At 40.6% G+C, this 270208-nt stretch overlaps 10 protein-coding genes across 25 annotated transcripts in view; 2 read left to right on the top strand and 8 right to left on the bottom strand.

Moving 5' to 3' along the window:
• The window catches only part of iffo1a (intermediate filament family orphan 1a), a 17115-nt gene extending 6067 nt beyond the window's left edge, over positions 1 to 11048 (bottom strand). For 2 of the 3 annotated variants that reach the window (XM_031729064.2, XM_031729071.2), the window contains exons 1-3: positions 10907 to 11048; positions 9494 to 10587; positions 370 to 430 (exon numbers count right to left, since the gene is read on the bottom strand). In XM_031729064.2, the coding sequence (XP_031584924.2) occupies positions 370 to 430; positions 9494 to 10455 (1023 nt within the window). In that variant the 5' untranslated portion in view covers positions 10456 to 10587; positions 10907 to 11048. The remainder of the gene's footprint in view (positions 1 to 369; positions 431 to 9493; positions 10588 to 10906) is intronic. The other variant, XM_039605097.1, reaches the window with a different exon arrangement.
• A 952-nt stretch (positions 11049 to 12000) lies between these two features.
• On the bottom strand, positions 12001 to 18692 carry LOC116312055 (glyceraldehyde-3-phosphate dehydrogenase-like). Of its 2 annotated transcripts, XM_031729398.2 has the most exons (12): positions 18554 to 18692; positions 18257 to 18304; positions 14981 to 15080; positions 14643 to 14752; positions 14475 to 14565; positions 14114 to 14229; positions 13877 to 13958; positions 13262 to 13413; positions 13075 to 13153; positions 12898 to 12981; positions 12617 to 12714; positions 12001 to 12286 (listed from the first exon to the last, which is right to left on the bottom strand). In XM_031729398.2, exons 2-12 carry the CDS (start codon positions 18277 to 18279, stop codon positions 12217 to 12219), a joined length of 1005 nt encoding a protein of 334 aa, XP_031585258.1. In that variant the 5' UTR covers positions 18280 to 18304; positions 18554 to 18692; the 3' UTR covers positions 12001 to 12216. The 2 variants fall into 2 exon arrangements, with proteins under 2 accessions (XP_031585258.1, XP_039462126.1); XM_039606192.1 differs by lacking the exon at positions 18554 to 18692 and having other exon boundaries at positions 18257 to 18321.
• Positions 18693 to 40521: 21829 nt separating this feature from the next.
• On the top strand, positions 40522 to 119457 carry fam131ba (family with sequence similarity 131 member Ba). 7 transcript variants are annotated; one of them, XM_031729366.2, is made up of 11 exons: positions 40524 to 41014; positions 78183 to 78220; positions 99754 to 99789; positions 104821 to 104917; positions 109399 to 109617; positions 111200 to 111340; positions 113868 to 114023; positions 114112 to 114287; positions 116073 to 116207; positions 117027 to 117164; positions 117643 to 119457. In XM_031729366.2, the coding sequence occupies exons 1-11, from the start codon at positions 40987 to 40989 to the stop codon at positions 117871 to 117873; spliced, it is 1395 nt and encodes a 464-aa protein (XP_031585226.1). In that variant the 5' UTR covers positions 40524 to 40986; the 3' UTR covers positions 117874 to 119457. The 7 variants fall into 7 exon arrangements, with proteins under 7 accessions (XP_039462076.1, XP_031585226.1, XP_031585218.1 ...); XM_031729358.2 differs by having other exon boundaries at positions 104821 to 104926; XM_039606142.1 differs by lacking the exon at positions 116073 to 116207 and having other exon boundaries at positions 40522 to 41014; positions 104821 to 104926.
• Positions 119458 to 123419: 3962 nt separating this feature from the next.
• Positions 123420 to 181826, bottom strand: LOC116312243 (chloride channel protein 1-like). Its single transcript, XM_039605974.1, has 23 exons — positions 181746 to 181826; positions 173395 to 173698; positions 173179 to 173310; positions 171737 to 171870; positions 171543 to 171620; positions 171364 to 171442; positions 170955 to 171080; positions 170454 to 170538; positions 167996 to 168097; positions 167751 to 167835; positions 163029 to 163184; positions 155875 to 155944; positions 155592 to 155702; positions 154469 to 154682; positions 153970 to 154103; positions 152196 to 152287; positions 147191 to 147298; positions 146441 to 146528; positions 143149 to 143231; positions 137809 to 137853; positions 134961 to 135065; positions 130340 to 130426; positions 123420 to 127896 (listed from the first exon to the last, which is right to left on the bottom strand). Exons 1-23 carry the CDS (start codon positions 181794 to 181796, stop codon positions 127384 to 127386), a joined length of 2982 nt encoding a protein of 993 aa, XP_039461908.1. The 5' UTR covers positions 181797 to 181826; the 3' UTR covers positions 123420 to 127383.
• Positions 181827 to 186872: 5046 nt separating this feature from the next.
• On the top strand, positions 186873 to 197253 carry styk1a (serine/threonine/tyrosine kinase 1a). 2 transcript variants are annotated; one of them, XM_039605972.1, is made up of 10 exons: positions 186873 to 187107; positions 189552 to 189607; positions 192930 to 193190; positions 193298 to 193534; positions 193754 to 193935; positions 194651 to 194731; positions 195338 to 195546; positions 195679 to 195719; positions 196208 to 196304; positions 196805 to 197253. In XM_039605972.1, the coding sequence occupies exons 2-10, from the start codon at positions 189553 to 189555 to the stop codon at positions 196998 to 197000; spliced, it is 1359 nt and encodes a 452-aa protein (XP_039461906.1). In that variant the 5' UTR covers positions 186873 to 187107; position 189552; the 3' UTR covers positions 197001 to 197253. The 2 variants fall into 2 exon arrangements, with proteins under 2 accessions (XP_039461906.1, XP_039461907.1); XM_039605973.1 differs by lacking the exon at positions 186873 to 187107 and adding an exon at positions 187605 to 187761.
• A 1407-nt stretch (positions 197254 to 198660) lies between these two features.
• LOC116312018 (polyhomeotic-like protein 1) lies at positions 198661 to 213472 on the bottom strand. 5 transcript variants are annotated; one of them, XM_031729289.2, is made up of 15 exons: positions 213159 to 213472; positions 211221 to 211348; positions 209861 to 209980; positions 209346 to 209417; positions 209101 to 209229; positions 208857 to 209021; positions 208658 to 208739; positions 206808 to 207784; positions 206461 to 206596; positions 206181 to 206371; positions 206001 to 206091; positions 205080 to 205167; positions 203270 to 203495; positions 201493 to 201703; positions 198661 to 200841 (listed from the first exon to the last, which is right to left on the bottom strand). In XM_031729289.2, exons 1-15 carry the CDS (start codon positions 213355 to 213357, stop codon positions 200690 to 200692), a joined length of 2967 nt encoding a protein of 988 aa, XP_031585149.1. In that variant the 5' UTR covers positions 213358 to 213472; the 3' UTR covers positions 198661 to 200689. The 5 variants fall into 5 exon arrangements, with proteins under 5 accessions (XP_031585149.1, XP_031585175.1, XP_031585157.1 ...); XM_031729315.2 differs by having other exon boundaries at positions 203270 to 203477; XM_031729297.2 differs by having other exon boundaries at positions 209867 to 209980.
• Positions 213473 to 214769: 1297 nt separating this feature from the next.
• Positions 214770 to 233984, bottom strand: slc2a3a (solute carrier family 2 member 3a). The gene is made up of 11 exons (XM_039605786.1): positions 233479 to 233984; positions 233035 to 233175; positions 226336 to 226437; positions 225402 to 225562; positions 224339 to 224579; positions 223249 to 223411; positions 221687 to 221874; positions 220749 to 220853; positions 220561 to 220659; positions 219898 to 220101; positions 214770 to 219768 (listed from the first exon to the last, which is right to left on the bottom strand). The coding sequence occupies exons 2-11, from the start codon at positions 233044 to 233046 to the stop codon at positions 219445 to 219447; spliced, it is 1599 nt and encodes a 532-aa protein (XP_039461720.1). The 5' UTR covers positions 233047 to 233175; positions 233479 to 233984; the 3' UTR covers positions 214770 to 219444.
• A 1510-nt stretch (positions 233985 to 235494) lies between these two features.
• Positions 235495 to 240687, bottom strand: LOC116312009 (cytochrome c oxidase subunit 6B1-like). Its single transcript, XM_031729276.2, has 4 exons — positions 240556 to 240687; positions 239833 to 239956; positions 235905 to 236005; positions 235495 to 235651 (listed from the first exon to the last, which is right to left on the bottom strand). Exons 2-4 carry the CDS (start codon positions 239936 to 239938, stop codon positions 235598 to 235600), a joined length of 261 nt encoding a protein of 86 aa, XP_031585136.1. The 5' UTR covers positions 239939 to 239956; positions 240556 to 240687; the 3' UTR covers positions 235495 to 235597.
• A 970-nt stretch (positions 240688 to 241657) lies between these two features.
• LOC116311997 (C-type lectin domain family 6 member A-like) lies at positions 241658 to 247656 on the bottom strand. 2 transcript variants are annotated; one of them, XM_031729256.2, is made up of 6 exons: positions 247462 to 247656; positions 246632 to 246721; positions 245002 to 245166; positions 243755 to 243906; positions 243153 to 243277; positions 241658 to 241859 (listed from the first exon to the last, which is right to left on the bottom strand). In XM_031729256.2, exons 1-6 carry the CDS (start codon positions 247526 to 247528, stop codon positions 241703 to 241705), a joined length of 756 nt encoding a protein of 251 aa, XP_031585116.1. In that variant the 5' UTR covers positions 247529 to 247656; the 3' UTR covers positions 241658 to 241702. The 2 variants fall into 2 exon arrangements, with proteins under 2 accessions (XP_031585116.1, XP_031585125.1); XM_031729265.2 differs by lacking the exon at positions 246632 to 246721.
• Positions 247657 to 250936: 3280 nt separating this feature from the next.
• Positions 250937 to 254589, bottom strand: LOC116312223 (neuronal pentraxin-1-like). The gene is made up of 3 exons (XM_031729594.1): positions 254308 to 254589; positions 252518 to 252697; positions 250937 to 251146 (listed from the first exon to the last, which is right to left on the bottom strand). Exons 1-3 carry the CDS (start codon positions 254587 to 254589, stop codon positions 250937 to 250939), a joined length of 672 nt encoding a protein of 223 aa, XP_031585454.1.
• Positions 254590 to 270208: the final 15619 nt, after the last annotated feature.

The following is a 270208-nucleotide window of genomic DNA, read 5'->3' as shown; positions in this document are numbered from 1 at the left end:
GGTCCAGCTTGATGCTGTATTTCCAATTCACACAGCCCTGGCCCCGCTCTCGAGCTGCTCACTAATATTAGGTCTGCTCCAGGTAAACTGAACTATCCCCAACTGAGAGAAAAATATTACCCAGGGTCACACGTCTTATTTTAAGGATCAGAAAGAAGTATGTAGAAACTGTTTTACCAAGCTTCATGAAAATGACATGAGCTAAATTTGCACTGATGTGCTGATGCTTCAGCTTGAAGCCGAAAAGCTTAAAATCATCAGACTTGAATTTATGATGAGAAGCGGGCTGTGTCTCTAAAACCAAACAACACTTTTAAAATGAGTAACATTTAATCTGAACACAAGCTAATATTTTTATGTCAATTTTACCTCCTCGAGTTCAGCCACCTTCTCCTGCAGGTCCATTCTGGCTGTGTACTCTTCCTCCCATCTACAAACACAATCAGAGCAGACGTCTCACACAGAGTGAAGCACAGAAACTCTTTGAAGCAGACAAACGGGTTTAAAAAAGGTGAGTGCATTCATACTCCACAAACCATCAGCTGTTTAGTTCAAGCCACACTTCCTCCAGACTGATGTTGAGGTTTTAACTCCATCTACTGTCCTTCAGTCAGAAGACTGATCCACCTTAGCTGATGATGAGCAGCTCTACTCGAGCTCCTCGCCTGATCTCTAACACTGAACTCAGACACCCTTTGGAGAAAACTCATTTCCACTAAACGTCTTCATGATCTTCATGAGTAGTGCTGAGCACTCAGTCGACAGCTCACTCTTACACTGGGCTCCTTGGTGGCGTTCGCCTGCCCCTGATCGCAGTCGCTCACCTCCTGACTCAACTTACTCCATCTCCACCACCTTCAACTGCAGCTGATGATTTCTTTGGGAAATACAGTTTGATTTAGAGGTTTAAAATGGAAACCCACTCTTTGAGCCGTATTCGTCTGTCTGTGATTAACATTATCTGATAATATTCAGAGTTTTTAATCACACATCACTGAAAACGATGATACACTTGTGCGTGTGTGTGCGTGTGTGTGTTTGTTAGCTGACACAATAATTAGTCTGTCGTCAGGTTACCGTGGAGATTTTTTCAGGTGGAATGAAACAGGCGATGGTGAGTTTTGGCTTCTTTATCTTCGTGTCTGCAGCTTTAAGGCAAAAACCTCCATGATCACCTGACACAGACCCACACTGTGCAGCATCATGGCCCCTCCCAGCTCCACCACTGTCATTACTCAGCATGTGTTACATAAGGAGAAACCAAGAAGTGTGCATTTGGAGCATGAAGGCATGAAGAGCACGCTGCAGTCACTACAAACAGAGAGCAGGACAACCGGCTCATATCTGGTTCCTGTGTTGTGGTGCGATGCCTCCTCTGCCTGATGCAAATACAACCTCAGGATGATGTTAAAAGAAAAGTGGTTTGTTTTACTCTCATTAGCACCACCATGTAATGAAGTCAGAATCCCATTATATTCAATAATATTCAGCCCTCTGATGAGCCATCTCTCCTGATACGACACTAAAGCTTCATGTAAAGTATTGATCAGATGTCTTTGCACTCATTCCCCACATATGTAAAGTAACATGAGAGCAGAGGAAGCTTGTGGCTCGATGTCATGGCTGGTTAAAAGCAAAAAGACCCCAAACTAACTGTGACTTGAAACCGTTCTGGATGTGGACTGATCAGTGGATTAGATATAACTGATATATGATAGCAGGACATATGGTCCATTCTGGTTTAGCTCATGAAAGTTTAAACTGGGGTAAAATCTCTGCAGTCACATGTTCACATGCATGTGAATCACAGGACTTCCTGAACAGTTAATCAAGAGATTAATCAGTAACTTTTTGAATTCAGGAAAAAAAAGTAAAACTGCAATAAACTACTAGTAAACACTAAATGTGCTGCTTAAAGAAGTAGGGGGAAGACACCATCAGTGCAACACACTGTCAGTTATTATTCTGTACTGTTAGGAAGCTTAAACCATTGATCTGCTTTGGTGCAAATGACAATGACAACAGGTGCACTGGAGAGGTAAGAACAAGCCCCGGCCTGAATTTTAACTATGAAGCAGCTGGTGTGTTTCAACAGCAACGACACGAGTCAGTGTGACAGAGATGCTCAGATATGAGATCCAGAGAGAGCGAGCTGCTGTCCTCGCAGCTCTCGTCTGTTTGCCAGTCTTAACACGTGGCTCTGCAGTGAGGCTGCTGGTGGTCGCTGTGCTTGACTGATTAATGACACAGCAGCTGGTTTACCTGTGGTGACGTCCGAACTGCTGGATGATGCAGAAGCTTCGCGAACCGTTCACTGCGTGTTGAGCTTTTTAAGAATGAGCCCAGGCCGCTGCGCTGCACTCATGAGACGTGACGTCAAAGAATTTGAAAAGCCCTCTGCAGTAACGACGCAGCGCCGCTCGTTTGATCAAACCACCTTAAACCGCCTTGTTCTCAGAGCGAGCCAATATCCACTGAAAGGCTCAGAACCATTTAAGACCGATTTCCTTTAAGTGAGACTGTGATCTTTATCTCCAAAGAGGTTTTAGCTGCCGGCCTTCATCAGAGCTGGGCAATACTGTGAATGTGAATTTCACCATCCTCACACTGACGTTACATCTGCAGAGGTTGTTGTCCTTAGAGGGAGCATCGGTGACACACGGGCAGAAAACACCTCAGTAAACAGCAAACTGCAGCTCTGTTTGTCGTTTATTTATACATGCAGCAGCCAAAAAGTAAAATCACCATGCCTGCAGCATCACACAGCTCTAATCACAAAGCAAAGCTGCTAAATATTAAGCAAGGTGAACAGCAGCTTGAGCAGAATCAAGCTCGCCAAACAACATGATTTTAAAACTTTTCTAAATTCAAAGAGACAAAGAGAAAAATGAGAAGTTACACAAAACTTGTGACAAAAAATTCACAAAAACATCATTGTCAGAAGTGACAAACATTGGATTTATTCTGACCACTTTAAACATGCCGACATCTAAAAACGATGCTAAACTGACCTACAGCCCGTGGAAAAGCAAACTGCTCGACCTACAATCTCCTGACCTCTTTTTACCATCTCATCATCACACAGTGGATCTCCTTATAAAGTGTGACAACACCTACAACAGGTCCACAAAACCTAAAAAGCCACCTACTACACATTTAAATGAGCAACTTTTCCTTAAAAAAAAAAAAAGAAAAAAAAAAAGGGATGTTTGCACCTCCCATACAGTTATAAACTCACCAGCACCCTCTTTATTTCAGCTCTAATCAGCCAATGCATTTGGGCATGCAGACATTATCAAGACAACCCACTGAAGTTCAAAGCAAAAAGCAGAATAAGGAAGAAAGGTGATTTAAGTGACTTGGAACGTGGCATCGCTGTCGGTGCCAGTTGGTCTGAGTATTATAGAAACTGCTGACCCACTGGGACTTTCCCACTATGGTTTATAAACCTTTGAGGAATATTTCAAGCACCTTGTTGAATCTATGCCATGAAAACGAAGGCAAAACGGGGTCCAACCCTATACTAGGAAAGGTATACCTAATAAAGTGACCAGTGAGTGCAACTTATAACAGTTAAAGAATTATAAACAGTGACACACGCTCTTCCTTAAATCTTTCCCCCATAAAGATGCATGTGATGACCTTCCTCTACCTTTAATGATGAGTTCTGACACATCAACAAAGACGTGATTTGACCTCCATGAGAACAGTATCTGCACAATGATGGCTGCACAGGCAGAGATCACTCTGAAAAGGTTTGAATGCACATCCAGTCATTTTGTTCTATAAGCAGGCTGAAATATGACAAACTGCTCAGGCCAGAAAACTGCTTTAAGTGTTAACACTAACAGGCTTTCAAGGAGTAAAGAGTGAAGACATGTCGCTCCACTATCAGGAAACCTGCGTCTGTATACAAGGTGATGCTATCTCACTCTCCTCCAACACACAAAAAAGTATGAGTCACTGAAAGGATGAGAGCACTGACATTTGCTGCTCTCTGTTACAAACAGAGTGAGCGATTAATGCCAGAGGAGATAACAACAGTGTCAGTGTGTATTTATGTGTAATATGTGGCTGAAATTCTGCAGATGTTTGATCTGGGCTAACCAGTGAAAGCACATCAGCTCACATAATCTCAGTAATGCTGTTTGGGAGAAAAACCTCCCAGCCCGGTGTCAAAAAAACTGCCCGCATATGCAGCCTCTATAATGTCACCAGTGCTTCTGGATCGCACGTTTTAAAGACTCAAGACTGCCATTTCGGTTGCCACCATGTTGGATTTCTTTTGTTGGAGCCAGAGATTGGGACACAATGGTGGAGTGCTAAAGCATGATTAGCCAGCTCCATTCATAAACTGCACAGCTGCATTCATAGACTTCCTGTTTGAACTTCACGCTTGCAGTCAGCCTCAAGTGGACAGTAGAGGAAGTGCAGTTATTGGCACTTGCACACAGTCAGCTTTATTGTTTCAAGCCTTAGAGTTTACTCAACATCTGATTGGATAACTTCCCAGATACGGGGAGTAGAAATAATGCTGTTTCTTAAATGGCACACTCAGCCATCCATATGTGTCTACATACTTTTAACTTCTATCAATCATTATTAATGTCTGTAAAAAGCAGAACGTCGGAGAAAGAAACCCGAGCGTTTTGCAGCTCTGTAGTTTGGAGACGAGCTAATGATGACGACGAAGACGTTAATGTCAGCGCCTCTCTGACGCTGCAGAAGCTCGCCTAGGACACACTGGGTGGGGAGGTGGGGAGTGCAGAGAGGGATGAGGAGTCAGCGAGGACAGAGAGACTCAGAGAGGAAGACCGGGCAGAGTGAGAGCATTTAGAAATGGAGAAATGTAATAAGATGCCAGATGCTGAGAGGGAAGCAGGGGGTAAAAAGATAAAATGGAGAGAAGGCAGAGAGGGAGGTGTCAGATGGGGTGACATCACTGCTGGCGGTCACAGGCTGGTGCTGCTGCATTGCAGGTAGCAAAACAAGACCCGGGAGGAGGAGGAGGAGGAGGAGGAGGAGGAGGAGGAGGAGGGGGATTAAAAAAAAAAGAAAAAAGGATCAAACGGGAGGAAAGAAAGAACGGAGGGGATGACTCATGAGAGAGAAAAACAACAGCTCATGTTTAACTTGTCCCCAGACAGCGTGTCCCTGCAGACACACATGAAGCTGAACGTGTCACATGAAAGGAAAACTGAAGACCTTTATCCTCACTGGAAAGAAAATCAGTCGGCTCAGGAACAATATTGTTATCCATTTGTAATTTTGCAGCCTGCTTTGAGTGAATTTTAGTGTTTCTATGCTCAGCCCATGTAACTGTGACACAGTTTTGCTAGCAAGGAAATAAATAAATGAAAGACTTTAGTGTTTGTCCATCAGAGCTGTATTCATTCAGGCTGTATTGATTCAGAGCTCTCCATGCTCCACAATTTCAAAACCCCTCGTTAGCTCCCTGCACACAAATAAAAGTCCTGATTTGAAGAACTACAAAGTCCTGGTTAGGAGGATGGAAGGGTTTGGGATTTTGTTTCGCTTTATTTACTTTTGCTTTTTCCGAGTTGGCTAGGCTCAAGTACCAAAAACTACTCCGTAAGATTTAAGCACTAGAACTACTTGATTAAGTCAGTTAGGCTTGGGCACCAAAACCTACCAGGTTAGGTTATGTCTTTGAAAATGACTTTTTTAGCTCTGAACACCAAAATCTACTCGCTAAATGTAAACACCTAACCGTGGTTTGGGTTAAATTATTCCCCTTTGCAACGTTAACTCTGCACACTGAAAAATGTCGCTTACCCACTGCACTAAAATGTCTTTGGAAGCATCTCAGGAGTAGCAGTCCCACATTAATACTACTCAAACCAAGCACGTCGTGTTTAATATGTCTATAAACCATTAATGTCAGATTGTTGTTGATGAACCAGCTGCTTTCTAACACGTCATGTTAGTTTTTAAAAAAAAATTATTGACAAGTCAACTGAGTTTCACATTCATTTACTTCATTAAACGTTTGAGCTCTGACCTAACCTTTTCCTTTTTTGCACAGAGTAGCGAATGCTTAAGGAAACTGCAGTAATCATCTATCCTGTCATGACAGAATGACAGAAAACATGTTAAAATGTCCTAAAATGTTTAAATCATTTCTATCTGCACGTCACTCTCAAAGGTCTTAAAAAGACAAGAATTTAATGTAATTTAGTGCAGCACTAAAACTGAAAAGCTCAGCAGTATCTGAACATCACAGGTCAGGGAGTAAGTCACTGCTGTTCCTGAAATCGATGTGACTGAAGGTCTGTCATGCCGAGGCCTCCTGCCTCAGCAGGCTGATGCACAAAGCAGTGAGGTCAGTGCTTTTTCAGCATAAAGCAGCGGTGCAAAATGGTGTTTCAATGCCTTTAAGAGGGGAACAGGTCAGCAGTGAAACAGGTTTTTTCTGCGAGCTGTACAACAAATCTACTGCCTAAAAGAAACCGTAACTGCAGAAGATGAGTAAAAACCCGGGTAGGATTGTGTAATTATGTGAAGCACCCTGCTCTGCACCAACTACATATTTCCCCAGGCTAATGAAAAATAAGATGTCATAAAATTACATGTAAATTGTGATAAAGCTCAAAAAAGTCCTAGTAGTCATGCATATATTCCTCAAAATACAGCAGTGACTGACGGCCAGAGTTTAACTGATTAATCCAGAGAAATAAACAGCTGACAAATGAAGGCAAATCACTTTCAGATTATATGACTCAAACAGTGTTTCTGCTGAGTTTTACAGCACTTTTAAAAAGTGACCGACCAAAAACATCGTGTAAAGCAGTCCTGCTCACTGATCAGCAGCATCGCCCTCGCTGACCCCGTACGGCAGCGCCCATCCTCGCAGGGTGACTTATGACTGCACTTAAATGTAATAACTATCAGGTTTCATGTTTTTCTGAACAATCAATCACTAAAACCTTCAGTGCTGATATACAGAGAGGAACAGGAGCCAGCTTGGTGATGGGGTCAATCTTCTTACTCAGCTGTGCACTTTCACTATCCTGTAAGATATCAGTGGTGCTTTTATCTGTATTTGGAAACCAATATTTAGCTTTGGTTTAGTAGTAGAAATGTAATCAGTTTACATCGATGATAAGTTTCTTTTCCTCCTAACAAAAGACCGGAATGATGTATTATTTACTTTGAATTAAAGATGAGCAGCACTGGTGTTTTCTTGGTATCAGAGGGCAGGTGCTGCTGCTGCGGCCTGTCATCAATATTTTGTGGTTTCAGGTCGATATGATTCTGAGAAAAGGAGTCAGATGGCCCTGAAACATTCAGAGTGATGCTTTCATCTTTTACTACAGCCTTCTCTCCTGTTTTTACCATCAGCTAAACAGACAAAAACTATCAGGAATTTCTCATCTTTCAATAAACCGTATGTTATCTTATACTTTGTTGTGTCTCTGTTTTAATATGGAAATCTCACATCAAGTGACATATAGACTTGAATATCTCATCATCTACAGTAGACCATATCAGCAAAAGAATTTGGAAATCTCTGTGCACAATGGGCAAGGCTAAAAATGTGGACTGGACGCTGGATCTTTGGGTCATTGAGTGGCACTGCATTAAAAGCAGACATTAATTCTGTGATGGAAATCACAGCATAGGCTCAGGTACACTCCCAGAAATCATTACCTGTGAGCACAGTTCACTGTGTCATCCACAAATCCAGGTTAAATCTCTGTCATGTAAAGAGGAAGACAAATCCAGAAACACTGCTGCCTTCTTTGGGTCAAAGCTCATTTAAGAAGGACTGAGGTAAAGTGGAAAAATCCAAATGTGGAATTCTATTTGAAAAGCATGGATGCTGTGTCTGCAAACTAAAGAGGAGAGGGACCATCCAGCTTGTTATCAGCACTCAGAAAGTCTGCATCTCTGATGGTATGGGGGTGCATTAGTGCCGATAAGGCACTGGCAGCTTGCCCCTTTGGAAAGGCACCATCGATGCTGAAAGGTATATACAGGTTTTAGAGCAACATGTACTCCTATTCAGACAATGTTTTTTTGTTTCCCAGGGAAGGTCTTGCATATTTCAGGAAGACAATACTAAATCTGCATCGAATACAACAGCATGGCTCTGCAGTAAAAGAGTCCAAGGCTGAACGACCTTCACCAATGAAAACATTTGGAGCATCATAAAATGGAAAATAGGATAAAGACGACCCAGGACTGTTGAGCAGCTAGAATCCTGTGACAAGAACCGCACAACATTCCTCTCCAACCCGTCCAGCAGCTGTTTACAGACAGCAGAGGGGCAAACACAACCCTCTATACGTTTTTGAGACATTGTGCTGACATCAAATTCAAAATTATCTAATATTTTTCTTAATATGCTAAATTTTCTCAGTTTAAACCTTTGATATTTTTCTCCAATCATGTGTGTTTTTGACATCTGCAAATCACTGTTTTTATTTACATTTTACACGGTGTCACTTTTTAGGAACTGTGGTTGTAAAAACTGAGTTACCTTTTACTGATTGCTGGATATCAGTGAGTGCATCTGTCAGTGAAGAAAGACACATATGAACCACAGCAACATGAAAAAGAAAGAAGTTGATTTAAATCACATCTGAAAACATACTTTTATAAACTAGTTCTTCATTCATATTGTGTCTTCTGGGCTTTTTGTTGTTTTATTAAATGTCTGATGTTATTGCAATGTTTGATGTTTTTTATTTGTTAAGGAAAAATGTGTATTTTGGATTTTTCATTCATATTTTCTTGTTATTTTAACTTTGTCTCAGCTTCACTGTAGCTCTCGAGTGCAGATCTGCTGAAACCGAAACTTACACCACAACACTGACATGGAGCCAAAGGTTTGAGGTTTTGAAACAAACTGCAACTTCCATTATTACACTGCTATTTCTGGGAATATCACTTTTGATGGTTTGACAAAGTACTTTGTAAACTCAGCTTTAAAGGTGCTGCATAAATGACTTCTATTACCTTAATCATTGCTTCTTTTGTGTGACCAAATTGTGTTATTATTTTAGATAAATCTGTGACTGCAATTGGAAATTTAAAGCAAATCTTTATTTTTCTTTAATTTTATTAAGATTAAAAAAATACATTTAAAAAACGAGCTATTGTTTTATAACACACAACACTTTTACTTTTTATTATTATGTGAATTGTAGCTACTATTTCAACAGAACCACCACGGCCCAGGTCTATTAGACAAGTTTAATGGAGGAGTTGATTGGTAGATGCTGGCCCAACTGGACTGTTTGGAGCCTGAAAATATGCTCAGTGACGCAGAAGAAAGCTCTGAATGCCTAAGCAGCCGAATCCTCTCTCCAAGACAAAAATCAGACCCATGATGTCATAAACCACCTGTAATCAGCCACCTGTGCACCACACACACACACACACACACACACACACCCACACACACACACACACCATGGTGAAAACTCCACATCACAGGTAAAGCATCTTATCACCCAGCGCCCCTTACCTCCTCTTATATTCATCCCTTTCTCTCTTCACTTTGGCCAGCACGTTGTACAGAGCCCTGATCTCCGGCGTGATGGTGTCGATCTGGACTCCAACACCGTCCGGGTGCGTCCAGGAGACCCCGGGCCCCGTGACGCACGACTCCCTCCCGGTGCCAAAGCGGCGGGTGTGGTTGAAAGACCAGATCGTCCCGGGGAGGAAGCGAGGTGGCGGAGGAGGGGGAGGTGGGGGAGCGTTGGTGTTTGTCCCGGTGTGAGCGGAGTACTTCTCGTTGATATTGGTGATGGTTTTGGTTGGGTCCATGGGACTCAGAGCCGGGCTGATGGAGAAGCCGGAGGTGGTGAGGTTGGAGTTGGAATCCGTGCTCAGGTATTTGTTGTCAAACAGAGGAGGGGGGTTCAAAGTGGGGGAGAGGAGGCCTCCGGGCAGGTATGCAGAATTGTTGGCGTTGAGGAGCGGGATGAAACCCGGCCTTGCAGGGATAGGCCCGATGAATCCGGTCTGGACTCCCATGTCTTTAGTGAGGGGCTTCTGGTGTCCATCGCCCCCGCTGTTGCCCTCCAAAGCCTGCTGCAGCTGCTTCTCCAGCACCTTGTTCCTGCGCTCCAGCTCGTGCACTTTGGCCAGAAAGCAGCGGAAGCGCAGGTTCAGGGTCTTCAGCACGCTGATGTTGGAGCCCAGGTCGTTGCGCAGAGCCGTGGCCGCCGGGGGGACGCGGTGCAAGGGGCTGCTCAGGTGCAGGTAGGCGAGGCCCGACGGTGGCAAAGCGCCCAGGTCCAGCCCGGACAGCCCATCAAGCCCGAACCTGCCGTGGTCCCCCAGGAAGTAGCCCGGGTCTGGGATGGCGTAATCGGTTTGGCTCGGCATTTGGGGATGTTGTTGCTGCGGGGCCAGGAAACCGCTCTCCTCCAGGACCGGATTCATACTAGAGTAGGAAAATCTGAAGTGCTCAAAATCCGGCATGAACCCAGACTTTTATAGATTCACACGGAGAGGTAATTTAATATAAATATTTATGATCCCAAAGTGGAACTTGGCCCAGCAGCCTCTTCTCGATTACACCCGATGATCCTCTGTATGCGGAGGAGCTGTGCGCTGAAAGTCAGAGCATGCGTTTTAAAATGATGCTTTAAGGGCCCAAAATGGCAGCAAAATAATCAAATCCAAAACGAGCACTGCAGTAAAGCTGTGCGCGCACACTGGAGCATAAAATACAGATACACCACTGCACCCTGCAGCAGAATTACAGTAAACTTTTAGGCAGGACTGATTTCTAAAGCGAGATCAGAGCCGCGATGCGCACTAGCAAAAACATGTTTTTTTTCCCTCTTTAATTCAAACATTGGAGGAAAAAAAATCCCCCATCACACTAAATAAATATTACTTTGCCTTTATGAACATTTATGCAACGTACCTACAGTCCGAGGTGTAAACGCCGACTCTGGCTCCAGGTAATCAGGTGAAGTCAGTGAATCAGCGGTGCGACACAGACCAGGAATAAACAAGCGAATGACTGCGGCTGCAGATTACCGTACTCATTCTGAAAGCAGGGCACCAAGACGTTTCAACTACAGTAATAACCGGACTAAAGGAGCATATTCTTGAAAAGGTGAAATGGAAGCATAAATGCCAACAACCGAAGTTTAGAACTCAATTAGCCAAATCCCTTAAAATCGTTTAACAAGCACAAATCTCCCGAGAACGAGCTAGCGCCAATCTGTGCACTTGTTTACAGAGATGACACTTATGGAAACTAGACAGTTCCTAAGACTCCAGATGCATTAAAGACCTTTCAGCGGTCAAAACCCCACACCACCATTGTATTTTAACAGCTATGTAGCATGGTCTTTAGATTTAATAAAAAAAAAAAAAAGTCACATTAGAGCCAACCCACTTGGTTTCAGTTGTCTTTGGCTGCAACTTGACTCACTACACATTTAATGTCAGGCGTTTCATAGTCACAAGAGCGAATTTTACAGACTAGATGTCATTTGTATGACAAGGCCAATCAGGTGTAGCATTAGACCTGTCCATTCTAAATTGTATATCAGAACATGCAGCTTTAACCTGCTAGGACCTGGCGTCCACATGTGGACATCACATTTCGGGTTGTCTAGACCAAAATACTAAATTTTGTTCTACAAGGGCCTGATATCCACTTACGAGGACATACTGCCACTGTTCTATTGAAATTTAAAGTGAATATCCTCGTATGGGGGAAATCTCATTTCTCAGGAAAAAACAAAACAAAAACACCAAAACCAAACAACTTTGTGTTTACATTCATGAGGTCCCAAATAGCAAAGAGAAATTAAAAGTGCATGCCATGAAAGAGTTTGGGTCTTAAAAGGTTAAATGACTTATCGTACCAGGATTAATGCTGAAAGCTCTTACACTAAATGTAAACATGATCTGAAATGAGGCTACAGATACGTACGATGTTCAAGTTTGCATGAGCAGCAAAGTTTCTCCCAGCTTTGTTTTTTCCTTTCGGAAGGAAACGACACATTTGTCATAAAGTCTGTATTTTATTTTCAAATGCAAAGGAGCCACAAGATTAGTAACAATACTGCAATGAATCTGTACAAACGTCACTTCTGACAGAACAGGGGACAAGCCCATTTTAAGCAGGACAATACATTCTCTCCCCATTGATCAGGTAATTCAGTTTGTCCTTTCTGCAGATGCTGTGACATCCAGGTGAAGGAATGATGAATCAGGATTTCACTCCTTAGAGAACATGTGCACGAGCAGGTCACACACACGGTTGCTGTAGCCAAACTCATTATCATACCTGCAGGTACAAAATGAGAGCAGAAGGTTCAACAGTGGAAATGTGAATGAGGATGGGAATGCTGCAGGCTTTAGTGCATAATAGCTAAACTGTTTAAATCAGTGAAGTTCGTCGTCTTGGGGCACTAGGTGTGAACTCAATGACCAGGAATACCAGTCTTTACTCATTTTATACTACATGAAATTAAACAGATTTCCATCTGCATTACCTGAAGAGCATGAATAAGAGTTTGTTGAGAGCACCAATTCATTTAAGTGCAGCAAACAAGCTTTGGTCAACTGAGTCTAATAAATGCAGTTTCATACTAGAGACAAGTTCAATGAGTCATACCATGAAACCAGCTTGACAAAGTTGTCGTTGAGTGCAATGCCAGCTCCAGCGTCAAAGATGGATGAGTGAGGGTCACTGTTGAAGTCTGTGGACACAACCTGAAGAGAGAGTGCAAGTGTAGCTGTTCTGTTAGTGTGCTAGAGAACTGGCACATCTGTAGAGCTAGTTAGAGAAATGCTGCCACCTAGTGACTCCTGTGTGGCCACACAAGTGAAACCGTCTCATTCCTCCCTTTTAAGAGTATAATGTAGCCTGGTGTTTCAAATGTGGGCGTTTTGTACCTGGTCCTCTGTGTATCCCAGAATTCCCTTCATGGGTCCTTCAGCAGCAGCTTTGATAGTTTTCTTTATGTCTTCATACTTTGCCTGAGATGAGAAATTATAATCCTCAGATTAGACAAATGTAAAGTCTAGATAGGGGAACATTAATCAGCTTTATGTCAATTATGAGATGCTTACAGGCTTCTCCAGTCGGACAGTGAGGTCAACGACGGACACGTTGGGGGTGGGCACACGGAAAGCCATGCCTGTCAGTTTACTGTAACAAACATTCAGAGCTCAGGGCATTTTGCTGATTATTTTAGTCATTACACCGTCCTGATCTTTCTCCTGAAGACACATGTGCCATTTTAAAATGGAAAATTACCCGTTCAGCTCAGGGATGACCTTGCTGACAGCCTTGGCGGCTCCAGTGGAGGCAGGGATGATGTTCTGGGAGGCACCGCGGCCATCTCTCCACATTTTACCAGAGGGCCCGTCAACCGTCTTCTGTGTGGCAGTGACAGCGTGGACTGTGCTCTGAAAGAGCAGGTAAAGGTTCAGAGGCAGAGTCAGATTGTCCCAACAATGTGAGCTAGTCTGAGCTGCTGTCGCACAAGTAAAACAAAGACAATTTCTTAAGAGGCAAGTAGCTTTGTTAATGTTGTAAAGGGACCGCATTTACTTGATGCAACAAACGCTTTGTGACAAGAGAACTACTGAAAGCAGGACCCTGATAGAACCACCCAGTATCCAAGCTTACTGATCATGTGATGTTTGTGAAGGTCAGGTCCATCAGTCTCCAGCATCAGTGACTAAAATTTGGTGAGTCTGCCACAAAGAATGACCCTCTGCAGATGGTCAAACTGAGTACTAGCAACATGCAACTAAATGAAGTTGTTGCTGAATGCATGGTACAGTTTGTTGGTTGACTGCTCTTAAAGTTCCTAAAATCTTTTTGTTATAAGAGATTCACTCAAAAGAAGCAGTATCAGTTCTTTACCATGAGACCTTCCACGATGCCAAAGTTGTCGTTTATAACCTTGGCGAGGGGAGCCAGGCAGTTGGTGGTGCAGGAAGCATTGCTATGGAGAAAGCACATGTCAACTTAATGTATGAGAGCTTAAGTGCAGAGATGCTACACCAATATCAAAACAAAATTTAAAGAGCCATCTAGACATCTGCATCCAGCTGTTATAGACAAATTGTATCTGCAGGTATTATCAGTACCAACACTCACCTGACAACCGTCAATGACTTGTCGTACTTTTCGTGGTTGACACCCATGACAAACATGGGTGCATCAGCACTGGGAGCTGAGATCACCACCCTCTTAGCTCCACCCTTCAGATGAGCCTAACCAATCAAAATAGATATTAAAACTCTACAATCATTGATGCTTCAGGAAGTTCTAAGATTACGCAGACCAGATTCCAAAAAGATCACATCAATTTAGAGATACAGGTCAGAATGATTAAATCCAACTGTTCCTTCAACCAAGTTCGTCACTATTGTGACTTTAACATGTGAAACAATTCAGTCATCTTCAGGGTGAAACTGCACTCTAGTCAGGCGAGAAAGCACAACAGCAGCCAACTTACAGAAGCCTTCTCAATGGTGGTAAAGACACCAGTGGACTCTACAACATAGTCCACACCAGCGTCGCCCCACTTGATGTTGGCGGGGTCCCTCCTGTGCAGTTCAGAGAAGTTAGTTATTCAATCTGAGGCAAACTTGCTGGATAAAGTGCACGTGTGCCAGTTACGTACTCTTGGAAGACCATGATGTGCATGTTACCGATGACCAGCTTGCCACCCTCAGACTTCACCTCTCCGTGCTTCCAAGTGCCGTGAGTGGAGTCGTACTTGAACATGTAGGCCTGCATTAAGAGGTGACCGAGTTGGTGGTTTAAAAATGCAACAAAACCTGCCGTTTCTTAAGAGAAGTCAACATGAGGTTTCTAAAACTTCCTCGTGTCCTTGACAACGACAGTCTTTGCTTACGAAATGTTTCATTTAAGGACTTTGCTTTTCCTACATTACTAAATAGAATTAAACAGGCTTGTTAAGGACCATTGATTTATAGAGCAGAAGAAACCCGTCCTCACCATGTATTCCAGGTCAATGAAGGGATCATTGATGGCTACAACCTCAACCTTGCCACCTGCAACAGCAGCACGGGTCACCAAACGGCCAATGCGTCCAAATCTGAAATGCAGGTCAGACTAGAGAATCAGTACAGATAGGAAAGTGAGCAAGAATTACTAGGTTGTTGTGAGACAGTAAAAAAGGATGAAATATTTGGTTGAATTCAAACTGAAGACCCTTGTAAAGTCTACATAGTAGAATTAAAATCTCAGGTTCCAGGCCCTTCATTTGAGCTTAAGTTTTTAAGTTGCAACTCGGTCCACTTTATACATTTACTGTCTGACCAGAAAGTTGAATTAGAGTCACACGGCCTGGCTATGCAAGGCCTGCCAACCTTGACTGAAGATAACAATGGCTGGCACCAGCAGCTGATAGCCTGTTTAGGCCTAATATGGCCACCGTCAGTGAGGCAGATTGAAGCGTGAGGAACTAAGCATGGAGGGTAGAAAGTTCAGAGCAAGTTGTAATAACAGAAGTAAAGAGGGCCATCAAGTAAAGTAAGAGTTTCCTAGACAAATCAAGATATGCTATACAGAACACATGCGCAAACCCAGAAAGACAGCTGTAGAACTTCTGTTGGGCCAAAGTAAAACTAAAGTTTTTAAATGACCTAAATGTGTTGGTCTCTAAAACTTTCACATTTTGTGACAAATTAAGTTGAGTTAGTGCTTCAGAATTCTCAGTGTCTGGAGGTGTTTGAGTACAACAGTTGCTTTTGGGCTACCTAAACAGATTAGTCCATTCTTGTGAATTGCTGCCGCCAAGTAGATTTGGATACAGAAAAATCTTAATGCTGTTTAAGATGGCGAAAGGCACAACTTCCCTCCTAACCATATCAAGTTTCTCAGTTCCGAATATAAGCTTAACTTAAATGAGATTTCATATGTGGATGAGCCAAAAGCTGACTTTGCCTTGTGACTGTAAGATCGAACCAGTGTTTAGTTTACAGCTAAGGTACAGTTGCCACATAGTTTGAAATTTGTTTGCAATCATGGCCTTTCAATAGAACTGCATTTAGGCTTCATTGTATTTCAGCTTTTATCAAAGCAAACAAGGCTGCTCAAGTCAAGATTTCTAAAGATGTAGTGAAATAGGTTTCTTCATCATGTAAACTGATCTGGAAGCAACATGCAACTCTCCTGAAGAAGTTGCTAAGAGGCTGCAGAAGTGATAAGTTTCCATTATGGACCAGCGTACCAACTACTGAGTCAAAGGAAAGCCGACAGTAAATTCAGGGTTGGGACAACCACTAGCTTTGGCTTAAGATCAAGCTGAAGACCGTGAGTTGTGGCATGCAGTATTGAGCACCAGAGTTTTGTTATGCAACACTGCATGCCTTCAGTTCACACGAGTCACATTACATAGTTTGTACAATGTTTGCAACTGTATCCTGTGACAAATATACAGCCTGCACACAAAAGGGACTCTGCTTTGATACATCAGGAAGCAGAGATGTCTTTGAAACTGCCAGAGACAACTTTAATGGAGTAAAAGGAAATCTGGACAATAGCAAAACAGGAAGGCAAGTTGTAAGGGGAGCAATTTGAAAATTCATATCTGTAGGAACCTGCTCATATCAGACAAAGTCCATGTTCATCATCTGGTGACCTCTTAAAGCCAATCACCTCATGAAATTTAGAGTTCTGAATATAAAGTTTACTTTTGCCAAAAATAAACCAATCACAAGTAACAGTTTGACATTTAACTGATATTAGAAGTCACTAACATTTTACTGTTCTTTGTGCCAATAGGTTTAACTTCAGGTGGGACGACAGCGTGCTGCCATGGAGGTTGCTTGCACAGTCTAGTTTGTGGCAAAGTCAGTAGTGTACATATCCTTAAAGTTATTAAGGGGTCAAGAACAAACACTACCATAAATGAGACTGAAATGGGTGCCTAGTATGGTTTGATGTACCATTGGGGGGACACTTATGACAATTTGGCAATTTCAGCAGCTTTAAACACAAGAGCAGCTTCACTACTGTCTCATTAGTAACTCATTTTAATTGTCAGGTGCAGAAACCCTCAAGTTATCCTCTCAAACTTGTTGTCAGGCGCTGCCAGTATTGACAAAGTTTTGACAGGAGGGGAAGAGCCGCAGGCATGCAGATTCCATTGGTTTTGGAAAGCTGCTGAGCAGCCAGAAGGCCAAAATGGACTGGAGCCCATCTTCTGTTTCTGAGCATCATTGTTTGTGAGGTATGTGTCCAAAATTCAGGGAGCCAAATCTCCCTGCGGCTCTGCAGCAGCTGCTTCACAAGAGGAAGAGAAAATGTTTCAGCTGTGATCTCTGAGTCTGAGCAGTGTCCACACAGAGTCGGCGATCTCTGATCTCCAGTGGAAAGGTTAAGGAGTTAAAATTAGATGAGGGGAGAATGAAGAGGAATGCGACAGCTGAAGAGAGCAGCGATACTGACAGAAGGGTGTTGTTGAAGAGCGGACGCCAACTGTGACACCACCAGACTATAAATAACCAGAGAATAGACAGGTCCAGACCGCAGTCCTGTCCTGCTTTTAGAGTTCAGACGATGCTCAGGCAGCACTCCAGTTGTCCTCTGAGAGGCAGCTAAATATTTAGACACCTTTAAGTGGCTGGCATTTCTAGATTTCAAGCCTTGTTTAATTTATGTTCATTTACCAAGTTGCCCTTTTACCATCTTGACAAGAAACTGCCATTTCAGCTTTCAAACACTGGCAGTCAACTTGTATTTTGGCCTCCATAAGGCATTTGTTTAGCACATTTCCAACAAGGTGTTTCAAAGTTTAAACTGCTTTTGCCACTTGATTAAATCTTTACTCCATGAGCCAATAAGTAAAACCACAAGAGGACAATATGTCACTATAGGAAAACCAATTCAAAGACCCTACAATTCAATTAAAGTCCATTGATCTAAATTTTAGAAACGTACTTTCAACCTTGGACAAACACTTACGTCAATACAGCATTCAGACAACAGGAGATGAAGTTATAATACCTGGATACAATCAAGCATCCAAAGAAAGTCAGGAATCTTATCTGGGTTATACTGAAATGCCTGCTTAAGTATCTGAGCTTTATTAAAAGATACAAATAAAATGCATGACTTAGTTGCACCTATCCAAGTTTTACTAGCATCAAAACAAACACCTCTTTGCAACACATGGGGTACTGATTACTGTTAATTAAGGCATGTGTTCTCCAATGAGTGGGAAACCTCTGCCAGGACAACTGCACAATGACAGGTGTAGAAACTTACCCATTGATTCCAATCTTCACCATTGTGCCTGATGTGGTCTACACCTCACTGACAGGGAGGAAACAGTTTAGCCTTTAATTCACTTATACAAGAAGAAAAGAAAGCAGATGCACATACAAGGATTAAAAGATTAACGTTTCAAAAAACCTCAACTTTACAGGAAGCAGAAACCAAGTAATAAAAACGCTACTTTCTGTGTTTCTTTCACCTGTTACTCTGAGCAGCAGGTAAAACTGTCAAAGCTCAACCACTAAACAAAGGCAACAAATGCAAACATGTGGAAAGCCAAACCTTTACCTGAGACAACACTGTGATACAGTTCTCCTCCGGAGAAGAAGCGAGAGCGGGAAAGAAGTTACGATTCGATGCCATTTATATGCGCTGTCCTCCCGGGCCACGCCCCCTTCCTCAGCGGCCCAACTTTAAAGGTCACGTGAAGCTGCGAACGAGTTTAATTAGAGCATCGTTTTTTGTGCGGTCTTTAATCAGTCTGAGAGACAAAACAAAAGACTCACCTGACGTTCAGTAATATCGCTTTGAGTGTCTCATTCCGCTTAACTTGACAGAATTGAATTCACGAACAACTGTTTTCTTTAAAATACACAAATAAATGAGTCTTCCGCCCAGGGAAATAGATCCCGAGCACGAGGAAAACAGTGAGGTTGCTATGCAACAGAACCACAGTGCAAATGTGTAATTTGTAATGGCATAATTAGAATTAAACGCCACTCTTCAGAATAGTTCCTGGAAGGGGCTCCACAGGAACACTTTGGAAAACACAATAGCAAAACCATGTTGACGGCAACTGGGAATTTTAGGAAGGAAATACCCCCCCACTGCCGGCCAGTCCAGGCTCTGATTCTGCTGCTCATGTGATGTTCTGGTTTCCACCACTACGTGAAGCATATCACACACAGGAGGACAACTTTCATAGTCAGTCTAGTACTAATCCCGCTGAAGCTTAGTTTTATGTGTTCAAATGAAGAAATATTACAGGCTGCAGATAAATGAAACTTACAGGGAAATAATCACAATTATTTTTTGAATTCCCACAACAAATCTCAGAATACAGGCTTGTGTGTTCGTAGCAAAAACTACAGGGGTGGCAGAGCCTCTGAACTCTGGCACAGTCGTGTTAAATCTCTACCCCAGGAGTTTCAAACTAATTTTAGTTCATGGACCACCTACAGTTCAACTTGATCTCAAGGGGGGAGAACCAGAAAAAACAGTCCAACCTATAAAAAATATATAGAAATTGATATATATTTTCTTTTAAGTGTAGAAATGTGCATGTACTCTCTGAAAACATTCATATGTAATGTACCATAAAACAGATGATTAGCAGCCTGAGATTAGGAAAACTGAGTATAGTCTCAACAGTATCAGTTTTCTTCTTTCTGTCAGTCTACTATCATTAGAAAAATGCTGCAGAACTGCATCGGTGTCGTCTCGCTCAGATTTTTGTAAAAAATAAGAGACAAAAACTCCAAAAATGATGCCAATGCTGGCTTAGATTTTAATGTTTTACAAACCCGTCCACTGGGCCAGATCTGATCCTTTTGTAGGTCTATTCTGGCCCTTGGGCCGTATGTTTGACACATCTGGTCCTAAACGTTCCACTTCAACCATAAAATCTAAACGGTTACATGAAATGAAAACATATTACAAATGAAGTTCCCCTTGTAAAAATAGAATAATAACAAGTAATAACCAGGCTGAGTAATCTGATACGGCTTATCACTGTAAGTTCCATCTAATGTTAATCAAACAAGGGGACACGGTATGTTTGGAATCCACATATGGTAGTCCTGTGAGTATTTTCAGCAGCACGATGGAGTAATGAAGGAATTTCGCCCAGTGTGGCTCACCGAAGTTTTAAATAGATTTTGGTAACCAACAGAAACCCGCAGGTATAAGACCTTTGAGGCTATGAATGCTCACACAATACTGTTGTATTTTACAAATGCATAGACTGTATATAAAAGATGAACGTAGCTGTCGTGAGGTTGCATTTTGATTTTCAAGCTCTTCTTTTGAAGCCTCAGCTTGCACATTTTGACCCTGAGATTTTGGTGTTTTGAAACTTGACATGATGTGTGGAGAGTGAAAGGCAGACACATCATAAAGAATTGCCCGGTTTATCATCTGTTTTCCTCTCAAAGGGTCCATAATTTATAAAGTCAAAATCATGTTGTAATATTTAAGACTTAACACTTTCAGTCTAAACCACAAACATTACCAGATTACCAAATACATGCATCCAAACCTGTGTGTAGCATGACCACATCTTAAAGAAAAAAGAACACATTTTAAAACCAATAATAAATGAAAGGTATATAATTATCCAGATACCGTATCCCTACACAGACTGCATGGGTGTATTTTAGTTCTCACAAAGCTACAGAACAATCTAGCCCTGCGGCTCAAAGAACATACAGCTCTACAGGTCAGTCAGTGGAGGGTAACATATAAAGGTCAGCCTATAAATATGGCATCCTCTGAACTCTCTTCATATAGACTCAATATGTTAAAGAGTGTGACATTTAGGTGAGCTGGGCACCTCTGTTCGGGGTCAGACAGACCAGAGGGTTAGCAAGAACGTCTCTGAAACAAAAAGGGACTGAAGGTTGGTTTGTATGCTTGAATGAAGCCCAGACAGCTCACGAAAGCAGAGCCCAGGTGAGATAAATGTGTGTCCTTTGTGTGCGTGATGGTGTAACGGTGCACATATCTGCACTGTATGTAATGCAGAGCCTGATAAATGCTTTGTCTTTGGTTAGGGGTGCATTCCAGCTGCTCAGATAATCCCCATGATCCAACACAGCCATGCCTTATCTAGGAAAAAAGAAAGGAAACCTGGTTGCTATGACAACCCCAGTGGTTAGACAGCTGGTTAATAATTCAAGTCTCGCTTGCTCCTGTCTGATATTTGTCTTTCTGCAGCTCAGACTGTATAAACATTGTCTAAAATTCACAGACTATGTCACTGCATTTCCAGAAGAAGTCAAAGCTCCTGAAATGAGCTGCTCTTCCTCTCGATCTTCTCACTGCCCCGTTCTCTGGCTTCATTTCCATCGGAGCTGAGATTAAAACCTTCTACCCAAACACATTCAGAAAAGTCTTCTGCTATACCGTGCATCAGTATTTGAATTTGCTATGACAGAAACTTAAATAAAGAAAATGACAGTCAACAAAAGGCAGAAGGAATGCAGAACATCAGGAGGAGAACACATTAAAAATAATACATGAAGAAAGTTTGAAATCATCTTAATGACCTTCTGCTGTTTCTTCATCCTTTCCCACCGAGCAGCTGACTCTAAGTAGCAGGAGGCTCAAAGTGTTTGTATGAGTGACCTTTAATGATTTCATTTTAAGCTGATGACATTTATAACATTCCCTCTTTTTTTTATTAAAGAATGGATGTGTCTGTGGGTGTAGAAGGAAGGAGAAAGAGGCAGTGCAAAGGTCAAGAAGCAGATTTAAACCACAGAACGAGAGTGGGCGATTAAACCCGCTGAGCCTCCAGAACAACAAACACACAGCCTGCTCTTTCATTCAGGCATACTGAGTGAAGCGGCATGTTGGAGGCTTTACTCTTAAAGCTTTATAACACATGCATTTAAGTGATAATGTCTACAAAAATGCTTGAAACAGAGATTTTAGCTTAAAACTGTGACTTGTTTCTCCTGAAACATGATCTCTGGTATCCAGTTTAAAGTGACAGGTCATATTGTTTCATTTAGCCTGTAGTTGTTTTCATCCTTAAAGATACTTTGTTATAAGTTGCCCAGTTTTGGAATAATTGGCTGTAAAGATATATTTCTCTGTTTCCTTTAATAAAATTACATTTTGTCTCAAAGCACCAACAATATGTTTAAAGAATGAGCAGTTTCCAGAAATCTTTACCTTGTTGTGAGCAGTTTCATGTGTAGAAAGAAGAGTTTGAGAAGCTGTCCCCCAGAGCCAACCTGGGAGCGCCATTTTACTTCCTGATGTACCCATGATTCAGAAATTGGCTGCGATTTATCCAACAGCACTCCACTCGCATTCTGGTATTCAAAGTGCCTAAAATATACATGACAGATCTCTTTACTGAAGTAATGAACAGGATACTTTACCAACCTTCCTGTGGGCAGTTTAATGTAGGTACTAATCTCTTTGGCACAAACAGCACATGTCAGCTGTATCACTCTGCAGAAGGAAACACGGATCTACTGATGACAGGAGGTAAACAATAATCCTAAGAGCTTCTAATATAATCAACAGCTCCCACTATTTAGACTTCCTGTTTAATAGGAGAGCTTATGAGATGAATGAATGAGGAAAAATGTTTTCTTCTATTCTTCAGTTGTTTAGTAATACAGACTGAGATAATAGTTATAATACTGGTTTGCACTACAGCCAGATGATTTTCTCTGACCAGGAGGGAAAGGAATAAAACCTGGTTTGGAGACAAAGTAAGGAAGACAAAGCTGTGTGAGGAGAAGAGATAGGACAATGGACAAATAATGCTGAATATGGAGCTGCCAGGCAGGAGGAAAAAAGGAAGACCTCAGAGGAGATTCATGGTGTAGTGAAGGAGGACATGCAGAGGGTGGATACGTGAGATAGAGGCAGATGTTGTGACCTCTAAAGGGAGCAGAAGAAGAAGAAGAAGACATACTTTTACTTACGTTCATCAAGCGAGTGTGGGCTGTCATGAATCCTGAAAGTGCCACTCAGAAGTAATTTATGAACAAATTCAGCTTCTCTGTAAGAAAAAAAAAGGACCATAAATGTAATTTTATTTCAGTTTGGGGGTATTATCAATACTGCGAAAAGTATTTTTTTGTGTGTTTAGAAAAAGATATAAATTATTTCCTAGCTAATTTTTCCTTCAAGATTTCCTGTAGTTTCTTATTTATGAAGCGTGTACTTCTTCAAAGCGAGGGAAGTCAGGCAAGTTGAGTTTAGAGTTTTCTGCTTCACAAAGGTGTCTCTCCTTTTTAACCTGATTAGTTCACCATGGAAACTAAATACTGAAAGTATTACCTGGTCATGTTCAGAGCACTGATTTAAAATCAGTTGGAAGTGCCACGTTTCCACTAATGCTTTTATTTACAATGAAATCTGAGTGTGGTGTAGATTCTCTGCTGAAGGAATATGTTTGATATATGCTGCTTGTTCAGCTGCACCTTACTAACACCACATGGAGAAGACATGAAGTAAGTATGCATTGCATAATCGCAGGAATTTACATTTATTTAGTTTTTATGCTTGATCCTAAATGGGTCATTAATTAGTTTTCTGTAACATGCTGGAATTACAGCTGTGAGAAAACTGATCTGTCTTTGTGTTGGTTATTTGTCACCAAAAATATTGAGTGATTAAAATGAATTTTACTTTGATTTGGCAGCAAACTAAACCGATTTCCTTATTTCCTTGAACTGGGAAAGTGTCAGAAATTAATGGACTAAGTACCTTTAATATGTAAATGTATCCGTCTTAAACTTTCAGAGCTGTAATGAAGAGCTGTCATGTTACAAATACTTGTTAACAACAACTTAATGGTGTTAATTAACATTTTTTCTGAGTCTTTTGATTCTTTAATGTTTATATTGTGAGAAGGGAGAGGGGATGTTTTCCCTGCACCTCACTGAAATCTACACCTCTGGCTTAAAAGGACTTGCAGATCACTGAATAGTGTTTCTGCTTTTTGGGAACTGGCTTGTAAATTAAAATCGATTCAGATTCTTATCTGATGGCCTTAAAACACATGAAGTGTCACCTATTTATTAAGACTGCAGGCTCCTCCCTCACTGTTACCAGGACAGAGAGCCACGTTTGAGGCTCTGCAGGTAGAAACAACAGCGTTTGAATTTTAAATGACTCTTGACTCTTCAGTGCATGGTAACATTTCCAGGGCCAGCAGCTCCACTCCAGTACTCCTGTAAGACGTGTCAGACATTATCAAGCTCCTTCTCTAACAGCAGCAGACGTCTGTCAGGACGAGGCACTGCTGATCTTTGTTGCTCTGCAATTGCATCATCTTCATACGTACATGATAAAATCCTCTGGGGGAAAAACTGGAGCAGCTGGTGTCCAGTGAAAATAATAAAGGGGACAGAAAAGCTCCTCGTAAGAACAAGTGCAGGTGTGTGATGGGAAGACCAGAAAAGCCACAGAGAAAACCATCATGAGAATATGCACAGCAAAGCACACTGTGATGTTTTTAACTGACCAGACGGACACGATTTGTATGACAGGCGGGTTACATCAAATAGATCAATTTTTAAAATGATAAATAAATGATCTATTAGTTCAAGAAAAAAAAAAGGATTTGGCCTGTAGAGGTTTTTTAAAAATCCCAATCAAGACAAATTGAAACCTGTGAATAAAATGAGATGATCTAATTTCACAAACTAGAGAGCAGAGACAAAAAAGAGAGATGAGGAGGTTTATGAACAGATGTGAGCCAGCGAGGAGACAATGATCAAGCACAGAACGCTGATGAGAAAGCCAGAAAAAAGATAGAGAAGGAATCAAGGAAGGAAGTCTTTCCTTTTATAGACTCTAGAATTGAAACTTTAGTGGACGAGCTAGGAGAAAAAAACATTTCCACTCTCACATAAATCAACAAGCCTCCCTTTCACTGCTGTTTGGCGCCCTCTAGTGAGACCATTTACAACCTGCTGAGGCAGCTCAAGTCAAACCTTCCTGATAAAAATGTATTTGTTATTTATTTATACTACTTTTATCTTTTATCATAGGCTTTACTGTCTGGTCACATGACCAAAGTGTGTGAAACCAAATGTTTGAAATGTTAAAAAGCTAAAACAAATGGGTTCATTAGTTCAACAAAATGATGAAGAATCAAAATGTTTCAATTAACTTAAATTCAAAGTTACTTCTTTACCGGTAAAAAGGTCGGCTCAAGCCAACAGGACGTCTGAGTAAACCTCACCGCACAGACAGATCCTGAGATGTGGTTAAAAGCACAAAACTTTAAGAGCTCTGCTGGAAACATCTGTTTTTGACTGGCAAGGTTTTAAATATTGTTTTCTTTTAAATTTAAAGCAAACAAACTGAGTAGACTGCACAAGTACACCAACATCAGCTGACGGTTGTGGCATGAGTAACTAAATAAATGTAACACAGCTTATAGCAGTTTTTTATATTCTGAGCTTTAGAACTGCTACAAGCTTATAAAGGCTTCTTATAAAGTACTTTACACTACTTTTTTTTGTTTGCTTTCTAACTATCACACACACACACACACACACACACACACACACACACACACACACACACACACACACACACACACACACACACACACACACACACACACACACACACACACACACACACACACACACACACACACACACACGTATAATCTGATGGACCATTGGGGACAATTTGGGACTCATTATTTTGCCAAAAAAGCTTCAACATGCAGACTGGAGAAGCCATCCAGCCCTAATTATAAATGGAAGACATGATGAAGCATCCACTGTAGAAAAATATGGACAATATGACAGCTCCTAAGAAAGAAAACCAGCATCTTGCAGAAATATGATTTTACTTTGGATTTAGCATTTGCAGTCAGAGTGGCAGACAGCTTAGATACGTCCTACTGTAGCACAGCCAAACATGGTAAAAGTAGTTCAGGGTAATTAAAAGAAACAACTTCCAACCTGTTGTTGGGAGCTGTTATTCTCTGATGCTTATACTCACCAGTCACTTTGTTAGGTACATCTGTTCAACTGCTCATTAACATAAATATCTAACTGGGGAAAAAAGGTAACTTGTGTGACTCTGAATGTTGCAGCAACCATGAAACATTCAGAGTTGACTGGCTGTTGTGAGCATTTCACAAACTGCTGATCTACACAGATTTTCCCTCACAACCATCTTTTTATGGAGAATTGTCAGAAAAAGAGAAAATATCCAGTGAGCGTTTGGGTGAAAATGTTTTCACACAGGTTCACCTGAACAATAACTGAAAACTGAACAAGAGAAAATTGGAAAATCGGTGCCTGGTCTGATGAGCATGAAAGCTAAAACATTTCAGGCACGTGATGGTGGGGGCGATGTTTTCATGGCACACTTTCGATCCCTTAGTACCAGCTCAGCATTGCTTAAACACCAGAGACTACCAGAGTATTGTTTTCTGTATGTGTCCATCCTTTATGGCCACAGTGTGCGTGTCTTCTGATGGCTGCTTCCAGCAGCACGCCATTTCTTTGCAAAGCAGCATGTAAAAAAAGGCCAGCACCTGCTACTTTGATTACTGCCAGATTAGCTGATTTTTGTGTAATAGTTTGAGTTTGTTAACCTTGCATTAAGTGAAACTGTAGATTTTATCTTGACTTTTATGACATTTAACCATAATTCTCTTGTCTTTGGTTTTCACAGGCAATTAATCCTACAAAAAACAAGATCAAATCACCTTTTAATAACAACTTTTATACATGATTTCAGTCAACTTTTGTTTTTTACTTGCATTTGTTTCACAAACACTCGGTTATTTACACACTCATCAGTCACAGAGCAGCGTGATCACTCATTTAGAGTCACTTTTGTGTTCAGCCGATGTGATGTCATCCAGTCACATAATGCCATTTATGCTACTTGAGGAATGTGGGATGAATATAAAAGATTGTCTTTCTTTTAACTCTACTTTTCTTCACCAATTCCTGAAGGAAATATCCAGCCCTGCAGCTTCTAAATATTCCACCAGGTTTACCAGATATAATCTCTAAATTTGCCTGTCAGTTATTTTGTCCTTAGCAGGTCATGCTTGCAGGGTTTTCTGTACCCGTTTCCACAGAACAGGGCTATGAGAATCTGTAAGCAGAAAAAGAAAAAAACTGTTAAGAGAAAAACACCATAAATCACTGTGAACCTGCACAGAACTGCAGGACCGGCTCATCAATAACAGTTTCACATGTCCTGTGATTCACAGTTTATATAAAAATATTGATCAATATTGAAAAAATGAGACTTTTACAGCAATCTTTTAAGTTTCTGGAGCAAATCTAAATAATTTTTCATGCCTAATAATCAGCAGAGCTTTTTGCTTAGAAGAAAGGAAACATTATTTTTTAGGTGTCAGCTGAGGACTCTACAGGAGAAACAAACATGCACACACAAAGAGAAATAAAGTGAAATAACAGCTGACTTGCAGATCATAAGCACAAGCTTGGAGCAGTGTGTGATTAGCTCATTAAGCGTGTGACAGACAGTTTTGCAAACCACCACTTTAACCCACCTTTTCTCCGCACGATGGATTAGACCATCCATCTTCATCGAGCTGCAGCCTCTGCCTCGGCCAGACCGGCTAAAATCTAAGAGCTCTGCTGGCAGACGATGAGCGCGTCGTCCTTGTGTTGTCCTCTTTTACAGGAAGGGGCCTCTAATCAGCTCTGCAGAGAGGATGCTTGGATAACTGGCAGGAAACCAGGTGAGAGGAGAGGTAAATGAGATGGGATGGATGCTGCTGGCAAAGGCTGGTGTGGGCCGTGTGGGATTTTTCATTCATAATTCATTCGCCCAGTTTATTAGCTTACACTCCAAAAACTAAATTTGAAGCAGTGAGACAACAAATGTGCCTTTGTTTTGGAATGCTGACAAAAAAGAGACAAAGTGTAGGTTAAAACAATACTGGCTTGTGACTGGTACAGCAGATAATTGGTGCTTGTTTTAAATTGTTATAAAACCTAAAATGATCTAAAGAGACAATCTCTGTGACTTTCTATTCCCCCCAAAATCTATTAGTGTAATGCCACTTTGCACTACAAGAAGGTGGAGAAGGTAAAACCTTTGATTAAACAGGTAAGTCATTAGGAAAAATGATGACCTTGTTTGTGGGACAATCTTCCAATATCTACATCAATATAGATATTTCAGTTTCTTTCAGTGGGGAGTCCTTCCTCTTCCTCATCATCGCTAAGCACTTGCTCATGGGGCATATTCAGATCACTGGGATGTCTCTCTGTTATTACCCAAGTAGCAATCTTTGGGGCTGAAAAATACATGAAGCCAGTTTGAAAGTTTAATAACGAGGGACGATTTGGAAGAATTGAACTAGATTTATTGAGACAGAGAAATTGATTTAACTCAGATGATCCACTATGACAGAAAGGAATCCCAGCACTGATAGGACTGAGGACAGGACCCCCAGAGACTGGAGACTGGTGATGAAGATGAAGACTGAGGTTTGGATGGAGCTCTAAGTGACTTGGGTGAGGTGGACATGGCGGAGAGCACAGATTTTAACCATGCAGGGCGGAGGCTGATTGGCCCAAAGACAAGAAGTCAAGAAGATGATTGGACTAGATGTCAGGACTGAGACAGTGTAGGAAAGTGTTGTGAAAAAACAGCAATTACAGATCATTCTTATTGAACTAATGCCCACATAGCAAAATTGGTATGGCTCAGATCTGGCCCACACAATGTGCTTAAACATGGCCCACATACCATACAAGGCCATTTGCAGACACACTGGTGGTCCTGTGCTGGCCCATGTGTGGATTACCTCTGGCAAACCTGATCTGGGCCACCAAAGGGCCGTCATTCTTTACGGTATGTGGGCCATGTGTAAGTTGTGTGCAGCCACGGGCCAGTTGCAGACACACTGCTGGTCCTGTGCTGGCCCAGAACAGTTTCAGCTCTGGCCCCAGATGTCAGCCTAATGTGTACCTTAATCAAGCTGTGTAATAACAACATGTGCCAGAACATAATAGTACAAAAGTAACATGACGAAACTCTGTTCAGACAGTGAACGGACTGATTCATATATAGCGCTTTTCTACTCTCCCAGATTACTCATAGTGCTCTATACAACATGCCACATTCACCCAATCACACACACACACTTTCTCTAAACTGAGTGCTTCCTAACTACATTCACACACATTGACACTCCTGACATGCAGCCTGGAGAAGCCAGGGATCGAACCACTAACCTTCTGATCCGTAAGTGGCCTGCTCTGCCTCCTAAGCTACAGCAACCCGGTGGTAAACATAAATAAACCCTCACTAGGTTTTGGATAAAGTGTGCACTCACAAAACTGTCAAACCTGCATTTGAAACGTTGGCTATCATAGCAGTATAGTATTGCAACATGGCATTTGGGTCTATCTATTATTGTGCGATCTACTGTACAATATAAAGCGCCTTGAGGCGACTTTTGTTGTGATTTGGTGCTATATAAATAAAACTGAATTGAATTGAATTCTAACTGAAATAGGAAAATAGGAAAATAAATAGCACCATCATTGCCAGACCTGGCCCACATCTGGTTGGCATACAGCCTGCCAAGACACCAGTCAGTCAGAAGTGCCAGCTTGATGCCAGATCTGGGCCAGACCTGTTTTCTATGAGCCTGGGCCACATAAACCAAACCACAATCAGGTCAGATGTGGCATGCCATCGCATAAACAGTGCCATCTATGCCCGGCCCATATCTGGATGACATACCACTTACCATGCCAGAAGTCAGCCAGCGGTGCCGGCTTAACACCAGATCCGGGCCTGACCTGTCTGCTATGTGCTTCATTAACAGAAGTTCCTCAGTTGGCCACTAGAGGCTCTGTCCAAAAGGGAGTCAAGCCCCACACTCTCATTTTAAAATGACCAACTTTCCAGCAGAAATAAACATCTTAGCAGCCTGCTACAAGAAACAGTACTGGTGTCTGTGGACAGCTTCGCCCTTCATAACAACTTTATGGGGTTATTTATATTTTTTTCACACTCATCCACCTTGATACTGGAGTCAGGGGCGGAGACGCATTAGCTGAAAAGTGTGCCAGCACAGGCAGTTGTGGCTGAAGGCTGTGTGCTATCGGCCTCACCCCTCCTAACAGGAGGCACTAACCTGGACTTGGCCACATTTTGTTGTTTATCAGGCACATATTATGGCTTTCTGTGTGCTGCAAATGGGAGAAAGAAAGCTAATTTATTTAGCCAGATGGTGAACAACATGTGTTTCGAGCAGATAGTTAAATTTTCTGAGCCGTTTTCTGCCACTGACGCCTGAGTGTTGAGCAAAGTGAGGAGTAGAGCTGATAATTTAATATCTGCAGCTTTTATTTCAGAGTCACAGTGTCAGTCAGATGAGAAAACAGCAGGGGAGCGCTGCTCTCTGAGCTTTGCGCCACTCAGCTGCTAACAGTGTTGCAGCTACTAACAGTGATTTAGCTAAACCCAAAGAAAGAGGACAGAATCTGAGGTATTAGAGATACTGTATATACCCAGATTTCTTGCTGTGCCAGAAGTACAATGACTTTGACTACGAAAAAACACATCCTGGAGTTACTTCTTCCCTACATTTGCCTAAAACTTGTCTTTTCTAGACAGTGGTAACTATAGGAGAACTGTAAGATACAAGATACAAGAAAGGAAATGTCATGAAATAAGCATCAAAAGCCTGAAACCTTCCTAGCCATGCTTGCACCTTCAAAATTCTCATTAAATACAAAATATCACTTAAAATATCTTAAATGTAATTCAGAGTATGGCACATAAAGACATGAAAAAGAATAGCTTACATAGTGAAGGCTTCAGGTGTGCTTGACTAATGGGACCTTATCCAGATGAAACCCTTGACAGACATGGAAACAGCCGGGAATGGAGGATTTCACTTTTTTCTCCTCAGCTGGATGCTTTCACACTTTCTTTTACATCACTTTGGTTCCCCGCTCAGCACAGTGCCGGTGAACTCGACCCTCGGGAGCCGTTTTGTTTTGGTTTCAGAAGCCTGACGAGCAGCCCAAACGCTGCTTCGGAGGCCTTTTGGCGGCAGCGGGGAGCCGAGCAGCGGGGACGACACTGTGAGCTGAAAACAAAGAGTATCGATTCTGCCGGACTCAAGTGTGGGATCAATCGTTGTGGCATTTACTGTGAGCTCTGTGAAGCCTATAACCTGCTGCTGGGCCTTGTGTGTGTGCGTGTGTGTGTTAGTATGTCACTGTGTAATCGTCATTCGTATCACAGAGAATGGTGCTGAGGTGTCAAGGTTGAATTAAAACAGCAACCTTTATGGTAACTTTATAGGATTTGCAAATGCTAAAGCTATTACAGAGGCTATAATTATTTTTGTTATGAAAGGAAAAACAATAAACGGCACTGGAAATGAGCTGAAGCACCATGCTAATGTTTAAAGACTAGATCATAAATCCTGCAGCATTTAGCAGCTGGAGATCCAGAAACGGTCCTCAGGACTCAAATTGGAGCTAAAGTAGAGTGAATGCTGATCATATTACCAGGACAGGTGAAAATAAAATTACTTGATAACTTAGAAACTGAGATTCTGGGTTCATCCAATTCTCCAGGACGGTGCCAGCAGGGAGAATTTGATGGTAAACATGAAATGTTTGGATTTTACTTGAACATCCTGCATTTGTGTCCCCGTCTTTGAGTTGTTACTCTTTCATGATTGTTTACTTGACTGTTTTAGGTGATAAGTGTAAAAATAAATGAACAGAGCAAACTCATTTTGCTCTTATGAAGGGTGTGCTCTATATTTACTGCACTGCAACAGGTTTGTAAAGCCACATGTTCAGCTGATGAGCCCCTCCCGCCCCGCAGAGGAAACCCCGTGTGTTGAAGCTCTTTAAGCAGTCAGGGTGAGTATTTAAGGAGTAAGTCCTCCTCTCCAGCTGCCAAGGACAGGATTACCCAGCAGACAGCCACGCTGCTGCCTTCATCTAAACACATCTTCTGAAGACGAGCCGCTCCGACCTTTCCCTCGAAAACCTCTAACCTGAAGCTAATTCCAAAGCTAACCTTAGCGACTCCAAAAACCAGCCAGAGGCGACTGCATGAATTCTGATGATAGTAAGGCAGACTGATGTTCTGCAAAAAAACATTATCAACAAAAGGAAGGAAAAAAACCAACAGACAGAAATCTGGTTGGAGCTGAGCTACTTTTAGATAGAAATAATTACTTTTGTTACTTATATCTATTCTTTTCTTTATTTCTTCTTCCATCCAAAAGAAGTGGCTGTATTTTTATTATTATTATTTTTTGTTTAGTTTTAGGTAAAAGGGAAAAAGTGCATCAACCTAATCTGAATATGTATTCATTTGTATTCATTTATTTACTCGTCTTGATTTGAATTGGTTCTGAGACTTTCATGAAGTGGGAACAAATCAAATCACATTTTTGATCAGACCTTGACCTCTTGCATATGTATATATTTGTGGTGTTTGATTAATTAATCTGATTTTGTCATTTGATTTTTAAAGATCTTCATAGGATGCCGTGGAGCTGGTAGCCAGAAATAGACAGTTTGGTCTATTTCGGGTGAGACTCATGGAGACTCTCACCCGTGTACACGTTAAACCTGTCTGAGCGTTTTTATTCTGACCTGAGTGGCAATACAGGAAATCTCCTGACAGGTCTTTTGATGAAATTTCCTAAAATAGATATTTTCTCTCAGTTCTCAGTCATCCAGGTAATTTTGGTGGTTGAGTTAAAGCCAGCTGGACTTTTTCCCCCTCACTTCACATCTTTGCTCATATGATCCCAAAGACTCACATGATGACGGGGTGGGCCATTGACCATCTCCACGTTGACCACCTTTAAGGTGTCATGCTGCGCTCCAGGCACCTTAAAAGTTAGAATTTGCATAGTAAAGTAAGAAACACAAGGAAAAAACTGTTTTGCTTCTTAACAAGGTAGAGCAATTATCACATCACTAGCAATACAGCAAAATAGTTTTTTGTGCTTAAAAAACACTGTTGCAGTACATTCATGGATATACCTGATCAGGTAAAAGGGAGTTTTTCCTTCGCACTGTCGCCAAATGCTTTCTCGTAGGGGGGTCATCTGATTGTTAGGGTTTTCCTATTTTAGGCTAAAGGCAGGGTGGCTGTATAAGCTCTGAGGCTCAGTTTGATTTGGATGTTGTTTTGTACTCTTGGCACTCTCTAGTGTCACATAGACAGGATATCCATATATACAGTTATTTGAGCCACGCAGCACTGGCTGTGGCCACTGAAGCTCCGCCCACCTCCATTTGTTCATGCAAGGCAGCCAATCAGAAGAAGGCTGGCTTAAAGGGGGTGGAGCTCAAACAACTCGTTTCAGACAGAGGATGAACTGAAGGGCTTCACCACAACTGAATATGAGATAAAAATTTGGCCCAAATTTTATGACAACCAAGGGCAACAAAAGACAGAGAGTAAGAGTATTAGGTAACATGTATAATGTCCCTGGATTAAAGAGCACAGAGTAGGAGGAGCTGGTTTTAGCTCCAAATGATCATTTTTTTCTACTCCTGGCACTGTGTGATGTCACAGAGAAAAGACATTCCTAATAAGGTCATCAGATTCTCTGTTTGTGAGGGGCAGCCAATCAGAATAAAGCTGACTTAAAAGGCAAGGAGTCAGTAACGGTTTGTTTCAGACATAAGACAAACTGAGCAACAGCATAAGATGAGGACTATTTGAAAGTGCTGGAAATGAGCAGGACATTTTTATTGCTGTGAGGACATCTGGCCTGCAGGACTGGAAAAAACAGCGAAAACAAAAAACAAAAGAGCGAAAAAACAACCGGACATCGCTTCAACACATTTCAGTCATGTGGTTTTCTCCCATTTGTTTTGGTGCTAAAAAGCAATTTAACAACTATTGTCCTCTGAAAAGCCTTTCATCACTTTCTTTTGTGCTCATACGTCCCTCACTCTCCCTCTCTCACACGCACGGACACACACACACACACACACACACACACACACACACACACACACACACACACACACACACACACACACACACACACACACACACACACACACACACACACACACACAACCAGCTGTACAATTAAGCATCATGCAGACTCGGTAACACACTCCCAGCTATAAATAGTTAGCACTGTTTGTCTTTATGTAGACACATAACATTTCTCCTTCTTGTCAGTTCCCATTAATTTTCTGCTCCTTTTGCACCGTCACCTCACCCGTCTCTCATTTTTCCTCTTCTACCTCCTTCTTGTCTTCCCTTCTCCTCTCTCAGCCAGAATACTAATAACCCTTTTTCCTCCGTCTCTTACTCTTTTTACCCATCTCAAGTTTTTTTTCTATTCCTACAGAAGCTCATATTCCCCATAAATTTTCTCTGCTTGAATTCTTTCTCCTCATCTCTCAGCATGACTCAGACTTCGCCCTCCTCCTCTCTTTCATCCCTCCATCACTTCACTCTCTCAGGCGAGTTTTTATTTGGAAAGCATCCATGGTTGCTTGGGTTTCACCTCCCTTTTTTGCTCTTTCTATGTTGCTTCCCTTCCATCTAATTCCCATTCATCTCTTCATTTCTACCCATGACTGTTAATAATTCTTAACAGAAAACCTCCCATATGCTCTGCATCTCTCCCCCAAAGACAACTTTCAATTTGCTGATATGAGTCAACATTTCTCCTCTGATCAGAGTAAACGGCAGCATTTGCAAATATCATCAGACCATGAGTCTCCTCACCACAGTACGTGCAGCACCCAGCTGCCCGAAACCATGTTTTTACATGCAGTGCTGAACTTTGGACTTGATATTTTTATTCTTTTTAATTTCAGGGCACATCTGGCAAAGCTCAGGGCACAGACGTCACTTCCCACCAGTGTCCCATTCATTTTATTTTCAGCTATGAAAACTGAAGGTAAAAGCAGAATGACTCATTCTGTGTTCGACAGTTTCAGAGTATTGTTTGACTCTGACTAGCTCCCTGTGAGTATGAGTGCTTTCTGGGCCTTATACAGTACTGTGAAAAAGTCTTGAGCCACCCCTAGTTTGTTTATATTTTACTATGAAAAATGTGAAACAAGTGCAGGAATTTGTTGAAATGTGAAACATACCAGAAAACTACAGTATATAAGGTACGAACAGAGTTCTGTACAATTCTAACAAGTTTTAAAGTCCATATTTAGTATGAGCACCTTTAATCTTCAACACAGCCTCAACTATCTGAGACAGGCTTTCTTTAAGTAGTGTTCTGGAATAGTTCTCCAGCTTTTTTAAAGGAAATTCAAAGCTTTTCTTTGGATTCTCACTGGTATTTTTTCCTGTTCTATGTTCAGATGATCCCACACTGCTTCAGTAATGTTGAGTTTTGGGGAGGCTGATCCATGACTGATCGCCAGTCTCCAATTAACCTAACCCCACTAACTGCATGTCTGAGGGAGGAAGAGAACCCACATCAACACAGGGAGAAGATGCAAACTCCTCCTGGACAGATGGTGGGAATCAAACTCAGGACCTTTTTGCTATGAGGCAACAGTGCTAATCACTGCGCCAACATGCTGCCACATTGTATCACATGGTGGATCAAAATCCGACTGTATTTTTGTACTTGTCTAGTTTCCTCATGTTTTCAGAGACACTCTGGACACCATGCTAAGATATCCAATGTTTGGTGTCTGGGAATCACTGCTGGGTCAAAAGGTTTTTGCCTGTCAAAGTGTGTTATTGTTGGCATTTTTCACAAACTCAACTAAAGAAATGGGAACAAATTATGCATATTTTTAAGATGGGCCATTAATAAAAAAAAATGCCTAAAGATACAATTTAAAATTGGTTCTTTGTCCATTCTGTGAACACTGGTTCATCCCTTGAGCAAGGGCCCTTTTTATGCTTGAGTTATTTATTGGCCACGGACTTTAGCGCTGGGTCTAAAACACATTCCTCTGAAAATGAACAAGTACAAGAACTGACATGGCATTAAAATAGGTCCAAAAGCAGCCGATGTCCAAAGAAGAACTTTGACAAATCTTCAGAAAAACCTTGAGAACTGTTTCTGAAGACCACTTTAAAGATTTTTAAAGAATGTTTAGATCCTTGGAAGCAAAATACAAAGAAATGATGTGCAGTACTGAATATCAGCTTTTATATTTCTATATCATGTTTTTGTTCAAAAGAGGATCCATCTGCAGAGAAACTAAATGAAGAAATGAAGTCAATCTTTACTCTGGCAAAGGTGATCTGTTTATAGAAGTGGTAGAAAAAACAAAAATCAAGCCTAACACAAACCAGGATCTGACAAACAGTCAGAGAGATAGACGATATACAAAATGAGCTGAATGGGATACAGACATAGGTGGAAAGAATTAGGGAATTAAAGAAGACAAGAGACAGAAGACAGAGACAGGAAGTAGAGCTACTTAAGATGCAGAAAATTAAAACAGGAAGTGACTGTAAGTGAGACAGAAGAAGACATAAGGGAACGATAGAAACAACGATAAGAAACATGAGGAACTAAAGTAGATAAATACACAGGAACCAAAACTCAAACACATCAACATGAGATTTTAAGGCCTGTCACTAATCACGATAACTTCACCTGTCGTTTCTCCAGGTGGTTTTAATGCTTTCATCCAGTTACATCAAGCAAAAAGACACAGGACTGATCAAAGAACAGGTCCACCCAACACAGAGGTGAAAGGCTACGATGGCACATGCTACGAAACAAAACTGCAAAGCTGCAATAAAGATAAATGATCCTATAAAGCTTAAATATTTTCTTCTGATGTCTCATGATATGCATCAGTCTTAAGAGAAATGACAGAAATGCTTGCTCAGTAGCTTCAAAATGCTTTTTCCTGCATAAAATGTGAGTTTATTGTCACAGTGTAACATATTTTGAACTCTATTTTTCCAATCCTCCAGCTCGGTCAGATATCTATTGAGCGTCGAGTTCAGAGAGTCGAGTTCTGTTATCCGTCTGAAATGGAGATCTGAGTTAATAGAGTCTAGAGCGCCCCGTCCTTCCTCGCCTGCTGCACTGCTTAGCTGAATCACCGCGTGTTTTCATATTCATATTGTGTGAGAGGCAGCAAGGGAGGCAGGGCAGGGATGTTTGGAGGAGGGGAACAGCTGTAGTGCATTGTTAGAGAGAGACAGATGAGGGAGTGAGAGGAAAGCCCAGCCGCAGACCGAAACAGGCTGCAGCGTTACATGCATGAGATGCCGCTCGTATCAACACTTGTTCACCTTTAGCCAAGTGGAATGAAAACTTCCAGACCTACCAGCAACGATGATGATGAATATTAAAGAAATGTGCATCAGATGGTTCATGGGCGGGCGTCTGGGTGCAAACGATGAGTAAGGATGTCGCTGTCAGAGCTGAGCTGACAGGTTTAATATGAGTGGATTAGTAGCTGAAGGGTGCAGATGAAGCCATGAAAAGACGTACAGCTCATGGGCTGTGAGTGCAGCAAAATATGAACAGTTTTGGTCTCAGGTTCTCAAAGTTAAACACAGAGTTTTGCATTTAACTGATCAACTCATGGAAAAAAGAAGAAAAATAAGTCATGTAGTGTGCAACAGATGTGTTCAGTGGCAACAGGGAAAGATTCAAACATTGCTCTGGTCAATGGAACCATAGTTTTGTGGAGCCTGAAATGACAACATTTGGATGAGAAAGTTAAATGCTTGGTTATCGAGCTGCATCCATAACCTGTACAGGTGCAATGCACACACACACACACATAGGTGATAATTAGTGGTTAGAAGCAAATTAATATTCAAGTTTCACTCAACAGGACTGACCACAAACTTATTGGATGTCTGTACCACACAGCGAGATGTAATATCAGGTGGATAATTCCATTAAAAAAGCTTCACGGGCACTAACAGCAAAAACACAGACGAGAGGTCCAATTCAGTGGTTCCATTTGGAAAAGGTAAGTAAGTAAAATGTATTTATAAAGCACTTCTTAAGACAGGAATCTATTGCATTGTGCTTTACAGGGAATATAAAAACATATGAACCAAAACAACATATTACACAAGAACATTACCCAAATGCCTGTCTAAATAGATGTGTTTACTGTTTTTTAAAAGAAGCCACAGAGTCCAGGGTTTGGAAAGCACAATCCACCTTTGTTTTCAAACGGGTCCGTGGAATAGTCAGAAGATCGCTATCAGTGGGTCGAAGGATCCGATTTGGAGGGTTAGGGTGAAGAAGCTCGATGATATAAAGACATAAAAGTAAGAATGAGGATTTTAAACTGATATCTGTATCCCATTAAAACAGGAAGTGACTGGTGAAGCCCAGCATGCTGACAGTGATCAGTCAAAGTGGTCACCCCATAACTTAAGGCTCTGGAAAATAAATGAGCTATAAAAATTTCACCCACCATACAGTTGTTAAGAAGAGGGAATGTTTTAGCAGCGATCAAATGTGTGTTTCAGTGCTATAAACATGTTTACTTCAACAAGGCAGTTTATCGAGATCGACTAACGTTTGAAGCCAGACTCAAGTGGCCGTTACAGTTTTTGAGCTCCGGACTGCCACAGAGGTTGATGTCAGTTTTAGTGGAATATGTTTATTTTTAATTACAGTAGAAAAACCTATCTGTGCTTTGTTGCAGGTAGCAGAGACATTTCCCAGCTCACACCAACCTAGAGGGTTAAGATCTAGTTTGTCATGTCATCAACATAAACAGGAACTAAGACTGCCTGCTGCTGTAATCAGAAATAACACCAACTATTCACTAAAACTGCTGATTATGGAGTTGAAGACATGTGAGGATATTGCAGTACCACCCCAGGTTTATATATCAAGTTAACTGGTCAGGTCACGTTAAAACTCTTAGGTGAATATATTTAAACATCTTTTATTTGTCATCTTTTTCAGATAAAGACAAACTGCTTTTTTACACCAATGGAGAAGCTCTGACAGCTAACTGAGAACTCATAGAGATTCTTAGTTTACCCGACTCCCCTAAATGTAAAACACTCATCTTTAATGTCATTAATTACTTTATGGCATTTTTTCCTTGACATTTAAAATGTTTGCTGTGAAGAAATGTCAAAATTATTGGAGTCACAGCTTATTTACTCATCATTTTTATTTATGGATCATGTCATTTTATAGACAATGGCTTAATGACTTCACTGATAAACATTACAATATAATTATGTTTTTGAAAAATATACTTCAAAGCAGCAAATGATTCTCACACTGAAAGGTTGTGTGGACAAAGTGAAACAGTAAAGTTTGCCAAACTTAGCACCGCAGCGGCCGACAGCAAAGACTCTCGAGCCTATTCTGGGATACTTTCATTATGCAAATGTTGTTTTGGTCAGATTTGGTTCTAATGTTATGACACACTGGACATCTGGCCCTACTAAGTTGTTTCTGTAGCTCGACTGTGTCAACACTGTTGTGAAGACAAACTGCAGATGTGGAAATCATTTGAGGTAAATATTCATTTCTGTCTGGTGGATGGCTTTTAGATTTAAAGAAGCATATTTGCCAAAGAGCGCAGCTATCGTTCTGCTGCTGTATCAGTGCAATAAATGAAGTAACATGTTTTTTGTGCAAGGTGACAGTAGAGAGGCTATTGTTAAAGCTCTCTGTCAAAATGACGACATTTAGACTTGTTTTTCTATTTTATGTTGAAGACTCAGGAAACCAAATCCAGTGAGCTGGGCAGGTTATACAGGAAACCTGTGTTGTGGCAAACAAAGTCCACAATGGCACATTTACATTTGCAGTTTGGCTGTATTTGGACTTGCAAATAGGGAACTTGTCAAAATGGAAACTGCTAAAGGTCGGGTCAGTTTTAAAAGAGAAGCTGATGTTTGCTCTCTGTACAAATTTAGTGGGCTATAGTTGAAATCACAAGTACTCATGGTCATAATAGGCTTTCATGGAGAGATCTAAAAATAGCAGACACACTGAAAGCAGTCTGGAGATGCAACAGGAAATGGTCTTGAAGGGGAAATCTGTCAAATTTTAATCAGGTCTGACTTCTTTGATTTGAGTAATGACTAGATTTTTTTTTATTTCACCCTTTCTTTTGTTCCTCAGTCTGCCATTCAAAATTGGCCATAAATGTTTGTTTTTTTCAGGACATAAAAAAACCAGACAAACAGACAAAACACTGGGCATGGCTTCATTTGATCCTGTTAGGCATTTGTGGGAGATTTTGTCATAATTTTGTCATAATTCTTGAGTTATGGCCAAAAACATATACTGACCTTGACCTTTACATTTGACCCCCCAAACCTTTACACACTGAAGCAAAAGTGAAAATTTTGGCCAAATTAAAGAAATAAAGAAAACCAATAAACACATTGCAGAGATATTGTGTTGATAAAAATCACTGAAGTAGAAGGTGGAGTTCTTTGGTTGAGTTTGGGTCTCAACATATCCAAAATATCCCGATCAGATCAGATCTGCGTCCTACTTTTAAGCTATGAGGGTGTCCCTCATGAGTCATGCTCTGGGGTCTTTCCCGGAATGGGAGTGTTGCATTGAATTGGTAGTGGCGACTAAATATGTAAAATCTGGATGAAAGTTCTTGTAACCTTTACGGAAATAAGAGCACCGAAGAAACTCCCGCTGCCCGTCCTTTACGCGTGTGCACATCCATGTTTCTGCATGACTGTGTTTGTCTTTCCATGTAAGACAATGTGTTCGCGTCCGCGTTAGTGTGTGCGTGCCAGCGACAAAGCGAGGGAGAGCGATAGAGCAACATCAGCAGTGGCTGGGGGAAACCGGAGTGTGTGACGACGGTACGGCGGAGAGAGAGAGAGAGAGAGAGAGGGAGAGGAGAGAGTCGGATGACACGCACATACACACCCTCTCTGCTTCTCACATACGGAGGAGAGGAGGACAGCGAAGAGACAGAGAGGAGAACGGAGGAGAGGGGGAACGCGCAGAGAAAGAGACCCGGGGAGAAATGCCTGCTGGACGGATGGATTTTATTTTCCCCGAGCTGAACGAGCCTCTGTAAGACAACATGGGCTGCATAGGATCCCGGACAATCAGTAAGGGCACGCTTCTTTATATCCCGCCATGTGGAGGGATGGATGGATGCATGCATGTGGAGAATTTAAAAGAAGAGAAATGAGATGAAACCGACACACGTGTGATTTTCCAGGTTTACTTATCGCTAATTATCCCGCAGGAAGTTGCAGCGCTTCGGTGGTCTTCTGCTCTTTTCGTGCCCATAAAGGTGTCTGTTTTCAGGGTGTAGTGTCTGCACAGTTTACTGTAGGGATTACTATCGCATCTCAGTGTGTGTGTGTGTGTGTGTGTGTGTGTGTGTGTGTGTGTGTGTGTTCGTGTGTGTGAGGGGAGAGGCAGGACAGACAGGCAGCAGAGATGTGAGCGGAATAAGATGCGCTTTGACGTTTTTCGTCTCCACATGGATGACACCGGGCATGCAGACAGTGCGTGTGTGTGTGTGTGTGTGTGTGTGTGTGTGTGTGTGTGTGTGTGTGTGTGTGAGAGAGAGAGAGAGAGAGAGACCTCCGCCTTGACACAAGACTAAGGTCATTGCATGCTGGGTGTCTGACAAAATCCCCATCTCCTCCCTCCTCCCTTCTTCCACTTTCCCCTCTTACTCACCCCTTCTTTCCTTCCTTCCTTTCTTCCATCCATCCCTCCGTCCCTCCCTCCATCCATTCTCTCCTCTTGACTCTCCCTCTTCTGTGCGTCATGCTGCGACGTAATAAATTGAAGACGCAGGCAGTGGATACCGGGTTTCTCTCTCTCTTTCTCTCTCTCGCACACACACACACACACACACACACACACACACACACACACGGCGAGAGTTATGAACAGGAAGCTCTGAGATTGACTCTTGCAGGATGAGTCAGAACCGGGCTCGGCGCACTCAGGTGTGCGCCTGAACACTCAACTCATGTAGGTCAATTCTGTGAAGTCAACGCTACACACACGCGCACACACACCATTGTGAGGACCCCTGTTGGCCTTATGCATTGATCTTTCCCTTCCAAGGTTTAGGTCCTAACAACCTAGATTCACCTTTTTACATTTCTGTCCAGAAATCACAGGGGAAACAAAGGAAAACCATTTCCTTGCTTAGAGCGCCCCCTGCACTAGTCACCAGAGTGCGCTACTTTTCCTTCTTGTTACTGCTAATTTTCTTGATCCAGTTTCCGACTTTTTGGACTCGTTTGTATCATTGCATCAAAATCATTTGGAATATTATCTCAGTTTCACAGTGTTGGTATCTGGTGCTGTTAGCCAGGAATTGTTGCCTTGTTGTAAATGAGCGATTTTCCAGTGTTCTTGAAATTAAAACAGCACAAGAGAATAACTTATCCACTTCCTTAATGACGCAACTGTTCTTTGAGTTCAGTGGTACTTGAACCCCATAGCTGGTTATGGCCATGCAGTTAGCTACCTAGAACTTACAGCTATGCCAATGACATAACCTCCTTCTACTGGCTGAAAATGTTTTGGTGGTTTGTCTTTTTCTGCTATGCAGCCAGTGCGACAATCTGGGTGAATTTTGGCTAAACCTTCAATAATCAAATTTTAAGTTCAGTGTTTAAAACGTTAAAAGAAAACGCTCTTTCTCCTAAGGTCTGAAACTGGTCTACAAAGAGACAAGAGTAGATACAAGACTTTCAGCATGGCATAGACACGCAGCAGTAAATCATGAAATAGTATGTTTTAGTCTGGTCATTTTTAGTTGTGAAAATTCCCACATGCCAGTGCCACTAAAGTCTCTCTCCACTACAAATACTACAACCCAAGATATCCCAAACTGCTGATAAAGAAAAGTATGGTCACCTGTCTGCATGTGTATTGTCATTTCCCATTATGTGCAGCATCCAGCTGTTGTGTCCTGCCTTCACATGCTCATATGTGATGACACACACATCGTACCAGAGCCATGATCCCCTCCCTCTGTCTACACTATCACAGCCTCATCCTTTTCCTTTATGGAAACAAATGGAGGGTGCTGGAGGACTTAAATAAGGGAAAATTTGACCTTTGGTTGTCATTGAGCGGAGCCGGTGACAGGATGGCGAGGGACTGGGGCAGGGATTGTAGTGGGTGAGGAATGATAAGGAAGAAGAGCAGAAGCTTGTGGTGTGAAGATCCAAAATAATATCCTGGAGTGTTTTTTTTGGTCTCATAAGTGGGTGTGTTCCCCTTTGTGGTTAGGTCTTTTTTTCTTATCTCCTCTGGCTGAGTCTCTCTCCCTCCCTTCCTCTTCTTCTGTCTCTATTATTTGCTGTGTCAGAAGTAGATCAAAGCACATTATGCTAGCTATGTGCCGGCCACGTTATCTAACTCCAGTTGATATTTTCATTTTTGGAAATGTGTGCTCCAGACGCTGTGAGGAGTGAGCTGAGAGTGAGGTCTGGAGCTGACTGTCTGCACGCAGGGGAGACAAAGCAATAAAAAGTGGAACTGTTAGCAGAGGATAAAGGAGAACAAAAATATCTTAGTAAAGTATCAGAGCTAAACTTACACTGACAATAACAGAGTTTTTAGAATTCTTTGCTTCCACAGTATCTCCACTTTAATGGGATTTAATTTTGTTTCTAATTTGAAGTTTAACTCTGCAGATATTAGTTGTTCTGTCTCTGAACAGGAACTAGGTTTGTGAAGTTAGCCTAAAACAAAAAGTTAAACTAGGAAAACTACAATGAGACGGACATAAAACAACTTCTGTGGATGAATATTGTGTGACCTTGATCAGGGACACAGTGGCGGCATTGTTGGGACCAGCGCGCTGAAGAACTGAAGGAAAAGGTGGAGGCTCACAGCTGCTGAGTACATCAAAAAGAGAAAGAAAAGCTGCTTTTTTGCAGAATAAAAAACACTGTTATTGTTATTGCACTTCAGTGTCCTTGTCATTGTTTACCAGTGCAGAACAAGAAATAGCTCAGACTTTGACATTTTAATTTCTGCTGCTTCTTAGGTTTGGTCTTACCACCACAGTGCCCATGCACATATTGCTAGATGTAAAGTTCTACTGGGGCACAATTGGCCATGACTCAGAATGCACAGTTTGCTGCACAGTTACATAGATATTCAATTCAATTATTTTTGCCAAATCACAACAAGCGTTACCTCAAGGTGCTTTTTACTGTAAGATAAAGATCCTTCAACATAAAGAAAACCCCAACAATCAACAACCCTTTACAAGTAAGCACTTGGTGACAGTAGGAAGGAAAAAAACCCTTTTAACAGGAAGAAACCAGGGAGCCAACGAAGAGAAGCTAATAAAGGAGAAATATGATTCCTGTCAGTATTTTTGTTGCATCATTGCCTGATAATAATGAATTACAGTAGTCCAGCCTAGAAATAATAAAGGCATTAACTAATTTTTTAAGCATTACTCTAAGAGGGGATGCGTTGAAGAATATATCCTGGTCAAAATCGTCTACAAGATTCCTCGCAGTGTTACTGAAGACCAGGGTAGAGATCTGGTTAGATACTTGCGTCTGATTTTTTTTAAGGCTGAGCACAACAACCCCAGTTTTATTTGAATTTAGAAGCAGGGAATTAGAAGTCATTCAGGCCTTTATGTCTTTGAGACATTCCAACAATTTAACTAACCAGTGTGTGACATCTGGCTTCCTACATACATAAAGCTGGATATCATCTGCACACTCCCCGAGAAAAGCATGTATACTGTAAACAGAACTGGTCCCAGCACAGAACCCTGTGGAACTCCATAATTAACCTTAGTGTGTGAAGAGCACTCCCTAAATGGAGTCTTTTAGATAACTATGATTCAAAACACTGCAGAACAGAACCTTTAATAACTATGGGATGTGCTAATCTCTCTAATAAGATATTGTGGTCAACACTATCGAATGCTGCACTGCGGTCTAGCAGAACATGCACAGAAATGAGTCCACTGTCAGAAGCCATAAAAAATTGTGATATACAATGAACTCCCCTTCCTTTGCTCACTGTTACTATTCCATTCCATTTATATTCTGATATCTACATACAGTACTTTTGAATTAATTATTCAGTTGTACTTTGTCACTCAGTCAGAGTAGGGTACAGTTTTTCCCCACTCAGACAGGTGCCTGAAAAATGTTACACAGGCACCAGTTCATCATCAAACTAGTCATTTTTCTAAGCGCATCACATAATTCAATAGCTTGCACAATTACTTATAGCAGTAATGGCTTGAAGCGATTGTTTCTGTTTGACTTTCAGTCTCTTAGAACGTAGTCCACTCTTCTTTACAGCGGTGCTTCGGTTCATTGAGGTGTGTGGACATTCGTTTATGACCTCTTAAGGTCGTGCTACAGCATTTCAATGAGGTTGCAGTCTGGACTTTGACTGGGTCAGCACAACAACTTGATTCTTTACTTTTTCAGCCATTCTGTTGCATATTTTCTGCTTTGCTTGGGATCATTGTGCTGTTGTATGATTTAGTTTCAGACAAGTTTTAGTCATCAGACAGACGGCCTCACTAGAATACTGTGGTACACACAGCGGTTAATGGTTGACTCAATCATTAACCAGGTCCTGTGGCTGCAAAATAAGCACAACTGCTGACAACCTGACATCAGGTGTTTGTGCTGAATTGTGTGTTTTGTTTTTCTCCAGTTGTGGTGCTTTACATTATGACTAAACATCAGCACTTTGGTTCAGTCTCCGTCTGTCCAAAGAGCTTTGTCCCAGAAATCTTGTGCTCTGCTCGGTTGTAACTTTGCAATCCTTAATTGAGTAGCATTGTTGTTTTTAGAGATAAGAGGCTTTCCCCTGACAGCCCTTTGAAACAAGCCACATTTTTTCAGTCTTTTTCCAATTGTATGGTCATGAATTTAACTAACTTTAGCCTGTGGAGTGTGAAATGTAGTTCTTGGGTTTTCTGCAGTTTCTCTGAGCATTGCATGGTCTGACCTTGGATTGAATTTGCTGGGACTTTCACGTCTGAGAAGATTGTGGCATTGTGTTATCACACACCTAAATACTGCAGATGAACACGCTGCCAAAACGTCTGCTTTTATAGAGGTGGTCACACTCACTGCTGATCAGTTAATTTAGTGCATTTAATTAGCAACACAAGGCTTCTACCTACCCTCTTCTTTCCTTTGGAGGCAGTAAGGGTGGACTTAGCTTTCACAGAACTGCACAGAACTCCATGAAAACTTTATTTCTCTGACTGTAAATGTAAACTTTTGCTTATTTTTGATCATTCAAATGTGCTCTAATGAGTTACTTTCTGAGTAGTTAATGCTATAATGTAGCTGATTAGTTTTAATAGAAGGAATCTTGCAATGCAACAAGTTAACTTTAAAAAATAAGGTTGCCTAATGATGCTTACCGTCTAATATGTATTACAGTGTATAATTATAGTAATAATAATGATGCAGCCCACAGAGGACAGCAAAAAAACAACAACAAAAAAACAAACGATGCATCAAAGCAGGCAAAACAGTCTTCTAAGAGCCCCATTATGAACACCATCAAGCAGTTTTACTGTCGTATCACATTATTTATTTTCTTTAAAGGATCAGAATGCTTCTAAAAATCAGACCGGAGGGTTGAATGAAAAGTGATGGGACCTAGAAGAGACACGCTGCATGACAGAGCTTGTTAAATCGGTCAGGGTGATTGGACAGCCCTCCCCTCCCTCCAAATTATTGCCTGCAGAATATTTCCTGCTGCGTTACTTGTGAGGAACATCTATTCTTATATTAGGCCTGAGTGAGAGCGGCGGCTGCTAAAAATAGATCCGGGGTAAAAGAGGGAGGTCAATCAGAGACGGAGGGAGGGAGAGGAGGGAAAATGTTACAGTAAATATGGGTCAACAGCTTGCTCTCTGTGTTTCTTTGTGTCACATTCACTTTTCACCCTTGACTCTGAGCTTCTGTCAGGTGATCTGCAGAAAAGAAAATAAGACATGAGGCCGCAGTATCATCGTGCTTAAGCCTTTCATCACTCAGCTGTGTATTTCCTGCAGAGTGCCATTTAACCAAAGCATCACCGCCTGTCATTACACTCAATTATCCTCCAGCAACACTAGAGCTGATGTTTAACAGTCATCACTCAGACAGCAGGACAGTCACACAGAAAGGCTCTCAGGCATACAGCAGGATCTCTATAGCCACAATTTCCAATCAGGCCCAGAAAGACGTTCTGCAGAAACTCACACTAATAAAATCGATCTCAGATCAGAGGATCAAGGCGTCGTCTGGCTGATGCGCTTCACATCCATAAATTGTCACCACAGTAGATTTAAGACCACTTTACATGGAAAAGTAAATCAAAAGCAGCAAACTGGGTTAGTAGTGTAAGGCTAAATGCACTGGTTTAAGGAAATGTTTTACCAAATTCTTTAATTTAAGCCTTGAAGAGAGACTTTCAAACCAAGCTTTTGCATGGCAGAGACTCTCACAGATGCTGGTGAAGGTGAATCAAGGCTCTTTAAAAGGAATAAAAATCACTTTTGTGCCGAGCCGTTATTTTCAGGGATTTTTCAAATGACAAACAAAGTTAGCTAAAAATCTCAATCAACCTCTTTAAGCATTAGACTTTAGACCCTAAAATAGTAGTTTGGGGAAAAACAGGAACAATTTTAACACGATGCCTCTCCGTCTTAGATGGAAGAAAACCAATGTAAAGGAAATACGATGTTATCCTTTGTTGGGGCTCCAAAATGCTGAGCCTACTTCACATCACTGGTGCCCGCAATAAAAAAATCCACTATATGCAGAGAAGGCTGCTATGAAACACAATCCAAAAGAGAAATTCAAATTAATTAGTAGTTCTAACATGTTGCAGTACATTAATGCCACTAAAATCTAGAAAAATGGCCTCAGCATCAATATCATGACGTCATATTTTCTACATCCACTCTAGGTTAGGTGCATCTAACAACTGTTCAGCTATTTGTTAATGCAAAGTTAATCACATGACTGAGTGCATTTAGACACATATACATGGTCAAAATGACCTCCAGGAGTTTAAATTTAGCATCAGGATGGAGAAGAAAGGTGATTTCATGTGTGACATGATTGTTGTTGTCAGGTGGGCAGATCTGAGTTTTTCAGAAACTACTGATGTACTGGAATTTTCCCACACAGCCATCTAGGTTTACAGAGACTAATCTGAAAAAGAGAAATTCAGAGGTCAGAGGAAAATGGCCAGACTGCTGATAGGAAGTTGAAGCGGTTGCTATAGCAGCAGAAGAGCATATCAGATGCCTCTCCTGTTAGCTAAGAACAGGAAACAGAGACGAGAGTTTATAGAAGATTTGAAAAATGTTGCCTGATCTGATTAATCTCAATTTCTGCTGTGATGTTTGAACTTGGCAAGAAAAATGAGGCCATTCTGTCTTATATCAGCGGTGCAGTCTGGTGGTGGTGGTGGTGTAATGGTTTAGAAATACTCTTATAATAGGTAATAATGGAAGGATTAAAATGTGGTTTCCTTGAAGAGGAGGTGCTTTAAGGTGTCTTTTAAAGTGCAGTTAAAAGACTTTGTCAATCAGGACATTTGTTCGAGGTAAGAGTTTGATAAACCACTTTCATCACCGCAGCATAACACTGAATAAATGTTTACTCACACGTCTGATTTCCAGCTACAAAGAGCAGCAATTGAGTCGTGGACCCATTTTGGACGGCAAATGCAAGTTTTTGAAGTTGTAAATGGGACTGAGTGTTGGCTGATGCTCTGACTTGTGGTTTTTGATGCATTTTAGCAGCAAATGTGTGGATGACGTGAAAGAGAGTTGCCTCTGAGCAGCGTCAAATTACTGATAAATTACTGATGCCTCGAAATTCAAAGGCAAAAGCAGACATGTTACATTCACCTTCTACCTTCCAGAAGAGATCAAACATGTTGGTTATTTTTCGCCTTTCATTTCGTCCACCATCTGCCATCATGAGAAATTCAGAAGGCCTGAGCCTTTTTGATGGGAGGAACAGCTCAGAGCAGCTTCTTTGTTGATCCAGCAGATCTCCACCCAAATCCAGACCAGAGGCTGACAAAAGGCAGAGCAGAACAGAGACTGTTTAAGGCTGGATGCATTTCACTGTTACTGCTTTCTTGTTTACAATAATTGCACTGACAGTGAAGTGCACTTGGAGCTGGATGCAGGAAACTGAATATCACAGGTGCTGGTCGCCATCACATCGAGGCAGATCGGGCATCTTTTGGCACTTGTTGTTTTGAGCATTGCAAAAATTTCTGATTTTATATTGGTGCTTTTCTGTCTCAGTCTGTATTTACAGATAAACACATTGATGTGGGGTGTCAAAGTATCATGTCTAAAAACTCTTTAACTTTTAAAGCCGTTCTTCTTTTCACCCGTCCTGCTTTTATCTCGCTGCAGTAATTTTTGCTCTTACAAGCAAAAGATGGAAGCATCTGTTTTCTGCTGGAAGCTTTCCTAAACCTACTGAACAATACCTGCACAGACAAAGCAACACTAATTTAGCATTACATTAGTCCCACTGAAAACGCTACGTCCAGATGAACAGAATCAACTTTTGGAGATTTACTTACCTGGATGATTGAGAATGCAACAAGACATCACCTGTTTTACTTTGTAGCAAATAATCAAACCACAGCTATTTTTTTGTTTAATAGCTCAACATTCTGGCCTCAGGAAACATCCAAAAAATGCAATTATATCAAGCAGAGAGACATATACTGAATCACCTTGTAATATGCAAACAAGTACCAGGACAAAGCTAAATATCCAAAAAGGTCTGCAGATAAAAGAAAGTGTTTGCAGGCCTCAGTGAGTGGTTGCACCTGGCTGATTGAAGGAAGCATGGCCCCAACAAGAGGGCGGCCAGCTGAAACAATTGAAAGGATTATACAAATCTTTCAAGAAGGAAATCCGAGAAAAGATTTTAGTTGTTTCTCGTAAGCTTTGTCTAAAATTTTCACCGCATGAAAACAAAGTGAGAAGGTTATAAAAGCAAAACACATGGGCAAAGAGTCTGGACATAAAACCTGAATAAATATGACCTGAAAATAGAAAATACACAGCAAAAGAAAAGGGCAGAAACAGGAATCAGAGTTTGTGACAGAACTGTAACAAACTGGCTGAAATTCAGATTCACATTCAGAAAAGCCAAATTAAAACCAGCACTAATAGTTAAACAAAAGAAAACAAGGTTACGACGAGCTAAAGAGAAGCAAGACAAGCTTGTGTACTGTGTTTGGATGAAAGTGATATTTAATGATGAATCACAAATTAACAAAGGGAGATGGAAATAGGAAAAAAATCAATTAATTAAACAGAATTCAGTTTGTTTGATGTTTATGAAGCCAGGATAACTATTAAAGAAAAAAATAGCTGTTTTTTTATACAAAGAAAACAGAAGTGATGTGATTCCACAATTTTGTGAAGGTTTTCAGCATAAGAGGCAATCACCTGGGGCATGAAAAATAACAACACTAAATTTGACGTAAATTTTGCACTAATCCCTTCAAGGTTTTCCCCTTGAGAAGCTCCAGACCACTCCCAGTGCTCCTGACATTTTTAGATCTGCTAATTTGATTCATGCTGGATCTCCTCCTCTGTCACAACAGTGGCCCTTAAACTTGAACTTAATGGTAGGGAGGAGGACAAAGTTTCACTTACCACTGTCTCTTTGGGTCAAATGTCCCCTCCTCAGGTCTCAGAACAGTTTGGAAATACTCTGAACTTTTCAAACACATCTCGTGAGTTCGAGGAGATTGTTAAAAACTAGCCAAACACAGCGTGAAACCTGTGTAAACTAAAGAGAGAGAGAGAGACAGCCTTAGAAAGTTTTAGGTTTGCATGTTTTGATGTAGCAGGATTTAAAAAAAACATGTTAATGGGCAGAACTGGAAATATGTGAAAGGTGTCCTCTGTGAGTGCTGAAATGAAGTGCAGATGCATGGCAGATGATGCACTTCGAGGAGATCTATATAATCCATGGATCTGTGGTTTTCCATTATGGAGTGGCTTTGCAGTTCCCTCATACTTACTGTGAGTGTGAGCTGGTGCATGAAAGTGCCAGAGTTGGCAGCCGTAGTTTGAGGCTGAGACTGAGCTGAGACTCCACACACGGCAGCACTCTTCCTATCAGCATGCAGTGCCAGCTGGCTTACAGCTCGTGTGTGTGCAGTTAGTACATTTACTGTTTGTACTTCTGTTACTTGGAAGTTAAAAAAAGGGGGAAAATGATCATAGTCCAATATTTAAAACCCCGCTCAAGTGCAATATCTCATTTCTTTTGTTGATGTTTTTGAGCTGCATTGCTGTGAAACTGCTTTACCTGCTTTGGTCATTCAGTCAGACTTAACAAAGGGAACAAGATCCCGAATCAGTTATATTAGGTTCGATTTGGGAACCCATTAACTGCTCCACTGTCTGGAGCCAATAGCCTCCATCCGGGCCAAGATTTCTTTATCACTGTCATTGTTTCCAAAAGTGGATCGTTTTTAAAATGCTAAGCTAAAAGCTATAAAAGCTAAACTGTAGCTAAAGGTTATCAGATGTTTTTTCTTTGTTGGCACCTTGTTTTTACATTATGAGGCTAATAAAAAAAAGAGACTCATGTTAGTGGCCCGTAAAACAGTAGGAAGAAGACTTGTTGTGCAGGGCTGGACAGTACAGGATTTCATTCACGTTTATGACTAAAAGCAGATGCTTGCACACTATAAAATGTGGAGGTGGTACCATGACTGCGAACACAGTTAAAGAAGATGTTTTTAAGAGTCAGCAACAGAAGCGCAAGTTGAAAGCTTTGTGAGTAAAAAGCCAATAAGAGTCCTTTATGACACAACCACATCAGCAAGCACAAAGGTAAAGAAGAGTCTTCTTATCTGCTGCTGTGCACTGCTGGTTTGCTCAGATTAAAGCGTGTTTTTAATGTGTCACTATCTTTAAGTTTCATAGATTTCTTGTAGACTTTGATGCACCCGTCCTCTCTCTCTTTTTCTCTCTAGCAGTGATACCTGCAGCATGCAGGGCTGAGCCCAAAGGAGGGCACAAGGTGGCTGCACCACATTTATTTCAAAGCTTTAGTTGGTTTTTAATTTGCATATTTAGATTATTGGTATAAAATGTAAATCTAATTATATTAATTATAATTATATTTTATAATTGTAATTATATTTTATAATTATAAACCAGGCCTGCAGTGGTTTTTCAAATTCTTCATTCCACAAAATTCCATAGCAATGTTTTTTTTAAGTCCGTTAAGTTGGCAACGTACGCTGAACGTGAAATAAACACAAAAGTTGCATTCAGAGGAGGATGACACATACCAAAATCAAAAGAACTGGGAACTTTATAATAAATGTTTTAAAAAAAACATATAGCTGCTAATAATTGGTGCATGTGTAACGATGTGTGTGCAAAGTTTAGTTCAGCTTGAGGAGAGACAGGTTACAAACATTCTCTCATTGTAGAAAGATGAAGCCACCAATCAGTGGATACGTTAATTAAAACTAGTTTTTATAAGGCCAAACTTGGACTCTCTCTCTCTTTTTCTTTACACATGGACTTTTACCTGCATGCTACCAAAGTCTGTCAAACGTGATTGGTCAACAGAACTCAGGAGTAGATAACAAAGGGTACGCTGGCTTTCATATTCATATCCAGAATTGGTTCACAGAGATCAGCATTATTAGTAAAGAGTTCAATTCATTTGAAAGACTCCACTTTGCACACTTTTAATGAGCAGAGCTGTGGAAACAAAATGTGGAGATTTCAGAGACCGAGTCACCTCTGAGTGAGCATCATGAATATTTTGCTCACGTTTCCACTGTGAAGCCCTTAATTAACAGATTTTACTGCTTCAGCATGGTCACGATGGAGCATTGGTCGGCTCAGTGAGCAGTAACATTGCAGTGTTACTGAGGTTTGCTGCGGAATTAGAAACATTTAATGGCATGTGGGTCTGGAAATTTGATAACTACCGTGGCAATCAGGGACCGCACCTCTCTGTAAAGGCCGCTGTCTTATTTTGCAGTTGTAAAGAAAGGATCCTTCGACTCTGAAGTTCAAAGGGTTCTTCTGTTGTCTGTGGACCTCTTCTTCACAATGTTTAATGAAGTGTAGCTTGATGATTTGTGTGCAATGGTCATATAACAGATTTACCATCACAGTTCCATTGTGTATATCAATATTACGGGGATATTAATCCTGGAATCTATACATTTGCAGTCTGTTTGTCCACGCTGCTGCAACCTGAGATGTTATGTGATCTGTTACTCTGCTTTCGTTTCTTTGTTTCATCTGGCAGCAAACAACGACAGAGCGAGACGCTCTGACCGAGAGCAGAGAGCAGACTCAGTGTTTGGCAGACAGCGGCTCGATTTCCACATAAATACACCCAGGTTGGATAATGCAAGTGGCATCTGATGTGACACTTGGCCTGTGCGGTCATCTGTGAATGCAGTGGGATCACAGTGGAGTCCTGCTGGTTTTATTTTTAGCCAGATCGATTCAGGCCACTAATGGAAAACGAAGGTGACGCCTCCTTCGGGCTCGTCTTTTTCTGACTCGCCCGTTTCTCAGTTTTCTCAACTAAATCTGCATCACAGTGGCTACATTCCTGCTCCAGGTCCTCAACACGGAAGCCCGAAGCTGCCATGCCAGATGAATTTTAGATGTGACAAACAGCTTGGAAAGGAACTAAAAGCAGCACTGGGCGATTTCACAACTTATAAATGGCATCCAGAGACAACAGCTTGAATTTCAATGCCTAAAAAGGTGACGTCAGTAAACTGTGCACCACTCACGTTCACCGTCCCCCTTGTTGCTGCAGTTTTATGCACATTAAAGCAGTCAGTTTGACCTGCATTGAGAAAATATTGAATTTTGCAGTAGAAACATGTGATTAAAGCTCAAATGATGTAATTTAAACATCATTTATACATATCACAGAAATCCCAGCACGCATGTAAACGAGAGATCAGATTTAGCTCTGTTGCAGACTTCAGCAGCCAAAAGCATCCTCAGACATTTCTTAATTAATTGTATCAACCCACTTACCCCTCTCCAAGGTCACAGGTTTAGGCTGGAGTCTGTCCCAGCACACATTGTCCTTTTATGCAAAAAACACCATCAAGACAAACACTAAAGCTTATCTGTTGGCTCTCCACATACTTTGATAGCACGGAGTGTCTCCCTTGGTCATATTGTCTGGCCTGTTTATCACTTAGTACCTCTGACAGGGAGGTTCAGAAGGTTTTTGTCAGCTGTGTGTTGTTAGCAGGTATCAGCCATAGACTGTATATAAATGAGGGATGTCATTCATTAGTTTGGAGCTTAAATGCTATTTAATGAAATTATCTGACAAATGGTATGGCTTGCTGTGTGGTACAGACAATCCAAAGATGTTTGTGCACTGATAAAGTAATCAGTCAAGTATTAGTGTATTCTTATGTAGATCTTGCTCTTTCTCTCTCTCTCTCTCTCTCTCTATATATATATATATACTTTTTGCAAGTCAACTTATTTTAACACTACTCTCATCTTTTTTTTGGCATTTTTAGAGTTTCTTGACTTTTTATATTCCATTATTTCCTCTAAGCTACCTGTTCAGTTGTTGGCTGAAGAAGTGAAGCCGCTGTAGATTTCCTTTGTTTTTCATCACTGTGGCCCCTCATCAAGAAAATCTGTAGTTTTTACCATAGTTGGCTGACTAATGTCTTAAAACTCCAAACTTATATACAGTAGTTCACTTTAGGACATTATGACAGAAAACTAGCAATATTTAGAGGAACTACAAACTATTATAAGGTTTCTGTAGGTCTGTCATGTCTGCTGTGTGTGGCTGGTAGAAAGGACCCCAAACGCAGACTCGCAGAGGCAAAGATGAACTTAAAAAAACTCAGCTTTACTGCTGGTAGTTAGGAATACAAAATAAACTGGAAATATACACTAAACTAAACAGGTGGACAAGCAGGCAAAACACACAGTGAGGGATGAGGGAGAACGCGACGACGAGCAGAGGAACACGTGGACACTAAATACAAGAAGGTAATGATAATAATTACACAGACGAGACACGGGAGAGCAAAGCAGATGCACTGACAGGAGACTATCAAAGTAAAACAGGAAGTACACAGAGACATGACTAGGGAAACAGACAGATGCACATGAAGACAAGACTGATCTAACAGGGGAGGAACCACAGAGCCAAGAACAAGACTAGAAATACAGAATAATTTCCAGACTGACATAATCATACGGGACTAAGAAATACAAAGTACACTGAGAACCTAGCAAATAAACAAGACTTAAAGAACCAGAAGACAATAACACTGGGTCAACGACCCAGGTACCCTAACAAGGTCTGCTAATTGTATTGGCTGCCCTGTTTCCAGATCGTCAAATGACCCTCATTCCTCTCTTTGGTGTGATCAAATCATGTTTTCTGTCTGCCTCAGCTCTTCTGTGTTACACTGCAACTTCCATAATCACCTGTTTTTATTTTTTTCTTTGAATTATACTCAAAGTTCAATGACGTCCCCTAAAAAAGGATATTTTTAAGTTCTGTAAATATGTGACGCTTGTTGAGTTGGTGAGTAAATGTCTTTAATTAGTCAGACTCAAGTATTAATCAAAATAAACCCAGATCTGTGTGGAAAATGTAATGCTGAAATTAAGTAATCAGATATTGTTCAAACTTTAAGAATGATTGGAAACCAAGAAACAAGAACATGGACATGTGTTTTGCGCTACACAATAGCACAATAGTGCATCTTTGTTAACTTTGTGTCATGGTACGGATGTGAACACTAGTGACGTGGGAAGTAATTGCGTTTCACTGCATGAAAGCATGTTGCATTGTGTAACGGTGACTTCAGATTCTGGCTCAAACGTGAATGGTTGACCTCTGGGATTTGTTGGCAGCTAACCCGTCACAGCAGAGTGGGCTTTTTTGGAAGTGGGGCGCTAAAGTGACAAGGGGTGAAGAGAGGTGATGCGCAAAGGCGAACGTGATGTGTTTTGTGGACATTAAACCTTCCATTGGACCCTGAAAATAAAATTATGAACCTGTGAATGAACACAAAGAGGTCTTTAAACTGTTAAACACTCCCTTGTGTTTGTTCTTCTGTCAGGTGTGTTTGAGGTATCACCTTACACAGGAAAGCCCTCATCCCTCCCCTACACTAAAATATTGACTTTTTGATACCTCTGTTGACAGACCGACTGACGAATGCTCTGTGCACTAAGCGGTGTGTGTGTGTGTGTGTGTGTGTGTGTGTGTGTGTGTGTGTGTGTGTGTGTGTGTGTGTGTGTGTGTGTGTGCATAGAAAAACACAAATGCACACATTTGATGGATTGTGTGATCTTGCTGCAGAGTCAAAGGGTGACAGATACATGGAATGAGGTGACCAGTCAATAATGTGATTGACGGATTTCCCAGGAGCGTCTGAGCTGTAAGGCAGAGAGAGAAAGAGAAATAAATCCTGAAATTCGGACAACTTTTAGATCACATTATCTAGAAGTGATCTAAGTTATAGTGTGAATAGATCTGCTGGTATAACCGTTTCAGCCTTCCTAATGAGGTAATTTCTCAGGAAAAGAGAAAAAAATTAAAGTTTTCCAATAAAAGACAAGCAAAGAACAAATTTCAACACTCATTCAACACTCCCAGTAGGCACAGATGCTTAGATTGCAAGCAGGGCCTATTAACAGTGAGGTAGGTGATCAGACACAGGTGTAGCACAAAAACAGTGGGTTTCAGGGTGAACATTATGCTACTTATTGTAGGGTGATAGCCCCACATTTTAAGTTTCAGCTCATCCAAGCCGTTTGGACAGTTGGAGAGCGTGTCAGTTCAGTTTTTAAGGTGGGGAAGCCATTTCTTTACAAACCTGGCTTTGCAGACACAGAAGTTGAAATAGGAAAGAACTTTCCAGGGTTTTTTCTTCACAGAGAAATTTCATGGAGAGTCAGGGTGAAATGTCCATATATTTTGAAGTAACAACCACATCTCCAGTTCAGGTCTGCAGGAGGGTGTTGAATCTACTCCAACTGACATCGGGTGAGAGGGGGTGTACATCACAGGGCCAAACATTCACATCTACGACCAAGGAGTACTCTGGGTGAACCCACACAGGCACAGGAAGAACAGCTATGTTCATACAGGTTTTTAATTATGGGGATATTATTTGCATGCATGCTGCCTCTTCCACACTTTGTTGTCTAGACTCTGTCTGCTGCAGCTCTTTACATCACTGTGTACCTTGCAGTCTGGTTTCTTGACCTTCATTAAGTCTAAGGAGACACCAGGACGGATATATTTTAATGCACAAAGTCATACTGAGCAAGCTCCCTACATCTCTGTTAACACTTATAGACAACTGGCATGATTTGCAGTCTTCTTGATGATTCTGTTTTTGGGTATGGAGGATTTTTTCTGAACTTTGTAGAACAGAATTCTCATGAAATAACATTCAGAGCAGAGCACATGAGACGCTCATGTGTAATCGGTGCATTGTAATGCAAACTGTCCACGGATGAGTCGGCACATTCACAAAAAACTAGCAGGCATGCAGAAATCTGCACGGATCCTCGGGCTCACTGTCTGATGACAACATTTTTGTCACTCTGATCTGAGTGTACCCTGGTGGCCTATTGTGTTACGTACGGTTAAATAAAGGTTAAATAAAATAAAACCTTCTTGCTGAGAGCCACCACAGCACAAACCCTCGCTGTGAATTAGTTTAGTCAGACACTGTTCGTTAGATGGTGAGTATGAAGTTACTCTTATCATCTTGCTGATGTGTGTAGCCATCTGCCAAAAAGAAATTCCCAATTTAGGAAAAAAAAATCCTGCTTTCCTTGAAATGGCACCATTAAATCTGGGAACAACAACAGCCAACACAACTAAAATAAGTTCCCTGAGTTCTCTTCGTTACAGTTAACACCAGAAAGCACGTCTTTGTTTCATAAAACCTCCCAAACTGCTCAGCCACCAGCCTGGACCTTGAGTTGCCTTAAACTGCTTTCTCTGACAAATTTGAGATGCTAGTTTTAAGAGTTTAAGAAAAAAAAATCAGTTTGCCTCGAGGAACAGCACGCTCAACTTATGAAGACAAATTTACTCTAAGTTCATTTTCTCTCGTGTGTGAAATTGTCTTTAGTGGCTAAGAAGATTGTAAAAGATAAAATCGGATTGCGCTCTTGTAACTGGACGCACACTAGTGTGTTACTCACTGTGACTACATCACTGAGGATCTCACACAGAATAATTTAAAAGCTCCAAGAGGACAGAGACCTACAATGACCTGAAATTATCACACAAGCCTTTAAAATGAGTCTCTGGCTGTAAAAACAAGGCTGCTGTCAAACACAATAACTGAACAGCTGCAGATTTATGCAGTCTACATTTCAAGCGAGCACTGCTTACAGCAGCTGGGACACTGTTGAAATCTCATGAGGATAAAGCAATCAAAATCAAGCAAAAACATCTCAGAAGTAATAAAAGAAGAAATAAATATTTTACAAACATGAATGAAAGTCTACAAGTGCAGAATCCACGACCCTTAAAAGACACTGGAGAGCTCTGTGTAAAGCATACTCCTCACACCAAGGTGTGTACAGTACAGGTGATGCACAGGTGGCTGTGCAGGTTCTCAGTCATCGAGGTCATGGTAGTCTTAAGAACTTGAAATGGAGGCACATAAACCGAGGTGTGAATTAAGTCATGGATCATTTCTGTCACAGGTGGCGGCCTACAACACTATCTGTCATCTATGGTCTTCCCAGGTGATTCATAATCTGCGTTTTCTCTAATGACCAGCAGGGGCTGACTCCGCTGGAGTCAGTGTCCAGAGGGATTATAAACCTGGCTATGCTTTACCTTGACTGACATGTTGGTAGCCTATGAACATGCAATGTCTCTCAGTTTCTTTCTGTTGTTGTAGGCCCAAGACACTCTCTTCTTAATCTCAATAGTTTTGCACTCTGGAAGAAAATGAACAAGAAAAAAAAAACTAACCAAATCTTTAGATTTTTAGGAATCATATTGGCAACATAGATACAGTAGCACCGTTACTAATGTGGTTTATTGTCTGTTCATGCAGTAAAAACGATGGACGTAGTTTCCAGGTCAGAAAAGGAAGCCAATGTGGAAATACCTTAAACCTAAATTCTTTTAAAGCCCAGCAGGGGGCGACTCCTGTGACCGCCACTTCCACTCCTGTAGAAGTCTACAGGGAAAACATAGACTTTCCTGATGAGCGCACTTATTTAGGCTGATAGTGAATAACATTAGGTACATTTTGTAGATTTTATTTATCCATGATACACTCTCAGCTAAGAACATGTGATTGGAACGTTGTTAATAAGCATGTATCCCACGTGTTACTCGTCACATCTAGTTTAAGAAAAAGAGAAGGTAATGGTGAGAATTATCAAGGCTTCATAACCTCACTAACCAAGGGGTGACATCACAGAGTCCGTCTTGTGTACCATCTGTGAATAACACACCTGCATCTGTCACCTGTACGACCTTGTATCATGGATGACCTTCTAGGTTATTATCTTTTATCAGCAGCTTTAAATAGAGATGTTTATGTATTTGTTCCAAAAACTTGCACGGAGGAAATGTAAACAGAAAAAAAGAACACAAAAAATATTTATGTCAAATGTTTAAATCAGATATAGACGAAACAATTTTAGTACTAAATGAAATGGAATGATTGTTTGTCAGTCATAAATACATGACACAAGTACAACTAATGTGTTTTAAATGCACAGAAAATAACCACTCCGGCTGTTTTTAACACACTATGTTATATTTACTACATGTAAGGTGAGGTTTGTGAGGTTTGTCCTTATGAGAGGCATCACGTACCAAATGGAAACCTCCAGGTCCTCTGGGGAATTTGGGGTGGCCCAGACGTCTAATAAAATACTAAACACGCACACGCACACTCACGCAGTCAGACAGAGGAATGAACGGATGGATGGATGAAGGTATTACCCCGACCGACGAGCTGTAGTGAGCAGGACTCCCTCAGTGTTTGGTGTCGGCTCAGAGCGTCCGCCACTGAAGCGGAGGTGAGTCAGACTCCAGACTTCACTTTGGATCATTGTCACAGTCCGTGTGTCACCTCACACACACACACACACACACACACACACACACACACACACACACACACACACACACACACACACACACCCAATACCCAGAGCGATAGCAGGAGACAGGCGATGGTCTGCCAGAGAGAGCTGTCAGGACCTATTGTTGCCCAGTCTCACAATACCTACCTTCCTTAGACAGATTTTGTGTGTGTGTGTGTGTGCTAGAGTGTGTGTGTATTTGTGTTCAAGTGTAGCGTCCTCTTTTCTGCCCGGTTGGTCACCTTCACATTACTTTTACCTTTTTGTTCCCTTTCTGCCTTCTTTCCCACCCCTGACTTCCTGGTGACACTTACGCCTGACCTTCCCTTGTTCTTCCTCCTTTTCTTTCTATTTTCCATAAATTACAGCGATTCCTTCTCTTTACTCTCTCTCATTCCACTTTAGGGATATTAGACCGATAGCTTCTGTGATTACATCAAGATTCAATGTTGCCTTTATTGTTTCAAGAGCACTTTTCAGATTTCACACGAGCCAAGCCTTGCGTCCCTCCTTTCTTGCTTTCTAAACTTAGATATGTAAAAACTCAATTCTATATTGGCTATTTGGGTACTTACTAGCACCATGGGCTAGCTCTCATGTCAAGCGGTATGCTGTCACAGTGATTTTAATCGTCTTGTGCTTGTTTGTTTTCAGTGGGCCTGAAGCACTGCTGCTGTACAGATTGAGAAGAATGCTGAACTGCTTTTAGTCGTAAAAGTCAGTATGTTGGCATTCCTACAGTCAATGTTAACCTAAGATGACATTAGATACAAGACCATATATTGTTCCCATCTCCCATGGGTATCAGTCAGAGTGGAGGCAATGTCAGACTGAGGAAAGAAACTCTGTGTATGAGTTGACAATTTTGCCTAATATCAGGCTCAAGGGGCATCCTCAGGAGGAGACTAACAGACTAGAGAACGTCAATGCAGGCTAAAAACATCATGAAGTGAATGGATACCAAATTAAATTCATCTGAACTTTGTGACAAGTTATTAGAGAGACGGCTAGTGGGCATGAAGAAAATCCTTGACATAACAGAGAGATAAATACATTAGAGAGTTCATCCAAACCAAATGTCCTCTAATGGCCGGTTGGAAGCTACAAGGTTAAACCTGTTAAGAGAACTGTTTTATGTGTGGGTGATGCCGTGTGTGCCTCCATGTTCAAAACATTTCTACGAGCAGGTTAGGAACACACACAGTCCTTGATGTAAAACCCTGTGCATAGTAAAGCTGCTGTGCTTTCATCATTACAGCACCTGTGAAGTGACAAGCTTGTGTAAGCTGAGGCGATAGGCTTATAAAATGCACCCTCCTTGGTTTGTTGGTCTAATTAAAGAGTCATTTATATCATAAACGTTTGCAAAGTGTTGGCCTTTTAGAGACTATTGAGAAAATCCTCCATTAAGTGATCTTTGTGTTTATTGTAACGTCTCCGGGGCTGTGCCGGTGAAGTCCTACAGCAGCCCTCCCTGCTCCCACACTTTCCTCTCCCACCTGTGTCCCTGTGGTGCAATTTAGCTTCATTAGTCCTCATGGAGCAGTTAAACCACTTTGTAGCATAAATCCACCCCTTCACTCTCTTCATCCCCTCCTCCCTTGGTGGTTTTTCACCATCTCATTTTTTTTCTTCTTTTAAATGGTGACGTTAAAGCTGCACTCATTGATTTTATACACAAAGACAACCCTAAAGGACAGCAAGAACAGTATACAGTGTTTTTTCTCTAACTGATACTGGAAAAACAGAAAACAATGCTGAGTTTAGTTTAGCTGCATATCTCTGCTTTTAGGGGCTTTTTATAGCAAAAACTGGGCAACAGAATATGTTATTTTAGATCTGATGAAGAACATTTCCTTAATTGTAATAATAAGGAAATAAACTACATCACATTTAACATTTCAGTGAGGTGTGTCAGAAGTGGGGGCTCATTTGGGATTTGAACCGAGGACCTCTCACACCCTATATGAGAAGTACTTCTACACCAACAGGCCCATGTGCCCACAGCGTTGCTTGGTGTCTGTTCACGCGGTTATGTTCTATGAAGTTGCTGTTTGAGCACCATGATGCTTCCAGAGTAGCGAAACAGTTAATGGAAAACTGTCAGTCTAAGAGTCTGTGTTGTTTCCAGCCTTGAGACTAAGTAACTTTGTGCTACCAAAAGAAAACTGAGTGATATTGAATGACTCTGTCATTTGTACTCTAGACAGGAAACATAAGTCTCAGCGTCTGCATATTAAACTACTGAGGTTGTAAGTTGTCACGTACAGTAAAGAGGTGGAACAGGTTGTGTTGCTTTAGTTTCGGTTGTCTACTCTTGTTGGTTATGTGTTGATCAATAACAATGGACATATTCTGGTTCACTGCTGAGCAGAAAACACACTGACACTCAAAAATGTGCCATCAGTGTTCAAATGTGCCAACACACACAACTGTATTAGGACATGACATTGATGTATGTCGCAATCTAGCAGCATACTGTTTGAATGCTACTGAAGGTGCTTTGGAGCAGAAAGAGATTGAGTGCTCAAATCATCCATAGCACAAAGTCTTCAAACTCCCCCTTTCTGATGTAACACAGTTTTTGTTCTGACAGTAAGGTTAATAAACCTGATTTCTTTCTCTGTTCTTGTGTTCAGGATTGCATTGAGGGGGGATTCAGCAGCCTATGTGCTAAAGCTAGATTACTGGTGCCTTTCACACAGAGAGATCGAACATCTCTTTATTTGGTTCTCCGCTCTTTGTTTACACTGACCATAATCCTTTCGTTTTTCACCGTTGCACATAACAGAAATCAGAGGTTAATGTGCAGGGCTAACATTATCCACAACTCGCACATCCATCATCACAAAAAGGTCAGAGAAACCTTGTGCCAACTAGCTGTAACACCAACTAGGAATCTTTGTTCCTCGATCTATTGTTGAGCTATGTTTACAGTGAGGCAGGACTCATTATCGTGCAGAAAGAGGGCACTGGCATCATATTATTGGAGTGAAAAGGTCTATGTGGGCTGCACCAATGTTTAGATAGCTGGCAGATGTCAGAGAAAGCTTGGACCCAGTGTTTTCCAGCAGACCATTACCTGTAGCGATGCTTTTCCTGGCTTGGTTTCTCTTCCAAAGGCAACTGATGCACACTCACATGACCTTCCATGTGATATAAAAAAACCCTGATGGTCACGTGTTCACTGCAGATGCTTGTTGGCCATGCATCGGGGGTTAATTAGCGTGTTCACTCCCCTTTCACATAAGTGAGCCTTGAGTGGCCATGACCGTATCAACACTTTCATTTTTGCGGCTTAGTTAGTCTTGTTTTAGTGAGAAATAACCAATTCATAGTATAAATGCACTTGCTTAGTTTTCTAGTCCAAAGCCAGTTACCTGCTTCCAATGATTCAACTTCAAGGACTTCCTGTTTACTTGCTACCTAATATACAATATCCTGCTTTAGACATTTAGCAGGCGTCTTTGCAATGAATCACCTGCAAGTGGTTTCATTGGCACGTGTAGTTATTTGTTGGCATGTTCTTGGCATAATAGTCTCACATGGAGATATGTTTAGTCTTAGTTCTTATAGTTTGTTTCCTGCAGAGAAATTAAAGACAATTTGAATGTTTGCATTTAAGTCCCAGTTTTCTTTGAGTTGTACCTGCAGCGAGCGGCGCCGGGGTTTCCCGCTCAGCTGTCTCTCCTCTTCAGTTATTTACTGTTGATTTTTTGGGTATATTTCTGGATAAAAATCTGTTCTGCTGCAGCTTTGAAGACTAATTAAATAAAGTGGCCTAAATATCTCTCTGCCTCCCTCTTTCACAGAGAAATATGAGCATATTCCATTAGTTTAAAAGTAAAAAAAAGAACAGAAATGTGCTGCCAAGACTGTAGCAGATTGACTGAAGTAAAAACTGTTCTTGGCTAAATGAAGCGTGCAGCTGCAGTAGAGCTTTTGGCAGACGGCACTTCTCTGTCATCCACTGACGTCTCCGATTCATTTCCTTGAGACCTGCTTTGTTGCCAAACAGATTAGGCACAGCAGCATCAACATCTACACCGATGCCTTTGTAATCTTCAGACTACAGGAGAATAGCCTGAGGAACATGCAGCAGGAGCTTTGTAAGGACATCAAGATTCAGTATAAACAAACAAACAACAAACAAAAAGAGCTGCTTTGCAGGGCAGGGAATATAAGCTGTAAATGAATTGTTTTTATTCATCTGTGAATAGTTTGTTTAAAAATAACAATCTTTTAAAAGTTCAGTTTAATTGTTTTCTTCTCATCTACACGCTTATTTATTCCCCTTCTATTTGTGTGACTTGTAACAAATGCAAACGAATGAATTATATTGTTTTCCAATCCTAATTATCCACTGCTGATTATTTCCTAATTAAAACAAAACTGATTATCACCGTTAACAAAAACATGGCCTTTTCTAGATAAGAAGAACAGCAGCTATGGGGGTTCATCACTGGTGGTAGCTGCTGTAACACAAATCTATGAACGACACCGAAGGTCGTAGAGAAGAAGGCGGCTCGTTTTGTATCTGATGGTCATTTGCTTTTGCTCGACTCCGCTGCAGAGTTTGGGTACGTGCACAAACAGAAACAACCTTTTCCTCAAAGGTCAGTAGCCTCACACATACTGTACCAAACCTCAGAGGCGCCGGGCTGCATGTTTCACAGGCTAACAAGCAAACATCACGCTGCAGCTCCACACAACGCTGTGTAATTCATAATCAGACTCGGAGTCAGGTTAATTACCAAGTACAATGCTCGGGAAACATTTAGCATCCTTCGCCTCGCTGTTTTAGCAAAACCAGTTACATAATTACACAAATGGATTCAACGCCTGTTTGTTGGGTGGATCTACACCAGCACAGCGGTTAAGATTTCGAGTTTGAGCAGAATAAATTAGAATTTGGGAGCCTGATTATACGTCAGAGAGTCAGCAGAAAATGAATCTGCAGTTTGATCATTCTGATGACCGGTAACAGTTTTGTAAACGCTGCTTAAATTCATCATTTTAACTCTGTGTTGCGTTTGTAAACTGAAAGTTCAGTGGGCATGCTTCAGTTGTGTCTGACATTTTAATAGATCAGCTGAGTAATAGAGAAAATAAACAGCAGATTAACCAACAGCAGAAATAATCATTAGCCGCGTCCCAATAAGTTTTACATAAATGATGCCAATGGGCACATGTACCAACAGTGCTGTTTGTTGGTGACCAGCTTACAAACATTTTTAAAATCCATGACATCAGGAAGTGTCAGTGAGAACAATCTAATATACAGAAGAAACCTGGTAGCAGCTATCTATAAATACTAAAAAAATGCAACAAATACAGTTTAACATGCAGAATATACAGCATGACATATGAATACCAGCTTTTCAGTAAAAATAACATGCCGACTTCATCATTTTCTTTCAGTCGATACAAGCGTGCTGAAGTCTGGATCGTTCTGCAGAGTATTCCATGTCTAAGCCGCGTAGCTGGTAATTCTGTAGCTTAGACACAGAAGGGTTTATAGATTCAAATATGCCAGCGCTTTTTCTCGCAAGTGATGGCAAACCCACCAAATCCTTTGTAATGACATGTGGAGATGCTTCAACTGAATGTTACAGCTTTATACTGTTGTTATGGTGAAGAAAACAGGGTCCAAAGATAAATGACTCTTTAATTTGCCTCTTAGTCACCAAGTAGATGATGGAAATGGGCAGCAGCAGGAAAACAATGAGCTAAAGTGGCTTTTTGTTGTCTGAGTTTCATCCAGAGTTAATATCAGTCTGCTCTCATTCAAATGTTGTGCGTTCTTGGTGGGATTTCACATCAGCACCTGCATTTATACAAGTGGTCATCTTTAGAGTTGGTTAAAGTCACCTTTGATGGAGAGAGACTGGATAGCGAAGGCAAAGTCATTTCTTTTGCTTTAGTTATCCTATAGATTCAAATACATGAGGTTCAGGCAGAAAGGAGAACCAGTGTTTGTAATGATGATACTTCACTTGACAGTTTGTTTGCGATCTAAACAAAACGGCTACCGCAGCTCCAACTCATACTTTCTCTGATTTGCCGCACTGCCTTGTTCTCTCTGTTTGATTAGAAATCGATTTCTCAGTGCCCGCTAACGTCAGACCCAGAATAGCTGAGCGAGTGAGCAGCGCTGCATGCTGCTGAAAGTTTTCTCCCCTTTAATTCACCATTTACTCTTCTAACAGTAATTTCACCACCACCATGGTTCACCGGCTAGACGCTGAATGAAGTGCACTAGCTCTGTTAACATATTAGAATTATTTGCTGCTGATTAATCATTTTCAAGAGAAGATAGAACACCTGCTCTGTGCTATCGTCAGTCTGAAATATTTTTCTCAGTTTCTGGAGCCAGAAGTGACCACATTTGACTGGACAAACGGAGAGCATAAGTAACTTATCAATCACAAGGTAGCCACTGCTGGTTGTGCCCTGCTTTTTCATTTATTTTTCTCTGAATGGGTCCACAATTTATTAAAGAAACATCATGTTGTAATATATCTGACTTGAAATCAGTGACTGGGACCACAAACATGAGACAAACGTTTGCTGACAGAATAAATCAAGTGAAAACAGGCTGTTTCCCCCCCATAGACTTCTGTACAATGTGTCTTCTTTTTAGAGTCACAGGTGTTGCCCCCTGCTGGCCATTAAAAGAACCTGCAGGTTTAAGCCACTTTCACTTTCCAGACTAAGAGGCTATGTTCACTCTTTTAAAGCAGCACGTGCTTGTAGGGACACAGACTTGTTTCTTAAAAATGATTCAGCAATACAGATGCTAAAAAAGAAGTTGAAGTGTTAATGGTCATTAAGTCGTCTGACACTGACTGACACTAATGACTGCGATGTACCCCGCAGTCCCTCCTGGTATTGCCGGGAACTCTGGGTAAATGTCCATCAAATGGCACCAGAGTGATCACTGATACCGCCAGCTGTTCCGACTTACACATATTAGTCCAAGCAGCTGTGATTATTTCACAGTATGCCAGTGTGGGCCTTGCATTATAGTGACGGCTTTGATTTATTCCACAGATTATCTCACAGTCTCACTTTTGTGAGTGCAGTTTTCTTTCTCATTGAAAATATAAACGTGTGCATTATTTAAATGATTGTATGTTACAGGGGATCTTTAATTTTGGCTATTCGGTATTAGACAGATAAATATTTAGGATGAAAACTGCAGGTTCTCAGGTTTGTAAAGGTGTGACCACAATACTAAATTTTGCTCTTTCAAATGAGCCTTATTGTTCAAAGGGGCACAATTGTTGTTTCTCATTTTGTTTTTGTACTCAGGAAAAATGCTGCTGTGTTCCGACACCAAATAAAGAGTTTTGCACATCATTACTCAATTGTGACTTTAAAGTGTTCTATAAAGCCCAAAAAGCAAAGAGAAATTAAAAATGCATGCCATGAAAGAGTTAGGAGGTTAAATAACAGAGATTCTTTGTGTTTTGCCTCACAACAGCCACCAGCTGACATGAAGTTTTTCCTGCTCTTCTTTCTTCCTTTCATTCCCATATTTTCCTCTGGCTCTTCTTCTGTTTATCTTTTGTCCGTCTTCCCAGCAGCCCTGCTGCTGTCTCCCTGCAGCCAAGTGGTAAAACATAAAATGGTTACAACAATCTAGTAGTTTATGTCCTTGGACACAACTTTGCACTTTTTTTTCCACACAACACACACTGCCTGAACCAAACTAACTATTTTGAATGATAATGAATAATCAGATGTATTTATAGTGTAAATAGTCTGTCCCCTCAGGGACTGAGGTCTCTGAATGAGTGGACTGATTAATGTCACAGCCTCCAACTGTTTACTGTGGATTTTATTCTGGCCTTAAAGAGAAAACTGTACTTTGTAACCACAGACACGACCAATAACTAAGTATGAGACTGGACTATTTAAAATTTATGTCCAGAAACACAACTTAATAGATTAAATGTCATGAATATTTTAAGATCCGCCATGAGTCTGTATTATTACCCGACATACCTAAATACCTAATCCCCTGATGTCCTGAGCTTCAAGCTTCAATCTCTCAACGTTTCCTCCTGTCAGACTTTCTGAGTCTTCAGCTTCCCTTTGTGCCTTTCTCCTCACCCTCTCCTTCCTCCATCATTTCTCCAACAGGGAGCTCCATCAGCTCCTGAGGTCTCTGCTGTGTGTGTGTGAATTTGTATGTGCTTGTGTGTGTGTGTGGTTGTGTTGTGTGGAGTAAATGGCCTCCAGGATCCCCTGGGCTGCATCTCAAATGTACTCACAGAGAAGCAGAGTCATGACTAAGACTGCATGCCTTTCATTAACAGAGAGAGAGAGCGAGCGAACGTGTCTAACAAAGTTGAAAAAGTCAACTTATTCCTCTGGTGGAAATGTGTCTACGACTAAGAAATGTTTTTAAGGAACAAGTTTGCATTGTGTGGGTCAGAGTACATGCGTGGGTGTGGGTCAACTCGCTGTAAAGTCAGCGTTATTTTGTTTACATAAGAAAGACGTTTTAATAAAATCTGATCACATTAATTCTGTGAACAACACAGGACTTGGTGAACTGATGTTTGATCACCTACATTACAATGTGTTGTACCTACAAAGTATTTAGATAACTTACATTTTTTACAATATTGAATTTTCATCCTCTTCCAAGTTGAAACTGTGTGTGGAGCCCGTTTCTCTGTCTGCTCCATACTGTCTGATTTCCCGCTAGTCTTGAGAGGTGATTATCTGGAATCCTACAGAGAATGAATGTGCGCACCCCATTTAGCTCTGTTTACTGGTTTAGTGGATGTGCACCACATTTCAGTGAGCTTCGATGTTTACACAACCACAGAGAATAAAACACAGTGTGTGAAGGCCTGCTGCATTAACAGCTTGATGTGTTTAAATCAGTGGTTCTAAACTCGGGGTTGGGCATCAGCAGTTGTGCATGGAGCCACTGCAGGTGAGGTGAAGTAATACTGAATCAACATGACTTTTCTTTGTTTAAGGAAAAGTGAGAAACAGACTGATGATGCTATTGCACAAACCTAATCTTCATCTTGTTTTATTAGTAATAATTAATATCATGATCACATTTTTTGAGTAATCAGTAATCTTTATTAAAGGGACATTTCTAAACAAATATATAAACTTTTAAAATGAAGCCACATGTGTTGAACTACTGACAGGATTTAAAAACTAATGTCCCTCAAGACAGCTGTGCCTGATGGTGAAGATCTCTTTTCTCAGCATTACCACATAACCTGAGTTCAATTCCACCATCAGGCCGGGGTCTTTCTGTGTGGAGTTTGCATGTTCTCCCCGTGTTTGCGTGGGTTCTCTCCGGGTACTCCGGCTTCCCCCCACAGTCTAAAGACATGCAGTTAGTGGGGTTAGGTTAATTGGAAACTCTCAGTTGCCTGCGGGTGTTAAAGTGAGTGTGCATGGTTGTCTGTGTCTACGTGTTAACCCTGTCCAGGGTGTACCCTGTCTCTTGACAATAAATGACATGTGTTAAACCATATTTTGCTTTGACATCCTTCTGGGACTGATGGGGACCACAATTCACAAAATAAACATCATGTTTGATTCAGTAAGACATGAAACTAGAAACTGAGATCATAAAGTCATCAGGAAAGTGTTTGCTAAGGTCTTAGAGCAACAGAAACAGCGATCATTTTCCTATGGATGTCTGTGCAACTGGAAATCTTTTTGTAACCACGGGAGTCGCCCCCTGCTGTCCAGGACAATTAATGCAGTTTTAAGGCGCATCTGCACTTCATGTAACGTCTGTGTTTTGGAATAAAAATAATTAAAAACACGTTTTTTCCTTGAAGTGGAGCTTGGTGAGCACTAGGGTCTTTTGTAACTGAATCAATTGCTTTTAGCACCTTGTTGTCCCTTGACATAAAGTGTAACATCTGTATTGTCCACCCCTGAGCAAGAGCAAAAAGCTACACCCTCCCTACACCTTTGGCCTTTGTTGGTACTCCTTGGAGAAACAACTTAGGTCTCCACTGAAGTTATGAAGGCTGAGGTATTATTAGATACTGTCGTGCTTGGGACCAGCGAGGCGGGACCAGGGAGAGTTTAAAATCGATGCAGACAGCATCACTGTGCATGTTGGGCCATATGTTCAGAATGCGATACATAAGAAATGTCGGCTCTTTGAGCAGCGCAGCCTGATAAGTGAGTCCAATCTGCCTTATTGATTACAGCTGTTAAATCCACTTCAACCAGCCTTTCGCAAGGAGACGAGAGAGGCGATGCGCTAAAGGAGGATTTTGAAGGTTTAGGCAATGAACTGTTCTAATGATGAGTGTACAACACCCAGGATTACTCCTCAGATTGATATTCAACAACTTAGGCAATTTTCTTCATAAGCACTCTCATCCTGTCTTCTGCTAGCTGAAGTTGGACTAATTTCATAGCACTTGACTTGAAGTATTTTAGTCCTCCTGCAGCCCTTTGGATCAAACAGGAGTGATTTTATCTCACTTCTTTCTACCAAAAGATATTACAGATGTAGGTTATAATCTGTGTTAACAAGGGGGAGGCCCCTCCTTTCAGTGCCACTTAATTCTAATATCCTTCAATATCCCAGGCATCACTGACTCATACAGGTCACGCCCTCCTGTGCCAAGGCACGGCGTGGATAATTAATCTAATTTTAGCGCTGGCACTCAGTGATACACTGGACAGAGATTTGCTTCTCAATCATCTTAATGCTGCAATAAAAGATGTTGCTTCCAGAAGGAAGAAAAGAAGACTTTTCCATGCACTTCAGTTCCCTGCTTATGACTCATATCCTGTTTTTGTTTATATATTTAGGATGTGATGCTTGCTACGTGAAGCATACTGCGACAAACTGACTCAGCGACTACCACAGTGTTCACACAAGAAATAAGACCAAGGTCATTTATTAAGGTTTAGCATAGCGCATGTATGCACATCCCTTTCACAAAATATATGATTATTTTATATAAAACAATGTCGGACTCTGTAGTTTTCTCTGGTCCCCTCCCCAATCAGACCAGGAGTGACATGTTTAGCCGCATGTTCTCCTTAAATTGCTGTCTGTCTGAGTGGTGTCCCAGAAACGATGTGGGCTTCATAGATAATTGGCAAACCTTCTGGAGGAAACCTGGTCTTGTTAGGAGAGACGGCATCCATCCCACTTTGGATGGAGCAGCTCTCATTTCTAGAAATATGGACAAATTCATTAAACCCCCAAAATATGACTATCCAGAGTTGGGACCAGGAAGCAGAGTTGCAGTCTTACACGCCTCTCTGCAGCTTCTCTCCTCCTGCTACCCCCAAAAACCCATCTCCATTGAGACTGTGTCAGCTCCCAAAAGACAAAAACAAACTAAAAACCAGCAATAAACAACTTGAACATAAAAATCACAAAGAAAGAACAATACAGTATCCACATCTGAACCAAAGAGTAAAACAGTGAAATGTGGATTATTAAATATTAGGTCTCTCTCCTCCAAGTCTCTGTTAGTACATGACTTAATAATTGATCAACAAATCGATTTACTCTGCCTTACAGAAACCTGGTTGCAGCAGGATGAGTATGTTAGTTTAAATGAATCAACACCCCGAGTCATTCTAACTACCAGAAACCTCGAAGCACAGGCCGAGGGGCGGTGTGGCAGCAATTTTTCACACCAGCCTATTAATTAATGAAAGACCAAGACAGACTTTTAATTCATTTGAAAGCCTGATGCTTAGCCTCGTCCACCGCAGCTGTAAAACTCAGAAACCAGTCTTACTTGTTATCATCTATCGTCCACCTGGGCCTTACACAGAGTTTCTCTCTGATTTCTCAGACTTTTTATCTGATTTAGTGCTCAGCTCAGATAAAATAATTATTGTGGGTGATTTTAACATCCATGTAGATGCTAAAAATGACAGCCTCAACATCGCATTTAATCTGTTATTAGACTCAATTGGCTTCTCTCAAAATGTAAAAGAACCCACCCACCACTTTAATCACACTCTAGATCTTGTTTTAACATATGGCATAGAAACTGAATATTTAACAGTGTTTCCTGAAAACCCTCTGCTGTCTGATCATTTCCTGATAACATTTACATTTACAATAATTGATTACACAGCAGTGGAGAGTAGACTTTATCAAAGTAGATGTCTTTCTGAAAGTGCTGTAACTAAGTTTAAGAATATAATCCACCCACTGTTATCATCTTCAATGCCCTGTACCAACATAGAGCAGAGCAGCTATCTGAACGCTACTCCAACAGAGGTTGATTATCTTGTTAATGATTTTACCTCCTCACTACGTACGACTCTGGATACTGTAGCTCCTGTGAAAACTAAAGCCTCAAATCCGAAGTACCTGACTCCGTGGTATAATTCTCAAACACGTAGCCTAAAGCAGATAACTCGTGTAAGCTGGAGAGGAAATGGCGTGTCACAAATTTAGAGGATCATCATTTAGCCTGGAGAAATAGTTTGCTGCTTTATAAGAAAGCCCTCCGCAAAGCCAGAACATCTTACTATTAGTCACTGATTGAAGAAAATAAGAACAACCCCAGGTTTCTCTTCAGCACTGTAGCCAGGCTGACAAAAGTCAGAGCTCTACTGAGCCAACCATCCCTTTAACGTTAACTAGTAATGACTTCATGAACTTCTTCACAAATAAAATTTTTATCATTAGAGAAAAATTACCAATAATCATCCCACAGATGTAATATTATCTACAGCTACTCTTAGTACCATCAATGTTAAGTTAGACTCTTTTTCTCCAATTGATCTTTCTGAGTTAACTTCAGTAATTACTTCCTCCAAACCATCAACGTGTCTTTTAGACCCCATTCCTACAAAACTGCTCAAAGAAGTCCTGCCATTAATTAATTCTTCGATCTTAAATATGATCAACCTATCTCTAATAATCGGCTATGTACCACAGGCCTTCAAGCTGGCTGTAGTTAAACCTTTACTTAAAAAGCCATCTCTAGACCCAGCTGTCTTAGCTAATTATAGGCCAATCTCCAACCTTCCTTTCATATCAAACATCCTTGAAAGAGTAGTTGTCAAACAGCTAACAGATCATCTGCAGAGGAATGGCTTATTTGAAGCGTTTCAGTCAGGTTTCAGAGCTCATCACAGCACAGAAACAGCTTTAGTGAAGGTTACAAATGATCTTCTTATGGCCTCTGACAGTGGACTCATCTCTGTGCTTGTCCTGCTAGACCTCAGTGCAGCGTTCGATACTGTTGACCATAATATCCTATTAGAGCGATTAGAACATGCTGTAGGTATTACAGATACTGCACTGCAGTGGTTTGTATCATATCTATCTAATAGACTCCAGTTTGTACATGTAAATGGAGAGTCCTCTTCACACACTAAGGTCAATTATGGTGTTCCACAGGGTTCAGTGCTAGGACCAATTCTATTTACATTATACATGCTTCCCTAGGCAGCATCATTAGAAGACATAGCATAAATTTTCACTGCTATGCAGATGACACGCAGCTCTATCTATCCATGAAGCCAGGTAACACACACCAATTAGTTAAACTGCAGGAATGTCTTAAAGACATAAAGACCTGGATGGCCGCTAACTTTTCTGCTTCTTAATTCAGATAAAACTGAGGTTATTGTACTCGGCCCTGAAAATCTTAGAAATATGGTATCTAAGCAGATTCTTACTCTGGATGGCATTACCTTGGCCTCCAGTAACGCTGTGAGGAACCTTGAGTCATTTTTGACCAGGACATGTCCTTCAATGCACATATTAAACAAATATGTAAGACTGCTTTCTTCCATTTGCGCAATATCTCTAAAATTAGAAATATCCTGTCTCAGAGTGATGCTGAAAAACTAGTTCATGCATTTATTACTTCCAGGCTGGACTACTGTAATTCACTATTATCAGGAAGTCCTAAAACTCGCTGAGAAGCCTTCAGCTAATCCAAAATGCTGCAGCAAGAGTACTGACAGGGACTAGAAAGAGAGCATATTTCTCCTGTTTTGGCTTCCTTCATTGGCTTCCTGTTAAATCCAGAATTGATTTCAAAATCCTGCTCCTCACATACAAGGTCTTAAATAATCAGGCCCCATCTTATCTTAATGACCTTGTAGTACCATATCACCCTATTAGAGCACTTCGCTCTTGCACTGCAGGCCTACTTGTTGTTCCTAGAGTATTTAAAAGTAGAATGGGAGGCAGAGCCTTCAGTTTTCAGGCCCCTCTTCTGTGGAACCAGCTTCCAGTTTGGATTCGGGAGACAGACACTATCTCTACTTTCAAGATTAGGCTTAAAACTTTCCTTTTGCTAAAGCATATAGTTAGGGCTGGACCAGGTGACCCTGAATCCTCCCTTAGTTATGCTGCAATAGACGTAGGCTGCTGGGGATTCCCATGATGCATTGAGTTTTTCCTTCCAGTCACCTTTCTCACTCACTATGTGCTAATAGACCTCTCTGCATTGAATCATATCTGTTATTAATCTCTGTCTCTCTTCCACAGCATGTCTTTCATCCTGTTTTCCTTCTTTCACCCCAACCGGTCGCAGCAGATGGCCGCCCCTCCTGAGCCTGGTTCTGCCGGAGGTTCCTTCCTGTTAAAGGGAGTTTTTCCTTCCCACTGTCGCCAAAGTGCTTGCTCATAGGGGTCATATGATTGTTGGGTTTTCTCTGTATTTATTATTGTGCTATCTACTGTACAATATAAAGCGCCTTGAGGCGACTTTTGTTGTGATTTGGCGCTATATTAATAAAATTGAATTGAATTGAATTGAATTGAATTGAATTATTTTAATAGCATTTTGGTTGCTTATTATGTAATTAAATGTATGCACTTTTGTGCTTAAATATAAAATAAATAAATAAATGAGCTAAAAGCTTGATGCCAGCTGGTGCTGAGACAGAGAATGAGCTTAGAGACAAGCTTTTACGGTCTTCAGGGCACAGGATGACCAGGTGAACCACATTAGCTGACAGCCCTCCCAAGGCTCCTGAATCATAACAGGAGCATCAAGGACAGCTTACTGGAAAGAGCTATTCATAATCCTGTTAACATGATTTAGAGCTCAAGAAGTCTCTGATCAGTCCTCTGTCTCTGTAGCCTGGTTTTTACCGTCTCATATCTGTATCACTCCTTTTTGTATCAATACCATCTGCTGAGAATGATTTGGTTTATTGTATTGAACTGACACACTGAACAGCTTTGTGCTGTATTCTGGATCTAACTATTTAATTTTATTATGCAGTAAACAAGCAGTTTGCTCCTGGGATTCTTTCACCTGCACCTGGAACAAATTTTACTGACTCCAAATCTGAAAACCATTTTCATCTACAACATCCTGTTTTTTTATTCATGAAGTATTGGACAGCTATTATAGCCTGACAGAAATTTGATGTGCTTCAGCGTTTAAAAAATACATTTAATTAAGCAAAAATTAAGGAAGGTGTCTTTGTTGGTCCTGAAATCTATGACCTGATTCTTGACGATGAACTCAAAAGGAAACTGAAGCCTACTGAAGCAGCAGCTTGGGAAGCATTCGTGCAGGTTGTCCATAATGTCCTTGGCAATTATAGAGCAGAGAACTGCGCCGTGTTTGTGGATAACATGCTGAGAGTATATCAGCTAATGAGGACCAGAATGCCACCAAAGATGCACTTTTTCCATTCTCATCTCGACTTTTTCCATCAAAATTTGGGCGATGTCAGCAATGCGAAAAGATTTCATCAACATATAAAGGTGATGGAAAACCGATATCAGGGAAAATGTAATCAAGCACGATGGTTGATGAGATGGATGAGCAGTACAAGCGCAACAGGAAGTGCCTCATTTTTTACCTGGTTTTCAGTAACATGCTTTAACATTTCTCTGGTATCATCAATATACAGTGCAAACATTAATAAACATATTGAGAAATTTGGTGGGAAAGGTCTAATTCAAGAACCAAATGTGAATAAAGTCATGCAGTTTAATGTAGTAAAGACTCCTCAACTTACAGAAAAATAATTCATTACTGCAGAATGTTGACACTTGGTATAAATCTGCCATTGGGTGCAAATAACTGTGGCATTTTCTGCTGCCTGCTTACTGTAATCACTGAGCTGGCACACTACATGTACAACTTCAGGCACCTGCAGTATTGTGCAGAAGTCTTGAGCCACCCCTCCTTTCTTCATATTTTGCTGCCAGTTAGTCTTTGAAGCCTCAGTTCAGTCCTCGGACGTGACCATTTTCAGAGAAATGCTTTCGTTGTTTGTTAGGCCACTTGACACTGACCCATGAGTCATATAAGCACAGAAAAAGGAATCTAACTCAAGGCGTAAACCAATGTTATGTCTGTACATAACAGACGTCTTAGCAAAGAAGCAATTTAAAGTTTTAGCTTTTGGCATTTTGTTATGGCAGCCTGTTAAAACAACACAATTTGTTCCCATTTCTTTAGTTAAATATATAAAAAAATGCCAACAATAATACAGTTTGACAAGCCTAAAATAGAACGTTTGCACCAACAAGTTCATTCTCAGACAGCTGAAAACTTGGCATATCCTGGCATGGTGTGCAGTGTGTCCTTAAACTATGTGGGTAAACTGGACAACTGGAGGAAGAAGTGGCAGGTCTAAAAGAAACAACTATCCATAGCAGGTGAAAGGTATCTGAAAGTCATGTCCTTCAAAAAAAAGGAGAAAAATCTGAAAGATGCACCTGGCTCTTCAGTTAATCTACTGTTCACAGAAGCATGATCAGAAATGGTCTCGGTGGAAAGGTTACTGTCAAGAAATCATTCTTGAGGCTGGAGACCAGAGAGAAAAGGCCGAGGAACCACACAAGAACTGGGCGGAAAATCAGTGGCAGCAGGTTTTATAGAGTGATTGATCCAAATGTAAAAATTCTAAATCAATTTATTGTCATTGTGAATGACAAAAAGTACTATCAGATTTTTTTCCCTCAGATTTCTACCATGCATTACAATCTGGAAAGCATCTGATTGGCAATAGCTTTATTTTTCAGCATGACAATGATCCCAAACACGCTGCCAGTGCATTAAAAAGCAGCCAACATCCAAAACAGAGCTTTGGATGCCCTTCAAGAAGCTTGTAAAATGATTCCTCAAATTACAAGAAATCATATCTAAAAGATCTCGTCTTGATGCATGCTCAATCATCCAGGTAAGGAAATCCCAGAAAGTCCATTCTGTTCATCTGGACGTGACGTTTTCAGGAGAAGAAAACATCACGTCCAGATGAAAAGAGTTCAGACTATTAACTTTCAAGCTCATACATACTGTGCTTTTGCCTTATGCACTGGATTCCCGTGTATGTTTGCACCTATTTCCCATTTTTACAACAAAATATAAAGAAACAAGGGGTGGCTCGAGACTTTTGCACAGTACTCTGGGGTATTAATGCTGCTCTGCTGCACAGGACATCCAGTAATGTAGCAAAATAATGCAGGACAGCCTGTTTGTGTCTCATCATTGTTTCGTTTGTTGCTAGCTTTCACACAGAGTGCTAGCATGAGCTGCTACACTGATAGCTTCATTGGATAACTTAATTTAGCGCTAAGGTCACGTTCAAGGTCATCAAGGAAAGCAAGAGGAGTGGTGAGTCAGCTATCATCACAGTCTCTCTACTCTGCTCCACCAGAGAACAGTGGTCCCTGTTTTCTATTTTATTTGCACTAAATTATTAACTTTACTGGCAATAATAAGTAGGAGAATGGCTTCCACTGTTATCACCCTCAGATATTTCAGAGTCATCTCTGGCCTCCATGACTCACACTGGTTGTGCCCTCTGCGTGCCAAAGCTTGGCGTGGATAATTAATCTAATTTTAGCTCGGTGTGTTTGTGCTCGAGTGTGTGTGAGAGAGAAATACTGGACGGCGTTGTCATTCCTCCACAGTGAGCAGGCCGAAGGCGGCTTCAGTGTGACATACTGTTATCTGCTTCTCCCTCTTGCTGTCAGTGTTTCTCCCTCACTGTATCTTCCTGTCTCACATTGCTCACCTTCTCCTATCACAGACAGCTTAAACCGATTTCTGTTTTCTGCATGTGGCATCATACCTGTAACTACTGAAGCACCTGATAATGAAATCTTAAATTCATCTCATTCTCTCTCTTTCTCTTTGGCTCTACAGCAGCGGATGCCGTGCCGGTACGGAAAGATGGGGATCAGGTAAAGTGCTATTATCTCTTAAAAAAAAAAAAAAAAATAATGCCTGCACCATTTTCTGCACACCTCAATCTATTTTTCCATTTTGCTGAAAGCCTCTGTGACAGAATGTAAAAGACACTCTGGTGCTGGCGTCCTCAGCTCCCCTGTTACATCTGAGCGCTCTCCAGAGTGAGAGTGGTAGCATGAGTGTTGATTTTTGTCCCCTCAAATATTATAGAGGTGAGAAAGAAGCGCTGTTACTCAACCAGAACTGCCTCCTGTTGTTACACATTGTAGCCTCAGCCCTGAAAAAGGTTAAAGACCCGCCCCCAAAGATACCGGGTGCTGCGAACAAATGTATGCCCTCTTCCTGATTTCTTCATTTGTGGTGAGTCACACTTAAATGTTTCAGATCAAACAACTTCTGATATTAGACAACAATAACCTGGATAAATGTAAATTGCAGTTTTGCAAAGTTATCCAAACTTACCCCCGAAACCTAAAAACTGGTTGTGCCAACCTTGGCAGTAAGAACTGCAGTGCAGTAACTGACAGTGAGTCTTTCCCATCACTCAGGATGAATTCTGACACACAGTTCTTTGTAGAATTGTTTTAATTCAGCCAGATTGTAGAGTTTTTAAGCCTGTTTAAGGTCACGCCAAATCAGATTCAAGACCAGTCTTTGTCTAGACCCCTTGCTGGTGTGTTTTGCATCACTGTCCTGCTGTATAACACGAGTGCCGTTGAGCTTCAGGGCACAAACTCATGGCTGGACATTCTCCTTCTGATATTTCTGTTAAAGAGCAAAATTAATGGTTCCATAAATTCATCCAGGTCCTGAAAGCAGCAATGCAGCCCCAGACCATCACATTACTGCCTCCATGTTGTTATGATGTTCTTTTTATGAAATGTGTTAGTCCTACACCAGATGTACTGGGACTCAAACCTTCATCAGTCCACGGAAAAGTTAACAGAACTCTTCATGTTTTCTGTGGTTTTCTCCTCTGAACTCTCCCATGGACACTATTCATGCTCAGTCTGTTTGTTACGATTGAATCATGAACTCTGACCTTAAATGAGTGACATGTGCAGTTGTTTAAATTTTGTTCTGGGTTCTTTTGTGACCTTCTTGGAGTAAATCTGCTTGGGCAGCCCCTCCCGGAAAGGTTCACTGCTGTTCCAAGTTTTCTCCATTTGTGGGTAATGGTTCTTACTGTGGTTTGCTGGAGTGCTAAAGCATTAAAAATGGCCTTGTAACCCATTCGAGGATGATAGATCAGCTACTCAGTTTCATGGCTTCTTGTTTCTTTCGTGGATGTAACATGATTTGCTGCTTTTTGGAATATTTAATGTTGGGATCATATTTTCTGAGTCTTCTAGGGTCTGCTTGGTGTGGTGTAAATGTCATTAGAGAGTCAGCACAAGGGCCCTCATGGATGTCTGTGTGCCTGCCTGTTTTTTGTGATGATGTGAGCTCTTGCACAGAGAATTTACATTATGATGTCTCAACTATGCCTGCAGACATCAAATAAGTCAGGAATGGCTACTCGGCCTTTGGCCATGTCCAGCTGTTTGCGTCCCCTGCAGAGTGTAATCTTTAGCCTACTTCACTTTGTGAGACAGGTTCTATTTAAGTGATTTATTGATTCAACTGGCAGTAATCAGGCCGGGGTGCACCAGGTGAAATTTAAGTCTTCTTTCCGAAAAATGTGGTTAATTGCAGTTAATTCAAGATTTAACAACAGGAGGCAATTACTTTCTCACATAGGACCTGGTAGATTTGGGTAGCTTTTGCTCTAATAAATGAAATCATCATTTAAAAACTGCATTGTTTTTACTCTGGTTATCATAAATGTGTTTGATGATCTGAAACATTTAAGCCTGAAAAATATGCAAACAGGTAAGAAATTCAGAACGGGGCAAATACTTTCTCACAGCACTGTATTTGTGTGTGTGTGTGTGTGTGTGTGTTCGCAGTGTCTCTAGTTTACGGCCATAAAGTGTTAAGACAGTCTGTTTCAGTTCATGGGAATTTACATGAGTTAAAGGGAAAGTACTCCTCTTTTGGGGCATCCTCCTCCCCGGGTGTTCAGAAGTATTATCGAAAGTGAGAAAAGAGTTTGGTGGCACCACAGGGAGCTCTGTGAAGCCTGAAAGATATCCTCAAATGTACTGAGTTGGTGCTGAAATGTGAAAATGAATCTGTAAGAAGTGAACCGACCCCAACTCTGAAGCCTTCATCGCAGCCTGAGCCCAGAGGCTCAAAGCTTGTTAGGTGATAATAATCGACCCTGTTTCCAGTCTTCTAGTTTGGATGAGACTCATCATCTTTACCTTCTACAGTGATTTCTTTTTCTTTTTTTAACACAAGCACTCCAAAAACTATTCAGGTGTCGTTATGGCCTCTCCAGCTTTTTATCGACACTATTCATGTGTTGCTCATCCTTAAGCTAAGTTTTTAAAAACTCACAGTGGAACACAACAAGCATTTGGACCTAAAAACGATGGCAGACTCAGTAAGCAGATTAGGAAATCCTAGGATAAAACACCCAAATCTGTGACTCCCAGTATATACCACAAGACAAAGTCAGAGCACTAAAGAAAGCTGAATAAAGCACAATAACTCTTATCTGTGTGATCTTGTTTTGTGGATCGTTGTAATTATAAGTGAATAAACATTTTATTTAAGAGCACAAGCTTTTAATATACGTCGTCCTCCAGTTTCAGGTCAGTGCATCAGGACATGAATCTTTCTAACAAACATGCAAGCCTGCCAAGGATTTCTTTCATGTCCAGACAGTGGGATGGTCTCATCTGGCTGAGTCAGTAATCTGCCCTCAGTTCAACTGATTATTAATTTTACTGCTAAAAAACAGAGTCAAGGCAAAAACGCATCAGCAGTGTGTCTGCTGTGTTGCTTTGGCACCATCACTGTGAGTCACAGACTTCAGACAGTCACTGAAACATTAAAAAAAGTGGAGTGCACAAGTGACCGAGTGGCTGAGGCACACGTAATGAATCGAACTTGTCATTTAAATTTCATAGTTCTGGTAATTCATCTCAGTATTTTATTATTAATTGATTAGCTTTGCTGACCTATGAACAAATGGTTGTGGGTCTGAAACCTCCAGACAGCCGAGGCTTTTCTGGGTTTCAGTTTCACCCCAACTCTGCTGGTGCTCCACCCTCCTGCCTCAGACTGTAGTTCAGATTAATTAGTGCCTCTAAATTGGCAGAGGTGTGAATAGTTGTCTGTCTCCATATGTCACTTGTGTGATGGCCTGGCAGCTTGTCCTGGATGTGCCCCATCTCTCACTCGGTGGTAGATGGGAAAGGCTCCGGCCACGTCGGATGATAAGCAGGCGGAGATGGTGAGTGATGGATGGATGTCTGCTTAAGTTTGGCTTAAGGGAGCTAAGGGCCATGAACAAAATCTCACCAGAAGATGAAGCTGAATGTCTCCACCTTATTCTTACACCTGTTCTACAGCAAACAAGACACATATAAACACCTTTTTCACTTTTGTGAATGAAAACACACCGTAATCATTGCCTACAGTGTACTGCCAAACAGCCACAGGTGTGACCAAAACTAATGGGCTTCATCACAGTGTAGTTATCAAATGCTTCACATTTCTTAGAACCAAACGAGCCATCTGAACCCGAACCAACAACGTGCCACACTGCATATAGTTTTAGCCTTCCTGTATTGTTTTATTGTTCCAGTATGTTTGCTGAAGTGCAGTATCGTTAGTGAAAACTGAATTTTAGTCACGTGACTAAAATCGCTGCTAATCTCATTAATGCCAAAAAGCTCAGAATTACTATTCATTACCATTTTTACAGGATCTATTGAGTGCAAATAGCTCAATTTAAGCAAAATCGAGCCAAATTTAAAATTTTATGTTGAGTAAATTAATTTAGAGAAATATCTTGACGCACGCTCGATAATCCAGGTGAGGAAATCCCAGTAAAGTGATTCTGCTCGTTTGACTGCTGTGTTTGGATGAACTGAATCAACCTGTTTGACGAAATGTTAGTTTTAAGTTTTTTTCCTCGCTGCATTGATGTGTCATGCATGGTTAGTTCAAGGAATATGTTGTAAAAGCTGCTGTTTAAAAGCTTGTGCCGATTATATTTTTTAAAATGAAAGCACGCCTTTCAGTTGTGTGGGCAAGTTCAAAGTATTACCTGACTAACTGTGTCTTTTGTAAATGAATATTTCAGTATTACTGTATTACAATGGTATAAATTAGAGTAGCACCCACGGAGTCAGCCAGTTATTCATGTGGCTGTAAGGCAACGTCAGACTTTATATAAAAATTTTGGAACTTTAGAAAATAAAATGTAAAATAAACTTATCCAAGAATATAAAATTACTATTAATTTAATGCCTTTATGATGTAACAGTTAACACTTTATTGCAAAGTTGTCTTATTTACTGTCACATCAGTTCCTCCTTTCCCTCCTCTCAGTGTGAGCTCTTCATACACACTGTGTTGAGCGGAGCACACAACACACAGGTGGTGTGAAATACTGATAATCGATAAGAAAACAATGTGTTGTGTTACTGTAAGTGCAGTAAAAGCTCCCTAACAAGTGTCATAATATAGTGAGAGCCAGCGGGTGACAGAAAGTGGCTAAAAAGCATTGTTGTCATGTCAAGACATCTGAACACAGAATTAATGGGAAGAAATCTGTTTGTTGTCACTGACACCTGATCTGGTTTTTGACTGAGGATGTCCACTAGTCATTTAAAGACTGCAGCCTTTGCTGGTCGGTGCCAGCGATAGTACTCGGTTAAATGTATTACTCATATTTTATTAATGTAAAATTGCAGGGTTTGGGTGGCCGCTGACCACCACCTGAGTCTGCATCCCTGACAGATGGCTCTGCCCCGGGTAGTGCTACTCACGGTCTCCATTAATGAAAGTCGTAAATGAGCAGAGGTGGGGAAAAAAACACAGAAAAACATGTCTGTATGTCAAATATAACCGAAGCTACATGTAACCAGGTTAGTTTTTTCTGCACCAGGATGTATGATATGGAGCAAACTGCTAAACTCTAGAAACGAATCTGACTCTCGGTGCATTGGTGACACTAAAAGCTGCACATTTCAGCGATATTCGAAGCACGATTTGGTTGACGGAGAATGTGATTAACAGTTTCGTATAGCCCCTAAAATACACAAAATATTTGTTTGGACACTTTTTTTTAACTTCATCGATTTCACATTTTTAAATGTCTTCTGAGGGTTTTCTGTCTTTTAGACAAGTTGAGGAGTCTGTTTTCTGTTCCTTGTCTAAATTACAGGCCAGTCAAACACAAGGAACACCCCGACATGTTGAGTCATCCCTAGTGTAGTCTTGAGGACTTAAAAAAGAGTAATGGGATTGCTTATGTTTTAGAAGATGTATTCTCTCATCGTAGAGGCTTCTTCAGTTCTAAAAACAAATAGTGGAGAGTCCTAGGTATTTTATTCCAAGTCGGGGTTGTCTTTGTTTAAGGTGATCCTTAATGTCAATGACCCACTATTGATTCTGAGACTCAACACATGAGCTGAGGTGTGAAAAAAGGTGTAGGTTTATATCGTCTCCAGGGGTTAAGGGTGATGTCCACACCATCGTGTGATGTGTTGAGGTCACCTGGGCAAAGTGTAAGTGAGGACTTAAACACCTTGGAAGGGATTTCAAGACTGCATTGTCAGTGGCTTATAACAGATGTCATAAGTCACTGCCTCTGTTCAATGTTGCTCATTCACAGTGGACATAGATGACCTCCTTTACTCCTCTTTCACACCACCTGTCTTCTCCGTCCAAATTGTGAACACTGACATCCTCAAAAGACTGTCCTTTGTCCTGTAAATGCAAGTGTTCTCCTTTTTAAGCTCTCAGGACTGACCTGGATGACTGAGAAGCTACACAGGCATACATCCCCAGTCTAAATGCTGTTTCAGAGACTTTGGAAGGTAGACAAAAGGAATATTAATTTCAACTCCTGCACGTGTCACAACATCATGAAAAAGGAAAAGGGATGCTCTGTTGGGAGAAAATGGTGGTGTCACAGCCTGCAGGAGCTCATATTAGTCAAACCTGTGTGTACTCCTGTGTGTACGCCGGCACTCTCGTGACTGTCTGTGTGTGACCGGGTGTGAAGGTGTGCCAGTGTTGATAGTCTCTTACCAAGGCCACAGAGCTGCTGTCCCCTGGGTTCAGGCTATTACTGAGCCATGTATCACTTCTCAGCTGTGGACCCTGGAGAGAGGGAGAGGAGCAGAAAGAGTAAGAAAGGGAGACAAAAATGGAGACGTCCGTCCTTTTTGTTGTTCCATCAGTGATTGATGCTTTATGTGTGTGCTGCTGTCACTTTCTCTTTTATGTAAGTGCTGTTATAGTGGTAGTTAGTCCAGGTAACTTAACCCTTAAAGCCTGTTCCCTGATGTACACTCACAGAAGCTTTTGGAGCTTTTACAACAAAACATCCCAACAATTTCAAACTTATATAACTGAACAGTCATGGATACTATCAGCATTCTGGTATGAAACTGTCATAGGACAGTGTAGCAGGCAGGAAGTGGACCCAAATGCAAGACTCTGCAGACAAACGTGAACTCAAAACACAGCTGGCTGGGAAATGGCAGATTTATGTAACTAGAGCATGAGACGGACATGAGACCAGGACTACAGATGTATTAACTAGACAAGACGGGAAATGCAGACGGTCACGGAGACAGAACACAGAGAGACCAGACAGACACGGGGGCATGACTGTGGAGACTGGAGGTAAACAAACACGGAGACGAGACGGGGACGGACTGGACAGGAAAGAGGAGCTAAAATAAAACAAGAAATCAGAAGCTATATATAAAACAAACTCAGAGCCACTAGAACGTAACATATTCAGGAACAAGAACATTCATTTTCATATAATTTTATATGATAAATCCGTTAAATAGATGACATACTCAATTTTTTTCAAATTTCTTTTCTTTTTTTTTATCCTGACATGTCAGTGAAATTCATTAAAAAAGATTAATCTTTTTGTCTTCGTCTAATCTTTGTGAGAATTAAAGAGCAGTTTACATGGCAGGAGAAGGTTAAATCTCCACAAAGGTTGCAGAAGTCTGTGTCCGTATTCATCACATTATTGCTTAAGTAGCCACTGGTATTAAAGGAAATTTAAATAAAGCAGGCTACATTAACCTGCTTCCTTTTTCACCACTGGTCACCACAGCGTGTAGCTATTTTAGCTACATGCTGAAAACCTCCCGAAATGACTTGTGTCGCCTTCTTGGATTGAACCCAGAGATCTTTTACTTACAAGGTAAATATGTAAACCATAAACTACTGAGCCACTATTAAAGGAAACTTACATAATGGACATTTACATAACAATTCAAAGTAGTTGCCCAAATTGCTTAAAATAAGTTTGCTTGTTGTTTTAAAATCAAAATCAACAGAACATCGAGAAGGAGCACAAAACCACAGTTTTTATGCAGGAATAGGTCAGACCACCCAACAACATGGCTGTGATAGAAATGCATCCTGCAAGCCTGTTGCATCAGCATGTATAAATGCAGTGGCGGTCCTAGCCTGTTTGGCGCCCTGGGCGAACACTCCCTCTGGCGCCCCCCCCCACACACACACACAAACACACACACACAAAACATGTTAAGGATTGTACATTAACATAAAACTGTTGTCCACACACACATATGAAGAGAGAGAGAGAGTATGCATAGTATGCAAACGGCTACCAAACAGCCATCATAATTCGTCATACAATGAGAACAGGACAAATCAACAATTGACAATGACTTATTAATATTAAAATCTGTAACATAATGTATTGTTTGGAGTTTAGTCTGTTACTGTTACTATTTTTACCATTTCTTCTTGGGGCAACTGTAACCCACATTATTTCCTTAGGGATTAATAAAGTATTCTGATTCTGATTGTTTCAGGATGACCTGCCATTATCCAATGACACATCTGTTTACCTGTATCATTTGTTTGTTTCTTCTCTTCTTCTTTTCTCTTTTTTCTAAACTGAGCACCTGATGGCTTTGAACTTTTCTTGTCCATCTTCCATTGGTTTTAATTTTGCACTCCAGTATGAACACCCATCCCTCAACCAGAGGATCACCACAACATAACCTAATAGACCTACACCTTAGTTCACAGATTAACTTTGTCTAGGGTGTATTTCTGGGATTTCACACAACCCAGGATTCAAATCATGAATACATAATGGGCTTGGATTTACAACATTATGAATGAAATGTGCTCTCTTTGGAAGCAGCAGGTCTCCTCCCTTTCGACGGGTTATGTGTGAGACTTTAAATCATCAAACTGTAAATTATAAATTTTAAATTGTTATTGATCCCTTTACCCCGAGTCCTAAAGTGTATATTTATTTTCTTACTCTACTATATTTATTGTTCATTTATTTGCACTGCTGTAACTGGAGCCTCGTCGTTTCGTCTCTATATACTGGACTGTATGTAGCGGAGATGACAATAAAGTTTACTTTGACTTCAGCAGCGCGCAGGCGCACCGAGGGCTCTCGCGCTCAGTTTTCGTGTATAAATTTCGAAAAACATCGGTGCAAATTATAAGTCTGTATCATAATGTCTGGTGTTTTCGTGTTTGTTGTTTTGTTTTTATTTTGTTTTATTTTGCGAGTTGGTTATTAGATGCTGCTCCAGCCAGCCAGAGAATCCCCCGCCGCCCCGCCCTCTCCTCCCTGTGCCGCAAGCAGCAGGCGCACCTCGCAAACGGAGGGCGCCCTTACTCCCAGCAAATGGGCGATAGAAAACCGATCGGTGCCTATGACATTCCCAATATGCGCTGGCTGCCGTCGGGGCAGCATGAGTACGAGCATTTTTTTTTTTTTTTTTGATGCCCGTGATGCCGCCCCCCATCACGATGCCGCCCCCCATCACGATGCCGCCCCGGGCAACCGCCCGTGTCGCCCGTATCTAAAACCGCTACTGTATAAATGCATGGTTTGCACCCTCCTGCCACTGTGAGAAGCACCTGGAACATTGGCATTGCGAGGCATAGTTGTTATTCAGCGGTCACAGCATCAGAAACAGAATTCAGTTTTGATCAAGTGCTGTTTGCATTGAGCTCTGATCCCGCAGCAGCCTTGGAGTTGTTTATCTCTATAAACACGACTCCTCTGTGTAATTTATTGGCCTGCAGAGAGAGAGGCCAGCAGGTGGAGAGATGAGGAGCTCGGAGAGATGATTCAGACTCAGAAACAGGGAGCTCTTGACCAAGTGCGACAAACAAAACGCTACAGACTGACAGACAGAATAAATCCTATTCAACTAGATTCAAATGCAAGTAAAATAAAATAAAAAACCAAAGAATTCAGGCCGCGAAGATCGAAAGATCGACAATGATCTCATGGCTCAATCTAAATAGAAATTTGGAAGTTAACAGAACGTTCTCATTGCTTTATTTTCTGCCTCCTAGTCTCCTCTGTCCTCCTCCCTTCCTCTTCTGATCAAAAGTAATCTCAGTACATCTTGAACACATCTACATGTTGAAGGATGTCTCAATTCCTAAAATGCATCTGGAGGACAGAGGATTGAAGTGTATCCTTTGCAGATGTATTACCTGTAAAAGACACATGCAAAATCTTTGGATTATCCAAACAGTGGCACGCGGAGCGATCTACGAACAATTAGTCCTTCGTATTGATAAGACCTTTCAGTTATTTAAGGTGATCACATGCATGAGGAAACCTTCTGCTCTTGAACGTTTGTGTGATTAAAAATTCTTTTCAGATGGCGCTGTAAATTTAATTAAACGCAGCAACAAATATAAAAGCTGTCATGAACACTGTTACGCTCGTATGACATCAGACATCATTAAATACAGAGTAGGCCGTAACAAAGCAGAGCAGATAATGCAGCTGTGCTAAATGTCATAATTTATTGACATGGCAATAAAATGAGCTCCAAAGCAAGTCTGTCTCATAGTTAAAAGCCTGTCTCCTCGGCTCCTTTCTCCTTGTAACTCCTCCCTGTCTCCTTTGCCCTGCTCTGGTTGAAAGGAGAGACGGGGAGGATGTACAAAGGGAAAAATGAGAAAAGGAACAGGCCTGCAGCAAAGCTAATGCAGAAATGTCTTCAACTTGAATTCCTTCTAGCGGTTTGCAGGGGGAGACTGCCTCTGGTTGCAATTGTATGGAAAAATGAGCCTACATCTGGACGGGCTTGCTCGGAATAACACCTCTGAGCGCAAATTGGATCACATCTTGGAGAAGCTCACTGCGGTCGTGAGTTCTCAGAATCTGCTCTTTGAGCACAAGGATGACAACATCACGGAGCGTAAGTTTGATAACATCATGGAGAAGCTCGCTCCTCTCCAACGGGAGATTGAGTGACCAGTGTTGGACTGTTAGAACAGCTTTGAAATTCATATGAGTTGTTCGCAGTAAAGTTAAAACCACCATCACTTCATTCGGATACCCCTTCGGCGCCAGCTGCGGTCTCAAGGCTGGAGCTGAACAACAACACCCTGATAACGACTGTGTTGAGACTGTTCTTCCCTTTCTATGCAAGGCCACCTGGGTTGGCTGGAAGACTGTTTACTTAGCCTGGCAGGGCGAAGGACACTGTCTCAGCTGAACTCTGGACACACACACACACACACACACATACATATATACACATGCAGATGTACACTCATCCCCCCTCCCCCCTCCAAACGCCTTCGATGCTTATTCCCCTCCGATGCTGACGGTGGATCATGGAGACCAGCGCTTATGCTGCAGGCCCGGATGTACTGTCTACATTGGCTGTCTCTCACCCTTAAACCATCCCTGTTGCTTGTCATGTGTTCTTTGGTGTATTAAGAGTTTTTTCATGTGCTATGTGCAGAGGTGTTTTTTTCTGTTCTCAAACTGATCTCCCTGTTGGAGCTCAGTCTGGGGGGAGTTATTTTTTTCTCCTCATCATTCCTCATGTGGTGCTTTTCCATGTTATACCCCTCTGACCTGTCTTCCCCATGTGATGTTTGTGTAATGTATGTATGGTGGGAAGGGTAAGACGGCGCTGGCACGGCTGGCAGCCTTAACCCAATTTCCCTCGGGATGAATAAAGTATGATCAATCAATCAATCAATCAATCAATCAATCAATCAATCAATCAATCAATCAATCAATCAATCAATCAATCAATCAATCAATCAATCTCACTTTACCTCACTAAACACTTCTCAGATTAATTTATGGTCTTAAACACTTTCAATTTAAAAACAAATACTTGCTACCATTTACTGTAAAACAGATGATAAAACTCAGTGCCAGTTAGAGCGTGGTGATCGACAACTTATTACTATCGTACCATCCTGTGATAAACCAATGTGCCGATGGCCAAAATGTTTAGTGCTTCCAAACAGTAGCCCAGAGGAGGTTTTCTGTCCATCACGTACTCTACTATGCTGCTCTTTAATTAGTGGCACCTGAGGTAGCTGTCACTCAGGATGCTGCAGTCAGAAAAGCATTTAAAGTCCTATTTTACAAAAGGTGCCAACTGAACTCATAATTCTTACCCTATTAGATGAGCCAGTGGCACTGCTGATCTGATCTACTCTGTTCTTAATTATCCATCCATCATCTGCTGCTTATCTGGGTCAGGTGGCAGGGGCAGCAGAGGTGCCCACACCTCCTTCTCACCAGACCCCTCCTCCAGCTCGTCTGGGGGGATAAAGGGGTGTTTCCAAGCCAGACATTAGTGCTCACACTAAGCACTGTTTCACTGTATACTGTGCTCAAACACAGTTGCCCCTCCTCTCCATTTCCCTGTACTCACACTGCTCTAACTGATCTGTCTCAGCATCTCAAGCTCTCTCTCTCACACTCCCTCTCTTACTTTCAGAAGCTCTTTTGAGATGTGCTCTTGCACAGTTCTCTTTACAGTTGTATGCATTTTGTGACTTAATTGGGGAAGCAGTGACACACTGCCCTGTGTCATATTTGTAAATCAGTTAAAGTGATTTTCATGAAGGCAGCTTTCATTGAGGGAGCATTGGGGATCCATGCGAGGACAGTAATTATGATAATAATAATAGATTTTATCTATAGGCGCCTTTAAGACCCTCAAGGTCACCTTACAATAACACAAGAACAATAGCAGCAATAAAATCTAATAAACATGGCAAAAAATAATTTAGACATAAGGTAAAACAAAACACAACACGAGCATAAAAGTATAAAAGCTGAGCAAGGTACAAATGGACTAAGACAGATCAGGTGTATGCAATTCTGAATAGATGGGTTTTGAGACGTGATTTAAAAGTGGTGAGAGAGTTTGTGGTCCGGAGATCTGGTGGAAGTGCATCCAAAGTCTCGGGGCAGAACAACTAAAGGCTCTGAGTCCAACGGTAGTCATGCGAACAGGTGGAACAGACAGAAGGGAAGCTGAAGAAGAGCGGGGTGTACGAAGGGGTGAGTATGTATGGAGAAGATTGGATAAATATGGAGGAGCGAGATTATGAAGCGGTTTGAAAGTGAGAAGCAGGATCTTGAAATTGACACGGAGGTGAACTGGAAGCCAATGGAGCTGTTTAAGAACAGGTGTTATATGTTCAGCGGATCTAGTTCTGGAAATAATACGAGCAGCTGTATTTTGAACTAACTGCAATTTATGGAGGGATGTATGAGGTAGACCACAGAGAAGAGAGTTACAGTAATCCAGACGAGATGTGACAAGAGCATTGACAAGTATGGCGGTACTGTGTGGAGTGAGTGAGGGACGAAGGCGGTTAATATTACGGAGATGAAAATAGGAAGACCGAGTGATATTATTTATATGTGCTGTGAAGGAAAGAGTGCTATTGAGGATGACACCAAGACTAATCACACTGTGTGATGTACCTGAGTCCAGCTGAGGTCCAGATTTTCAAGCAGACCAGGGCCTGATTTTTTAAATCTACCCAGGCATGGGATCTGATCACTGCAGCCAAACAAGCTGGATTTTTGGGTTCAAACATGCACAGGCAGGGAAAGCTTCACGTGAGCACGACTATTATCTAGTCAGCTTTTCCTGGTGTCTCCTCCCAGTTGGACATGACTGAAATGGTAAATGGACTGGTTCTTATATAGCACATTTCTAGTCTATCTTAGCACTCAAGGCTTTACACAACTTGCCTCATTCATCCATTTGCACAAGCACTTTTTTCCCCTGTAAATGCTTTCTATCTACAAAAATTCATACTCAAATGGATGAATCGGAGAGCAACTCAGGTTTAGTATCTTGCCCAAAGATATTTGGCATGCAGACTGGAGCAGACGGGACCAAACCACCAACCTTCCAATTAGTAGGTGACCTGCTGTACCACCTGAGCTACAGCTACCTTAAACACCTCACTTAGGAGGCATCCAGGCAGCATCTTAGTTAGATACTCAAACCACACTGAATTGTTATTTGTTTGCTGTATAACTCCTCTTTGACCCCAGGAGGAGGTTTAATGAGAATGAAATAAATCTAAAATAAAATAAATCTAAATAAAGCTCTACTCTGAGCTTCTCACCCCATCTCTGAGTGAAAGCTCAGACACCCACGCATTTCCAGTGCATGTATCAGTGAAACCCACAGCTTGTGGCTATAGGTGAGTTTAGGATCATAGATAAACTAAAACTTTACAGCACAAACCAGTGAACATGAAAATCAAAGGAATGAGCTCATCATGCTGGACTCACATTGCACATTAAACACAAAATTGCAGAAAACATCCCTGCAGCATCAGGCTCAGTGAAAGGCGCATTAGTTGAAACATCAGCCTGTCTGATCAATACCGAGCGCTCCGACCAGATCTCCTCCGAGGATATAAGCCTTCCAGAATCTGAGTCAGAGGATGGAAAACACAAACAGATCAGACGGAGTTTCAGCTGCAGGACCTATTTTATCTCCATTAGTTTGTGATTTAAAACAAATTTCTTGAAAACTGCTGGAAGATTTGGAAAATGAGTACCGACTGTAATGTTTCCCTTTGGAATTTAAAACAGAAAAAAAGCTTCTGAAACTGCATTTTCACATCATTTGAAACCAGAATTAAAGAAGATTAGCCCCTCTTTTAGAAAGATGATCCCACAGCTCTAATTTTGAAATGACACGTAGTACGAGCCCGATCTCCGGATTTAATTATGCACCATTAGGTTCTGTTTGTGACTCACTGTTTTGCACCCACTGAGCTGCTTTAACCCCTTTAACCCAAATGCCATCCAAAGTTTTAATTACATCCTCAACTGCATTATTTAAAATGTTTTTTTCTGTCCCTCCCAAGTAAATGCATCATAGTGAGTCATGGATCAAGTTAAATAACAAAAGGCAAATCGTTAATAGCTGAGAAGTCCAGAGGGCAGTAAAAAAGAAAGAAATAAAGACTCCAAAAAGGAGTGTGAGGAACAATAGCAGGAAAGCCAACACTGCTTCAACAGAGCTGAAGGGGAAAGGAAGTAGCAGTATACCAATGCTTTCACTTTGTCACTGAATTTTCATATATATGTACTATATTACTGAGTAATTATTCTTCTGACAACTGTTTTTTTAACTTGTACTCCCCACATTTGATCACAAATATCTAAATATTTCTACTTTCTCTTCAAAACAGGCTCATTACTTTAGGTTTAACACATCTGAGGGGAGTTGTTAATCATGTCAAACCAGTTGGAAAGAACAATATTATACTCCATTATCAATGCTACTGATGTCAAATGAAAAAGGCCACAAACATATCATTTATGCATCATTTATTGCACTATACTCAGGCCACTATACGCAGGCCAAGGTGTAGATGTCAATCAGTTTTGGTCGCGGTGCTTCGGCAAGTGTAAATGGAGTAACATTTTCTAAGTGGCAGGTAATTTAAAAGGCAACTTTTCAGCAAATATCAGCAAACACACAAACTGTTTCTGTGCAGTTTCTGTATTTCCCAGGGAGACAAATGAAAGGTCAGTGTGTGATAGGTTCGCTCTCAGAGATGGAGAACGATGTATTATTATATTTAGACAACATGAGGTTCAGTTTGCCTCGCACACAAATAGCTGGTAGAAGTGACCTCCAAAGAACTGCCTTTTACTTTTGTACTTTGAGTACTTTTTCACTTTAATGTGAGTCAATACTTTAGCTTTTACCAGAGTATTTTCTAACACATGTATCTGTACTTCTACTTAATTGATGGATGTGTGCACTTTAGCCACCTCTGATTATATTTCAAGAAAGAAGAAAATAACCCCAATTTTCAAGTAGCCATATCTTTGTCTCGTGTCAGGATAGACTTGGACTAACTGTGACCCTGGAGGACGAATAGATGTAGAAAATTGACAGCTGGATAGAAGGTAGTTATTATTGAATAAACTGTGTCCTTCAGGGGAAAAGCCATGAAGCAGGACTGCAGCATAAAGCGCTGATTTACTCAACAGTTGGATGATGAGCTGAGAATGTCAGTTTATTGAGAGACGTTCAAAGTTATCGTGTTTGAAGGGATTTTGGTTTCGGCTCACACATTGCTCCAGTGTCTCGCTCCCATTCAGGGAAATGCGCTACTGAACTAGAGCTCAACAGAGATACACTTAACAGAGTCTATTTGAATACAAAATAAACACACACACACACACAGATGTGTGATTAGACCTGATTTTTTTGCCTTTGGTTGAACCCCCACCTTCACACACTGAGGCGTTCTTTATGACTCTGAACTCTGAAATGTCCAATAACAGAGAGATTTTGACTATTATAAATTATAGTTCAAACTTATACTCACAGTTTTTAATTAGGTTTTGTGACCTTGAACCTTGAATAATTCAGATGCTAATACTGAGAGCGCTGCTTCAAGATTTCAAGGCTCCTGCTTTCTTCTGTTACATGTGAGACATTCAGAATGAAAGTGGACCAGCTGTTGCATAGATTGGGTCATCAGTCGTACTCAAGTTTGTCTTGAACTACTCGATAGATTGCTATAAATATAGTTAAATGCTCTCCTCAGGATGAAAACTCATCTAGCACCATCAAACATTGTGTTTAGTGTTAATTAGCAAATGCCAGCACGTCATCACACTAAATGCAGATGGTCATGTTGTGAAAATTGCAACTATGCCAAGTCAGCATGTAAGTTAACACTGACATTAGCAGTCAGTGCACAGCACTGCTCTGCCTACAAGTACAGCATGCCTTTAGATCAGAAAACTACATCCTTAACACCACCTGACTAAGATTGTACAGGTGGGGCTGTGGCCTCCAGGACTGTTCTGTGCTTTCTGATATCGTGACACCAGAATTAGATCGAGGGGATCCTCCTGTTTTGGGAATGTACGGAGAAGAGGCCTTACATGCCTGAAGTAAGAAGTCAACGAAGTCCAAAATGTTCAGTCAAAATGACAAGGCAAAAAGGGTCAGCCAATTGGGAACATGGAAATCGTGAGGTTAAAAAAGAAAAACAGGTTTATAAGTAATTAAAGGTTCACTGCTGGGAAACACACGATGCAGCAGAGAACAAAGGGAAGTTGGGGAGAATATAGGCCGAGGTGCAGATAAGAAACTGGCTGATAAAGAAAAACTCTGAAAGAACACGAGTACAAGATAAAGAATTTACAAACAAGGTTCCCAAATCCCTAACCGTGATAAGGTCATGTTCTCTGAGCCATTTCTGAGCTGTTTTTCCTGCTTTGGCAAATGGCTGGAATTGGAGACTGTTGAAGGAGAAGACTGGACTGTCAAAGTAACCTACACAGTATTTCCAGGACCTAAATTTGCAGGCAGAATACAGCTTTATAACAAGATAAAGAGTGTGGTCACATCACCATTCAGTACTTTGTTGGTGTTGCTCATTGGTGTAGATGCCTAGAATTGTTTGACAAATACTGAAGACTCCTGATTTCTAACTAATGACCTTATTATGAAAGCAGTAACATAGTCAAAGGCCCAGAATTTGAGAATAAGACTTGTTGTATTTCTTTCTGTCCTTTCTGACCTCTTGAAAAGAGCTTCATTTATTTTTTATTAACACGCTACACTGCAGATCTGATGGGTAGCTTTGGGTTTCTCACTGTTTAAAAAGCCATATCTGCCTTATCCGCGAGTAAGGCTACACCCCAAACCAATAAAAGATGAGCATAAACATTTTCTTAGCAGATATTTGTCAGCTGGTCCTACGGTCAGTAGGTCTCACTGAGTGTAAAAAACCAGTTATACCTCATATGTGTGCGTACTGATGTCGAGGTTTCGTCTGCGTGGTGACAACCAGTATTCAGTTCGATACTCGAGTGCGTACTCGTGCCCTCACAGCTGGTATAAACGGTACAGAGCTGTTTGCACTGGGTATAATTGTCCCATAAGAACCCAGATGTAGTCTACAGGAAGCAGAAGCAGGATGAAGAGGGAAATAATAATTTTACAAATGAACTGTGATTCAGGAAGAATAACTAAGTCTGTTTAGCGCTGGGGGAGGCAGATTTGGGCAGGATGCTGAAAGATTAACCAGCAGTTTAGGCTCAAGATAAGCCTGGCTCTCATTTTTAGGAGTTATGAGTACTCAGCAAATTCCATATTAAAGGATAAAGAAAGTTATAAAAATCTAAATCCTGAAAGCATCTATGAATCGTTCATTGACTATAAGCTTAGAGGATAGATAATGGTGAACTATTAACATGGGTGCAAAATCTTAAATATATTTGAGTTTGTTGTTGTACCAATGTGGGCATGTGCTTCAGTTATAGAGGAGATGGCTTTTTTCACAGTTGCATGATTTCCTGCAGGACACAAACCGAAGCTGACAGAGGTCATAAATGACTCAATGGGCCTTTAACACTGAATACATTAGCCACTAACAAAACATTTCCTAAAACAGAAGTGGTTCATGCTGCTGTTGAACGTATTCTCTCATGAGTGTTAGTCATATATTTATTAAGATTACAATTAGACGATACCTTCTTCATTGCCTTGAATTTGTAAGCTTCTTGTTGCTGAGTGTGTTTATTACTGAGATTAAATAAAGTCTTATTCATTATGTCCACTAACATTATTTTGGGGGCTAAACTGGTCAGCCAGTCACTAGTACTGTTTGTGTCGAGATATGGTTAAAAAGTGAAAGATCAAAAAAGACTAAAAATGATACTTATACTCAAAAATGATCATTTAGTTGGAATCTATGTAAAACTACACAAGGGTAAAATACCAGATGATGGGTTGTTTTATTTATTTCTATTTAGTGTATGACATTTAATTGAGTTGTGACTCCATCAGGTGTTTAGACCTGCTGTCTTTGACTGTAAACTGATTATGAGGCCCATCTATTCACTTCACTTCCTGCTACATTTTATTTTACAAGGTTATGAAATAATAATAAGATTTTCAGTCTCAGAGAGAGAAATGAAAGTGGTGTCAGATTAGTATTCAACATGGAGAGGTAGAGTATGCTGGTCTGGAACCAGTTGGATCAGCGCATCCCAACACTGAATCAACTATTAACTCAATATTTCCTAAACAGAAACCACAGATATTTTGCTGTTTTCGTGTATATTCTCATCTGGCTCATACTCTAATACACTAACACAGTGATTACAGCGATATGATAGCGTCTTTGTTGCCTTGGCTCTGTGAGCGACTCACTGCCAAGCGCGTTCATTAGCATTTGAGATTAAACGAAGCATTATTCAATTAGGTCTGTGTAATCTGTCAGCTGTGTTGGTTTTACGCAAAGTTTTAGTGATTAACACGCCAAACTAACATGTTTGTCCAGGAAAATGAGTTTCTAATCAGCAGGAAGGTTAACAAATGTAACTTATTAGCATATTTATTGCTCAGATCTAACACTGAACAAGGTGTGCTTGCATCTGAATGAATCACCCACTAACACGACCGTCTTTGTTAAATCCCTCTGCCGTCTCAGAAGCCGCTTTGTTAGAAATGGATTATTCTTATTCCTCATTCTCCTGTCATGAAAATAAACATCTGATGTGAATATAGATCTGCCGAGGAAGTGAAAGGAGCCGGTAGTAAGACAGAGTTAATTCTGTTTCTGCTCGCCCGTGGTTTCAATTTGCTAACCGTCGTCCGTATTTGACACCAGATGAAAAATGTTAATCAGAGCAGTAAGGGCTTAAAACCAAGTGAGACCCACATTCACGCTCATTCATGGAGATGTAGAGCTAAAGAGTTTCTGTGCGCAGCAGCTGCTGATTAAAGCATGAATAAAGTAGAGGCCGGGCGCTTTAATATTTTATTACCGCTGGTGCACTGCTTTCCATTTTTATTCCTTTTTATTGCCATCTTCAAATATGAGTGTCCACCAGCCATATTACTGACACTGGCAGGATGGCGGGTATCGTTTTCACCTTGTGAGTCTGTCTGTGTCTCGCTGTGGCAGAATACAATCCTGTTGACAACTACTGCAGCGACAACTACCGCAGATGGTGTCTATGTTAATTTCTGTTGACAGATATTGTCAAGACAACAACATCATAACTATCAAAGATACAGTCAGGAAGCTTAACAGGTGTGTAGTTAACCTCTTAACATTCATCAGGTCATTAGTGACTTATCCAGGGTTAAGGGTCATGTTCATGACCATCCTCTTTATTGTCATTGATGACTTGGTAGAGTTTAAGATGTTAAGTTCAATGATGAGCGTAGTCTATCCTTGAATTGGTATGGAGCACAAATCCCACTGAAATTACAGGAGAGGCAGCACAATTTATTCATGGACAGGATTCAAGAAGACGTAGTAAGATGGTCTTTAATATGACTTTCAAATGATGCAAAGTATCCTAAAAAAAACATTATTACACGAGTACTGAGCAATCAAATGTATTCATGAGTGAAAATATGTTTTATGGTATTCTTCCTTAAGAATAAAATAACAACAATAATAATAATAATAATATCTAAATTTAAAAACTCTGTGAAAATCTGCGTGTATATTTTCTGTGCGGTGTGAAAATAATACAAGCATCAGTGTGCAGCATACCCAGCTACTCTTTACATGGATCATATAAATTCCAATTTATTTTTAATGTAAATATTAACGAAACTGTCCGATGTGTTGATGCAGCGGCGGCTGCAGTGTGAGGAGCAGAAGATAAAGTTTGGCATTTACTTTGACATAAAGTTTAGGGCATTTTCCGTTTCATGCGGTCTGATATGTGGCTTTGAACGGTACAACTACGATAACAAGCTCGGAGTGCCAGTGGAGAAACTCTTCAGGGCACCGTGACAAAGAGTCTGACGTAAAAAGAAAAAAAGAAAAAGAAAAAAAACCTTTTGACAGCTGTCGACTTGAATCCTCCGGAGCAACCACAGTTTCAACGTGTTCCTCTTTCACTCTTTGTGTCTGCTGTACAGTGTGATGAATGTGCATGATTGCATCCGTGTGTGTGCATATGAGGACATGGCACTTTGGTCTGGCCACCCATCAGATTTGCTGTTGCCCCCAGCAACAGTGTCACTCCTCGGTGGGTTCCATTGGTTACCTAAACATTCGATGCAGCGTGTATAAGCGGAGAGTGCGAGTGCAGCTGATCGCATTCACAGCGCCACACTCACACACGATTGCAGTTTCTCCTCCCGCTCGTCTACTTTTTCCTCTCTGAAGTCTGACTCAGCTGATTAAAATAAAGCCTTTTAAGTCTTGTGAGATCAGACTGTTGTAGTAATGTTCACAGATACACTGTAACGCTCACATAAAGAGCCACATAGTTCAGTTTGTTGGTTCAAGCGTATGTCTCACAAACACAGTCCAGACCGAGCAGACTGGTTTAAGGAAAATACTCATCTGCAACAGTTAGTCGTGGATTTGAGGTTAACATGAATCTGATATTTGAAGCAAATTCAGATATTAAAGTTAAACTTTCTCAACATCTATTCTATCTAATAAGATACAGTTATCTCACTTCAGTTATTTATTTATCTTTTTGCTGCAAAATGAGATTGTCGAGCAACACTATCACTAAAACCCGATACAAATGTTCCCCTGAGATGAAGATGAAGATCAGTCAGCATTTTAATAGGGTCAAGTTGGCAATTACATCCAATCTGTTTGTGGTAAGACAGCAATAAACTGCGATAACTAATAGAAAATCATCAAATGTGATACTATGTTGACAAAAATTCACATTTAACACAAATTCATATTTAAAAATTACATTTGCACTCAGCAACCTTCCAGTTCTCTAGAAATATACCCAGAGTCCAACTATATATGGTCCTGACATCCAGAAAATAAAAAAAGTAAAATAACCTTTTTCATTACACAACATGACTCAAGCTTTAGTAAGCTTTAGTCTTTTCTGACCTTCAAAATAAATGTCAATATTCATTTTACAAGAGCAACGAATATATATAATTTGGTGCATTTAGGAAACCGCTGACAGCCTCATATCCAAAATGTAAATGTTCAAATTCAGAATTAACAGCAGTTTTTTATATCTGACATCCTCCTCTTTTAATCTGCCTTTTTCTCTTCCCTCCTTTGCTACACCTTCTTGTACTTTTCTCCCCCCTCTGTCCTCCGTCTTTCCTCCGCCCTTCTCTCCCTCCTTCCCCAGCATGGCCGTGCCGAGTTTTCCTGGGAAGGAATCAATGTAAGTCTCCTTGTTTAAATCTCCTCTTCTCTCCTCAAATCTCCTCTACCTGTCATTTCCCTTTCCATCACTTGACCGACTACCTGAGCTTTGACTTGGAGTACATAAGTTGACATCCCACTCGTTTATCCTTCCACCTTTTCCTGAGACTCTTTCTTACTTTCTTATCTCTCACTCCCACTGCCTCTCTCTTATCCCCCAGTTTTTATTTCCCTCCCAGTAAGCTCCCCCATCCGTCTCCACTCTTAGCTCTCTGCTAATCTACTGTACTGTAAGCTTCATATACTGTATATCTATATACAGAGTCACAGATAACAGGCTGTAATAAGCTTATCTTATGCACAGCTGAAGTCATTCTTTCTCTTTTAACTGAAAGCAACGGATGATGAAGTGGATCAACTGTTTATGTACCTTCAGCAGAATTTGTTTGCACCATGTGCATTTGTTCAGCTCAGAGCTGACTGGAGGAAAATAATCTCGCGTAGACATATTTCGGGTTTTATGCAACAATGATCCAGAGACATTTCTGATGTCTAAAGTAAGCACCGACTGATTTTAAGATGGAAAATCAGTCGGTGCATTCATCCTGGATGGAATCGGCAACACAGCCGACAAAGGAGGTCTTTGTTTACTGTTATTTAAAGCGATAAATTGGTGTGGTACTTTAGTATAGTGATGTAGGGAATAATAAAAGCAGCTTTTTGCAACAGCAGCAGTTATTTGAAAGTTGAAAGTTTGGAGTCACTAAGAAATGCTTGTGTTTTTTTTTTTTTTAAATTTCCTCCATGTAACAGTTAATTGATCTTAAATGTTGCAAATGTTTATAGCAGTCATTTAGACTTTTTCATATATGTAGATGTTTAATAGCCTACATCCATAAATCAACATTGGCTAATGAAATTTCATCGCTGTCCTCACTGCAAAATCTATGGCTGTTTCAGACGGATAAAAAACTGAAGGCTGCGTACAAATCCGTATACTACTCCCTCTGTGGAACAGGGAATTGGCTCTAAGTGGAAAGAGTAGTGGGAGTCCCTGCTGCAGGAGATGAGTACAAGCAATGATTAATGGGATCATTAATTAGGAATCACTTATGATTTTGCAAGTAATTTATATGTAGGCATACATATTTTCAGTACCCAACATCCTGTATCCCAATGGCACATTGTGTTACTTCACTTGAGTTTGATGGGAAAATGCATACTGATCAGACAACTGTGCAGAGTGACAAGAAATTAATCAGTTTAGCTGAGAAAAAGGAGCTTTATACTGAAACTCACCCAACTATATTTCTTTTAAGAACTGGGTGTACTGGAGTGTACTACTCCCTTTAAAGAAGAACACAAACTGAATACAGTGGGAAAACCCCAGTGCCAAACTGATGAAGAGGAAAAATGCATCATAATCTCAGGTCTAAGGAGCACATCCCTCACACATTCTCATCTGTCAGCTTCACCAATAAGGACGAAGGGAGTAATACACACCACTGCATGAAAGCTTCAATGTTCAGCTATTTCCAGCAGCTGAACTGGAAACTGGGAATCATTTTTCAGCTACTTTAGAGTACATTTTGTTTTAAGTACATTTTAAAACTCCCCAAAAGACTAAATTTGTGTTTATTCTGCTATTCTTGTAACACAGTGTCCAATAACAACTCTGTTCTGGTTTATGGCATATTAATAGGAAACCACATTCTGAATGTTAGTGTAAAAGGCGTATTAAGAGCTCATGAAACAGGCTAATGATGCTCAGGTCTTTTGCATATTAGAAAGTTGTTTCTGCTGTCAGCAAAGAACGTCAGTTTATACATCTTAAAGTTCGGGATCCTTTAAGCTCCTATCCTGGCTCCATACACTCTTCAATATTCCATCAGCTCCCATCTGTTGTTTGGCAGTACAGAGTGGAGTGATTGCAGTGGTTTAATCAAAGCAGTAGAGAGCAGCTGAGGTTGCCTGCTGTGAGCCTGAACAATGCAGTGAATGAAAAACTATAAGCGAAAGGAGGCGGCAAAGTTATGTAGCATATGAATATGAATATGTGACCCTTTTAACCTTACATATAAAACCAAATGCTGATTAATGCGCATTTAAACATTTCTCTGCCGTATTGGTTTAGCAATGGCTGTGCTTTGTTGGAAGGACTGGAGGAGGATTTTAAATGGAGAACAATGGTTTTAGTTGCAAAATAGGCGTCCACCTGTGGTTTATTATATTTGAGGAGAAACAGAGTCGAGCAGATACACGACTAATGGAAGAAGATTGCTGTAATAGTTTCATCTGTATGCCTGTTGACTCTCTGGCTGCCCACCAACAACACCATATAATGTTACTGGTGCATGCAGGCAGTTTAAAGTAGGTTGGAGAGCGTGTGGATGATGCTCCACTTGCACACCACAGAGGGACCAGATAATATCAGTTTGCCTTTTTATTGTGAGTCATGCACCTTGACTCAAAATATTACATCATATCTCTCACAAAATCCTCCCGTGTAACAGAGTCCATGTGCTTCCCTGTTATTTCTTACTGTAATTAGGTGCTGGGAGGGCCTCATTAAGAGCCGGGCTCTGTCTCTGAGTTCATTAATTTTTGTCTTTGTTTGCCAGGAGCATTGCTGCCGGGAAGTAAGACAAGTTTACTGTACACATGAGTGTTTTTGTGGCATAACTATACACTAGAATACTTGTTATAGCTTTGAAAACTGTTCAACATTCAGCTATTTAAGTTTACAGGAGAGGAACAGCATCTAGGTTCTCATTATTAGTATGTTGTTGTAGACTTATGTTTGAAATTTCACTTTAAATTATTCTCCTTTGGGGTCCTTCTGGTTGATTCATAAAAGATAAAAACATCTCACTTTAATGGACAGTTTTCTCTGAAAACCAAATATGCATAATTTGTTAGTTCTGGTCTTAGTACATGTAATTTAGCAATCCACCCTTGGCTAAGCTGTAATCTGAGTTGTCTGCACGTCTTTTGTTTGGCAGTTCAGCAGAAAGTCTCTATAACTTTGTGGTGGTAACAAGGTTTGGGGATGTTTTTCAAGTAAGTTTTTGATGCACGATTATATTCAAGAAAAGGAAGAAAGCAGGATTATGCACACCGTCTTAGATATGTAAACAATACTACAGTTGATTCAGTGTACAATTTACTTTTGCATTAGAAAATGGTTTACAGCAAGGGATTCATTTCAATACTCTGAAGTTTGGATGTTCTCCTCCATTCTTGTGTGGATTTTCTCAAGGAGCTCTGATTCTTCCAAAATCAAAAAATAAGCCTGTTTAACTCGGCCTCTTATATAAGAACACAAAGATACGTGAGGGTGAGTCAAGAACACAAACAGATGAAAGGTTACTGCAGGGCCTCAGATGGAGTCTGCTCTTTCCTGTTCGCTCTCTCTTTGCTTCTTTGCTCTACTCTCCTCTCAATAAATGACAAAAGAACCACTGAACGGTCATAGCTTGGAATCAACATATAATTATTTCTACACATTATTTGATGAACTAAATACTGGAGAAATCTGAAGATGTGGCTTGTAAGTGTGAATGTGGGCTATACGGCACAAAGGAGGAAAAACCAATCCTGTCCTGTGGGGCAGAATTATGATCTGAATGAACTGTTGTGTCAAAGATCAGCTCTATAAATTCTCTGTAGGCTTCTCTTGTTCGGGGTTTATCTGTTTATTTCATCATTTCTATCTGTGTTATTTCTATTATATTTACATTTTATTTGGTATACAGTATGACGATGTTTAAGGGAGGACAGGCTAGAGAAAAAATGTGTGTGTGTGTGTGTGAGAGGGAGAAAGAGAGAGAGTGTGTGTCTTTGTCATGAAATGCACTTGAAAATGAGGGTGGAAAGTCGTGGCCCCTAGGAGCCAGAGGCAGACAGAGATGGATCTGGGAGAACCGGGCCATCGGCAGCCACCTAGAATACTGAAGACCTAAGGCCACACATCCCGGTGAAATCTGCACGCCCATCCCAGCAGAAGAAGGAGTGAGGCCTTGAGTGGGGCGCCCACGGCCAAGGTGTGGGACTCCCAAAGGACCAGAGGCAATAGGCAGTCGATGCCGCGAGAGGCCGGTGCGAGCAGAGATCAGGGTCCCAGGGCTCCAGGCCCCCAAGAAGCACCCAGTACCTGGCTGACTCTTACCACACCTTTAACCAACCATTGTAGCAGCTGAGCTAAACGCCATCTTTCACATGTAGTCTTTGCTGTTGTGGGTGACTTGCCTTAAAAAAAATACAAAAAACCCCCCACTGTTGCAGCTTGAGAAAACCAAAGATTTATTATGGTTCAGCTCTGGTTGCACCTGGAAAGCGAAGATAAAGTGCAAAATGCAAAGCTCCCAAAAATCACACACCACCATTCCTTGTCTTACAAAACGTGCAACTCACTCACGATACGACATATAGACATCCGACACAGCGGTGTTGTTTGACCTGATTTTGTAAATTGAGGACTGGTTGTTGGTGTCAGTCTCACGACTTCAAAATGCAGAAACAGCCGAGCATATTTGGGTTGGTAACATAGATGAGACAGTCAGTAATATCCAACAATGGAGTCAAAGCAAAATGCGCCACAGGTAATCTTTGTAATGAGACAACACTGCCATCAATATCTGTTCAATATTACATTTCTCAGGATGATTTTATGTCAAATAATAGCTGCTGAGCTCACAAAAGACTGCTACCCTTTTAATTTGGTTTTAAATCAACACTTTATCATTAATATTTCCTTTGAGGCACAGAATATCAATAATTCTCTTCTCTTCAACGATCCCTGTAAGCCATTTACAAAGTGCTCAAATAATTAACCCTTCTATCTTATCTCCTCTGCTGCAACCTCTCTTCTCTTTCTCCCTCGGTCAGACTGTTTTGTATCGTCTGCCCTCTTCACCTCAATTTCTTTTATTCCATTTTTTCTTTCTTGCATTTATCTCTCTCATCTGTTCTGGTTCTATTATCTCTCCTCCTCCTTCTATCCACCCCCTGTGCTGCGCCAATACCCCATTTACCTCTCCTCTCTCTTTAGTTGTCCATGGAGGACACTACTTCCATTCTGCCTCGTCTCAAGAGGAAGTCCACCAACACCTATGGGATCGGTGCCCTGGCTAAGTCCTCTCTGTCAGGTGTGTCAGGTGTGTGTCTGTGCTGCTAGATGGTAAAACAGCCCCCATGTTGCCTCCACATGCTCCACGGTGGATCAAGAGTGAAGTTGTTGTTGAGCTCTGGCAGGGTCTGCATCTCCTTTCCCTGCTGTGTAAAAGATCATTTTTGGTTTCTTCTTGCGTGTTATTCAGATGATTGGTTGGTGGCATTAGTGCAGCAGCCAAATGATCAGTGTGTGGTTTGGTTTAATGGGAATCACCAGTATAAATTAGGCTAAATGGACTGTGTAATCTCTTGTCATTTTTCTCTTCTAATTGGTAATTACTTTGACTTAACTTTAAATCTTTGTGATGCAATTTATTTAAGGCAACCAAACCATTCATTCCTCTTTGCAGAGTGGGGCGTTTTTCCCTTCTGCAAACTTTTCTCAGAGGGTGATAAAGCGGTGCCAGTCACACTGGTTTAGACAGAAGGAATAACCCTAACCCTAATCCTAACCCAGAAGGAATAAATAATTTCTAATGTCCTAATACAGTGTAGACAACCCCTCCTAAACCATCAGTGGTAGGTAGCACATCAGCCTGTGATTATTAAAGCTTTTTCTTTCTTTTTTTTTAAATCAACACCAACACCAAAGAAGAACAGTTAGCTTACTATTGAATAACTATAATAAAAATCCAAATAACTGTACTATAATATTTGAGCTGATTTAAATTTGGTCAGTCTTCCCTTTAAGGACGTCTCCCTGTGAACAGCACAGCTACTAATTTTGGGATTGCTCGATGGAAGTCACGTTCTGACCGTCTGCCTGTGTGCATCTACAGTTTAACCATAGACCTCAAACACACAGACCAAGCATCAACCTGACTTCCATGTTGAGGATAATCACCAGCTATGTCTGAGAGACCAAACGTCAAATATCAGCAGATGAGCTCATTGCGTCCAAGCTCCCCAAAAATCATCCATCAAGTTAGAAAAAACAGAAGCTTGCTCATCGACTGGGATCAGAGTTATCCTGAAAAGTTTTAAGACGATTAGCATCAAACAACCAAAAGTGTGGTACATCCCATTTTCTGCCCATTCACTGTTCAGAAAGGAGTTTTTTCATTACACTGATGTGTTCTCCCCTCACCACCTGCCCCACTTGCCTGATTTGGTTCCATCTCAACCAAAATTCAGTTAAATTTACTTTCAGTTTTTTAGATATAGCACAATAGTCATATAAAGTGCTTTATGTTGTAAGATAAATATCCTCCGACGTCATACAAAGAACCCCAAGTGTAGAAGCACTTGTGAGGGTGGTCAGAGCAAGACTTTCAAGGAGAGATCTAAAAATTATTAGCAGTGCTGGCAGCAGTCCATAGATGCACCCGGAGAAGACCTTGAAAGGGATATGGGCCAAATTGAAATCAGGTAGTTTTTAGCCTTTAATGGGAAGAGGGAACATTTCTCACGGCACCTCGATAGCGTGTGAACAAAGGCATTTAGGAGGACTTGAGGGTTAAGAAGTTGCACTTGCATCAGACTGAATACGAAAAACAGAAGAGCCTCACAAACTGAAACCACAGAACTTACAGTTACGCATCTTACATGTCAAATGCTCTTTGTTAAGTTGAACCTTGGTTTAACATAACAAATGGACACATTTTTACGTCCAGAGCAGCCTCTGAGATCTGTTTGCCTGATAAAATCTCCACTCTGCTTCCTCCATCACTTGGTTTCTGCACTGCTTGCAGGCCAAAGAATCATCTGACACCCTCGAAGAGAACATGTTTAATTATCTTTTCAAATTGCCATAAACGGCAATGGATTTTGTAAATGAAACTCTGACTTAACAAATAACTTCACTCTAGAGCAGGCGAAGGAGGAGGAGCTTGGAACCAACATGGCCGCCCCTGTGGGTGCCCCTTCCTATATCACTCCCTACTTTCCTCTCTCTTCCACTGATATCAACAGCAGACGTCAATGACGGGACACATTTCAGAGTCATTGATGGAAATTCAATCAGATCTTTGATTTCAAAGAAACTAAAGTAAGTAAGAATACTTACTTACTTTAATTACTTACTGAAGCATCTCCACAGGTGTGTTGGGAAATGTAGTGTATTTGTACCGTGGCAGTGCTGCTGCTGGTGGTGGTGTGGCCCGATATTTGTGACTCTTTTGTGCAGTGTCGTGACTACAAGTGGCCGGTGCCTCTTTCGTGCTCTCTCGTGTTCTGTGCTTCAAACTGTAGTGCTCTTTGTTGTCTGAGTGCAGCACCTCAGAGTGTTTATGTAAAAAATGTATTTTCTGTTGTGTCTGGTGCACTTTAAATACATCTGCAGCTAACTTTTAACAGTGTATAGTGTTATATTTTTGAGCCTTTGAATAGCCAAGACCCCAACACCCTCCCTCATCCTTCATCCCCATTCTTTCCACTCCTATTTCCATCCCCAATTAGGCTCTGCAGGGACTGTTTGATTTTCAAATGAGATTGGCTCTCTTTGTCTAAGGGGAAAAGTGTTTCTATTTTTAGCCCTGCCTGTAACTTGCCCCATGGACCGGGGAAACAATTTCCAAAGCTCGGTCTTTGTTTATCCATGCCTGCTTGATTTTAATTTAATTTTTTAATCGATCAGTGTCTCCGTACCCATTTGAGTCAGTGAATATATCCCCAGTTTGGATCCTATATTTGCATCTTAATTGGACAGAGATTTGCCGGTGGACACTTCTCCCTGCTCTGTTTACACCGAGGGACTATTTCTTCTGCCTCTCTTTGGCTCCGTAACACATTTTTAATCACGTAAAGTCTAATGAACCTCATTTATTCTGTTTACAAGGAGATGAGCAATTCCCGTAATTATTAATGTGGGTTTGTCAGCATTTCACTCGACATCCTTTGTTTTTCTTAAAATCAGCAAACTTTAACAAGCACATGGGCAACCATGATGACCTCTGACCTCATCGTTCCTGCCAATCACCTGACCAAAGATTAAGCATGGTTTGCTGTGGTGTGCAGGCTGCATATAAAAGAAGATTCAACAGTGAATAAAGATGATAGAGAATTATATGATACAAAAATGTATATTTGTATTTATTCTAGGGTGCCAATAAACCATCTTACAATTATTAATTTTAAAATATTTTCAATTTGTGTCACATTGATATGCTGGCTTCTCCCATATTATCAGTCAATTTACAACGTATATGTGGAGTTATCGCTGTTGAGAGCCATGTTTCAGTTTTACAAAAAATAAATAAAATAAAATGGAAAAAAATATATTAGTCACCTATTTTAAAAAATAAAATAATTTTGGTAAAGTGTTTGAATGTAAATAAAAGACACGAATAATGACAATGAATAACATATCATAAGTTCAGCATCAGAAATGGCCCTTACTGACTCGTTCAGCTTTTATGAAATGTGCCAGCTTGTTTGGAGGACTCAAAACACCTCATGAAGTGGACGGTGAAAACCTTTAACTATTAAATGATCTTTCTAGGATCTGTGAGGTCAACTAGCTCTGGTTCAAATCTTCTGCTTAGATCCTGGTTACACTGACCTGTAGACTGGTCACCATGACAACCACAGGTTGAAAAATGTGTATAACCTGAACGGTTGGTGAGTGGTTGCTAGAAGTTTCTCTACCACACCGAGTGTCCACACTCAACTTTTTGACCAGTATGAGTACACATCTGGGTCTCCGTGGGGAGTACTCACATGCCAAACAAAGAAAGTCTCATACTGAATCAAACATCTTGTACCATCGCAGCCCTTATCAATATTATCTTAAACAATTTGTCTCACGGTAGAAGCCGAGGAGTGACTGTCACGCTCGTTGTGCTGATTAGTACTGGGGTAATAACCGAGGTGACACATTTAAGCTGATATCCTCAGGTCCACACACAGAAAATCAAAGGCAGCAGTGGTTTAAAGGTCAGAGTTTAATGTGGTCCGCAGAGAGATAAATATTAGCATGTTCCTCTTGAGGAAGGCTTATTATAATAACCAAAAGACCCGTGCAGACTAAATGCTTCTGATGCTTCTGAAACATGGCCGGTGTGACTAGAAGCTGTCCAAAGGACTGAATATTACTGCAGTCAGCAGAGCTTCTTTGGAAATAATGAGACACCAGTTCACCCACAAATACATCCATGCTCATTCTGATGATCCTAGCATACTAGTCAATGCGTTTTTATAGATTAAATTAAAAAGGTGCCATGTTGTTGTCATAAAATCACATTCAATCACAAAACAACCTGAATTCATCCATACCAGTACGTTTATTACTGAGCTAAAATTTCCTATCATCATCTCAGGTATTAAACAGACTCCTCACACTTCTCATTATCATTCTACTCCCACCCCCACCCCCACCCCCACATGAGCCTCAGATGGAGGTGTAGTCAACTGCAGGGGCCAGAAGTAGTCTTGACAGAGTTTTTGTGTGTGTGTGTGGTGTGTGTTGTACGTGTGTGTTGCTGGTCTGCCCCTCCTGCCGCCCTCATACCTCCTGTAGGTGTGACTCGTTCCATGAAGGACAAGGTGACCAAGCCCACCGCCATGGCCCAGGGTCGAGTGGCCCACATGATAGAGTGGCAGAGCTGGGGCAAACCATCTGCGGGGCCGCTAGGGGGAGCGGGCCATACCAACCTTCAGAGGGAAAAGGAGAGGAGGATGGAGAACGACGCTTACAGTGACCTTAGCGATGGCGAGAAGGAGGCTCGCTTTGCTGCAGGTGAGGACACACCTGAGTGCTGAATTTGCAAATACGCTACAGTAATGCTTCAGTCGCACTGAGGAAACTGTGTGCAATGATTTTGCAATCTTGTCGCCTTTGAAATGGTTGATTGACAGACAGACAGCAGGTCTGTGATTACTCACAATCAGTATGTTATCAGTTTGTGATTAAATGGAGTCAAGCTCCCAATCTATTTATGATAATATTGAAAATGATTAATTAGTCCATCCATCCATTCTCTTCCACTTGTCCTGTTCAGGGTCGTGGGGGGCTGGAGCGTATCCCAGGTGACTTAGGGCGAGAGGCAGGATACACCCTGGACTGGTTGCCAGGCTGTCGCAGGACTAACACATAGAGATAGACAACCATTCGCACTCACATTCACACCTGTGAACATGCAAACTCCACACAGAAAAACCCCAGCCTGATGGTGGAAATGAACGCAGGACCTTCTCGCTGTGAGGCAAGGAGGAGCTTAGAAATCTTGCTTTTATATAGAAATATACCCAGAATACAACCACAAAGACAACCAGCTGAGTTGAGTCCTATATTGCAAAATATAGGAGCTGCATCAGCTGCATCGTAGATGAGTTTTGCTCAGCGCAGACTGAGTTGTTGAAATGTCTGCATTTGCAAATCATCACTAATCTTTCTGAAAGAAAATGCAGTGAGTCCAAGTCGGACCACCCTTGTCTGGAGACAGGTTGCCTCCCGCCATGCAACCTCTGCAATTACCTTGCACTTGTGACGCGCAACCAGAGGTTGAAAGTGTTGCACATGACAACTGGATGACTTATTGGTTGTCTGTTGCATGAGCAGGTTGTTATTATGGATATAATTTTATATATATATTTAAAGGTAGACTTTTTAGTAAACATAAATAATAAATTGCAAATTATTTTTAAAAAGTCAGTAAACAGGATATGAAGAGTCTGGAAAGTGAAGCCAACTTGCATCCTTTCTAATTTTTCCTAATTCTTTCAGAGACCATAAGTGTGCATCCATATTTTATTCACAATCAATCTATCCTACAAATTTGTTCATCTCATGCTGATTAATGGCTAGAATTACATGAATACAAAAGATTTATTAAACTTATAACAAATACTTGGCAGTCGCTCTCAGAACATTGCAGCTATTTATTAAAACAAAATGAAGTCTCAAATGTTATTAGACGACCTTGTGTTGTTTCAGAAAATGAAACATTGATCAGATTTTTAGGTAATATTTAGCTGAGCTGTCGCTGGTAATTGATGACTGCAGCACTTTCAGAGAAAAACCAGGGTGATGCACTTTCTTTAAAAATTAGTCTAATAACTTTGGTGTTGTTTACAAACATTTGTTTGTCTACAACACTTTTCCCACTTCAAATAAACCCTCAGTATTCTCCTCCAATCCAACACAAACCTGCTGTTTATCCATATTAATGACTATTGTTACCGCATTTGTTTGTATCATTAATTAACATGTGTATGTGGTACCAGAGCAGGGACTGGGATTTGCTTCACGTTCATGATGTTTTAGCGAGTCGGGGGATCTTTTCATTCGTGCTACATGCATTGTTTTTCTCCATCTTCAGGCATCATGCAACAGTTTGCAATTTCTGAGGCGACTCTGTTTGGTTGGAACTCGATGGACGGGGAGAGCATGGGAGCCGGCTCCAACCAGGGCAGTGTCGCCCACCTGAGTGAGGTCAACCAGGAGAGCATCACCAGCAGAGGTCAGTGGATCACCAGCCGGCCAATTTGGTGACTCGGTTTAGTTTTTATTTTGTACCACTGTTCGGTCGCTGCGAGCCACAGCAGAGTGACCAGACTGACCAGTTGCTGCTGCATCTTTCCAGAGATGATCGTATTCTGCTATTGGACAGACTTATAGTTAAGTCTTAGATTTCAAGCCCGGTCCTTGTAAATTCCACCCCTGCCACAATTAGAATGTAAATCTGTCATAAACACTGGAGGTATAACAACCTTCAACCTTTAAGACTTGTGTTAGGTGCTATGGTGCTACATTTGGTGCCATCAACACAATAGAGATTAATTATGTTGATGACACAATATGTGGAACCACTGAGAGGATCTAAGAGTTAAATGTGAGACAGAAGTGTAGGAATTTGTGATAATTTAACTCACTGTGTCTAAAACCTGAACGCCGTTAAAGTAAAACACAGACTCACTTTGTGCAAGAGATTCAAACAGGTCTCACATCTTTGGACCACACAGTGAACTCCGGGTTTTACTCGAATGTGAGTCCTAAAAAATAAAAAAAAAGAGTCCTGTCAGTTTGTCTCCAAAGCAGTGGTAAAGGACTTTTGGAGGGCAGGCTCACAGCTGCACATGTCTGCCTTTCACTCCGACCGGGCACTTACTCAATAACTTCCAAATGACAAATTCAGATGACAGCCTGCCAGTTCTGAAATACCAGAGCACATTCTGATAGGGCTTCATGTCTGTAGCCCAAAAGTGCTGCGTGCATCAAAGACGGACACAGACTGGATGAAACTTGAGAGGATTTAAATTTTGCATGAGGTTTTATTAAAGAAAAAATGGTGGCAAACTCATATCCTGATTTGAGCCTCAGGTGATAAGATATTTGTTTCAAACACATTCTGGCCTCACAGGAATGACCGTGTATCCTCATAAAAATCAAAGCAAAACAAGAAATACTCTGGCTATTTTCCCATATTTTTCTTCCCATTCTAAGATAAAGTAAAACTAATTTGTATGCTTTAACATTTACCTGCACACAGAGTAACACTGTAAACTCTCTGTGCAGGTAAATGTTTGTTCTCGCTGGTGTTTAGTAAAGCAGAGCACTGTCCAAGCCCTGAGGGAGCCTGTAGGTTAGCACAAGGACTTAGCCCCGCTCTCATTAACACCACCATATGGGCTCTACTCAGTGCTTCATCTAGCATGCAACATCAACATACACACACGTGCAAGGGATACACACACAACAACGGTTACACAGCTACTTCATATCCACATTAGGACTGAGGGGATGTTTCTCCTCCACAGCTCTGCGTCCCTCCATGGCTCTGCTCTGTAGATAAGCTAATCATACTGCTATTAAAGTTGTTATCATATGTTTCTTTTGGCTGAGGGCAGGTTTAACCCTGTTTTATATCAGCCTAGATAAACACTAATGGCTGAGGTGTAATGTTAGATTGCTGCACATTTCTTCTGATTGGTAGATTTAGTTCATTAGAAAGGAAACAGTTCCCACATGAGATACAACAAGGTTTGCAATCAGTTAAAGCAGCGTGGTTTTGATTTTGCTCCAGAGTTAGCAAAAGTATTTTTTGGTGTGAAGAGAAACAGACGTCTGTTGATTTCCATTATATGTTTAAGAAGAACATTTCATTGTTTACCTTTACAGTACAGTTTGGGTGAATTTTGACCTTGGCCAAATGTATCTGCAACAAATTCTGAACTACAGATCTTTTTATCCAGTCTGACTTTAATAAATGGATGATTAATCATTAATAAATGTTTCAGAGTGCAGGGAAAGTAATTATTAGGTTTTAAAATAATACCACGCCCAGTATATCTAAGACATGAAAACACAACAGCCAAAATTATAATATGATTAATAATTATAATGATTATATTTTATTGAAAGTGAAAGTAGCAAGAACATTCTGGAACTGTTAGGATTTATTATATAACCACGTATAACCGTTACAGCTTTTAAATACATCGACACAAAAAAAAATCCTCATAACTACCCTTTGTAATCATGGATAATTATTAAGCAGTAATTAGCACTCAGAGCACGCAGCTTGCTTATTGCAACTTTCTCTGTGCATTCAAAGCTATGGTAGAAATGTCAGCTCGGGTGCTTTAATCTCAGTTAGTTTAATGTCAGTTAGCTCAGAAAAAAGACAGTTTGTTTTGTTTGTTTTTTCTAAATTTCATTCTAAAATAATGCAATTTAGGGTATTTTTCATTTTTGTGGCTTTCAAATCTCAGAATAGGTAACATTTTATCCAAAAAGTATGTGAGAGTTAATAGTTTGGTAAAACCTCTGAATCTAAACTGATTGAAGTTTCCATATTAATCCAACTGCTAAACTTTTGCAAACCAAAAAGACAAATTACAGAACGTTCCCGCTCCGCTCCTCCAGCTACGTCTTGATTTTTCTTTGCCCATGACTTGATTTACCCCTGCCTCTCCACCCTAGCAGCGTCTTCTCTGTCTGTGTTTTCCTCTCCAACGCCTACCATCTGTCTGTGCTTCCCTGTACAGACCAGGTGCTCCATCACTCCTCTGCGGATGTCTGGCCTCACACCTACGTCTCGCAGGGCCTGTACTGCCTGTCGTCTTCTGACGCCTGGGACCCAATCACCAGCCAGCCCTCGGGCGTGGCCTCGCCTGCTGCAGGCTCCTACATCATGGCTGCCGGTGATGATTTATCATCCTCTCTTACGGGCTTTAAGCACCAGACTGTGTCACTGAGCACTGCACACTGAGTGTCTTGTGGTTGTTGCAGGTGGCAGCAATGGAGCAGGAGGCACACCTGGTGAGGGGTACGAGGGGACAGTAGGAAGTTACATCCAGCAGCACCAGGTTCACCTCGCCCTGCAGCAGCAGAGTCAACTCCAACAGCTCCAACAGCTTCATCACTACCAGCAGCAACAGTTCCTGCAGTACCAACAACAGCAGCAGGTATGTGAAAGTGATTTCTTTAAAGCATTGCACTGTTTTTCATGTAAACACAGCAGCAGATGCATCAGAGATGTCGACACCAGGGAAAAAACTTCCATTAAAAAATGGATGTATCCACTGTTTATTCACCAACTGGTTTCTGCAGTCCTGATTGAAGCCTGAAGCTTAGTGTTATAATCATCACCAGCTTGGGTTTCCAAGAATAGATTTAACAAACAAGGTGTGGGACGGACAAAAACAACAAACAGAGGATGTTTCATGCTCATACGGTAATAACTGGTAAATCACAAGTTAGCCACGTCTTTGCTTATACCCTAGTTTATAACATAACAAGTAATAACTAATTTTAAATAAGATTTAAAATTAGTAATTCATAATATAAACCCATCCGAAAAGCATCTACTGAGGTCATAAATAAAGCGAGAAGTATAGTCATTTTCCCAAAGACTTCTTTACAGACAGACTTAGTTTTGCATCCAGAGAGGTCGCCCCCTGGTGGCCATTAGAAAGAATGTAGGTTCTAATTACTTTTCAGTCCTGGAGGCTGCATTATAATTTACCTTTTCCTATGTTTGGTGTAGTAGAAAAGGCCATGGGGGAAGTCTTTATCAGAAGGTGAAGCTGTAAAACCAAGACAAATACAGTTAAAAGCTTAAAATCTGTGCCCTCCTTCACATTTTCCAAAGATGTCCAGTGGGCTGGATTTAAGTCTGATTCTGGTCCCCAGGCCTTATGTTGGACACCTCTGCTTTAGGGGAAAAAGTCCATGGTGGCTGAACTTTAACTTTTCCAACATGAAGGAGAGATTTCCATCATGTTTGGTGGGATTTTACAGTGTTGATGGCAGCAGCTCCTTAAAATGGAAAACACAAATACCACTCAGCAGATTCAAAGCACCTTCACAGATAGCTGTTACACTAACACAATCCAGTATAAATCATGCATGCACACAGCCTTAGGTCTGCTGTCCTATTAAATCTACACACCACATGTTTCTGCTCCCACAACATGTGCGCTTGCTGACCTTGTTTAACTTTCTTATGCGTTCATTTTGTGCAGACAGTTTGAATGTTGTTGAAATCAGCTGCTGACTTTCAGCTCTCAGTCTGCTGGAAGGTTTTCTGCAAACGAAGTGAGTCACGGTGAACTGTGACACCCCGAGACTTTGTTGGCTGCTCTTGCATTGGTGCATTCTCAGAGCTCATTAAATAACTGTGAGTTATGAAATACATACTTGAAAAGGTCAGGGACTGTGTCTTAGAAAAGGTGTACTGATCCGAGACCACAATGGAAATGAGCTTGTTAGCTTTACCGTGTGTATTATATGCCTTCCCCGGAGAAGGAGACTATTGAACGTGTTACATTTAGAATAAAATCTTCCAGTCAAGACATTTCCACACCGTTCCCTGCAGCAACCTCCCCGACTCATAATTTAGAGAGATTTTAAAAGTAGAAGCCAAACTAGAAGAGAGTGGAAAAAATACTGGAATATGCGTCCTCCACCTCCTGCAAAAGCCCTTGGGATAAATGTTGGAAGAAAAAAGCGGCCTTGTCTTTTGTTTGGCGATATGCGCCCGTTACAGCACTACGTCGTCCATTATTCAAATGTCAGGAGCAGTTGGTTGTGGGTGTTTTTAGATTCCTAGTGGGAGGCAATTTTATTGTTCCAGAGAAAAACAAAAGTTTAAAAAATAAGCGGCCACAAGCTGAGAGATTGTTGATCGGGGTTACATATTAACAGCCAAATCCTGAATATTCTATTTTTATTCTTGCTTCCCTTTACAGTCTATGGAGCACAGGCTACACAGTGCCTCCCATTCACTCCAAGCCACGCCCAATAGCACCATCCACAGCCTCGGTCCACCCACTCACCCTCGGCTAGCTGACCTGTGGGGAGCAGCGCAGGTTGAGGCACATCAGGTAGGCGCTTGCCTGCTGAGTCCAAATGCTTGGATTACAGAGCTTGCGGACTCGATGGTGCTTTAATATGTTCTGACAGAGCGGCTATGACAGTTTGCAAGGACACAAGGGTGCGTGACTATATATGCAGTCACAAGGATAGGACTCTGTCTCCTGTCACTATTACAGAGTGACTGAGACAATGCAGTCATCATAGCCGTGACAGCATGTCTAGTTTCTGCTGGAAGCTAAGGTTTATGATGTTTGGTCTCTTTTAAAGATAAAGGTTGAATGCTGATATATTTTTGTGTTTTCTCTGCTAATTCTTTGTCTTATAAATCTGGCTTTGTTTATATCAGCAGGCCTATTTAGCACACATCTGTAGAGCAGTGAAAGATGAACTGCCAGGAAAGTCTGCAAGGTAGGAGACAGGCTGGAGGTCTGCATGGAGCACTCAGCATGACTGCCTGAAGTGGATTTGATGAGTTTTGAAAGCAGAGATCTGTAAATCAGCCTGGTCGTCAGAGTGGCATGCCACAAGGTCCGCGAGTTTTGGCTTTTGGAATCAGCATCTGTATCTGTTGCACCCAGCTAAAGTGTATGTTCTTTCGCTTTGACGCCCTGCAGAGGAAAACCATGCTGGGTCGGGTCATCTTCTGTTCTTCTTCTGTTTTATTTGTCTTTTTATTTTACCTGTTATCAGGGACTTCTGGAGCCCAAGCGAAGGACGGATGTCAGTCCATCTTTAAATTACGTGTGAAAATGCCACTAACCTGTTGAATCCCTGTCCAGTTTAAATTCTGTTCAACAAGCGCTTCAGTCAAATTTAACTGGTTGCAGGTGGAGATCGTTGGACACCTGAATGCACAGATGGCTGACATGGTCGGAGGCGTGGTGGAGACGGTCGGAGAAGAGCCAGAGCCCGAGTCCGAAGACTTCCCTGAACAGCATGAAGAGGAAGAGGAGGAGCTAACAAAGGTGAGTTAGAAACAATACACTGTTCCAAAAATGCTGAAGAATCAGGACAACTTTATTATTAAAAATGGCCACTTGAAGTTGAGTCTAAAAGTAAGTCAATCCCAACAGAATCCCATTTTAAAAACCATAAAATTGTACATAAAAGAGCAGCCCATTGCTTTTTTAAATATTTGTGGTCATGGTGGAGTACTAGGTTATCAATTAGTTAACAAGCTGCAGTCTTAAACTGTGCGTTGCATCACACAGACAGACCTACCAGCTGCCACCATGTAGCCTCTTAAACGGGCAATCTCTATTAGTTCTACTGCCCAAAATCAGACACATGACTAAGATTTTAGAGAGAATAATTATTTAGAAAATTGGCTCTTATCTGTATGAACAACATGTACTTTTGTTATTAAAGAAGAAATAACAGAGCTTCACTCACCTGCGATACAGAACAAATGGTCGTTAAAATCTCTACTTCCTGCCTTCACAGGTAGAAGAGGTAACATTAACTTTGGAGCCAGAGCCGTGCTCTTTGACACCCTCCCCGCTGAGGGAGGACGCCCCTTCCACCAGAGGTTCAAGCCCAGGACTACCAGCACAGACCACCGAACCCGTCGCAGAGAGGATACCCTTTGACGTCACACCCTGCGTCGTCCAGTCATTGGAAGAGAAAGATGAAGAGGCGGACGAGGGCTCCATTGTTGTTGTTGCAACCAACTGAGTCATTTGGACACAAAACACTGTCAAAAACTGGAAATTAATACTTCAATAATCAGTCAAGCTATTATCCCAACCCCTCCCTCTCCCAAATATTTACCTACTTTGAGGCCGAGGAAATGCGACTTTTTTTTTTTTAGATGGGAATGTGGGATGTAATGTACACTATGGCCAAGGAGACACCCCCACCACCAGTCTAGTATGGGAAATCTGGAATATCACATATATGAGACTAATTAAATCTAATTTAAGGCAGAAGAGAGACTTGAATTCAGTGACTACTGAAACGAGCTGTTTGAGAATAAAGATGGATTCAATAAAAAGTTTGGACTGACTGGACCAAAGAACCAGGACTGAAAGCCAAACTGGCAACACAGGGATGGGGTGAAAGTAAAAAGAAGGTAGGATGAGAAGAAGAAAAGTTAAGGGCCTATTTATAAATTCAGCGCAATACAACAAACATGGGCACAATCAGGGTTTGCAAATAATTCAGAGTGGTTGTTTCAAGATGCTTTCAGCATCACAAGTAGGCTTTTGTTTGCAAAAATAAAACCCCCTTCAAGGCCAGAAATACCTGATCAGAGAGCAGTTTGATTGGCTAATTAATGTGTTTAGGTTTGACTGACGGCTTGCCTGACACGGAGCTGAGATGTGTTGATGAGGTAAAGACGGCGTAATCTGGAACGCATGGCAACCTGAGACATGCACTTGGAGTTATTTGCAAACACTTGCTCTGGACACAACCAAAAGAAAGTGCATGCTTTTTAACAGTGAACTAGCCCTAACAGTATAACACAGTATACAAAGTAATAATATATCAAATTGCTTTTTATAATAAAAGGGAAAAAAATCAAATAAACCGATATGTATTTGTATGAATGTAACACTGTATGTATGTTTGTATGAATGTAGCTTTGTTTGTGTGTAAAATATATATTCTGGGAAACAAATTCCTCTCTGTGCTGTTCTGTGCCAAAAAAGTCATTTTTTCTCCTGTGATGCCTTCATTAAGATAATGTGTTACCTCTTTGCCTTAATGAGCAACTTTCTAAACAGGGGAGAGCTGTCAAAGTTTATGCAGGACACGAAGGCAGACATGAAGCAAACGTGAGCCATTTATCAGCTGCTGACCCAACGCATGAAAGACAACTAACCTTCAAGGTAAAAAAAACAAAAAGGAATAAACAGGAGAACTAATACAAAACAAAATGAGACACAAGGAGGATCAGACATGAGAACACCGAGGGAACCAAACACATAAACGTCCAACTCAAACTAGGAGCTGACGCTTAACACAGATGAAGAATTCAAAACTAACGCTAGAGCAGCAACCATCTAATCAGGAATCCAAAACCATAGCCATAAAAACAGAACTCAATTTTTAAAAAAAAGGTAAAAATAAAGCTCAGCTGGAGTAACAATGAAAGCACAAACCCAAACTAGAACAGAAAATTACTAGAAAACCCTGAAGTAAAAACAGACTCCAGAATATCACAAGGAATCAAACTCACTGTCAAATAAATAATACAAATTCTCAGAATCTCCTTTGAGAGTCTGTAGTTTGACAGTGGGCGCTCCACTCTAGAGCTAAAACCCCCCAAACATTGTTGAAACATTTTAATTATGTCTTCGTTTTTATTTTGTTTCATTTTTATGGCTTTTTATTGGAGTAAAACACCTTTCTATAACTGTTCCTTTAACTGCCAATTAATTGTATCCACCACTAATGCAGTTACATTTGATTACCACAACCACAGTTACACTTGTAAAGTTATCATGTGGAAAGTGTTGCCATCAAAAACACAGTTTACTGATTCAATAAGGACTCCTTTATTTTTTCCATGTGCAGGTCCCGACCCTCACCTATGGCCACGAGCTGTGGGTAGTGACCGAAAGAACGAGATCGCGGGTACAAGCGGCAGAAATGAGCTTCCTCCGAAGGGTGGCTGGCCTCTCCCTTAGAGATAGGGTGAGAAGTTCGGCCATCCGGGAGGGGCTCAGAGTAGAGCCGCTGCTCCTCCACATCGAAAGGAGCCAGTTGAGGTGGTTCGGGCATCTGACAAGGATGCCCCTGGGCGCCTCCTGGGTGAGGTGTTCCGGCATGTCCCACCGGGAGGAGGCCCAGGGCAGACCCAGGACGCGCTGGAGAGATTATATCTCGGCTGGCCTGGGAACGCCTTGGTGTTCCCCGGATGAGCTGGAGGAGGTGGCTGGGGAGAGGGAGGTCTGGGCTTCTCTGCTTAGGCTGCTGCCCCCGCGACCCGACTTCGGATAAAGCGGATGAGGATGGATGGATGGAGGAATTTATATTTGGTGAGAGTTACTAAGCGGGACAAATAAAGGTGATGTCTCAGTGATCATAAGGGATGTTTGCATTTGATCCATTAGGAAGTGATAGAGAACAAACACAAGCTTTACGCATGTGTTTCTGTCCAGAAGCAGCAAATGAAGTAATGTGGGAGCAGGAGGGGAAGGTGAATTGATATGTTCTAGTATAAGGGCTGTTGTTGGACTGTGTATAAATCTGTGTATAACAGCCAGGCTATAGGATGTGTAGAGGAATAACACAATGCAGAAATTACCCCAAGATCCCGCCTAATCCAGGAATTAATAAATTACTCCTTTTGTTCCATGTGCATTAAATACAGACATCTTTTTCCCTGCATGCTGTGTGATGTTGCAGTTATTCAAAGTCAGAGGAAAGAATCTGACTCAGCTACCTGAGGGCAATAAACAAACCTCTTTTCACAAAATCCTCATTAAATTCAGTGATGGCTTCACAACATATGCCAAGACTCAACTCAACAATTCAACTCTGAGTCACATTATTAGCCGTATTTTGCCAGACTTCTCCATAAGTTATGTAATAGATCTAATACTAGAGAGGCATACAGAGCAAAATGCATAAATGTGATTTGTGCTGAATACAGATGCACAAAAGCTTTTGTGCTTTCTGCGGTTTTCTTTATTTGCAGTTCACAAAACACTAAATCCTGAAACACTGGAAACTGCTTTGCTCATTTTAAAATTTAACTCGTCTACAGCCCCGTGCATTAGCCCAAAAAACACGTTTCCAACATCTGCCACTATCAACTGAACTCTTAGCAGCACCTATCACAGCCACGTCTGGCACAAAATAAGAAAATAAGTGCCTTTTTGCCATTAAATAACAGTCCAAAAATCAAATGTATCTAACTTCATTGAATTCTCACCTCTGAAAATGTTGTGCTCTTACATACATTTTAAATACATATGCAATAAGGTCAGCTGCAAAAATCTGTGTCTATGCCTTTAACTTGGCACTGCATCCTCTTTATACCTGTAACAAACATGTAATTACAGGTGTTTAACAGCAGCTCTTAAAGAGGATTTTACATTGATGCAAAGCATTTGTTTATTTGGCCCTACTGGGGAGATATAGCAGCAAGATTGCCAGTACAAAACAGAACAGGCATCAGGTTGGGTTAGGAATGTGGTACAAAGTAAGGTAGTTTAAATAGGCTGTCGTATATGAGCTTTTATATGAGCCCATTATATATTAAACAAGTCAAAGAAAGCAAAGGCCTGGATACTTGAATATCTTTCTGTGTTTCAAGCTGCAGTGTGAGGTTTCTTCACTGACCTGTGGCAGCGTTCTTGTAGCCAGCAGTTCCATAAAAACACTTCAGCTGCTATGATCACAATCAACAGCCTCCTTCATGTGAGGACTCCATTATTGTTGGGAGGTAGAAGAGTGTCCTTGTGTGTTCAAGTTCTTTCATCATTTCAAGCTTTTTGGAAGGCGTTCTGAGGGTTTAATTTCACAACAGATGAATCATCAGCTCATGATACATCTTAAATGTTACTTGAGAAACCTAGCAAACTGAAAGAACAATGGACTGTGAGGTCAGTTGACCTGACCTCACAGCCCATTGTTCATTCAGTGGGCTGGTTTCAGTCAATGTGCAAATGTACTGTTTATAAGGTTTGGGGAAACCTGCAGTCAGCTGAGACTGAAGAAGTCACTTGGATGAGTGACGAAACGTTTCTCCCACTGAAAACGCTACGTCCAGATGAACAGAATCAACTTTTGGAGATTTACTTACCTGGATGATTGAGCATGCATCAAGACGTTACCTGAGAAACACTGGTCAGTACAGTGGTCAGCACAGTTGCCTCACAGCATGAAGGTCCAAAGTTTGACTCCGCCATGGCCGGGGTGTGTGGGGTTTGCATGTTCCCTCTGGCTTCCTCCCGCAGTCTAATGGCATTTAGTTAGTGGGGATTAGGTTAGATTATTAATTTAAATTGCTTATAGGTGTGAATGTGAGTGCGAATGGTTGTCTGTCTTTTTGTGTTAGCCCTGTGTTGCTGTTTGGGGGGGGTCAGCATAAAAGTTAAAAAAAAAAAATCAGTCAGAGTCAAAATGTATTTTATAAATGATGCTGAGATTTGGGAAGGATTTATTTCAGTCCTTTCCCCCTCTTACATTGACCTCATCTTTATTTCAAAAAAGCCAGAAGAGGAATAACCTCCTCTGCCTCCATGGACCAGCTGCCACTGATAAAATCAATGCAAATCAATGTAATTATGCATTATTTTTTCACATCGTCTCTTCGAAGACGGAGCTACTGAGAACGATTCAGTCTTACCCTCCTGTGATTAAGACCCTGACGCCCCAAATTCCTCTGATAATCATCTGTCCTCTGTTTGTTCTCTTTGAGATCTCATCCTGTAAATCGTTCTAGCGCCCAAAATGCCCAAACGATTGCACGCTTGAAAGGGTGTCACCTGACTGACAAAGAAATGAGGGACACAAGGTTATTAAAGCTATGAAACCTAATATAGAGTTTTTGTCAGATTTAACTGCACGAGGTGTCCGTCGTGCTGAATAATTACTCGGTCTTTCAAAATAATTTCTGCAGAGTCCACGCCACCCAGACGAGGTTTCTTCTAAAATGAGTTAGGCATCTTCCAAAGAAGACTAATTGAAAGAAATTTTAGGCTTTCAAAGTTACATATCAAAATGACACCTACTCTTTGCAAATAACATGAGATAAAAAGCAATTAAAGTAGGAAAAATAAAATCCTGTCATCTTGTCAGAATAAAGTAAAGTTTAATAATTTAGCTGCAAGCAGTGATGGCGCCGGGCAGAGGTCGCATTCGACTTTCTCGTCTGTCATGGTGACAGACAAGGTCGTAAAAATCCTGTCGTAGTGTAATTTTACCTGTCATTTTAACTTTTTAATGATAATAAGACACTTAAAAAGAACTCGGTCACAAAAAGTAATTCACAGAAAGGATTTCATCTTATGCAGACGTGGAAATAAAACAATGATGAAACAGACTGTGGTCACTGCACTGGATCCTGTAATTACTAGCACCATAGCCTGTCAGTCAATCTATGCTTCAGATAAGCTACAACTGTTAGCTGGCCACTTTATTAAGTACACCTTGCTAGTACCAAGGTGGCCCCACTTTTGCCTTCAGACCTTTCTTAGCAACATGTCGGGTTTGTTGCCTTTACAACAAGCCTGACCTGGATAAATAAACCAAATTCAAACACAGTAAAGCATTCAAATAAAACTTTATTTAGCTAAGTTGTTCACAGTTTATAAAGTTGAAGATAGTGACTAAAACAGAAATAAATAAATACTACATTAACCACAACCACAAATAAACACTGAGACCTGCACCGATGTCCCTCCACACCCACCAAGAAACAGACATAAAGAAACGTTTTGTCAAATCTGAAGGTTTAAAGACTTTTAAGGCAACACCTGAGAAACCGACACCAGGAGTTAATAAGAAGACAGTGTAAGAGAGATGACGGAGAAATGGAGAAACAGTGCATGGATGCAATGGCTGAGGTTCCCACCCTTCATTCATGATGGGGAGAAAATGTGGTCATTTAGAGAACATTTATTTTACATGTCTGGTTGTTACGTTCCATTATGTGATGTGTTTGACATTATCAAATAATCTCAACAAACAGATAAACATCTCTGCAGATGAATCTGTAGGTAACAGATGCATGTAGTCGAGTGCTTCTGAACAATCACGTTCAAGTTAGATTTGGGTTTTTTTTTAGCTTTTTAGTCATTTGTTTAAAAATATATTATACTAAAGTAATGTATTCATAAAATGTTAGCTTGGATATCCCCTGCTATATACCTGAGGGTCCAAAAAACGTTTCCACTTAGGCTTAGTCAACAGACAATAGTGCTGTCAAAAAATAACCAAAGATCATGTTCAAAACCTCCACACAAAGCCAAACCATTTCACTATCACGTCACACCTCTTACTTATCAAACATCCCCACCCTCTCTTGACCTGAAGCATCGAGATGTTTTACCAACTGTAAAAATAAAACAGATATAACCACCAGACGAGTGTTGTGATCTAACTCTTTTCCTCTTCACTCCAAGTCATTCACTTTTCTTCTTGCAGCAGCAGCAGAGTGTCTGCAGTCTGAGTGTGTGAGAGGGGAACATGACTGTGACACAGTATGTGGTACCAGCAGACCTGGTGGAAGCCCAGCGTTACATACTGCCTGATTCTTCTTTATTTTTAAATACACTGATGCTGACAGACCTAACAGGCCAGACCATGGACACTGAGATTGTGATTTTCACCTAACTCCAAACTTCTACACAGCTCAAAGCCTCTTTTTGCAAAGCTTTTGGTTTTTGTTCCTGCTATTGTGTTCCTTATTGATTTCATTTACTGATGTTTTTTTAAACAGGAAGAAAACCACAAAACAGTTGAAGAATCGCATTTCTGACGTGGAGGTACCAGATGCTGTTTGTATTAAGCAACCCTGAAGGTTAACCTGAGGAACAATTCTGAGAAATAGTAAAAAGGAGGAAGCCAGGCCTGTTTTCAGTTGTATGTGATTAACTGAAGCTTATATATGATTATGATAAAAGACACCTGAACCACCTACAGAGGCAGCTGCCTAGAAGGCAAAAGCTCAGGAAGACATCAAGGTTAAATAGTCATTAAATTTCTTGACTTTTATTCTTTGAAATTGTTACATGAGCAGCTTTGCTTCTTATAATAACCATCACAACAGTTCTGTTTTAACAGCTTTAAAAAAGATGCTATTTTTAGCATCTTTAACAGCATTAACTGGGAAACGTTTCTCTGGCAACACATCTGTTTATGTCATCTCTCCTTCACTGTCAGAAAACCTTGGCTATCATCACCAATGTTAGAATGAAAAGCTTCTGTAGATTTTTCTGATAATCCCATTTAGACTTATTAAAGTGATTAGGGTTAAATCTGCGAGGCTTCCTTTTTGTGGAAAAAAGGAGAAAACGAATATTGAGGATCTGCACGGCGAGGTTTTGCTGTCGTCAGCCGCCTCGAGCCGCACCATCTATCAACTTAACCGTGATGAGATGAGCTCCGAGGCTGCATCCACAAGGTCGCCGCACAATTTGGAGGTCGTTGTGGGGTTTTGGCCAATCTTCCACAGTGGACTGAGCAGCTCCATTAGTTTTCTGCTACCCACACGGTTCGTTGCCAGTTAAAATAAATCAATACCCTCTGCTCTCATCTGATAAAATCCTCCCTTTTTTTTAAGACTTAAGCGATCGGGTAACACAGGACAACTGTGCAGCAGTTCACCAGGTTCACCTCTTGATTGGGAAGCAAAGCTTTTGATTGATTATTCTGATTCAGCTGAGCAGAGAGCGTTACAGTAAAAAAAACCCACAGAACATACAGTAAAGTGTGTGGTGTTGGAAACGGCTGTGACAGAGGCACAGTTAATCAATTGCAGTCTGAATTCAGACAGTACAAATGGTAGCAGTGTTTTATCAATCTACTCCTCAGTAATGTCCATCCATCCATTTTATTAACCGCTTCTCCTGTTTAGGTTAGTGGAAGGGCTGGAGCCTATGGACAGTTACCAGTTCATCACAGGGCCATTCAATATGTCTAGCAGCTGAACAGGTGGGTTATTTGACCTTAACCAGTGATATTACTGGATCTCAGAAATAAGCTTAAGAGTGCTAAAACCATCATTATCAAATATTCAAAAAGAGCATATCACAGTTAGATACCTGACTTTGTGGATTTGGCAGCATCTACTATTTAACACATGAAAATCAAAGTGTGAAACAACAAGAGAAGGAAAATGAGCAGAAAGTAAAACAGAACAAGCAAACATTACAAACATACAGAGCTTCAGAGCTTATGTGTGGCAGAGCGCTCGACGAATCCGCCCAAAAGAAAACATACGCGACTTTAGTTTGGTTGATTTCAGCTTCAATGTCGTCTCACTTTATGTCTCTGGACACACATCCACTGTTTGCTTGTTTAGGTCGCCATGTGGAGCTCCTGTTTTATTAAAGCAAAACTTAGAATCACGGTCATTTTGGTCAATGTTATATTCTCGATTATTAGCCACAGTTATTCTTTAAAATAAAAACATCTCACATTTATTTAACTTTTTTCACTTGGATTTTGAAAATAATTTAACAGAGGTCTGTGTATGCGCATGTGTGTGAGTGAGCGTGTGTTCATCTCTTTGTGGGGACCAATAATTGGAAGTTTACTGTACCTGGGGGACAAACAGCCTTTATGGGGACCAGAGTCCCTGACCCCACAAGTTTGAAGGCATTTTTGAGACTCAAAATATGGTTTTAGTGTCAGGGTTACAATTAGGTTAGGTTTAGGGTTAGGCATTCATTTTTGATGGTTAGGGTTAGGGTAAGGGGCCAGGGAAAGCATTATGTCAACTTGATGTCCCCACAAAATATGAATACCTGACAGTGTGTGTGTGTGTGAGCGTGTATTCATATCTTTGTGGGGACCAAAAATTGGATGTTTACTCTACTTGTAGGGACCAAAATCCAGGTCCCCACAAGAATAACTATGGGGTGTTTGTGACCATAAAGCTCATCTCACAAGGGAAGCAAACTATCCCACAGGCCTGCTTTAACTGGATGTTACTGCAGGATGCTGGTGCAGACTGGGACAAAGAGAAGCCTCAGCCATGCTTTACTGGTAAAGGGAGCGTTTGATTTAAACTGAAGAAAAAATAGCCCTCTGTATAAAAAATGAACTGGTTATTATCACCAGTGATGATCCTTATATTAAAGTCGGGTCATTGTGACAGAGAAGTGGATGAGCGCTGTATGTGCAATTAGTTGTACCATAGCTTCCAGGGGGCTTTCCAGACAGAGCACAGGCACAGCAGAGGGTCAGAAGTGCACAGCGACCTGACCTTGAAGGAGAGATCAGCCATATTTAAGTCAGTGTTTTTCTTTTTCTTTTGTGGGCACAGACCATGAACTTTCTAATCGCACCTGATACAAAGAAACTAGATGAATATTGCAGTTTAAGGTGTTTTTTGCACCAAACAGGTGATGGTCTGTGAAACGAGTGTGTGGAAGCTGTACCAGTAACATAAAAAGAGGTAAATGGAAGTACAAAGACCGGAGAAATGTATTAAGAACAGAAGAAAAAAACTCAAACTATTATAAAAGTTTTCCATTATAAAAAAAAGCATCACTCTTGTGTAAGCTAAACCATAGGCTCATCATCGCTGTCTTCCTCTTCCTCAAAGAGTCTCTGTAGGGTGGAGAGGCGGATGGAGGAGAGAGGAGGAGAGGGAGGAGGAGTGGAGGAAGAAGGGACTGGGGGAGGAGTAGAAGAAGGAGGGAGGGTGAGGTTGCTGTTGCAGCTGCAGCTCCTGCTGGTCGAGCTGCAAGCCACCGTGCTGCTGACGCTCCCCGAAGCGCTACTGGTGCTCTCCTCCACCTCCCTCGGCACACCCTCGATCAACACCTCTGTTTCATTCTCATGGCTGTGATGGTGATGGTGGTGTATTTGAGAAGGGGAGGGGGGAGAGGGGGGAGGAGCCTGAGCAACAATTTCAGGTGAGGGAGGAGAGGAGGAGGGCGGAGAGGAAGGGGCGTTGGGAGATGAAGGTGGAGGTTTAGAGACCGAGTTGTGGTTGCTGATATCACGAAAACTGGCCAGAGGAGGGCGGAGCCGGACACCAGAGCGTGTGGAGCCCTCGATGGCCTTTTGGAGCTGGAGGAGGAAGAGGAAGAAGAAGAAGAAGAGGAAGAAGAGGAAGAGAAAGAAGAAGAAGAGGGAGAGAAAGAAGAAGAAGGGGAAGAGAAAGAAGAAGGAGAGGCAGGGTTTGAAGAGTGAGGGGAAGAATTAAAAACAAGAACAAATGAGCAGAATTTATACATGAATGGTGAAAATGTAAAGAGGAAATGAAGGAAAGCAAGCAGGGATTAGACAGAGTCAGTGGTGAGCAATTACACAGATGGAGGAAAGAAAAGTTAAAGAAAATGAGGCAACACAGGAGCATGAGTCACAGACCGTTATGGATAAAGACAGAAGCCCAAAACTTACAGAGAGCTTATTGATTATGCTCACAAAGTACTCATACATAATTCAAAAAGCTTTATGAGACTCCAAGGAAATTAGGAGCAAAAACAAATTGGATTTTTTCCTCCAAATTAAAGACAAACAAGAGAAGACTTCCAAAAGTTGAGTGTATTAAAAAAGGAGCTTTTTTGGACTTGGATCAGGGAAGTTAATTTCATTTAATGCTTAGGTTTCAGTTCTGGGAGACCTTCAGACAGTTTCAGAGTTTTTCCATTAGCCGGTCGTGGTCTGGCTGCTTTGGCCATGCTGTGGCGTGATGACGTGTTTCCACTAAACACTCACAGCAGGGAAACACTGTGGCGAGCTGTGCTGCTGAGATCCAGACCAGCAGTGCCCAACCTTTTACATTTGCCTTCAGCAACGCCTCATACATGTACAAATGTATCATTTTAAAGGGAATACCATTTAATCCCTGATTATATAAAAGGAGATGTTAATTTTAATCCAGTTCAACGCTTACTCTTTTTCACGTTTGGTCTGAGCTATTTATTCATTAGATGAAGCTCTATCTCACGCGTCTTTAATAAACAATAAACCAACCTTTCTAGCATTTAATAAAAGGCACAATTAAGTTAATTTTTAAAGGTCTCTATTGCTACTTAACGTGACTCCAACAGAGCGTGCTCTACTTCTGCGCACAAACACTCTTACTCTGTGATTAACTACAACACTTACTGCTCATAGGGTGACCAGATGTTCCTTCTTATCTGGGACTGCACAGCATATTTACCTCACGTCCCACATGATGATGTCCCACATTTTAAATTGGCTCTGTAGGATGCAGACCTTTTCTAAAGTCTGGCTTTTAGCCAGTGCATTTGAAGAAAGAAAGAAAGGCTTTTACGTTTTTGTAGCTTCATTATCGTCGAGAGCAGGTTAACCTGTCTTTTACTCCCAATGCAATAGTCAGCAGAGAGCTACCACAACCAAAATGAAGCAACATAAAAGGAAAAGATGTGCTTTAGTTATTATGCTAAAAATTCTCAGGTATGGATCAAAAGAGGTGTGCCCATTGATGGCTGATTACTTGTAGCTTTTACATGAACGTCTGCAGTTTACAGTTTAGCTTCCTGTGTTCATGTATTGCTATTAAAATGATTGATTATTGGTTGCTCTTATAGGAGCTTTAGTTGCCGTGTCTAGTTTGGGCCAAGCTTTAGCTGTTGGGCAGCTGGCGTTATATCTGACTCTGGATTACTTTAGTGTACAGATGAGTTCATGGTCGACTCAGTGACTGCAGTGCCCTGTGTCCTGGGTTCTGTGGCTGCAAAACAAGCCCGAATCATCACTCCTGCACCGCAGCGCTACAGCCTGATCTGAGTCATTTATCATGAAGTTTCGCTCTCTGCAAACACGACTCTGTGCATTATGGCCAAACGTCTCCACTTTGGTTTTGTCTGTCCAAAGGACATTATTCCAGAAGTCATTGTTCAAATGCAACTTTGAAACCTAAGCTGTGCTGCCACGTTCTTTTTTCTGGAAACTCTTTGTTGTGCTGTCGTGAACTTCAACATTTAACATGCTAACAGAGGCCTGTAGTGTTTCAGATGTAGCTCTTGGGGTTTTTTGCAATTTCTCTGAGTATTGCCATTAATAAAGAGCATTTGATCAGCAGCACCTGACTGCTACTTACACTCTGAAATCCTATGAAAGCAGTAAGGTGTGCTTAGTATTTTACAGAGTCCTTGTGAAGGCCTTTTTTTCTTCAGAATGAAAAAGACAGATTCTCAGTCTCTTTCTCAAAGAAGAATATTACTTTTAAAAAAAAAAAATATTGGATCAGTACCTAGTTTCTTCAAATATACAAAGACAAATGGAAAAAAAAGTTATCCGTGCATCCTTACATTAATGTAGGGACTTTAAAACGGGGTAATATGCTCTCGCCTTCTTTTCCTAGCAAGCAGTCTGGCTGCTGGTTTATATAAAGCAAGCTTGATATAAAAAGTGCATTAGTTTCTCTGTCTGTTAGACAAATAACCTAAAAATACTGCTGTTCACAGCACACACAAGAATGTAAATGTCCATTTCTGGAAGAAAAACAAAATGCAGGCCGAAATAAAATAACGTTTCTTACCTCTTTCAGTGCCACCACCCCCACCAGTTTGCCAGTACTGGTCACATAAGCATGACTTAAGCCAAGCAGTGAGAATAAGGTGTGGGTCTGTGGAGACAGGGGGAAAAGGTCACTTGTGAAATTACACAAACTTTTTGCTTTCCGCTCCAAACACAAAGTCACGCAGACAGAATGTCTCGAGGCTCCAGGTGAACCACAGGAAGAGAAAGTCCTTGAGCGTGTTTGTAAGCACAAACTATTGTGTTCACGATCCAGCCAAGGTCACACTTTGGGATGAGCTCTTTGTATGCATCGGCACACCTCGATCACAAGGCCCCCTTTTGCACATGAATAAGCAGAATATTACAAATATTACCATGACAATGAAACCAACGGGAATGGTACAAGTGTTTACACGCTTCAGTATGCTGCAAACATCTGAAAATCATAATAAGGACGTGAGCAGGTCACAGAGATTGTACAAGGCAGGAAATGATTAGAAATACATAGATTTACAAGAGATTTTATGTAAATCCCCGACTCGGGCAGCTCGGACACGCTCGGGCTGCATTCATACTGCACGGGGACATTTTAACTGCAACAAGACAAATGAAAACGTCACTGTTCAAAACAAAAATACAGCAAAAGCTGCAGGAAATTACTGAATGAAAAGCCATCAAAGCAAATAAGATAAACGGGAATATCCAGAGTTCATATTAAACTTGTGCATATTGATTGGGCAGTGTAAGAGCTTTTAGAGCTGTGCTTTCAGGGTTGGCTGGCTGATATCTTCTCATTTGACTAAATTCTTGCCAAACCTAAAACAGACTGGCAATTTCCAGATTGGCACAGCGACAAAATTAAAACTGACTGATTTAATAGCATTACACAGCATGTTTACAGCTTGGTACACAACAGGCTTTTGGTGTCTATGAATAGATTTCTCCCTCTGCGACAGCTCCATGGTGGATCGCTTTATTTTTTAAAAATCATTTTCACTTCCCTGCCTGGAGCTTCCTAAACAACAGGTATCAAAACTTCGCTTCACAGACTCACAGTTATAATGGGAATAGAAGAAGTCAGAATGGGAGACAAAGCAAAGTCACACTTGCTGTGTCTGCTGTATGCAAAGATGATAATACTGAGCATAAACTAACAGTGCTGTGTAAAAAGTCCCGAGACAGCCCTCATTTTCTCTCGAATCATTCAAGCAAAAACAAAAAAAAGACTTACAACTCAAGGCATGAAGCAGTGTTGTGACCACACATAATAGGCAACTTAGATCTTTAATATAAAACATTATTTGTTCTCATTTCTTTAGTTGAATCTATGAAAAAACTATCCGCAGCACATAATCAGTACGTTTGAGTCATGTCCTTATGAAAGAGGGGAAAAAATCCAACAAAGACCTGATGCAGGGTCGGAGGGATGGATCTGGCTGCTCAGTTGATCCTGTTCAGTGAAGGCACATCAGAGAAAGGTTACTGTCAAGATCCCATTCTTAAGGAAGTGAAACAGGGAGGAACGGCTGAGGTTTGCCAAATGACACAAGAACTGCACTGAAAATCACTGGAAACACGTCTTCCTCATATTCTGTAGTTACATTTATGTGTGCATGTTTCACTAAATGTTGTATTTTCTTGGCAAAAAAAATTAGGAATGGCTCAAGACTTTTGCACACTACCTCACTGACTCCATCCATCTTCTTCCGCTTATCGCGGTCGCGGGGGCAGCAGCCCAAGCACAGAAGCCCAGACCTCCCTCTCCCCAGCCACCTCCTCCAGCTTGTCCGGGGGAGGTGGCTGGTGTCTCCAACACCAAGGCGTTCCCAGGCCAGCCGAGAGATATAATCTCTCCACCGTGTCCTGGGTCTGCCCCGGGGCCTCCTCCCGGTGGGACATGCCTGGAACACCTCACCCGGAAGGCGCCCAGGAGGCATCCTTGTCAGATGCCCGAACCACCTCAACTGGCTCCTTTCGATGTGGAGGAGCAGCAGCTCTACTCTGAGCCCCTCCCGGATGGCTGAACTCCTCACCCTATCTCTAAGGGAGAGGCCAGCCACCCTTCGGAGGAAGCTCATTTCTGCCGCTCTTATCCGCAATCTCACTCTTTCGGTCACTACCCACAGCTCGTGACCATAGGTGAGGGTAGGGACGTGGATCGACCGGGACCTTACTAACTCAGTATAATATAAATAAGAATTCATTTAAACATATTAATAATACCAAGATCCTGCCAACGATTGGCTGCCACCAACAAACAGAAGGTTCGAATAGCAGGTGGGCGGGGCTTTTATGGCCGAGATGACCACATTAGGGATACCCCCTCACTGTGACATTAGACAAGAAACAAGAGTAGAAAAAACAAACTTATTTAGAGCAGTCTGACAAGATGAGCTTTCAGCTCACATGAGTTACTCATAGATGCACTGACCTCATTATTTCAAAGTTTTTATATGACAAAAAATAAGAAAAGACAGAATAGGTGAACTTTAAACTCCTTATCAAGAAGTACTGCTGATTATTCTTCTGTTTCCAAGATGTTTTTATGAGGATTTGTTTTTAAATCAGTAAAAGAAACCCAAAACAATAGAAAATGGACCATCATGACACAATAAGCTTGGCTGAAAACATGACCTAGCTCGAACAATCTCCCCTCCCAACTCCCGCCTATCACCGAGTTGTCCTTCAACGAGGCACGTGTCAGTGTTTGCACCAATCTACAGGAACCACACTTTCTAGCTCCCACATATAAATGTTGGGTTTATGTAACAACACCTCAGGAAACAAGATTCTGTTCTCGGTCAAAAATGAAAAACTGTCGTGTCCATCTCTATTTAGTCAGACGACATTGTGTGAATAAAAACCAGTCCTCACTAAGTGTTTTTCATGTGCCATTACCCCCCTGTCAAGGTTATCCACATCTTCAGCTGAATGAGATGTAACAGAAGTAAACAACTTAGGAGCTGAGAGTGGGAACACCAACAAAAGACTGCGACTGCCCGTGGGGCTGAATTACATTTATATGGTTATTTGCTTGCATAATACATGTGATAAAATACATAAACTCTTCTTCAAGGCAACTGTACATTTTGGAATAAACTCAATTTCCATCAGACTGTGTGACAATGAGTAATAAAATGAAAATAAAGCAACTTTGTCTCTGTTTCTAAGAAAAAATGGACTTTTCTTGTTAGTTTTCTGTAATTTCTACAGTTAAATGCAACAAACCCCCAGTAAACCAACAATAAATCAGCGACTGTATGACTGTAGATTATATTTACTGTTAACAGGTTACAGTTAGTACTGCAGTAATTTGCCATCTGATGTCTAACAGAAAAGATTTCTGGAGGACCCTGACATACTGGGTAACAGCTTTTCCCAGTATTTCAATGAAATGGTTGTTTTAGGAAACAAGCTTTGGAGACAGTACCTCCTATAAAGAAAAATGTGCATTCATTGACCCCATTTGAGACAAAAATGCAGTAAATGGTGTATGAAATTATGTTTCTGAATGTGTAAGAATGATCTCAGTGTTTTATAGAGGTGCCATACAACTGGAAAACAGATGAGGTTGATAACATGGTCATTTGAGTTCCTATTTCTTATAATACTGGGAACACCAAAGACACTGAAAAGGAAAACTGCTGCTGAAAGTGCAGCAGACGAGTCCTTGATAATAGAAAAAAATCATAATCACTATTATGTTGGTCAATGTTGTTATTTTAATTTAATTTTAATTTAATAAAGAGATGTCAGTGTGTATGGGAAGTATATGGAAGTCGATATTACAGTGAAGTGTTTTTAAAACCACCTTGAAGCAAAAAAGGGTTTTATTGAATTAATTCCTGTTTTGATACCATGTGTTGCTTCAGCATCGCTTTCATGTGGTCATTCTTTGGTGTTTATGACCACTGATAGTGACTTCAAGCAATGTTTTTAAAAACAAGGCTTTTGCTGTTGCATTCAATGACTCTGTTCATTTTGTTGAACACCCCTTCAAACTCCTTTCCTTATTCATCTCTGAGGTACTTCAAACTTTTCTTTTAGAGAGCACACATCAACCGATGGGTCAAAAATCATCAATCAATCACCGCTGGCCATGAGAGCTCTGTCTCTGGCTACAAAGACTTTTGTGTCCAAGCACAGAGTTTGTCAATCAAGTCAGTAACACAGTTGTTGTTTTGAAATGTCATGGGTTGTGCACGATGACGTAAATGTCCAGGTGAGAACAAAAAGTGCAAACTGCCTGAACTATTACCCACTGAGCGTTCACTCACGGTGCAATGAAAAGGGAATCTACTGAGTCTTTGCTCATATTTGGCTCCTGCTACTTTGTTCTCTTCCTTAAAGTGAAATTCCACGATGGATCGCAGACGCACAATGAGGTAGGAAAAGATTTATACTGAACAATCACAGAATACAGGAGCACTAGAAGTGATGCTCAGGTAGACATAGAGATGACTTAAACAGTAGGTTGATTTGAATACACCAAAAGTGTACTTTTTAGCAGTTTTGTAAAACACGTCTTTCGCAAACATTAATAACATTTTTAATGTACAACATCCACCACCTTGTCGAAAACAAGGTGGTCTCGAAAAGACTATCAAACTGCGATTTACACAGACATGTTGTCCACCAACCTTGTGTAACGATGTTCTCTCCACCAGCTGAAAAGGGGAAGGGTCCACTCGTATCTCATCGATTTCCATCGGCTTGTCCATCTCTTCCTCTTCCCACGCTTTAATCTGCAGCCGCAAATAAAACCAAGGTCACGGAGGTGAATCTGCTGTGGTTAGTTCACATTCCCTCTGCTGACGGGAAAAAAACACCTATTCAAAGAGTTCAACTAGAGGGGAAACAGTCGGATTTGTTTTCGCCATGAGTCATGCACATGTGTTTAAATATATCTGGCAACAATAAGAACTGTTACATAAATCATGAGCTGAATCTCTGGGTAAAACTCTAGGTGTGTGTTTGCACAGCCTGTGTGTGGCTGCAGGATGGAGCGAGTAATTAGCCACCACCGAGGAGACGTTTGAGCAGTAAAAAACCTTGAAAGTCTGCGTTGCGTCCTTGCATGTCACCAGTAACCCCTCTGAGATTTAGGATGTCTGACACCTTTTAGCTTCTCTATGGATTTTACCTACGAGCCTCAGCCTGCCGTGACAGCAGCAGCAGTCTTGTAGAATATACAGGCCAGTGTTATGGGGCAGTTTGGGAAAGTGCCAGGAAGAGTAAAAGCAGAGCGGCAGACAGAACAGGACTGGAGGGCACAATGCTGTTTTGATGTCTCATTTAAAATTCAGCCTGTGCTCACACTACAGTTTAAAAGTGCCCCAGTTCAGTGTCTTCCCCTCAAACGTGACACAGATCTGTAACACCGCTGACCTACATTTGAGATGGATTCGAAAGCTAATAGAGATTTTCCTGCATCAGTCATATAGTAATAAGTCTAAAGCAACTTGATATATGCTGGCAGAGACACAGTAAGTCAGGACTAATGAACTCAGAACCACGTTTTACATTTTAATCTCATGTCAGTTCACGTCAAAGTGAGGCTCTTAATTTTTGAATTTCTCTTCTCTCCTTGCACATTTTCAACCAGTTTTTCTTGCTCTTTGGTGACATTTCCACACATGAAGGTACATGCAGTTTTTCACTTCCACTGAATTTTGACTGTGGGAAGTTTCTGCACAGTGTTTTTAATACATGAATGAATGAAATATGAGACAAAACAATTCAAAATCATATATTAGTTTTGTGCTTTCACGAACAAGCAATAACTACATGTTCAGCATACAACATTTGAAAAGTTCAGCTATCCCTTCAAAAGGTTATTTGATGCTTTTCTTGGACACACATGGTTGTAAAATGAGTATCTCCGGATTTTAAACTGCTGGTCAGGTAAAATAAGTCATTTGCTCTATAGTTCTTATTTATGTAGAGCTTCTGCCAGCGTATTACCGTCTTGGAGACCAATGGAGCTAAAATGACCCTCAGCAACCGGGAATTGGTATTTTTAAGATTTAGACATAAGCTGCAGTCTTAGCTAATGTTCCTCATAGATTGATTTATGAAGCTTAATATTTTTATGGCTACTTGTTCTTTTATGTTTAGTCGCACTGCTGTTATTTGGCATTTGGATGAGGTCTACTGGGGCTTATAAAGATTGATTTTATTTACTTCTGGGAGACCACTGGGGTCTGTTGTTAAAAATATGTAATGATCCCTGTGATCCAATTACAGCTGCATGATCCATGTAGCTGTCCTGTATGAAATGACCCCACAGGGGTGTGATTTAAAGATGTAAAACAGTATAATCTATACAAAATAGGATGGATTCCCACATCACCGTCATCAATAAAGCAAAATGGTGAAATAATCAGACTGTGGAGCCTCCTGTTTAATTTAAATGGACTTTTCTTTGGAGGAAAAGTCTCCAGTGGGGTATAGAGCTCTGTGTTGTTTTACTGGCAGACAAACTGCAGCTAATTATCATTTATCACAAAAAATAAACATCATCAGATTCCTATTGGCTGTCAGATTTGAAGAAAAATGCTCCGTTATAGCTCAAATTACAAAGACATATATAATTAAATAAAACAAAACTACATGAAAATATAAAAAGGAATCAAACATGTTTGGTTGCACTCTTTGTTCTCTATTATTCCCGTTATTCGAATGAGTTTAAAATATGCTTATATATACTTTATGTTTAATGAATTCAGAAATGTTTTATTGCACAGACAGAAAGAAAGGCTGTTTTATCATCTTTATGCTGCTTTTGGACAGGTTGGATTCTTTATTTATGCTACTATCTGGCTCTGTTTTGCTGTTACTGGAGTCTTGTAAGCCTACTGGGCTTTATAAAATCAAATCAATGTGCAAAACATAATATACTTGTTTGTCCCTGCAGGCTCCCTGCCAGCAAACACTGAAGCTTAATGAGCATTTAAGGTGCTCGAGTGGCAGGAGGAGGAAAGTGGAGCAGTTTGTGTGTGTTTTGGACTTCCTGAGACTTTTTTGTGGACCTGAATGCTATGGAGAGACAACAATCACAATTTTTCTTCTGAAATAGTTTTGTGTTTTACATTTTTTTATATCAAAAAGTGTTAGACCCCATTGTGTTAATCTGTACCAAAGACAGATACACAGATAAAGTAACAGTAAAACAACAACAACCTAAAAACCCTGATTTTAAGATTAATCTTATTGGCCAATTGCTACTGTACTGTGATGTAGTTTGGAAGGAAATAAGACTTTTTAAAAACTTTTTAATATTTGAGCTTTTAATGACCCCCAGGAAGCCTGTGTGGTTCTTGCATCACTTGAAAATACAAAAACCTGCTGTCAAAGATTATTGCTCCCACTTTGTGGGATAATGTCTTGTGACTCAGCCCTTGCTCTATGAGTAAGCATTCAAATAGCATGCTTAAAATTATTCAGCAGACTATTCTGTAAAATTATGCAAATCCTTCATTACTGTACCTCTTCTGGTGTCATGGTGTCTGACAGCGGAGGAGGACAAGGCTCCTGGAGACGAAAAAACAGGGAAAAGGAGAGAAATGATTTGGAGTGATTTTATGAAAACACCCCGTCCTCTGAAACAGGTCGTGGTGATACTTCTAACTCTAGAAGCTCTCATCTGAATCTTACATTAGGGGAGGAAACTACCAGCAACTCAAAGAAAACCTGTTTCATAGCATGAATATCAGGCAAACACACATTTCAAACTACTGATGACTCTTAAAATGAATGTATTGAACTCTATACAATCCCACATTAGATTTCTGTCTGTCTCTTTGTACTCAGGCTTCTGTCATCCAGTTTTCTGTGTTAGTGTTTCACTCCCACAGCACATCAGCAGCTTTGTGAGTTAAATGAATGCAGCAGGTGAAATTCAGGCCAACACCTGCTGCGACCTGTTTTGTGAAACTGAATTTATTACCAGCTGCGATCGCAGAGCTAATATTGCTTTCACCTTGTGGAAACAATATGATTCTGTGGGTGTGTTATTGTGGCAAAATGTGATCCTGGAGACACCTCCTGCAACAGGAACTATCAAAACAACCAGTTTTGGGTACTTCAACGTGCGTTTCCATGTCTGTGGATGGATTTTGTACTGAAGGAGGACTCTAATCGCGCTCAGTTGCCTTGTGTGATTTCAGAAGGAGCAGAAAGGTACTGGCAGGACAAGTGGAGAGCAGCTCTGGCAGTGGCTGACACAATACCTTGGATGTGGTAACAGTGTGGTGAAACCATGGAAAAAAAATTTCTGGTTAGCCTCAAAGCTATTCTATCCTATCACTGGGGACGGGGTCACCGAGGCAGTTAAACAACTCCTTGGTTGCAGGGCCCCTAGATAAGAGTTTCTCTGCGTTCCTGAAGGCTTTGGATGTTGTAGGGCTATCTTGGGTGACACGCCTACGAAACATTGCATGGAGGTCACCCTGGAGTGGTTTGCAGCTAAGTGTGAAGCGATGGGAAAGACAAATCTGAAGCCATGGTCCTTAGAGGGTGGAGTGCCCACTCCAGGTCAGGAACGAGTTACTACTTCGGGGTCTTGTTCACGAGTGAGGGGAGAGTGGAGCGTGAGATTGACTTGAGTTTAAAAGTGGAGCTCTCGATTTAGAATTTATCTACCTTCCTGCCCTCACCATAGTCACGAGCTCTGGTCATTTGGTGTCTGTTTTTAATTCTCACTTAACTACAACTGTATGGTAGATGAATTTTGTTTAAAGTCACTGACTTATTAGCAGCAGGACTGCTGGAGCTGCATCAGCTGCTGGGTTTGACCTGCACTAAACAACAACTCCTCACCTTGTTTGTGGAGTTGGTGCTTTATCATTGCCGTCATCTGACAAATAATAAAACCTGCTTTTAATACTCTTAACAGTCTACACCAATTTTGAAGACAAGTTTTTTAACCCTAACAGCCAGAACAAAAAGATGGACTTCATAGTAAGTTGAACTTGTGAAGTCCTATGATTTTGCCCACTTTTCTCTAAGCTAACTCCATATTTTGTCTGTCTATATAAAAGCAAAGTTGCACCAAAAACCTCCCGCTGTGGCTTGTCAGCGATATCAGGAGAATCACAGCTTTGGTTGTCTTATGGTGCATAGACACAAAACATCAAGTGATGTTTTTGTGCTATGTAATTAAATACAGTGGCTTGCAAAAGTATTCGCCCCCTTGAACTTTCCCACATTTTGTCACATTACAGCCACAAACATGAATCAATTTTATTGGAGAAGTTCAAGGGGGCCGAATACTTTTGCAAGCCACTGTATAAAATCTACACAATTCTTTGCATTACAGTAAATAAGCATGTCTCCCAATCAGAAATGGGAGGCCTGCTCACTAGGGCTGCCACAAACGATTATTTTGATAGTCGACTAGTCACTGATTATTTTTGCAATTAGTCGACTAATCAGATCATGCATCCATTGGACGTAAAAGGTACAGCTTATTTCACCAGCATGCGTCTGCTCTTATATAACTATCATTAGCTTACAGCTTTAAGTGTTTAAGGTATGTGCTAACTAAAAATAAAGACAAGATGATATTTTATTAAATTTTAATGAAATTAGCAGATTGTTTCGGTGGAGTTTAATAAACTTGGCCATCTGCTCCTTGCTATCTAAAAATATAACAGGACACCGGAGTATATTCTCGAGCATCTCACACTTCTGATAATCAGTCGTCTGCTTGACGTTTATTCAGCTGTGTAAAAACTAACTTTAATCTCAGCCAAACAGATTTACCCAGGAACAAATAAAATACTGAAAAAAGCCAAACAATAACATTTTTAAGTTATCTAAGTGACTTGTACATCATGTTTAGCCTGAGTAGCGAAAGACGGCGGTAGGTTTGAAAACTATTTGCCGGGAGTCCGGTGTTCTCACCGGCTCTAGTGAGCCTTAAACCCCGGCTAGCTATCGAGCTGGTGGGTAACAGACATCTACAAAAACATCAGTTCTTTTGAATATATGTGGTGTTCTGATAAACTGAGCAGATATTTGAAGTTTACACAGCTACGTAATCTTCTGTTTCAGTCCGTTATTACACTCTTAAATCCTACTACTTATTCCTGCGTCTTTTGGGATCTTACAAAGCTTCAAACGACGCGTCGACTATTAAATTAGTCGTTGACGATTTTGATAGTCGACGTAATCGTGACTAGTCGACTAATCGTGGCAGCCCTACTGCTCACTGATACAAATTCAGGGCGGCAAGAGCTAAACTTCTCTTCTACATAAAGGAGACAGGATGGAGAAAAGTGAGGAAAATCTTACAAAAGTCCCTTCCGAGCTTAATGGTGTTCACTGGTTACCTAGCAACCCTTTCCAACCATGAAACAAAGATGGCAAGAGTCCTGAAGCTAAAGCTGAGGCTTCAGAATGCTAATCACCGCACCAGTGTATGCCGTCACTGTGGCTACATCCATCTTTTAGATACAGTCTATAGTTTATCACTGAAACTATAACTATTGTTCTTATTCAAGGATTAGCAGCATGCTAATATTATTACACCTGTCAGATGTTATCCTAAAGGTCATTGTTTGGTTACCTGCACTCAGCAGTTGGTAAAATAAACAATACCTGGGTCACAGAGAGAATCTAGCCTCAGCTTGGCTTGATTGCTGGTAGCAACATCCCACTGTGTGCCTATTTGATATTCATGGTTGTAGAACTGTGGCTGATGTAAAAACAATCCCCACCGAGGAACAGGATTGAATCCAAAAACATAATAGAGAATCAGACTGGCAATTCACCAGCCACAGCAGTGGGCACAACACAAATCAAATTCTAATCTTGCCAGTTCACAAGCATATGCTTATTTCCAGTGTGGTTTTCATTCTTGCATGTACTGCCTTCCTTGCGAGCCAAGATCACCACCAAGCTGAATATAATGACTCTGCCACCAGCATCTGTATTTCCATGAGAGCGAGCGAGAGAAGGTGGAGAGAAAGATGCTCGACTTCAGTGAGTTTTCCTGTGGATGAGACGTGAATTCATGTGCTTCTGTCAATCAGATAGGCATGCCTGAATAGAAAGCAGACTTTCGCCTGGAAGATGTGGTTTCAGGAATATTTTCTTTAGAGAATGGATGAATATGCATTTTAATGGTTCACGACACATGGGAAAATTACACTCCTGACACAGCTTAATAATTAGCTGGCTGGAGGAAAGAGCGCAGAGGCTTACAAAGGCATTAAATACACAGACATGTAGAAACATACAAAGATGCTGGGATTCAATTCATTTTAGCTTTATTTATGTGACAATCAGGCAAAACCCTACATCAGGTAAAAAAGAAGTAGAAGTCTGTAAAAGACCTCTGGCAGAACCAGGCTCAGGGATGGGACGCCATCTAATACAAGAGATTTCAGGGTTAGGGGAAAGAGCAGAGAAAGGAGATTCTCCCCTCACGTCTACATATACAGTTCAGTGAAAAATAAAGGACACCCTAACTGCTTCCACAGGAATTAAGAGGGTAAGTAACAGTGAAGTGCTGCTAATCTAATGAACTAGATTTAGTGAACATCAGCACTGTTGGGTGTAATGTGCTCAAAAGTAACATGTTACTGTGCATGTTTGTACAGTAGAATCACTGCAGCGGTCGCTTTAAGTCTCTTTGGATGGTTTTCAACTTTGCAATTGAAAAAGCTATTTTAAAAAAGGGGTTTTTGACAGTGTGTGTAGCCTCAGGTTTACATCGTTAACTGGTAACTTTGTGAAAATGCGATTCATGTCATGTTACGGAATGTAATGGGTCACTTTTTCCAGTGTGTAATTAAGTAACGTACTGGAGTACTTAAAAAAATTAATGAGTAATATATAATATATTACTTTTGTTGAGTTGTGAATCCAACACAAATCATCATCTAATGTAAACAACTCTAGAAGTTTTGACTGTCTTCACGTCTAGGAGCATTCAGGTGTGCTTTAACACAAAGCCACAATCCTCCCAGGAGCCGACATCTGAGCAAACACCCCAGACTCTACAGGCCTCAGTTAGCATGTTAAATGTTACAGTGCATGACAGCACAAAAGCCTGAACAAGCATGGCCTGTTTGGAAAGGTTGCCAGGAAATTGGGTCATGCAACAGGACAATGAGCCGACACTGATCGGCAACTCTACAATGGAAAGACTACAAAAAAGGAAAGAATTGAGGTGCTGCAACAGCCCAGTCAAAGTCCAGACCACAACCCAACTAACATGCAGTGGAGAGACCTTAAGTGAGCTGTTCATGGCCTCATTGAACTGGCACCATGTTTTAAAGAACAATGGGCAAAAACTCCTCTACAACAATGTGAGAGGCTGATAAAGTCATGCAGAAAAAGTTATTTCTGGTAAAGCTGGTTTTACAAACTGCTGAACTGTGCAATAAGAAGTGCAGACACACCCGACCCGGTCTGCCTGCTCTCACAGGTTCACATGACTGTTCTTGCCTTTGCTGTAAAAAGAAAAATAGCCACTCACATTTCTCTTAAGTTGTTTCCATGTGACAACAGAGATGATACTGCATTGAATTAAGGTGTCATGCCCTGTCTAATGGCTCTGCGTGAAAGAGGGGTTTAATTACTGCATATTTAAACAGAATTTAATCTTTTCTCCTTTGTTTGATTGCATCTATCATGTCTTTTAAGCAGAAAGGACCAAACATGAGACCGAGAGCATTGCACGAATTGATTATTGTAAAAAAAAAAAAAAATCCCGCCCTACAAAGACGTGACATACAGAGTGGAGATGTGAAGCATATTTAATGCACCTGATGCATGAGAACACACGCACTAGACATGCAATGAGACGTGCAGACACACCTGAGACTGGCCCTCTGTCTGCCTGCTCTTAGAGGTGAAGATATTCCTGAGTGTTTTCCTCACAGACTGCAGAGAACCTTTTTCTGAGGGAGGAGTGAAGAAGGAGACTCGGTGGGTAAAAGGTCAATAAATTATACAAATGCAGCTTTGGAGAAAATAACTCAAGAGTAAATGGAGACTTTTACAGACTGCAGGAAAAAAAACCCTCGTTGTTGCCTGGAAACCATTTCACTGGGACATTGTCTGTCTCTTGTTATGTTTGATGGGCTACTGAGCAGTTTGCTGTGCCACAATAGACACAGACACCATCTGGATACTTGGAGTGAACAAGCTGCCAAACCTTCGCTCACTGCTGTTAGGGTTGCAGAGTTATTAATTCCAAACATTTGACATCTGTTGAGGGCAACAATGAACATGTTGAAGTCAATTTGGTAACCTAACAAAAAGAGTAGACAGGTTTAACTTTAACCTTTAAAAAGCTAGAAGACCATCTTTATTGCTGCAGGGTATGATTGACTTTAGTGGGGAGTCTTCTGGTTTATCACCATCGGGAGTCTCACCAACATGTGATGGAGAAAATAAATAGGTTACAGGTAAAGCTAGGCTGGCCTTGAGTTAATGATCAAACACAGATATCTTTCTGTAAACAAGCCTTTCTTGTGAACTTAACAAATGTGCATTCAGAGTTTTGTCAGCTGCAAAAAATATATTTAACATATTTTTAAGTTGCATTTCAATGCATAAAGTATATTTTTATGTATCAAATTAATAATGCACAGACCTCTGCTCACTAAGCAAACACAGACTCTTTGCAAGAATTATACTGTTGTGCTGAAGTGCAGTCACCTCCTAAAGGACTACTCTGAGCCTGTGCATTTCTTCTCACGTGAGTCATCTGCAAAATGGGTTAGAATATATATGCATTGCATTTTGCTTATCTTGAATTCATCTTCTTTACCGCTTCTCTTCTTTCAGCCACTAAAAATAAGAAAGTTAATCGTGTTAGATTTAGCTCCCTCACAAAGAGCTGATTTAATCAACCATCTGAATGACAAAATTAAATGAAACTAACTGCTGATAAATGAGTGAAACTTTGCATTATTTGTTCACTCACACAGTCAGCTCTTTAAGTGGACTTTTTGGTTTTATTGTTTGCAATATATACATACACACAGTTAAAATTATGGATGCTTATATTAAACATCGTCAGTTCAAACAATGAGGTCATTATTTGTAAGTATAACCTGAAAGCTTCAGACTGTGTTAAACACTTTTTTCCTACTTTTGACTCTTTCGTGTCAGTGAGAGTCTGTGTGGCAGACTGGAGGACAGATCGAAGCTGCGTTAGTCTGCACGTGTCCTCTCTGCGTACTCCAGCTTCCTCCCACAGTCCAAAGACATAAGTGGGGCTAGGTGGTTGTTAGATTGTAAATTAACCGTAGGTGTGAATAATTGTCTGTCTCTCTGTGATAGCTGTATCCCACCGCTCACCCTGGACAGGTGGGACAGGCAAAAACCTGCTGTGACACTGAACTGAATAACCAGAAGAAAAAATATGGATTTGATTTATGTCCAAGAGTGATATCTCTAATATATCCCACCCGTGTGCTGCATGAAGTGGGGGAACTGAGGGGATGCAAACATCCCAGCAGAAAATTATTATTTTAAACTGTAAAACATACAAAACACCTTTATTATAGCTTAAAAATAAAAATGGGAAGCTGAGCATAACAGCTCCAGTTTAAAGATAAAAGGCTCAAATAGCAGCATTAAAATCTGAAATCTGTTTAACAAATGAATGTAAACTTTTTTTTAAAACCAACAAATCAGAAAGCAACACATATTTTGGCTTCATGTATTAACAGTTGTGTTAAACCACTGACTCTGTCAGCAGTTTCACTACTAAAAGCTGCACAGCCTTGTTATTTCTTTCATTTTTATTGATTTCAATTTGAAGTAAATATTATTTATAACAATTTTCTCCACTCATCTATTATTATAGATGTTTTTCATTTCTTTTTCCATTTAGCTCGACTGTGTTTGTTGCTGTGCGTTCACCTCTTTGTTTTCTGAAGACTCCTAAATAAATCCTCCCAAGTGGGATAATTAAACTTTTATTGGAATGTGCCTGAGATGCAGAACTGGAGCTACCATTTTGAACTGTGTGTTAAACTGAAGTTTTTGCTTCATATTTCCCAAAATTGCAGCTTTTGTAATTGGATGATCAGTGCAAAGACCAGCTTCAGTCCTAATTCAGGCTAGAAACAGTCTCACAGTTATATTTAACAAGCACATCTTCTTTATCATGAGCTTCCTACAGCCTCCCAAATAAATATGACATGAACAATTCAAAGTGTGACCATCTTTGTGAGTGTTATAAGAGTAAGAAGTTCAGTCTCTGCGTGATGTCTTTAACTTGCTAAAACTGCTTTATTGCTAAAAACTGTGTGGGCTCAGAGGGCCGTTCCTCCTGACCTCTGTGTGTTAGGATTAGCATTAATGCTGCCACTGCTGTTTACACGTTGTGTAACATCACATTGTTCCCTATGATTCGATTAATTCTGATGGGTCCCCCTTTTCATACTTCACGAGCACCAATAAGACGTGTTTGTGTCCTCTGGGCAGTAATCTGCTTAGCAGATATGAGAACCTGGTGAGCCTCATACACCATCTGGGATGTGACTAAATGCTTAGTCATATCAGATGAGATATTTTTTTTCCAAGGAGAAGAAGGGGAGACATAGCGAAGAATAAATCCCATTACATCATCCTAGTGAGCAAAACTTGTCTGAAAGAATCAATATTACTGTGACAGGAGCCATAAGGCTTTCATTCCCCAGCCTTGCCTCCATGTCACACAACTCCACGGGTGTAACCGAGCTAAGGAAGAGGGATCAGAAATTGTAATTGTCCTCCACAATCTGATTTCTGTCTACATAAAATTAACCTTTAACCCTGCGCTGAACTTGAACAGAAACTTGGGCAACAGTGAAAGCATTACCCTCCGAATACACAACGTGTTAAAATGTTTGGACGTGCGCTGCTTTGCTTTACCCAGACCACCATTGCAAATAAGAATAACATTATTACAATAATAACAGAAAAAAATAGATGAAGAAATTATCCATCCTTTTTTAATATTCGGCGTACGGTAATATATTCCTCCTCTGAAGCAGCTGAAAGTATGAGAAATTTATACACAGACAGCTTTAGAGATAATGTATGACTACTACACCTCTGCCAATATTAAATATTTATGTTTTCTCATAAATATGTAATCCTCTCAACTCACCAGGAGCAGGAGCAGTGTGGTTCGAGGAAGGCTCCTGGGGCTTCTGAGGAGGCAGGGGACCGTTCCTCTCCTCCTGTACTGGACTACCCTGCAGACGACCGCCACGAGTTATTAAGGAAATTAGCATTAATAAAGAGCCTGCAGACCAAGTGGTAAAGGTAAACTAGGATTTAATGCAAGGAACAAGTAGCAATATTTTAAAGGTACATTTTGTAAGTGCAAAACGTAATTAATAATCTCTTCATCGAAATCTTCACCACCAGGGGGCAGCGTTTTACCTCTGGATGCTCTGTTTTCGGATGTTGTTCTTTTAACTCCTTATACTCTTTTAGACCTAAACAAATGACCTCAAAAGGCCGTGCATCTTCCCCAAAAGCCATTGTACATAATGGTGTTTTTAATCACTTGCCTGATTAAAATAAAAGTTACATTTACTCTCTGCACCATCTTATGGAACTAAATTCACTTTCAGTTGATATTTCTTCCGCACACGTTTGGGACATTAAGTCCAAGTGGTTGCTTTTTCACATTCTGCTGATAGCTTCAGTTAAATTTGGAAGGAAAACTGTAACACAGAGGAATCTGCAATAAATATATTTACGCTGAATACTATTAGCATAAATCTATGACTGTGGTCACGCTGTCACTTAAACGTTAAACAAATTAAAACTGAGGAAAGCAGCTATAGAGTGAAAACTCATACACAATTAATGAAAAAATCCCTATGAATATATTAAATGAAACGCCCACCTTCTCTCCGTCCTCCTCCTCCTCCTCCTCCTCCTCCTCCTCATCTACAAAGGCGAAGGACTCCCAGCTGTGCTTCTGAGACTGGTTCTGCTCCTGCAGGCTGCGACCCTGAACTCACATCCAGACAAACACATTAAAACAGAGCGGTGCTGTACCTGTGCCAAACTAAATCTAATCCAACTCCTTAACACTGATGCTGTTTTAGCACCTGCTCTTTATCTTTAGTCCTGTTACCTCACCCGTTTGAATGGGTTAGCAAATCCATGGGTTTTTAAGGTGAATCATTACTGTACAGTAGGTCTTCCACTCACTACAAAATCAATATCTTTTACACAGTCGAGGTTGATTCGACATTTCCTTTCCTTTAGTTTATTTAATTCCTGTTTTAAGATATTTATCAACATCAAAAGGATTTAATAAATAAATAAATAATTCAAATGCTAACATTCAGTGAATATTTAGGACTAAATTTGAGGAGAATATATAGGCCTATATTTTATTTGAATAATTATTTGAATAACAAAAATTATTGTAAGACTTCATAACAATGTCACACTAGTAAGCATTATTAAGGTATTTTATGTTTATAATTATGATTGTTAATACAGTGATGTGGTAGCACTGCAGTGATAACTTTACATAGTGTAACAGTAACAGAGGATAAACATATCTGCATGAATGAAACACTTAATAATGCTGAACAGTGTAATAATAATACACTAATAATAGTGTGATAATATAAAACCTTATTATAAAGTTCTTCAGTGTGAATCACTCTTGGCTTAGATTGGTAGACCATAGATTGGTAGACCATAGATTGGTAGACCATAGATTGGTACTATTGGTGATTTCATGGGAAAAATCTTCTCCAAAAATGTTCATTTTTATATCAAGAAAAAGAGCAGAGGGATTTTTAACACCATCACATAATGTAAAACACACAGCGATTACTAGAATGTTTCATAATTTGCATAATGTTTTCCAATTTTAGATTTCACTCTGCTCAGTAACAGCTGACTTTTCAGTGCTCCAAATCAATAACAATTGTAAACACTTGTTTTTTTAATGTCTGGCTTCAGGCTCTGCCTCTGCATGAATACACATGTAAAAAGAGCTTCAGCTGAACTTGAGAGGCACTCGAGCAGCTAATTCACTGACATAGTCATGCTGTAAACTCAACATTATGTAATTATGTAACATTAATGCAATTATTGCATTAACAACCATGTTTGTACACTAGTTAGGCATTACACATCTGCTTTTGGGAGCAAAGTGCTTCAAAAAGAAACCCAGTAAACCCACAGGATGTTAGCTCCTGTGTTTATACATGAAATCGTGCTTGTACACAGCAGCGCTCCACAAGGTATTTATAACATTATTTACATGTTCTGCATCATTTAAATGCATCATTGTTATTCAGCTTGAAGTAACTCTGAGAAAACTTTACTGGTGTTTCTCTTGTGTTTCTCTTCAAAACTATGGAAAGTAGCAAAAACCCACCCAATGGTCAGTTTTTACCAGGTCTGTGAAGCTTGTTTGAAATTCTTCACTCTGGATTTAGTGGTAAGGTGAACAATTTATGTCACAGATACAAATTTTGGTGGTTGTTAAGTTACAAATGTGCAACATATGTTGAATGTGGCACGCGAGACAAATGCAAAGAGATAACGTGACCCTACGTAACCCTAACATGTGGGAAAATCCAAAGACTTATTATAATTATAATAAAGTGTCCTTTAAGGGAGTTTTTGAGGATGCCAATGTTCATATTTTGGACAGAGAAGATGGATGGTTTGAAAGAGGAGTGAAAGAAGCCATTTGTGAGCGACTATCAACTGTCTGCCATCTATAATCCAGTTCTGAGATCCCTTCCCAGACGCCTTAACGCCCACTCACATCCTGGCCCATCTGACCTCAGGAAATTACATGATAGGGTGGGGCCAGGTTTCACAATGAGCTCACCCGAAACCCTGGCTGATTGTGACCCACACCCGTTTTCACACCTTGGCTCATGTAATTAGGTAGAGGATCAATATGGGGTCCACAACCCTCCTAGGGACACTCCCATAGGGTTAAAAATCTGGGACTTTCCACCAGTTTGGTTTAGAACTGAAGAAGCTTCTTGGATAAAACGTCTTCAAGGAAACTTAAAGAAGTCCAGACGCTTTTTTTCCGAGCTCCTTGCCTACGATGACCTGGATGACTGAGAACCTTCACAGACATATACTCACACCTGCACACCTAATAACGTAATCTATAAAAGCACAGAAATTAACATCTGCTGTATGTGTGATGATGGTCGTGCAAAGTTTTTTTTAGACTGGCCCACCCATTAAGAAGAGTAGATAAATACATACATATGCTACCATCATTACAGTGAGATGATGAAATGATTGAAAAATCATTGATTTTATGAAGTCAAATTATACCAGCAGAATTTAAAGATAAAACTTTTTGTGATGGGGATGACGTGTCAGTAACCATGGTGATAACTCATAGAAAGTATTGGCGTGTAAAGAAAAATAATTCTATTTTGAAAGTGAGCCCAAAACACAGACGCCATAAACAACAGATGCAGCTTCTGTCTGAAGATGAACATTTTTGTTGCTGCAAACTTGCAGTTTTAAACAAATAACAACAAATGGATGCAAATATAAACTTTATCTTTTATCCAATATGACCTGAAAATATGACTGAGCCTGTAAAATAATCAGGATTGTGTTTGCTGAGGTCACACAGCAACAGGGCCATAAACTTCTATACAAGCAAATATGGTTGCAGTCGTCGCCTCCTGCTGGCCATGAGAAAGAATTCAGGTTTAAAGCACTTGTTAGCTTCACTTTTCAGACGCAGCATCTACATCCACCTTCATACAACCAGTGTTGGGTAAGTTACTTTAAATTAGTAACTTAGTTACATTACTAGTTACTTCTCTAAAAAAGTAACTCAGTTACTTCAAGTCACTCGTTACTTTCAGAGTAACTAGTTACTAGGGAAAGTAACTTTGGTTTTACTCAGAATTCTCTTGTTAATGTGTTGCTTCCGTAACTGGATACCCAGCAAGATTGTCAGTCTTCTAGCTTGCTTACTTGCCACAAGAGCACTGTGCCACCTACCAATAGAAAGGAAAAAATAATGTGCACATTTCCACGAGAAAAATCCCACGCCTGGACCGTCGTTGACCGCCGCCATGATTCTAGCCTGCTTTTTACATCCAACACAAAAACTGCAGTCGTGGTGCTTTTGATTGTACTCAGAACTTGGAAATTCTGCCTTCTGAATAGGAAGATGTAGGTAACACCAGACTGCAGATGAGCTGCATACAGAGCTGGACTGGGACAAAACAATCGTCCCGGGCATTTTGACTAGAGACCGGCCCACCATTATAGGAAACATCATAAAGCCTTTGAATGAAAACAAACACTGTTGTGACAGTGATGTACACTGTTCTGATGGTATATATGTATCAATCTATCAATTGTTTGTTGTAAGACTCAGATAATTATTTTTTTTTTTAAAGCGAGACATTTTAAATGAGAATAATAAAGAAAAGTATTTCCTTGTGCCCCCCTTTCCCTGTTAATGCCCTACCTGGCCCCCTGGCAACACTTTGCTAGACCCGCCCCTGCACAGTTACCAGCTGTCAGCTACATAGAAAAGGATCCTGGTGTTATTTGTCTCTCAGAAACAGTTCATAACTTCCTTCAACTCATTCATGTCACCTAAAAGGTAAACCTGTTTCTCCATCACCTGTTCAGCTCTGATGATTCAGTAAGGACATCTCCTGGTTTCATCTGCATGTTTCCCTCTCACCAGATAACCAAACCGATATCATGACCAGCAGCTTTACAGCTGTGGCTCCAGCAAACATCAGCTGATACTAGCAATTAATATTAAATAAATTCTAACAACAGCTGATCAAGCTTAAACGTGCTGCTGTTGTTTAACGCGACATCCGCTGGTTTCCTCTTTCTGGCGCAAAGTGGGCGATAAATAAACAAGAGAGAAAAGCCGATCAGCTGATCATTGATCAGTTTCATGATTGAAGTAGAAACGGGAGAGAATGAGAGAAGAAGAGGCAGCTGTGCAGCTTCAGCTTTGTGTCTTTTTCATTGTAGCTGAAGTCCGGGACAAACTGTGTTCCTTTTCACCTCAATACGAAACGCGTAATATTTTCTCTGAATACGAGATGATTCTGTTTTTTACGGGACGGTTGGCAACTCTAATAATTAACGGTATGAACAAAATAAAGTTCAACATCAGTAACATAGCACCCACCCAGCTGTATAGAAACTCCGTCATGCTAGCTAGCACGCAGTACGAAAAATGTCAGCATACCGAAAATAAACTCCACCTAAACTTGGTTTATATCTGACTCGATAGACTGCAGGTCATAACTTCTTACCTGAAGTTCAGTTCACCTGACACTCGGACCGGCGGCGCTTCGGGTCTCTCCTCTTGCCTCCTTTTCCTTCATCCACCTGCTGGCCTCCACCACTTGCTAATGTTATTGAATCTGTGGAAGCTCCGCGATATCCACCACACGAAGTAACGAGTAACGAGCCTATCTAAATCCCAGTAACGAGTAACGCGTTCCTGGTTTTGGCATAATAACTAGTTACCGTGCTCGTTACCACAATAATAACGTAGTTACTGTAACGCGTTACTTAATAACGCGTTAGTCCCAACACTGCATACAACCTATGGACCAAACCCCACTGTCAAGTTATTATTATATTAAAATTTCGCAGAATTCCAGTGGGGTTTGGTTTGGTTTTTTAAGTTCAATAAATACATTATGTTACGTTAATGGGGTTAGGTTAACAAACTGGGGACCTGGCCAGGCTGTATCCTGCCTTTCATTTTAAGCTAATGGATGGATGGAAATCTATCATGTTCCCAAATTTAATGAGTAATTAGGATCTTAGAATTGACCAAAACAATGGTGATCAGGATTTCCGCCATGACTAAGAAGCTCTATTGCTTGCCCTGTGACTGTCCTCACCTGCATCAGGAGCCTTCTTTCTGGTGACAACCACCAATCACAGAGAGCCAGAAGCTCCACCCTGTCAATGCTGCCCAATAAGATCATAGAATCTGGAAACAGAGAAACAGATGTTAATTTTATTAATATCATGATGCCTTATGATTCCAAAAAAAAGAATCCATTAAAAATGGAAAGTGCTCTTATTTAAATGCCTATATTTGATACCGTTATATTTAATGTGATAGCAGCAACTCTTTGTGTTCTTTCAATTACCAAACACATTTCTGTGAGACACTTTGATGACTAATCCACTCATCCAATTCAGTTCTATTTCATCTACATCAGGGGTCGGCAACCTGTGGCCGGAGACGCATGCGGCTCGTTCATCCTTATACTGCAGCTCCGCGTGGCGTGGGAAAATAAATTATAACTATTTAACAGAAGTGTATTTTACTTGTGTTAGTTCTGTTTTTTAACTTGCAGTTCTAAACTGGAAGATCATTGTGATCTTGAAATCTTAAAATAAAATTATATTAAATTATTTTTTGTTGCTCAAAATAAGCGTCACACTCGCAGAAGCTGGTATACCCGCCAAAACGCCGTGCATTTATCGAGACTTTCAACCCCGGGTAGGCCAAGTATGGAGAAATGTAAGAAAAGAAAAATATCTGAAGAAAATAGAACATTTAATGATGCCTGGGCAGATTTATTTGCATTTACTTCTGACGAGAGTGGCCTACCAGCATGCCTAATTTGTGGATTGTTGATCTTTGGATCCACCTACGTATGTGAGCGGCTGTTCTCCACCGTGAACTATGTTAAAAACAAACACCGCTCATGCCTCACAGACGACAGCTTACAGTCCTGCGTAAAGATGAAGTGACTTCGTACAGCCCCGGTCTGCAGACGCTGTGCGCAGAGGTTCAGGAGCAGAAGTCCCATCGTAAACATACAACAGCAGACCCGACGATGTTTGCATGAACATGCTTTTCAGCATCTCTTTATTGATCACTTTTCACACACAGTTGCTCTACACACACAGCCCGACACATACCAAGAACAACACAATAGCAGAGAGAGCACACACTTTAAGCCGGCGAGACGTGATTGCGGATGCTGCTCAGGTGCATCCGGCTCCCCTGCAGCGGCACCGCAGACCACGCTCCGCTACACACATTAACCAGGTAAAATAAATATTTATGCAGATATTTGCAAATATTTATTTTTCATTGTTTAGTAACATAGGGCTTTGTTTCCAGTTTATTCCTTAAATTCAGGTCAAGGCTCTGCTACACGTTCCGAAAGCCCAAAGGCGAAATAAGGATGACAGCAAGCGACATTTTTTATTCTGTAAATGGATAATTTAAGTTTGGCTTTTAAATTCATTTAAAAGAGAACTTCAACTCAGCGTGTTTCTTTTTTGTTATAATTTTTTAAGAGTTTAAAATGTATTCATTACCAGAGATGGGCAGTTACTGTAATCCGATTACTTTTTTCAAGTAACTTGACCAACACTGTTCATTACATAAATAAAATGTAATTTTCTCTGTAGCACTTTATGGATTTCATAAGCAACACACTCTAGTTGTTTATACAAAGCATAAAGGTAAAGACAAACAAACAATATATACAATGTTATCTTCATTTTAGATGCCAAGTATTTGCGGCTCCCAGTGTTTTCTTTTCTGTGGAAACTGGGTCCAAATGGCTCTTTGGGTGTTAAAGGTTGCCGAACCCTGATCCCTATAATCCCCAGTCAATAGCAAGGAAGGTGCCTTATCAATCTGTTTACCTTTTGAGTCGACCAGGGGAATGGATTTGAGCGAAGTGGAGTCCAGCAGGAGTTTGACTTCTCGGTATGTGGACTGAGATGACATAAACTTCACCGTCGTCACCATGATGTCCTCTACAAAGATGTTGTATTGGCTGTGAAACAGATACAGAAAGTTGGAACTGCTACCCAATTTTAGAAAACACTGTACAAGAAAATTACCCTTCATCGTTACCAAGAGACACAAATTACATGTTTCAGCTGCATGGCATCTCTGCATGCTGAAGGTCCTTTATAATTGTAAGGTTTCCTCATCTGAAAGGGTAAACTGGAAACCTCTTTTTGTCACTTTCTTTTATTTACTTGCAAACATTTATCAATTATGCAGAAATTTAATTCTTAATGTTTTTATCCACCAACAATTACACCATTTATTTCCCTGGCAGCTGGAGTTATGGAGGGCATCACATTAAATTTGTTGACATCTTTCCCACATCTGGCTTGCGAAATGAAAACAGACCTCATGTGTCCGAAGCCAAGCTCCGGCAGGTACGGGAGCTTCTTGACTTGGATGATGGAGTCGTAGAGGGAGGGCTGCAGGCCCTGGGCCACCATGTTGGCCAGGATTACTGCCACCATCATGGGCAGGATGTGGGAGATCTGACCTGTCAGCTCGAAGCAGATAACCGCCGTGGACACTGTGTGAGTCACAGCCCCAGTCAACGCTGCTGCTCCTGCCAGAGAAACGGGATGGGATGATGAGGGTGGGGGAAGGGAGACGTGCCAAAGGAAAGACAGTACAAGATACAGTAGGAAGAGATGGATCACAGAATAACAGGAAGGAGGAAGGGTAAAAGTGCACTGATGGAAAGTAGAAAATGAGATGCACAGAAGTTAAAAGACAAGGAAGAGCAGAATAGGATGGGAGCAGACAGGAACAGAGCAAAGAGAATGAGGGAGAAAAGGAAAATCAGTGGAAGGAAGAGGAAACCATGAAACACAAGAGTAGATTAATGAGAAGCAATGTAAGGAGAGACAGGAAACACACGAGACAAATGATTGATACTGGGAGACTACCGAGAGAAGGATAAGAGAGAAGAAGAGATTAAAAAAGGTAGAAAGGGAGGAGAGAAATTAAGGACGGGCTTTTGTAGGCCAACGGGAGCGAGGATTGAAGAAAAGGCCACATTTCTGGGTCAGCTGTTGAGGTGAGGACAGCAGAGCAAACCCAGGGTGACATTTAACTGTCAGAGCACAGCGACCACATGCTCTGATGGAAAGGAGGAAGAGGACTTGGGATGGAGGGAGAAGAGGACGAGAATGGGGGTGGGGTAGAGGATTAGGTGGGGAGGACAAGTTGACAATGAGTGACGACTGGAGGACCAGAGAGGCTGACAGAAGGAGAAGCTGAAGGAGAAAGAAGATGAGGGAAGTGACAGTACAGAAAGAGGAAGAGGGCTGAACACGCCCGACAAGCTGAGGGCACAGGAAGCTGACAGTTAAGGGGAAAAAGATGAGGACAGTTTGACAGTAAGACTTATATGTTAAGTTAAAAAATAGGCTAGTTGCTAAGGTGGATCATAGTTAGCCGTGATTAAAGAGTAAACGTGGAAAAAAATTATGAGGAGAAACAAGAAACTAACCGATGACTGCGTACCCTCCAGGGATGATGCGGTAAAGAATGCCATCAAACACGATCCCATGAGGAAACAGAGTGGCCATGATCTCCCCTACCAGCCTGCCAAACGCAGCTCCTATAGGACGAAAGTGGGGCTAAAAGTAAATATAGTTTAAAAATAAAATACATTAATTATCATCAAAGTTTAGATAAAGGTTTCTGAACTGTACTGTTTACAGAGTCAATATTTATAGTGACAACCAAAGAGGATGAAGACTTAAGCCAACGCAAAGCTTCAAAACGCTCACCTAGGATGAAGACTGGCATGAAAGCTCCGGATGGGATGGGCATGGTGGTGGCCACAGCAGACATCCAGAACTGCAGGAGAGACGACATGAAACGCTTTTTAGTCAAAAACTCAGAGCTGATGATTGCAACCAATAGAAACCAGATGAGACTTAACTTTCTTACAGTTCAGCCTCTTATCGGTGTCTCCACCTCCACCTGTGGAGAAATACTGGCTTGTGAACCACGTTTGAGTCATGTTAGGGTACTCTGCTTTCACACTGGAAACTCAGATATCTTCCTACAACACTATACTGGATTTATGAAATGAGTGTGTGCCTGACATTTGGACAATAAAGCCTCTAAGGACATAATAACTTGGTGATAAGAATCCGAACTGTGGTATTGGGCTGACGTTTGATTTGGAGCAGAAAACAACACTGGTAATGAATAGCTATTTAATTTTTAGCACATATGATGCATGTGTGTGTCTATTTTTAACTTTCTTTGGTTCATTAGTTTTGTTTTCTTTTGTAGGAACAATTGCATGTGAAATACTGCACATGTGCTAAAATCGTTCTTTTCTAAAAGCTGGTTACAGAAGACATCTGGTGACATTCTTTTGAGAACATGTGGTCTGAATTCTGGGCAGGTTGTATTAATACAGGTTAATAATGTGCCTTAACCCAAATGACACCAACACAAAGTGCCAAAAACTAAAGTTCCTCCACCCAGCCACGCGATGCCAGATTCAGGATTGCGTCGATCAAGAATACACTTTCATGTTAAAATACCTAAAATGACAAACTTTACAGCAGAAATAAATAAGTTTACAGCCACAGTTGTGGCCTCTATAGCCAAGCTCCTTAATAACTACTGTATGGGGGCATATAGTGCAGGTGTGAAGGGTAGACAGGAAGGAGGGGAGAGAGAGCAGGGGAGGTCACGCAGGAGGGGCTACGGGTGAGACTTGGACTGCTGCATTTCAGCCTTATGGCCACCTGCTCGACCAGTGAAGTAAACTGGTTGCTGGTAGGGGGTGGGGCTGATTTTTCTTTTCTTTCTATAACACCTGTTTAATTTTTATTAAGATTTAAAGTTTGCATTATTACAGGTTTGGCTGTTTTAATTGAAAACTTTCAGTCAGGGCAGCTGTGGCTCAGGAGTTCGAGTGGATCGTATACCTATTTGAAGGTCAGTGGTTTGATCCCGGGCTCCTCTAGTCTGCATGTCATATGCATGAAGTATGTTTGGACACTTTGGACCCCAAGTTTCTCCCAATGCATCCATCAGGGTACGATTGTGTGAATGTTAGGTTAAAAGTGGTTAACCATTGTCATTAGCCTCACCTGTACTCATTAAAGTCAATGAACTGTGCTTTTGGATCATGTTTGTACTGTTGGTATAATAATATGGCTTACTGTGCATTTAAACTGACCATTTAAGAAGTATGCACCTCAGTTTCAGTGAAGGCAGTTTCAGTATTTTATCTGTTAGCGCTAATTAGCAGGTAGGCTATTTTTCTGATGCATGTGTACAGTATATAAATGCAGCTTGCTAACCAAGTTTGATTATGTTAGCTATTAGCATGAGAAGCACTATTCAGAGTTTGAAAAGCTGAACAAGACAGTCAGACAAAAAACGATTCAATTCTAAATCTTCAATTTCAAAAGAAAGCACATCAGCTCTTTTTTTGTTTTTGTTTTCATTTTCAATACATCTACTTTGTCACTGCAGCACATCCACTTAATACTAATTAGATTGCTACCAAGCTGTTGGGTGCATAGCAACAGGAGAATGTCTTTGCACCTTTTTAGTGCTCCTTGTCTCAAATATCTAATTTGGCATTCTCTCGGTGTGTTACAGAAGTGGCCAATCTTGAAAGCATGTATACATGTATGCTGTGAGGAAGGGGACCCAATCACCTTTGGGTGTCCTTGAGCAAGGCACTTAATCAACAGCTGCTCCAGTGAAGCTGCAGTGGATGGTGATGTAGCTGCACTGGGTGGCTGCCAACTCGACGTGTGAGTGAAAAGATCACGGTCCTCTGCAGGGTGAACTAAAGCTAAACTCACCCTTCAAATGTCATTTGCACAGTCTGTGTCCAAATAATTTCTGTATTCATCAGAAAGGAACTCCAAAATAGCTTTCCTAATAATACGCTTTCTACTTGGGTGCTGAGAGCTCATCAGTGATAATGAATACCTTCAGACAAGCTCTGGATTTTGGCGTGCGGGGGTGAAAGTCTGTCTGTTCTAGGCACCATGCTAGGCTTTGTCTTTTTCATTCAAATGGATTGGTGGGAAACACTACATTACCATTTTAACCATCCAGATTACCAATTCTACACATAATTTGTCATCATCGTTTGATAACTTAATTACTGTGGAACAAGATAAAAACTCATTAGCACGTCTTTCACAGGGTGGCTGCTATCCTGATGACAGAGGAGACTGTGCTCGGTCTTCTGCTCTCTTTTAATCCTGACAGTCAAACACAATCAATCAGAAACTCACACAAAGAGAGTCTCACACATACAAACACAGTGTCACCCAGCACTCGCTCCTTCATCAGTGTCATAAATCCCGAGATAAATGGGAGCTGAAACACTCTGTTTGCTTCAGTGTTTCAGAGGCCAATACAGAGAGAGTGGAGAAAAGGAAAAGTAATGCAGAGCAATGTGATAAAGAGACTTAAGTAAAAAACTTCACACAGAGACAGGTGCTACCATAGACTGTATATAAAAGATGCCCATTTTCCAGGTAAAGTGTGAAGCGTTTTACAAATGCATTCTTTCTAAAAGCCAGCAGGGGGTGACTCCTTGCTTGTAAGAAGTTAAAATTGTTGTAATTAAGAGCCTACCACTTTTCTGGCTGAGTTTCTGTCGTTCCCAATCTTTTCACTTTGTCATAATACCACTAACAGCTGACTGTGGAATATTTAGAAGGGAGGAAATTTCATGACTGGACATTCTAGAATTCAGTGAGCTCTTGAGTTTCCGGTAGGTGTTGGACTCTGCCAGGGCTGCCCTTTGTCACAATTCTGTTCATAACTTTTTTGGACAGAAGTTCTAGGTGTAGGCAAGTGGCGGAAGGCTTTCACTTGGTTGGTCTCAGAATCTCATCTCTGTTTTTCGCAAATGATGTGGTTCTGTTGGCTTCATCGGGTGACAGCTTCCAGCTCGCACTGGACTGGTTTGCAGCCCAGTTTGAGGCAGCGGGAATGAAAATCAGCACCGCCAAATCTGAGGCCATGGTCTTCAGTCGAAAAAGGTTGGTTCACGAGTGTGGGGAGAAGGGAGCAGGCGATCGACAGATGGATTGGTGCTGCGGCTGCCCGATGCGGACGCTGTACCGTTCCATCATGGAGAAAAGAGAGCTGAGTGTAGAAGCGAAGCTCTCGATTTACCAGTCGATCTACGTCCCTACCCTCACCTATGGTCACGAGTTGTGGGTAATGACTGAAAGAACGAGATTGTGGATACAAGTGCCGGAAATGAGGTTTCTTTGAAGGGTGGCTGGGCTCTCCCTTAGAGATAGGGTGAGGAGTTTGGCCATCTGATCTGGGCTCAAAGTAGAGCCGCTGCTCCTCCAAATCCAAAGGAGCCAGTTGAGGTGGTTCGGGGCTCTGACTAGGATGCCTCCAGGCACCCCCTAAATGAGGTGTTCCAGGCATGTCCCACTGGGAGGAGGCCCTGGGGCAAACCCAGGACATGCTGGAGAGATTACATCTATAGGCTGGTGTTTCCCTCGATATGTAGGAGGAAGTTGCCGGGAAGAGGGAGGTCTGGGCTTCTCTGCTTAGGCTGCTGTCACCGTGACCCACCCCCTGGGCTAGGCTATCGTTATGGTGGTTATGTTTAATGAGAGAACCTGGAGTGTTTCTCTAACCAGCACTTGGAGAACCTGCTTCATTTAGCATAAGCAGCTGAACTCTGAGCTGGTGGAGAACAATTATGCAGGATGAGGGACTCACTGAAGATACAGCTGATTAGGCTCGTTTATTTATTGTCACAAGTAACTTTTGCAACGCTCACATGTGCATTTAAATGTAACATTCATGGAGCTTTTTATATAGACAACGATGGAAAGTCAAATCAGGTAAAGGACAAAAGAGGAAGGCAGGTTTTGAGTGTGTAGTGGAGAAAGGCTGACAGCAGCAGGAAAGAAACCCTGTATGTGTGTCGGGAGTTTCACCAGGCAGCTGCTCTCAGTTGTGGCTGAATTAAGTTTGCACTGCAGGGGGCCGCTCTGCTCCAGTGAGAAACACCATGACTGAACCAGTGCAGTGAATGATGCTGAGTGACAGCCTCTAATATCCAGTTGATACGATTATCTGTACAACATTACTGCCTAATTTGACTTTAGACAGAAACACAGATTGAGGCTCTTCGAAGAGAAACGGGTGAGAATAACTTTTCTTTGGAGTCATTTTGGAAATTTAACCTAATTTCCTGAATAAAACCTAATCTAATTTAAATGGTGAAATGTATAGAGCTATGGACTACAAAACATTCTGTATACTATATCTTTGGATTGAATTTTAACTATCAGTGACAGCAAGTCTCGATGTTTGAGATGCAGGCTTTATAATCGTTTGCCTCCAGCTGGACTCGCATGAAAAAGCTTCGCAACTTTGAAGAAAAATAAGCAAACAGGAACATATTGGTGGTTTTAAGTGGACAGAAACATATAGCATAATAACACATCACCAAGACAAACATGATCTGACTTCCATGTAGCAGTTTGTATTTTGTATTTAGTGAAATGGTAATGTGCTTTCACACTGCTGTGTGCCCGAGCTGTTGAGAAGTCACAGATTTTCACCAAACAGGAGGCATCGACAGCTTGGCACCATTTTCTGCACCAGCCAACAGACTGTAGGCTGGTCATGACTCAAGAGTATTTAGAGACCAGACTTTGTCTGTCTGGGCTTTTTTTTTTTTTTTTAATAAAAAACAAGAATTATGTGACTTTGGAAGTTCTGGTCACAGCATTTCAAAAGGAAGAACAGTGATGCAGGTTAGTTTTTAATGTCAAAATAGCTTTGATTTTTTAAAAATATGTTCGCACATGTCCAGAGTTAAATACAAATGAGTGTGCTCTGATGTCTGCATAGATTCTCAGTCATCCAGGTCATGGTGGTCGTAAGAGCTTGAAAAGACGGCAACTGAACTTCTTGAAAGACTCTGGAGACGTTTCACCTCTCGTCCAAGAGGCTCCTAATACCAAAATTGAGTCCCAGGGATTTAAATGCTACAGGGGTTGTGCTTTAGGAGGTGGCCGTTCACCCACTGTTAATAATGGGCATCAACACACACAAAGGTTATCACCAGTTTCTTCTGAAGATTACATTGTAATTTCAGTTCCATTTTGTTTCATGAGACAGCTTTTTAAAAATGTATAAATAATATGTAGGTTTCAAGCTCTTGTACATGTAGGCACCAGCTGTCTTGGTTCTGGGTCATTGACTCAGCATGTTGAGTTTATGAACTTTATAGGTTTTTTTTAATGTCTTCTGATAACTCTCAGTTTTTAGTGTCATTTGCTTAATGTTTCCCTCTCCTTAGTTCCTGGTTATGGTTTTGTTTATATTGTTCTTTATGTGTTTTCCTCGTTAGTTCCATTCTGTTGAGTTTAGTTTTGTGTTTTTGTATCAGTTCCCTTGTATTAAGTTAATTCGTGTCGCTTAGTTATCCCATTTTATTTCCTTGATAGTTATTTGTTCACGTGCCTTGTGTTGAGTTTTACTTGCCCTCATCTCATTGTCCCAGATTGTTTGCACTCATGTGTTTCCCTCAGCTGTTTCCAACTCTCATTACCCTCAGTGTGTACATACAGTAAGCCCAGTCAGTCCTTTTATCCTTTGGCAGCGCTTTAGTTTTCCTGTATCATGTTGTTTCTGGTTAGTTTGTTTTTTTGTTTTTTTTCTCCAGATATTTTGATTAAGTTACTTTTTGGACTTGAATTGTCTTCATTTTGAGTTACAGTCTGCCTGTCCATGTGTTACGTCTGCATTGGGGTCCACACTCCACCTTAACACCAGTAAAGTATATATTGATTGCGAACAGACTTTTCAGTCCAGAAAGAACAACTCTGGAAAATGCTTCAACTTTATTCTCCCAAACATCATTTATGAAGACGATAACGACACCAGAGTCAGTTCAGATTTCAGATCACGTATAATTTTCACAATTATTCTCAACCCTGTTCGGACCCTGTCTGCTTGTTGTCAAAATTCCTTCTGACTGCTGTCCTCTACTCTGACATTGTCTGGATGTTAATGACTTCGCCCATTAATTTGTATGGGTGAGAGCAGTTTCTGCACCTGGGAGCAATCTTAAAAAATGGCCTTGGACATTAAACGATCATTTCAAAGTCTGCATAAGATCTTTAACCAGACAGCCATCTGTATTCAAGGCCAATAGACGGCTGTCAGGTTCTTCATCTTTTTATCCTTTGTTCACTGGTTTTTGCACCAGTCATTGTCACCGAGCTTTATAGACACTGGATTTGTTTGTATCGGTTAATAGTCTGAGTTTCACAATGTTATAGACCCATCACTCTGCTTGGCTCCTTTGAACATCTGATGTTTGTTTGAAAAGACTTTACCTTGGTCCACATCGCAGGTTTCTTCTTTATTAGGATTTATATGGGTTGTTTGCCCACCTTTGTGCAAACTGTGATTCTTTTACAGCATTTCATCAACTTTCTTGCTGATTCATTGTCATCCCAGCACCTAGTCCAGATTTACACACACATCTATGCTCGTAAAATATTTAAGCAAACAGCTAAGAAGACAGTGGGAATTCTGAAGCTCTGGGATTTGTGTGTGTGTGCGTGTGTGTGTGCGTGTGTGTAGCTGCACTAAAGAAAACCTAAGAAAGCTAGAAGTGTTGGCAGGCTGCCAGCTCTGTTGACCTTGAACAGGAAGAAAAGGAAGAAGACAAACACAGATGTCCCCTTCACCAACACACAACATGAGTGACCTGCAACAAATGTCCCTAACGAAGAGGAGGATGATGACGAAAATGCTGACGTCAGTCGGAGCCTGCCTTCCAACACAAACACACACACGGTGTCACAAACGATCTCACATAAACACGCAGATGCATAACGCAACTTCGCACAAATACACAGAAAGGATGACAAAACAAAATTTCCTAGCAGTCACAAACCTTCATGAGGAAGAAGAGCACCAGAATGACAAAGACGCTGACATCAGGGTGCAGCCAGGCAGCAGAGCGGCCCAGACCGACCGGTGGAGGAGACCCTGAAATCTTTGTCCATGTGAAGTTGTCAAACAGAGAGTTGATGCACTCTCTGGGCATCAGCTGGAAAGAAAGAGGACAGAGGGGGAAATGAGGTGAGGAGAGGCAGAAGGGACAAAATGTGAGACAGATGGGCAGAGAGGGGAAACTGGTGGTGGAGGAGAAAAGCAGAATATCTACAAATGTACGTGATTTAAATTTAAGATCTTTTTAAAGCCACTTTAAATAAAATGTGAAGCCAAACCTGCATCAAGGTGAAAATGTGAACACTTTGATATCTGTTCAAAATTAACCATAACATCAAAATTAGATGAGTTTAGGAAAATAATTTAAATTAGTTTAATATTGTGAAAATAAAATTAAAAAGATAACCTTTGACACAAGTTGATTCATAATCATTTCCATGGAAACTTAAAATTTGCCTTGACAAACAGCAAGCTTGGCTAAAAAAGCTTTCTTCTTTTTATCAATTTTTTTTATCGATTTTTGCATTTTTAAGTTCAAAGCTGTAAAATCAGCTGATAATCAGACTTCCTGTTAATCAAGTAACAACCTCCAGTTGTCTAACAAATATGATGACTTTTTGTGTGGCACACACTGCAAACTGTATTCTGTATAAACTTCAAGTATTTTATCCGATGGTTACTTGTGCGTCATGTGCATTTGTCCTTTGCACCCATGCAGTTCATGAGTGCAGCTTGCTAACCAGGATTGCAAGTGTTAGATGATAAATTAGCACTGCTTATTTTACATATTACAGTGAATGTGACCAATTTCATTACACAGTCTGTAGTTTTTTATATACAGGAGTTAGTCAAACTTAACAATGCAGTCAGAAATCTGTGAAATAAAAAAGTACACTCACACTTTTCTTTTTCAAAGTGTGACTTACAAAACTTTTTTTTTTTCAAAGAAACAGGATTAGAACACAGGGAAGATATGTGTAAGAGGTCGTCTACACAAAACAAGGGGAGAAGGTAAAGCAAAAAAAGGACAGGAAGAGAAAATATAAAAAAGTCAAAAAGGAGAGGGATATAAGGGGAAGTTATAGCAATAAAAGGTGAAAATAAAAAAAACAAGAAGGAAACGGTGAAGGGAGGGAGAAAAGTAGAGCAAGAGGAGGAAAAATGGTTAAAGGCAGAGTGAAATTTAAAAGGAGGATGAGGGATAAGAAGGAAATGGATACGAAAGAAGAGGAAGAAGTTTAAGAGAGAAAATGGGAGCAAAAAAGTGAAGTGAGGAAGAAAGTCAAGTGAGATAAACAGGCAGGAAGTCATCCAGAAAGCTGGAAGCAGACGGGTATGGGTGGCCGTGTCCAATGAGTCATTCACTTCTGATGACTCATGAATGACTAATTCACTTCAACCGTTTTGCTCCACATTTGCATAGATGCCTCTGAAATTGCTCACAGGAACAAAACGCAGCGCCTCCCGCATCTGCATAACACCACTGCGGGGGGAGAAACAGCACCAACGTCATGTTGATTTCTCTACTTCTGTATTTCCTGCTCGAGTTTGGCTCGAATCGCGGTCCCTGAAATCCACCGTTTGGAGTGTGAGTGGAACTGTTGAGTTTCTGTGAAAGGCTGCTGTGGGCCTCTCTGCAGAGCTCGGATGTAATAGGCTTCCCTGCTGCTTTTTGAAGTTGCGGGTTCATGTCTGGTTCACAAACCTTATAGCATTTAATCTCCTCTCTGTGAGTTGCTTCTTCTGTCACTTTGCACCGAGCTACCACGTTGGATTGGAAGGATTTCATTCCCCAAAGGGTGTGGATAAAGTCTTTGAGGGTAAGAACAGGTGTCTGTCAAACATGGACCTGTTCACCCATTTATTTATTTTTTTCCTGAGGAGAAATGATTTAAATTTAGGCATCGCCACACTTCACTGTGTTAAAACCCACAGTGTGTCTTCATTAAAAAGGTGTGACGCATTTCTACAATGAGTGTGTGAATCATGTTGGGGTGTTACTGACTGACATATGCATTAAAACACATACCTGGTTCACACTAAGTGGTCTATTCTGAGCGCCTGTGAAACACATGATTAGCTTTTAGCGCTGGGTGGGTGAGCTGTTGATCTTTTCTCTTACCTTGAAAATCCATTTGCACACAGCAGGGCCACAGATGTGCATTAATATGGCGAAGATGTTCTGAATATTGCACGTAGGGATATGTGCAATATTCTGATGTATAAGGAAAGCAAGTTTTTAAGGCTAAAATGGTAAAACAGAATATACAGTGTTGTGCAAAAGTCTCACACTGCACCTCTCAATGCACCTGCTAGTTAGATGGCATGTATGTGTATGCATATAGATGTAAGCGTGTATGTGGAAATATGTGTGTGTATGCATGTACGGATGCAAATATGTATATATACATATATGTATGTATGTGCGTGTATGTTTGCAGGTGTATGTATAACTTGTACATATCTTTCTTGTGTAAATGTAAATTTGTCATTGTGTAAATACTTACGCTATTGTGTACTTCACACACACGGAGAGATGCCAAACTGCCTTTCACTGTTCTTGTAACAGTGACAATAAAAAGCTATTCTATTCTATTCTAGTTCATATTTTCCCATGAAAATGGAAACAGGTGCAGACATACATTAATCCACAGTGGTGGTCAACAAACTGCCAAGCAGGCAGGAATAGCAAATGAGAGAAAGGAGAGCAGCAGAAGGAGAAAATGAGTAGAGTCAAAGGCTTAAGTATAAGAAGGAAATAGACCGAGTATAACAGAAAAACATGAATTCTACCTCACAAAACACAGGAGTTGGTTTATAATCGAGTAGGTTGAGTTAGTTTGGTGCGTTCTCAGTAAGTCTTTGGGAATCAGAAAAACGTGATTTCTTTCTGTGTTATTTCTATAAATCAACCAATTTTGTCAACTGTTGACACACATAAGTGTAGCATTAACGTCTATGTTAAATATGTATTGTTTGACGGCTGTGGTGTCTCCTTCCATGCCAGGGAACTTTGAAAGCCTGGACTCCAAGATTGAAAGACTTTAATGAGTGAAGAGCCGTAAACACTGACACAGCTTTCCAAAAAAAATACAACATAAAACTACAATTATTCACATTATATTACTGGATCATACATTTTGCCCAGTCCTGTGTGGCTCGTGCTTCACAGTCAACCTTACAACAGGGCTAAAAACTGATATGCCAAATTTTTATATCAATTATTAAAAACATTAGGGAGGGGATGGGTAGCATTTTCTGCCTCAGTGAGTCATGCTGACTTAGGCTACATCCACACGTACACGGTTTATTCAATAAAGAAACAAACTGAAAATTTCACGTTAGTCTGAGTGATTCACAATCATAAGACATTTTAATTTTTAAAAAATTACATTTATTCAAAACCGATGATGACGTTGGCGTCGGGATTTGGGTTTTAAGAGCGTCTGTGTTTAACGTAGAAGTTCACTCTGAAGCCTCTGTCTTTGTAAATGGATGGACAGTAACTGCGTGTTTATATGTAAGCATGTAAAAACTGCAGATAGTCAGATTAACAGCAACAGTATTTTGTCTCTATGCGCCATTGTAGAAATTCATTTCATGTAAACAATAACGTGGTTTTTAAAAATCTCAGTTTTCAGTGACCCAAAACACCATTTACGTGTGGATGAAAGGTCCAAACGCATAGAAACAGATGCCCGTGTACGTGTGGACGTAGCCTTAGATAAAGTAAGCAAAGAGCCAACTGATACACAGAGAGCAGAAATACACCAAACTCCATGAATCCCAGTGGACAAATATGGGATAAGATGGGAATGGAGATAGGAATCAACTTTTAATTTCTTTTCATTTTGCCATCAGAGAAAACACACTCGTTTTCACACCCGTGCCCTATGTTGAAATCAAATTATAAAGTAGTATAGACTCACTACAGTCATCCTCCTTAATATTCAGTAACACGAACGGGTTGTGGTTTGTTTACTTTTCCTTTTAGGTCATCGGGGGTCGGACTGAGTTGTTCCGCAGGCCAGTTCAAGCCCTCAGGCTCTATTTTGCTTATGTGTGCATTCGGGTGTCTCATTATTTTCCAGGCTTCTGCCTGACTTTGCTAAACAGTGAGAGAAATTTGGCTTCAGGCAACCAGTGAATAAACTTCTTCTATATATCTGAACACTTTTCAGCCATTTACAAACTTAACTGAATTCATCTTTGCAGTCTAATTACACTGCATGATTAAAGTTTGTCTCATTAGTGCTCAAACTAAGTGTTGATGTTAGCGGCACCCTGCGGCACCCAGAGGTCACGGTTTGTAAATACTGAACTTCAAATCCCAAAACTTGTGTGATGTAACATCAGTGGAGGGGACACAGCAGGCTCATATTTATCATGGCTACTGGTCTGTGATGATGCTTTGCACCAAAGGAAACCGAAGATCTAAGAGACCACTGGTGCCTGCTTTCTGTCGACTTCAGGCCAAAGAAGCTCAGATTATGCTTTCAGGTTATGATACGATTACATGAGGATGGTTACTGGACATGAAAACTTTGTGTTCTTGATGTGAAAACAAATGTGTGCTAAGATAAATAATTTGGCATGTAAATCAATTTTTTAATATTCTGGTGTGCTTACATAATAAACAGGACAACAAGCTATAAACTCTGACCTCTCCTGCCATGAACTGTCCAAATCCAGGTGGAAAGGTCAAGGTGGCGATTATCAGCGTTACCACAGCGGGAAAAAGCAGTCGGCTGGAGGAAAACAAAAGGAAAGTCAAACCTCTGTGAACGAAACAAGCACCAGTAATTATCCTGATCATACCTGTGCATTAAAGTAATTAAAGTACCTACAGTAAGGCACAGGCAGCACGGGCTAAAGTAAATTAAAAGCTGCCACAGCAGAGAGGCTCACTGTTTAGTCAGGAAGCGGGTCATGGCATTGGGTCTTCTCATAAACAGCACCACCTGTCTGTTGAGGTAGACGAAGAACGCGCCGAGGAACCCGCAGAAGATCCTGTACCAACGAGAAAGTCGGACACTCATTAATTACAGCCTTAAGTCATTTATATTATATACATGTTGCTGTCATACATATCAGCGTAGTCTCAAGACATTTGTCCAGTGTCTGATGTTACATTGGGCACTACTGGTAGTTTTATTGGCCAATTGGGGGAAAAAAGGGGGATTTTGCTTACTTTATAATGCAGTTTATATCGTGTAGAACAGAGGCATCCAACTCCAGTCCTCGAGAGCTACTGTCCTGCAGCTTTTAGATGCATCCCTACTCCAACACAGCTGAATCCAAATGGTTGGATTACCTCTTCAGCATGCCATCAAGTTTGGCAAAGGCCTGATAACAAGCCATTCATTTGATTCAGGTGTGTCGGAACAAGGATGCGTCTAAAACAGGGGTGTCAAACTCCAGTCCTCGAGGGCCGGTGTCCTGAAACTTTTCAATGTGTCCCTGCTGCAACACACCTGAATACAATTAGCAGGTCATTAGCAAGACTCTATAGAACTTGACTGCATGCTGAGGTGGCAATTCAGCCATTTGATTCATGTTACAGCAGCTCCTGAGTGAATGAACAAGGTGCAATAAAAGTACTGTTAGAAGCACATTTTTCCAAACAGTTACATTTACTTAAATTTACTTGAGTTGAGTTAGGGGTTGCCACCTCAGCATGCAGTAAAGTTCTATAGAGTCTTGCTAATGCCTACTAATTTTATTCAGGTGTGCTGCAACGGGGACACATGGAAAAGTTTCAGGACACTGGTCCTTGAGGACTGGAGTTGGACACCACTGTAGAACAACACTGCACTTACAATTAAAAAAGTAATAAAAGCTTTAAACTAAATGTCATGGAAAAGATTCATGTTTAGGCTTTCTGAGCAGTTGGTTTGCCGTGTTTTTTTATACTGGATGGTTTAGATCTATGAAAGAAACTTCACTTGGTTCAAAGTTGTGGTGCTGCTTCTTTACTGCTTAGCACATGAAGCAAAGTAGCCTCAAACAAAATCAATCAGCAGCCCCTCAGCAAGTAACTGCTTATGACCGAGTAACTAAGAATCACCTTCATTTTCTCATGTCAATCTAACTGTAGCAAACTCTGTGTAAATACTCATCAAGTAGAGGAAATCATAAAATAACAGCTGCAACTACATTTTTATTATTCGACTGATTTACTCCATTTTCAGTCTGGTCCCTGAGGACATGTTTGGAGATGCAGAGTGAAAATGGTCAAACATGTATACTCTCATCCCAAAAGGTTGATTCTGTTCACCTGGAACTGAAAACGCTACGTCCAGATGAACAGAATCAACCTTTTAGGATTTACTTACCTGGATGATTGAGCATGCATCAAGACATACATACTCTACTCACTACTTCATTAGTTACATCTTGCTAGTACCACGTTGGGCCACCTTTTCCCTTCAGAACTGCCTTAATTCTTCATGGCATAGATTCAATAACATGCTGGAAACGTTTCGAGAGAGATTTTGGTCCACATTGACATGATGTCACAGAGTTAATGCAGATTTGTCAGCTGCACGTCCATGATGTCCACCACAATCCAAAGGTGTCCTATTAGATTGAAATCTGGTGGCTGAACTCATTGTCATCTTTTAGAAACCTGTTTGAGATTACTCGAGCTTTGAAACATGACATATTATTCTGCTAGAAGCAGCCATCAGAAGATGGACACTATGTGATCATGAAGAGACAGACATGGGCCCCAAAGTGTGCCGAGAAAATATCCCCCACACTACTACACCACCACCAGCCAATGATACAAAGCAGGACGGATCCATGTTTTTTATGCCAAATTATGATCCTGACATCTGAATGTTGCAGCAGAAATCGAGACAAATCAGCCCAGGCAACATTTATCCAGTCTTGACGAGTTTTAGCCTCAGTTTCCTGTTATTGGCTGACATAAGTAGCATCTAGTCTGGTCTTCTGCTGTTGCAGCCAAACTGTTTCAAACATATTGTCAGGGTGAGCTCTTCTGCATGTAACGAGTGGTTGTTTAATTTACCGCTGCCTGTCAGGTTGAAGCAGAGTGACCATTCTCCTCTGACCTCTGACCTCTGCATATTTTCTCTTTTTTGGACATTTCTCTGTAACCCCTGCAGATGGCTATGAGGGGAAAATCCCAGTAGATCAGCAGTTTATGAAATATTCAGACCAGCAATTATGCTACAATCACAGTCACTTAAATCATGCTTTTCCTTATTCTGATGCACTTTTTTGAATTACGTTATGTTGAGCATGTCCAAATACTGGTGAGTTGGATTTATGCCTTCACAAAGAACAGGTGTACCTAACGAGGTTGCTGTGGAGTGTGTGTGTCTGTTTTCTCTTTGCTCACCCAATGATGGCAAACGCTGGCAGCTCCTGCAGATCAAAAGGGAAATCCATACGAAAGTTAGTCCTGAACAGAGCTGTGATTGTTACTGGAAGCAAAAGAAAAGAAAAAGTGCCAAAATTTATACCCTCGGCTTTCAGTTCAGTTCATTTAAGTAATGAACTGGAGCTTGTAGTTATGTTAGTACTTAGACTAATATCAGATAACACATTTACTGTGACATACAAACACAAAACTAATATGTGGTGTACTGCAAAGTCACAGAAATGTGTTTGTACAGCAAAATGATTGGTTAAAATTTCACGGAGACCCGAGTGAGGCACTGAAACACTCTGCTGCTACATGAAGGAGGAGATCGCCATCTAGTGGAGGGAGAGTGCTGTAGCTACAGTACATACATGTATTGTCAGTGTCAATATAAAGACATGACACTTTGCTTTGTGGAGAGAGGGCTCCCTCTAGCGCATGTCTTGGAAAGTAGTACATATATATTTGCACACATACCTGCATCTTTATTAAACACGGATAACACTCTGAATATGAAGGCACTAAATGTAGCAGCAAAGTATCCTCTCCAGTAGTTTCTTACAGCAAAGTATGTAGATGTTACCTCTATGCTGAAGAGCACACCTGGTGGAGGAAGAAAAAAAGAGCAGAGAATTAGTCACGTATCAGATGCGTACTTCAACTGTCACATATATCTACATTTAAAACTCCCGCAATATGGGAAACTGACTGTAGATGAACATAAGAATTCAGATATTTTCAGTTTTTGACTTGGAATTTCAGTTTCCTGTCTGCACCAGACTGTGATGAAAATACCCAAAGCAGAGGCCTGACTGTCTTATATGCACTCCTGAGAGATATGAGTCAGACAAAGAGAGCAGAGGAGCACAGGGAAAAGGATGTGTACCTCCAAGCGGAGTACCGAAGCAGCAGCCCACCCCGACAGCACAACCGACCGTCAGGATGTCTGTGTAACAGTATGGATTCTACTGATCCAGAGAGGAGGAGGAGTCAGCATTGAAGCAACATATAAATAAGGAATATTCAATCAGAGGGAAATTCAAGTGTTTCCTGACATCAGCTTACCTGATAAACTCCTGAAAAAAAGGACATGAACCTGCTGAGAACTGCTGCACAGATGCTGGCAATGTGAACAAACGGGCCCTGAGTGAAGGAATGGAGCATAAAAAGAAAAAGGTTAATAAAATTTAAAAAATGCAATGCTTAGATTAAATGAAACAGCCCGCGAGAAGCTTTTTAATTTATCTGGGTTGACCCACCTCTTTGCCTACAGGCATGCCGCTGCCCAGAGCAGCCGTCAGACCAATGACTTTGGCAATGAACGCCTTCAGAGTCAAATATTCCTTTAGTACCACACCTCTCAGGATGGTCTTCAACTCTGGTATACCAGAACCTAGAACAGAAGGGTTATATAACAAAAAATACTAATAATAACTGTTATGAACCTTTTATGACTCGACACACTTTCCTAACCTTACACTTGTCTCAGATGGCTTTGGTGATGCTGTTTTCTGAATAATTTGTTGCAAATTATCAATTCATTTTCATTCAAGGGCATCAAACATTTCTGCAAGTTGCATTTTATGTCAAATGCTGTTTGCAGAAATAATTACAAGTTTTCCTTTGCAGTTAGTTAGTGATGCTTGAGGGAAAAAACTACAAAAAATTCCACATTTGCAGGTTGGAGAAAGCGTCACAAGTTTGCCAGCCAGGAGCCTGTGGTTCATTTATGTTGTGTGTTTGTTGTGCTTTGTTTCACTTGGTGGATTCTTTCTTTTTTTCCCCTTCATTGTGCTTGCTGTTTAGGTTTAGACATCAAATCAAATCCACTGTATTAACCATATGAAGCACAATATTAATTGCACACAAATGTGAGAGGTCTTTTACAAACGTCCATATGTGCCAAGGCACCAAACCCAAGGAAAACCTTGTGTCTATCTGCGAGACAACAAAACAGCAGTACTGTGTGACACCGTGAGAACGAAAACAGACAGAAAACAATAGCAATGCAAAAACTTTCTTCTGTAAAGCTGCTGTTGGGAATCAAGCATCATAAAAGGCTGAAAGTGTGGAAAATGACAGAATCTCTTCTCACGGATTAGCTTAGATGAATGAAAAACTATTTTGTTGACTGGTCGGTTAATGGTTGGAGAGAAAATGAGTTGGAGATGTTCTCCCTCAGCTTCAGTTCCCTATTTTTTTCTTAATTTCATAACCAATAAGAACCCAAATATTTGATCCTGTCCCAGTATTTAAGAGTGCAGACTAAATTTGAAATGCACTTTTAAATCTATGGATTACACGTTAAGGTAGACAAACACACAGAAGCATGAGAAAGACAGCGGTACAGACCAATAGCTTGAGGGGAAACCAGGTGACAGAAGAGGGAGGAGAAGAGGATAAACATCAGGGGATAGGATACCCAGGCCAGGTACTGCAGGGGGATGTTCCCCCTCAGCTCCCCGTGAATCCACTTATAGGCTGATGCAGGAGGAAATTTAAGGAGGAAAAGACAGTGAGTGTAGAGGCAGAAGAAAACAAAACCAAAGTAAATTAAAAGAAGAAGTAAAAGAACCAAATTAAATGGATAGAAGGAGAGAGAGGAAGGGAAATGTTTAGATATTAGAAGAGGACAGAAAACGCAGGAAAAAAGGGTTTCTTGCACAAACACCTGACTTGTGTTTTTGCTTCACAGTCCTACCTTGTAGACTCTTTGCACTGGCGTAGTCCATTGTCCAGCTGACCAGTGCCATTGTTATGCCCAGGAGAACCAGGAAGATCCAGTCCTCTCCCAACCTGGTCACAAGGAATCGCTGCACTCGTGCTATGCAGTCTGCAGAAACCAACACACCACAGAAGCATTAAACGTGGCACTCACACAGCATCATTTCCTGTCTTCACTTTTACCTCATCTCACCTCTACACTTGGAGTAGGAGCGCTTCTTCTTCACAGAGGACGCGAGGTCGGGCTCAGCTGTTTGCTCATCAGCAGCGTCGGTCTCCATGTTGGACTGACGCCTGTTCCTTTGCCTGCTGTAGTAGCCGTATTGATGGCGGCTGTGGTATCCATTTTGGCCACGGCGCCCATGTCCGTGTCCGTGCCGTGTCCTGGCATGGCTGCAGTGGTGGGTCCGATGTTTCTTGATCTGCCTCTCTGTCAGCAGGCGTGTGGCCTCCCGTCTGCCGGAGCCTCCTTGGTTTTCTTGGTACTCCCCATAGAGCTGCCAAATGATCAGTAAACCGATCAGCTAACAATTTTTGTCTTTTCATGACTCATCCATCAGACATGAACATGCACAGGTAGTTCCTGAGACAGTGAGAATGAGGAGTGTTTTCTCTTTGGCACCCTGGCAAAGAAGGGTTCACTTTAAAATTAGACAGGACCACGTGTTGAGCCAAACGGCTCTAATGGAAACGGAAACATGGGCTCTGCCTCTAGATTTATCACCGCTGGACAGACTCCATGAAAACTGTCTGGGACATCTGGGGAAGAGATTAATTCTCATCTGTCACTCCCTCTGACGCTCTCACCGGCACATTTACAAGTCTCTGGGTTTCACTTCAATAAAGACCCGAGAGGACTCAAAGTGGTGGCAAATATATGTAGTGTATGATCTACGGACAAAAACTCAGATTTAAGTGCGTATGAGCACATCAAACACATGCAAATCAACCTAAACATGATTTTTTTTTTAACATACAAATCAAATTGTTTAGATTTTCAAAAAGCACCCTTTGCACATTAATGTCTAAAAATATTTGTGATTTCTGATCATTTTCTTCATTTCAGGTTATTAAATGTGTGCACAGATCAGAGACCATTTTCATTCATTTTCAGCTCCACACAGATTCATTTATGCACGATGCACTTAAATGTTGGGGGAAACTGGGACACCTGGGCTTTTGTAAGATTGATGAGTTAAATCAAAGTGCGAGGAACGTTCTTCTAACTAGTCCATCTGGCTTGTCACTCCTACACCCGCCTATAAATTTGGTTCATAAGTCTGGATAAATATACTGCCTGCGATTGGCCAAGTACATCCTGTGCAGGGTTGTCCACAGATACTGACATAGATTCTGCACTACACACACACACACACACACACACACACACACACACACACACACACACACACACACACACACACACACACACAGCCATGTGTTTGAAACAGAGAGCTGCTGAATAGATGATGAAAATGTCATTATATTGCCCAAGCCTACCTTATATATAAATATGTTGTTTTAAATGAGCCACTGCTAGCTAGAGGACAGCTCTTCTGCTGGCAAATTACACAGTAATTGCACAGACAACAGAAGACCAATGGGGGACAGACTAGCAGCTCATCATTTGATTAGGCATAAACTAAATAAGCCACTAGAAGTAAAATGTGTTTATATTTAAATATTTTGATGTGCACATCTGCGAAATTCTTTTACATGTGTTCAAAGTCCGTCCTGTCTCACATGCTATCAACAAATATTATATCTGTATCTAAACTACATTTTCACTGTACACAGGGCAAGTTTGAATGCTGTAAAGGCTGCTATCATAATTCTTACTTTATTCTTTCTCAAATAGCTGAACAGTTTAGGACTAGTTTGGAGTGCTGCATCGAGAAATCAGTCTCTGTTTTCAATCACTAACTATTGTAAACTGTCATCTGCTGCAAAACCAAACGGAAGAAAAGTGCATTCACACTCTGTGGGAAGCTCATTTCAATGAAAGGACAGACAAAATAAAGGAAAGATTACTTGTAGTTAAAACACAGAAGCAATGCTGCTGAAAGGAAAGCAAAAATCACTAAACTGTAAATGCAACAAACAGACAAACTACACATAGTGTAGCCATCTTAGTGTTACTACATACTGACAACAAATGCTTTGGTGCACAGTCAATATGCTCATCATATTCATTCTCTGATGTCATGTATTTACATCATACAGCTGCAAATAAAGAGTATTTTTACTAGTATTTTTTATATAGTATTAAATCACAATCTAACAATTTACTAAAACTAGTATTTGAAAGTAAAGTTTGACTTCACTTAATGTAATCTGAGTGTGAAACCTTTACCATGGTTTCACTCTGTTATGGTGCAAATGTGATGCAAATGTGTAAAAACCTCCCTGACAGGTGGATCCGGCCTAGTCGTCACCACAGTCATAGAGGTTGTGTATTCTTTAAATTTCATTTTCACTCCATAGATACAAAAGGCAGAGTCGATACAGAGATTCCAGCTCATTTACCCATTTACACTTGAACCATAAGAAACTCCAGCATTGCCCCACAAATACAGGACCGAGCCTCATATGTGCTCCTGGTGCATGAACAGCAGACAATAGCAACCCAGGAATATAAGCGACAAGCTGGTAAGTTGTGCCGACACTCTGAACGTCCACGCGTGATCCTTTCAACACCTTCTGATTTAGCAGGTTCACGGACAGGCCGACTGACGGATGGATGGATTTAGATACACAGACACACGTGCACATAAGGCGCTGGACATGCTGTGTGTCTGTGTGTGTGTGCATAGATGGCAGTCAATGCATGGTGAAACCTGAGCAGCATAACACACAAAGTACTGTAACTGAAAGCCTGCACACAGCACAGGCTCAAACAACAGAGCAGGGCACGGACGTCTTGGCTCAGAGCTCATGTGTTAAAAGTTAAAAGGATCACACGGTGTAGCGCTGTTTTAATCTAAGCAGCAGTTAACTTGGGTGAAACAAGCTTTTAAAATACAAAAGCACATTACAAAAAGATGCTTTGTGCATTCTACAAAAGGAGTTTCTCATCATTCCCATAACATGCAAACAGATGGCACAAAGGAATCCTGAATTAAAATCTCTGAATCAATACTATAACAGAAAAAATGTGGAAAAATTGGTAATTAGGCTGACAAATAATAAAAACATTCTGAATTTAAGAGATTCAAATTGCACACATACTAATGATGTGTGTGAAGTTTTTGAGTCACACTTCATTTCTTGTATTTTGCTAGGAAAATGGATAAGAGGCAAATAAACTTGGACAAAGAGTATACACGGCAAAAACCGAGGTTGTAGAATTCCAACGAGCATGAAAGTTGGTATGACTGCCTTTATTCTTCAACACAGCCTGAACTCTCTCAGGCAAAAAAGAGTCATATCTGAGTATTAGTGAGACGGTGATGCCACGCCTTGACAATCCTGAGTGCAACAACAAGACAAACCCAGTCACTGAGAATGAGAGCAGCATGTTAGCCTCCAATGACAATTTAGCACCCAGGAAGTGAGCTGCTTCAACAACCTCCAGCAAAGAACAAAATATGTAAAATATGCAATAAAAGCACTCAAGTTAAACACGGAAACAACAAACAGGCTAAGAGGTGCATGAGCATATGAGGGTGAGAACTGGTGATATGCAACCAAAAGTAAACAAATGACTGAGTTGAGGACTGGCTAGCTGCATTCCATGTGACAGGAAGCAAACGATGGATGGATTAGTGCACTACTGATGCAATTACATGCAGAAAATGAAAGCGTTCAGCAACTGGTTAAAAAACGTTATCCAAGGAAGAAGTTATGTTAGTTACTGTTTTTAAAAACAGTGTTAAGCAGTTATTTTTACATCTAATTTCTAGGGAAAATTCAACCTAGGCCAGATTTGACTTCTGCTGTGTCATTGCTGCTACAATGCTGCTGCTGCTGACACCTTGTGGCAGTAGATTCACACTTGGCAGTATCCAATCAATAGAAATGAAGGCCTTAAAATGCTCTTTATTTATAACTTGGCATCCTTAGCCTTTTCCTCTTGCTTTCCTTCCTTAAAAATTGCTTCTCGAAAGCCTGAGATGATTTATGATGAGGCTTTGGCTCAAATGACCAACTAAAATTGTTTCTTTGCTAAGTTGTCTGTTATGTGTTGACACAACATTGATTCATCCCTTGAGTTAAGTGCTTAAATGATTCATAGGTCAGTGTTAAGCGATTAAGTGGAGTAAGAAAAGTAAAAGGACTAATGAAAAAGCAGCCAACGTCCAAAGAAAAAGTTTGAAAGACCTTGAGAAATCCCGGAGAATTACTGCTCAAGACTACTTTTAAAAATTCCAAGAACATCCGGCTGCTTGGAAGCAAGATGTAAAGACATGAGGTGTGGTTCAAGACTTGTGCGCAGTACTGTATGTTGTCAGAAATCTGACACTGTCCCCTTTACCTCTTTCCTGTTTTCCTCTTGACCACTGAAACTCTACTCTGCACTAATCACTTGTGCCCCTTCCTTCACTGCACCCTACTCTTATTCCTTTCTTCACCACTCTCTCTCTTTGCCGGTGAAACAGTACTCTGGGCTAAATTTAGGACCAGTGTGATCCAATATTCCTCATTACACTTCCCACACCTCTCTCCCACCATCAGCGTACCTTTCAATGCCTCATCGTATTCCACGGTTTTTCCTATGTCTCACATTCATTTACTCTGTGTTCTTCTAACTGCTTTAGGAATACATCAAAAGGAAGTATGAAGGGATTAAAACTGCTCCAAAACACTCTCAGTATATCAAAGACAGACGTACCTCTGGGTCTGAAAAGTGGGACAATTCCCAAAAAATGCAATATTTCTAACAGCCAACAGGGAGCGACTCTTATTAAGAAAAGACGTCCATTTTCATAACAATCAATAGAGAAATAAAACTACTTGTCCACTGATTTATGACCTCAGTAAACACTTTGTTAATGAGCTTATGGGCTCAGTGGTTAGTTTTGAGACTCATTTAAAAAATTATATTTTTTTTTCAAATTATATAACATTTATAGAGAATGACATGTCAAACCTTAGCTGATTAAAAGTGTGGTTACTTTGTGATTGACAGGTCATCACCATATATCCACGCAGTGTCCAGGTTTTTAAGTCAGATCGACCTCTTAACTTGACAAATATTTTAAATATTTTAAATGGGACAAATGCCTTTTTGATCTGTTGTTACTGCTTGTTGGCATAAAGCACCTACAGCTGGACAGTGGCAACTTAACCTCTTCTAATAAGGGGTTGGTAGTGCCAGCCAGGATAGACTGGAACTGGGGCACCAATCTAATTCAGGATGGTTTTACAGGCTGTCACGCGGCGAGAGGCGTGGTACGCCCTGGACAGGTCGTCAGCCTGCCGTGGGGCTAACACAGAGATAGACAACCATTCACACTCAGATTCACACCTATGTCCAATTTAGAATTGGACTGTGGGAGGAAGCTGGAGAACCCAGAGAACCCACGCAAACGCGGGGAGAACATGCAGACTACACACAGGAAAACCCGGCCAGGTGGAGGAACAGAGATGGAGCTAGGATCTTCTTCCCGTGAGGCAACAGCGCTAACCACTGATTATCTATACAAATATTGCAAAAGAAACTGAATGAAATTGTCATATTTTCTGGGTATTTTTGTGCATTTCATAAACAGAATAGAAAAAAAAAATCAGGTAACCATAAATCTGATGCATTTTCTGTCTCTAGCCACACTGTTCTGGAAGATAATTAGAGGTTATTTTTGTTCTTTTTGTAATATTTTTTCCCAACTGAATCATGTCACATCATGAGCAGGTATCGCTCTGTACAGCGAGGGATTTATATAACTGAATGTGAGTTAAGCCACTATATGTCATCATCTGAGTCAAGCCCAACGCATATGAAGCGCTTCTGAAATAGAGGCCGGTTTAACTCCATGCATTCTCTGCATGACTGCCAACTCTCCGGCCACGTGTCCTGTGTGTGTAAGAAATCGCTGTCAAAATGTTTTTATTATCAAATAAAAAAAGGACAAATAAGATGTTACCAAAGCTTGCACAGTATCCAAAAGCACAAACGCACACACTGACAGATTAGATAACTGTGCACTGTCTGAGATACTCATAGGCATACGATTTCAACAGCCATTAAATTCTATAGGTCACTCTGATCACCAGCCTTCACATTCCAGCCTTTCAACACCACTGAGGCAGTGCTGCTGTATGGCTTAGTTTGTAAGAGTGATTTTTTTCATATATATATTTTTATTTCCTTTTAACTAACCATGATTTAAGCAGGAAAATGATTCAGGAGATTAAAAAGACAGCACTGCAATCAAAGGTAGCTTCATGGACGAGTATCTTACAAGTACACAAAGTAAAAATACAGAAAGCAAGTATAAATAAAATAGACCTTCAGAAAGGTCTGAGAGTGGGGGGATTTAAATCCTAACTTGATAGACTTTAAATATTCAGCAGTGTAAAGTAAAAATACAAGCTACCTCTAAAACGTGTGATGTCACTTAAAGGCGTCGTTATTTTTGAAAGCAAAGAATGTTTATTTCCATCTAATATAGCATGAAATTGAATTCATGGATTCATCACAACAATTTTCAGTGGAGTATATGGATAAGTGTATAAAGGCATATTCTCAGCAATCACCACTGTTTGTTACCTAATGAACATTTATGATGTTTACAGACTGTTAAAACTGTTATCCTGCCAACTGAAGCCAAAAAAAGAGTTTAGCATTTCTCTTCTTATTACACTGAAATACACTCATGTGTACTACTCCTTTCACAAACCAGTACAATGTGGCATGTATCTGTCAGTAACAGCATGAGAGATTTCTGTTTCTTAAGCTGGAGATTCAGTTGTGTACCAGGGTTTCTAACTTTTCTTATCATTATATTATTCAATTTCATTAAAAATCAGAAATCATTTAGAATAAATGATTCAATTAAACCATAACTATCTTTTACAGCAGTGGTCCCCAACCCCCGGACCATGGACCCGTAGCGGTCCGTGAGTCGTTTGGTACCAGGCTGCGAGATTTGAGGCTCAGGTGTGAAATTTATGGTTTTCAGGATTTGTATCGGTTTTTATCATTATTCTGTTATCATTTTTATCGTTAACTAGGTTTCCCTGGGTCTTTTCCTGTGTGTTATGAATAAAGCTTTTTATTTTTTTTTTGTAGCGGTACTGGTTTTATTTTGTTGTATTTATCCGTGACACCTTAAAGGCCAGTCCGTGAAAATATTGTCAGACATAAACCGGTCCGTGGCGCAAAAAAAGGTTGGAGGCCGTTGTTTTACAGCCGGTCCGTGACATCAGAAGAAAACCAATGCACTTTTCCCCACCATGCTTTTCCTTATTTTCTGCCATATTTACTGTTAAAGTGCCAGACGCTTACATTACACAAAGCCAAATTTGAACTAAAGAGATCAGTGTTTGCACGAGGGACCAGTTTTGCACGAGGAAGCTCTTCATAAGAAAGTTGGTTTAGAAAGAGAGGGAAGGGAGTTCGAACAGCTTGCTTCAGACAGGGGATGAACTGAGCTACAGCAAGGCCAAGACCTATGACATGAATCAATGAATCAGCTATGAATCAATGACAGCCATTCTAACAGAATAAAAATATAGAGTGTCACTGATCCACCTCAAAAAGCTGAACTTTTGCATATTATTGTAGATGTAAAAAAAACATTTATTCAATAGAAATCACAAGCTAACAGCGAAAAATCAGATATTAGGAAAAGAAAAACACCACCAACAAAACAACATCCAAAAATGTTTCCAGTTCTCTGGTCTCCTAATCCACAATCCTAAACAACTCATCAACAACAAAAAGAAGATTGAGAGTTGTGTAACAGAACCTCTCAAAGCTGTAATGAAAACCCGCCAGATGTTGAGAGACGCTCTTCACACTGCTTTGTCCCAAAAGACACGAGCAGCCACATGAACGGTGGAGATGAGCGACGCTGCAAATGCATGGTCAGGTTTCCCCTCTTTGGAAACATATGGACAACCACCTGGGACACACACATGTACACTCACAAAAACCCACTAATACACACAAACTGTTGACATACACATGTCACAGAAGCCTTTCCTACATGTGCAAAGACCAAGCAGGGCTTAAGAGGCGAGGCACAGAGAGGGTAGCAAACAGGTGGCCAGCAGAGATGGTAGGAAACAAGTAGCGAGACAGCGTCACAGTGTGTAAGTGCATGCCACGCTCAGGGGCGAAGGAGCTGCACAGCATCTGAGCACCTGTTTGCACGCCCGCGTGTTCGATACTGTTGTTACACATCACCTTGTCACATGCTGTTCATTCACAAGAACGCAGATTAGTGTGGATAGGCACTGACGATACAGGTGCGTTATGCAGGACTCCCGCAACAAAACTGCAGACACATGCTAGATATGAAACATCGAGGCTGGTGTACAAATGGCACAAGGACAGAGAAAGACAGAGCAAAAGAGAAATCAAAGAGAAGGGACACTGACCAGGGTTTGCTTGTATCTAAGAGCTTTCCTTTCCGACGCATCTGCAGCCATTGACACACTGTCACTGACCCAAAAATAAACCCACCCGCTCACCGTCTGTCTCAGCAATACCAGTACTGCTCTGGACGCACAGCCAGGACGCGCTTACACACAAACACACACATACACACATACACTGAAAGGCATGGATTCACACCACACACACTAACACAAATAGTTCCAGCTGGGGTTACCCCTGCAGTACTCCAAGCTATCTGTAAAATGAACTCAGATTTAATGAGACAGACTAAATACCAAGTGAATAATATATTAACTGAACTATATAGTTGTTGCTCAACATTTAAAGAGCTGCAGGCCAACCAGGTCATGAAAATATGCTCCCCAGTGTTTCTTTGGAGGGGATTCCTGGTCATTGAACCCTGAGATAAGATGTTATTAATTCATCCAACAGCAGTCAGAGACCTGTTTTTGTAGATAAGATGCAGTTTTTAAAAAAGCCACTAATTAGCTAGCTACTAATTTTGACTGCCTAGTTTAAGTCTGATTATCAGTGTTAGAGGTCACTGCTGTGTTCTGGGGAGCTTGCAGGAGTGCTCACAGACATATTCAACCTGTCCTTGGCCCACGCTGTGGTACTGGCCTGCTTCAAATCCACCTCCATCGTCCCGATACCCAAAAACTCCAACCCATCTAGCCTCAATGACTACCGCCCAGTAGCACTCACCCCCATCATCACTATGTGCTTAGAGCAGCTGGTCTTAGCACACTTCAAATCCTGTCTCCCCCACCCTGGACCCCACCAATTTGCATACCGCCAGAACAGGAGCACAGAGGATGCAGTCTCCATCGCACTGCACTCTGTCCTCTCACACCTGGACAACAACAACACCTACGCCAGAATGCTGTTTATAGACTTCAGTTCAGCATTCAACACAATCCACCCCTCACAACTCATCAGGAAACTGACAGACCTGGGCATCAGTTCCCTCATCTGCAAATGGTTACTGGACTTCCTGACCAACCGCCCCCAACATATCCGGCTGGATAACCGCTGCTCATCTACAATCACAATGAACACCGGTGTACCACAAGGCTGTGTGATGAGCCCTTTCCTCTACTCCCTCTTCACCCACGACTGCAGACCTGCTGATGGTTCCAACACCATCATTAAGTTTGCAGATGACACCACGGTGATTGGCCTCATCAGTGACAACGATGAGACAGCCTACAGGGAGGAGGTGCATCGTCTGGCTGAGTGGTGCGACACAAACAACCTGCTGCTTAACACCGAGAAGACTAAGGAGCTCATCGTGGACTACAGGAGGAATGCTGACCCACATCCACCCATCTACATTAAGGGGACGGCTGTGGAGCCTGTGAGCAGCTTCAAGTTCCTGGGAGTCCACATCTCCGAGGATCTCATCTGGACGACCAACTGCTCCAAGCTGGTCAAGAAGGCTCACCAGTGCCTCTTCTTCTTGAGGACTCTGAGGAAGAACCACCTGTCCTCAGACATCCTGGTGAACTTCTATCGCTGCACCATCGAGAGCATCCTGACCAACTGTATAACAGTCTGGTACGGGAACTGCTCTGCCTCGGACCGGAAGGCGTTGCAGAGGGTCGTGAAAACTGCCCAGCGCATCGCCGGAGCACCACTTCCTGCCATAAAGGACATCTACAGGAAGCGGTGTCTGAAAAGGGCTGGGAAAATCATCAGAGACCCCAGTCACCCATCACATGGACTCTTCACCCTCCTGCCCTCTGGGAGGCGCTACAGGAGCCTCCGGACTAAGACCACCAGGTACCGGAACAGCTTCTTCCCCACAGCTGTCAGACTCCTGAACTCTGCCTCCTGACATCTGACCCACGTTAAACTCATGGACTGAACATACACACACCCACAACCACCTACACACACACACAATGGACAACTGTACCCTCATACACACAATAATAACATGGACTGAACCACCACTCACAACCACTAGCACTTTATACAGCCTCTGTAGAAATTATCCACATATCTCACTTATCTTAACTGCACTACTGTATAGCTCTGTGTAAATAATCATTCTGTACATACGATAATTTTTAATCCTACAACTGTTCATAACCTGCATAGTTCACATTTCTGTATAGTTTTTCATATTTATATCCTGTTCATAGCCTGTACATAGCTTGTACTCACTACAGCCTGTACATACTTATAGTTATAGCATATTCATAACATACTTCATACCGTGTACATATAACATACCATAATAGACCCATTTCTGTAATATACTTACATATCTATATTATTGCTAATATATATTGTAATATATCTATATCATGGCTAAAGCACTTCTGGATGGATGCAAACTGCATTTCGTTGCCCTGTACCTGTGCATGTGCAATGACAATAAAGTTGAATTCTATTCTATTTGTGTTTTCAGTGCTAAATAACAGGTGGTGAATGCAAAATAGTTCCATTTTCAGCATGGGGGCATGTTTTGTTGTTATGCAAATTTTGTGAAAACATGCACAATAACAACGGTGTCTTTTCAAAACTCAGACAAAAGAAAAGCAAAACAGTCCACCTTACATGTAGACTGTTTAAGTACAGAAATTCAAAATGATCTGCAGAGTCCTGTCAGCAACAAGGGACCAAAAGAGAAGCTTTCAAAGAATCTGGAAAGATGTAAACTAGCCATAAAGTCTCTCATGTGTTAATCAGCAGTGAACACAGTCCAGCATGGTTTATGGCTGTGTTTGATCCCTGTAGAGCCTTAAAATGGCTGAACTGGTTTGCTCTGTTCTGCAGTCACAAGTGAAACTGGGTTATTCAAACTGGAATGAGGAAATAAACACTGGGAGATTTGTTTCTTTACAAATGAAACGCTTTAAAAGAAAGAAAAACTGGCTCAAAATCTAGACCTGAAGTGTTAGAATGAAAATGAGGAACAAGTGAGTTTGTTAGGCATGCCTGTTCAACTGATTGTCAATGCAAATATCTAAACTGTGAGTTTCATGGCAGCAACTGGGTGCATTCAGGCAGTGACATAAAGATGACCAGCTCTCTGGGTGAAAATGCGCTGCTGATGTCAGAAAACATGGCCAGACTGGTTCATGTTGACAGGACAGCAACAGGAACTCAAATAACCATTTGTTACAACCAAGGTATGCAGGTATTTAACCAGGGAGCACAGCTACAGCAGCAGAAGACCACACTGGTACCACTCCTGTCAGCTAACAACAGGAAACTGAGGCTATAATCCATATAGGCTCACCAAAACTGGACAACAGAGGAATAGAAAACACACTGAAGATTCACATGATCTATGCTGTGGGAAACTGATGCAGTTCTGAAGGCAAATGGGGTCTAATGCAGTACTACCATTGCTGCTATAATTTCTCTCTGCGTGGTCCCTGTGACACACTCCCAACCTGTCCAGGGTTTAATCTGCTTCCAGCTCTATGACAACAGGGACACACTCAAGGCCTCCAGGGACCCTAACTTGGATAAGCAATTAAGAAAATGGATGCAGGGGCATTACTCTTGTAATAATCAGGTGTATATTATAATATGCTTACCACAGCATTCTGCTTTGCTGTGACGTGTAGCTGCTTTTCTTGGAGCATGTATGGCTACAGCATGTGGGGTATAATATTTAATGCTGTAGTATAAATCAAGCTTCACACAGTGGAGTAATCTGCAAACACACATTTACAGAATTCAAATGCATCCAAAAGGTGGAAAATTTAGAAATAGTCACTGAAGCAACAGACGAGCTGCCTAACAGAACAACAATCACGATTAAGCAAAACCTCGGAAATGTAAACAATATCAAAAGTTCTTTATCAGAACAGAAACAGCTAAAAGAAACACAAAGAACAACACCATCAAACAGCTTTAAACAACTCAAGCAAAACATAAAATCTTTGCTTTTTGTCTTAAACATAAAAAAGCCTAAACAACAACAACATACGCTGAGGTGTGGCACAGAATATGTAGTGCTGGTTACCTCTGTTATGCCCTGATGAACTTGTGCAGGTTGAAACCAGAGACAGCAGTGCAGTCAGAGTACCAGGACAGATTTCCATGATGGTTGAAACCAAAACAGTCACGGCAGTTTCACCTGCTCCTAAAGGAAAATAAAAGTGGAAAATCAAGAAGGATTAAACCTGTGGCCTTCAATAGCAAGGTCACTACAATGACACTTCACACAGGCTTTCACACAAAAGCTACGAGTGTGCCTTGGATATTTTTGTTCCCACATGCAGATTCATTTTGAATATGTATGTGGGAAGAAAAGAGAAGTTTATTTTGCACGACTTTTTGTTTCATGCGAAGGAAAACGGCAAATGTAACAAATTAATGCCAGATTAGCTGCTCAGTTGATTTAAGTCCGCCTGTTCCCTCTAATTACAGCTGCTAAACCAGGATTTGTGTTGGAAGAGTTAAATTAACTCCCCAGTGTGCATCTTGCTTTTACTCCAGCAGAAGCACTGGTGAGGTAGCTCTGCTGTGTTTTGTGCTTGGACCACACAGTATGGATCATATGGGACAGACACAGGTGCTTTAACAAGTGCAACTTAACCACACCCCACACTCCTTTTCAAACAGAGTGGAAAGGTGTGATCAAGTTGAGAGTTGCTTGTTTAATATGTAAATAAATCTCAGTACTGCAGTATAGTGGAAGAATCATTATTCATTTAGCTATGATAGTTGGACAGATGGTGGTTCACCTATCTGTGAACTGTATACTCTCAACAACTACTACATTTAACTGCAGGCCAAGTCTGCAGTTAAACAGACTGTTTGCTATGTAGTCCAATTGTTCTGCAGCTGATGGAATAAATGTTATTATGGATTTCCACCCATTGGAAATTACTAATTCCAAGTTTGTCAGCTAATAAATCCATCCAGCTAACACACACACACACACACACACACACACACACACACACAGAAGAGAGAGAGAGAGAAAACACAAGCAGAGACACACAAAAACAAATACAATACTGACTGCAGGTTATGTGCAGGTGAGAAAGGTGAGAAAGGTGAGAAAGACAAAGTGTCGGTGGTGGGTGTGGCTAACCTGACCTGAGAGAGAGCGAGAGAGAGACAGACAGACAGAGAGAAAGACTAGAGAAAAGTCACAAGTGAGAGAACAGAAACAGAGATCCTACCTTCGCTGCTGTCTTCAATGGAAATGTGTCTGCGTGTGGATTTCTCTGCATATTTCAGGAAACCATGAAACCTGAGGATTTGTATTTGTTTCATAGCTTATATGGGACTAAGGACAGAAAACTACATGCTTTGGATATAAGAAACATCCAGAATCTGATACGTACACAGCACCAGAGAGTCAACCAGCAGGTAAGATTAAAATATGTATATGTCAGACTAACATATTAGATAAAAATTAAATGATATTAAACATGGTCAGATTTTTAATTTGAGACGGGATTTCTCTTTTTAAATTGAAAATTGAACAGGAAGTTTCATGTCACTGTAAATTTGGTACACTAGCTACGTATTCTAATACCTTAATTTTGTGCAATAGTATTTGCACATATGTGTGTGCGTCTTTAATTTTTCCTGTTTGTTCTCACTGTGCATGTGTGTTTAGAGGGATGGCAGAACCTTTTGTTGTGCATGCAGGCGTATTTTGGTTTTGGCACATGTGACTATGACAGAACAATGCAGACAAACTGGTTTAGTGACACTGACACAAGTTTGAGATTAAAACACAGCGACTGTGCGTGCACGCATATGTGTGCATGCATGTTCTGTCTTTTAAAAATGCTTACCGCATACCAGTGTGTCTCTGTTAGGGTGTGTGCCTGCATGTGTCACAGCGGAAGTCAGTCAGTAATAAGCTCTGATGGATGAGGATGACATTGCATTTACAGAACCGGAGCAAGCACACGTACCTTTAGATTAGTCGCAGTTGATGGTTTTGATCCCATTGCTTCACCACGGCAGCCTGTGGTGGTGAAACTGCTGTTTGAATGACTGAAAAGAAAAAAGGTAGGCACGCGTGTTATTTTTAACAAACATTATTTGACTTTAAAGGAAACGTCTCAAACAATCCTCTCCATTAAGAAATACATTAGATATGGTGACATGAAGTACTGGTTTATAATAACAAGTCATCCTGTACAACTGATTTAAAGTGATTTATCAGAGGTTTTAATAACTTTATACACATCACGATTGAGAGCAGCACTATGATGTAAACATTATACACTCAGTGTTTGTAACATCTCTGCTCACAGGATGGTTGAGCCTTGTATTCATATTTTTACCATTTTTGTGCTACTTCAAAAGAAAACAAAGTAACCATCAGATGATTTGTACGGCGCAGTCTTCTCTGACAGCTTCAGACTCACGAGCAATGCTTCCCTGGTCTTTCTGTACTATCATATTATAGTATGACATGAACTGTGGATCACAGCTCAGTATAAACCTGAATTCTTTCTTTGTTCCTCTCAAGGACACATAAAATGTTACCAAGTGATGCCACTGGCCCCCCAACCACACTTTGGGAACCCTGGATCAAACAGTTTGCAGATAGAAACCAAACCAAAAACAAAACTGTAATTTCAAGTTAAGGTCATCAATCTAAAAACAGTCTCAGCAGTGTTGAAAAATCAGTTTTTCGGCACTACTGAGAAAAACATGAGACTGATTTCATAAATTTATTGGAATCACCTGTTTTAAGCATCTCTCTGCAAAAAAAGTTTTTGTTTCATAATATTGTGACCTGAGTGACTTTAATCTGTGATTCACTTGATAAGGTTTTATTTGCTTGATGACTTTATCGTGCTCTCATCTGTGAGTAAATAATGATCTTGTTCTGATCACCTAAACATCAGGCGCCAAGTGTTAAACACTCATGTCTATATTTGCTAAACAAATTGAACAAACAGGAGAGGGTGCTTCCCCGAGAAGAAAAAGGTTGTAGACGTGTGTGTCTGAATCCCACATACTGCAAATGTTTTCATTCAGTTCTCTCTCCCATTTCCTCTTGAGTGTTGTGCTTTACATCAGTATTTTCCCATTTTTTTCCTTCACCGTCCACTTTTAAAACACGTTTTGAAACCCATTTTTATTCTTTGGCTTTTGGCTTAATTTTTCTTGTAATTAAATGAATTATTAACTAATTAGTTATTTTACTTTTTTCCTTTATTTAGTTTTTATTTGTATCTTATGTAATTTTATTATTTAGTACCAATGTACAGCACTTTGTGTCAGCTGTGGTTGTTTTAAAATGCTTTATAAATAAAGATGATGATGGTTACAGAGCCACCTTCAGATGAATAATATTTGAAAACCTTTGGTTTTAATAAAATATTTAAATTAAAGACGTCTTTTATATCACCTGTGTGATTGAAGAAGTTGAACAGGCTGCTGTATGTCACGAGGCTTTTATGGGTTTCGGGTCACTGCTGGGTGATGGTAATGATGACATCTGCTCTCTCCATTATGTTTGTAACCAATAGCTGGTCAACACCACACGTTTCACCAAGCACACCCTGGTATATTTGCTCTGTTAGTCCAGATTAAAAGGTCACAGATAATATTTGTTATGTGAATCTAGATGGAAAAAAAGGGCAAAGTCAATATTGAATTGATATGCTAACGTTGATCACTAACAGTCTGTATGTCTGTGGGTGTGTGTCCTGCCGGACTGAACTTCACTGTTCATACAGTCACTAGCTGAGTGACGGTGTAAGCTGCGAGGATTTCGGGTTGCTGCTGAGCACAGATATCAAGCTCATAGTAACATTGATCTGTGTTCTGCTTTTCGTCTCCAGCATGTCATCCAGCTCTACAAACGTTACTGTGTGTGCATCGAACGACACCCTGTGTAGTAAGTGCTCTAATGCTACTTATCGCTGTTCTTTGCTTCCTCCTTGAACAATCTCTCCCACCTGGACCTCTCAGGTCTCGTCTTGGGCTTTCACAAAGAGGCTTCTATTAAGCTTATGTGACCTCTACTCCAGACATCCTGTTTATTATGAACGTTTGACTTTAATGACAACAACTTAACAGCTTATCTTTTACTTGACTGAGTTGAAACTTGAAACTCAAGATCTAAGAAACCCAAAGCTTAATGTGCATCCAAATAGTTTTTTCATATGTTTCATCACGTTTCCTGCTCCTTTTCAGCCCTGTCACAAACTTTTGGAAATCGATTGCAAATTTGAACATCGACTGTATCTATTCACTGGCCACTTTATTAGGTATGCCTTGTTAGTTCTGTATTGAACCCCATGTTTCCCATAGAACAGCCTCAGTCCTTTGAGGCATAGATCAACAAAGTGCTCTTCAGAGATTTTGCTCCATATTGACATGACAGCGTCAGGCAGCTGCTGCAGATTTACTGGCTGCATGTCCATGATCCCAGTGGTGCCCTGCTGTCTGGTGACTGTGGAGAGCATTTGAATACATTGAACTCATTGTGATGTTGAAGAAACTAATTTGAGATGATCTGAGTTTTGTCACATGGTGCATTATACTGCTCGAAGCAGCCGTCAGAAGAAGAGTGCACTTTTTATAAAGGGATGGAGATGGTCAGCAGCAATACTCGGGTAGGCTGTAGCATTTAAATGATGCTTGGGTACTAAGGGCCTGATCAGTTTGGAAAGAAAATATCCCCCCACACTGGCACTACTATCAGAAGCCAGAACTGTTAATACAAGGCAGGCTAGATCCATGCTTTCATGCTCTTTATGCCAAATTCTGACCGTACCATCTGAATGTTGCAGCAGATGTCAAGACTGATCAGACCAGGCAACATTTTTTCAATCTTCTATTACCCAGTTTTGGTAAGCCCAGGCTCAGTTTGAACATCACAACACCTAAGTGCACCAACTTCCTGCAACATGATCAGCTGATTGGACATCTGCGTTAACAAGCAGTTGAACAGGTGTATCTAAAAAAGTGGCTGGTGAATATACTTTTCATCACATGGTAACTGGGTCAACATTAGATATGCTGGCAAATGATTGCAACCTATTCTGTTTACACTGGAACATTTCACACAGCATTCCAACTTACCGGAAACAGGTTTGAAGAGTGATTTAGCAAATTTGGTCGTGTCATGTGTGGTGACAAAAAAGAAGTTATTTATGGGTGGTGACTCATACTGGATACTGCTGGAAATTCTGTGTGAGCTCACAGTTAATTACTGGACAAGAATGTATATTTTTACCACAGATTATATATTTTTTTGCTCACCGTTTTTAGAGCCTACCATAATGTTCTGTTTCCTTAACTTTCTATTAACTTTTTGGTCAAGTCCTGTGGTTTTAGTTCCAACTACTAAAACAGAAGAAATAAAATACAATTCTTTCTTGTAGATTCAGTTCAGTTCAATTCAGGTTCATTTATACAGCACCAAATCACAATAACAGGGACTTAAAGGCACTTTATACTACAAGGTAAAGACACTAGAGTGTTCTGGAGGAAGCCCTGACAATAAAATGACCCCCAACGAGTGAGCGAAAACTCCCTTTTATCAGGAAGCAACCCACAGCATACCCAGGCTCAGGCAGGGCAGCCACCTGTCTGTTCAGATTAATAAAACAAAATGCAAAAAAAACCCTCTGACAAAACCTCAGAGAGTATCCATATGAGCTCAGTCTTTGTTTGACTCTCAATAGAACAGAATAAGAATGGGGTGATGTGATGTGATGGGTTGGTAAACATGGAAATGGAAAAAGCCTTTGAGGAGAAATATTGTTGAAAGATCAACTAATACAAACCCTTTAATGAAAATGACAGGAAATGATTTATGGTATTCTGTAAGGCTCTCACCACACCTAAGAATGTGATAGAGACTACATGTACCAGTAGTTTTACATTCCAGTTTGCTCTTTCTAACAGCGTGGGTTAAAGGTTAAGGCAGGTGGAAAAAGCAGGTAGAGCTTTAACAGTGAAAACATCAGTGGAAAGCTGAGCCCCCAAATCTAATACATGAATGCAAAACAACATTAAAAAAGGGCAGGGCATTTGAAAGCTTCATAGATCTATTGTAGTAAGAGAAAAAACAAACAAGGCTTAAGCTCAGGATTTCAACATCAACTATGATGGATTAATGATTACAACAGTTAACGATCACTGTACTGATGTTATATGTGAGTTAAAAAGGAGGGGTGGGGAGCCAGAGCTAAAATTAAAGATCTGATGCAATCAACTAGCTCAATAATGAGCTGAATTTCTCACAGTTATCAAATAAATGAATCAATCTAATCAAAATGCATGTACTCAAAGAATGCATGCTCTTTCAACTTTCCGGATGCCGCAGAGTGACGCATTCCAGTTAGTAGAAACCAGTTTTACTATCTAACCACAGCCTGATGTGACAATACAGCAGGAGACTTGCCTTTTACACTTCACTTGCCGTCTATGGTGTATCAATACCAGTATAGCAGGATGATGTCATCGAGGTGGACAATCCCCACACTCTGAATGTGAAAATTTTATTACTGCAGTTCAGCTAACCCTGGCTCTTCCACTGTTAGGTTTTCATGTCTGCTAGCTCAGTGACTATTAGTCCTGGTTGTGCTCTGGAGGTCAGCTGAACAACAACTTGAAGCAGGTGGAGAACTGATTCACGAGCTTCTACACCAGACTCACCAAGGCTGCAGACCAGAACCAGGAATGCTGCTGCCGGTAGCAAATTCATAAAAAGGTTTATTTGCCATGACGGTCCTGCTTTTCCCACGTTACCTGCTTTACCCCACCAAAGAATCTAGATCTGTGGGAAACGCTGTTGGTTATCAGCCAGTTAGGCCAGTAGAACACAAAGCCAACACACAACAATCACATTACTGTATGCCTACACACCCTGATATAATGTAACCTCATTATCATATCAGGGATAAATGAAGCACCCAAGCTTTGTTTTCCACTTCCCATGGTGATAGCTGCTTCGTCAAATTACAGTCTTGTTTAGCTGAATACCAACATTTCACGTAGGTGTAAATGGAAAATGATGCACTGTCTAGACAGAACACTCCATCAGCAGCAACAGCCAACATACTTAACCTGTTAACATAACCTGAGCTTAACAGCGAAAATAAACCTGCACACCCTCCTACGCAGTGCAACAAGGAAACTACAAGTCTAATAAACAAATGCATATCCGACCTGAAATTTACACATGAACTTCTGTGTTTCCCTCTAAGCGATAAAGGAACATCAGGTGGAAGTGATTATCGTCCCTGCGCTGCTGCTCTTCGGCACCCTGGTCACCTTAGTGCCCCTGTTTATACTGAGGTATTGCTGTGATCATAATCGGACACGGGTCAGAACCCCCCAGCACTACCACAGCTCATCACACAGACAGACAGAGAGGCATCACCACCACCACCAACATCACACCAACCACCACCACAGTCATCGCACCAAGCACCAAAATCACAGATCTCATCTACAGGGCATTGATGGTAAGCCAGCATGCAGAAGTCTCTTTGTGCACATTTAATCAATATTTTAACTTTTTTAATCTTCACATTCACATCTGTTTAACGTCGACCGTCCTCTCCTTTAACAGCGCCCCCTGGCATCAACCCACTGGAACATGAAGAGCTGCCAATGTCTGTTACACAAGTGCGGCAGAATGTCAGGCCAACTATGGCTGCAGCACCACAGAGGTCCACAGAAAGCCATCATGAAGCCTTCAGCCAGGTCGCTGTACTGCCACAGACTTTCTCCATCCACCCTAATGACACAGTCAACTTCTACAGAGCACGCATGGACAACAAGAACGTCGTGCTGAGGGTGCTGAAAGGTAAACCGAGGTGCTTGAAGGTCTGTTTAGGGAAGACAAGGTTTGGTTTTGTAATGGATACCTGCAAACTGGCTTACAAGCAAGGGTTTTCCATTTTTTGTGTCCAAAATGCTTTTCAAAGTCAAAAATGATAAATTATTGACAGCATGTAACATTTATGCAGTGTAGAAACTGGAAATGTGAAGTCTTACTCTGTTATCAAATGTTTATTTTTCCCAGAAACAGCCAGCAGCAGTGAGAAACAGAAGTTTTTGGGGTTTGCTTCCTTTGTGTCTGGACTAGGGCCGCATCCCTTCATACCTTCGCTGCTCGGTGTTATGTCGGCGCAGTCGCCTTTAGTCATGGTGGTGGAAGAGCTACAGCAGAGAGACCTGCTGGGCTTCCTGTGGAGATGCAGACAGGTAGAGCAACCTATTAGTTATTCATCACACTGAGCATACTCTAGGAGTCGAGTTTACAGTGTAGGAACAAGGATTGCAACAGTGCATGCAAAGTAAAGGGATAATTAACACAATTATATATATATATATATACATATATAAAAAAAATAACATAGTATTCAGTTCCAAATTATAATTTAATGGTTTCTCAAGTTTAAAATTGCTAATTGAGCAACAAATCAAGAAAAATAAATTAAACTACTAAATTGGAAATCACAGTTTAATGGTAAAATACATCATTCAGTCCAAGAGTTTGGCTGAAAAACTCGTTGAGGTTAAACATAAAAAACACTACTTAACCCACTAAACATAGTAAACAGGATGATAAAATATTAATCACATATTATATAGAAGGATAATGATTAGCTTATGAACTCTAAAGTTAAATGTGAATGAAGTAATTACGGCCATCTGCCTGTGAGGGGCAGTACAGTGCAACATAAGATGTTTCTGCAAAGGCTTGAGTAACCTGACAGTGACGGTTACAGTCTGTCCTCTTCTATTCATATATGGTTTAGGAGTTAATTATGAACATTAATAAAAAGAGAGGAAAGATCTCAGGGCTTTTTGTCAAAATGAACACTCACTAAGACTGATTGTTTACAATAAAATGTCTACTATCTGAATGTAACAAGTCTGACACATTTACACCTTTCTCTCATTTCTCCCACTGCAGGATAACTCAGGTTTACAGCCTTCTTGTGACATGACAGAGAAGAGGATCTTCACCATGGCAGCACAAGTGGCCTCTGCTCTGGTTGGTTAAACAGCTGTCTGCTTCACTATCTTTGAGCGAACTACTTCCCAAGAAAACTTTATTTATAAAGCACTTTAAAAAAAGCAACCAGTGACCAAATTGTTGAATGCAGGAATAAAAAGTACATTGAAGAAAATAAAATAAATATATTTGCAAACAAATCTCCTTGCTTATGTGGACATTGTTCTAAAAACACATTTCTTATTGTTTGCTGGTTGAGTTGAGCCAAAACAACTGTGGATTCAGTAAAAGGATAAATACAGTATAAATTATTACATACAGTGCATAACAAATATATCAGAGATGCATTCATAAAAACAAGAAAACACATGTTTTAGAAATGTGCCAAAGACTTGTTTAAAACTAAAAAAAAATATATATATATATATATATATATATAGAAATCCCATTTTTACACCCAAATTTGAGCCGGCACACTGGACTTCACTGAGAAGTCAGAAATTAACCAAGCAAAAATTCAGCGCTGAAGGTTAGTGTTGTGAAGTCTGGCTTATGGTTTTATTTCTTCTATTGATGTATTTGTAGTAATGGACATCTAAAGGCCCTCGTGCTAACCAACTCTGAATTTGTCTGAACATCTTCTAGGACTACCTGCACAGTCAGAACTGTATCCATGGCAACGTGGGAGCTCGCAGCGTTCTGGTTAGTGGAGACATGACAGCTAAGCTGTGGGGGTTCGGCCCGGCCTACCGCAGGAGAACCCAGGGCAGTTCAACGGGAGAAGATACAGTGATTAAGAAATGGCAGGCGCCTGAAGTGTTGGCCATGAGACCCATCACTAAGAGCAGCGACGTGTGAGTGTCCTCTGTGAGAATAAAAGATGTCGCTAAGATCGTGTCACTGGACAGAGTTGTCAAAGACTCAACTGATTTGTGTCCCAGTCCATCTCTGGGTGCTGACATGCCATTCTTTAACCTTTCTAACAGATGGTCCTTTGGCATCCTCATCTATGAAATGGTCACATTAGGTGAGTATCCTTCTTTCTTTTTTTAAAAAAAAGAAAGCAAGAAGAAAATTAAAATGGTGACGATATTCCCCATTTGTCCTGTGACATATAAGGCATTTTATAGTCTCTCTCGTGTTACTGGACTTTTGGGGTGGACAGAAATTTTCAAAACCTGATACAAGTGTGTTTCTCATAATTCAATACTGGTGCCCCCATGAATGATATCAAGTCACCTTAAGCCACAGATAACATTGCTGTAGGGGATAAAAAGAACTGGCTTGATTATAATACAAGTACAATAACGCAAAGTCATGAAGATACTTGCAGAACAGGTGATTTATTTTACATATATATTAAATTTACTTATAAATTCTGTTCACTAAAGTCTATTTATCAATACACACATTAAAAACCCAAACAATGGAAATCACATTTTGGCACAACACTGGCCGACATGGTCAGTAACTGTGCTCTTTAAGTAACAGGACTTTATACTCTGATGCTTTCAGGTGACCCACCATTTGCTCAGGTCATGTCGTCTGAACTTCTGCAGCATCTCCAAAGAGGGAGTCACCTCAAACGACCGGACACCTGCTCCAACTCACTGTAAGAGCAACAGCAAAAAACAGCTTTTAGAAGCAAAAGACTGAAAACAGGACCAGCAGTTTGCAACACTCACTAATCATCAGCTTATATACAGATGTCTAACCTTTAGTCCATGACTGTTTAGGGACGTTTCTGAGCTTTGTTTCTACTAATAGTCAGAAGCAGAACCTGAATGTTTTAGTCATGTATCATTCATAGATTTACTACAATATTTGCATATTTTGCATCATTGTAGCCTTTTAAACTAGTTTCAATCAATTTTCTATTTCCAATTAGTTTAAACATTTCAGTTAATCTTTAGGGATAATTTATCCCTACAGACACGATGCTTTTACCTGCTTCTTCCAGTTTTACTAGCTTGTGGTCACACTTCTTTCCTTTTTTGTTACCTATTTTCCGACGTCTCAGTGGAAATATTATGTTTAGCTATCGGTTTTTCATACCAGTATTCGTATGCATATTGTTTCACAGTTTTTTTCTGTTTTCACTCCGGTGTGTAGGTACTCCATTATCAGGTCGTGCTGCCACTTCAACGCCAAGAGTCGGCTCTCCACGTCGGAGCTGATTAGAATGCTGAAAGCCGGAGAGAGCTCAGCCAATGGGAGGACAGCTATCAGAGTGACTGAGCCATTCAAATTTGAGAAATACTTGAGAGAGGCGGGGTTTGCAGAGGCATACAACTATGCTGTCCTCTGATTGGCTGGGTGTCATCAGCGGTGGTGGCAGGCTGATTTTCATGAAGGACTGAGGACTGGTGCAACATTAAGAACTTTCGCAGAAATGTGCACATTATAATTGTTGTTTATAACGTTTTTGTATTTGGTAGTATTGTAGGAAAACGTACATGGCACAATCACTTTATATTTTAAATAATAATATATTAAATGTAAAAATATATTTACTCTGTCAAAATTATTGTCGTGAGATATAAAAATAATTTAAAATGCCATGAATGCTTTAATTTTTATAGCTGAGGCCAGCTCCTACTTGATCTCTAGATTGCATCATTACAGGTCAGGGGTTTGAAGGATGTAAAAAAAGCCAAGCACAAAACTGCCACTGCTATAGGAGGCATGTGGGACCAGCACAAGAAAGAGAAAAAAAGAAAGATGAATCATCAGTGTGCCATAGTTATTGTTTCTTTATTTAAGTCATCCACCTGGAAACTGGAGCGGGGGGTATGTGTTCTTGATTGAGAGCTGTGCTAAAACAGGCAGCTGTGGCCAGTTTGTGTTTGTTAGACCTCACCTCTGCTAACTGGGGTCAGTGCAGGGGACCTCACAACCGTTTTTGTGCTGTGGGTGTGCCCATAGCCTTTATTTATTTATTTTTTTAATGGAATTATCCGAAGAATAATGCATTTTCAACTGCTATTGAGGAAGAGCACCTTATAGATTCAAACCAGTTCTATTTCAGGTGTTCTATATACTAAAATAAAATATCAAAACCTAAAAATATCAAATGTGTTTTTGCACAAAAGCCTGTTAGGTTAAATATAATCATACCATGAGAATAAAAGCACAGTAAACACTATTATCAACAACTGCACCTTGGAGTGTTTTCAGATTTTAAACAACGTGTCTTGTTCTAAAATACAGACCATCCATGAAGTTTGTGCTTTACTGTTAGTGAGTGAAATTCTAGTGTTTTTAGGTCATCAGCCAAAGACTGATGAGCTCACCCCACGGTGAGGCGTCCCATGTCTGTCCACAGTTCACCAGTGTCGCTACTCCCCCTCTACAGCACTGACCAAGTTTAATGAAGCTTAGACACAGTGATCACCTTAATGAGGCTTCACCTTGTACTCGAAGTCAAGGTCACGTTTGTCTCTCAGTGGATTTTAATTCTCAGCAAATCAACGACGAGAAGACATCACTTTCTTTCTGTGTGACACGCATTACAGCAACTGTGACTTGTGGTGGATGACGAGCTGGAGAAACTGCATCACTGGCATAAGCAGATGTGTCTTTGCAGCTGTACGGTTTATCAACAACTTGTTAAAGCCAAACTGCTGTATGGTCCCAACATGGTCTCTACAGACTCCGAAACAGCAACACGGCTGAAGCCAAAACTAACGACGGAGGCTTTAAAATGGATGTAGCTGCTGTGATCGTATGGTGTCCATTTTTCATTTACAGTCTATAATTTCATCACATCTGGGAAGATGTGGATTTTCTTTAAAACAGAACAACACCACTCAAAGCGGTGGAGAGGAGTTAAAAAACAAAAACATTAAAGTTTCAATGATGCAAACTGTCCACTGATGATCTCTTCTGTTACACTTGGAAACCAGCAGTGCAAACCCAAACCATTACTCAGACTATCAAACAACAAAAACAAGCATCACAGCTTTAAAACAGTTTGATTATTTATTTGCATGATAGTATTAATTACCTCTTCTTGTGAAAACCAGCCCCTCCAGATTTTGCAGATTTTGGACATTATTGCAAGCAAAGACATTTGATTCCAAGTGGCTTCCTTATTTCTATGTATACAGATATATATATATATATAAAAGAACATTTTTGCAGAATTCACTGTTCTTCTGTGAGAAAAGTGCTACTTTTTGGGAGGTTGAAGACTAAACGAACAACGCTGCAATGGTCTGATTTTGGACAAATGTCGTACAGGTAATCACAGCTGCATTTGTGGCTCACATCACTTGAAATGAGGCGAAATTCTTTTTTTTGGCGTTTAGAATATGCAGATTTAAAGACTCCAAAATCCTGGGGAAAGTGAAATATAAGCACACATCATCAAGATTATTACTTTTTTTTTTTTAAAAGGAAAAACAAAAAAGAAAGTACTGTAATAGCCACAGTCACTAACAATAAAGCCAAAGATAGCTAGCTAGCTAGAAAGGTAAATACTGTTGGTAGTTACACGCTATGTGACAAAGCTATGAGGAAGACAGCAAGTTGATCCTTGATCAAAGTAGCTACTATTCAGTCACGCTTTTTGGGAAAGGCAACGCATTTCATTGCTTAATCGAGAGTTGTAAAAAAGTAAGCGCCGATATAAAACAAGGAATGATATGAAAGCAGTAAAAACCGACAATCCTCATCTAAACCTATCGTTGTAGAGACTAGTGAGAAAGGCCACGAGGTTCACAGAGAGAGAACATGACAAAAGTCCTACAGTAAAAAGCTTCAAACAAGGCAGTCCAGCAAACAAATGTGCATTTAAATAGAAAGGCAAACTTTACACTTATTACAGTATAGCTTCAAAGTTAACTCATTCACACAGTCATTCATTCATTCAGGCATGATGTCTTATTTCTCCCACATCCATCGTAGGTCCACGTGTGGCCAGCAACTTTACTTGTTCATGAATGCAACTTAAAGACACTTTAAAAGTAACATCTTATTTTCAGAACTCCTCTCTGACAGCATCTCTCCACAAAACCAAACTGGCCTTGTAAGTGCACTCATGCAGACCAGGAGCAGCTGGTGGTACCATTTGAGTAATCTCGCAAAATGCTGACAGGTGAATAATCACAGAGTTGACGTGAACTTCTCTGGTAAAAAGCTTAAAAACAGTGAAAAGCATTCAGCAGTAGTGCTGATGTTCTCTGGATATAAAAAAATACAGTAAAGATGTGAGAAAAAGTTATGCAACGTCTGTATTTTTACTTGAAGTATGAAATGCTCTTTGAACCTTGAGGGATTAGGGTTTCATTTGGACTCTGGTGTTTCTGCAGCCAGTACCCTGTACTCTCACAGTACCCTGTAGCGCAAAGAATAGGCCGCCTTCAAAATAAAAGTGCCATTGTATACTCTTCTCAAATAATTAGAATGCTGGAAGTACGCAATGGCTATTTCAATGAAATTCATGTCTTTGCAGGAATGCTAAACGGGATAAGAAAAAGATTTGTGACTTCACTTGAAAAAACAAGTGCTATAGAAGTGCTTTCCAAAGGTCTTCCTTCCAAATTCCTGTACAAAACAAAGCACAGCCGTTTTCTTCTGTGTGCATCTTCAGTCTTTTAAAGGAATTTTAACAAAACGAAAATAAATCACAGCCTCGGTCTACGGTCAGAGAAGATAACGAGCAAGTACTTTAGGTTCAACAAGTCTCTTTTGCAATTAAAATACATTCAAAACCTTCATTTATATTGATTTTGAGCAGAATTTGGTGGAACGTGTACCTTCATCGAAATAAAATCGCACATTTGAAGGATTTTTACAACTTGTGCGAGAATCTGATGTGAGCGGGACGAGATTCCACTTCTGCAGTCCCAGAGTCTTTGCCGTGTTTGGGAAATGAACTGTACTTCAAACATTCACCTGCAGGACTCCCGAGCTCCTTATCTGACCCACGGGCTGGTGGCGAATGCCCGGGGGGCTTCACTTTTAAACCTTGTGGATTTGTGGAAAAAACACCGGTCAGTCTCTTAGGCTGTTGATGTGAGCACAGATCTTGAGGGCAGGGCCAAGCTTGATGTTCATGGTGGACATTAGATGCTCCTCCTTCAGCAGCAGCAGCGCCTGTCCATCAATTTCCTGCGACAGGAACTGGGAGGCGAGATCCTCGCACCCTGAGAGGACGACGGATAAAAGCACAGATGGACAAAAATGCAAAGGTTGAAAATTCTGGTACATTAACATTAATGCAATCAGTTGTTCATGCATTAGCTCCAAATACAGATATTTACATAACAAATAAAAGCATCAGGTTTGAGATGAATTGCAGATTAATGTGTCACATTAATCTCGTACCCGTGTATTTGTTATTTTAACTCTACAGTAATAACAATGCTGATAAACATGAAACATTAAATTAAAAAAAAGGACTGATCACAACATCAATTATTGCACTTGAATATAAAAGCAGAGCAACACAAGATAAACATCAGCAGTAACCAGAAACCAGCTAATTCAGGAGCACTGCCATTCATTTTTCCTCTTTACCCCCATTTCCATCATCTATCAGGAGTTCACAGATTCACAGGTTACACACAGAGGGAGAGACGCTGCAATGGCTTTAAAAATACTGGTGGCCACCATGCTACCCCTCTGCCTTCTAGCACACACGCCTATGGTGTCAATTTCAACATCCTACGTCACCTTGCCCTCGAGTTAACTCATTCAGAAGATAACTCGACCTCTGACCTTGACCGTGAAGTCGAGCCTTTTATCTTTATGTGAATCAGTGCTGCATGATGAGATCAAAAATCAGATCTTCTAACCTTGCAGTGAGGAAATAAACTGTGACACTTCCTCCACGCTCCACTGGGAGGGGCTAGCAGGCAGGCAGGTGGGCGGTGGTGAGCTCTCTGCTGGGAGCGGAGGAGGCGGCTGGTGGCAGGATGCTGAGGAGGCCGGCGAGAGGGACATGGGGTCATCTTCATCCTCCTCTACGCTGGACTCCTCATCTGAATGGCTCGACTCTGATCGGCACTACAAGCGGAGTAAGGAAAAACAGCAGAGCATTCACTAGTGTCCCAGTCTGCTTACAAAAACATGAACATAGGCTACAAGGACAAAACCCCGTCTGCATATTTAAAGATTAGAGCTGCAGAGACGAGGATTGTTACAGTTTATAAAAAAACTCGAGATAACTGAGCACCGAGAGGAGATAGCAAACAATAATATAACTTTCCATCCAGTTGCTTCACAGCAGCCACCAGATGGAAAAAAGTCAAAGTCATGCACACAAGTGAAAAACGCACATTCAGATCGATTCAGGTCTATTTTTGCTGTTATATGAAGTTTGTGTTGAGGAGTCTTATGCATTTGGTTTGGGGCCCATTTGTAGCGATGGAGGAGAAATTTAAAGGGGACCTTTTATTCTTATTTACTCTGTATTTTTATTTGTTTACTCGGCATAATTCACAGTTTATGCCGAGTAAACTGGGCTGGGCTTCTGGCCGGGGTTTCTGAGCTCACAGCCAGAGCTGTGTGCCTGAAATGACCACACTGGGGATATCTCCTCTGAAACAGAGCTTCAGCAGTCTGAAGCCTGAGCTTTGACTAATGGATTATTTGTATGTACACTGACATCATTATTAGAAAGATGAAAGAGATCCCGCCTCGCACAATTGTATTTGTGTGTCTTCCAGCTGTGTTGTTGTCCCTGAGCACAAAGCCAGATCTATAAAGAAGTTTAATGTGGTTACAAGTGAAGTTGTTTTACAAAACACTTCCCAGGAAGCTGAAAGCTGCTGTAGAAGCAGATTGAGTTGAACATGATAGCATCATCATCACATACTATTAAAACTTAAGTTGCACAACTTAAATTTAAGTTGCATTTCTGCCAATGGGATGATAGAAAAGTAATAAATTGACTCATCAAAGGTGTAAAAAAATATTATGTGTTTTGCAAAGTTAAACATACAAACATTAAAAATCTTTGGAGCCAAATAATTTGCACATGTCAACACTTAAAGGCTTTATTAAGAGGCCATTAAATTTGAAAAACCCCTTTGCTAAAGTCTGAAACCCATCAGACAAATCTCTCAGCCCACCATCTCGTCTGCTGGTTCTTCTTCTTTGAGCTGCACACAGATCATCAGCCTCTCTCTTACCACCTTCTGTCACACCAACGCTCTGCATGTCCTCCTTCACTACGTCCATGAATCTTCTCTCTGGTCTCCTGCTTTTCCTCCTGCCTGGCAGCTCTATATTCAACACCCTCTGCCCAAAATATCCACTAACCCTCCTCTGCACATGTCCAAACCACATCAGCCTTGGCTCTCCAACTGCATCTCCAAACTGCTCAACCTGAGCCGTCCCGCTGATGCACTTGTTTCTAAACAAATGCAATGCCTCGTTTGCTCTCCACACAGACTGCTTACCTGTGTCTGACCAAAGGCTATTTAAATGTGATCAAAGCAGGAAAGGCTCCAGTACAAGCACACAGATCAGTTATCAGCTGGGACCTGACTTCTAATTTTTGACATTTTTGATCTTGACAACGCCTGCAGCAATAATTTTCCTTGTAGAGACTGTATAATCCTGCCTCACCTTGGCAGGTACGGGCCTCCCTGCTATCTTGGCACTGGCTATTTCTGAGCTGGTCCTACGGGGAACCCTCCTCCTGGCGATTCCTCCCTCATCGTCCGAGTTGGAGAGGTGTCCGCGGCTCTGATCCCGATCTGGAGAGTGATCTTGAGCTTGACGCTGGCCGTGACCCTGCCGCACGCTGAAGTGCTGCCTGAAGCTGACGTTGTACCTGGGGAACCAATACATACTGTATCGTAGACAAAGAGTGACATATACGGTACTGAAGCCAAGACGAGCAACACAGTTTTTGTCTCTTTGCACCGTACGCGGTATATAAGCTATACACGTGTAGTGGGCAAAGGGACAAATACAAAGCAGAAGCAGAAAATGTAAAATCATAAGCTGACAACATACTGTAACAAACAATGCAGACAGCGCATTGTTTTCATACTGAAACATGTCACATAATAAATACAGTGTACATTTTAATATGAAGCACATTCAGAGGAGAAACAAAGCGTCCTCCACTGTACTGCGAGGTTACATGCTGCATGTGAAAGTGGATGAAGTGAGGCTATCACAATATGTACACACAGAAAGAAAATCATGAGAACAGAAAAACACACAAGCTGTGAAATTTACAGCTGGAGCCACCTGAGAATTCACACTAAAATCCCGTTTTAGATACATTTAGTGGGTCACATCTTTAGGAACACTGGCTTTTAATGACTTGATTCTGACATCGATTCATTATATATCAGTGTTTCCCCACACACACACTTTTCTTTGGCAGCTCTGGGATTTAAAGTCATTTTGTGTCCTTTTTTAAAAACATGGCTTTTAGCCATTGGCTGGCATGTTCTCCCCAAGCTTGCATGGGTTCCCTCTGGGTACTTTGGTTTCCTCCCACAGTCCAAAGACACGTACGTTATGTTGTTGTTGTGACTCTAAAATGATCCCTCTGTTATCCTTACAACAGCCTGCTGACCTGTCCACGGTGTACGCAGTCTTGTCTCATGACAGCTGGGATAGGCCATAGTTGACACCATCTTTCATCCAACAGAACAGAAAACTGGCAAGAGTACAGTCTCCTCACTCATACTTTGAAAGTTCACTTGATGCTAAACAGCTAGCATAGCCTGTCCTGTGTCAGATGACTAACCCTTCTGTTTCTGCGATACCACTACTGTTAACTTGGGCGCATGCCTTGTATTCCAAATAGGAACCCCAAAATCCCAGATTATACAGATATATGTAAATATTAGTGCTGTCAGCGTTAATCTCGTTAAAATGACGTTAACGCCATAACTGCATTAACCTGGCAAATCAGGGACTGGACAGCGTCAACGCGTTAGCGCACTTAGCTCGTTAACGCGTTAGCCCACGCACGGGGCGATCCGCAATAACTCGCTAATAGAGATTTGCCGCGTTAATGCAGTTATGGTGTTAACGTCATTTTAATGCGATTAACCTGCAGTTCTACATGCTACAGTTTGTAGATGGGAAAGCGGTCGTTACTATATAAAGCATTCATTTTCGATTTATTTAAGAAGGCACGCACGTGCACGGCATGGCACAATTACAGTCTAGTTATGTGGGAAACACTGTATATAACGAAGAACTAAAGGCCTCAAAGAGGATTGAGGTTTTGAGCTTTATGCAGTTTTGTTTGACTTCAAGATATCCACATCTTACTGCACAGCATCAGTGACAAACTGCACTGTAACTAGAAACAGACGTTCATCACTCGCACTGTGAAATAAGCTGAAGTGGCTGCAGCTGTTTGCAGTACAGTGATTTATTCTGTATATGTTTCATGCATTTGAAGTACCTCTTGGCACAAGACATGGAGCAGAACCTTTTGGTGCCTCGGAACTGGCTGGCAGGAGCAAAGTTTTTACAGTACTCACACTTCAGCACTGAGGAGAGAGTTCAGAGACAGAACAAGGCAGATGGTGAATAATACACAAACGCAAACATGTGGTATTATATACTCCAATGGGTTATGAGTGCCGGTCCACACACAGAAAATCAGACTGCGATGATATTTTCTTGTGATATCGCGCTGCCTGCGGTTTAGACTCAGAGGTGGGAAATTCCCAGCTTGAAAGTTATAATTAAAGTCTTTATGCTTTCCTGCAGCCCAGCTCAAACAAACAGGGCAAACAAGGGTCATCTTGTTACACAACATTAAATCCCATAAGCCATGTCCATGTTATAATTAAATCTGGTGATGTTAAAGGGACAGATCACCAAAAAAATCAAAACAAAAAAACAATTCATATTGTTCATATTTTCCCTCCAATTCTCTATATTCATAATGCTCAAAATATTTTTATGTGTTTCAGTTTTTAAGATAACAGCTCTACCAAGGTCTGTCTTTAATGTACATTACTGTAATATACTGCAGAGTGTGGCAGTCACCGTGTACTGCATGAAGAAAAAACTGTGCAGCAAATCATGACCGTGTGACTTAAAAGAAGAAAATGAGAATCTAGCTAGAAAACTGGGCACACCAAGTTAATAACTAAAAATCTAGAGGATAATAAAACACTAACGGCCAAAGAACAACAACACAAAAACATGTACTATGGCTAATGCACAGAGACTTCAGCAGTGCAGAAATCACATTTTGATTTTCCTTAGAGGCAACTTTACCTCGGAAACCTTACAGTAGATATTTATGATTCTGATTTCAGCCCTTAAACGTGTCTTTAAAGCAGCAGTGCTTTCGAAGCAGTCTGGCTGTTACCTGTTGCTGTGGTAACAGTCTCCGACGGGTTAGTGTCTGGACTGTCGTTAGTCAAATCTTCACCAGCCGAGTCCTTGACTGGACCGCAGACCTGTCAAACACAAATTCAGTTTAAGAATTACTGACCGACAAAAAGAAGAAGAAAAAAAAACAAACAAACTACAAATCCCATGTACTCACAGGGAAAGGCTCCGCCCCTTCCTGGATCACAAAGCCCTCTATGAGGTGTGTAAGAACCTGCGGTTTAACCACAGCTTGAGGTGGCGGAGCTCTCTCACCCTGACCACAAGTCCCACGGGACACCAGCAGCACTGGAGAAGGAGAGGAGGCAGGAGGAGGTGGTGGAGGAGGAGGAGGAGCAGCAGCAGAGCCTGGAGAGGTGGAGAGGAAGATAAATACTGTTTTTCACCGTGTGTGCGTGTTGACAGTATTTTACAGAGATGTATTTCTGTGTTATTACCTGCATCGACGGGATTGGCTGGGACGGCCGAGGCATGATCTCTGACTGGCTGGAGCCGTGGAGGCGAGGGGCCATGTTCGTCGTTGGCTGAATTAGAGTCTGATTTTCTTTTCAGAGAGCCAGTCGTCTGTTTACTCTAAACAAAAAGTGCCAACAGATACAGACAGACACTGAGAGTGATTGTAGGATGTAATGTTTACACAAGCGAGGAGCAGTTCAGGCTGAGTAGTGTGTTTGTTTTAGTGCTACAACCCAAAATCACCATCTGTGACATGCAGAAATGTATGTGGGTTAGAAAAACATCAAGTCTGATTCACGAGAATCATTTAAATCCTGCTTCAGCTGACCTGTGGCGTCTGACCTCCTGATGAGTCTCCATTGGTGGTTACACCAGCTGACGCTGCTCTCTGCTCTTCGGTCACCAGGTGGAGAGAGAGGGAGGAGCGAGACAGTGAGGGGGGAGGAGATGAAACGGTGGAGGGCTGGGAGGAGGCGGGGCTTGAGGCCAGCTGTCCGTTCTGACTCTGTCCAGAGCTCTGATTGGCTTGCGGATGCACCTGAGACACCTGAGCCAAGGGAGGAGCCTCCTGGGGTGACTGAAGCGTCTTCAGCCCCACCCCTCGGCCGACGACTCCACCCTCCCTGGAAGCGATGGATGCCACCATGGTGAGCAGACTAGAGGAGCTGCTGAGGACGGCAGCGCCATCTTGGCTGCAGCTGCCACGGGCCAGAGCGAGAGCCTGGGCGTTTCCAATTGCGCTCTGCCTGGCCCCCACTATCTGCACTGGGATGTGAGGCGTGTGGGGAGGCTGGGCGGAGCTGCTGGCAGGTGGCGGGGCGGGCAGGATGGGAGGGGGGTTCCTTGAAGGAAGCTGGAGGGGCAGGCGGAGCCCCTGTAAAGTTTTAGGTTGGATGGGGATGGGTCCGTTTCCGTGGCCTGATTTCTCAGCACCGAGTGAGGTTTTCTGCAGAGGCTGCACCACCAGAGTCTGAGCGTTGACCGCTGGTTTGATGGTTGCCGTGCCCACCGGGTACCCGTGGGGCTGAGATGTGGCGTTGGATGTCAGGACCAGAGTATGTGCTGCTGTGGGAGCTGTGGTTCCTGTGGTGAGGGTTCGAGTACCGTGGAGTAAGAGCTGGGAGAGAGGGATGGAAGATGAGGAGGAAGAAGAGGCACCAGAAGAAGAGACGGGGTGAGCTTTGAGATTAGTAGGCTGGGGGTAGGTAGGGATTTTGATGTGGGGTGGCTGGGGCTGAGGCTGGCTTGGTTTGGTGGGGGACTGAGGGGTAGACTGGTGAGAGGGCTGGACCAGTGAGTAGGCAGCTGGAAAAAATAAAAATGAAAAAATATTTAGTGACTCATCACATTTAAAAATGGCAGTTCACCCTAAAATTAAACACAGCTTTTCCTCTGACGTGACCTTATCGACCTTCCCCCCAACTAGCATCACAGCTCAGCTGACGAAAAACACCCATAAGCTCTGTCTTTATCACAAGCTTCCCATCACAGGTAGATGCAGGCTTTATTCTGCACAGTGATCCGGTTGGTAGTGTACTTTATAGAAAAAACTATTCTTACAGATTTTCCACAGAAGAACCAGATAGTCACTGTTTCTAAATAAAAACGGGTGTTTTTTGTTGGGGTTTTCTCTGTATTTTTGTAAAGCCTAACAATATAATTTTATGATGTAAAGCATCTAGAAAGAACTGTTGTTTTGATTTGGCACTATTTAAATAAACTTAAAGTGAACTGAATTAAAAAAACAAACAAACAAAAAACAAACTAAAAACTTCAGCCAGGAACACTTTACAGGATTGTTAGTGGATCTGAAGTCATTTAGATTTGGCATCGTCCTTTAAATATATAATATAGCTTATGAAACTTCAGTTGTTGTGAGCAACCTGCCATTAAGATCAGTTAATATACGGTTATGGGATTCCACTAATGGTAAGCTATATTTTTAGATTATAGAATCAATTGTGGAGGAGAAGTACAGTGCAGGTTATGTATGTTACATAGAAAAGCATTGCACTGTTATGAATTTGCATCAATATTATAACTAAAATGAGAAAGTCCAAATTAAGTGTACGCTTCTGCACTTTTTGCCAAATCCACCACAGGCTCCATCATCATACACAACCTTCAGAGCATTACAAAGCTCATTTATATGTTCAATTTCTCTTCTTTCTTTCCTACCTGAGTCACTTCTCTCTGGGGCTTCAGTCTTAACACCCACACCTTTAGGACCCGACACACCTCTCATGGCTAGATTCTGTACCTGGTGATGGAGGCACAGAGCAAATGTTTGGGTGAAAACAGCGATCTGTCACTTTGTTGCTGGAGAAAGAAAGAATGTCTCTTCAAGCCATAAAACATTTTTATGTTAGCCACACACCTGGTTGTTATCAGATTGGCTGCTGGCAGAGGAAGTCGGAGGCACTTCCTGCTGCTGTTGCTGAGCCTGTGGCTGCTGGGCAACAGTTGCCACAGCAGTAGTTGCAGTGCTGCCGGGCATGAAAATGAGCTGGGAGGGGATAGGTGTCCTAAGGGAGCGGTTCACCTGCAGGACAAAAAGCCATTAAAGCCATTAAAGTGCACAAAACTGAGCTGTCGCACATAAACCATCTGATCAAACTCACTCTCAGGTACATCTGGCCCTGCCCTCCGGCAGTCCCACTCAGCAGCACTGATTGGCTGATTGTGGATGTTGCTGAGGCACCCATCGGACGGCTGCTGGTTGTAGATCCTGATCCAGATGTTACATTGACCTGAAGAACAGGAACGTGCATCTTTAAGATTCTTTGTGGCTCAAAGAACAAAAAAAAGCGGTACTGATTTTGTGGCATAAAATTCAAAGAGCTATCGTTTTTGTATGATTACGTACTGCGGTTGTGCTGGTAGTCTGAGAGGAGCTACTGCTGGAGGGGCTTGACTGACGACTGGCAGCCAGAGTAGCCTTAAAAAAACAAAGAAAAAAAACAAAGAAGAAAGGGAAGAGAAAGAGAGGAAAAAAGCAGCTTAAGGTTTCAATAAACTCCAAACAAAATGAAAACTGAGATGTTTACAGAGGCTGTCGTGTGGTTGATGCAAAATATGCTCAGCTTTGTTTCTGGCCACAAAGCCTCCATGTTTTACAACCCACAGCTGTCCAGCATCGACTGTACACGTGGCCTCCCCGTCTTTTTCTTGTGGTTTTCATGGGAGTTAATTATTGCATGCAAGTAGGTGGCACAGACGCAATCAATCTGTCTTATGCAAGGCTCTTACAGCGTCATCATGTATCGTTTTATTTCTTACAATAGTTTTTCTTTGTGCTTCGCAAACAACACGTGCAGGATGTTTATAACTTCCTTTACTTGAAAGATACAAAGTGAAATTTGGAAATTAATTTGCACACACCTTTACCTGTTGCACAGCTGCCAGGTTCTGCAGCTGTGCTGCGTTGTTGATCTGCTGCTGCAGCATCAGCTGCTGGAAGTACTGAGCGGCATTGGGCTGCCTCTGTAACGCCTGCAGGGCCTGGAGGGAGGAGCAGATGGGCAAAAATGAAAACTGAAGGAGGCACAGCATTTCGAGAAGGAGAAGAAAGAAAAAAAAAAGGGGAGGGAGGAATGGAGCATGAAGGAAGTAAAGTGCTGTGAAAAGATGGGGATGGAAAACATGACAGCAAAGAGTCAGAAGAAGACATGAAAGAGTGAGAGATGGAAAAGGAAGTGCAGAGAAAAATTGAGGGGAGAAGAGCAGACTGAGAGAAACGAGTGCGGAAAGAGCAGAGAGAGAGCGAAGCTGCAGAAACCTCCTGCCAGCTGCCTGATGTATGAGCGGAGGCTCGTACAGTAATAAGTCGGGGGATGAAAGCGAGCGCGGCGGGCTGGATTAGTGTGTGCCGGGTGACAAAGACAGATGGCCGTGCAGGGTGACAAAAGCCTGAGAAAATAACACCGAGCCTCCATCACACCCAGCACGACTCGGTCTCTTTTCTTTACCCCCCCGATTCAGTCAGTCTTCATCAGTTTCTGTCCATCGGCTAACACATAAATCAGAAATTATGAAGACAAATGAGCCACACATTTTCTGTCCTCGCTCACACGCAAACAGTCCGTGTTTACGCCGCAGCCAAAACACACTTTGGACACGAAAATGCAAAGCGATATCATCATTTTCTATTAATTTTTATTACAATTTTGCTTACTGGCAGGATGCTCCGCCTACAACACCGTGAAGGTTTTGCCACAGGGAGCTATTTTGCGTGTTTCACAGTGTGTCTGAAATGAGTTTTAAACTACACAAAGAACCAAACACTCCCACGAGTCCCTTTTTTTAAAGTCTAGACCTGAATCTAGACCTGTATATGTGCAATCTAATCCCCAGGCATGCAACCTACTTTTAGCCCAACAATAACAACTCGAAAGCAGAACAATGCACCATGCTGCTGGGCTATCACCCTCAAGGTATGGTTCAAGCATGAGAACAGATATTAAAGATGCTAAGGGTCATTAAAAGCCACCCCATGAAGCTTATGATCACTTCTTACTCCCCTTTTTTTCACATTTACAAACAAGGAAACTTATTTCCTGCTGAGTAAAACATACATTTTAAGCGTTTTAAACATTTTTAACGTGATGCCCTTTTCCCTCCTTTGTGTACACAAAAATCTTGGCACACTTGGAATATAACTGAGGCACATGACTATGGAAATCCAGTTAAAAACTAACACATATGTTAGTTGACTGTTATATTAAAATGATCTTACACCTACCTGGACTGCCTGCCTTTCATACAGAGACATGGAATTCATGGGAGAGGGGCGGGAGCTCGTCCCAGACGGAGCGCTTCCATTGGTCGAGGCCCCCTGCTGGTTCTGCTCTCCGTCTGTCTCCATGGCTGCTGAGGAGACAGATGAGGTGTCCGTCAGTCAAACACAGGATGAAACAAACACCACTTTCTCTCTCTGCGAGAGTCTGATGGATAGAGGAGGAAAAAAACCCCACACCTGTCACTGTTCCTGACAAACAGCAGACCTCACAGAGTCGAGATGCTGTGAAACACTTTTTACAGCGTGGATGACTGATGTAGTTCTGCTGCTGGTTATTTTTAACACTTTCAACATTTTAAAATGTTTTCATTTTTTATGGCAGAAAATCACAACGACTGAGTGTCTCGCTGACAGCTGTTATTTCCTCTCGCCACCATGGAGACGGACACAATGCTCCACAGAGCAGTTTACACCTTTAAAGGGTTTCCATCAAGCTTTTCCTTTTTTCTGTCAAACACACACACTATAACGGATGGATTTAATATGGATGTTCACATTAAAGATTACATATACTGCCCTCATTATTTGAAACTTTGGTAAAGTATATGCAGTTTTTTCCTGCTCGGATCTGTAGGATGTCCAAATAAGGGGACATCTCAGTCACATAGAAGCTCCACCGACGTCCTGTTCAAAACTTCTGCTTATGAGGGGCAGCCAAACAGCAGAAAGTTGACCTAAAGGGGCAGTCGATGAACTGATTGGCTTCACCAAAGACCAATATAAGACCGACCCACCACATTCTTGTTTTACATGCTGTGGACTGGGCTGTCACAAGTATTGTGGTAAAAAAACCAAAAACAAACCCACATAATAATAATAATAATAATAATAATAATAATAATAACAATAATAATATTCTTTCCATACATGCAGAAAATGAGGGAAACAATTGCAAAAGAAAGATATCTGTCAAATCTATTCTTACTTAGTGTTGGGGTCATTTTGGCAAATGCTTTAAACTCAAAATGAGAGAGTGTGCAGGTGGAAAGGATTCTGCAGCCATGCACAAAACTCAGTCATCTATGATATTAAACACGTGGATTTTTGACACAATATTGCCGTCATCACCTTTATCATCAATGCATGGTTACTGTTACACACTAATCTGTGTGTAAGAAAAAGCAAATATTTGCTGTAACATATGAACCTCAGAGTGAAGTGATAAAAGACAGAAGTCTGTGCATTTTCTTCTGATTTTTGACCATTTCATAAACAAATGTGTGTTTTATCCTTGTGTAAATTAAAGATCTTCATTAGATTTTTTTTGTTCCGTTTTGCAGGTCTGGACATGCAGGAAAAGGCCTGAAATGTGTGAGGGGATGAAGATGGCAGTTGTAAAGATATAATTAACTGTAACATGCAATTTAAAATGTACGTTTATTTCCTCTTTGCAACAGTTTATCATGTTAATCAGGTTTAGGTAGGAAGTCATTATAAAGCATTCATTTTCGGTGTTTTTTTTCTGCACAGGAATAAAAGGGGAAAACGTGCTTTAGTACAAAGGCTCCTGCATGAGAAACATTTCCAAAAGCATCGCTCACACAGCCTTTCTCCATCTACTTGACCACCTTACAGGACTTGTTCAGACCAGGTGTTCATCATTTTTTTTTTAATTCTTGCAGTTTCCTTTATCACTGCTCCTCCTCCTCCTCCTCCAACCATCCTGTCCCAGCACCTACAGTCTGCCTCCGTCTCCAGCCTCCACCAGCTCAAAAACAGCCACCTGAGCAGCTCACACAGCGCTAACGTTAGCTAGCCATCCTCCATGTTTCAGACCAGTTAACACTGGATCCACCGGAGGCTACTCCTAGCCTCCCGCTAGCCCCCCCGCCTCCACCGCTGCTGTCTGGCTCGTTAACGCGGCTCTCGCTCCGACCTTACCGTCACCGCTCCGGGTTCGTCCGGCTCCTCCTGCACCGGCTGCCCGCTGCAGAGCGACACCGAGCGATGCAACGATCCGCCGGGCTTCTTGTCTGCGTTGTGCCCGGTGCTGCTGCTCTTTTCGCCCGTCTTCTTCTTCTTCTCTGTGCAGGACGCTCGAAGCGGCAGCAGCAGCAGCACTGATTTTACTGTTCTGCATAAATTTGCAGCTGATGTGTGGAAACGCCTCCTTTTTTTTCTGCTCGGCCCTTTCCGGCGCTGCACGATGACGGAGCAGGACGGGGACAGGGGCTCACTTTACCCCCAAAGGCTTCGGGATCAACATGCTTAGCATAATCTCAAACTCTTCATGTTTTACGGGACACCAGAGTAGTTTTGCATTTTTCACAACTTGACATGATACTTATTCATCCTGCACCTACATTCATCTGACACAAGGTGGTTCACCTTCATTCCCCTCCCTTCCTTCTGATTGGCTGACACTTAACAACAGAAGGTTTGAACGGCAGGTGGGTGGAGCTTCTCTTCCTGAGATGACCATTTTAAGGATATCTTATCTTTATAACGTCATACTGATAAAAAAAACAAAAAAACAAAAACAAGTATACCTGTCTGAGATCAAGTGTTTAGAGCAATGTGAAGGAATTACTTGTGGACACACTGATCTCATTATTTTTAACTTTGGCCATGTTTAATATGAATGTCCACCAATGGAACAAGAGATATAGGGCATGATATATAAATATATATAAGGAAAAACTGAAAAAAGATTCACGGTGGTGAAGGGATAATCATTTGGGTTTGTTTTTCAGCTACAGGACCTGGGTACCTGCAGTCATTCTATACCAACATATTCTAGAGTCAAATGTGAGACCATCTGCCCAACAGCCACAGCCTGAGCGACACTGTGTCATGCAACAAGCCAATGATCCCAAGCACAGCAGCAAATCTGCAGTAGAATGAGTGAAAAAGACAAGAATCATGTGTTGCAATGGTCCAGTCAATGTCCAGACTGCAATCTAACCTGACCTGAAATGCTGTGTCAGGACCTCAGGAGAGCTGTGAATAAATAAATGTCCACACACCTCAATCAACTGAAGCAGCGTTGTAAAGAAGGCTTTGCTGAAATTCCTCCTCAGCCATGACTGATAAAGTCACACAGAAAACCATGACCTTAAGTTATTGCTGATAAAAGTGGAATCATGGGATGTACTTACTTTTTCAAACACCACTTCTGCATTTTGGCTCAGTTTTTATTGAATAACTCAGAATAAGTTAGTGTTTAGATATATGTATCCCTTTAAAGTCTGAACCATGAAACAATTGCCAGAAAATTCAAAAAAGTCTTTTTTGAACATGGAGCATTTATTAAGCCTCCTGACAAATAAAAAAATAATATATTAATTTGCATAGATTAGTTTTAATTTTTATCATATTTGCTGCACCTTGCATTTTTTTTGTGTAATAATGTATTGTGAATCTCAAAAACTAATAAAAACTGTATGTATCAAATATGATACACTACGTGTTAAGAGGATATTATAAACAAAATTTCATGAGTGCTGAAAGAAAGATGGTCACACTTTGTGCAGTTACATGATGAATATTTTATTTAACAACATTATAACTGGTTTGTACAGTACAAACAAAAAAGGCTGGGGTGCATCACTGTTGTTGCACAGAAAAATGTAAAGAAAAAAAAAGGTAAATCACCAGCTTGGTCTATTTCCATCAAAACATATGATAAATATCACTTGGCTTAGTTTTTGGCTGCCACTCAAAGACAATGCATAAAGATACTGGCTTTTTAAAACGTGTCTGAAATAACACCCAGTCACTGCACTGCATACACAGTACAGATGTAACATTAACTAACCACGACACGGCCTTCAAGTTTCAGATGAACCTCGTTTATTGTTACTGAGTAAACCAGCAAGTTCTTTCTAACATACTGGAAGCAAAGGGAAGCTTTCTCACAAAGACACACATTTAATAACAGAGAGAGAGGCACAAACAGAATTACAGTACATGACACTCAAACATCTATTTACACATCAACAACACACAAGTTAGGACCAAACCAACACCGGAAACACAAACAGAACAAAGATCACAGCAGCCAAAGTGAACTGTTGAGACCTGTTCCTTGGTGATAGATTCATATCTGTGACATTGCATGAATATTACCAGAGCTGCTGGTTTAAAACACAAAAGCTTTGATAGTTTATTGTGAAATTTTTAAGTGTAACAATATGGCTAAAAGTCCTAACCAAACCGAGCAGTGCTAAACACCTGTGAGTGTAATGTGACTAGGCACGTACAGCCGGTGGACAACAATGTTAGTCAGGGTTTGATTCTTACTCACAGGCAGGTTGTGTACAATGTGCAAGGGTACTATTTAACCAGTTAACATCCACCAGGTCTCAGGCGATCTGTAAATGATTAGGGCTGGGTTAATATCCACCACATTTCAGGGAGCTTTTGCTTACTTACACCCAAAAAGGAAGCAGAAGAATAGACGAACTGCAATCTAACACGGCCACTGGTGATCTGCTGGATGTTAAGAGCCAAAGAAGCAGAGTAAGAGATACAGTAATGACAATGTGCACCCCGAACTAAAAAAGGAACCAAACACACATACGATGGCCAAAGTCAACATATAAATAGTACTCTATTAAAAAATACATATTTACAAATTAGCAATTATACTATCTTTGTACAGTAAGTGGAAGGTTTTGAGGGTTTTGGGTTCGTACATGTGCATAAAGTAGCTGTTGGGAGCAGTGTGAGCCTGGGTCCATATATCTGTTTTAAATCCTTTCAAAGACATTTGGGATGCACTGCAGTCAAACCAGGGGTTGAATCAGGGTTGAGTTACCCCAAATCCTTCAAGTTTTAAAGCCCTGTTGAAGAAGTTTTATCAAATTTTATCATTGTTCACTTTTCCACCACAGTTTGAATCAGAGGAAACACGTTCTAAGTATGCAAAAAAGCTGTGAAAATACAGTTAATTTTGTATATTAGATACTGCACAGTACTGTAATATTTTACAGCAGAAAACTGTTGTTGTACATAAGAGTAGGAACACTGTAAAATAACAGATTCATGCTGGCAAATATTAACTGGAATATTGTTACAGTGTTGTCTTAAAGATTGCAAAAATCCAATCTTTTCACATCAAAAGCAAGCTGTACGTTTTTTAAACTCCATTTTAAACATATAGCTCCACTTGTTTCCCAACTTCAGCCCTGTGACCTCAATGCTGAGAGCAGTGAACTGAAATCTTGGAGGTATCCTGTATCACAAAAGGCACAGCCAACAGGGCAGGCTGTGTAATAGAAAGAACTTTAAATCCATATCAGACTCAGTGTTAGTGCCATTGAAGAAGCTGCGTGTGACTAAACAGGCTCGAGAGACTAAACACGACACTGAACACCACCGGCGAGGAGGAGCGTACCTCACCCCTCCCTCAATGCAAGCACAGTACATCACCCACAAATACAGCAATACACAACAAAGTCATGACTCCACAAACAATCCCCTCGCTGCAAGAAATATTCATCTCAATAAATCTCTCAAGTTCAACAGGTCTGCAAAGTTATATATTTCCATCGTTTAAATGAGGCAGGTAGCATTGAAAGAAGTCTTGTCCAGACAAATATTCTTCCAGTGTACAATAAATGCAATAAATTCATGAATAAATACATAAATCAATAAATATAGCCTCGTTGTGCAGCATGAGTGAAAATAGCTTTTTTCAAGAAACTACAGAAATTCATGCAGTCACGACAGAATGTATAAAATATACTTTGTGTCACACATGTCTACACCACACACACTGTACACTGTTTGGAATACATAAATCTGTAATGGCTGATGGTGCTACACATGGCTAACTCTTCAGACAAAGCGTCACAATGTTGGCAGCATCCTGGCCCAAGCAAGTAAAGCCAGACACACATCACGCAGATGTGGTCTAATTTCTACAAATTGTTGTTGTTAATGTTCATTTTATTATTTGGGAATCACCAATAATGTATGAAATACACAGGACTGATTGTTGCTTATTTAGTCATTTAGCCTTTCAGCTTTTGTAAGAATAAACCCTTTTTATACTCTCACAGCATTGCGTCAAAGGGTAGTTTTAGTGCATTTGGGCTGTTGATTTTTAAAGCATTTGAAGACATTCTTCATGTCACGTTAACAAATCTGACGCACGTATGGGAAAAATTAGCAGACATGAGGAAAGATGAAGTTCATTTTGACCTGAAGAATGAAATAATTTAATGCACTTTCTCAGAGCGAGCTGAGATGCGCTGGAGGTTACGTAACCTCGGTTCTCTGAGTGTTCCCGTAATCAAACAACAGAAAGAAAGCTTTAAAGAAAACTCCAGGATTCGGAGCACATATGTAATAAAGTCTGCTGGAAAAAAAAGGTTTGCCCTCCAATCACTGGGTCCTGCATCCAGACCAGCTGCTTCCAGATGTTTTTTTTGTTTTTTTGTAGAATTAAAGCCCCAGTCAGTCCTTTGCAATTTCTGTATATAAATAAAAACAAAACCACATACAGTTTCGTTTCAGAACGAAAACACAATACTAAAAAATGTCCACTATGTCATTTTGGAAAGACAAAAAAAAAGTCAAAACTAATTTTTCCCTTTGTGGAAAAAAGTATAATTCAAAATAAAAGCCCATGAACCATCACAGACAGCTGTGTCACCCGTTATCCATACAGTATTAGCACTTCCCCCTTTAATTGTCTCTGCCCATTCTCAGCTCACATTGAGTTTAGGATTAAGATTGTACAATAAATGCACATTTGATGCCACTTTTATCTATTCTAACATCAGCTCTGACAGATATAAGTGTTCTGCAGGTAAATACAGTTTAGATTATTCTGTTAGACATAAAGCGCTGTAGTGCTCAATGACTTCTACGTTGCTGATTTTGGCTCTATTGCTTGCATTGCCGCTTCTCTGGTTAACAAGGTGCATTAATGCATCTAAATCTCTGAGCTACTCTTTAGGTGATGGAGGCAGAGCTTATTGCAGACTCTGTGTCACCCCTTGGGGCAAATCTGGAAAGCACTACAGTTCTTTGTTTGATTTCTAACTATATACTCTATACAAAAATCACTTTCTAAGGTTATAAATACTATGATAGTTTTCCCTTTAACAAAATAATATACATTGCACGTTACCCCATTGTACTCTACGTGTGTAAAATAATTAAAAGGGTTTTCGTTTACAGGGCACAGTCCTAAAAATAATAATCCTTTCTATGTATTCAGTGCGCGTTAAACAGTTTGAATAATTATAACTTTAAATTCTCAGGTGAACGGGACATTTTTTGGAGTAAATTTGGGATTCATCAGCAACTACATCAACTCTAAGATCAAAGATGAAGCAAAACACCTCTGCAATTGCCAGTTATTACCGAGGGTGGCGCCAAACTCCAACTAAGCAAAGGCATACTAGATTACAGCTTTGACCATCTTATTAGCTTTCAGAATTTCTACAGTTAGCGTGACCTGTGCGGCTGTTAAATCCCCACCGTGAAGAGCCGATTTCAGGTTGTGTGTTCACCATTTCTTTGGCTTTGCTCTTCAGAGCTCTCTGTGAGCACTTAATCAAATGCTGAAAGCAGAGGCTGTGAATATCCTTTCAGACCTGCGATTTGAGAACGCTTCCATATACAAAATTGCGACAAAATCTACAATGACATACAAACTACAGCTAAAATATATACTGCACTATACTGCCCACTACGACACATGTCTAATATTTTAAACAGAAGTGTGTCATTTTTAAAAAATGTGGATCATTGTTATTCTAACACCACTCAGGCCTGAACTCAAACATTATGTTTAAGGAGACACCTATACACCTTCATAAAAGCATCATCCTTTCACCTGGACTGTTACCCCACGCCTGCTTTAATTTTGTTTTACAGTGTGTCATCCTGAGACTCACTGCCATGTTGAAAAAGAGTCACACTGTCAGTGAGTGCAGCTGAATTCCTAGGAATGTATCTGTTTCTTTTCAAAGGAAGAGAAGATTTAAAAGAAGGAAGTGTGAGAACTTTCAGAAAAACAAGAAGTCCAAAGTGCGATGATGAGAGCAGAAAGTAGGACCTTTCAAACGTCCAAACCCATAAACTCATGACGCTATTGTTATCTAAGCCTGCTATAAAATAAGCTAACTTCTTTAGTTCCAATTTAGAGTATGTCTAAAATTGCTGTGGCTCTTCCTTCGTTTATAACCTCTCTTATCCATTAAAACCTCATCTACACCTGCTCTACTTGCTCTCCTGTGCTGCCCTGTTTAGCTTCAAGAGGTGTGGTCTCAGCCACCGGAGATGGAGCTGCTGCCGGTGCCTCCACCAGTGGGACCTTTTCCTTCACAGGAGAGGCAGGAAGCGTCACAGCAGTGCTGGCACTGGCTGGAGGATCCTCGGTGGACGAGGAAGGAGGAGGTGCGCCACTACTAAAGCCACGAGCAATCTCGTCAAAGGTCTTGCCTTTGGTCTCGGGGACTTTGATGAATGTGAAGATGAAAAAGAGGATCAGTAAGCCGGTGAAGATGAGGAATACCCATGAGCCCAACCACCCCTGAGGAGAGAAGAGAGCAGAGTCAGAATGACCTATAGCAAAATAAATAAGAATCATAAAATCAGTCAGTCAATAATCTACAGTGAAGCAAAATAAACCACAAGAAAAAAACGATCACCTCTCCCTTACCTGAAGTGTGGGGAAGCTCATTCCAACCAGGAAGTTAGCCGTCCAATTACAGCAGCCGGCCAAAGCCATGGCTGCTGGGCGGGGCCCCTGGGAGAACAGCTCGGCCACAATGAACCATGGGATTGGACCGGGGCCCAGCTCAAACATAGCCACAAAAAGCATGACAGCCAAGATGGCCACGTAGCTCATACCAGGGATGTTATCCTGCACAGACAGAAGAGAATGAGCTACTACTGCACGCTTACTGACTGACAGGAACAAAAAGATTACCTTATCTAACAGTTAGTGAGAGCATGCAATGGTGAATTATTTGCTTTTCAGTGAAACTAAGTATATTTATTTGCTCCTTAATTATTTATTATTTTGTTTTTATATTTTTTTCTACGTTTCCACATCTTATACAAACCACTGACTGAAAATGGCAAGAGACAAAAATACAGAAAAAAGTAATAATATTAAATAGAATAATTAACCAATTAATTGCTTTTAAAATATATAAATGGCTATGGGAAATAACTGATGTATACTGCATCGGCCATTCAACATAGCAACAAAACCAAACAGCTGATGTCGTATTTACTTTTGTTTTGGCTGTGGAGAGAATCAATCACATCTTTGTTCTTACTCAGCCTCTGTATTGCTCTCTGACATCACTGAACTCACCAGCAGGAGGGACACAGTCATAAGCAGAGCGCTAACCGCCATCCCACCCAGTCCCAGGAGGTGCAGAGTCCTGCGCCCTGCTTTCTCCACTAGGAACAACTGTAGGACAGGGACATTGTGAGTGACGTGCTTCCCAGTGCACACAAACGCATACCAAGATGAAAGAGAGACACGGCGGCATCACTCACAGAAACAATGGTGAAGATGGTGTTGACGACGCCGGCTCCGATGGTGGCGTAAATGGGCTGCTGCACACCGGCTGAGGAAAAGATCCCAGTGGAGTAGTAAAACACCTGAGGGAGGTAGAGAGGATGGAAGTGAGAATATGAGGGATGTAATATTACCTCATTTATAACAGTATCAAAATAAATAATGCATATGTTATTTTCCCGCTGACCTCCATCTTTTATAAACCAGTTTTTCTATAGTATCCTTCTGGGAGCTGCCAACAGTGAGAATATAACAGCCCAACCTTCCCAACATCCAGGAATAATAGCTACGCCCAGTTTTATAGCATGACGTTGCTTATAAGAGATTTTTTAGTCAAATAACAACCTTTAGAGGCATTTTTGTCCAATATTTGTTTCCAATGAACTAAAAGATCCAGACATGTAATAAGAAATGCTCAGAGCGCTAAACTGCCCTCCATCTGACTCTGACCAGTGGTTTGAGGGACATCTGTAGCACTGCTGTTATTTTTATTTTTATTACTTATATTTATCAGTTTTATTATATAGATTTTTTAAAAATGAAGGGCACAGGATAAACATTAAACTAAAAATAAACATTAAACTTCCATCCATCCATCCAACTCAGGGCCACCAGGGAGGCTGGAGCCCATCCCAGCTCTCATGGGGCAAGGGGCAGGGTACACCCTGAACAGGTTGTCAATCTGTTGAAGGTTGCACAGAGGCAGGCAATCATGCTTGTTTACATTCACACCACAGCCAAATTAACCAATTAACTTAATGCCATGGATGTCTATGGAAGGAAGTCAGAGTATTTGAAGAAATCCCACAAATGGATAGGATAAACATGCAAACCCTGGACCTTCTTTCTGTGAGCTGACAGCACCAACCACCGCAAAGCTGCACCAAAAACAGACAATAAAACCCATTAAACTTACAGCGTTAATTCCTGACAGCTGCTGGGAGAGCTGCAGCATGATGGCGATGAGGAGGGGCTGTCGGTACGCTGCCGTGCGGAACAGTTCAGCGATGGTTACTTTCTTCTCCATGGCCATCTTGGCGCTCTCCTCCTTCATCTCCTGCAGATCTTTTCTCACATCCTCAGAGCCACGCAGACGCACAAGCACTGCGGACAGAACAGAGATAAGTTATGTTCACCTTTACAGATGCAAAAGACAAAAAACACAAAACAGCAACAAGAAGATGTAGACATTCAAGAGTAACATGCTGGAACAACAACTTAGAGCTATCGGACAGAATTCACCACAGGTCATACGCAGATTAGTTTTCCTGGATGTTTATCACACATCAAACTCAGGACAGGCTCCTGCAATCCATGAACTACATTTTAAAATGAGCTATAATCTTATAATGGCCACCAGCGGGCGCTACACAGCAGGATTCACACAGTCTTTTCCGACATAACGTCAGAGTTTGTTTATTTAAAAAAGACAATCTGCATATTTATTCCTTCACAAAAGATTGTGAGTTATAGCAGCTTTGTTTATCATAACCTTAATTCATAACATCAGGACACATTGCTAAATTTTGCTTTCTGTAGAGAATCTGCAGTCACTAAACGCTCACAGTAACTGTGTTTGTTTATCTTATGGAGGCGTGAAGGAGAAGTGGGTCAGGGCCTCAGAGTCAAACCAAACAGGCTACATGTGGAACAGATGCCAAAACCTTGTGTCTGTTCAAGGACTCCTCTGATCAGGCTCGACCTTCCTCCTGACTCCGCTGATCCCACCTCTGTGTATCTGTAACAAATCTCTCTCTTTCTCACTGCTTCTGTCGCTGTAATGCTGCAGTGCTGTAGTGCTGTAGTAACTGCTGAGTAGTTCCAACATTATTACATGCAGACACTGTGTTAGCCAATGGGACCATCTCAAGGTGGTCTTTAGCAGTAATGCTGGTGCTAATAGAATGTTATAGTGTTATAGGTGCCGATAGAGACAATAAACCTAATAACAGTGAGTGCAGTAGCTCCAACAACAGCTCCACGAGTGACTGAAGTTACATTTCTTTTGGTGGTAGTTTAATTTAGTTTATTAAAATCCCTATTATCCACATTAGTAGCAGTTATACCGTAATAGTAGCATTTACATCCAAAGACTATACTTGTATGTGTTGTACTTCATATATTTTAAGGTAAAGTGATTAATTTATCAGTAGACAGTTCCTTCGCTCCTATTTTGAAAGGTCAGTCACTGCTAATGAGCTAGCTCTTGCTAGTTCAGGGTGTTGTTGTGATGGTTTTCAATATAAGTTTGCTAACTCGAGTCTCTTTTCTTCTACTGCAGCTTCCATTCTGCACAGGCTTCATGCTAAAAAAAGGTGTTGCTAATCTAAACTCACTGAGGCTGCAGAGGAGAACGAGAAATACCAGCGCCAGGTGCAATCTAAGATGTTGGAGTTGGAGTCCATCTATGCACAGCAGCAGAAAAAGCAGTAATGTTGTGTGTCATTGCAGTATATTTGTAGAAGTATTATTGTGTACCATTGCGTGCCTCCTCCTCCTGTTTGAGGTTGATGAGCAGGAAGCGGGGGCTCTCGGGACAGAAAGGCAGCAGGATGCACTGTAGGACAGCGGGGGCCACAGTCAGGGCCAGCAGCAGAGGCCACAGGTCGTCTGAACCCAGCAGAGCTTCCAGACCAAAGATCTAGACACCAGGGGACACAGAAAAAGGGTAAGACTGATAAAAACAATAAACTCAATCAGTTTTAATGCCCACTGTGTATCCTAGCTGATATCCTCTTGTAGATACTACCCAGCCAACTTTGTAGTAAGACAAGACTAAAGAATATCTTTTTTAAATTCATGCAGAGCTTTCATATTTCATGGCCTCACAGTTCCTCCACGTGGGCACTCCTTCCTGAGCCTGGTTCTCCTGGAGGTTTCTCCCTGTTTAAAGGGAGTTTTTCCTTCCCACTGTCACCAAGGGGCTTGCTCATAGTGGGCCATCTAATTGTTAGGGTTTTCTCTGTATTATTCTAGGCTCTTTACCTTACAATATAAAGCACGTTGAGGTAACTGTTGTTGTAAATTTGGCGCAATATAAATAAAATTGAACTGAAGTAGAATCACTGTAGTGATCACTTTGGGCTGCTTTTGATCTTTGCTTTGTCACGTCGGCTTTTTTTCATTTGTAAAAACTAAAAGAAAGATAGTTTGTCCTCATTAGGACAGGGATTTGTCTTAGTGTGTGCGTATCCTAAGGTTTCTCTTGTTAACTTGTAATTAAGTTAACTTTAACTTTAAATTTAGGGTATTTTTGCCTTTATCAAACATGAAAATGGATCAAATTTGACCTGAGCAGTAAGTAAGGGTTAAGTTAAGTTACATTAGTATTACTAAGCCTGAGGTTTGACTTAATAAACTTTCAATTCAATTACATTTGATTTACATAGCACCAATTTACAGCAGCAGTCACCTCAAGGCATTTAATGTTGTAAAGTAAAACCCCTGCAGCATTAAACAATCAGATCTGTGTAAAGCTGTACTCCAGCAAATTACATTAATTTCCTAAAGCAGTCAAGCAGATTTAGTCACAGGTCTCTAGTGTGAAGTTTTTAGTAGAGCTGCTGACCTGAGCGATCAGGATGCCCACAACCACGCCGAGCTGGTGCAGAGTGCCGAAAGCTCCGCGGAGCGGCGTTGGTGACACTTCGCCAACATACATGGGAGTCAGGCCAGTAAAAAGGCCGCAGAAAAGGCCGATGACCAGACGCCCAGCGATCACCATCTCGTAGGAGGAACAGATGGTGGAGAAGCCCATAAGGAGGCCGCCGATCACTGCCAGACAGTTCACCAGGATCATGGAGCGACGCCTGAGGATGAGGTTGAGGAAAGAATATGAATGTTAATGATAAAAACTAATTAAAAACACAAAAAAATTTACAAAAAAACTCCACAACTTGATGCTAAAACTTTTGACAGAGCAAAACTAACATTTTCAACCAAATACCAGGGAGGAAAATTAAAGCTAATGTAGAAGTCCCAAAGATTGAAACTCCTGGGATGACGTCTCAAGGCTGGCTCCAAAAGTATCCATAGATTTCCATGTTAAAAGGCTTAAATTTAGATGAGAACAAAAACATTATTACCATGGGATATAGATAATATTTAGTCTCTATAGATAATTTCCCTGCTCTTTAACACTCAAGGAGGCTTTAAATAAAAACAAAAAACAGTTTAAATACAGTTTAAGTTATTTGGGCACCATTTCGTCTTTTCATTTTGCTAGCCAACACTAGCATTAGCTGTGTGTTAACTTCCCAGTAACTTCACATGGTGACCGGCAGCAGACTCACCACAAATAAACAATTTAGAAGGAAATGGAAAAATAAAGGAACAACTCTGGGGAACATCAGAGCAAAGCAGAGAACTCAGGACAGACACGCTTCATGAGATCCATTAACAGTAATGGGCTGTGACGGCTCAGCTGTACCAAACAGGAAATGCACAGAGCCAATGTAGTGAAAAACACTGCTGTGACATAATGTCCACAAAACTGCTCTAAAAGTAAAAACATGAATTCTTATATAGAGGCTGTAACTAAAAGGTTTTTTGGCTAAAGATGGTGAAAGAAAAGAAATCTTGCATGTTACCTATAATATTACACAACAGGGTGAAGAAGGTTCGTTTCTTACCTGCCAAATTGGTTAGCTATGACACCAACACTAAAGGAGCCCACCATGCCGCCCACACTGAAGATGGAAACAGCAACGCTCCAGACAATGGTGCAAACACCAGGGTCGATGTCCTCGTTATATCGCTTATACCAGGTTACGTTGAAGAAAGATTTGAGTTTCTGTAGATGGATGCACAGACGGAGGATGAGAAAACAGATCAATTCACAGAACTGACCAGAAACTGCAGAACAGCTTCAGATGCTACTTTAAATCTTAAAGAATAGACAGAACATAATGGTATTTGGTATTTTATGTGTTCAATAAACAAAAAATAACTATATTTAAAACAAAGATAAAGTTAGAAAGTGACAAACGGAGAGATCTGTTTCAACCAAACAACTTTTTCAAAGAGGTTATTTTTGTTATATATTCTTTCACATTAATAAAGCACTGACTTTTATCTCTTAGCTAAGTTTAGTTATGAAAAAAATAAAAATCTCCCCCAAATTAACACAAATATTTTCTAATTTAAGCCTAAATATAATTCTGATGTAATGTTGCTACTCTGAAAACAAGCAAAATTAACCCTTTAAAGCCAAGCGTATCGTATTTGATACATGTTTTTGTGAGTTTTTGAGACTTCAACATCATCGGTGTGGCATTTTTTTACCCTCAAAAAATGATATAAATTGAATGACACATTTTTAATGACTAAATTGCAAAAATATGGCTAATGTAGCAAATGTGATACAAATTAAAACTCATATATGCAGATTAAAATTTGATATATTTTTATATATTTTGTCTAAAGGTTCAACAAACACTCCACTATCGAAAATTAAAGATTGAGCTTTAGAAAGCTTGAGAAATCAGATATTTGCAATCTTTACAATAACTTATTTCTCCTATAGTATGAAGCCTACATCACATTAGATTGCTAATATTCACCAACCATCTCTGGAGCATTGATGACTCCTGTGTTGTAACCAAACTGCAGCGAGCCGATGACGGCGGTGGCGAGGGAGAACAGGAGATAACCTGTGACCTGTTTGTCCTGGAGGGAGAAAGAAGGGGAATGAAAGGAGGAAGAGGAGAAGGGAGAAGAAGAGGTATGACAAAGATATTGAATATGAAATTTGATATCATAATGGGATTTTAAATTATTGCAGGAGGCAGATGCAATAAAACTTAGAAGCTGACGCCAGACAGGTCAGAGATGCAGCGTCACACGAGCAGTGATAGCAGGAATCAAACGGTGAAGTCACTCGGGCTGCACGTAGCAGCACTCACATGTAGGTACACACACTTACTCATCATCTTTGTACTCTAATAAACATACCTGCTACTACCACATATCACTGCTATTTATTCTTCAGAGCAACTTCTTAAGGTTAACGGCAAATAGAAAAATCACGAAAAGATATAATCAAAACAATAATACACAAAAAAATCAAGTGCCCTCTGGGTAGAGCCACGGCTCTGTGATCAGTCGTTTTCATGCTTGCGTTTGTCCTTCCGGAAGATAATCAACTGAATGCAGATGAAATTCAATCCTGAAGCCGTCCACCGGCTCCTGCAACAGAACCGGGCCTCATAACACAATCTATTCATCTATTTAATGAAATTAGGGTGTGCGATAAAGGAGCCATCACTGTTGTTATTGTGATCAGATGCTCGTAAGCTGCAGTAACGCTGATAAGAAATGATGACGAGTTTTAGGCTTATCCTGGATCAGGGTGGGTTTGCTCTTTAAGTATCATGCTTCTGTTATTGCTTTTATTTCTAAATTGAAGTAATAGCTAAATACTGGTGATTCTAATGAATTGGTGATGAAAAAATTTCAACTCCTCATTTCTGTCTGAAGGAAAAAGGTTTAATTAAGATTTACTTTTGCCACATTACCCTTATCTCAAGGATAAATAGCATCCTTTCTTTTGCATTATTTGATTAGTTGTGTTCCATAAACCCCAACTTAGAAGGACTGAAGCTAGTCCACTACTCCTGGTTGTGATTCCAAGCCTGGAAGGGCATCCAATGTAAAACCTAATCAAATATGTCGATCCCTGTGCTGTGGTGACCCACTCAGCAGCTGAATGTATTTTTTGAGTGATGATTCTACACGTGCAACTTTTGTCCCCATTATCGTCAAAATTTAAGTTTTAGCTTGCTCACTATTCATTTAGGTAAGCACTCAAAAATAACTGTCTGGAGGCATTCTCAAGTTGACTGACAAGAGTTACTTCTAGAAGGACTTTGGTACACCCAGGTGCAGGATATTTGTTCTGGTTGAAATGTTAGATTAAATATTTGTGAGTCTGCTATATTTAGAGTGCAGATTGCCCTTCACTTTTCTTCATTGCCTTCTGCACAGTGCAATGACACAAAAATCATACTTGAAATACTTTTAATATAATAAGCTTGCTATGGATTATGCTAAATCAACAGCACAATAAAGTGTGCAGGAATAAAATCCCTGTAGCTTTTCCTCTCTTCCTCTGATTGGTCGTGTTTAACCAACACCCCTGAGACAAAAACAATCCTGAGAAGTGCAGTGTATGCTAATATTATGTGACCTCGCCGTGATATTGTTGTACCAAGGGCGGTGTATCACCTGAGGCCCATCGACATCTCTATGTGGCCTCAAAAACAGCAGCCAGTTCCGCCCCGTCAGCAGTGGGTCTCCTTATTACCGGCTGTATGCTGAATTACTAACATCAGCAGAAACAAAGACACAGTGGCCCAATTTCTGCTGCCGTGACCCAGTTTGACCTGAATCTCATGACTAGGATCAATTCCTCAAACATAAGTATAGAGCTCTTTGATAAAGTCGACCTTCATTGACCCTTGATTGTTAACAGGAGGGATTAAAACAATAGTGCCATTATGAAAACTGTGTTTTGAGATCTATAATAAGTAACTGTGATATGTATATGAGTCTACTGGCAGTGTAATGTAAAGAATATAAAGTGAGAGTGATGTGAGCTCACTTGCTGGAATGTGTTAATAATCTGGCAGCATCATTTTGTGTTGTCTGGAGATGTGAAAACATAATTGATCTAAATCGGGAAACAAGCTATTACAATAATCTAATCACAAAGGCATAAAGGCACAGACTCCAGTTCCACCAAAGAGACCACATGTTACAATTTAGAAATGTTCCTCAAATGAGAAAAAAAGGAATGAAACACTGATTTTACATGCAAGTCAAAACCCAGAGAGGCATCAAATATAACACCAAGACTTCGGACACTGTGACTGAACAATAGGATGTAAGAGTTTGACTGATATTAGAATATAAACCAGGAGGGGCTATGACCATGGCCTCAGTTTTGTTGGTGTGTAAGACAAGGTGATTGCTAGAGTGTCAATCACTTATATGGGTTAAACATTGTAGTAAGCTGGATAGCCTTTGCAGCTGGTGACACTTGAACATTTGAATGTCATCAGCATTTGGCACAAAAAAAATTCAGAAAAAGATTTAATGATGACAGCTAAGGGAAGGAAGTAGAAAAATGTAATGGGCCTGGGACTGAACCTTGTGGAACCCCACAGGTTAGAGAAGCAGTGTTAGAGGAGAACTAAGAGAGATAAGAACATAAGAGAAAACTCCCATCCAATACATAAGAAAAAACAGTTAAATGCAGAGCCAGAGTTACCAGCAACTAAAATGTTATGGTCAAGAGTATCAAAGACTGCACTTTGATCAAGTAAAACAATTAAAAAACGATTGCCTGCATCAGAATAGATTATTAAAAAGATGAGTCTCAGTGGAGTGCTGCTTTTAAAAACCAGACTGAAAAGGGTCAAAGATATGTATTTTGCATGACAGGCATCTGAATGTAGTTAAAACAACTGGTACCCTCATTTTTATTTCTTGAGATTAAATAAATCATAAAGTGCACTCTTTTGATATAAGGACTATTTTGCTTCTCCCCATCCTTAAGGATTTGGATAAAATATAAAAATAATCAATAATCCTCTGAGACACCACAGACTAAAAGCCTCGACATCTCTCTGGGTGTGTCTGCTAATGGACATAAGAGAATTTGTCTGTATTTAATGGATGTTATGATATAAACAATCACCAAAAAAGATTATCTTTAATCTGTAATTAAAATTTTGAAAACTAGAAAATATCTGCAAACGTGGCTGCCAAACAATAGTGCTGCATGTTAAACCTGTGGAGTAAGGACCTTCAAGTGTTTATTTATTATTATTAGGCTCATATGACCTCAAAATCAACATAGAGGTTATATGACTCAACTGACTGCTGAAGAGGAAGACGAGAAGAAGAAGAAGAAATCAGTGGCTTGCACGAACTACAAAGGCGGAGGGAGTCAACCTAAACACTGTAACTGCTGTAAGGTGAGAAGATGGAGCTGTTTTACACAATTGTTACATAGTTACTGAAGGCTGTAATAGGTTTCTCTAAAAAAAAAGAGTCAGAATTTGTGAATGCAACCCTCCTCACGTGTCTGAAATCATCAGCATCAGCTCAGCTGAAAGTTAATTAACTGAGACAGAAAAAAGGCCTCCAGCACGACGTAGGAACAAAATGAAATTCAGAGTGGTGTCTTAGCTGTAAACCACTCTCCCATATCCAATGACACATGCACACACACACACACACACACTCACTTCTTTCTATATTTGACCTCCGGTTCACCTTTGTCTTCCTCTCCATCATCCTTCTCATCCTTTTTTTTGTCAAGTCACAGTGACTCAGTAGAATTTGTCAGTCACCTGACAGCACCCAAAACATCTCAAATAGCGATCAATAAGAAGGTTAAATGTCTGTACAGCTACATTTCAGCTACACTGTGACGTTTGTGATCCAGAGGATTAGTAAACTGTCCATCTACTGCGTCTGGGTGGCAAATTCTTTCTTCTAACAGCCGAAGCTCTTCTTGATTTTACGAATGAAACACTTTACGATTCCATTTTTAATTATGAAGATATATCAAACTGGATTTCAAGCATTTTATTCACATTACTGCAAACATTGGAAGGACTTAATGTTCCTTTTAAGAGAACCTGTTTCATGCAAGGGCGTGTCCAGGAAAAGGGGAGGGTGGGGCCAGTGGATTGGACCATAATGTTGTCCCAATCCCACTGGACTAGACTATTCCATCTGCAACATTTAAGTGATGCAATCATTACTTAATCAATAGCTATGGTCCACTAATATGCCACTCTGTCTGTGATTATTTTTGATGAGTACTTTTACTTAATTACTTCAAGTACATTTTGATGCCAAAAACACTCTTAGCACTCTTAGTCTACTCAGGTAGAAGTTAGATTTTTACTTAAGTAAACAACCTAAATATTCTTTTTTACTACTTTGCAAATGAGTCAATCAATATAAAACAATTAGCTTAACAACAGGACTCCTGTAAAGTTCCATATTTCATGTAATACAATTTGATTTAGTGCACATGTCTGTGCCTAAGCCTGGAAATTAAGATTTTCTAATTTATTTCTGATAATATATTCTCCCGTCATTATTCTTGGTCTCCCACATCTTAAAAAACACCCTGGAAACACCCCTGGTTTCATGCAGAAAAATGTAATAATCAACCTCCTAAAAACACTCTAAACAGGAGAAGGACAAACTTGGTAGTAGCCTGTTGCACCAAACACATTTGCTGAACAGATGCTGTGTTACTATGGCAACCTGTCTCATGATAACAGCACGAGATCACACTGTTCTAGTGTGCAAAAAGCCTCCCTGATACACCACAACACAGATTTAACAAACAGATATTTTTTGTGTCTACACAGGGAAACATTTATACAACCTGCATGTCATTCTAGTACAACAACTGTGTGTATCAGATGATCACATGACTCATACATTAGACCTCTGTGCTCATACTGCATCTTTTTTCTTTTAACACAAAGTGTCTGTATTTAAGCCTCCACCCCTTATTCCACCCTTCTGTCCATCCATCCAAGAACGCCCACAGCTCCCCCTCCTCCCTCCCCCTCTTTCCTTCATCTCCATGGCAACAGCCTGGAGGTGACACGTTTATTGACATAGGCTGAAAGTAACCACGGTGCAGCAAACATGCGGCAGTGTCTCATTCACTAAAGTATTACTAATCCACAGCAGCACTGCGTGGAGGTGTGCATGCATGCGTGCACACACACACAGATACGATGAGTACATCTGACCTACATCTGCACTCAGCCAACCAGCTCATAGTCTCTGAAGACTGAATTGTTGAAGGTAACCAGGAAGCAGGGTTAATGTATTGATCTGTTCATGATGAAGGACTCAGGCTCTTCTGCGAGGGGAGGGTCTCACAGGTGTCAGGTGGTGTACTGACAAGCAGATCCATAATTTGCATGAACAGAGGAGGGTGGGGCAGAAGGAGGCCATCAGAGAAAGGCTATAATCCCTTCAGTGTTTAAGGTGAGTCATAAATGTCTGAGTCACTAAACATTTAAATACAAAAAAATCCTGTGAAATCAGATATTTGGTGGTGAATCCTGTCACCAGTGCAAGGTCCGATGTATTTTGTATCACCTACAGAAACAATTAAAAGGTTGTTTTTTCACTGTATATTTTTTAGGAAACAATTCCCCCTTTTTGTTTTAAGAAATTTCCTTGTTAAATTACAAAAAAGTACAACCATATCAGCCCTTATTAAATCAGCACTATTATTAAATTGCTGTAAAGAAGTTTCTTAATAAAAAAAGATTTTTAATATTCCTAGTGTAATCTGCACAGTTTATAACTGTAAACATGTAACTGCATGTACCTTAATACTGTACAAAATTACTTTTAATTAATTGCTTTAAAATTAATTTTTCCTCATTGTTTTTCATGTGAAGATTTCAGATTACATTTATAACAAAAAGTAGTTTTTTGAGTCAAATAAGGATGGAAACACGAGCTAAACTACTGGGAACCTGATGTTCTTCACATGTCAGATACTTTCCACCATATCATTGATTTTTGGGAGGAAATGGAAATTGCTTTCTTATTTTTGTGTCAAATGTAATACCATGCTTTGTAACTAGAAAGCAAATCTATTTTTAAAAAGGCATCTTAAAGCTTTATTTATACTGCAAAAGGTTTCAACAAAATTCATTTGACTTCAAACTGACATCTGCTATGAAGGTTGTGTGTCTCTGACAACCTGTTAGACTGTGACAACCAGAAAATGTAAAAGTATCTGAATTTGAGGTCATTTATAGTTATGTTAACTATAAATGTACAAGTACACAGTAATAAAACTGAAAGTATAAAGTAGAATGAAATATGCATTAAGTCGCACAAAATCAGACACTGCTACTGAAATCACAGATAATACCAGAATGCACAAACATACACATGGTATTCCTCTGGTGCACATTTGGCACCCATCTGCAGTGCTCTTGCATGACTCAGAGAGCTCTCATGGCGCACGTACTGGTTTATACCACCCACACGCCTTCGCTTACACTCTAACTTTATATAGAAAAAAAGAAACAGTATTAAAAATAAATCCCTTAGTTGCAGTGACTATTCATCTGTTTTTCATCCAGTTCATTAAAGGCGAACTGGAGCAGTAGGCCTGTTTCGTCCTACAACCTCTCTCTCTCTCTCTCTCTCTCTCTCTCTGAATGTGGGTCACACAGAATAAAGAATATTAAAATCTCTTGCCTGACTCTCCATCTTTTCAAGTCTGTCTGGGCGATCACCGGGCAAATTTTAGGATTTCCAAACTGCAGGATGGAGTCTGGAGCTGGGAGCTTCAGGTGGTGTTTAAAAGGCTTCGCAGGACCCGCCCGTCGGTGCTGAAAACTGCAGGAAAAGGAGGAAACCTCATTAGGCGCTGTCCGTGGTACCAAACCGACTCCATCAGGGAGGACACGACTACTCTCCCCTCATTTCCCATCACAAACCGATCTCAAGTTATCAGTACCATGCTGCTATAGTGCAGGTTTAAATGGAAAGAAAAAGTAGCTGAAATAATAAAGTTAACCTCTTTGTACTCATGTGGCCTAATGCCGGTCAAAGTGGAGCTGCAGTAGATTATTCCCACCCCCTGCTTGCCCCCAAAGACCCTAAACCCGTGCACAAAGCGGACAAATAAAGGGTTCTCACCTGTCGTGACTGCCAGTCCGGACACAGGAGCTGCAGCGGTCGCTTTTTGCGGCAGTGCCTCTCTTCTTTTCTCATATAGGCTAATTCATACGGGGAGCTGCGAGGGGAACCGCACGTAACCGCACGTAGTCGTATTTTGTTTGAGGCCAGCCTATGAGAAATGAGGACGCAGGGATGCCGTGAATATGGCCGCGCCCCCTCACAGTTTGACGTGAAGCATCTCATGACTCCTGCGCATCATCACCGCATCCCGTGAGGCGAGGCGGCGTCTATGTCCTATTATGGTTACAGCCTTATTTCGGTTAGTTGGTCAGCTCAGTTAACGAAAAGACTCCGCATGCGCGGACTGTTTGCGTGAGTGACTGTGGTGGGGGATGATAATGGTGAACCCTTCTTCCTCCCTGCCCCGTCCTGGTGTCCTCCTCGGCTTCCCATGATGCCTCTCGCTGGCGACCTTGACAGAAGCCACTGGACGACTGATGCTGCAGATGCTGAAAGGAGGCGGGCAGTTGCCAGGGCAACAGGTCATGCAGTGCGGCACAGAGGATATTTCAGCTGCAGAAATAACACTGTCACTTTTGCACACTCACGAACATGCTCTCAGAATTTGTGAAGCACGAGCAGAGAAAGGCCATCAGTATGAGCTGGTGCTGAAATCACGCACGCACTGCAGTTCTTTCACGCTCACGATTCGCTCCTGACAAAGATACAAACAAAAATCAGCTGACTCCCTGGAGGAGGTTTGTGTGGAACTATTATGCAATGAACGTAACATTTCTCTGTTCTGCCTCAGTGAATTTGTTTACAAAATAAATAAATAAAAATCTGCAGTCTGACATATTCAACATGAGCATCATTTAAAAGCTTTACTTGTTCCCCTCTGAAGCCAGAATAAAGGTTAAATATCACATTTGTGTGTCAACATGTATAATAAGACCTCAATGATATAAACATCTGTGACATCTGCTCTTCACTTGCTGATGAAGATCATGCGATATGATATAAAGCACCATTAAAGGGACCTTGTGGTGAGGTGGTTTTCTCAGCAGCATTTTTATTTAGTTCTTCTGTGCAGTTTCTTCCCGTCATTTTCACACATACACTAATGCTACAATAACTGTCTACCTTTCCCAGAAGAGAATCCTCTCCACCTCTACTTTTCTCTAGTGTTTCTTTCACATACACACAAAAGGCTATAAGATGTATTACATCTTACTAAACCCGTTGTATGGCTGTATAAATGAAATAGGGTTACATTTCACTTCATGCAAACATGTTTTATCCATCACCTGCTTTGTACTTTTAACTTGCTTCATTTGAGATTCAAATACAAAATAACCATTCTTTGTCTTAGTAGTTTGACCTGAGCACACGTTTCCCACGCCCCAATTGCTAAGAGCAGTGTTAACAGCTTAATAATTAAAGAGAACGCATTAAAAATGATTATTTAAAATCTGGACATACAGACATGCCTTGGAGATAGAGGCCTTGTAAGTGGTGTCTAGACTTTTCAAAATAAGGGTCTTTTTGACAGCATAAAATCAAGGTTTACAGTTTATGTTGAAAGTTATTTTTACAGGTACATTTCAGAAGAATGACTGTTTGTGTTTTTCTTGTTTTCAGTTCAGTTGTTTTGAGCTGCATCTCTAGAACAGCTTTTAGCGCTCTTATTTTTTGTTAAAAATCTTGAATAACGTTAAAGTTCAAAAGCAAATTATGGCACAATAAGTAATGTATATAATGATGCGCACCACTTAACATTTATACTGATTGTTTGTTTTCATGAACTGTCTGATGATGCAACACTTTTGCATTGTGGGTCAGCATTATCTTCTTTCTTACCATAAAGGATGGTAAAGTGTTTCCTCTCCTAAAGGAGGTAATAAAGGAAGCATTGAAGCAACTTTCCATAGTATTTAGAGAATTCAAACAGTTGTTATAATGGCTGCCGCACAGACACAGCTAAAAGCCTGAGTAAACTGTAAATTACAACTGTCAATTAGCAAAAGTCAGACATGACTCATAGTAATATTTTATTAAACCATTTTTGTACAGAAATATTGCAGTGTTTCACTTTTATATCTGAAGATGAGAAAATTGGATGGAGATCAACGTTTCCTTAAATCTTCCCAGGGAAGCTTCCTGCCTCTATCTGATCGTCCCATTTCTGAACCTGCAGGAGAGAAAAAAAACACAGGAGAAAATCAAAAAAATGGAGCAATAAATCCACACCTAGAGTGGAAACTAACCTGAAACACAGTTGTGATTTTTACAACTTTAAATGTAGAGCTTCTAGGCGATGAGTGAAAAAGAAAACTGATGACTAAAATCAGTCAAAACCAAAATTAAAACCAAGAATTTTGGACCAGAAGCAAATGAAGGTGCAGCCGAGTGAGATAGTGCGATTTGTTTCACGTGTAACTTACCCAGCTGATTGGGCAGAGACTCTTGTAGACTCTGCGGTACCAGTCACAGGGAGCCGTGTCCTGGTCTTTGGCTGACAGAACTTTGTTACATCTGTAGAAGTCTGTAACAAAACAAAGAGGGAGAAGAGCTGTCAAACCAGAGATGGACACTAAACAGCCAGCAAAGCCAGTCGGTGATAATTTAACTCTGTCAAAGTCCTCGAGTCCTTTATCTGACTCAAGGACTCGAAGGAGATAAATGAGCCTGATTCTGTACCTCACTGGTTTATCTGCAATCTGCACTTGTCCTCCAAAATCATACTATTGTCACTCTAGGACCATCAGAGTCACTCACCACAATGTCACACTAACGCATGGCTTGTGGAAGAAGTGTAGACCTACAGAAATCAAACCATAGACTGTTTACATTCACTTGAAACTTCAACATCAGCGTTTTAGCTGTCGCCCTGTTAGTTTTTGGAAGCCAGAAGAGACCGTATATGGACAAGAGGGTATAATGCTACGTTGCTAGCAAGCTGTATGTTCATACTTGCACAGGTGCAATACACCTGCTAATAGGTGCTAAGTAACAGGCCAGTAAAACACTTGAATTTCACTCACTAAAACGGAAGCACAAACTTCTTGAATGATCTATATTTGACAGCAAGACATTTTTCATGTGACTTTAATAAAAATGCTCCAAAACCCACAGCCAGCAGTGTGACCAAATCAATCAGATTTAAAAAAACAAAAAAACCCCCAAACAAATCATCCTCTCTGGAGTTCAGTAGGAAACTACCCATTATATGTGCTGACGCTGCTGTGACACGATAGTTTCAAAGTCCATTGTCTTCATTTATCTTACATGGAACTGTTGTTAGAAACCCAAACATCATTTAGGTTTTTTTTTTTTTTTGAGCCAAATGTCAACACGGTTTCATTATGTGACCATAAACAACCACGGTTCAGTCACTATTAACTTTTATAATTAAGAACCACAAATCTTAAAATGCTGATAAACCCCTGACATTTATTCTCGCTCAAAAAAAAAAAAAAAACCCTTACACAATCTGTTTCTGTCCATGCATATATTTTCTGAAGTGTATGAATTTCATGCAACTTGTTATTGAAAACACTGTCCTGTGGTTTGATAACATATCCTGATCTTTGCCTGTGATCGTGTGGAGTCCATGAGCCAGAAGACTCCGTGTGAGTCAGGTTTTCTCTGAGGATTATTCAAATATTTCCCTATATTTGTAGATCATCAAAAGTTTGTTGTCCTGTGATAACCATGATTCTGATAACTAAACGGGCACATAAACTCAAGTGTCCATCGACGTGATGCGTTTAGGCTGTCACGTCACAGGACAGGAAATTTTAAAGAAACTTGTAACAAAAATAAAATTGTAATTTAACATTGCGTTCAAATACAATTTAAAAAATATAATTCAGATACATCACGAGTTTAGTTTGAGCTCCTGAGTTTCAGACTGAGTGAGTAAAATAATAAACTAGTCAATAAAAAAGACTGAAGAAATGATTATAACTGGACAAGAAGTTCATAATGAATTACTCTAGTAATTTATTACGCTGACAGTCTATTCTCTTGCATTTTTTAAACAGCACAGTTTCCCGTCAGACTTCTGGTGAATTCAGTTCTTAAATTTTTTTTTTTTTTTAAATAAAATTAATTATGTTTGCCATATAGTTGTTTTAAAATGAAATTATCATGCATTTGTCAAAGACATTAAATGAATGTAAGTGTGTGAAAAAATAAAAAATTATTTTACCATCAGATTGAATGTTGAGATATCAAAGTTACTTTGGAACTTTTGAGAAATTATGTTTTATCCTTAAAATATTTGATGATTTTATTATTATTGATTAAAAATAAAGATTTATCTGATCAAAGTTGAAATAAGTACTTGACATATTTTTGAATACAATAACTAACACTGACATGTATAAAATAACCACAAATGGATTGGACCCACAGTTGGGTATTGCATCAGGGGAGATGCAGTTATCACTCCTCTTAAAACTGGTGTAATTTTCAGCTGTTATACAATAAGTCCAACAAACGTAAGTATTCATGGTAAAATAAATAAGTGGTAATTTATACAAAAACAAGGAAAAATAACTTCCTATTTGTCAACCACTCATAGCAAATTCTTTTTTCCCCTTCCTGTTTAAAATCGAGCGTTCAACACGCTTATTTTAGATCAAAGTGCATCAATCCATCCATCCTCTTCCTCCACAGCTTAAAAATGAAGCCAGTGCAAACGCACCAAAAAGGTTTTCTAATGGGCACTCAAGCCTGACTGCAGAAGTGATTCCCAACATCCAACTTCACAGCAGAAGTAAACGTGTTTACAGCATGCTACACAAATGGTTTTGGTCTCTACAGAGAGTTCTCCCTTCATAACAGCCTCAGATAAACGTTCAACAGTGAACTGAAGCAAACGCTGTCTGCCAGGCCTAACGTCTGATAACTAGTCACTGAACTGGACCTCCCAACCATCTCTATGATGTTTGGGCATTTTTAATAGATGATCATCCAGGAAGAGTGTGCTTTAGTTTTGGTGAGTCAAGTTTTTGTATTTTGTTACTCTGTTATTTACCATTTATCAATTTGTCATTTTGTTAAATGACAAATTGATAAATAGATATCAGTGTGTTGCACCTGAATGGTTTATGAATGCAGCTTGCTAACCAAGCATTACCGATTGCGTTGTACCCCATCGTTCACATAAGGTAACTTCTGGCTTCAAACCCTGCTATAAACAGGAGTTTCATTAGCCTGACTGGTTATGCCTGAGAAAAGATCATAGGTGTGTTTCACTGTTGTAGGCATGGAATAAAGGCCTTTATGGCAGAAATCAAACTTCCCCCATGTACAGCTTTTTTACCCTGAAGTGCAAAACTAAAGTGTCACAGCATTGTTATTGGTCAATTCAAGTAACAGTCCTGTAACATTAAGTAACAGTTATTCAAAATCAGATTACCAAAATGATTTTGGTTACAGTCACTTCAGAGTTAAACTGAGTCTCTGTGTCTGGGTGGCATTTAGTTTTTACTGCACTTCCACAAAGACTGATGCAAACCTTTACTCTGAAAAATCAGCAGAGAAGCAGCATTAATCAAAGCATTCATTACATAAGCAGACGGATCAATACGTCTAAAGTGAAGCTGAAACACAGCAGCGATTAAAGAGATAATTAGAGAGTGCATTTAGTCTGCAGCAGATCCACCATCACACTGAGCTTTGGCACAGAAGGAGATGTGTTTAATTCTTTGAGTTTTCATTTGAAATAGAAACTAGCAGCAAAGCAACTTTGATTGATTTAAATATTGAAAATCAGACATCAAGCATGGGTTGTGTCCATTGTCAAAACTCCTTGTCTCACATTTCTTTATAAATTAAGAAATGCAGAAACAAAAATGACCAGAAGAAGTTTGGAAGTGAGAACTGCTGCAGTTTAAACCCTCAATAAGTCTCAAATGAAAACAACGAATTCTGCAGCCAAGTATTGGAAATACTCAGCAAACATGCCAAAGGCATGCCAAAAGCAGCTTTTGTGTGATTAGATGGTAAAATCAAAATGAGGGGAAAAAAAGCAAGCAAATAAGTGAGAATATCAGCTGAAGGCCCCGAAAGACTCGCAACGCTCAGCAGATTTGCAGGTCTCCTGTTCTTCACACACTTATGAGAAGCCAAACATTATGACAGTCTGCGGTGGAGTGAAGAGACCCAGGCAAAGCTGAAGAGCAAAGGTGCAAATAACCTGTGGCCATTTTTACCTGTCTGAATTAAAAGTTCATGCTGTACTCAGTGTAAGAGGAAACAAGGGACTGGACCTGCGTTGGTCTGATGGAAGAAAACACTGAATTATGACAAAGGTTGACATCACTTTGCATCGACACTGTGTGCAGCAGACGTCTCATTTACCCAGGTAGTTCTGGAAACAGTTGCGTGTCTGGTTGGTGTTGGGGAAGCGGGCATCAAACGGAGCCGTCCTGTAGTTCTTGATCTTCTCCTGGACAGCGTCTGACATTTTTCAGCTGCTGGAGGTCTGCACAGGATCAACAGCATGTGAGCAACCCTTAAATGAAATCATGTTGCACACACGGACTACAAGAAAGCATTCATATCCACAAAGTATCCTAATAATAGTCAGTCAGAGCTACTTAAATAATATATCTTTAAGCTGCCCTCTTTAACTGCAAACATTTAAGCTGTGTGCCGATTTAAACACGTGACTACACCGACATGTGAAACGTGATCCACTGTGGTCTTAAATATGTGTTAAATAATATCAGACAAAAGAGTAAAAATACAGCTCGTTCAAATGGAGTTCGGCATAAGCAAAACTAACTTCTAATTTGACATTAGGCCCATTTTCCCTGCCAGTAACTGGAAAATAAAACTAGAGTCCTGATGAATCCCGTTCATTAACGACGTTATCGATAAAAATAGAAAGTTAATATTAATCCTGCTCAGCTGTTTGCTAATCGCACACAGCTCGAACATTTTTTTTTTTAACAATTTTACAACAGAACAAAAAGAAAAAAGCACCAAAACAACTCACAGAGGCTCTAAACTGCTCACACACTTAAAATAAATTATTATCGACTCGCTATTCACGTAGAAACCTTAAGAAAACCGGCTTACCGTCGACAAATCAATTCTGTTGTAACCCGTGCTCCCGGCGTCCTCTAGCTTTGAAAGACAGTGCGCTCGCAAAGCATGCTGGGAAAAAACGGCCAAAAAAAACCACACAAAAAAAATGGCGCCTCCACCAATGTGTGGAAAGGCAGCACTGCCACTTGCTGGACATATACAGGAGGTACAGGCACAGATTTATTTTAACATAAAGGACTAAAAGATGTTGCATAAAGCAGCCATACTTAAAGTTTACTTCTTTGCATCAGCACGTCTGTTCTGTTTGATTCTGTATTGTTGACTTTTTTATTTTATGGTCTTTTCCAAATGTTGTTTTTAAAGCATACCATGATTTTGGTCTTTAATTGCTTGTAAGGTGCCTTTGAGCGTCTTGGAATACACATATAAATAAAATCTAAACCATCGCAGTAACCTTGTGTCCACATCGCTTGACCTGAGCTGGACCTCTGATGTATTCATTTCTAATCCATGCGGGACGCTCCCAATATAAATCTGAGCATCTCCATCTTGGCCTCCTGTCCTTTTGTTATTGTCACCACACCCAAATCATACATTGTGTCTCTTGTAAACCTTCCCTTTAACACTCCCTGCTGTTTTTCTGTTACAGTTCACCCCTGACACTCACCTCCACCCGCTCTACCCTGTTGCTTTTGCTGGTTGACCCCAAGTGTTTAAATTCACCCACCTTCGCTTGCGCCTTGCAGCTGGACTATTACAACTGTCTCCCTCCTTCACGCACATGTATCCTGTCCTGTTCTACTGACTTTCATTCCTCTTCACACAACAAACATGATACAATTATGAATATATTAAAATTTGCATAGCTACAAAATTTAAAGATCAAATTGATGGATCAAGGCAGACAATTCCTGAAGCTCCAAATTAGTAGTGAATAATAATAATAAGCTATAAAATTAACAGGATAAACTTTAGCCTCCTGTGCATAACCTGGGAAGATCTCATATAAGGTTTTATTTGCATTAGTTTGAGTTTGACCCCCCAAAATAAATAAATCAATAATTGTAGATAGATATTGGATATAAAAAATGAAGCTGAAAAACACAATGAAAGCACAGAAAAACACGGGGGATTTTCTTGAGTAAAATGTTTATTTGCTATAAAAGATATTTTGGTGTCAGGTCAGAGAAGCTTGCTTCCTCTCACAGATTGTCCTCAGCTTGTTGGAGCATCTGAAGGTGAACCAGCTCCTGCTGTACACGACCCTCGGGGTGAGTCGACCACACAGATCCTCCCTGCTTTCACCCGCGTTATCCGGATCACGTGCCCAAAACCTGCAACGCACACTTTATTCTGTTACCATGGCATTTATTCTGTTAAAGTTCATAATAAAACTCCCACCGTGTTTTAATCCCCTCACAGTAAATCCACAGTGGGAAGACACCGTGGTTAGGTTGCTTAGGAGTGAAATTCTCAGCTGCTTTGCAAATCTCATTTATACATAATCCACAACTACTGATGGGTGATTACCTTTTATAATCTCACTACAATGTTGTGTTTTACTGAATTCAAGACCAAGACCTCCAAATTCCAGAGATCTTTTTGGGCATGCTCAGTATGTGCCACACAAAGAAAGCCTCAGAGGATCTTAGCTCATCCCTCAGTGTGGGGCACCACAGCACAAAGATACTGTAATAATATTCATCAGGTAGTTTTAATATTGTGGCTGATCAGTTTAAATAGTATATACAAACAGGAAGGGAAAAAATCTGATAATATTTTATTCCAATAAACATTTTACTGCTACTTAAATCTTATGCTTCTTATAATTAACTACTATGTATTTTATTGTGTTGTCATCTTTAAAATTAAGATCAAACTCATATTCCAGTTTATTATCTGCTCTTTAATTTTAGCATTTTACTTAAATTATGTTCATCATTGTTAATTATCAATTGTTTAAATGCACCTGTTATGTTATTATTAATAGTACTATTAATATTATTATTCTATAAATATTAATACTACTATTACTACTAGTGTGTGAATGTGTGTGTGAATGGGTGGATGACTGGATATGTAAAGCGCTTTGGTGTCCTTAGGGACTATTAAAGCGCTATATAAATACAAGCCATTTACCATTTATTCTTACAATTACTGTTAATATTGCTAATATTGCTATTAATAATATTATTATTATTTCAACTGCTTTTTAAAAATAACAGACAAATTACTGGATAAAGTCTTTATCATCTTCTTAAATTCCGAAATGGGAGATAACAGGTAAATGCAATGTTGCAGAATGAAATGGTGAAAACTGCACAAAGGAAACCAGCTTAAAACAAGCACAGCAAATGACAGATGACATTAAAGTGGCTCGGTGTAATTAATGTGAATGTATTTTTATATTTAGAGCATGAGGAATGTTTGACTATGGACAGGAACACATACATTTTTAATATCCAGTCTTTACATAGTTTTGTGTCCTGACAGCTGATCTGGCGAAATGTCCTCAGCCTGAGACAAACTTAAGGAGGAGAGATCAGTGCATGCTCGCTCTTCACCTTATGAGCCCTGTTTGCCCTGCACCACCTCCTCCTCTTCCTCATGCCTGTCATCATACTCACTGTGGTCCCTTCTCCAGCAGCGAGCCATCGCTCCACTGCCAGCCCCCGTCAGCGCCGCTGCTCCTCAGGCCGACCCAGTATGAGTCCCCCTGACTCAGACTCTGGGCCTTCTCCCACAGAAACTCCTGAGAAACATGTCAAACGTTACCATTTTGCAGACAGAAGCCTTATTTTCTCAACCTTTACTCTAGAATTAGTTCATCCTCTTTACTGTTGATCAGTCAAGAACACAAACTGTGTCACATCTACAGCAAAAGAGCGAAACACAAAACCTCATTTGACCTCAAGCACTGGCTGCTCCTGCAGACGTCTCCATATTTCATGGAGGTCTTAAATCTATTCTTAACTTCTCTTCCTGCTGGTATGAATCTGTATGTCATATAGTGTGTCCAAAAGGTAGGACATATCAGGAAGAGCATGTCAAATATTTACAACTGGACAGAAGCTGAATATGTCATTAATGCAGGGAAGAAGATTTGTGAGAGGATTCCAGCAAAGCTAATTTAATATTTATTATGTGCTTGATGAATAAATATAAACTGGAAATGACAGGACAGAGCAGGTGTACAGAGTAGTGTGTGTGTGTGTGTGTGTGCATTCACCTGCTCCTCTTCTGTCCTTATTATAGCCATAACGCCCCCCAGTGCCATGCAGTGGTACTGACTGCTGATCCAGTCAGCTCTGTCCTGGCTGAAGAGGAAACATTTCTGTCCCTGAGGCGTCCAGCCAGGTAAGCATAGGCTGCACTCTCTTTCTGAGTGAGCAACAATAATAATAATAATAAAAAAGAATAGGTAAATGATGTGGCTCAGATTACTCACCCCTCAAAGTTTGTTTTAATCTAAGCCATGGTCAAGTTTCAGCAGTGATTTGAAATTTCCTAGCATTGCTCTCCTTTACATCCCAGTGCAGTATCACTGTTCTCAGTATGAAATAATCCTACAACAGCACTAAAATCCTTTTGAATGTGTAAATGATTAAATAACAATACAGTGCTCCATAATCAAGACTTAAATTTGTATTGTTTATTAGCTACAACCATTTAAAATTTACTACAGCCCGACAGTCTGAAGGTGTTAATGTCAGGTTTCATTTTGAAAAGCCTTTAATAGTTTTATAGTAGTGTGTTTTTATGTGGTGTCATATTAAGTGGTATAAATATGTTTTCTACTTTATTTATATCACTGATTATAGACTGAAAACAAACAGACTAATATTACAGATCCAGTTTCACTGGTTTAAATCAGTTTATCTAATATATTGGAAACTCATCATATGTAATATGATACAAAAGCTCAAAGTGGATCTGTTATCTGAATCTGAAATGCGCAATCACGCTCGAGTTGTTTGTCTTTTTCACAGCATAATGGAAATCAGAGCTTCTTTGTCAACTGGGTTTTTTGTAAACAGTTGTCTATATTTAATCTGCGTGACTGGGACATTATGTGGTAGAAAGAAAATGACCAAACTGAAACTGATTGAAAGAGTTTGTGGTATAAAAGACATTTACAGTTTCTCACAAACTTGTCTGTAGTTAAACACTCGACCTTTATATAATGGATTCATTAGCTTCTTTACTAATCTGTTACAGCCTTATTATTAGAGCCAAGCCTCAGGTAAACCTTCACCCAAAGACAACCTTTGCACTAAAACCACCGAGTTATCCACTGATGCGTCAGTTTTGAAGTCTGGCCATAGAAATGCCTGAAAACAGACACACTGTGTACGAGGAACTGTCACAGGAACATCTTCAAAAAGTTGTGATTTTTGTGGGTGTAAAAAAATGGTTTTTTTCTCTGGATTTTCTCTTAACACTTGTAGCTCTGAATAAAAAAGCACCCAGACTCACCACCAGTGGTAGCGTTGCTGATCGGGCAGTACTGGTTTAGAGAAGGGTACTGGGAGAACAGGAGCTGATATGACTGGTTGAGCTTCTCCAGCCCGATTCTCAAACCTCTCAGTTTGTTTTCCTGCAGGGCCGACTGGGACTGAGACACCAGTGTGAGCTGAACCACTGTGGTATCAAACACACACGACACACGCAGCACAGTGTCAGAAAATTGCATACACAATGTCCCATCACCCGTTACCATGGATACGGGATAATAAAGCAGAAAAGAAAGCAAAGCAGACTGACAGAGGTGAAAAAAGGGATGATTCAAAAAGAGCAGAGTTAATCCTCTCTGCAAGCCATCGCATAAAAGAATTAATTCTAAAATAAGAGGGAGAGACCGACAGATTTATTTCTCGACAAACTGACAGAAGACCCGGCCTGTTTTTGTTGAAACACCAGAATCATGGTAAAATTTTCCTGCATTATTACCAGCGTCGAAGAAAATGAATGAATTTTTGTCCCTTTTGGCATTTAAAGTTGACAAAAATGCGACAATGACATAAAATTAGAGACTCCTGGTAACATTTAATAATAATAACCTCAAACTTGTGGTGTTTTTGATATTCAGTATCATTCTGTCTGTAAAAACAATTACTCAAAAAGTTTAGATTTTAAATGTCATGCCACATTTGACCTCTGACCTCTCCTTCAGACATTTAACAAAACAAAAATACTTAAAAAGTCTATTTTGTAAAGTTCTAGTAAAAAATTCTATGACTGCTAAGAGGTCTACGTCTTACAATCCAGCCTGTGTAATTCTGCTGTCTGAATCGTGTGACATTTTCACACCTGCAATCTCTTGAGTGGTGACTGTTGTTTTGAGGCTCCTCTTCACTGCATTTTCTCTGAACAGCTGCAGTTATTTTCTGGTCCTGTGTTCATTTTGAAGCCAAGCAGTGGTTCAAAGCTTTTCACGCTGCCGTAAGTAATATATGCGTCTTTGTTTTCGTTTAGATGAGCCGTTTTTGTGTGGTAGCCAGAACACCTCGACATCTGTGCACCAGCAGATGGAAAGAGTGAATGAAAGAAGGCTAGTTACGCACAACTCCTTTGTGTGAGCACAATCAATGCAAAAGGAAACACCTGGGCAACAAGTTACATTTGCCAGCGTGAATGCGGGTCCACTCTACATAACAACACAGCCAAATTTCGCTATGCTAATAACATTCGCTTGGAGAACTTTAAAAACCATATTATTCTGAGCTCCACTATTAGTGAGGATCTATTACACTCACTTTCAAAAAAGGCCTACGTTTTTATCCAACATGATGTGTGTTACTTCACTAATGAAATCCATTCTTTCTGTTTTTAATTTCTTTAAACCTTTGAGTATAGATTTGGCCAACGAGGACAGGCAGTGTCTCAGTCACCACTGAGCTGTAGGTTCAACATAGACTAAAGTGGTTTAATGCCATGTACAGGCAGGTGCAGTGTAGAGATAAACTCAACTTTGTAAATTATTGTAAATTATTTGAAAATATTCAAAATATCAGTTTAAAGTCTTATATATATATCAGCACATTATCTCCTTCAGTAACCTGTTCCCATTGGTCAGTGAGTTTTATAGATGCAAAGAGGCACTCACAGCAGAGAGTCTGGAGCAGAATGATGATGGTCAGTAGAAAGCAGAGCAGACAGAAGTAATGAGCCAGCTGTCTGTAGTGACCTGAGAGAGCTGACACAACAACACAGGGAAAAAAGAAAAACACTTAAACATTTATAGACCTTTTATATATTTCAACAGGAGGAGGCAAGCCTGGGAATTTCATAAAAGACCTTTTCACCCAAATAAGTCCAACAGGCCAGCAGAATATTCCTGTTCAAATACAGCATCTCTTTTTGTGTTGTTGCATTGGACTGCTTTTTTGGATGATAGCTTTCAGACATAGCTGACTTGTTTCCCTGCATGGTTGATATGTATGGGTTGCATCAGACACAGGCAGATCAATGCATTGATAAATTTAGCTCTAATTTGGAGAAATCTGCCGTGATGACTTCAAACATCTCTCTGATCCCAAGTCTGTAGATTGTTTCTTAAAAGAAATATTGTTGATGTTGCATTTTCAAAATCCATGTTACAAACCCAGAAAATAAAATTCACTCTAAAGTAAAGGATGAGGCGACTATAGAGCTAAAAAGCATAAGTCAAGCAGACACCACCGTGGATGAGTGGGAACATTTTCATTATGTTACAGTCACTATTGTTGTCATCTCTGCTTCTTCAAAGCAGAATGAGCTCATTAATTAAATCATTAGCTAACATGATAATGAGTACACCTCAACAGTGTTCTTCTTAAACCCACTCGACACAACCCATGCATGCAATTGAATTTAGTGTTAAAGAAATGACTAATACCAAATAAATAAATAAATAAAACCAATTGAAATACTTTATAAAAAAGAAAAGCTAATTACTTCTGTCTGTGGATGCTTCCAGCTTTTTTTCTTCTTCAAGCAGAGTCGATCCATTATTCACTCCCATGGTCTCATCCAGCAGAGAATCAGCATAGGATTTTTAGGTTATTACAGCATGGATGCATAACTTTTCAGTCACCAACAATCCTTTGTTTTCCAGCAGCAGGTACAAAGGAACAGCCCAGCGTTCCTCTGTTGAGGGATTGATGTGGAATGATGTCCAGTATCTCATATGAATATTAAAATACTGACTCCCCTGCAGCCATATGCAAAGCAGAGCTGGGTCTGATAACCAAACAAGTCTGTTAGAGGAAGAGTCAAAGTCATTCTTTATTTCTCCATTAGTGTGTGTTAAAATCAACATACAGTTAGTTTACCTACCAAATAACTACACATACCACCCTATTAGGGACACCCATGGAAAATGTTTGCTGCCAGACCAAATTCATCCCTTCATCTAACCTTCTTTATACCTGAAAATGGCATTAACCTCTAAAAAAGGGGGAACATAGATGCATACACATTTCAATGTATGCATGGGCGACATATTAAAGGAAAAAAATGAATTAAAGTTTGTTGTTAAGATATTAGGCCACCGCCTACTGCTAGAATAGCGTCTGCACTCTTTGGCATTTATTTTTCAGTTTTATGGATGAGGGTTGAAAGCTATTCCTTCACAATATAAATATATAAGCGGTTAAACATGTCAACCCAACATTTTGCACTGCTTATTTAGATCTTGTGGCTGCAGAGGCCATATGCTTTACATAACTGTCATCCTGGTAAAAACATTCATTGAAAGCTTGTTTATAATGGACGGAGGAATCTCTAAAGAGAGCACTCCCATCAGGGTAAAAAAAGTTTAGAATTAAAGTGATCAGTCAAAACAGCTGTGTGTGATCTGCAGTGGCACTTTCTTCTAAAAGAGCCATTTTCTTAGCAGCTTACCCAGTTCTCTGGGGCTGGAGCCTTTGCCTTCTGTCATAAGGTGAGAGGCTTTCTGTGTAACGCAGAGAGACAGGCAATCCTTCATGCTCACATTTACACCTATTATGAATCATTAACAGTAATGACCAACCAAGATTCCTTTTAGAATGATTTTCCTGTTCATTTTTCTTAAATTCTGATTAGTTTCTCTACATATTTCCCCCTTGTTGGCTGGTAACACTTCCTTGCATTTACTTTAAGCCCCACCAGGGGGCCCACTATATATTTTGAGAACCACTACTGGGTTGAAACCTGTACAAACAAACAATTAAAGCTGCCTCCCACAGAGCAACAGGGGTTCAGATTTTCCCTTAAATTTGTCACCTGCCTGCATTTATGTCTGTCTGCATAATTACCTAATATCAACACGCACAAGCAGCAATCACGACCAGCGTGTGATTGCATGTGCAGTGTGTGTGTCAGAACACATAGGTGATTGTCTTCTTTAGTCATACACACAAAAAAGTGTGTGAGATGAAGTGATCTATGCACCGATACAAGACTGCTCCCACTAATGAGCGATTTAACTCTCATAAAATACTGTATGCATACAGTAGAAGTAATAATAATATAATAATACTACCCACTAATAATAATAATAGTTTTATTCAAAATACTGACATATTTACAAATATTTGACAGCGTTTATAGAGCATTTCTCTTCTTTTTCAAGTTTTACATTTCAGTATATACTGTAGTTTTTGGCTTACACATGTGGGGAGGGGTGGTGGATTGAATACAATGTTATACTCAGCATATTTACAGCAAAAGACAAAAAAACAAATTTAAAGAAAAAATAAAGAAACCAAAAAAACTATTAAAATGTGCACTGAAGGTGAGGACAAGCAAGTATTTATGTTAATAATGCATTTTAAAGTTTAGCTTACAAACTACACATTTTTGTAGTGGAAGAAGGAGGTATAAATGTGAAGTAAAGGAGCACAGAAAAAAGAAGCACATCATATATATATATATGTCACATCATATATAGATGTGTGCAGAAACATATGAACATATGGAGAAAATTTGGAGAATCTTTTTTTTTTGGTTTGGAGTTAGATAATTTGAAAATATCTACTTTAATCTAAAAACCCTATAAAGCTCTTTGAGGTGCCTGATTCTACTGAATTAAATTCATTGGAGGATAAGCGAGGTTAATTCAGAAGGGCTCTAATTAGCAAATATATAACAGTTTATGTCAAAAGATGAGCTTTACAAATAAACACAGGGTTAAGTAAAAGTTGTTTACAACCTGAGAACAATCATAATAAATACTTTCATATATGATTTATGTGTACAAAAAAACCAAACTCTTGTTATAAAACAATGAAAGTGCAGCTACAAATGATTAACACGAGATCAACAATGTCTTTTTACACGTTTAGCTTCTGTGTGTCTGACTCTGCCATGCGGTTTGAGCTTGTCAGAAATAGGCAGGATCAGATCAGTTGTTCACAGGTAAATCCCACTGTAAGCCAATGGTTGCCCAAGGAGACATCAGCATTAGCGCGCTGACACGTTGAGGGCCGGTTAACCTGAATTGATGCAGTCAGGTGGCTCGTGGCTGTAATGTGTCGTGTCTGACATTGAGCTGTTTTGCTCTTATGTAACAAACCTTTCACAATGATTCATTTACAGACAGAAGAAAAACCAAAGGTTAAAACATTTTCAGTCCTGCATTGACAAAATGCACGATTTACTGTTATGAACATGTACTCACATTGTAAAGCCACAAAAAAAGCATGTTATAGTTTAATTCTACAAACCCCCCCACATATTTTTAGAGTTTTCAATATGAAATACTAATACAAAAAGAATAGTCTGCCAAAATATCAATGTGCAAAACAACCATCAGTATGCAGTGCTTTGCCCTGCTGTGTACTGCAACCTTACTATCAGTTCTTTAGCAGCATGCACAAGTCCTCACTCAGGTTTCTATGTGGCTTCGTTTGTAAGCTCTGCTGTGCCTTTTAGCATCTCTTTCACCTTCTGTAAGGTCTATGTTGCTCATAAACTGCACAGAACAAGCTAGCGCAGGCCAGTTAATGGCAAACCGGCAACCTTTGGACCTGTTCCGATTGAAAGAAATCCTATTATGCGTGTTGGATCTCTTAGAGGTGCTGCAGTCATGAGCGTGTAGCCAGTAAATCCAAAGCCCTGCACTCTTTGGAGCCTTCAAAGGTGTCCTGCTGAGAGCGTTCGAGCGAGGAAGTGAGGGTGTAGGTGGAGAAGGCAGAAGGATCCGGCAGGAATGGAAAAATACAAAAAAACCCAACAAAAGTCCTCACACTGCTCGTGGCCCACAGCTGAGCTTGTGCTATTAAAGTTCTGCAGCCAATATGATGGAAGAAGAAATGAAAGAAATGATTGCTTTATGGTTGACCCATGATCAAATGATGTATTTCCACTTGTCAGTCATTTTTGACACAACCATGTTATCAATTACTAGAAAAGGATAATCCTACAGCCCTGGGTTCAGCGTCCATCTTTAGTGGCAGGGATCAAAAGAAAGCTCAGTGAGGCCTCCGTGGAGCTCAACCGACTCCTCCGACCATGACATGACATCACCAACAAGGTGGCCGCCACAGGTTGCTTGGCTGTAAATCTCACTGGATGTCAACACCCTGGACCAGAACTGGAGATCCGACAGCTCTCCCACAAAAGACTGAGTGACGTCAAAGCGGCCTCCCATTGTGTCCTGCGGAGGGAGAAGCAAATGTGTCAAAATGTAGACTTGATATTTAAAAAGTTGCTAGCTTCTAGGGATTAGAAAGCTGCTCTTTAAGATATGAAACTGGTAAAAATTAAATTTTTAGTTTGTCACAAATTTGATTTGTTCCATCAGTAAAGCTAGGGCCCTGAAAATGAAGTCAATACTAGAGTGTCTTATCCCTGCATTCTTTCTAATGACCAACATCATTTAGACAATAGACAATAAAGATTCAGGGCATATGTTCACATCTACTGAAAGGCACTATACAAAGTCAGCTGTTTCTAAACAAAATGGCCAAACTGACAAAGTTTGGCCTTACAAGCTCAGCTCTCCATACTACAGACAGACTATCAGTCACAGTAAAGAGAACCTCTTACCAAGGTGTAACATATAGGTTTAACACCTAGATGTAATAAAAATAACCTGGTCCTTAGCCAGTCTTAAATGAGATAGATATAACCTCAGATGAACTACCAAACATGACATATTAGATCATATCATTATTTAACAAAAATTAAATCACAATGCAGCAGCAGTATTGATACGAATTAAAAAGGAAAGTTAGAGCCAGGTGCTGGTAATCTAAAGAAGCAGAAGTTTTAGCATTTTTCAGGTCAGGAAGTGTAAGCTGCCAATCTTCACAGGAATGGAGGTCCCAGCAAGTCTTCCCACAGTCTGAGATCATGAAGTGCTCAGAGAAAATGCACAAAAAACAAAAACCCCGTACTGAAGACTGTAGAGGACTCAGTTAGCATGTTAAATGTTAAAGTTCATGACAGTACGATTAGGAAAAGACTGAACAAGAAGCACTTTTTCTAAGGGGCTTAAAGAAGAAAGCCTTTTCTCTCTAAAAAGAACATGGCAGCACAGCTTAGGCTTGCAAGTAAGTTACAAAACAAACCACAACTGCAACAATGTCCTTTGGACAGATGCAGAAACCAAACACTGCTTATCAACATAAATGCCTAATACACTGTCAAGCACAGTGGTGGAGGGGTGAGGATTTGGACTTGTTTTGCAGCCACAGGACTCGGGCACTTTGCAGGCACTGAATTAATCATGAACTTCTTTGTGTAAGTGTCTAATATGAGGCCATCTTTTCAACAGCTAAAGCTAGGCTGACACCTGCTCATGGCAATGATTCACAGGATGAAAGCAAATCTACAACAGTATGGCTGAAAAAGAAAAGAATGAAAGTATTGCAAAAGCCCAGTTAAAATCCAGACCTCAGTTTGATTGAAGTGCTGTGGTGGTTGAGGCAGCTGTGCATAAACGAACTGACATACCTATATCTGCTGATATAGTCTGTATGTGACTATATTATCCCACAGTCAGAAGGCATGTTGTGTGTCATACCTGCTCCTGACCAAGGATGAAAATCCCTCCTGGTTTGATTGGGTGCCAGGCTGACAGGTTCTGCCCTGAGCCTTTCTTCGCTCCGTCCTGGTAGGCCTCCCAGACACCATCACGTGTGGACCACGTCACGCATACGTGATGCCACTTTTCATCTGTCATAGTTATGGGCAAAGTTGCTGCCTAAACAACCAGGTGGAGAGACAAAAAAGAGATATTATTTATTTATTTACTTAATTTTTAATTTTTATTTGGAAAAAGATCAAGATGGGATGCTTTAGAACTGATCAAGCTTTAAATAATGTGAGATATTATCATTTTGAAAGAGTAAAAAGAAAAAAAAAGACTCCTTCACTGTCATCTCTGATAGCCTGCCATTAATTTTGCATGAGTATTCACACAGTAGCAAGCCTTATGTGCAACTGTTATCGATTGTCGGGAAAGTGGATTAATACAACATGTGAATCTTCTCTCATTTCATCCTCATAAAAGAGTTTAGAAAAGTAATTAAACTCTTAGATTAATCTACATTCTGAGATCATTTAACTGTGTCAATGATCAGTTTGATAACTGCCAAGTGTGTGACTCACAGACAACAAACACGTCAGTTTATCCCTCCTGGTATTGTCTGTGCTACAGACAATTAGGCCAATCAATTACAATAATCAGATTATTGTGTTGTTCGTTTGTTTGTTGAGCTCACTGCACGAAGTACTGGGGCACAGAAGGGAAATAGACAAACATCTGTCTTCCGTTTAGGGGAAAAGGAGAATTAAAGATTAGGAAGCTAATTGACTAATTGAATTATTTGTTTGTCAGCAGTCTGACTGGGTTACTGTCTGATTACTGTCATTTGAACGGAGACATCTGCAATCGTTTTCTAGGAGAAACAACCGAAAGACAATCGCACAGGCTCGTTATATGTGTATAATCTGCATTAGAAATATACAGAAAAGTACCGAAATGAGAATAATTTGTTAGAAGTGAAAACAACCAAATTAAATATAAAAATGTTTAAAATGTTAAAATCAATGTATCTTATGCCAATTAAGTTTGAGGATATTATACATTGTAAGAAGACTGTTTTACTAAAACAAATCAACATTATTTTGTTTGCTAAATGAGCTCTATAGTTTTTGTATATGAATTTGAGTATGTGATTGTGACATGAGATGACAATATTGATCATTTAAATCATACAAGAGTCTTTACTAGAGAAGTTTTTTGCTAGTTGAGAAAAATACTCACACCAGAATAAATTGGGCAGATTATCGTCTTGTTCTGACTCTTATTTCTTGGTGGTACGGTACTACTAACTGTCAGTAACACTGGTCAGTGTTGGTGAAAGTATATTGTTTTCTCTACTCTGGTACAGCCAAACTAGTGTGGAGTAATGCTGAACTTATACCTTGTTATTCTTTGAAGTAGTGAAATGTGAGCTAGTTCTAAATCATCATCACACATTAGCAGATAAAGTCCTTCTTTTGCTCACCACAAGCAGTTTATACATCTCGAGCCTGCTAGACTTTGATTAGTCAGGATAATCTGGATTGTATGTGGTCTACAAACAGGAAACCAGATAGCTTCTGGGACCAAACATCTTCTGACTTGCCAAGAGATTCTTCACATTGATGTGCAAGTATTTTCTTACAGTGATAAATTATTCAGTGACTGGTAAAAAGATCCCATAAACCTTTGCACTATTGGCTGAGCTTCAGAACTAGCTTTTGTGTCCAGATTCATCAACATTTAGATCATAAATCACTGTGACATGACATGGCGACGGGCTTTACCTTGTCGTTAATTAGCAGCTCCATGGGATTGCTGCCCCATTCAATTAGTACCAGCTCATTAGCTTGCCCGGGCACCGCGTAGGAGAAGGGAGTTCCAAGACCAGGACCTGCACCTGCCTTCAGCCACAGGCAGATGGTCAAGGCAAAGATCTCCGTCACCACTGACCGCCTCATCCTGGCATACATGTAGTTAGTCCTCATGGGGAAGTCTAACAGGAAGGCGGTGGGACTCTTTAGCTTCTTTTGGTTCCCTGGTGAGATGGAGGATAAATTTAGATTCATTCATTTGTGATGAACAATTACTGCAGTCAAAGACTTTTGTTAGACTATTTTCTATATGCATTAGAAGCAAACAAGTTATTTTTTCTTTTTCTTGAATTGCTCCTTTTTCTGACCCAATTATTATGGAGATATTCGCTATTTACATGATATCTATATAATGTTTAAAGGAAAAACAATGCCCTGTGTTTGTTTTTATCATTCATCATATAAACAAGGCAATTATGGGTCATAATAATCTACTAGCTTCAACCCACAGCAACCTAACTAATGTAGTTTTTTTTTTATAGGGCAACCTCCAATAAAAGCCAGATAATAGTAGGTACAAAGATATTCTGTGAAAAGTAAATAATAAATGAGAATTCAAATTCATCCCTAAAATAAATCATGAGTGTGTGTAGCTATGTCTGTGTGTGCATGTATGTTTACCATGGTCAGTGCCGCTGTGATGCAGTTGGCTTAGTACTGTTTCCAGCTTGCTGTGTCCAGCGCCCCTCACACTCGTTTCTTTACTGGTGTAAGGAAGCCGTCGCGGGTGATGATCATTGTCATGGTGGTGGTCATCATGGTGGTCATTGCCATCATGGGTGTCATGATGATCATCATGGTTGTCATGATGATCATCATGGTGGTTGTCATGGTATCCAGGTCGATGGTGGTAATCATGATCTCTGTGATGACTGTCATCATGATGACCATAGTGATCATCGTGATGATCGTCATGATGGTCATTATGGTGGCTGCTGAAATGATTATAATGCCGACCACGGTGCCCATCATAGTGGTGGTCATAATGGTGATCATGATGGCGATTATGGTGTCCAGTGTGGCGGTTGTACCAACGGCTATTGTGGTGGTTGCTGTCATGGGTATTGTGGTGGTCCTCATGGTGGTCTTCATGATGGTCATCATGGTGGTCGTCATGGTGGTCGTCATGGTGGTCATCATGGTGGTCATCGTGGTGGTCATCATGATGGCTACTGCCATGGTGGCCATCATGATGGCTGTCATAGTGGCTGTTGCCATGATGGTCATCATGATGATCTCCATGGTGGTCATTATGGTGACCATAGTCACGGTGATCTCTGTAGTACCTGTGTAGCTGTTCCTCCAAAGCATTGATCTTCCTCTGCAGAAGTTCTCTCAGGGAGCTGGAATAGGAGCTGGAGGAGTTTCTGGCCTGTAGACAAAGAAAAAAGTGCTTAATAACTATAACTACTTATAAACGATCTATCACCTCCAGAGAGTGAAATCATCAGTCCAATTTGGTTGAGATATACTTTGTAGACTTAAAAATGACAATCCCCATCAATGTAGTAACAATTTCTTAAACCACAGCAATAGCAACAGGGTTCAACAGGTCCTGCTGACATTGTGGGGGATCTTCATAGAGCGTCTCAGCGATTTGTGCAGGGCAAAAATGATGTCAGCATTGACCTGGTTCACTTGAATAAAAGAGAATGGGATTTTGGATTATTGCTGCAAAAAAGGTCTCAAAAATAAAAGTTTAGAAAATGTAGGTGTTTTGATAACCAGTATAATCATCACAAATCTAAGGACCTTTTAAGATTTTTGAAAGATTTAGTACCTTTATAGTAAAATGAACTACATCATTGTATGACTTTAATGTTCCCACCACAAAGCTCCTATGTGTGGCATCATGACATTTTATGTCCCTGAAGAACTTGTGGTTTCCTGAAGCAGGTATTTGGGTATTCAGTTTCATATTTTAAAACAAAATGTAAAAACATGTGTAGGACTTGCATTAACCACAGACCTCATTTGAAACATTCCAAAAATCAATTTAAATAAGGCACTGATTTCAAGACAAGGCTATTACAAACTCATTACTGGGTTGTAGAACTCATTCCTGGAGAAATCTATTGACTTTAATTGCATGATTTTGACTCCTTGTCAGTTTTGTCTACTAGCAAAACTATTAAAAAATGTGTTAAAGAAAAAGACTGTAGGGGAAGAAAGGTGAGCACTGGTAATAAGAGTTTTACAACAACAACTTTGGATTTTAATGCTTTAAACAAGAACCAAAGGTTATATCAATACAATAGTACAGGAGGAACTTCAGTATGACATTTAAAAGTGCAGGGGGAAAAGTTTTCTTGTCCTCTTTTTTCCTCTCCCTCCTTCATCCTCATCTTCCTCACCAGCAAATCCGACTTTGTTCCCTGCCAGCACACGCCACGATTAATAGCCTTGTCAGGAAGGATGAAGCTAATTGAAAGTGAGGTTGGCTAGCGCCCTTCGGTGCATGGCCAGAGGCTGGTGGTGTAGACATCCTGTTAGAGGGAGTGACTGAGGGTAAATCCTGGCGCCAGTTCTGTTTTGTCTCACACCTTCAAGTGAGATCGAAAGGGATTTTTGGCAACACTTTCCCTCAGCATGACCTGAGACCACCTACACTAATAATGAAGCTTTTACAGGCCAGTTGGCAGCCTTGGTTTTGGACTCACATTGTGACATCAGAATAATGAAAATGCTATAACCAAAGTGAGACAGCAAAACCACTTAAATAGTTGGGAATCTGGAAGGATTATAACAACTGTAAAAACATCATTAAGATGTTTATTGCTTTGTAAGTTTACATTAATGAATTTAACATTATTTTCTTTTTAAACAACACAAACTCTTGATATGAACCAGAGTTATGTTTTCATTTTAAGAGACCTCCAGTACTTGTCTGAATAAGTGAATAAGTGCCTGTATCATTTTTCTTGGTGTTGTTCTAATATGTGTTTAATGTTGTAGAGGGTCTCATTATAAATTTGTTTTTGGTGTTTGAACCCAGTGAGGGGGTTGATATGTTAATAATATGGAAGAACTTAAACAGAAAGTAGTACGGGTCTGTATGAAATTTTCCCCATTCACGACAGCTATATGGGGAGTGAATTTTAATATGCTTTACATGCTGTAATGTTAACAAATCTGATAGTTGGTGCCTTTTTGTCTTGTTCAGCTCTTGTGGAGATCAATACCCAGCCTCCCAGTCGAAAGTTATACATGTTTGGACTTTCCTGTTCTATTATACTGGAAACCCATGTAAAATTTGTTGGAGGACTTATTAAATCCATCCATCCATCCATCCATCCATCCATCCATCCATCCATCCGTCCGTCCGTCCATCCATCCATCCATCCATCCGTTCGTCCGTCCATCCATCCATCTCTGCTGCTTATCCTTATCAAAGTTGTTGGAGGGCTGGATGAGAGGTGGGGTACACCCTAGCACCCTAGACTTTCTTGCTGTGAGGCAATGGTGTGCTAACCGCCATGCCACCCTAGTGCCCCTAAATATGAACTATTAAATGATAATACTGCTTTCCTGCCAAATGTTTGCCAAAGAGGCAAAATGACATGTAAAGTCTTTGAAATAACTGACTTTCCATGTCAATAACTAACTGATGCTATTTGAGGGCAGGTGGAGCCGAATGATTCGGTTTCTCTTTTTTATAGTGACAGAAGAAAAAGATGTGTTGGAGAACAGTGAATGAAATTGTAGGACTTCATGGGAAGTTTTGAAAATATGATCCTGTAACCTTATTCCAGTTTTCATTTGCACTCCTCCACGTCCTCCTGGCCGTTAGGGTTAAACAATCGTGGGTTTCCAGCATGACTGTACTTTTGTGAGAACCACAAGACAAAACTTTGATTTGCATTTGGTATGAATTCACTATAACAATGATTATAAATATATATTTATTTTAGAGAGTTGTTTTTTAGAGAGAAAGCGATATGTTTGTGTATGTGTGTAGTGATTTAAGGCAAGAGATTACACACAAGTTCAAACACAAAAAACCTAAACCAGTAGACAAGAATTACTGGGGAAAAAAGATTTTTCTTTAATCTAAACTCATTGTCATTCTGCCGGTGTTTAAATACTGTAGACTGCTTGTTTTCCACCAGGGGAGCTTAACTCATCCCACTCCTGCTGGCACACAGAGGTTAAGATCAGGGGTGAGAGCTAATCAACTTAGAGCTTCTTCCTGTTTTGAGCTCGACCTTGGCCACTGATATCCAGGAGAAAGAAAGAGAACGATGCAGAAAGACATTAACTTTTATGGTTCTGAGAAAATAGTCAAGCAGCTTTCATATTAGCTTTGTGGGTGGTACGTGTTTCACAGTGACTGGTGGGTGGTTTGTGATGAGTGTGTGAGACAGATTGCCCAAAACTTCTGAATGCAATTTTTTTAAAATTTCCCCCAAATTATTACAAAAACGTAAATTAAAAAGTAATGATTTAGCCCTGAGAATATGCATTAACTATGAAGCAGTAAAATGAACAACATCCATAGAATAACCTTCAGGTTACTATCTCCTAATGAAACATATCCCTTGTTTTGGCAGCAGATAACAAAGGCAGCTGATTAGGTGACTGAGCATGTGACTCAGTGACGTAAGATGTGACCCCAATTAAGTCAAACCTTTAATAGACTTTTCTTTGCAGACACATTATAGACAATTTGAATTTTTTTTTTGTGCAAAAAGTGTAGTAGGTAAGCTTTATAAAGTACACATACACACAAAGTGCCTGACACAAAATAATTACAATTAAAAACAAAGAAATGAATAAATAATTAAAAGAGAAATAATAAAACAGATACATAAATAACATGAGAGCACTAAGAAGCCCAACTCCACCCAAATGGCGCGGGCCACAATTACCACCATTAAAGCAGCTCGAGCTCTTATTGGCATCTACCATCACACAAAATTTGAGCAATATTTTAAAAAATGGGGACCCTAGACTGTTAACAAACAGATACTAAGCTCACCAATGACAGCCCTCAAACTCCTTGATACAAAAAGGCCTTCAATGAACAACAACAATGAACAATGCTGTGGATTGTTCATTGTTGTGCATTGTTTCTGCCCTCAGAAAGCTTGGAATTGGGAACACTGCTATGCAGGATCTGCATTATGGACGGTCCTCAGGGGTCCAGGCACACACGGTAAAGTCACCGTTTGGTAAGCTAAGACTTTAACAGCCATTTCACTCATAACTTATTGCAGTGCAAGCTCAGTTTAATTACTCGGTTCACACATTTTAGTATTTCTCCTGCATTACTGAGGAGGATATTCAGTGGATGTTCATGCAGGTCAGACTTTGGAAAGTAGCTCTCATGTATCTTTGAAATTAAAAAAAGGTCATTCATCAGCTTGTGCAGCAATTTTTAAAGCATGACACGTTTAAAAATTACAAAACAAATCAAACTGACGATATTGCATGGTCACAGTCAGCTGTCCTAATGCGTAGAGTTCATTTATCCAATTGTGTTTTTTTATATCAAGTGCTACAAAAAGGATCAAACTATAATATTTCATGCTTACCTGCAAGTTCTCCAGCCTCTCCTTTAGTGTCTGCAGGGTTTTTCCAGTCTGTTCTGGAGAGAAGGAACTGTGTTTGCTATATGACGAGCCCTTCCTGTAGTGGTCCAGTCTGTGGCTGCCGTGGGAATAATGGTGGTCGTTGCTGTGATATCCTGAAGGCCCATGGTGCAATGACAATGATGCATGATGGTTGCCATGATGTCCATGATGGTCGTCATGGTGGGTGCTGTGAGGGTTGTTATGATTGTTATCATGATGGTTATCTTGATGGTTGTCATGATGGTTATCGTGATGATTGTCATGGTGGTTGTCGTGATGGTTGTCGTGATGACTGTCATGGTGACCAATGCTGTGGTGACCCCCAAAGCCCTCACATAAGGTGAGCTTAGCAGTCAGCTCCCTGATTGTCTCTCGCTGGTCCAGGATGGTTTCCTTCTGCCTCACAAGGCTCTCACGCAAGTGCAGAATAGTGGCTTTGGCCTCGTCGGACATCATGCCTCGCCTGCTCCCACCATTGTGGTCGCTGCTATGGCTGTTACTGCTCGGTCCATGGGGCACATTGGGTGGCGAGTAGCAGCTGGGATCTGCTTCTGGGGGAATGGGAGTACAAACAAATTTGGGGCTAATGCCATAATCATATTCCATGCCAGGTAAACTACCTGCTGCTGCTGCACATGAAAGGAAGTAATAGAAAATAAGAGATCGTAAGGGGATAAAAGGGAGGACAAGCCCCAGAGTAGCTCCCACCCATTGCATGTGCTTTGTAGACAAAGGCATTTGGCTCAGAGGACGGACGTCTCTGGCCATATCTGGTCAGAGTCCAAATTATTCCTTGAAAATTGACAGTTTTCAAAGGCTTTAGTTTTGTGGGGACAAACACCATCAATGGAAATCATTTGCTTTTGATTGAGAGGTGTTGGTGCTAACCATGTCAACAAAATAAATTCCCTTTAGAGGATAAGTGACAGAAGCTCCAAGGAAGGGTTCCAAAAACACTGGGAACATCAGGAACAAAGGGGACTGTCAAACTCCAGCTGCTTGTCTTCCAGAACACCTTGTAGAATCACACAAGCTTTCTTGGCTCCATGGTAAGTTAACAGGTTGAGAAAGTTCAGCTGATAGATTCATCCACTTTGTCTGAGATGAGGTGCTGGGGCACCGCCAGACAGGTGATTTCTTCTGGCTTCAAAGACCTTCTGTGTTCGACGGCCAGGAATAATCCTTTTAACTTTGGCTTCTAACCATCCATCACATTGCCCTTATCTACTGGGAAACAGAAAATACAAGATATCAAGAAAACAAGTCAAGAAGAAGAGAGACACAATGGAAACAAACAGCTAGCTCAAGCTTTGATCATCTCCACTCATGGTTTTAAGTATTATTTACAGTGTGATTAATGTGATTCAGCCAACTGGAACAACAATGACAACAACAACAACAAACCCCAAAAGCTACAGGTTGTGGTAAAAAGTACGACTGTCAAGAGGCAAAGTGAGACAAAGCAGAGAGGTCAGAACAGGTTTAAAGGACAGGAATTGGGTCATGGCTGAATTAAGAGGTAACTGGAGACCATCTTAATTACTAAGTGAGTTTCCGGATCACACTCATCTTTGAACTTGACCACAATATTGATGTAAACAAAACCATAAAGAGTTTCATGACTTAATCATGGTTTTGATGAACTCATATTGAGAAGGAACACTAGATAAACACCTTTTTCAAAATTATCTTAAAAATCTGCTTTTGTTATAGTTCTTGCTGCAGGAAGGTACCAGAAAATTTGCAATTATGAGAGGTGTTCAGCATCATAAGCAGCTGATCTCCACATATTAAAATGCTTGTCCATGTGGTCAGCATGTTTTATTTTAACCAGCAGACTACAGTTTAAGTTCAGTGACTCACACACAGACAGACACCACAGAGGGGAGGGCTGATTGGTGGTGGTGGTTGGGGGTCTTCAAGGCTGCAGCAGGCCACAGTATAATCAGATTATGGTCAATTAATCTTCCGTCAAAGCCACAGGGTAACCATTCACATAATGAAAGCTGGTTTTCTGCTGAGACAAGGGCATGCCTGTTGAGCCCAGTCACTCACACGAGTCTCATGAATCAGTGTCAGAACTTGTCCGCCCTCGGCCTGCCATATTGACTGACTATTTAAAAGCAGCACGGCGAGGGGAAGGGGGAGTCATACTCGAAGAAGAGGGATGTCTGCATTATTACTGCACAGAAGAACAGCATCCGACCACATCTACTGTACAATAGGTGTGATGAATTGATGATGGATAAATAATAATAATGTATTAATAATTTATTTTTTTGTTTTTACTTGTTCTGCTCAACCTGTACAGCAGAACAAGGAACATGCATCTACCGCATGCTCGTTGGTCTAGCCAGAGAGCGCGATGCAAAGCCAAGAGAAACAAGTTTCAGAACACACAGGAAAAGATAAGGAGCTTGTTCTTTCTAAGCTCCTTATCTTTATAGCCCGTCACCAGTTCAAACACCCACAACACACATTACATTAAGTACAAACATCCGACTTTCTGGCACCGCCCTTTCTGTGACATTGTCCTTCTGAGAAAAACGACAATGACAATACTTTTATTTTTTGAGATTTTCAGCCTTTTTTTTTTTTTTTTAAATTACATATTAGCTTAAAATTTCTGGGAAATATACCAGTGGTCTTTCTTGCCAAGGAGTAAATAAGAACAGCATGTGTGTACAGTAAATATGAAACTACAGCCAACAGCCACGTAGCTTTCCATGAAGACCAAAAACAGAAAGCCTGGCTTTGTCTAAAGGTGACAACATCCACCTTTCATTAAGTCTAAAGCTCACTAATTGATGAGCTCTATCTTGTTAGTCTAATTTGTACTCTCTGATTTTGACGTACTTCTGGTAAATTTGACAGAAGTTTCTCTTTTTATCAGAAAAAATGACCCATTTAGCATTGAGGCATTAATTATATGAACATAACACAAGTGCTTACTATCAAAAGGATAAACAGAACCGTACAACTTACCACTTTAGTAGTGTAATCATTAGGATGAAATATGTATTTTAGAGGATTCTGGCTGATACTTTGCTATAACATCTGAGATCATGCCATTATTTAGATCATTAATAGTTTAATGGTGTCACATATTTCATCATTAGAAACACCGCAGGGTTCATCAGCCATTTCTTAAAAACAAACATGTTTTGTTGAGAGGCATTTAACGATGTGCACGCAGCCACTACGTGAGAGCCATAATCCAACAGTGTGCCCCGCTGTCTGATACTTAAGGACACCATTAGTGGAGATTTACACGACATGATACCTCACTGAGACACGTGGCATGACATGCAAGTCCAAACAGCAATGTACAACATTATAATGATCCCTAGTGTTTATAACCTTCCTTTGTCAAAGATAGAAAGGGCAGGAGAACCTGCATACATTTTTTCTTTGCCTTGCGGGGAAATGATCAGCTTTTCATTGAGCCAACTTTTAATTTGGCTCTACATAACCTTGGCTGAGTGAGGTCTAACAGTGCTCTTGTCATGTGAAAGTAGTGCAACAACTTTAAATTTGCATATTTGCACAGACTGGTAAAGATAACCGGTTGCTGTATTTCCACTTTTATATAGGTTTCCATGCAAGCATGCATGCAAAGACACAAAGCAACACACCATTTGTGTCACTTTGTTGTGCCTTCATGTTCATGATGTGTCTTGAGGTTTGCAGAACACTGTTAAAATTTAAATGGACTGGTTCTTATATAGCGCTTTTCTACTCTGTCCGAGCACTCTAAGCGCTTTACACAACTAATTCATTCACCCAATCACACCAGCACTTCTAAGGTTAAGTGCTAAGTAACTATCTAACATTCATACACATTCACACTCCGATGGATGCATCGGAGAGCAATGTGGGGTTAGTATCTTGCCCAAGGATATTTGGCATGCAGACTGGAGCAGCCTGGGATCGAACCACCGACCTTCTGGTTAGTGGCTGACCTGCTCTGCCACCTGAGCTACAGCCACCATTTAGCTACCAGCATTAGTGAGACTCATGTTTATGGAGACACCGTAATGTTTGACAGTATTTTACAGCAAAGCTTATATTCTTTACAAAATGTAGGTTGCCGTAACTGTTCCTGATGATTATAGTGGAGACACTTAAAAGATATTGTTGTTTTCTATGATTCATTATGTTTTTGTAAATAGGATAAATGATGAACTTGGCTATAATGTGGTGTCATATCAGTACTATACTCTGTCTTTGCCCACCATGATCAAGATAGATGGCTGGATGGATTAATGAACAATAAAAGTTTACATTTATTTATTCTTAGCCTTCATTTTGGAAAATGACATATTAAAATGTGTCACTGACTCATAAAATATGTTGTATGCTGTGTATAAAACTCATTTAAAAATCCATAAAGCAGGTTTTTAATGCTATAAAGCTGTTCTCCAGTACAATATAGAAAGGATGTTTTATTTTCATATTTAAAAAATATATTCTTAAAATTCACAGTATAATCCCAGACAAAGCAGAAACCTTTTTCTAACTTCTATCAAATTTCCCAAATGTCATCTTTATTTTTCCTTCCTTTTCGAATGAAATTGTTCACATTAGGCTTCCTTAAAGAAATTATTATCTTTTGTCACTTTCACTCCTTCAGTAGTTAAAAGCACAAAATGAGAGGGCTCCTTTGAAGATTCACTACATCAATCTGATCTTGTCATCTGATCTGCTCATGTTTCCCCCGTACGGATCACATCCGTGTCCTCATAGCTCCTTCTTCTTTCAAGGGTGACGGTCAAATAGGATTGGTTGGATGTAATGCTGTTTAATGAGGGATTGGCTGCAGGGTCCTGGTTCTGCCAGAGGATCTCCCTCCAACCCACAAGTCACTGTTGCCACACGTGTCACTGCAGAAGAAGCGCATGTGCTTGACACGCAGCCAGTAACTTGTGTATTATTGTAATTTGCATTAATACACATTTTGCAGCTTTTCCTAACAGCTGTCTTATTTAAATTGCTTATACAATGGACTACTTCAGTGGCTTTTCCAGCATTTATAATAGATTTGAAGAGCTTTGTGTGTTGACAGAGCTCAAGTTCATTTTGTACTCGTGTCAGGTGACACAAAAAAGCCAGTTTTTATACTACACTTTTATTTTGCTTTGCACTTTGAAGGCCCATGCTTGGGTCAGTTATCCACGTTCAGTTTCCATCTGAATCGCCTCGCCCTGCCCGCAGCTTAAAGGCCCCTCCCTCACCTCCCTACCTTATCATTGCACGAGATCACCTCAGTTGTCAGGTGCTCTGGCTGGACCGTAAGCTCTGTGCTGAGGTGAGTCATGTCCGTCTGAACGTGACCGGCCACAGCACTGAACAGCCAAGTGAGACTTTGATGACTGATGATGCATAGATGTTGTGATATGTGTCAGAGCACTATATCAGTGCACAGACTCCCAAAGTTAAGCAAAAGGCTGCAGGACAATTTTACTTGAAGTAATTGAAACTTGGACCAACCATACTGTGTGTTTAGATTCACTGTAGATTAACTGACACAATGCCACACGTGTAACTTGATACTGATTGGCCTTCTCTGATTTAATAACCTCCAGGGCCGTGCTCCCGAAGAGGATTCGTTTGACAAAATATAAATGTTTACTAGGAAAAGTCTTACGTGCTGCAGTAGTGTTAAAATGTGTAAAATCTCACTGCCAGATGTCAGATTGCTGTGGTGACCACTGTAGGATGAAACCACTTTGATCAATTAAGAGATTAAAAACATTTAGCCTGTACCTGTGGCTAGCCAACCTGATTTTGCTACTTTTTATGTATAAAAACATTCTTATACACCCTATATTTTAAAAATACTACAGGAATAAAAAACAACTAAAAATATTTTGCAGTACTTTGCAATTTTATACACAAGTCACCTCAAAAACTCTGGCTGCCATTCGGCTGTAGTGATCGTAGCCTGTTGGTCTGGTGTCATTTTTAGGAGGCTGCAAAACTTTGTGAAGGGAGTCAGATATGAGTTGATGAATCAGTGAATCACGTCTGAGTGATCACGTGATTCTGAAGCAAGTTGTCGAGGCTGTCCTGAACTTTTGCTGTTGCTAGCTGTTAACTGCTGTTAGCTGGAATTAGTGAAACTTTCTTTGAAGTGGATGTAGCATTGTTGGACTCGAACACTTGTGTCTCATGTGGTGTGAGAATGTAATCAAACTGTTTATTGGTGAAAAAATGTGATTTTCAGGATGCTCTAACTTTAACTGACATCATGTCAGCTGATGAACCAGCTGCTGTTGCTGTTTAGCTGGCTCATCAGCTGTCCAGAGATGGGATGGACTCGTGACTCATATGAGGACTAAATGAGCACGCTTATGTAACTTTTCATGTGTTAGGGCCCTGACTTCAGTGCAGGAAGTGAGGCTTGAGGTGAGCAGAAGGTGGGTGAGGTTGAAATGAGGGAGGAAGGAGCAGTTGTTGAGGAGGTGGATAAAGATAAGCAGATATAATGAGAAAGAGATGCTAAAAACGTACATTTACAAATGTTAAAGGGTCACAAAGGAACTTATTAGGCATACTATGTATGTGGTTGGTCTCTAGTCACATATGTAAAACATGATTAGGTGGAACAGCAAAGTCCATCCCAGTCACTGTATTTAAGACAGTGAGACAAGATGGCAGCTTCCACAAACTTGTGTCTGCTCCGACTGTATGAATTTTTAATGGATTCAATCTAAGTTCATGAGAATGCATTAATTTGTTGGTAGCCATAATAAACACTGTATTTTAATTACATAATTATAATGTTCTTTTTTCGTTAAATAAACTTCATGACATGTGACATATTTAAAGCCAACAGATGATTAGTCCCAAATATTACTGTTGTACAAAAAAATGAGTATAGAGAGTTTAAAAATGTACGCCTCGAGACTCAGTCATTTTTCAGAAACTGTTGCATAAGTGAAAAATAAATCAGTTTAAAAGCAATGCCATGTTTGTGCCTGACAGCATCTATCAAATGCCTCCATATATAAGATTACACACATTTACAATCACATCCCGAGCAGCTGGTGCAGTTTGTACTTTGTATTAGCATAAAACTATAAGTCAAAGTAGAGTTTTTTCTTATTTTATGTGTTCTTATGTGAGGAAACTCTTCATTATTAAAACTTTGGTTAGGTATGTTATGCCTCAGAGTGCGTTAACGAGTCTAAGTCCTAAAAGAAAATAAAAAAATCTCTTTCTTTTTTTAAAAATTGTTTTTTAGTTGTGAGATAAAAAACTATTGAATGCTCAGGTGGCATTTTTAACACCGTAACTGGTTGGCTTGTTTTAAATTAAGTTGCATATTAAAATAATTCAATACTTCTTAAGCTAGTATTTCAACATTTAATGAAATAATAAACGAGTTATTCTGTCATTTTAGATTTCATTATGAAATGCAATACAATGACAGTTATTAAAAGAAAATGTTATCTTATGTACCTGCTGTATCATATCTAGTTCACACGCTTTGTTATTTTAAGATCTTTGAATACAGTCAAAATTCAAACTAAACATTAGCCCTTCATACTGTAGCTTTAATAAATAATAAGTGTTTTAGTACCAGTATCATTACTCCCTATTAATGTAATCAGTAGAAGAGCCTATGAGTTTGTATACCACTGGTTTTTGATATTGAGGACACAGGATATAACATCATCTTTCCCCGGGCCATTTCTGATGCAAAAACTCTTTTAAATATCTCATTTGCAAAAATACCATATTTAAAAAGTCCATATGTGCCTTTTTTGTTGTTCAGATTCGTATTTTGTTGTTCCCGTTTTATGTTTGTGCAACATGAAAAAGCTGCATGCTTGAAGTCACTAGTAAAACAGGATGATGTTTAACCTGACCGCTGCACCAAATCACAGACATATTATTAAGTGTTATCAAATATACCTGCTTAGTTGACCGTGTTTTGTTTCCACAGACATACAAATCGTTCCAAATTACAACTGTATTGACTCCTCAGCCCTGGAAATATACAGCAGCCATATTGTTACAGTGAACCAGCTGACAGACAACAAAATGTGATCGAGTATGATAACAAAGACTGATATGTTGACTCATACACTGAAGCTCTCTGCCTTCCTGTCAGTACAAAGCAGGCACCAGTTTAACAACTGGAAAAAGGATAAAGAAGAGTTACAGGTGTCCCTTTTGAACCTAATCATGCCTCACATTCACACAGCAACATGAAATTACAGTTTAGAGCTGGTTGGGTCAACAGCCCTCTACTGTGGAGCCGCTAAGTGCGCTGTGTGCTGAGAGGCTTTGTCGCACCCTTGTACTTTTTAATTTAGTGCATTTTGATGTCAGTAAATTAGCCAACTGTCATTTTCACAAAAGTGAAGCCTTTCACTAAAACCTGAGCATCATTTCCAACACTCGTTTCTGTGAACTTTGTCTTCAGTCACTACCCACAGCACATGCTCATAGGCAACAAAAGGCTTATAAATCTTGTATATCAACAGTTTTGCCTTCAGTGTGAAAGACCAGTACACCATGAAAATCACTGCACATCTCACTCCAATCAGCCTATCAAGATCCTGCTCAACTTGTCTCACAACTTTACATATAGTCCACATTTTATAAGGAAACATGGTTTAAAATTGTGGGGAAAAAGCCAAAACATGTTGTAACAGTAACTCTACTTTCCACCAGCTCATAATGTAAATGTTCATTACATGAACTCAGTCATTCCCTTTGTTTTGGTGTCAAGGTTTAACAAGTTACCACACTACCTGACTTTACTGTGGTACAACTTCAGAGACCACTCTCAGTGGGGTCACCATAATCAGGATGACTGGGAATAGTTGTGGCAGTGTGGAAAGCTCTTAGGCTCAAGTGTTGAGAGTGACAACATTAATCAACTAATGTGACAATACACTGGCTTAGCATAACAGTTCATATGGATGGCGCCATGCAGGAAGCTCAGGTTTCTTAACAAAGGTCCAGACAGTGCAGCGTAACAGGCTGAACTTTAACTAGAAGGTATTTTAATTCTAACGGGTAGCAAATTTTCTTTTTTTCTTTGTTTTTTGCAGCACTAAAAGTATTCCTTTGTGTCTCTGAGAACAAATCTTTGTTATTTTTTGGATGTTTTCTTTTTTTTTTTCTTTTTTTTTTTTTTTTTACCTGTGTCAGTTTTCTTTGGTGCCTTGATTTCCTAAAGAGGAACTTCAGGTAGGCCTATTACTATATCCCATAATTAGGATGTCCAGTATCGATTCTGTAAAGTTTGATTTTCTTCTCATCATTTTAAGGGTTAAAGTTGAAGCTCAGTCTTCACAATAGCTTGGTCACTTATCATTGCTCTTTGATGAGAACAGGTGTCACATTTCTCAAGACGTGGATTTCTGATCTGAACTGTGATGGATCACCTTCACATTTTGTTTGACCTCTTTAAGCTGCTTCTGCCCTCGCTGTAGCTAATGAAAGAGGCGTGAAACCAAGGGCTCAGTGCCGCACGTGGCCTCAATCGATCTCCACTGAACAGGTTTGACCAAAGACTCGGTGGGATACACAGGAAGGGAACGTTATCACAGGTTAGCTATGGCTATACTGCAAAAATGTTCACTGAAACATCACTGAGATACAACCGTGGATAAAAGAAGGTACCACCAACAGAGCTACTACAGAAAATCTGAGAAGAATCTTCACTCTTAAAATGTTGCGCCCATGAAAGAATGGTTGAGTTCAATAAAATGCCAAACACGTTAAGATCTTAGCTGCACGTGAGCTGCAAAGCTCATCAAAAATACACTGAATATAACACAGACGGCTGAAGGCATATGCAGAGACGAGGACAAATTAAACATTATAAAACCTCTTATATGTTATATTAGTAACAGAATATTAGCATGCAGAAAAAAATACTATAAGTAGTAAACAAAAGACTGAAAACTCTTAAAAGTAACCATAATTATGCTGAATATTACTTTACTGGCGATTCGTCCAGGGTGGTACCGCTGCCTCTCACCCTGTGACGGGTGGAACAGCATTCAGCCTCATTCCTCCAGTTTACTTTATTTGAATTTCAAACAGTTTTAAAACAATTACTTGTGTCAATACATTAAAAAAAGCAATTAAAGCTCTTAAGAAAGACGTCTGTTGATGACGGTCTAGAACAAAGGGACTTGAATCACCTACAGTACCAGGCATTCATTTCAACACATTTTCACAAAATATCTTAACTCATCTGACCTCAGATGATTCAG

This window comes from Oreochromis aureus, linkage group 22 (assembly GCF_013358895.1).
Source record: "Oreochromis aureus strain Israel breed Guangdong linkage group 22, ZZ_aureus, whole genome shotgun sequence".
In the NCBI taxonomy this organism is placed as follows: Eukaryota; Metazoa; Chordata; class Actinopteri; order Cichliformes; family Cichlidae; genus Oreochromis; species Oreochromis aureus.
Note: the sequence above shows the minus strand (reverse complement) of the source record. Positions and strands in the feature narration are given on the sequence as shown.

Bases quoted from the DNA above. Each gene is read 5' to 3' on its own strand.
- LOC116312055 (XM_031729398.2), bottom strand. From the start codon at position 18,279: ATGGTGAAGATTGGAATCAATGG. The intron at 13,414-13,876 runs GTAAAGAACTGA...CTGCTCTTTCAG, and splicing joins GCATCGTGGAAGGTCTCATG to AGCACAGTCCACGCTGTCAC. The intron at 12,715-12,897 runs GTACAAAACGCC...CTCTCTCTTCAG, and splicing joins TGGGATACACAGAGGACCAG to GTTGTGTCCACAGACTTCAA.
- fam131ba (XM_031729358.2), top strand. From the start codon at position 40,987: ATGGGCTGCATAGGATCCCGGACAATCA. The intron at 41,015-78,182 runs GTAAGGGCACGC...TTGGCTCTACAG, and splicing joins CATAGGATCCCGGACAATCA to CAGCGGATGCCGTGCCGGTA. The intron at 114,024-114,111 runs GTGATGATTTAT...TGGTTGTTGCAG, and splicing joins CTCCTACATCATGGCTGCCG to GTGGCAGCAATGGAGCAGGA.
- LOC116312243 (XM_039605974.1), bottom strand. From the start codon at position 181,796: ATGGCTGCAGATGCGTCGGAAAGGAAAGCTCTTAGATACAAGCAAACC. The intron at 155,945-163,028 runs GTTTGTGACTGC...TCTCTCCTGCAG, and splicing joins TGCTCTTCTTCCTCATGAAG to TTCTGGATGTCTGCTGTGGC. The intron at 155,703-155,874 runs GTGAGCGTTTTG...TTCGTCCTATAG, and splicing joins CATGCCAGTCTTCATCCTAG to GAGCTGCGTTTGGCAGGCTG.
- styk1a (XM_039605972.1), top strand. From the start codon at position 189,553: ATGTCATCCAGCTCTACAAACGTTACTGTGTGTGCATCGAACGACACC. The intron at 189,608-192,929 runs GTAAGTGCTCTA...TTTCCCTCTAAG, and splicing joins ATCGAACGACACCCTGTGTA to CGATAAAGGAACATCAGGTG. The intron at 193,936-194,650 runs GTAGAGCAACCT...CTCCCACTGCAG, and splicing joins TCCTGTGGAGATGCAGACAG to GATAACTCAGGTTTACAGCC.
- LOC116312018 (XM_031729289.2), bottom strand. From the start codon at position 213,357: ATGCAGAACAGTAAAATCAGTGCTGCTGCTGCTGCCGCTTCGAGCGTC. The intron at 209,022-209,100 runs GTGAGTTTGATC...TTTGTCCTGCAG, and splicing joins AGGGCCAGATGTACCTGAGA to GTGAACCGCTCCCTTAGGAC. The intron at 205,168-206,000 runs GTAACAGCCAGA...CTCTCTCCTCAG, and splicing joins GACTGTTACCACAGCAACAG to TGCTGAAGTGTGAGTACTGT.
- slc2a3a (XM_039605786.1), bottom strand. The intron at 220,854-221,686 runs GTAAGTTTAATG...TACCTCCCTCAG, and splicing joins AGCTGTCAGGAATTAACGCT to GTGTTTTACTACTCCACTGG. The intron at 220,660-220,748 runs GTGAGTGATGCC...CCTGTCCTACAG, and splicing joins CCATCTTCACCATTGTTTCT to TTGTTCCTAGTGGAGAAAGC.
- LOC116312009 (XM_031729276.2), bottom strand. From the start codon at position 239,938: ATGTCAGACGCTGTCCAGGAGAAGATCAAGAACTACAGGACGGCTCCG. The intron at 236,006-239,832 runs GTAAATGAGACG...GTTTTGTTACAG, and splicing joins CTGTTTCCAGAACTACCTGG to ACTTCTACAGATGTAACAAA. The intron at 235,652-235,904 runs GTAAGTTACACG...TCTCTCCTGCAG, and splicing joins GTCTCTGCCCAATCAGCTGG to GTTCAGAAATGGGACGATCA.
- LOC116311997 (XM_031729256.2), bottom strand. From the start codon at position 247,528: ATGGGAGTGAATAATGGATCGACTCTGCTTGAAGAAGAAAAAAAGCTG. The intron at 243,907-245,001 runs GTGAGTCTGGGT...TTGCTCACTCAG, and splicing joins CAGCAACGCTACCACTGGTG to AAAGAGAGTGCAGCCTATGC. The intron at 243,278-243,754 runs GTGAATGCACAC...CATGTTTCTCAG, and splicing joins TAAGGACAGAAGAGGAGCAG to GAGTTTCTGTGGGAGAAGGC.
- LOC116312223 (XM_031729594.1), bottom strand. From the start codon at position 254,589: ATGAATCTAAATTTATCCTCCATCTCACCAGGGAACCAAAAGAAGCTA. The intron at 252,698-254,307 runs GTAAAGCCCGTC...CTGGTTGTTTAG, and splicing joins AGCTGCTAATTAACGACAAG to GCAGCAACTTTGCCCATAAC. The intron at 251,147-252,517 runs GTATGACACACA...CTCCCTCCGCAG, and splicing joins TCATCCTTGGTCAGGAGCAG to GACACAATGGGAGGCCGCTT.